This window comes from Pristis pectinata, chromosome 14, assembly GCF_009764475.1.
Source record: "Pristis pectinata isolate sPriPec2 chromosome 14, sPriPec2.1.pri, whole genome shotgun sequence".
NCBI classification, from domain to species: domain Eukaryota; kingdom Metazoa; phylum Chordata; class Chondrichthyes; order Rhinopristiformes; family Pristidae; genus Pristis; species Pristis pectinata.
The window spans coordinates 35,161,024-35,449,381 of record NC_067418.1 but is presented as its reverse complement, the minus strand read 5'-3'; the positions used below and the strand labels follow the sequence as shown (position 1 = coordinate 35,449,381).

Sequence of the window (288,358 nt, the reverse complement as noted above, 5' to 3'; positions counted from 1 at the left end):
TCTTTCCTTATTAACCTTATAGGCATTTGTGGCTGTCTTTCCGTATTCTGTCCAATCTTCCGACCTGCCACCTGCCTTTATGCAATTAAATACATTTTCTTTAAGTCTGATATAATCTTTAACTTTTTAGTTATTTCCGAATGGTAGGCTTACCTTAGATTTTTTTTTCTTGTTGGAATGTATCTATTAGAGTCATAGAGTTGTACAGCATGGTAAAAGGCCCTTCAGCCCAAACGTGTCCATGCTGACCAAGATGTATATACAAGCTAATCCCAATTCCCAGCACTTGGCCCATATTCCTCTAAGCTCTTGACATCCATATACCTGTCGACATACTTCTTAAATGTATCTAATATTCCTGCCTCAACAACTTCCTCTTGGCTGCTGGTTCCATCTATCTACCACCCGCTGTGTAAAAAAGTTGACCCTCAGGTTCTTATTAAACCTTTCACCTCTAATCTTAAAACTATGTCCTCTAGTTTTCGATTCCCCAACCCTGGAAAAAAGACCACTCACCCTATCTATGCCCCTCATGATTTTATATACCTCTATGTGATCATCTTATTTAAACTGTACCAATGGGGCATTTTCAAGTAAAGTTTGTAAAATTATATCTTAGATGGACAAAATGTATCTTTCACACCTAGAATTTATAGAAAAAAATAATAATCTACCTATATCTTGTTAAAATCTTATGTCTGAGTACATCATAGGTGTATGTTTACCTCACTATTTATAGTTTCCCATTATAAATTTCAATGCACATGTTTATTATGTACACATTCTAACAGTGCAATCTGGCAACTAGGCTCCCACAAATTCAAAATGCTTTCCTATTCTTATTTGATATATTTTTCTGTAATTAAAATTTCTCAGACAAAATGAGGGTTTAAACAAATTATATAGTTTCTTAAATTATGTATTTCATACACTATGATTATGTTTGTTGATTCAGTTATCATTCATGGCTTCATTGGATTTTACATGAAGCCTTGTTTAAAAAAGTTAGGGTTGAACTTAATATTGTTGTCCAAAGCTATGTTTTTCACAAATCAATTTTATATTGTGTTCCTGAACTTGTTCAGTTACCTCATTTCTTAGCATCTATCAAAGATGGTCAGGTTGCAATATGAATAAAATATTATTTTAAGGTTTCTGGCCATCTCTGCAAAACAAAACTATTTCAAGTCAGAGAAAAAAAAACTTCATACAATTAGAATTTATATTCTATTTTTGTTTGAATAGGGAGAAAGTGTGTGTCTTTGTTTAGAATAAATAGGTTATATGGATATCAATGGAAGAAAAGGGACTACTGAAAATACACGAATTCAGAGATACTATTAGGAATGTATTATTCTTCATGACTCTGAAATTTATCCCTGAATATGCCATTTAGTCACTTTCGTGCATTGCACTCCAGCTCCAAAATTCATTCCATTTGACGGAAGAGTGCATTGCCATAACTATTATTCTATATATTCCAAATGATACCTAATTAAGAACATATGAAATGGGAGCACGAATGGATTATTTGGTCCTTTGATCCTTCTTTGCTTTTCATCAAGATCATAACTGCCCTTCTACACCAATGCCATTTTCTAGCACTATCCTCATATCCCTTGATTCCTTTAATATCCAGAAAGCTACGATCTCTGCAACAAAATCAGAAACATTGCAAACACCCAGTAGGCCGGGCAGGCAGCATCCGTGGAAGGAGAAACAGAGTTAACATTTCAGGTGGAAGATCCTTTGCAGAACTTCATCATGTTGAAGACCTTTCATCAACCCAAGTTTATGACCCTTAACTCCTTGTTGACCAACCTTTTGTGTGGGACCAAATCTAAAGCTCTCTGAAAATCCAAATACACAACATCCACTGGTTTCCCCCTGATGTAATATACTAGTCACACTAACCTGGAATTTCTTTGGACTGCTTTATCACTGGTAACTTTGGTGAAAATATGATGGAAGCCCACATTTGTGCAGATAAACAGCAGTGGAGGAGCAACAGCAGCCCATTGACAAACAAAATGTTCAATTTCTGCAAGCAGCCACAGAGTGGCCAACTGATCTGATGCTGTTATGTTAGTCTGTATTACTACTGTTATGCATCAACAAGCAGTGATCTGAGGGACAGGGAAAATGCCAGCACCTTTCAAATCATCAGGATCTTTATAAATGTTATTATAGTATAGGCAATGAGCTGGATGAAAAATTTTACAACAGATAGATATCTTCATGAGCTGGGAATGTGCTATATCATATACTTTCAGTTGTAAATGCTTTTGAATAGTCAGTTACACCATATGTCCATTGATTGTGTGAAGTTTGATTTGCAATTTACATCAAGGGAGATTTTGCAGATTTATTTTCCTTATATTGAAGAAACCAATTGCAAACAAATTGAACATTTTTCCACCGAGAGTCAACTTCAACCACTTAGTGATATGATACAGCTTATGAAATGCTAAATTGAAAATCCTCCACTTTGGACCTACTGCTTACCCAGCTTAATGTTTTTGAACATTATAGGATTTTTAAAATGTATTTTATTTAGTTTTAATAGTTTTTGAATCTCGGGAACAATCAGAAATATTAAACTGTCAGCTTTGATACCAGCTAAGCTGACAAACAGTTCAGCTTCCATTTGGGTGCATGCATAATATGGTCACATTACCTTGTGTAAGACCCTGAAATGGTGCAGGACTTCATTGTCAGGGTCTGAATCAGCTACAAATCACCAGCAAAGGCAATAAATTAACAGCTGACTCCAAATTTTGGCCATTTGTCTTTTTTCTGAAAATCTCCACCACTAAACTCATTCCAGTCATCCTGTAACCTATATACCAAGGAATGAAAATCTACTTTTTATAATGCAGAATCGTTTACCCTTGGAGCCCTGGTAACATTCTGGTGAATCTGTACTTCGATCCTTCCAAAGCCAATGATATTTTTCCTGAGAAACCAAATGTACTTATGTACAGGACTTCAGATGTAGTACAAACAGGGCTTGGTTACTTGCAGCAAAACTTCTCCTTGGATTCTAGACTGCTCAGTATAAAGACTCCATTGCCTTTTTGATTATTTTTTTGTGTCATGTATTTTGCATTGTACATAGTTGTGTTTAAACTCATCTATCAGAATTTCTCTTCTTATAATCAGTCATTATATCCTGTAATGTTGTTTCTACTTACTTTGCCAACAATCATTATTCCACCAACAAACTTTGATATAAACATCTCTAGTGTTAAGTAAGTCATCAAAAACACTGAATAATTGCAGGTATGGTGCGGATCCTTGTGGAAGACTGTTAATGCTTCCTTACAATTTGAGTACATATCCTTATGCATACTCTTTATTTTGCTTGCCTTGCAGATCTTCTAGCCAGGTCAATCATCTGCTATCAATTCTGCAAGCTTTAATTTTAGCTAACAGTCTTTTCTCTGGAACTCCACTGAATGCTTTCTACAAGGCTTAATATTCTCCACAGCTTTAGCTATTTGCTATTTGGTTAGGCCTACTGTTTACAAATCTTTGTTGGTTTTTCCCAATCAGCTTATGTTTCTTTGAGCTTAATTCTTTAATTATAGTTTTCAGTAATCCCCACATATTTGAACAAAGAAAAGATAATATTGTCACAAATCTGTTACATTTTGTATTAGTACCAGAAAGGTACCACATAGATCACATTACATTTATGCTTGTGGCCTTGGCAAGGAAACATCCGGTCAAATGACATTTCAGCATAAATGTTGAGTTTGCATTTCTAATCTGCCCATCTTGTGAAGAAGAGGGGGGGAAACAGCTGCCAGTTGCATGCAGTACTGTTTGAAGGCTTGGAACAGGGAGCCTAATCATTCTCTAGACTGAGCAGAAACCCAGAGGAGATGAATAAAAACAAAACCAGTAAAATAAAATATTGCAACATGTTTTCCTTCTTTGCACTTTGATATAAGCAGTCACTTGGATATAATACAGGGAGAAAAGTGGGTGGGTGTGATTAGAAGTCGGTAAAAGAGCCAGTTGATTTTCTATCCATGGATGGAAAAATAAGATAACCGTGATATGAGTATGTCATCTATCTTACCTGGTGGAAGCTAACTTCACTGACTAATTGCATGGATAAGAACATAAGAAATAGGAGCAGAAGTAGGCCAAATGGCCTCTCAAGCTCATTCTGCAATTCAGTAAAATTATGGGTGATCGGATCACAGCTTTAGCTCCATTTTCCTGCCTACTCCTCATAACCCTTGATTTTCCCTAAAATCTACTTATCTCAGTTTTGAATATATTCAATGAGTCAGTCTCTACTGCTCTCTGGGTTGAAAATTGCAAAGATTCACGACCTTCTGAAAAATAAAATTCAACCTTATCTCCATCTTGAATGGGTGATCTCTCATTTTGAAACTATGCCCTCTGGTTCCAGATTCCTCAAGGAGGAGAGACATCCTCTAGGTATCCAACTTGTCAAACCCCCTCAGATTCTTTTATGTTTCAATGAGATCACCTCCGATTCTTCTAAACTCCAATGAGTATAAGTCTAACCTGTGCAATATATCCTCATAAGGAAACTCCCTTATCCCAGGTCAACATCAGTGAACTCTGTCTGAACTGCCTCCAAAACAAGTGTATCCCTCCTTAAATAAGGAAACCTAAATTACGCAGCTCCAGGTGTGATCTCACCGACATCCTGCACAGTTTTCGCAAGACTTCCCTACTTTTATACTCCATTCTCTCTGCAGCAAAGATTAGCATTCTACTTGCCTTCCTAATTATTTCCTATACTTGCTAGCTATCGTTCTGTGTTTCTGACACGTTCCCTCTGTACACCAGCATTCTTGGTTTGTTTTTCTATTCTTCTTACTAAATTGGCTAATATCACATTTTCCTACATTATGCTCCACCTATTACCGTATTTATATCCCTTTGGAAACTCTTTAATGTTCTCATAACTTGCCTTCCCACATATCTTGAAAAGGGACATTGCATTTGTGGCTTTCCGCTCTGATGGAACCCTTCCAGAATTTGGGAATTTTGAAAGATCACAGCCATGGCATCTACTACCTCTGTAGCCATTTCTTTTCAGATCCTTGGATGCAGGCCATTGGCTCCAGGTGACTTGTCAGACTTTAATCTCCTTAGTTTATCTACTTGTTTTCTTTTAGTGATGGTGATTGTTTTATGTTCCTCCCTCTCTCCCTCCCTATTGACCCCCTCCCCCACCATCCCACATTTTCTACTATTATTGGGATGCTTTTAGCGTCTTGTACTGCGAAGACAGATATAAAATATTTGTTCTAAGACCTTGCAGTTTCCTTATTTCCATTGTCTGGTCTCATTCTCCAAGGGACTAATCTTTTGCTAGCTTTTCTCTTCTTGTTTTATTCCACATTAGATGTCATTATGGACATCTCACAATGCCTGGATTATAGAGGTTTTCTGGTCCTAATTTGGGTTTCTAACCCAGCAGTTTCAATTAGATTGTGAAGCCTCTCTGCAATTGAATATCCTACTATGCCCATGAAACAGAAAACATAGATACTAGAAGTCTGAAATAAAAATGGTGAATGTTGGATATTCTCAGCAATCAGGCAGCTCTGTGGAGAGAGAAAAAGACATAATGTTTCAGGTCAATGAGTTGAGGAATTCTTTTTCTCCTTTCACAGATGCTGGTGAGCTGTTGAATATTTCCAATGTTTTTATCCTCCTGTGCCCACTGTCTGGCTGCACACATAGGAATCTCCTGGGATGTGAGCAAAAATACTGGAAAAAAAAGAAAAACAAGGCTCTGCAGCTAGTGTAATTACATGCCTGCTGTACTTCTGCTTGGTTCAGTTGGCTTTTGGCACAATCATTTCTGGCTTCAGTACAAAATTTTTGCAGTTAACATAATAAGGACAAATGAATGCACCAGTTTCCTAGAAAACGACATAACGAATCAACATCGAAATGGGCTGATGAGGCATTCAAGTAACCTGACAAAATATCAAACCATGTATTGGTTTGTTGTGAATAGTTTGCTTTCAGTCTTTTTCCCTTGGATTTTTGAACAAGAAGGCATGAGAAAATGTCAGCCTTTCATTGCCACCAGGGATCCTCACCCATTTGAAGCATGTACTAGAAGTCTGGATACATACCAGGCATGATTTTGCAACCTTTAAGGTGGGAAAGTTATCTGCCTGAATCTTTAATAGGCATTTTTGCTGTTCAAGGCTCTCAGTCCGTATTGCAGTCCGAAATTTGCCCTGTGATGTGTTATGTTCAATATCATTTGTGTCTTACCTCTGCACCTTCTGTTTTTGAATCTCTGGTTCATTTTGTGCTGGTGAAAATGGGATTCATTCTACAGGCTGCCCAGCTAGAGCACTGCAAAATGTTACTGCCACATTCTCTAAATGATATTGTATTACTTAGGTGATGTACTTCAATATCTTAATGGCATCTTTATTTTCCCTTAAACTGTAACACTTATAATCACCCTTGTTCAAGTTCACAAGCACAATTAGTATAAGAAACAGAATAATTGGAACAGGTAGTATTTGTCATCAACAGCAAGCTGCTGTCCTGCTGGTAGGAGATTGCACTTATCTTGCGCATTTGTGAGCAGTTGCTGCATAGTGTAGGTCAGATTCACAGCAACAAGACTACCACGTGGTAATGTAGCCTTTCACAGAGTGCTGGCATCTCCTTGGTTAAATGCAAGCAGATACGTTTGATTGTCAGGACAATATAGAGGAAGCTTGAAACAGCACAGGAAAATGTTCTATGCTTCAGTCACCCAAGTGTGTATCCAAAAGTTAGGTTGAGTAGCACAATGAATAAATCACTGAACTAGTACCTTGAGACTTGCTCCATTGATCTGGAGACATGAGTTCAAATCCCACCATAGTTATGGGAAATTTAACTTCAAGCACTGAAATAAATCTGAAATCAATAATACAGTCCATGAAACCATCAGTCATTAGAATTTTTCTGGCTCAAGGAAGGAAATCTGTTCAATGTACTAGACTGGCCTATATGAGAATCCTGATTCACCACCATCCAGGGACTTAAACTGCCTTTCCAGGTGAGACAGAAGTTCATCTGCACCTCTTCCAACCTGGTCCATTGCTGTCAGTGCTCATGATGTGGCCTCCTCTACACAGGTGAAGCAAGTGTAGACTAGGCGACCATTTTGCAGAGCACCTGCACTCTGTCTGCAACTCTGTGAGCTTCTGGTTGTATGTCATTTTAACTCTACTCGCCATCCCAGCTTGCTGTTGATGACAAATACTACCTGTTCCAATTATTCTGTTTCTTAACCTGTCTGTCCTCAGCTTGCTGTTGATGACAAATACTACCTGTTCCAATTATTCTGTTTCTTAACCTGTCTGTCCTCAGCCTTCTCCATTGCTACAGAGAGGCCAAATGCAAATTTCAAGAACAACATCTCATATTCTGCTTGGGTAGCCTGTAACCCAATGGTATGAATATTGAATATCGGGGCCTCAACCTGAAACATCAACTTACAGCTTTTGCCTCCACAAATGCTGCTTGGCCCGCTGAGTTCTTCCAGTGTTGTTTTTTTGTTCCATGTTAACTGCTTTCTGAAATGGCTGAACAAACCATTCAGTTAAAGGGAAATTAGGGGTGGATGGTAAATGCTGGCTTAACCAGCTCTGTCCAGATACCATGAACAAATTAAGAAAAAGATGACTGAAAAATAACTGTCTCGGAAATAAGATGTGATACTTCTGGTCTTACCTGTTGTACGTTCAGGCCTGATAATTGTGGTGTTGGCATAGGTAACACTTTCCCCAGGAAACCAGTCACTTGATTAAAAAAAAATCCTCATTAATGTTTAAAGTCCTGCAATTTAATACAGCTTTAAAAATCATATAAATAGACACTATGTCTCTAATTTTACTGAAGTCATACAGGAAAACTTGTTTATTGACAGTTTTTTCACTAGTATTTTTGGTATTTCTGCAGTTCTTATAAACTAAAAAATACTACAGTAAAACAGCAATTAAGCATCTATCTTAATTTCCCTTGCCTTCTCTTTGCACCTTCCTTTCCTGTAGCTGCTTGCAAGAATAACATTTCACAAGAGCTAGCAGTTTCCTATACATGGGGCTCATTTTTATTTGTGAGCCTGGATTGTGATTGTTGGCAAACAGTGAGAAAGTCAATGCTGATACTGTCCCTAACCCATGAATCTTGACTGTTTTTTATGGGCTTCCAAATCAGTTAGCTGATAACAACAAGTCCCTCTGAACACAAATTGAAAAGGTCTCCAATAAGGTAATGCTGATCTAATACAAGATTTCTCCAGGCAGGCAGTGGTACAATAGCAGACCATTTGCTGTTATGGACAGTGCAGCTGAAGGATTTGTCAGAATTTTCAAGTCCTATTTCTTAATGAAACATGATACTGTAGTACCAAACCTACTACTGCAGTAGACTTCCATGTGCAGAAAACATGAGCAAACGTGACTATGATGTGAAAGATTTCCATTGGCAGGTGGAACTAATGTTGTTGAGGATCTACTGTTGGTACCAAATTTTAAAAGAGCTACTTCTGCTAAAATGGTCAACGACAAAAGATTTGTTTCCACACTATTGGGGCTGGAATTCTACTGAAGCTTTAAGTAAAAGAGATACTGTATCTTTAAAAATACTTCACCATATGTGTCTTAAGCTCTTATAAAGAACACATTATATAGAAACCTGATCTTGCATAAATTATTTTCACCAGTTTAAGAGTAGAATTTAAAAAAACAAGTACTTAGCACACTTAAAGGAAGCAGAAACATACATTTGTTCAGTGAAAAGATCAAAGGAAATGAGGAAACTGGGTAATTTTGGTGAAAATGGTCAAAATGTTTTGTTGGTAATGTTAAGTGTCGCCACAAGAAGACAACTGAGTGCAAAAGTCAATGCAGAAACTCAAATAAGAAAATATTATTTTTTAGTCATAAAACAATGGAATCTACTAATAAGATTAGCTGTGCCAATTAACTTCTATAAAAAGAAAAGGATAAGTATTCGGGATCGAATGAAATTGAACATAATAAGGTACTTAATAGTTTGAAAAGTATTTATGCTATAAAGAACAATATTGCTGCGGTGCTGTCACCAGGGAAATATTATTTGTAGAATGCGAATGTAAATGATCATGGTTGATATTGCAATACTGTCTTAGAAAGAGTGGCTTAAATAGATTTTGTCTCAGTTATATTGGTTGGTAGTATGGAAACATCATGTTGGATTCTCATTAACTGTTTTGGTGTGGAACCAAGTAACTTTAAGATCTCTTGCAATCTGAGATATCTATTCACATATATAATTGCCACCCTAAAGGATGGCAAGCATCTTCAATAGGGATCACACTGGAGAAGTCGAGTGTCTTACCCTTTCACATTTACACAATTATGACTTTACAATATGCAAATTATCTTTTTATCTGGCTGGAACCACCTTTCTGTTGGACATGAGGTGACTTATTCTGGTCTCAGATCTTTTCAATTAATCTTTACTATACCTTCACCTGGATGTACTGCAGTGTTTTCCATTGAACCAGCCAGTGAATTAAAGTGAATGCATTGACCTTTGTTATCCATCAGCTGACCCGGAGGAAGAACATGGACTGCTTTCAGTTGCCCGGGATTTGAACTATTTATGACCAACATCTGAGTATTACCTTTCAGTTGATATAAAACCTACTCAATAAGTGAAAAATAAAAATAGTTAATAGTTTTAATAACATCCAAGTGAAAGGAATCTTTAACTTCTTATCAAAATTTAAAAATGCGGGTTATGAAGACCATTGAAGCCATCCCTAACTCACTCTCATTCAGAGGAACTTGCCAATTAAACATTGCCGTGTTCTCTAAATTTATGGTTTAAATTCAAGGAATTAAGTGGACAACTCATTTAAATATTTCATACAAAAATATTGATTTTGAAATTAAAATAAATGCATATAAATATGGAACAGTGATAGGGATTACACAGAAGTAAAGTGATGGAAAGGCTTAATATTCAGTTTCACTGCAATTTTCTTGGTCCATGGCTCTTCTCGAGCATCAGCAACATTAAATGTTTAAATGATAAGATTTGTGCACATTGCAATCAAGGAGCACACTAGGTTCTGCCATTTAAGAAATGCTAATTGCTGCATTAAAACTGCCTTAAGTTTTGATGTGCTAGCAAATGCTCCGTGCACCATCCACCACGTCAGCAAGGAAGGGACAAGCTTATCTTTTATTAAAGATGTTGCTTTGGAAAGTTTGCTGCAATGTATTACTGGAAGGATGCTATTTGGAGCTAAGAACAGGCGCCAATCCAATCCAGTGTCCTAGTAAAGGTGGCTGAGTGGCTACATTCAGCATTAGTTGTGCATAAGCTCTGTTGGAAAATTGGAAGACATTTTCATGGTTTATGAAAATGCCACAGTAAGAGGTTTCGCACATTGATATATGAATTACAACTTGTGCTGAACTAAATGGTTCCCAGCATTCCAGCAACTACAGGAGTGACTATGCTGTTGTGAACACTGTGCCCAAATGGCATGGAAATATATTTGTAATGCTGCACAGAAATATCAAAGATGTTTCACCAATCACATTGCCAACATTAGGTCATACTGCTCCAGCTTCTAGTGCTAGCTTCATGCTTGCAGTGATGGATACGAGATTGCACATATGGATGAGCTCATTATTGTTTTGAATTCTAATATGACCCACTCATATCTAGAGAAAGCTGCAGAAAACAGGCAAGAACAAATGAAGACCGCAGCAGCTTACATTCTTGAGACTACTATCTGTGAGAAGAAGACCATCATATTCAGGAACGAGAGAAAAGGGGAAGTTAAAGAGGTCTTGGCTTGTATTATCTTTTGGGTTTTAATGGAGTACGTTACACATCTTGGCATGTAAAACTTTTTGAACACAGTTCATCCTCTTATCATTTGAAGTATTCAAGTGAAACCACTTTTCACCAGTGGGCCATTTTTTAAAGATTTCTTTAGCTTTTTAAGCTAAGATTTTCCTATTTCTCAGATTTTGCATATAGTGTTTGGTTTGAGGCTCAGTATTTCATATAGATGTACAAGAGTGTATGGCTATTTTACATAAGGAACCATTGTTTGAGCTTCATATAGATGCATATAAATTGATAGCTGAGTCTAAATGATTCAGGAAATATTTACTTTCTGCCTTTTTACATGTTACTAGTGAGGGAAGTGCACCAAAATTTCCATTAAAAATGCTGTGGATAGGTGATAATATGATGCCTTTGGACTTTAACGTTCGCATCACAAGATAAAGATGTACTAAAGCAGATGGTGTATGTTCGATGCATTCTTGGGTCTCAGTTGTTTAACTATCTCTGATTGTTTTACACTGGGTTTTATGTTCCAGTGCTTACCATTCAGATTGTGATAACTCAACATAAATTATCATAAACAAAACTAGCAGAATTTTAACATTAATTGCCTAATTGAAGCCCTGGTGCATTTATAATGGAATCAATGCAGGCTTAACAAAATTTAATCCATATGTACAGTATCTATTTCCTATTCTTTCCCTTATTCTACTCAAGTTGCTGAAAAATTCCAAGAGCACCAGCAGCTCTTTGATACTTCATCCTAATTGGTTATATTCCATCTATTGTGATTCTTAATTGGTTACTTGATCATGTAATCCACAGTTGAGATTGATTTATCTCTCCTCCCTATTTATCAACTTGCCTACTTTCTAATTCAGGTTATTTTGTAGTGATTGTAACTTCAGCTGATTTTCCCTTTCTCAAGACACTATTCCCTGGTGGTGCAATTGCAATTCCCTAGTTGTGCAATAAACTAAGAACAGACCAGGCATTTCAGTTCATGTAGTTTAGTACCACTTTGGATGGTGAATTTATACTTCAAGATATTGCTAGTAATAGGCAGGAAATCAATGCCAACTTGTAAGCTAGGCAAATAATATAAAATGATTTATAGCAAGATTCGATTTGGAGGGGCAAAACTGTAAATAATACGCATTTTGGCAGAATACTGTCCCTACAGTGAAGATCTCAACTGTCTACTTATTGGCATGCTGTACAATATAACTCTCACAACTGCAATTATAATTGCTTATCCACCCACACATTCACTCACCTGGCAGAGGTTATGACTGGAGATAGGGAACTCACACCCAGGTGGATGGAAGGGCTGAAGAACAGCAGTTAATGGTCTTAAGGTTTGCTGAGAAAATTTAAAAAAAAGAACTCCATTAATGGCAATTAGCCCTTATAATTAATCACCCAAATCAATTCCAGTGTTGCCTAAATATAAGTTTATTCCATGTGATCAAATGTTTGTCATCTAAATTTCCAGGTTTTAATGTATCCATCTCCCAGCACTCCAACACAGATTCTTCACCTCACATTCACTTTCCTGCCAGACTCCCACATCACTTGATTCTTTTTAATTCCAAGAAGCTATCACTTTGAACATACTCAGAAATTGAGCATCCACATTCTTTCCATGGGTAAAGAATTCTGATGACCTTCAACCCGCTGAGTGAAGAATTCCAATTGGCATTTTGTCCATCTCTTAACCTGAAAAGAGATTCTTTGGTTCTAAATATTGCAGTCAGTGGAAACCGCTTCTGAGCACCCACCCCGTCAATCTTTCTCAATCATTTGTTTCATGAGATCTTTTCTCATTCATTTGAACTCCAGCAATAATAGGACCATCTGATTCCCTCCACATACAATAACCTTATCATCCCAGGAACCAACCTAGTGAAGCAATGCCTCACTGCTCCAACACTAGTTTATCATTCATAAGGTACAGAGACCAAAACTAAACAGAGTATTCAAGTGAAGTCTTCCCAAATTCCTGTACAAATGCAGCAAGACTTCCTTACTCTTGTACACGAACCCCTTTACAATTAAAGGCCAACTTACAATTTGCCTTTCTTTCTCTACCTGCATTTTAAATTTTTTGTGTTTCAGATGTAATTACCCCTAGATCTCTCGGACCATCAATAATGAATAATTTCTTACCAACTGGAAACTATTGTTTTCTACTTTTCCTACTGATAGGAATAACCAAACATTCCCCCACACTATACTTTGCTACTTTCTTACATATATAATTAGCAGCATTTAGACTCTTTGGGTTAGAAATTTCTCAGAACTTTTTTTGGTGTTGAAACAGTATTGGACGCCTCTAATGTTGTTTTAAGATGTTCTAAGAAAATCGTATTATCCATTAGAGTGGTTTAAGTAACAGCATTGTTGTGATCCCTACTGTAATGACATGCTGTTTCAGCAGGTATTACTGAAAAGCTCTGTTTGAATTTACTGCAACCACATTACTTAGCCATGCTGCTGAGGCTGCATCACCACTGGAGACTGCTGATTATTTGGAGAGTGCTGCACCAGTTCTTTTAAAGTGCAGGAAGCATACTTCGAGATTCAGTGAGAGAAACCTGCAGAGGTTGGCAGGAAGTATTATCCACAGTATTATATGCAAGAGGGCCACATAGATGCTCCAGGTTTACAAGCAGGCAATACTGGCAGGAGCTTGCCAGGGAGTTCTCTGTTCAGAGTAACATAACCTGCAGTGCAAACTTGAGTAGCAAAAAGTATTATGATCTTGTAAGATTTATCAGGGTGAATCCTCAGAACCCTGGACACCATTATGTCTCCAGCCCCTGCCCTCACCTGCACTGACACTCGCAAACACCTTTCTTTACAATGCAAACACTCTTGTCATATACACATAGGCTGCTTTTCCGTCCCTTGCTTTCACTTGCCCTGCTGCTCTCCCTTTCCCTTCTGCTCTCAAACTTCTTCTCCCTCTCTCCATGTTTCTGCTGCACATTCTCTCTCCCTCACTCTTTGTGTGCCTCTCTCCCTTACCTCTAACTCCCTTCATTTGTATGTCTGTTCCTCTCCTCTCTTAATCTTTGGGTATTTCTTTCCCTATCTGTTTCCCCCCTCTATCCTTTTCCATCCTTCCCTTTTCTGTATGCCTCTCCCTGTCTGTCATTCTCATTGTCCCTCCTTTCACTGTGCCCCTCCCATCCATTCAGTCCATACTCCTTTCTCTGCTCCTGGACTTGATGCTAACTGCACACAATGAGGACTCTTCGAACAAATGTGGTTATTGCCAGGCAGAGGACCACAACTGGGTTCAGGAGCCCACAGCTGGAGGTTTGGGGAGTGAAGCTCGGGACTTAAGAGTCATTGCATAACTAGGATCAGGATCCACCAAAAGGAGGTGGTGTTGCAGGGTTAATTAAAGAGACTATTATTGCAGTAAGGAGGGAGGATCTCCTAAAAGGTTCTTCAAATGAGTCCATATGAGGTTAGAAATAAAAAGGAGTGATTGCTCAACTGGAGATGTACTAGAGGCTTCCAAAAAGTTAGCAGGAGATAAAGAAGCAGATATGTAGGGATATTACACAGAAGTTTGAAAATAATAGGGAATTTAATAATCAGGGACTTAATTTCCCCCATGATAACTTCAGTGTGAAAGACTTAGAGGGGTGAAATTTTTAAATTACAATCATGAGAATTTTTTGAGCCATTACGTAGATAGTCCAAGTAGATAAAGGATGTTACTGGGTCTACTCTTTGAGAATGTGGCTGGACAAGTGCTGCGGGGTGTTAGTGTGAGAACAATTTGGAGATAGTGACCACTACTATAAGTTTTAAGGTTGATGTGGCAAAAGACAAGAATAGACCAGAAATTGCAGTTGTGAACTGGGGAGATTTGTAAATTTGGAAAATGGTAAAATGACAAAGAATGTTGTAAATTTCAATAAGATCACCTCTCATTCTTCTAAACTCTAGAGAATATGGACCTAGTTTACTTTAGTTGATTGAGGAAAAGGGAGTTTGAAGATCAAGACCTCAGATCTGATATAAAGCTCATGGTCTTGCAGGCAGCAGTGATCCCTGTCCTTCCATATGCTTTTGAGAGCAGCAACCTATGGCAGGCACCTCAAGGCGCCAGTACTGCCTTCACAAAATCCTGCACAAGAATGATTAGCGAACCAATGTCAGTGTTCTTGCCCAGGACAACATCCCAAGCATTGAGGCCCTAGTTAGGGCTCCTTTAGGTGGGCACAGTGTTTGAATGCATGAAACCAGACTCTGGAAATAGATACCCAATTCCGAACTCTACCACTACAGACACCTCACAAGCTGACCACCCGGTACCCCATTAAACACTTCCTATCCCATCTGTGCAAAAGTCTATGGTTCTCACACTGGTCTCATCAATCCCCTCAGAACCCACAAAACTGGAGTGGAAGCAATTCATCCTGAAAAGATAAAGACGGAAATCATAAGACATCTTCAGCCTTGTGCTTAAATCTTCTAGTACTAAAGGACAACATACCATTTGCCTTCCTAATTATTTGCTGTACCTGCATGCCGCTTTCAGTGACTAGTAGCTCCCTTTGAACATCAACATTTCCCAACCACTCACCACTTAACAAGTGTTCAGCTTTTCTGTTTTGTGTATCAAAGTGGATGACTTCAGATTTGCCACATTAAACTCAATCTGCCATATTCTTGCCCACTCACTAAGCTTGGCTGTGTCCCATTGAAGTCTATTTACATCCTTCTCCCTGCTCACCATCCCAGCCAAATTTGATAAAATGACATGTGGCCCCCTTAGCCAAATTATTGACGTAGATTGAATAATTAGGACCTAAACACAGATAGCTGTGGTACCCTACCTGTCTCAACCTGCCAGCCTGAGAAAGATCCTGAGATGAAGTTTAATGCAATGCAGTATTTTAAAGCACACCTTTCAATCCAATATACATCAACACACATCTTTACTTTCCAGAGTATTCAATGTAAACGTATTTAATTTAGCCACCACCACTGCACATGAACTCCAATACAATTCCCATGTATGTATTATCAACAAGCAATAGTCAAGAATATTTGTCACATGTCAGGCAGAATGCAGAGAACATAAGGGTCCTATATTGTGAGAAGTCTTTGCTAATGCTGTATCATAGATATCTGCTCAAAACTTTATTACTCATTTACTTGGATGTACAAAGGTGACTTCAACCTTCATAGAAAACTCTTGGCTCCTTCAAACACGTCTAATAGTGGTAGCCAGTCGTGGGCCATCAGTTTCAGCGTAAGCTCATCTTGTGACCAAGTAATAAATGATACATTCAAATATATCCAGAAGTCAATATTTGCAAAGTGATGCAGACTGCAGTTCACAGTATGCATTGTCGTTTGTAGATGCCAAGATTCAGCATTTGCAAGTGAACATTATTATTCAGGATTTCCACACAGAGGCAGGGAAATGGTTCTCAAAGGAGTCATATGCAGAAGAGGAGAGGTGCTGCCTGCTGCAGAGGAGCATTCCATTGCACTGATGTGTGCTTCCTGGCAAAGCACCAACTCAGACACTGGTATTGTGAAGGAACAAATTAGATAAGAGTGGCACTTCTCATGACAGGAGATAACTGGCTGAAGTGGGTTACAGTCAGGATGGAATGGGGAGCTACTGTCTCAGCTCCATGGAGGTTGGATCTGGTCAAGCTGACTTGGAGGTGTTAGTGAGCCAACAACAGAGCATGCTGAAATGAGGCAAATGCTGCTTTACAGCAATGAGCACCACCAGAGTGATTCAGGCAGCAAAATCGCATTTTCAGCAACCTGGGTCTACTCTGAGCTCCTGGGAGCAGTGTGGGTGTCATTGTTATGTTGTTCAATTGGTGTGTTTGGAGCTTGGAGCTCTGAGCTGAATGAGCTATCATTTGAGCAAGGGATAGTCCTAATCTTCCATCCCCCAGGAGAACATGGCCCTTGAAAGATGAGTGGCAGCTGTGACTGCACAAGAATAAACTAGTTATGTCAGCTGCCAGCAACCTGGAATTGACTATTAGAAAGTGTCAACTGGCTTACCACCAACTACACTTTCCTGTCAATAAATATTTGTGAGTTGTGAATGGGAGCTTTAATGGCCATGTGGGTGCAATCTTTGTGGGGAAGCCTGCAAGGGCAGCAAATTCCCATATCTGTCTGCCTACTCCTGTGGAAGAAATAAATGGATTTTTTGGAGCAGACAGCATTAGTGACGTCCCTAAAGCATCGGCGATAAGTGGCATGTATCAGCAGTTGCAGGATGTAATGATCTGGAGGCTAGGAAGTTCATAGCGACAATAACTATGTCTTGGATTGTGAGAGCTGTCGAGTCATGTATGTGAAGTTGTACTTGAGGTTTTGTGAGGTCACAGATCTCTGTAATGACTCCCTTCTCAAAGTGTAGCTTGCACAGACATTGTTAATCCAAGAAGTCAAGAAACCATTGTGGCTTCCTATAAATCCTGGACAGAAAAGGTACTTGTGACCAGCCTTCTAGGTGTTCTGTGATGTGGCCCCTCGTGGGTGGGCTGTAGAGCCTCATAGAGCTCTGTGATGCGACCATGTCATCAGGTGGAGTGGTGTGTGTAGACAATCCCTGTCAGAAGTCAGTTTTGCCTGCAGAAAAGTGGTGAAGGAAAGGCTCAATCTTCAGTTTAACTGCTGATCTGAGTAAGCTGTCAGCTTGCAAAGTGGTGTGTAGCAGTCCGGCTACGAAGGTGGTTTTTGAGCGATCAATGTTAGTAAAAGCTGGATGGTCTGTAAATGAACAATGACTGATGATTTTCAGATCAGTGTGGTTGAGAATCTCACTGATGATGAATTTGGAATCCTGCACATCTCTTGTCATCATATAAAAGCAGATTCATACCGGAAAAAATGCCAAGAAACACTAAATAATGAGGATATAATTTTACTGATGGTTGCTAATGTACGCAACAATGTCTGCAAAATTGCTCTGCCTTGCATTAACATAATTTTCAAAAGAACAACACTATATTTTTGGAGTTTCATGAATGAATTTCATAGTTTACTTCCCCACCAAGCTTTGTGTTATCAGCAATTTTGATCTATTACACCAGGCACTTCAATTTACTATTAAAAATTGTCAGTAGCTGACACTCCAGCAATGATCCTTGTGGCTTCTCTCTCATACATAACTGTCAACATGAAAGTAATCCACTTATTCTTACACTGTCATCATCAATCCACTATTGAAAATTAAAATGCTATCCCTAATCTCATGAACCCTTATGCTAATTTAGCAACTTTTCAGACGATACCTTATCCAACCTCTTTTGGAAATGCGGTTATGCTATGTTCACTGGCTTCCCTATATCTGTTCTTTAAGTGGATTCTCGAAAAACCTTTTTAGATTTGTCAAATGCAGTTTCTCTTTCACAAATCATGTTGTCTCCGCCCAATCACTCCAAGAGCTTCTAAATGTTCTGTTCCTTAAAAATGGATTTCAGCACTTTTCCATCAAGTAATATCAGTAGTTCCCTACTCTCTCGTTCCCTTCCTCCATGAATAAAATTTGGCTGTATGGAATTTTAACTTTGTTATTGGGGAACTTGCCAGGAAAGCACCTATTTTCTATCATCTTCTGCAACTGTAGCTCCCATTGATCAATCTTGGGCTTCAGTGTCGTCATGTTAAACACCACGGCTATTGGATGAAGTAGGCTACAAAGAAGTGAACATTCTTTTAGGACAAAACAATGAAGTGAGTGCTTTACAATGACTTTGTTCATTTTCCAGGATGTGGGCACCAATGACAAAAGCCAGTGTTTGCTTGCTTTCCCACTGCTTGCACTTGAAAAGGTGCCATGTTGTTTGATCACTGAAGGCCTTCTGAGAAAAATCCTCCCACAGTACACACAGTTGCTCCAGATTCCAGCATCAGCAGTCTCTTGTGTACTCCCACATTAGTGTTGGAGATTGAGATCTAGATCTAGATTGATGTAGGAATGGCACTATATTTCTGAGTCAGGATGGTGTATGACTTGGAAGGGAGCTTGCAAGATGGTGGTGTTCTTGTCTTTCTTGGTGGTAGAGGTCAAGGGTCTGGGAGTACTGTCAGTAGCTTTGGCATGTAACTGCAGTCTGTTCTGTAGATGGCTCACATTGCAGCCATGGTGCACAAGTGGCTGAGGGAATGACTATTTATGATGGTGGATGGGTTGTTGGTTAAGCAAACTGCTTTGCCCTGGATATTGTCGAGCTTCTTGAATCACACTCATCCATGCAGGTGGAGAGATTTCCATCAAGCTCTTGAGTTGTGCTGTGTAAAGAGCTGGCTGGTTCAGTTGTTTCTGGTCATTGGCAACCCTTGGAATGATTATGGTGGGGTCCATGCCTGAATAGTGACTAGGTCTTGCTGCATTCAGTCAGCCACTGTTCGATTTTCTGAGGATTTGCAGATGGAATTAAACATTATGCAATCATCAGCAAACATTCATATTTCTAACCTTATGACAAAAGAAAGGTAATTTTGATGAAGTAGCTGAAGGTGGTTGAGCCTAGGACATTACCCTGAGGAACTTCTGCTGTGATTTCCTAAGGATGGGTTGATTGACCTCCATCAACCATACCCATCTACTTTTGTACAAGGTATAACTCAAATCATTGGAGTGTTTCCCTGTTGATGCCCATTAGCATCATTTTATCAGGGATCCTTAATGCTACACTTGGTTAAATGCAGTTTCAATGTCGAGGGTAATCACGTTCATTAGACCTCTAGAATTCAGCTGTTTGTTTTATTTTTGCATCAAAGCTGTGATGAGGTCTCTAGCTGAGTAGTCCTGGAGTGGTAACATTTTTCACGGACACCAAGATATTTCCAGCAAATCTTTCTCAGTTTTAAGTGTTTACGTCCCTCTCAATTTCTCACTTCTTCCACACGCCACCCCTTTTACAGCAAACTGTTGTGGATAATTGGTGTGTATATCTACTATTTCGAATCTAACCTCTGTTACTATATGTGAATTTTTATATTTTGTCTTCTCTCGTGCAAAATTAATAAGCTTGAGCAAGTAAACTCTTTAAGGCTGTATTGATTAACTACATAAAAGAAACAGAATATCTAATAATAACATTAAAATGCTATAGATAAAAACTCATAAATGGTCAAATGTCAAATGGTGTGTGGTTCTTAGCCACAGAAATTACCAAGGGACTAGCGCTGCTTCTGAGGGGAGAACCCTGCTCCGTAGATAGGTGATGTGATGGTGAGATTTGCCTGTTGATTTCATCTGTCAAGGCGTCAGATATCGGACTGTCCTCTTTAGATTCAGTTGCGATGCTTGCTACAGCCTTTCTGATTTCTGCCTGAAATCAGTGATCAATTACCATTAATTTAATATCTCAAAAACATCATTAACACATTCACTATGCATTTCCAGAGCAAGAACTTCTTTAAAGGAGTACAAGCTTTATGTGTTTAGTACTCCTTATCGCGTGTAAAAATCTACTGTGAATTAAGTTAGAGTAGTTTCAATCTAATCCCTGATAGATCTGGACTCCCAGCTCCCCATCTCCACTAATATATTATGACTTGCATTTTAGCTATAATCCCACAAATGGAGACCACATAACTAAAATGCAAATAGTACAGGAAATGGAAAAACAATCAGAGCTACACATAGAAGCAACTCTTTTAAGTTGAAGCACATTGTTCCACAGACTTTATTCTAAAACTAAATCTCCTAAACATCAGGAATTAATGCCAACAATGAGTTCCTGAAAGAGAAAGTATTTCATTGCCCGATACAAATGCCTCTCATTTTGATGGCACAACATTAATGCTTTTTAAAAAATATTTTAACAATACCTTTTCATATTTTTTGTGAGGGACATATAGGAAGATACAAAGAGCATTTTGGCTATATTACTGTGCTAGTAATACAGAAAGCTTACTGGGAAACCATGATTGTTGCAGAATTTGAGCTCAGTTTTCTAAGCGTGGCGACACTTGTGGGCTGCCCCAGAACACTACACAAAAAAATATATTTCACTGCGTGTTTTGATGTACATGTGACTAATAAAGATATCTTATCTTAAATCAGAAAAAGCTGGTATCAATGAAGGTGCTTCATTATTAAAACTTAGGGAAGAAAATCTGTCTTTTAGAACTTATTTAACTATTTTATAATTCGAGCCCTATGCCGTGCAATTGACCTTTATCTGCCTAGCAAACCACTCTGCTGCATCACCACATTCTCACAGTAAGGTTGTAGGAACACAGAACATTACCCTGCCCAGCAATGTCAGTATCTTGAGTGACATTGTTGCAGTTCTGGCTCTCAGCATTACCTGGGAAAATGGAATTACCTAATTCTCTCTTAAGCAGAGTATCATCTTATGTCCAATAGTGATCAATGTTCTTATTACAGATTAGAACTAGACCAATCTCCCGCCTCGCTACTGATGGATTGATCATTAGAAATTGTGTTCCAACTGTTGTCCTCTCAAAGTCTTTCAACATTTTCACTGAATGCTCTCAAATTTGGTCCAGCAAACACGTACAGTACCGGTATTTCTAAATCAAATTGAAATGTCATTATTCCTGATATCATTCACACAAATTGACCTTCCTTTTTCATGATCCTAATGTTCTTTTCAAATGGGATGTTCAACACTTCACACAGTATTTCAAACAATGTTCCATATTCAATATCCATATAACACAGAATCTCTTTTCCCATTCATTCTTCTGAGTAAATTCTGTATTCCTGTACCTTAGATCTCTAGATTATCCTATTTTGCCAAACATATTATTCCATCGTATTAAGTATATACTTCCATTTCTAGTATTGTATTCAAGAAATTATGACTTCACATTTATACATGTTTAACTACCTTTCTCATAAATCTTGCCATTCCCTTAATCTGTCTGTATTCTTTTGTAGTCTCTCCTATATTCATTCAATTTGACATAATCCATTGATTACCTAAATGTAACATATTACTGAAATTGAATAGACTGATACTGCAGTGTGAGAACAGTTATTTTATATGAGGCAGATTCAGCTTGCTGAGGAGGAATTATTTGATATTTGTGAGACTTCATGTACGACTGGGACCAATAGAGCCGATAAGAATATTACATTCATATGCAGAGGCTTATTGTGTTTAGAATGTTTCCAACACTTAACTAAACGTATTCTTTGTTATAAGCTATTCTAAAATCTAATTGAGTGACTGTTTCCTTGTGCTGGTAAGTCTTCTGTCTTCCAGGATAGCCTTCTGACTCCAATTGCTGCTGCCTATTCCCTCCTACCTGCTCCATGCTAGGACTTCCTTGTAAGGTGAATTTAATTTTAACCACTTCCTGCCGGGCTGTAATGTTACACCCCCGATCAATCCAAACTTGGGAGGCTTTCTTTTCAGGGGGTCAATGGACTATCCTAGTATGACCCTGGTGGCAACATGTACAATATTTTATTGCTCTTCAGATCCTGTCATTGGTTGTTTCAAAGGGACAAACAGTAAAGGCTGGAATGGATAAACATAATCTCCCAGCAGACACCTGTTTATGTCTCTTTATGTGAATAGGAATAAAATAAAGGAATTATAAAATGGTTTCATGTTCGCTCTTCAGGTGTGTGGAAAGTTCAATGGTAACCTCCAGTAACTGTGTCCAGATGCAAGTATCTTCAGACCTGACTGGATATTAATGTCAAGCCCAGTAAAAGGTGATGTGAGGTAGGTTATAAATGATTAGTTAAGATGCCAAGCATATGTCTGACATATTTCCTCTGCAATCTGCAAGCAGAAATAGATTCCCAGATATCATCACAGGTAAAATACAATGACTTGACTCTGGGATACTGATATAGATGACAGATGGGATAAAGCTTTGAAAAACTTGTTGTATTTTGCAAACAAAAAAAGCTATTTGGCAAAACAGAGTAAGCAACTGTTAATTTGTTCAAAACAAATGAATCCTATAGAAATAGAATAATAGAATTAATTAAACCTTATTGAGAGGGAGTTCCAATGAAGCACTTGTTTTATGGATTGCTGAAACTGTATTCAACATCTCCATTTTTTAAATGGAGTCATTATCTAATCCCCATCCTTTTAATTGCCCAAATGAATCCAAAGAAAACTAATTAATCTTCGTACTTCCTATCCATATAGGAAAATAGGGACAGAGGTATAAGCCATGCAATCCCACCTTCTCCTATTCCTCCATTTTATTCAGTCATGGCTGATCTGGATCTCACTTTGTTTACTTGTCCTTGATCCACACCTTACGCAACAAAAGTCCAATGGTTTTTTAAATTTTCAATTGATCCACCCATAGCTTTCTAGGGATGAAAATTCCAGGTTTCTATCACTTTCAGTGTGAAAAGGTACTTTGTAATTGCTCTCCAAAATGAGCCCTATTTTCAAATTGTGCTCATTTGTTCTGGATTCTTCCATCAGTTTAGGATTATATTTTCTTTAAATCTAATTGAACGAATGCCTTTATCTGTTTAAATATCTTGACTGGATCTCCCATCAGTCTTTTAAGCTCAAGGCAGCTCAAACTAAATTTATATAATCGGTCCTCATAAATTAACCCATTAAGCACCAATGTCATTTGGATAAATCTGTGTTGCACCCCTTCTAAGAACAAACACATGAAATGCAGGGTCCACAACTGAGCATAGTATTCCAGATGAAATGTGACAAAGACCACTTTGTCCTACTGTTATTATTCAATTTTCTGCCACAATCAGGCACAGTTGGCCTCAGCATCCATAATAAGCATTACAATATAGTCCATATATGAATTATGAATACTCAAAGATTTATCTTTTTGAATTCTGCATGAAATTTGTAAATGAGTAAATCCAAGCTAAAATTAAAATTCAAGATTTCATTTTCTGCTGCTGAGAAAATTGTTTTCCACTGTTTGTTTGTAACTACTCATTAAAACTAGATTTTCTTCTCCAGAAAGTGCGGTTTTTTCCAGATTAAAATGTCATAGTAATAACACTTGAGTTTTTCCAACAATTGGTATATCTGGAATGTAACAAAACTCACCTGCTTTTATATTTTTTCAAAGCACAAAAACTACCCTGCATTCAAAAATGAGTACAGCCACCTGAAAATGATGTGGTTTATGGGAAATTACTTATTACTAGGCAATCCATTTAGACTAAAAGTCTGATCTTTGACTTTATGTTGGTTTATCCATTAGTTTTGGAGTGTTTTGTATTTCAGTTTTACAATGCTGTTCAAGTAGACAGTTGGTATGGTTAGGGTGATGCCCTAACTATTAACATTTAATCTGGAACTGTTATCTTGTGGAATGTTGGATGAGTCAGTTTCCACACTGAACAAAGGCCTCTCCACCAGTGAGTTTTATACTTACAGATTGCTCAGGTAACTCCATACATTTTGTACGGGTAGCAGTCAGTCCAGTCCAGTAGTCTACTTCAAAATATAAAAAAAAGCATCACTGGAAATGTAGAAAAGAATAGTGAATCACATGAGAAGAATAACAGGACGCCTTTCAAGAAAAATATAAGTAAACATCCTCAATGGCAAAAAGTGCTGCCTTGTTTTCACTTTATAGCCCATTTTAACCACTACCATTTACAAAAGTGACTGCCATTCATACCTAAAATATTTTTATAAACTCTTGCACTTACTTGGGGCTATCTTTGTGACAAGAGGTTGAGATGTGTGGTTGGAATTATATCCATGTGTCTTTATGATCTGGGGTGTCATTTGTGCTTTTGAACTGATATCCTTGAAGGACATGCTTTTGATGCCATGTTGCTTACATGTTGATACCTGTCAGGCTTAGGTTAAAATCTTCCTCCAAGCTATGGCTGTACTGATGCTGGTCACTGCCATTAGGAGCAGTGACAACTGTGTCTAATCCTTGTGGATCGCTTGTGCTGGACATGGGCTCTATTGAGAGAAAGTGAACAGTTAAGTCCTGAAAACTCTGAGCCAGAGTATTATTCAGAGACTCCATGGTCCTCTTATTGATGTCTTGAGGCTGCATTGACATCCTGGACAACCACAGTCATTATGTTCATCACACTGTACACAAGTTCTTTATTTACAAATGTGAGTTGTGAACATCTCAGACTTCTTCAACATCTGTACCATGTTGGAGGAGACTTCTACCATTGCATATGCATGAAATTTATCATCCCAAACCAGATTTTAAAGACTGAACCCCTGAGGTGTTGATCCTTGGGCTCCTTAAAAAGCAGTTGTACTTTCTGTCATCTCTAAGGATAAGGAGATTTCTTCATCATTCCCTTGATGTTCCTGCTGCCAGTGGTGTTTAGAGATGTCCACTGCTGCTCATCTCAGTCTGAACCGGCCTACTTTTTGTTCTCAAACTATGCAGCACCGGGTATCTTCCAAATATAAGTCAGAACTGAACTTTGAGGTGGTGGGATGGTGGGTCATTGTCTCACTGCCACTATGTCATTCAAAAGGACCTTAAGAATCCACTAGAATTTCTAGAAGCACCTACAGAATCAGGAAAAAATCCATTAATTCAGTGAAACCTTGGACTTGGAATTACCACCGATCTCACGAGTAAAAACTAAGGAGCAAATGGCATGTCATGGAATAGTCTGCTCAAGCATGTTGGTTGCCTGTTCACACCAGCTCTCTTGCTTCTCCCCGACTTAAGAATTTTTTAAGCATATTCTGCCTAAATTCTAATGATCAAAGAAAGACCACTGTGAAAATGTCAACACAGATTTGAACTGAATACAGTAATTTTACTTTTGAAATATGCTGAAGTGTGCAAGTACACCCTATGTGGTGCTTCCTAAATTAAGGACACTTAGATGAAGAGCTCAGTCCCAAAACGCAGGATGAAGTGGTATCTTGCCTGTACTCTGTTTGGTTTAATTGCTTTTATGCAATGTAAAATCAGTATGTCCAGCTCAACCAACCAATTGCAACTAATCCTGGTCACAAGGCTCTGCAAATCCTGACAAATGAGCTTTTGGATGGTTGAGGTCTGCAAGATACCTCCAACATACATTGTCTAAAAGGTGTTTTCCTGTTTTTGACCAGTAATGCAGTTAATTAATTTATGTTGCATTAATTAATTGCAGAAATTCATGCTAACTTATTTCAAATAACAAGGGAAACAGAAGTAGTCTTTTGAAGACTTTTTATACTGTACAGCAGCCTAACAATCGACACTGAATTAGCATTATGATAATTTCAGTTTATTCTCTGTAGTTAAAATCATGTGAAGTAATGGTGAACATTATTTGAAGGCAAAAGTTGGAAAAGGGAAAACTTAGAAACATCAGGTGGGATGAAATTGTTTAAATTCTGAAAATAGGCAGGTTATCACATTGTGCCTTTTCAACTCCAGGCAGGCAGCATACTGAATTGGCTAAAGGTTCATTGTAATATCAGAATGTAATCCTTCTTAGCCATGCTGATCATTGCCTTATCAGTTCAGCATGGGGCCGTTTTCATGAGTGGCGAGTGGCACTGTTTAAAGATGAAATATGTTGAAACTGCAGCAGGGATTAGCAAGTTAGGGAAAGGTTATAATGCACCTGTATTGCATGGGAAACCCAGTATTTAGGTGGAAAATTAGTTCTCCCATACAAAATCTGTACATGATTGCTCTTGAGATATGTTTGAATTTATTTTGGAGCTCAGGGTGAGCCAACAATGCTCGCTGATGACTGCAAAACCCTGAAGCATTGTGTCTGTCAGGTTGTAACAAATAATGCCCCAGGATCATTCAGCACAAATCGGCTCAGAGCCATTCTTTGGAAGTTAGGTGCCTGGGTCAGGAAAATTAATCTTGTAACCATAATGGAAAACTGATGGCTGACCTCCCAGTTACCTTTAAAACAGGTTTGAATAGTGTGGTGCAGTAAAAGCTCAGCAGGCTGAATTTAAGGACAGACTGTTAACATTATGGATGTATTAATTATGTTTAAAGGGGCTTGCAGAAGGTCACAGTTATCCAACTGATCACCAGGATTGCTGAATTGCATTCTCAGGGTAGTGGCACTGTGGAGCAGTGTGACTCTGTGGAGCATGAATCCGCTGTGCTCTAATAGAATGACAGTATTTGTGACCCCAAAACCGCATTCTGCCAGTGCCCTTTCACTGGCCTTTCATCAGACATGCTTAGGAGCAAGAGAACAGCCACTAATCAAGTGGACAAGTCTGATTAGGAAATGTTTGCATGCAATTTAGTAAGATTTGATTTGATTTCAGAAAGTTTATTTTGTATTGAGCAAAATTAAACAGAGTAAACTGCCTTGTAATCTTATGCCATCACAAGAGATTCTGCAGATGCTGGTATCTGGAGCAACACACACAAAATGCTGGAGGAACTCAGCAGGTCAGGCAGTATCTATGGAGGGAAATAAACAGTCGACGTTTCGGGTCGAGACCCTTCATCAGTCCCAACAGTTTTACTGGTACCTTTCAAAGAAAGTACAAGTCCTAGCACTTACAGATTCTCAAACTGCTCCAGTCCTTCTGGTGAAAGTACTCCAAAATTTTCAGAATCGTCACTCAGCAATAGTAAAAAATAATTAATATTTTCTCGCCGGAATGATGTGCAGTCTGGAAGGGTACCACCAGGTGGTGGCATTCCCATGCCCTTGTCCTTTCAGATTGTAAAGGTAGACAGTTTGGGAGTACTGTTGGTGAAGCCTTGGCAAGCTGATAAAATGCATCACATAGATGCTACAGACTACAGCTATCGTGGACAGAAGTAATAAGAGGCTTTGGAAGGTGATTCAGGTGCTAGTCAAGCAGGCAGTTTGTTTCTGGTTGGTGTTGAGATTCTGGAGTGTTGTTGGCGCTCTATTCACCAAGCAAGAAGAGAATGTTCCATCATACTGCTGGCCAGTGCCTTACAGCTAGTGAAACAGTATATGGAGTTAAGAGGTGAATCACTCAAAACAAGATACTGCCCCCCAACCTGTTGTAGTAGCCATAGTATTTCTGTGACTTGTCCTATTAATTTTCCTGTCAATGTTGATCGCCTGGATGTTGACTGTGGAATGTTGTCATTGAATGCCAAGGGGAGACAATTAGACATCTTTCTTGGAGATCGTCATTACCTGGTACTTGTATGGTGTGAATGATACCTGCCACTTATCAGCTTGTGCTTGTTGTTGGGATCTTGCTGCATACATTACTTCATCTTATGGGGAGTTAGAATTCACTTACCACTTATTACTGAACATCCTCTAATGGAGGGAAGGTGATTGATGATGTCAGGACCAAGGACTCTGGCCTGAGTAAACTGACTCAGTTGATTGACCAACAAGCACAAACATCTTCCATTCTGCTTGGTATGACTCCAAAATGATGGCTTTTCCCCTTGATTCCCACCAACTTCACTTTTATTAGGGCTTCTTGATGAAACACTAGGCCGCATGATGTCAAGGGCAGTTAATCGCACTTAACCTCTGGAATTCAGTCCTTCTATCCACGGTTTTGTCAAGGCTGTCATAAGGTTTGGTGTTGAGTGGTCCTGGGATAACTTAACCTCAGCAAACAGGTTATTTGTGAGCAAGTATCACTTCATAGTACTAGGCAAAAGATTCTATTACTTTCCTAATGATTGGAGAAGCCTGGAGTGCTAATAGGTTGTATCCTCCTATTGATGGTCAGGAACACAATCTGCAAATTTCCCAGTTTACCAAGTAGATGGTTATATTGTATAATTGTTACTTTTGTGGATACTGAAGCGAACAGATACATCTATAATGGATGGAAAGGTGAAGATAGAATGGTGAAGATTTTCCCACACTGCATGGCATACACATAGTCTATTCAGTAGCGATACTGTCAAGCTACTCTTGGTGATGTACAATGAAATCCATCATCAGAGTTTCTTATAGGTAGTATGGAGCGGCACCGATTCAACAGAAAAGGCGGGGTGGTAGATGACAAACCTCAGCAGGAGGTTTCTATGCCAATCAATGTGGACGACTATGTATCACACCTGGTAGATCTGGGCTTACCCAAGGATGTTAATAGAGGAATCTGTAAATTTAGCTAGAAGCTAGAATTCTATGGTGACTATGACCTTGTCAGGCTGTTACTTGACAGCTCTCCCAATTTATATATGTCCCAGATGTTCATGTGGAGGTTTTATTGGGCTGAGTGAGCCTTTGACATGTCCAAATCTGGTACCTAATGTGATGATGGATGGTCCATCTTTTTTTTAATCCTAGTTTTGTCTTTATGCTTTGGTACAATTGAGTGGTACCGATGTTGTAGGCCACTTCAGAGAGGAGTTCAAAATCAGGCCCAATGCTTTGGATCTGGAGTCAGATTGCATTGGAACAGTAGTTCACCTTCCCTACAATACATTTATAAACCATGTGGATAATTATGTCAATCATAATTTCAAGTTTACCAATGTTGATATAAGCGTATTATTCCAGATTATTTAACTAATTGAACCGAAATTCCCCAGCTTCTGTTATCACGTGTCTCCAGATGATTAGTCCAGGCCTCTGGATTACTAGTCCAGTAGTATGACCACAATGTTTACTTATAGTCATCCATTTTGGTATGACTATAAAGACTAATACAAATGCATAATACTGCAAATGCTGGAAATCTGAAATAAACTGCACCATAAACGCAGCTTGAATGCAGATGAAGTTCTGATGAAGTATCATAGATTTGATATGTCTCTCCAAAGATGCTATCTGTTCTGCTATTTCCAGAAGTAATTGGTCTTCCCAAAGTTTATGGAGCAATGGTACATCACGGAATTCTGGACCCTTATTATGAAATCACTAATGCCTCACACAGAAAGTATTGCCACTCTGATTAATCAAATTGATTATGATTAACAGCATGAGATTATCCATGATCATCCTAAATAAACTAAAATTGTTAAGTTCAGCTCCCTAGCTATGATTTGGGTAAGCAGTTAATTGGCAGTAAAGATTTTGGGAAACTGTACACCAATTGCTTCTATGGCTCACGACTTCACATTAGACCCCTGCTACACTTGTCACGACAGTACATTAAGTAATTTACCAGTGTAGCCACTGCCTTTGACTGGTTTAGATCTGAAGGGAAGGTTCCTTTGCACTGATAAATCAAAAGGCACACTTCAGTATTCTCCTAACCAATGCTTTTAGAATTTACTTGTTGATTGTGTCCCACACAACTCTTAGAGAGAGAATAATAGAAACTTTGAAGAAGGACAATTTTCTGGAGAGCCCATCGCCTGGAACACCAAGAAAATTTTGACTCAAAAAGGAGTACTACCTAGGTAATAGGAAAACTTATGGACCGATTACTAGTAATACATGCTCATTAGGTTAAAACACCTTGTTAATTACAGTTTCATCTGTTCATTTTCCCTGCTGTCATACATCAATTCTTTAATGAAAAAATGTCATCACATCTCACTAAACATTAATCCCATTCACTTGTGCAAGACCCTATGCATCAAATAAGGTCATTTAACAAAGATCCAATGCAAACAAGTCTGTTTTATTGTGAAAGTTATTATTCGTTTGCAATTCTTCACGCTTTATCACTGTGTTTCCTGAGTGCCTCACTGTACTCTCCTTAAACTTTGTCTGTTACTGCTTCTCATTGGAAGATAAGGCTAATGTTCCATGCTTGGAACAAGAAGTTTTGAGGTCAAGGTGGCAACTTTACCATGACAGCTGAGTAATGGGTAGCATCTTTTTGTAAGAACATCCAAGCAAACTGGTCTATTTCCTGTCAATTGTTGAATAGTCCTCTGAAGCAACGCAAGAACTGAATCAGTCCTATGATCCAAAATAATAGAATATGTTAAATTCCTCATGCCCTGCCAATCAATAAGACAACAGATTTCTTGTTCCTTGACAAACCTTGAAATCAAGAAAGTGTCTGAAGGCTGCAATACAGAGCACTTTCATCTAGTACCATGAGTGCTGAAAGATAAGTATGAATTTGTCCTGGGTCTCGGGAAATGGTTGCAGATTGAAATTAAGCTGTTGAATGCTCAATAGATATTATTGCAACAAAAAATCCTTCCTTGATGTTCCTGCAAAAAAGGGAAGTGGACTGTCCCAAGATTCCTGCCCTGAGTTGCATATCCTGGGAGATATACTTAAGTGCTTGAATAAAGATATACTGTACATTTTATTTAACTCTGTTCAAAGCAGAATCCATGATTCATCTGGTCAGGCAGCATCTATGGAGAAAAATAAACAGTCGACATTTCAGGTCGAGACCCTTCATCAGTCCTGACCTGCTGAGTTCCTGCAGCATTTTGTGTGTGTTGCTCCAGATTACAGCACCTGCAGAATCACTTGTGTCTCCATGATCCATCTGGTAGTTCCTTTGCAAAAGGAAGTCACAGCTGCAGATCTATTTGATCCTTGAGAAAGGAATATTCTCAACTGATGTCAGAGGATGAAAAGAGATCAATTTAAAATTGGCCCAGGAGAAAAATTATGAGTATTTTATTTATCTAAATAAGTGTTATAGTGTAGACTGCTTTGCCAAAGAATGCTTGAATTGTGAATTATTGCATTTCCCAAAGGATGAATCCTAGGCTATTCAGGGAGGTAAGCGTGACAGTTGTGGAGGCTTCATCCATAATCAATTTTACACAGAAGAGGGTTGGTGGCAGAAGACTAGAGGATTGTGCATTTTACACCTCTCTGAAGATGATAAGTTCACAACTACAGGCCTGTGAGCCTAATGTTGGTAATGGAGAAACATCTGGAGACATTAATCTGAGACACATTAAGTGACACTTTGAAAAATATGGGTTGATAACAGAAAGCTAGTATGCTCTTTTGAAATCAATTGTGCATCTTAAAAAAGTCATGGAGAGGGTTGATGAGGACAGTTTAAGATCTCTGAACAAATGTTTGACTAAGTACTACATAACAGACTTGTTAGCAAAATTGAAGTCTAATGTATTAAAGAGGTAGTGGCTCTATGGATAGGAAATTGGGTGATAAAAACAGCAAAGCTGTGATGAAAAATGTTTTTCAGACTGGAGGGATATGTTACCATTGGTTCATGTCAAACCAATTGCTCTTTGATATATATTAATGAGTTGAACTTGTGGTATGCATGGATAACTACAAAGTTTGCAGAAGACATAAATCTTGGAGATATGGTAAATATTTAGGAGATTTGGAACAGAATTAAGGTGATAGATCAGTGAATCAACAGGCCTCTGGCAGGCAAGCTGCTATTTATAATACTATATAAAGTTAAAAAGGATTTCACCAGGTCTGATAAATGACCATTTTTCAGCTGGAACTTCTCAATTTTATAAAAACATGCAGTGTTTTAGGTGAAGTAGAAGCTTTGTAACCTAACATTGAAAGACTGAGCTACAAAAAAGAACTTCTGTACATCTATGACAGAGGCAGAGGTGAACTGATTCACTTTTGGTCGGAAGTGTGAGGATTTACAATACTCTAAATAGGGATCTAGGCTGTGCATTTATAGGTTTTTGAAGGCTGCTAAAAAGGGCATATGGGATTATTCATGTTATAAACAGAGGTTTAGAGTACAGATTCAACCTGCTGAACCTTTATAAAAAATTATATGCAATGTTGTCTGAATTTCAGCACCACTAAAGCCTCAGAGAGAGTGTAGCTGAATGAATTAGAATGGAACCAGCAACAAAACACTCCAGTTACACAGAGAGACCACAGAAAATGGGTTGTTTCCATCTAGAAGATTTAGGAATATTTGATGGTGATGTTCAAATCAGTAGTAAGTTTGAAATGGGTAAATAAGGAAGAACTACTTGCATCACAGTGTGGTATGGAGGCTCCAATGCACAGGATTGCAAGAGGCTGCTAATTGACTCAGCCATCTCCATCCTGGGCACAATCTTCCCCACCATCAAGCACAACCTCAAGAAGGTGACATCCATCACCAAGAACCCTCACCATCTGGGACATGCCCTCTTCTCATTACTACCATTGGGGAGCAGGTACAGGAGCCTGAAGACCCACACTCAACGATTCAGGAACAGCTTCTTCCCCTCTGCCATAAGATTTCTGAATGGTCCATATACCTATGAATATTACTTCAATGCTTGAAAGGGTGGTGGATGGGGATTCAATAAGAAATATTAAAATGGAATTGGATACATATTTGAAGGGAAGAGTTTGTAGGCCTCAGAAAAAGAGCAAAAAGTAGAACCAAAAGGAGTACTTTTTCAAAGAGCCAGTACAGGCAGGATGGGCCAAATGGCCTCCTTTCATCAAGTTACAATAAGACTACAACACAGAAACCAGCCAATATGGCCAACTGTTGACGTCAATGTTAATGGTCCACACAAGTTTCTTCCCACCTTTCTTCATTTATTACATAGTATTATTACTAATATTACATATTATTCATTATTAACATATATCATGTACTGTTCTCCCTTAAAGTAATTTAGCATTACTTTAAACATATGTGCTAGTTGCCTCAAACGCACCCTGGGATAGCACATACAATATTCTTGCCATTAATTGGAACATAAAAAAAGCAGACCATACTGTCCCTCAATCCTACAGCACTATTCAGAAAGGAAATAGTTTTCAATCTTTTAACATTTGCAGACCTCCAAAACACTTCCATTGTCAGTGTGGAATCCCTTGGAGATACAGTATATTAAATGTAATCTTGCTGAGAAGTTCTGACAGTTCTGCAATTAACTGTTGCAGAGAGTTCAGTGGTAGAAGCATAAACTTGCTGAAGTTTCCTATTACTTAAGGCGGGTGAAACTTCTCAGGCTCCTGCACCACGTTAGACCTGGTGAAGGATCTACCAACATTCATTTCAATGGAGTTTTTATGACCGTATCGAAGAAAGGAAAGAATAAGTTCAGCAACACTTTTACAAAATGATTTGGGTTTACTTTTGATTATTTGTGCTTCAAGTGATTTTTTAAATTTCAAAAATATATACATTTATCTTTAATAATATTTGAATACTTCTGGAAGTGAGGAAACTCAAGATGCAGATTTGCCATTTGTCAAAGATTCGCTCAACAATTTTATGGATGTGGCTTTATCTTGTCCACCTGCAAGGCCTTGGATTCACAGAGAGCACTGTAGATTGGGGCTAGCAGGCTCAGAGCTCCAGTCTACCCTGCACCCTTTCCAGCTTAGTGACATCCTTCCTATAGCTGGGCGACTGGAACGGCATACAATACTCCAAGTGTGGTCTCACCATCTTGTACAATTGTAACATGATATCCCAACTTGTGCTCAATGTCATGACTGATGTCATTAAGGTGCAAGGGTGTACAAGCATGCTAACTGCCTTCTTCACTACCCTGTCTAACTGTGTTGCTACTTTCAGGGAACTATGTACTTGTACTCTGAGGTCTCTCTGTTCTACAGCACTCTCCAGGCTCTGCCATTTACTGTGCAAGTCCTGCCTTATTAAACTTACCAAAAATGCGTGTCTGGTTTTGTGAGCAAGACCAATGAGTGCGATACAACTGGGTATCCCAGAGGCACAGCCCAGTCAGCACCATCCAGCCCTTTGTCTGTGTGATGGAAGTAAGTAAGGAGTTTACCATACCATTTCCACACTCTCCCCACAACTCCTACCCCATTATCCAACAAGCAACATTCACATGGTGTGTACTCAATGCACTGAGCTCAGTACCAGTGAGGACATGACCAGGTGTTTACATGCAGGTGTGAACTAAGTACCTTTACCTTTGTAATTTATAACAGATAACAGCATGCTGCAAACAGCTGCAAACTGAAATGAACTATACCTAGGGAACGTTTCCTCATGTCCCATACACAGAGTGGCTGCCCCATGCAACAGGTGCAATATGTCTCCTCTCTCACTGACCATACAGACCACTTCGATGCCCATATCAAAATCTTTAATTATTTTAAATACTTCCATCAGGACACAATCAGACCTTCTCTAAAGAAATTAAAATAGCACCAATCCATTGAAGATTTCATGACAAGCATATCCTCTTCACTTTGTGGAAATTTTGCAAATTATCCTTGCAACTTTTTCAATGCTTTTCTCGTTAGAATATGGCAACATAGAAATGATCATGGTACACCCCCCCTCCCCCCAGTATAGTCTAACCAGGGTTCAATATTATTTTAACACAAACTCGCTTATATTCAATTCTATCCCTTTAGCATTTTGCATCAGTGTTTCGTTTGCTTTTATAAATGAACATATCACCTTCTTTCAAATAACCTCTTTCTGTGCTGTTATGATGTTCATACTTATAAACCAGGATAATTAAAACCATAGGCTTTGTCTCCCAATTTCTCCAAATGCAATCATTCTTTTGCCTCACCTGACAGTTCAATGACCAATGTCAATCTTTAAATACCACTGCAAGAAAATGCTTGAAGCTGCCCAAAAGCAACACAGATAGCCAGCATTATATTGTGGCCACTCATGAGGGGTTGTAGCAGGTACGATTTGCAGATATTGAGTGGGATCAGCACAAGGATTGGGACAAGTGAGCAGCTTTGTGCAGATCAGTGGAGACCTGGAAGGCCTGAAACCAAAATGGTATGACTTGACAGCTGAGACGGTGAACTGAAGCTATAGGCTAGAGAAAAGTATCTGAGACTAGAGAAAAGTTGGAAGGTTTATAGTGTAAAATTACTTTGAACAACACATACTTTGCAGTAGAGCAAATCCATCAAAAATCTTATGTTCCAATACTCAATTTTCAAAACCATTGCAGTAAGTCTTCCATGACAAATTCTTGAGTTGAAAAACCATGCCATCTGTATCTGTACCTTCTTCTGTTGATATGTTTACAGTCTGTGGAGCTCAACTAAACACAGGACTCAGATAAATATGTTGACAGTACATCAAGATGTCATTGTCATCAGTATATCTAATTATGTCCGGAAGCAAAGCTTAACAAGGCAACTAAGAAATCATAAGCTCTCAAATGGATTATCTTGGCATACACTTATATTGCCTTCTGTGAGACTATTTTATGAAATTATATAACCACTATTGCTATTGATCAGTTTTAATATTTTAAATAAAATAGCTGAAAATATGTAAAATAAAAATTAAGTATACATAGAATAATTAATATAAAGTAGTATGAATGCATGGCTGAACTATGGGTAGCAGTACATGGATAAGATATGGTACTCACTGGTATAATTATTTAGTAGTGCTCAGAGCAAAGCTTAACCAGACAGCTGAACAATAATGGCTTCATGATAATCCTCTCAATTCTAATAATACACCTGTAAATCTTTTTTGCACTTTTTCAACTCGTTAATACCTTGCTGTGGTATGGAGATCAGAACTGTACCCAGAACACTGAATGTGCTCTAATGAAAATTAATTGCCTGCTTTTGTATTCTGTTTTTCTATAATTGAGTACTACTATTTTGTTTGAAGTCTTCATGGCCTTACCCACTTCGGTTGCTACTTTAATAAGTGATTTATATAAATGTTCTGAGATATCTTTGCTAGAATGTAATTTCTCCCTTCAAAGAATAAATGGTCCTCTGATCCTTCTCATCAAAATGAACAACTTACACTTTCCATAAGTGTTATTTATCTTTCCATTCTCTAATCCTGTTTAGACCCAGCTGCGCTTTGGTCCCAGCTTCCTCATCATTATATGTATTCTTTCCATTTGGTATTGCCTCAATTTTTTCTACATTGCCTATGTCAACTTCATTAAACTTCTTCATAATGGTACATTCCCTTATTAAGTTACACCTCAGCCATCTCTTTTCCAGTGAAGTAAAAAATCCCCTTATCTTCTTATCATTCAGTTCAACATTACCATACTTTTTAATTATTTTTGCACTTTTTTCAATGCCTTGATATGTTTTCCTCATGGATATCAGAACAATGCACGCTCCACTTTTTGCCAGTCTGAGGAACATCCCTAAATTCCTGCCTTTGTGGAAGATTTGCTACCTCCTATCCATTCGGCTTTCTGGCTTATTCCCTCCAAATGCCTTAACCTGTGGCACCTTATCAATAGTCTTCTGAAAGTCTTTGTAGACCATGTCCTTTAATATTGATTTTTCTGTTACTTCAAATGATTCAATGGTTGGTTAAATATTGGTTAAATTTGCCAAAAAGCAGTAAAATCTCAATCTTAATTATCCAAGTTGTCTCCTATCTGTCTAGGAAGATTCTTGGGTACCATCTTGGTAAACCTCAAAAATCTGAAAGCAACTAAACATAAAGAATGTTCAGTCTTAGAAATATTTTATTTCTATATCTTATCAAAGAATATTGATAAAGATCAACTTCCATATGTTTAAAATTCACTTAGTTTCCTCAGAACAGATTTCAAGATGTTTTCAAAGTGTCAACTAAATAATTAAATGTTATATTTGTAATCAAAAGTATTTCTGAAATAAAGTTAAAGCCGAGGACCAGAACTACTGTTCTGCTAAGTATTTTTAATGATTTTGATGCCAAAATATTGAAATGTAGGGAGCATTAGATGGGATTTTACAGATATTTTTCGCAGACAGTAGCCCAAGTGCGGGTTAGGTGACCCTTTCATTACCTGTTACAGTGAGGTAGTAATAATTACCAGTTTTTATGCTTGAAACATAAGCTAGGTTTCACAGTATTAAATAGTTTGACATAGGTGACACAAATGAACATATCACAGATCAAGAAATTATTTTCAATATGTTACCATCATTAAAAATTATGCAGTAGGATAGTGGTATCTGTCAAAACCACATCACCTTTGTGAGCAATAATAACCTACGTCTTCTTCTCCTTAAAACTCTCTTCATGAATCTTTCACTTCCCTCCCCACTAACAAAGAATTGATAAGCACTGCACTACGATAAATATCCTTTAGTCACAAGTCTCTGATACCCCACTCGTGATCACTAAGTCAAACTGCACTCAACCCTGCCTGTCCAGCTCTGAATCTGATCTTTCTCCAGTTTTTCTATAATCTCCCCAAACACCCTCCCTAAGTTCTGCTTGCCCTTGACTTTTACTGCTTGACAGCATGATTTTCATTCTTACTAATCTGATGACCATTACATTTCACTTCATGGTCCCCAGTGCTAAAATATAATGTTAATATTAGCACTTTTAAAATGGCACCATCACACCTTCCCATTCTGTCCTTGCAAGTTTTCATGCCAGCAAAATCCAAACCTACTGTTGCAATATGTTGGAGTCTCTGTAATCGAGTATCTATTCCAACACAGAAATTACATTGTACTACTATGACTGCAGTAAATTATTGTTGCTCAACCTTTCTGTGGTCATTGATGTGGTCACTGTGGAATATGCCTGACGCCTTTCCCCCCATTTGTGGCGAGGCAGTAAGCCCTTGTTCACTTTCTTATCTACATTCTACACCCAATTACATCATTTGCTGTCAAAGGATCAATTTCCATAGGTTCAGTATCCCAAAAACACTTGAGTTTTCTCTCTCTCTCTCTCTTCAATTGTCTTCTCCCTCAGACTACCTGTGTTTTCAGACTACTTGAGTGGCACAGGGGCACAGCAGTTACTGTTGCTGCCTCACAACATCAGTGACCTGGGTTCCAGCCTGACCTCCAGTGCTGTCTGCGTACAGTTTACAAGTTCTCTCTATGACTGCATGGATTTTCCCCAGGTGCTATGGTTTCTTCCCACATCCCAGAGATAAGCTGGCAGGTTAATTGGCTACTGGAAATTATCCTGAATGTAGGTGGGTGGGAGGGTGAGGATTTGAGGAGTGTATGAAAGAGAATAGGTTACTGGGAAATCAGTGAACAGGAGTGATGGAATTGATCTGAGAATTGGCATAGGCATGATGGGCAGAATGGATTTTTATGTCCAAAGACAATATGAGAATAAATATGAGATTTACACCTCAACTTGGATGACCCATAATTTTCTCTAGTTAAACATTGGAAAAATTGATGCCATTGTCTTCAGCTCCCAACACAAATTCTGCACCTTTGCCACTGATTGTAACCTTTGCTCTGCCACTGTCAGGTGAACTGATATTAACTACTTTGTGAATTTTCAATTCCCATATAAGCTCTGGCATCACTTATTAACTGTTACCAAGGCAGACCAATTCCGTGGCCCTAACTTTGCCTAACTCAGATTCTCAGGCAATCTGCTGCTGATATCCCCATCCACACCTCTATCACCTCTGGACTCAATTATTTTAATATATTTCTGTCCATTTGCCATTATATATGTATATATACACACACTCCATAAACTTAATTTCACCTGACACTCTAGTGGCCATTTCCTTTCTATCAGAAATTGCAACACAGCCATCAGGTTTGTACTTGCTGACTTACACTGAGTCCGATTCTCCCAGTGTCTCCATTTTAAAGTTAGATCCTTGTGGTTAAGTACCTTTGGTAACCTTTCTCTGTGACTTCCTCCAGCTCAACAAACCCTGTTCATATTGATATTAAATAGCATTTAATATCATTTAATATTAAAGCATTTCATTGGGTAAACTGTGAAAAACTATTTTCTCCAATGGAGTTAACTAGAACAAAGGTGGTAAAATTAAGAGCCAGCTTGTTCACAATGTTGACAAAAAGCACTTCTCCACATAAGGCAGTGACAAAACAGAAGTCTCTGCTTTAGAAAACTATTGAACCTAAGTCAATTTAAAAAAATGGAAGACATCTATGACTAGAAATATAGATAAGTATATAGACAAGGGTGTTAAGTAATATGGAGAAAAGTGCTTAATGTACCAAACATGTTCTGAAAGGCTTAAGGAATCAAATGGTCTACTTCTGTTCCTGTGATCTGGCCCTTGACTTTTCTGACATTATTATGTAATTATTGTTAAATCAAGTTTTGTGAGATTAAATAGAATGGAAATGCAGGTCTGAAATTTCTGACACCTAGTTCATCAATGAAATGCAGTAGAACAAGACTGGTAACACATCAATCTACTGAAATTCCTGTCCTGTCAAAAGTTCCTGAGTTGGGGTATTTCATACAAGGGCAGTGCCTTTTTGCAAAGTCACTGAGGCATCTGTCTCAGGAGTCAAGAGTAATGCAGCAAAATATGTCACAGCATTAACGAATCTGGTTATCTTTCATAAATACAGCCAGAAACTTCAAAGAGTTTAAAATGTAAAGTTGCTGCTTTCCTAATGTTTTAAAACTACTACATGGAATTGTCCTGGTCCACTCATCCCTCCTCCTCCCCCCCAAGGCACTTTCCCCTGTAACCGGAGGAGGTGTAACACCTGTCCCTACACCTCCTTCCTCACTACCATCCAGGGCACCAAACATTCCTTGTAGGTGAGGCAGACATTCACATGCATCTCCTCTGGCCTTGTTTATTGTATCCAGTGCTCCCGATGTGGCCTCCTCTACATCGGTGAGACCAAGTGCAGATTAGGTGACCGCTTTGCCAAGCACTGTGCTCTATCTGCCATGGGCTTCTGGATCTCCTGGTTGCCAGCCATTTTAATTTTCCTCCCCATTCCCACACCAACATGTCTGTCCTTGGCCTCCTCCACTGCCATAGTGAGATTAAACACAAACTAGAGGAACAGCGCCTCATATTCTGCCTGGGTAGTCTACAACCCGATGACAGAAACATTGAATTCTCCAACTTCAGGTAACCTGCTCCCCATCTGTTGCTTTTCTCTCTTGTACTGATCTACCCAGTTCCTCCTACACTCACTTTATTACCCTATTTCTTTCCCATCCTCCACCCCTTTATCTGCCCATCATTCACACACTCCTTCCACAGATTCCCCCCCATCAATGTTCCCATCTGCCCACCCCACCTCCCTTATTTGATTCCATGCTCCACCTTCCTCTCCTATCAGGTTCTAGTATCAGCAGCCCTTTGTCACCTCCACCTATCACCTCCCAACCTCTGTCACTATTTCCACTCTTCCCTCCTCCATCTTCCTATCATCCGCCCTCATCTGGATCCACCCATGACTTGCCAGCTCTTGCTCCACCCCTTCCCTTCACCTTTTTTATACTGACTACGTTCCCTCTATCATTCAGTCCAGATGAATGGTCTAAACCTGAAACATTGACTGTTCATTTCCCTCCACAGATGCTGCCTAACCCACTGAGTTCCTCCAGCACCTTGTTTGTTGCTTCCAGCATCTGTAGCCTCTAGTGTCAACATGAAATTACTGTTGGCACCACTTTCATCAATTTCACTTTACTCATAAGCCACCTACATTATGCAAGCATAATTAATGCTGGGTAGTAAATGAAGTAAAATTGGCTGGATTTTCTTTCAGTAATACCATCACAATAATTCTAGTTGAAACCGTGATATTTGCACAGAGTTGGCAGAATTTAACTATTAACTAAAAAGTTTTAAAAACCGGAGGAACCAGATCTTGTTTCAGTTGTACAAATGCAAGTCCCCTTACCACCCCTTTCATAGCCAGAATTTTAGAGCTAAATTACTTTGATTTCACTTGGCCTTTAGAAACGTATGTTAGAGGATGCTTTCCAAACACTTGATGATTAATCTCACTTGATGATTTACAAATGTACCATTCTCATTTGATGAACCCGAGCCCATTTAACCATATGAGTTAAAGGCACATTGTGGTATTTCCATGGTCTCCTGTGAATGAATACAGGAAGTGAACATAGTGAGAATTAAGCTGTGAAAGGGGTTGAGCAGGTGATTATTGTGAAAACAACCTGATTTCCATCTTTCACCCATCATTTCATCCTCATCAGACTCACTCAATCCAGTGCAATCATCATTCAAGGCTGCCCGAACTTAGATCTATAATATACTTTCCTAGTCACAGACTGAAGCACCATTTGTACCTCATTTCTATAATCTTGTCCACAATCGATCTCCATAGTTTCCACATCCGTCAAGTCTACCGTATCAGAAGTAAACTGAGTGTCCTGACTGGACATTGCATCAAAGGGCTGTGAATTTTGACTGCTACTAAGTAATACCAAATCTGGCAACTGCATTTCCTCATGGGTACGTTCCATGTCTTCCACTGTTCTGGTCGTCATTGCTAAAGTTGATTACAGGTGATTTGGTCACTATGTCTCCGGATTACTTCTGTACGTATTACTATGAATTGTATTGCAAAGTGGAAGCTAAATTGATTTTATGTTTTTCATGGTGCCAATAATCCTGCAGAAAATATAATAAGATTTTAATACATAATTTCAAAAGCAACTTTAAAACGCTTAAGTAACGAGCATACTTCAATTGTTTTTTTTTGAAGGGCACAGAATTCATGATGTAGATTCACTGACTGGATACCGACCACAATTGACAGTGTAACGTGACAAATTTTTCCCGGGTTTTCGTAAATCTGTGCTCAATATAACTGAAAAATTATAGTTTCGTAGGGGAAATACTGAGTAAGTTATGGACTCATCTTTCCAGTCTAAAACTTTTAAAAGAATTAAAACCCGACATTCTATTTAATCTCAGTAAACATTTCAATGTTGGCCTCCCCCAACAGAGTAAGAGACTGGACACCCTCTAGTTTGGGCTCTTTCGGGCAGAGTGGCGGTGGTTTGCCGGGCGAGGGGGGATTTTTTGTGACGTTTTGGTTTTGGTTTTGGTCAAACGAGGGCCTTAGAAATTCCCACCAATGCTGGAGCCCCGCCGAATAAAACGACGGTGACTCCGCTGTCCGACCGCACACAACCGAAAGCAACCCCCCCCCCCCCCCCGCGAAAACCAACCATCCCATTCATCCCCTCAACCACGATCGTCCGATTAACCCCCCCAAACCAAATCATCCTGTTCACCCCTCCCAAACCAACCCCAACCGTCCCGTTCACCCCCCCAAACCAACACCGACCATCCCCTTCACCCCTCCCAAACCAACCCCTACCGTCCCGTTCACCCCCCCAAACCAACACCGACCGTCCCCTTCACCCCTCCAAACCAACCCCGACCATCCCCTTCACCCCTCCCAAACCAACCCCGACCATCCCCTTCACCCCTCCCAAACCAACCCCGACCGTCCCCTTCACCCCTCCCAAACCAACCCCTACCGTCCCCTTCACCCCTCCCAAACCAACCCCTACCGTCCCGTTCACCCCCCCAAACCAACACCGACCATCCCCTTCACCCCTCCAAACCAACCCCGACCATCCCCTTCACCCCTCCCAAACCAACCCCGACCATCCCCTTCACTCCTCCCAAACCAACACCGACCATCCCCTTCACCCCTCCCAAACCAACCCCTACCATCCCGTTCACCCCCCAAACCAACCCCGACCATCCTGTTCACCCCCCCAAACCAACCCCGACCATCCCGTTCACCCCTTGGGTTGAACGAGCCGCCAGAGTCGGCCTGAGCGGCAGGGACTTGAGACGAGGTCCCGCCGCCTCCCATGTGCCCGAAACCCGGGCCGTCCGAGAAAACATCTGTTAAAGGGTTATGTATCACCCACGGGCCAGTGATCTTCTAAAAGTTCAATTCAATATGCTTTATTCTCTGAATTATTTACGTTTAATCACATTGCGGACCAACGCGCGGAGAAGCTCACACACCTCCGTCACTGCTCGGCGCTGGTCAATTTCAGCCAGGCCGTGGGGAAGGCACGTGACCCGGAGCTCGCGGACTGCCCGCGCCGACCACCGCCGGCCCCGCCCCCAACACGCATTGGTCCAGTCCTCCAACCCCGCCCCCAACGGCCGGTGGTCCGGATGTCCGGCCCCGCCCCCAACACCCAGTGGGCTGGACCAGTGGCCCTGTGCCCAACATCCAGTGTTCCAGGTATTGTCCCACCCCCCAACGTCCAGTAATGCAGACCCAAGCCCCACCACGTGTACCACTACACCCTGCCCCACCCCCCAACTTCCAGTGGTCCAGACATTGAGTCCTGCACCCAACATCCAGTGATCCAGACGTTGAGCTCCACCCCAGCTTTCAGTGTCAGACTTTGAGCTCCAGCCCTGTGCACCACCACACCTCGCCCCCAGCTTCCAATGTTCCTGGATGTTGTGCCCCACCCCTGTGCAGCACCTCACCCCACCCCCAACATCCAGTGATCCAGACGTTGAGCCCTGCCCTCGAGCACCACCAATCACATGGGCAACTGTGGTCTTCACCCCACCAAAGACATTCCCATTACTCTGAGGCACAAAACCTGTTGGAAGAACTCAGTGGGTCGAGCAGCATCTGTGGAAGCAAAAGGATGGTCAATATTTTTGATCAAGACCCTGCAACAGGACTGAGAGTGTACAGGGAAGATAGCCAGTATATAAGAAGTGGGAAGGGGGGGGGGGTGAAACAGGGGCTGGTAGATGATAGGTGGAACCAGATAATGGGCAGATGGGACTAGGAGGGGGGTATGGGGGCTAGCAAGGGTGAACCAAGGAGGAAAAATCCAAATGGATAGATATGTGGGTGATGGGCTGATGTAACCAAATGGGGGAGGGATGGAAAAGATGAACAAAAGGAGAGAGAACTTGGGTGGACTGGTGGGATTGGGAAAGGAACTGGGGGGACTGGGTACCTTAAATTGGAAAATTCATTGTTCATAACATTGGTGGGTTGTAGGCTACCCAGGCTGAGCATGAGGTAATTCATTTAGTTTGCACTTGGTCTCACTGTGGCAGCGGGCAAAGCCAAGGGCAGACAGATCGGTGTGGAAATGGAACAGTAGGAGATGCAATGCTTGTCCCTACACCTCCTCCCTCACTACCATCCAGGGACTTAAACAGCCCTTCTGGGCAAAGTGGAGATTCACGTGCACCTCCTCCATCATGATCCTCTGTAGTTGGTGCTTGCGATGTTTACCTCTCTACATCAGTGAGACCAAGTGTTGACCAGGCAACTGTCTTGCACAGCACCTACGCTCTGTCCACAACAGCCACTTTGAGCTTCCAGTTGCATGTCATTTAAACTCCCCTTCGCATTCCCACATTGTCCTTAGCCTTCTCCATTGCCATGGTGAGGCCAAATGCAAACTAGAGGAATAACACCTCATATTCTGCTTGGGTAGCCAACATTGTACTTCGCAATTTCAGGTAACCCACACCCCCTCTGTTCTCTTCCCACTCCCATCAGTCCACCTGTCAAGTTCTCTTTCCCTTTGTTCATCTTTTCCATTCCCCCCCCCCCATTACCTGGCCTCGGTACTTTCCCCCATCCCGTTTTATCTGTCCATCATCCCTCCCTTACCTGCTTCCACTTATCACCTTCCAGCCTCTACCTCTTCCCTTCCACACATGGTTCATACTGCCTGATCTTTCACCCCTTCCCCCCACCTGTTTCCCACCAACTAACTACCAGTTTTTGTCTCACTTCTCCCTCTCACTTCTACATTCTGGCTATCTTCCCCTTACACTCTCAGTACTAATGCAGCATCTTGACTGGAAACATCAAACATCCCTTTGCTTTGCAGATGTTGGTATTGTATTGGTATTGGTATTGGTTTATTATTGTCACTTGTACCGAGGTACAGTGAAAAGCTTGTCTTACAAACCGATCGTACAGGTCAATTCATTACACAGTGCAGTTACATTGAGTCAGTACAGAGTGCATTGATGTAGTACAGGTAAAAACAATAACAGTACAGAGTAAAATGTCACAGCTACAGAGAAAGTGAACTGCAATAAGGTGCAAGGACACAACAAGGTAGATCATGAGGTCATAGTCCATCTCATTGTATAAGGGAACTGTTCAATAGTCTTATCACAGTGGGATAGAAGCTGTCCTTACGTCTGGTGGTACGTGCCTTCAGGCTCCTGTATCTTCTACCTGATAGAAGAGGAGAGAAGAGAGAATGTCCTGGGTGGGTGGGGTCTTTGATTATGCTGGCTGCTTCACCAAGACAACGAGAGTCCAAGGAGGGGAGGCTGGTGTCTGTGATGCTCTGGGCTGTGTCCACAACTCTCTGCAGCTTCTTGCGGTCCTGGGCAGAGCAGTTGCCGTACCAAGCCGTGATACATCCAGATAGGATGCTTTCCGTCCAGATAGATGTTGTTTGACCCACTGAGTTCTTCCAGCAGTTTATTATTTGCTCCAGATTCCAACATCTGTAGTCTCTTGTGTCTCCATTCCCATTGTTTTCTCCATCCCTCTCCTTCTCTGAAACTTAAAACACACTTCTCACTTTTCCAGTTATGATGAAGGGCTCTGAAGCATTATCTCTGTTTCTCTCTCCACTGATGCTGCATGCCCTGTTGTGTATTTCCAGCATTTTCTGGTTCTGCTTCATGATAAGAATCAGTATCATCCTAAGTCCATAAATTATGATCTTTAATTTTACAATTGTTATGGTTTAGGCTTCCTCTCAGTATTTACGCTAATATAAAAAAAAGTCCCTATAACCAAAAAGAATCATGTGAATAGTGTTCACCATGTAACAACGCTTGGGTTAACTATTATGATGTCTACAACTGGGGATCAGATAGGACCGACTCTGTTTCCCATTCTGTCAGACCATAGAGTTAGAGAATGGAATAGGCAATTCACCACAATCTACCTGTGCTGTCTCTTTAAATAAGCTATCCAATAAACTCCTCCCCTGCCCTGCCCTTTCCCCATAGCTTTGCAAATGTTTTTCCATGAAGTATTTATTTAACACACTTTTTAAAGCTATTATAGCCATTTCCAACAATTTTTCATGCTGTTGTAAAAAAGCTCCTATTCTTATTTCTGTTTCTTTCAAAGTAAAATAAAACTGGATATATTTACAGGTTGGATACTTTTGTGAAGCACTGATACACAGCAAAATACTGAGTGGTATACTCAAATTCAGTAAAAATAGAATCTGTCTTTGAAATGTTAAATCAACCTCCTAATGCATTAAGTGTGAAAATATAATGGATTTTAAAAATAATTTTTGTTAATCTTCATGATCCAATATACGTGGATGATATAAATTTTAGAATGCATACTGAGCTCTCGGGGATATTTGGTTTATGGGTCAGCAGAGAGGCCCACAGTATTTTGAATATCAGGCCTAATTACTATATATCAGGCAACCACAGTTGCTGGATTAATATGCAGCTGCAATTTGGCATTTGGCCAGTGGAGGAATTTCAGCTGGCTAAATGCCAAGCCGGGCAGCTGGTGGGTGGGTCTGCTGATGAGGGATCAATCATAAAGGTAGAAGAGACCTCAGGGTGGCAGTGATCCACAGCAATCTTGAAGAGCCCAGAGGAGCACTCCTGTTTCTTCTGAGTGCATATGAAAGCTAATAATGGTTGGGGCCATTTTCTAAAATCACTTGCGGAAGAAAATGTCATGTCCACACTCCTGCCATTTGCCACATAAAATTGCAATTGATATTCCAATTATTGTCCCAGGACACTGATTTACACATTGCAAAGGCTTACTGATGTAAACAAGTCAGTCTGTTGGCCTATCAGAAGACCCATTTCAACATGGAAATGACTGGAGCATTATCATAAACAGGGTGGTATATGCCCTAATGGCATGTTTGACCTCATTTTGGTTATATTGGGAAAACTTTGTTAATGCCAGACACTCTGGGTATAATTAAAACTTCTGTGGAATTCTTCATTTGCAGTCTCAAAACAGTTTGCAATTTTTTTGTCAGACCTGATAGTAATTGTCAATTAAGATCAAATTGTTAAGGATATTGAATATCATAATTATGAACAAATGTTCGCATTATTACTGATATCTTGACCATGTATATTTAAATTGGCATCTTCGACAAATCTTCTGTGTTCTAGTTTCTAAAGAAGCAATCTGCCTTGGGCAATGGCCATTTATTAATTTAGTAATAGAATAGCAGTCATTTTTACTCTAATTTACTTATTTATTGAAAGAAAAAATCTCTCATTTTTATTTCATCCATTATCACCTTTTAAACTTCTACTTTGAAAGAACTATATATGTCCCTGGTCAGACCCCACTTGGAGTATTGTGCTCAGTTCTGGTCGCCTCACTACAGGAAAGACGTGGAAGCCATAGAGAGGGTGCAGAGGAGATTTACAAGGATGCTGCCTGGAATGCGGAGCATGCCTTATGAAAGCAGGTTGAGGGAACTTAGCCTTTTCTCCTTGGAGAGACGGAGGATGAGGGGGTACCTGATTGAGGTGTATAAGATGATGAGAGGTATTGATAGGGTAGATAGTCAGAGGCTTTTCCCCAGGGCTGAATTGGTGGCCACAAGAGGACATAGGTTTAAGGTGCTGGGGAGTAGATATAGAGGAGATGTCAGGGGTAAGTTTTTTACTCAGAGAGTGGTGAGTGCGTGGAATGGGCTGCCGGAAACGGTGGTGGAGGCTGATACGATAGGGTCTTTCGAGAGACTGTTAGATAGGTATATGGAGCTGAGTAAAATAGAGGGCTATGGGTAAGCCTAGTAATTTCTAGGGTAGGGATGTGTTCAGCACAGCTTTGTTGGCCGAAGGGCCTGAATTGTGCTGTAATTGTTCTATGTTCTAACTAAGTTCCTTTTCTTTCTCTGGAGAAAGTAAACAAGAAATAACTGTATAATCCTCAAACCCTTGTGGAATATGAGGATTTTTAAAATTTCTGTTTGATGGTTAACTTCATAACAATGGAGCTTTGGACATTACCCATAGACTACAAATGGGCAGTAAATGTTCATTTGCCATGTTAAACTTCTTAAAATTTCTGAATCTAAAGTCTTGTCCTTTTTTCTAGTGTATGTCGTTAATGCAGCCGACTATCCTAAAGGCCTCTCTGAAGCTGCTGATGCAAGCAGAAAGCATGCTTTCTGAGGCTCCTTCCTCCAGATACAGAAGCTGCTGACCCACACATTCATCTGAAAATGCAACAACAGCATGAATGATCAAGCTTATCTTCATTGGTTACAGCTCTGTGAATTGATGGCCCAGTACATTCTGCCACCACCTTGTTCAAATTGGCTTTAATTTCAAAACAGGTACAACTGGTTTGACAGAATAGTTTTTATAATTTACTTCCATGGTAGTGGACCCATTAAATGTCCTGCAATGATTTATGTTTGTCTATAATGTTGAATTATAGATAAAGAGTGATTAATTATTTCTGAGTTGCTAAACTAGTAGAATATACAGTAGGGAAATAATATTCAGTAGGGGATTATGTTATGTTTTTGATAAGAGATAATTGTTTTATATCTGTATAATGGCACAAGAAACACTGGGTTTTGAATGGCCTTAGCTTTTTTCCACAGTTACAGAAGTTAATAAGATCGCCAAGAAAGATTTATTACATTAGAACATTACAGCACAGTACAGGCCCTTTGACCCATTTTATCCTGCTCTAAGATCTATCTAACCATTCCCTCCCACGTAGCCCCCCCCCCCATTTCTCTATCATTCATGTGTCTATCTAAGAGTCTCTTAAATGTCCCTAATGTATCTGCCCCCACAACCTCTGCAGGCAGTGCATTCCATGCACCCACCACTCTCTGTGTAAAAAAACTTACCCCTGACATCCCCCTTATATCTTCCTCCAATCACCTTAAACTTGTGTCCCTTCTTGTTAGTCATTGTCGCCCTGGGACAATGTTTTTATATAGCATGTTTTACAACCTTGGAATGTTCAAAAGCATTTTATGGCTTGTGGAGTACTGTGAAATCTTGTCACTGTTAGAATGTGGAAAACATGATGGTTGGTTGTGTGCACCAAGATTCCACAAATAGCAATGGTTTATGAACTATTGTTAGCAATATTATTTGGGAGATAAATAATTGGCTAAGTTACCAGAAATAACTCCCCTGTTTTTCTTTGAAGTAGTGCCATGCTGTCCACCTGAGAAGTCAGATGGTACTTGGTTTACTGTTTATATGTAAGTGCTCTAAGGCAGGTATGTAAAGATGAGATAAAAAAACAGAAAATGCCAGAAACATTTGGAAGGTCAGACAGCATCAGTTAATGTTTCAGGTTAAAGACCCTTCATCAAAGAGAGAAAACAAATTAGTTTTAAATTGCAGAGAGGGCATGGAGAAACATGGATAAGACAAAGGGAATATTTCCCACAGGATGATGTGAGATGATCCTAATATTTACAGAGATGTTTGGTGAATAGATTATCTCAAATTCCATACAGCCACACTACTGACATTGGAACTCATACAAAATTCAACAATTTTATGTAACTTGTTTTTCCTATTTGTTCCAGAACTGGGTCATTTCTGCTGTAAAGCTATTGATCTGCAGTATTAACTGTTTTTTCTTTCTCCTCAGACACTGCCTGATCCACTGGGGGTTTCCAGCATTCTCCTCTTAGTTTTAGGTTTCAGCAATTGCTCTAACCCACATTTACAGCTTTAACATGTCCCTTTTTTCTCCAACTGCCTTAATCTATCCATCAGATAAGCTGCATAAACACTGGGATCACCTGCACAGTCCTGGCCTCACCCTATTGCAGAGATTCCGTTTGTTCCATTCATCCATTTCCTCCCCTTTCTGCAAATTAAAACTATATTTTCTCACATTCTCAGTTCTGGTAAAGGGTTTCTGCACTGAAACACTGACTCTGTTTCCCTCTTTGCAGACACTGACTGTCCTGCTAAGTGATTCCAGCATTTTCTGTTTTTATTTCAGAGTTCCAGCATCTGCATTTATTTAACATTCATATAAAGACCAATATGCAGCTGAAATTAAGAAAAATGATTAGCAATATCAGAAGCTGTAAAGAGGTTTGTTAGAACTAGTTAGATGTATTTATCCTGAAACCTTCAAATAAGATGTTGGACTCTCCTACAATAATCCCAGCACCGTCAAGTATTGTCAAAATCTATTCCTGCTGTCCCATACCCTTTCTTCAGACTTTTCCACAGAGTGATTGTGGTATCCCTCATAATATTCACCATTTCCTTCATCACTTTCATACTTCTCCCCAACCCAGAAGCCGCTGAATGATCTTGTATGCTGAGACTTTAACCCCAAGGTCCTTGAAATGTGTACCACTGTATACTAGAGTCTAAAGGCATAATTTAGGCAGAATAGACTTCTCCTTCCCACAGCCTCAGATCCTGGGACCCCATTCCCTTCAAAACACTTAGACCCTGAAAGGCCGGTCAGATACTACCAGCCATAGGACTATGGTCCCCATATTCACTGGTTCCAATGCTGCCCAGAATCTCAGTAATCCAACGCTTCGATAAGACAATGGTAGTTTAAGAAAAAAAAGTTTTGCACATATAAATAGCACATTCATGAGCTCAGGATGTCCCAAACTGTTGCAGTGTTGGGATGTGCAACTGCCAGCTTGTGCATAAGTCCCATAAACAGTTATATAATATTAGGTATAATTTTGGATTTAAAAAAGTCCATAATCAAAATAAATCCCCTGCTCTTGTTTCATTATAGAAATGAAATCTTTTGCACCACCTGAGAAAGTAGGTGGGATATCAGGTTAACATGTCACCTCTGATTCTGCAGTACTACCACAGCGAATGGAATGGGTTTGAACACTCAGCCTTCTGACTGAGAAAACATAGTGCCTGTGCCGAGCCAAGACTGACATATTGACACATTATTTCTTCTAAAGTCACAGATTCTCATGAGCATCTAGGGTGATCTGTTAATCAATGCAGTAAACTTAAGTTGTTGGAAACTTTTTTTTATAAATTTATGTTGTTCTTATACCTTGTTGGGAATGGGGAAAAGTATGTTCCTGAGTTCAAGGAAGCAGATGGAAATTTTCTTTAAAATCTGCCGGATAGCTTGAAAACTTTCAATAAGAGGACACCCCCGAGACTACAATCTCATATTCACAGAGGGTGTAGAGACCTATAGTAAAGAATGGCAAAGAAAAGCACTTGTCTGCTTTAAGCATGCTTCCTCTTTCGACACTGATGAATAATCCCACCTTCTAAGAAATGGTGCACTTGTATGCAGACAGATTGACACTATCTTGGTCATAAACTTTAGTAATTCAAGGTAGATAAGTCTATACATGAATGAAATAAAAAAAGAGAATACCTGAAACATTCAGCAGGTCATAAAGCAGCTGTGGAAAGAGGAGAATTAATGATTCATTTTGAAGATCTTCATTTGAACTGTGAAAGAGAGCAAACAAGTTAGATGGGGATGGGATGGATAGAACAAAGGCAATGTTATAGATTGGTTGAGGCCAGGGTTGCCATGATAAGCAATTGATTCAGCCATCTGGTTGATAAGTTATTGAGGGAGGTTGGAGAGAGAGGGAAAACACAAACAGGAACATACATGAGCTGTGAAATGCAGTTGAGAGCTTTGGGAAATGTTAGTGGAGACAGAAAAACTGAATTTATATTGCAGATAGATAACCTATAGCAGAACTGGCCAACTTCCAGAGATGATGTCTGATTGCTGATTACCTCCATCATTTTCTGTTTTTATTTCAGATTTCCAGAATCTGCAGTTTTTTGATTTTCATCATTTTTAAGAAGTTAAGATAACGTTTGAAATTTATCTCAATTATTTTGCTAGTATGACCTGATGAACTCAGAGCAAAGGAAATGAAAAAATGTTATTGATTCAATAATGGATTTTATAGTAAATATAAGATCAAAGCACTTTGCTTAGGCAGTAGAAAAAGGTTCAATCTACAGCTGTCTATGCAATACAGAAATGCTTGACGCTGACTTGATAAAAATAGTAGAAAACTCTTGCTCAATAAATATAAATATATATAATTATATATATATATATATGCAAAACAACTTTATAAAAAAATTAGTTGATGATAATAATGTGAGCAATGTTAACCTGGCCTGAATACATCACTCCGCACACAATATACAGATATTTTAACTTGATTAATAGACACTGAGTATTATGGATTATAACTGGTCCAAGGAACTTTTACAATAAGATCCTCTTTCACTCAGTTCCAACATAGCAACTTTAGAGTAAATGAGTGCATTTCCCATCTTGTAGATTGGGAAATCACCATGTTCTTGTTTCAACTAGCTTATTTTCTGATAGAAATAGTAGTATGACTTCACTTTGGACTTGTATCATCAGATTCATCATCATACAGTGAACTGAATAAACTCATTTTAATAAACCATTTACATTTTGTTTAATACATGCCAGTAAGCTACTCTCTGCCAAGTGTCCAATGTTTCATTATTTACCTCCTTGTAAGCATAATGCCCATCTGTATGTTAATCAGTTTGGAACAGCAAAAGATAAATAAAATGCAGGATTTTTATTGGTCTGTTAACCGCACATCCATTCCATTCAGGAAAGGCATAATGAAGTAAACCACAACAATTTGCCTTCAACTTTTGCTTGTGGATTCAACCTGATTGGATAAGATAAGATTTCTATATTAGTCACATGTACCTCGAAACACACAGTGAAATGCATCTTTGCGTAGAGTGTTCTGGGGGCAGCCTGCAAGTGTCGCCACGTTTCCAGCGCCAACATAGCATGCCCACAACTTCCTAACCCATCCATCTTTGGAATGTGGGAGGAAACCGGAACACCCAGAGGAAACCCACGCGGTCACAGGGAGAATGTACAAACTCCCTACAGACAGCGGTGGGAATCGAACCCAGGTCGCCAGAGCTGTAATAGTGTTACGCTAACCGCTACACTACCACGCCTGCCTAGTGAAAAGTATCCTCAAATTTGTTAAAGTTTAATAAAGTGATTAAGTTGCTAAATCAATTTAACTAATCAATTGAAGTGGTCATCTAGTTAACCAAATGGACTCATTTATAAATTGTTAGATGGATTACCCATATTTCACAATATTGTAGACAGATTCACTCAGAGTTATGATTAGCATCTGGCTGGCCTAGACCTGTATCAGATTACTGAGAATTAATAGGATTGCCTGGGTAACAGTCTCACTGAGACCATCCTCACTCTAAGAAAAATTGGACCATGGACAAATTGGGTAAGACTGACTACGATGCTATTATAGACTGAGTACTCTCTCTTGTATTGGACTTAAAGCCTCAAGGATGTAGACAAACTGTTAAGAGATGGTAGCCAGTTAGATCTTCCCATTCCCAACTACTTTTTCTCCCTTTTTCCAGTACCTTCACGTCTGCGTTTGTAACTCTTCCAATGCCCTCCAGTTTCCTACTTCCAGAGCCAATCTACTTTTCATCATGGATGTCCACTCTCTCTAAATCTCCATGCCACAAACAACTCAGCCAGTTCCCACCCTTTCTCCACTGGCAGAACCTGTTCCTTCATTGAATATTTTCTCTCTGGACTCTTGTGCTTCACCCAACTAGAAAGGTGTCACTACAGCAACACATGCAGACCCTAGATATTCTTGCTTTATCGTGAGACATTCTGAGTTCCAGTCCTAAACAGACCCCCTCTTCATGCTAATTTATTGACTGCATTCATGCAGTTTTCTTACTTTAAACTAGAAAATTTCACCTACAATATACATAGTGTATTTTTCCTCACATACTTCATCTTAGACTCTCCTCTAAGACTTTATAAATCTTTGCCTCTGCTTCTCCACCTCAGTGATAATGTCACCTTCCATACCATGAGGAAGACCTTCCGTCAGGACAGAGTCTTTAACTGTTGTCTGTCTCATTTGCACACTTCTGCCTTCATTTCAATCCAAGGGCATTACAGAAAGGACCACCGGGGAATAGGCCTTCCAACAATCATTAAACATGTCAGAGATGCAAGTGTGTGTGGGCATATGCAGAACTTGTTTAACATTCCTCTCCCACATGGTCAAATTTAATTTCATGTCCTCATCTACACCCCTTGCTTCCTACTATAGGCTTTTCCTTGACTTCAACAATCTCCACAAATAGATGTTGCGTAAATAATTGTGTTTTGCACATACAGAAAGTTGGGAAGGATGTTTGCAATTCAACTAATTTTGTCCAGCAGCATGGGTTTGAAAGTACAGCCAAAGACGAAGTCAGTTTCATAACAATGAAAGATGTTTTCTCCAGCTTTGTTCATTCTTTTCACTTTTCTTTTGCTGGGAATATGAACTACCTTTGTTCAATGTATTACTAAAATTAGCACGTAAGGACTTTTTGAAGGAAATTACATTTGAATAATTAAGGCAGGCATATGTCTTATGAAGGACATAATCCACTAAAGTAAATGAACTTTCCTCATCCATCTGATCTTTGGGCTTTAGCAGTATCCAAAGCTCCTAAAACCACAGCTGCAAGCCCCTGACGTTTTGGTCTGAGAGGCTGGATAGACTTCATATCTGGCCGTTCAGGTCTATGCCAGCCATAGCTGGTGTCATAAGTGTAGCTCCATTCATCGGAATGAGTTACTGACCTTCATTGAAAAGGAATGACAAGCTAAGTCATTTGGTTGTTCTTCCTTTTATTGATTAATATTAATGATTGTAATTAATTCACCTGAATTTACATGAGGTAAAAGTGTTTTAAAATAATTTTAATTTTAGTTTTATAATTCTAATGTTTTATGACTATTTGTGCACATTATAACTATTTCTAAGTATTCCAATCATTAGAAACATTTAGAAACGGTGGAAAAGTAAATCAGTCTGGATGTGCTTTCAGAAGCTCAACAGGGTGATCCAGTTGCATGGCCTCAAGCTCTGCTTGCACTATGGACCACTCTGCATTGCAGGAAGGCTGTTGTAGTGAAAACTCAAGGACATTACAGTCATACTGCTCAGAAACAGGCCCTTTTGCTCACTGAGTCAAATGCACATTTACACTAATCCTATTTTATTCTCACATTCCCATCATCTCACCCAGATTGTACCTCTTGACTGCAATAGAGTTAATTTACAGTGGCCAATTAACCTACCAACCTATAGGTCTTTGAGATATGGGAGGAAACCAGAGCACCAAGAGGAAACCCATGCAGTCACAAGGAGCATGTACAAACTCCAGTTAGATAGCACAAGAGGTCAGGATTGAACCCAGATTGCTGGAGCTGGGCAACAACAGCTCTAGTAATTGTGCCACCATGCCACCCCATTGAGAGACCTGTGACAGAATAGGTTAGCGTGGTTCCCAGTTTTTAATTTAACCCACTTCACTAACTTCAAGCAAAGAGAAATAAGATTTAATAATCAAGTAGAAAGGTTGAGAGCCACAGTGATCTTGACAGCCACGGGCAGTGGTCTCCTTGGCTTAAGAATCACTTTGAAGCTGAAGATGTTGACAGATGAAGCAAAGGCATTGTCTAATTCTTGTTTTATTTTTAAACAATACAACACATTTACGGCAAAGATCAGGCTCAACTGAATTAAAAGTTCCCAGATTCTTAATAACTATAACAGCTACTGACAGAACCTTTATAACTTTATAATTTTCCTGTCAATCTTTGCTTCCATTTTACCCTGGCCAAATCCCCTCTCATCCCTTTGAAGTCAGCCTCTTCCAGTTTGGAAATTCTACTTTAGATTGTTCCTGCTCTTTTCCATTACCCATCTAAATGTTATAATACATTGATCACCTTTACCCAAATATTCTTCCACAGACACTTGGTCCACTAGGTCCACCCAATTTCCCAGCAGCAGATCCACCAGTGCCTCATTCCTAGTTGGATGATGGACATACCAATCAAGGAAGTTGTCCTGAACACATTTCAGTAATTTCTCCTTCTTTTCCTTTACTCAACTGATATTTGGGGAATCAAAATCGCTCAATGTCGTCACTATATAATTCTTGAACTTCTCCGTAATTTCCCTGCAGACTTATGCCTCCACCTTTACTAGCACCAATTTACAGTAGCCAATTAACCTACCAACCAGCATGTCTTTGTCACGTGAGAGGAAACTGGAGTACATGGAGCCCATCACAGGGAGAATGTACGAACTTCACATGAACAGCACCCAGTGTCAGGAGTGAACCTGAGTATCCAGAGCTGTGAGGCAGCAGCACTGACCACTGCTTTACTGTTCTACTTGTTGAGTGAATGTTGATGGACGATATTGTTGGTTTCATTCTGCCTGTCAGTTTAATTTACAGTCTGCCCAAACACACTAGTGAATCTTTCCGTGAGGACTTTGTCCCACTCTTGTTGAGATGCAACCCATCCCTTTTGAATGGGTATGTCCTGGCCTAGAAATGGTCCCAAAGGAGCAGAAGCCCTCCTTCCTGCACTGTGCTTTACCACAAGTTGATCATCCTTGTCTTCCAAATTCTACTTCTGCCAACATGGGGCACTGGGAGTAATCTTGAGATAACTACCTATTCATTTTATAATTCTTCAAGTTTATAATGAAGAAATTATCTTATATTTATGTGGACTAATTATTTCAACTGAAGAGTTTATGGATGAGGTTGTGCTGATGCCACCTGTGAAAAGAACAAATTAGATATTAGGTGATGGTTCTTTTCCCCAAAGTAGACTGGAGCAGCTGCTGGCTGGTGCAGTGAATGTTTTTTTAAGAATTCGACCTGCCTCTAGCTGGGGTAAGTATCACCTTATGTGAAAGAAAGGTGTCCTATAATATAAATGTAATTGCCCAGACTAGATTTAATTACCAGAAGAGGTCACAAAGGAATTTTCTGCTGCCACATTGATATTTGCCTTTGGTCAGGAATAATCCATTCATAAAATGTTAAAGGGTCACCATTAAGGAAAAGGAGTTGCTGTAGTAATAAGTCTGCCGACTAGAAATCAGCACCAGTCACCAGGCCTGAAGGCAAACATATGAGGAAGACCGTTCAGTGCTTCTAACTTCATTTTTCAGAAAGAACACCAATAGCTGTTTCCTTCAGTACGTGAGTAGCCCACGTTTTTTAAGATCATTCTTCTTGATCAATTCTTCTCACAAAATAGGCAGAAAACGGAAGGTGGTTTTCAAATTTGTTGGAAACACAATGTTTTAAATAACAATAACTGCACTTAACAAATAAACTACAGAGTCAGATAAGTCAATGCTTAAAATCTTCAGAAATTAAAAACAAATTGTCATGTGGTTCTTTAAAGTGATGTACTTGGCTACGAGAAAAAAATCCAACTAAAAAGCCTTTTACATCATGCGTCTCTGCCAGATATTCTACCCTGAATATATTCCCAAGCCGACATTTAGAATCCAAATCACCCATGTCAATTTATCACCCAATAATTTCTCTATTAGTTTTCTGGATGTTTTTTCCCAAAGGTTCAAGATGTTTTCTGAAAAATGCTATTTTTTATATAATTGAATCAGCACATTAAATTATCATTTGTATCATTTAATGCATTTTCCAACTGACTGGGATTTGCTTGCTATTTTTGCCCAGAGCTGTGCCTCTCAGAACTAAATTTGGATTATGTACTCTAATTTCAAGCATGCATCAGTCTTGCTCAGTTAGGTGGAAAGCTTGGTTGCTTTCTCCCAACTAATTTTGAAAACAACAGAACAAAATACAAACCATTTTACCAGCTGTATTAACATAGCATAAATTGTTTCTGTTTAGCTATTTTCCAGACTCATTTGAAAAAAACCTAGAGGATGAACTGGAAACAAATTTATTTCAGCTAAAAATTGTATTCAGTATTTTCTTTTTAGAAAGAAGCCTTGTATGTGTATGAGAGACAGTGAGAACAAGATAAAAGATAATAGGGCTGTCTTTAAGTTTTCACAATGGTGAGGTAGGGGTGAGGAGGGAGTGGGAAGAGGTGATGTTCTGTTCCCAGTCTGGTGTTCCTCACCACTGACTTCATTGTAAAGGAACATTAAGGAGGATTTATAACAATGGATGAACTGTTACTGCCAGTTTTCCACCACTGTGCAGTTGATAAATTGCCGGATAAGTAGTCTAGAAACGTGAGTTCATATCACACTGCAGCTGCTGGGGAATTTGAATTCAGTAAATTGAATAACCTGGAATTTTTTTTAGATGTTTAACTTGGTAATGATGACTATGAATCCACCAGATTGTTGTAAATAAAACCCCACCAGCTTCACTAATGATGGTCAGGGAATCAAATCTGCCACTCTTACGCAGAACGCCTGATGTGTAACTCCATACCTGAATTCTTGAAATGACATTGCAAGCCTTTCAGTAGTATTAAAACCAGAATGATAAAACGTTATAGAGTAATTGAGTGGTACAGCACAGAACTAGTCCATGCCGACTGTGATGCTGATCTATGCTAATCCCATTTGCTTCCATTAGGTCCTTATCCCCTCACTCCTTTCTGACCTAAGTACCTGTGCAAATGCCTTTTAAATACCGTAATTGTGTCTGCAACTACCCTGTTCCAAATAACCACCACCCTCTGTGTGGAAAAACTTGCTCCTCAAATCCCGTTTAAGTTTCTCTCCTCTCACCTTAAACCTATGTTCTCTGGTTTTAGATTCCCCCAATATCGGAAAAGGTCTTTGACTATCTACCCTATCTATGCCCCTCATAATTTTATAAACCTCAATCAGGCCACCCCTCAGCCTCCTACATTCCAGTAAGAGTAAACCAAGCCTATCCAATCTCTCCTAAGAAGTAATGTCTTTCATTCCAGGGAACATCCTGGCAAATCTCATCTGCCCTCTTTCTAATGCTACCACATCCTTTCTGTAATGTGGTGACCAGAGCCATACACAATGCTCCAAGAGCAGCCTGACCAATGTTTTGTGCAGCTGCAACATGACATCCCAACTCTTATACTCAGTGCCTCGGCCTATGAAGCTAAGCATGCTGAATGCCTTCTTTCACAATTCTATTCACCTGTGTCACCATTTTCAGGGAGCTATGAACTTGCACCCCAAGGTCCCTGTGTATATCATCTTACCTGAGGTCCCTGCCATTTACTGTAAATGATTGTGAGTTTTTGAAGTCCCAAAATGCATCACCTCACATTTTCCTTAATTAAATTCCATATGCCACTGCTTTGCCCAACTTTCCAACTGATCTATGCCTCTCTGCATCCTTTCACAACCTCTTCACACTCTATTACTCCACCAAATTTTGTGTCATCAGCAAACTTACTGATCAGTCCACCTCCGTTCTCATCCAATTCATTTATATATTTGAAAGTATTGAGGGCTCCAGCACTGATCCCTGTGGCATATCACTGGTTACAGACTTACAGTGAGCAAAAACACTCGTCAACCACTACCCTCTGCCTCCTATCGCCAAGCCAATTTTGGATCCAGTTTGCCAACACACTTTGAATCCCATGTGCCCAAATCTTCTGGACCAACCTACCATGTGGGACTATTTCAAATGCCCTGCTAAAGTCCATGTAAATCATATCTACTCTGCAACCTTCATCAATTTTCCTACTTACCTGCTCAAAAAACTCAATCAGATTTGTGAGACAGGATTCCCCTGCACAAAACTAGGTTCACTCCTTCTAATGTGTCCTTAACTTTCCAAGTGAACTTAAATCCTGCCCTTTAGAAGTTTTTCCACTAGTTTCCCTCCTGTTGAAATGATACTCACCAGCTTGTAGTTTTCTGGCTTATCCCTACTGCCCCTTTTGAATAAGGGAACAACATTAGCTCACTTCCAGTCTTCTAATACCTCACCCATAGCTAACAAAGATGCAAAAATCTCTATTCGAGCCCCAGCTATCTCATCCCTTGTTTCCCATAGCATCCTAGGATAGATTCTGGCAGGTCCTGGGGACTTATCCACAAATTAGTTGAGTAACAGCTGGACATTGATGTGTTCACAGAATTGTGCCTAACAGCCAATGTGCTGGACTCCTTCTCTGCTCCTCTGCTATCTGCTATCTCTGCTACCTTTTGGCCCAGTAGAAGGTTGGAACTGCCCTACTTGGTGGTTTACAGGCAGGGGGGAGTGGTCCTGGGAGTCCTCAATTTTGACTCCAGACCTCATGAAGTTTCATGGCATCAGGTCAAACGTGGGCAAGGAAACCTCCTCTTGATTATGACCTATTGTTCTCCCTCAGCAAATATGCTTGTACTCTTCCAATTTGAACAACAGTTGGAAGCAGTAGTAAAGGTTGGAAGAAACACCAAGAGTACCAAAAGCTCAAAATGTACATTAGTTGGGACTGAAAATGTCTGGGTAGCACCTTCACTGACCAAGCTGGCTAAGTCCTGAAGGGTCTATATTGGGCAATGTGCAAACCAACATGTAGAATAAACCTCCATGGCCTCATGTTAACCAATCAACATGCTGCTGATATATTGCTTCATGAATGATCACATCTCAGACACCGCAGAGAAAAAGATCCTGTCTACACAACAATAGAACCCTCTAAACTAAATGGCATAGAACTAGCAGCAAAAAACTGGGCATCCTTGAAGTGCAATGGGGCAGCAATGGCAGATTATATTTCACCAAAATCCGTAAGCTTGGTAGCGTGGCATATCCGTCCTTCTATCATTCCAATCAAGGCAGTGGCCAACACAGGTTTCATAGGTGTTACAGAAGTGCATACTGGGTGTAGCTTCTGAGGTATATCTAAAAATGAAGTGGTAATCTGGTGAAGTTGTTACGCAGGACCAAATCATTGCTAAGTAGCAAAAACAGCATGGATTTGAATTCTGTAGCCAACATATTGAATCACAGCTCAGGTCAGGATTCCTGCGACACCTGGTCATGAATGGTGGTGAGCAGTTGAAAAGCTAACAGAAGGAAGAGGCACCAAGAATATCCTCATCCTCAGTGATGGTGGGGCTCTGCATGGGAGTGCCAAGGATAAGGCATAAAAGATTGCAACCTTGTTTAGCTGGAAGTGATGAGAGGATGATCCATCTCAGCTTGTTACTGAAGCCAATGTTCAGTCAATTCAATTCATTCAATGTGCTATCAAGAAATGGCTGAGAGCACTGGATATAGCAAAGGCAATGGGACCAGGCAACATCCTAGCTATAGTACTGAAGACTTGTGCTCCAGGATTAGAAGCACCACTGGTCAAATTGTTCCAGTACAGTTTTAATATAGGCATCTACCCAACAATGTGGAAAATCGCGCAACAATGTTCTGACCACATAAAGATGGAAATATCTAATATGGCTAATGTTCGATCTATTTACTCCCAATTATCAGCAAAGTGATGGAAAGTCCATGGACAGTGCCATTCAACAGAATATACTCAGCAATAATCTGCTTACTACTGTTCAGTTTGGTGTTAATAAAAATGCTTGGCTCCAGATCTCACTACAGTCTTCATCCAAATATGGACCAAACAGTCAATTCCCAAGATAGGCTGAGAGTGACATACCTTGACATTAATGCATCATTTGACTAATCGTGTCATCAAGAAATTCTAGTTAAATTCCATTCAATTTGCATCATGGAGCAAACGATCCAGTGGTTGGAGTGTTATCTCACACAAAGAAAGATGGTTTAAGACATCAATCATCCCAGTCCTGGAACCTCGCTGTAGAATTTCCATGAGAAAGTCTGAGTCCACTTACCTTCAGTTGCTAATGATAACTTCAGCGCCATGCTCTACATTTATCTCTGGTTTCTGATCCTTATTCAACTTGACCGAAGGTGCATTCTATGTAGGAGGCTATTGGTAGAAATTATTCAAGGTAAAATTTTACATTATTTCTTTAACAATAGAGGAACAGAGGTGCTCTGCAAGCTCCACAAGGAGCGTTCAGGCCCCTTTTAACCTCAGTTCCTCCCTTCCCAATGGTGGAAAGCTTCCTCAGAACCTTGGTCACCACTTTTAACAGAATGTTGGCAGATGGTCTAACAGTTAAAAAGTCAATGGTCGTGTGTTAATGAGGTCAATCTGTGATTTGACCCTAGAGCTCATTCAATTATTGATCTGTTGGTTGATATGTACTTCAGTTCTGTTGACCCTGTCACTGATCCATGTCTTTTGATGCCAAGAACCAATAAATGTCTATCACTCTAAGTACTGGAAATTTCAATTAACGTTGCTTTAATGGCCACTTGGGAGACAGAATTCCTCAGTTTTAAAACCTGCTTCCTGATTTCACTCTTAAATGGCCCAGCTCTAACTTTAAAATATCAATGCATTAGCAGGAGGAAGGCTTCTCTGTCTTACATTTATTACATAAATCCATTCTGGCTCCTGGCTAGTTGAGCCATCATTTTTGTAACTTGTCAATGATCTCGTTATTTTCTCAGATTCTTTAACTGGGTAGTACATCCATGAACACCATTTCAAGAAGTCTACAATTTTTAGTGAATAAATTTTAATAATTAATAATTATTTAAATAATTGTTAAATATTGATTGTCACAATTTTGCAGATTTATTACTTCCCTCTATGAATTGCTCTTTGAGGAAGTAGACTGAAAGTGTTCTCAGATGCTGCATATTGGCTCCTCCGAAAATATTCTGTGACCAACTGCTTTGTGCTGTGCAAGAGTAAACTGAAATGATTTTGCCTTCCAGTTCCTGCCTCCCCTTTGCAGCTGTGCTTAGTATTAGCTTGGCACCATGTCAGATTTGCAGTATTATGTAATTCACATATTAGTTTCATGTATTATTTATCTTCCACAGCTACCACAGAGAAAAGTAAAAACAGACCTTTCTCCAGCCTCCAGTTGTTCCCATTATTTTTCGTCTTCTATAATTCCCTTGGCTTTGTTGCAAGAATTTTTGTCTCTGAATCAGCGATGAGTTTGTTCTACTGCAGAACTTTAACACATAAAATCTGATTTTTGAATGTTGCCTCCTGGTGTGCAGTTTCTCCTACTATATTGACAAGGTGGAAAATATAACTATTTTCCCACGATCTTGCACTCCTAATTTAAATTCCCATTGAAAGAATACTTCTGCTAAATCAGCTCTATAATATAGGGTAACATTTTAGTGCAGTAACTAAGTAATGTTGACACAAGAGAAACTGCAGATGCTGGAAATCTGGAGCAACACACACAAAATGCTGGAGGAACTCAACGGCTCAGGCAGCATCTATAGGGGAAAATGAACAGTCAATGTTTAGGGACTCTTCATCAGGACTTCCTGATGAAGAGTCTTGGCTCAAAAAGTTGTCTGTTCATTTCCCTCCGTAGGTGCTGTCTGACCCGCTGAGTTCCTCCAGCATTTTGTGTGGGTTACAAAGTAATGTTGCATTGCCTGATGTGCAGACCTTCACTTATGATGTTAAATCAAGAACTTAGGTATATGAGTGATCCAAGGGGATATTAAAAATTCAATGGCACTGTTCAGGGTTTTTTTCTGAGTTTCTATTTAGATGTTTCTTACTAACCCAAAAGCACTGAAAGCAAATTAATTGATTATTTTCCTTATTATTATCGGTGAATTATTTACGAACAAAAATGTTGCCACACGGGTCTATATAAAAATCACTCACAATTAATAATTGTTTATGATTTAAAACACTTTTGCAAAACAAGGTATGATGCATTATAAATGCTGTTCATTTCTTTCACTTTTCATTACCTTTTTGTTTTACACCCTTTTTTGCTACATTCATGTGAACATGGTATCCTTTCCTTATTCTCCCCTCTGTCCCTTTTTTCTCTCCTCCTGATCCACCTGGCCCCTATCACCATGCGTCTTTCTCCTCCTCTACCCTCTCCATCTGTCCATCACCCACACACTCCTCCCACTGGTTCCCCTCCCCACCTCCCTCCCTCTATTGCATTCTCCACCTTCTTCTCCTATCAGATTCCATCATCTTCAGCCCTTTGTCATTTCCACCTATCACCTTGCAGCTTCTGGCATTATTCCTATTCTCCCCTCCACAATCTGCCTCTCACCCCCACCTCACCTGGATCCACCTGTCGCCCGCCAGCTCTTCCTCTACACCTTCCCTCCACCTTTTTATAATGGTCACCTCCCTTCTATCTTTCAGTCCAAATGAAAGGTCTCGACCTGAAGTGTCGACCATCCATTGCCCTCCATAGATACATAGCGTTCGCTCCATTGAGTTCCTCCAGCGTTTTGTGTACTACTCCAGAGTCCAGCATCTGCAGTTTCTTTTGTCTCCAATGTTTTGTTTAGTACTATTTTTGTGAAGCACCTGATGAGTGGTGCAGCAGTTCGAGTTGCTGTCCCAACTCCAGAAACCAGGATCTGATCCTTACCTTGGATACTGTCTGCGTGGAGTTTGCATGCGACAGTGTGGATTTCTGCTGAGTGCTCTGGTTTCCTCCCATATTCCAAATACATGTGAGTTGATAACTTAATTGTCTATTGTAAATTGCTCATAGTTAAGTGGTGGCAGGGGAGGTGGGAGTTGGTGGGGATGTGAAAAAAAATTGGATTAGTGTGGATGTGTTCTTGACAGTCAGCTTAGGAGCTGTGGGCTGAACAGCCTGTTTCTGTCTGGTGTAACAGAATGACGCTATGTGTCTGTAAAAGTGCTATATTATTGGAAGTTGTTGTGTTGAATTTGGAAATGTCTGGGAGCTCCAGATCGGTAGGCTACAGAATCTGGGTAAAAATAATCTCCTGCATTTAGACCTTCAATTTGGGAGGTACACTAGAATGGTCTGATATCTCTATTTCTTAGTCTAAGACAGGGACCAATGAGAGGATCAAGGCTCCTCAGAGTCTCTAACAGTACTAATAGTGCCTAGAAACAAAAAAACTGCAGGGGGTGTAACAGAAAATGCTGGAGATGCTCAGCAGGTCAGGAAGCATCTGATACGTTAATGTTTCCATTCCATGACTTTATATCAGAACAGGCAAGGTTAGAAAACAAGTATGTTTTAAGCTGCAGAGATAGAGCAAGGACAAAGGGGATGTCAATGATAGGGTGGACACCTAGAGAGTGCAAGTGTCATGAATGCTGTTGGTGATGTCTAAAAGAGAGTGATGAATGCCTGTTAATCATATCTGATCTATTTGGAGGGATAGATGAATAAGGGCAGAAGAGAGAAAAAAATGCTGGAACTGTGAGATGCCAGTTCTGAAACAACAGGAAAAGCAGGTTATCTGAAATTGCTGAATTCAATACCAAGTGCCAAGGACCACATCGTGCTTTGATGGAGGATGAGGTGCTCTTCCTCAAGATTAATTTGGACTTCATTGGATGGAGAATTAAAGTGACAGGCAACTGGAAGCCCAGGGTCACTCTTGCAAACTGAACAGAGGTATTCTGGAAAGGAGCCACTAAATCTGTGTTTGGTTTCTCCATTGCAGAGGAGAGCACATCTTAAGCATTGAAAAAAGAACAGTAGATTGAAAGATAAATAACTTGCTGTTTCACCTGTGTCCATTGAGCGTTAGGAAGGGAAAGACAGATGTGCATCTCCTGTGATTGCAAGACAAAGTGCTGTGAAAATGGGAGGGGGCTGATGGAGATGGTAAACCAGACCAGGAGTCACAGAGGAAATAGTCCATTTGGAATACTCTAAAGGGAGGGGAGGGGAGGGGAAGATGTGTCTGGTGGTGGAATCTCCTTGAAGGCGGAAGAAATTATGGAGGATTATCCATTGAATGTGGAGGCTAGTGAGGTGGAAGCTGAAACCAAGGGATACCTAAGCCTCTCACTGGATGGGAGGAGGCGGGATAAGAACATAAGTGCAGCAGGTATGGCTGAGAGTCCTGTCATCTATAACACAATAAGGAATACAACAATTTCAGAAAACTGGTGTTTCCTGTTCTGATGTACACCAGTGAAAACAATGCATTTTTTATTGGCACGGCAGTGTAGCTGTTAGAGTAACGCTATTACGGTGCCAGAGACCTGGGTTCAATTCCAGCCACTGTCTGTAAGGAGTTTGTACATTCTCCCTGTGTCTGCGTGGGTTTCCTCCGGGTGCTCCAGTTTCCTCCCGCATTCCAAAGCCGCATGGGTTAGGAAGTTGTGAGCATGCTATGTTGGCACTGGAAGCATGGCAACACTTGTGGGCTGCCCCCAGAACACTCTATGCAAAAGATGTATTTCACTGTGTGTTTCGATGTACATGTGACTAATAAAGACATCTTATATCTTGTACCTGATCTGCTATTTTCAATGTTCTCTTTTATTTCAGATTTCCAGCAATTGCTGTGTTCTGCATCTTACAATTCCAACATTGTTTGCTTTCTACTGCCCTCATTTATCTCTATTTACACTTCTCCCACAGATCAGTAATGATTAATGTGCATTCAGCACCCTCTCATCTGACACGAATCGCATTCTGCCACCTGGATAATCTTGGTCCCCACCCTACTTGTATCACCCGGACAATATTGGTCCACACCCTACGGCAGACATTCCTTTTGTTCTCTCCACTCTTCTCCCTCACTGTGATTCAAAACATACTTGTTTTCTCACTTTTCCAGTTGTAGTGAAAGGTGAGCAACTGGAACCATTAACTCCCAGGTTTCTGGCAGATCTGCAGCATTTTGTTTTAAAATAGATAGAACCTTTGTAACATTAGAAGAAGAGTAGTGGGGACCATAGCAGAGGCACAGATATGGTCACCATTACAGTTCACTGAAAATACAGAGAGCAGCTTGTGGCCAGATCAAGAGAACAGACACTAAAATCAAAGCAAAGCAAAGAAACTGCAGATGCTGGAAATTGGAAAGAAGAAGAGAAAATCCCGGAAATACTCAGCAGTCCAGGTGTGGGGAGAGAATGAGAGTCAATGTTCAACTCAATGACCTCCCAATGGAAGTACAGCCACCAGTTATTTGGCAGTCCAAAGATTATTCAATGACCTTTTAGTGGTATGACAAAAGAAGAATAGTAAACATATTAAATATAAATAGAAATTGAAAGTAGAAGTTCATAGAGAAACAGGAGAGTTCAGATGGGAACATTAGTCATATAAATGGTATTGGTATTGGTTTATTATTGTCACTTGTACCGAGGTACAGTGAAAAACTTGTCTTGCATACTGTTCGTACAGATCAATTCATTACACAGTGCAGATGCATTGAGTTAGTACAGAGTGCATTGAGGTAGTACAGGGTAAAAACAATAACAGAATACAGAGTAAAGTGTCACAGCTACAGGAAAGTGCATTGCAGGTAGACAATAAGGTGCAAAGGTCACAATAAGGTAGATTGTGGAACTCAGAGGGAGGGAACAAAAGAGAGATATTGGAAATATTCAGACAGAAGTTAAAACAAATGTGAAACATGTTCAGACTAATATGGACAGACAGAGAGTTCAGTCAAAATTTATACGTTCAGGTAGAGAGAGATACAGAAGTTAAGGTGTATAGAACACATGAAACCTTCAGTTCTAAAGATGCTGTTCTACATTGTGCCTACGGCAAATCTTTGCGATGATAATCCAAAATAAATCCCATTGCTTTGTTCTCTTCCCATTTCCACAAGCACCTCTATATTTCACGTATTTAACTACTGTTCTGTAAAAAGGTACAATAATCTCTGTCTCAGTTCTTCACCACAAATATTTTCATGTTCTAAGTGTGTTTCCTGACTCTTACAGCATGGGAACAGACCCTTTGGCCCAGTGAGTCCATGTAGACTGTTAAGCAGTCATTTACACCAATCCTACACCAATTCCATTTTATCCTCCCCACATTGCCATCAACTATCCCTAGATTCTACCACTCACCTACTACAGGCTGCGGAAATTTGTAGTGGCCAATTAACCTAACAACCTTCATATTTTTGGAATGTGGGAGGAAACCAGAGCTTCCAAAGGAAACCATGTAATCACAGAGACAACATGCAATCTCCACACAGGCAGCCCTGTAGGTCAGGACCTGGGTCTCTGGATCTGTAAGGCATCGACTCAATGTGCCACTATGCACTTTTCTTTTCATAACAGATTTAAACTGATGGCACTCTGTACTGACCTTCCAATCTGAAGAAATATATTTCCTAACAAAACCTTTACAATATAATTTTTTAATTAAATGTCTTATATTGAATGGGAATATTATCAGATTTCTGTGTAATTACTTGGGAAATGGTTCAGATATTTTAGAAAGTTGAACATTCAGAAATAAAGGGAGAGAAATAGAATGTTATTAGGGGAAAAGAGTTCCTATACAGTGAGGGAGAAGCTTATTCAGACAAATGGTCCTGAGGTTCATTTAAGAGGCAATGAAGCAGACACACAAGAAGGAAAAAAGAATAGAATGACTTTCAGTAATAGTGAGTCAGAAAATCTAAAATGCGGCTAAGGACAGAGAAAAAGAGAACTACTGATACACACAGAAAACCCCTTTAGATTGTTTGACCTTTCTGGTGTACTCAAACTGTAACCGCGGAAGGAGTCTGGCAGCATAATTGCAAGCTGTGGTGGACCCATACTTGCTGCTGGAGGTTCTAGTGGTCTTCTTTTGGAACTTTTACATGGGTCTTAGGAAATGCTGAGTTGGTGTGCTGCAGGTGTGGTCTGCTAGTAATTGGCACAGATCATGGAGATATCACTTAGCTCAAACAAACATTGTCATGTTCCAAAGCCATACAACCAGGCAGGAAACAAATCAATAACCATGACGCCTGCGCTTGAATATAACACAGAATTGTCACAACCTCAATCTACAGTAGCCACCAAAACACAACAGCTGCTTACTGATGTTCCCTTTCTTATAGGAGAAGTATTTAGACAAAGTGAACAATTCAGAAGCAAAAGATATAAACTTTCACTAAATGGAAACACCAAAATAGAGAAATATATTTTAACCACACCAAGTCGGTCTGTTGCTCTAAGGTACCTTGGTAATTTACAATGCTGTCTGGTCAAACAGGAACTACTGGAAACTCTCAGCAGGTCTGCATTGGGCATCTTTATAACAAGAAGCCATTGACAAATAGGTCAGAGGGGAATGGGGTTGAGAATTTTAATGGCAGGTAACAGGAGCTATGTGCCACCTCACCCCTGTGTTTAGTTTCTTCAATGTGGAGAAGACCACATTGTAAACATTGAATGAAGTACACTGGATTGGAAGAAGTACAAGTGAATTGACATTTTAGACGGAAAGACTATTTGGGTCTCTGGATGGTGGGGAGAGGTATATATGCTGAAAATCATCCATCCATGATATTATCTCAGTTCTTCTATCTCTCCATTAGCATAACCTGACCTGCAAGGCATATCCTACAGCCTTGCATTTTCAGCTTTTCATCCTGTAGTTGCATGGGAAGGTGCTGCAAGAAGGGAAGTGGTTGGTGGGGACAGAAGAGCAGACCAGTGAGCCATGAAGGAAATGGTCTCTTTGAAATGCTGAAAGGTAAGGGGAGGGCAAGATGCATTTGGTGATAGAATTTTGTTGAAGTTGGCATAAATTTGCAAATGATGTTCCATTAAATGCATAGGCTGGTGGGATGGAAGGTAAGGTGTGGGAAAGTAGGGATGCAGAAAATAGATGAGATATAGTCAAGGACTCTGTCAACTCTGGTACAGGGGAGGAGTTGTTCAGTTCCTTGCATTGGCATAGGAAAGTGCTGTAAGGAGCGGAATGGTCTGTGGGGATGGAAGAATAGTCCATTAAATCATGAAGGGAATAGTCCCTTTGAAATATTGGAAGGGGAAGGGAAGAGGCAAAGATTCCATTCCACTCTCCCAGTTCTCCTGTCTCCGATGATGAGACTGTTCTCTGAGATGTCTTTCTTGATCCTGAACTGTGGCTTCCTCTCAACCACAATTGATAGAGCCCTAGATGACAGCTCATCTATTTCCTGTACCTCTGCTCCCACCTTTTTTCCTCCTGGACAGAGCAAGGATAGAGTTGCCCTGGTCCTCACCATTCTTCCTACCAGCCTCTGCATTTAATAGATCGCCTTTCACAATTTCTTCCAGATTCAACAAACTCAAACACATCTTCCTCTCCCCTCCCTTCAGCACTTTGAAGGGACTACTCCCTTTGTGACTCCCTGGTCCACTCTTTCATTCCCACCAGCTACCTATTGGCACTTTCCCATGCAACTGCAGGGGATGCCACACCCATCCTTTATCGCATCTTTTCCCAGCTTCCAAGGACCCAAACTGTCCAAACAAGTAAAGATGCAATTCATCTTCATTTCTTCCAATCTAGTGTACTGCATTCAGTGTTCACCATATAGTCTCCGCTACAATGAAGAAACCAATTTCAGATTTGATGGCTTCTTTGCAAAGCCCCTGTGCTTAGTGCACTTAGTCTGAGAGTTCTCTGTTGCCTACTATGTCAGATTTCTACCCTACTCCCACTCTGACCTATGTGTCTGTGGCAGTGACATCTTGCACAGTTGTAACAAAACCCAAAGTAAGCTTGGGGGAGAGCAATTCATCTTCCATTTGGGCATATTGCAGTCTTCCACACTCAGTAATGAATTCTACAATATTTGATAACTTGCTTAGTCTGTATCAGAACTGGCCATTTCTGCTGCAAGTCATCCTTCTGTGACATTGGCTCATTTCTTTGCTCTCCATTAGTATCGCCTAACCTGCTAGGCATGTCCTACAGCCCTGCATTTTGCACCTTTTTATGTTCCTTTGTTTGTATCCTCACTCTCTCACCTCATCTCATATGGTTTTATTCCATTTTTTCTCCCTCTAACTGCCTCCATTAACCCATCGACCTGAGGATCGCTATACTTGATCTTTTTCAGAGGTATTCGCTTTGTCCTATCCATTCCCCCCCCCCCAACCCTCACTTTTCTTCTCTCTTTCCCAGTTCTGATGGTGGGACTTCAACTTGAAACGTTAACTCTTTTTCTCTTGCCATGGATGCTACTTGACTTGCGGAATATTTCCAGTATTTTCGGTTTTCATCCAGCATCTGCATTTTTTGGATTTTCACTCTCTGGTCAAAGGTGGTTTCAGACCTAAGATACCAGTGGTCAGGCAGGTATGGGCTCCTTTCTCACCATTCCTCAAGATCCTACTTCCTTTGTAGACTGATCTCTGCTGTTGCTGTTGGCTGCTGCAGCATCTTTTAAGCATTTTCTGAATGGTATTGGAATGCACACACATGGCAGTTGCAACCTTGCTAGCCACCTGACACTTTCCCGGCAAAGTTAATGAACCACCGCCCAGAATAGGTCAAGATTACAAGGGTCTATAAAGGAAAGTCAGAGGTATAACCCTACCAGATAATACTATTTCAAATAAAATTGAGTGTTCATAAGATATGGCTTTGGCCTTTTTATGTACTCCTCTAAAAGCTAATTACTCTTGAGAAAAGAGTACAGGTACATTAATACTTATTGAAAGCCACCATTACATAATGCAAAGGCATATATTAGCCTTTTGATAGATGACAGAAAGTGCATCTGCAAAGAAGAGTATTTGGTTTTGAAATCAGAATGAGATGATAACACTCCTTTGGATCTTGCCACTTCAGAGTCAGAGTTCATTACCTAATTATGCCACTGTGGTTAAGTCACTTGCAACCAGAAACCTGGATCATTGATGCACAGACATCCATTGGAATCTTACCACTGCAGCCAGGGAATTAAAATATAATAATTAAGTAAATTTGGATTTAAGAGCTAGTATCAGTAATGATCATAATGAAGCTATCAGATTGTCATGGAAACCCTTTCAGTTCCCTTATGTCCTTCAAGGAGAAAATCTGCTTTTCTTGCCTAACCTGGCCTGCATGTGAATTCAGACCCAGCAATGTGATTGAGCCTTAGTGACCCTCTGAACAGGCCTAGCAAACCACTCAGTTTAAGAGAACAATTGAGATGGACAATAACACCTGGTGAATGAATAATAAGAAAAAATTCTGGTGCAAAAGGAAAAAATCTTATACATAATATACAGCATAGTCACTTTTACAATTACCACAGTACTACTGAAAATAGACTATAAGCTGCATGAGCTGTTCAGAAATTTATTAAGTAGACCTCATGAAGCACAGATTAATTAAGAATAGTCAGAGCAGATTTGTTAAGGGAAGATTCTGTCTGACTAACTCTAATTGAATTTTTTTGAGGTGTTAACATTGAAGGGTTGGTGAGGGTGGAACATCTAATGCAGTTGGCAAGGCACTTGATGAAGTACCGCATGAAAAATTGAATAGTAAAAAACAAGGGAAAGTGGCACTGGATTTAAAAATAGACTCAGTGGGAGAAAGCAAAGGATAATAGTTATTGGAGTTATAGTGACCAGAGCTCACTACCATCGTCCTTGTTTTACATTGTAAATGTTAATTATATGGACTTAAACATAGGGGCAATAATTAAGAAGCTTGATAATGATACCAAAGTGGGTTTGATGGTGAGAGGCAAATGAATGGACATGTTTGGTATGTATGCAAGGTCTGAATAGGTTAACTGCAAGTTGACCAACAGGCTTTTATTAAAAATGCTGAATGTAGTTGTGTGCATAAGAACATGGCAGATCTTGACAGCGTACATGGTTGAGCAGCTGCTTCAAAGTCATGAACCAGGAAAAGTATTGAGTGTTTGGCTTTGTAACTGCAATGGTTATAGAACATAGAACAGTACAGCACAGGAACAGGCCCTTTAGTCCACCACGTCTCCACCAACCATGATGCCAATTCCATCTGTCTGAACATAGTCTGTATCCCCCTATTCCTTGCATGTTCGTGTGTCTGTTTAAATGCTTGGTATGTTGTCTCCCTGGTGTCAGGGTCAAGAATTTCACTGAGCGAGTGTAGAACATTGTGAAAGGGGAGGGTGAGCAGCCAGAAGTTTTGGTCTACATTCGTACTAACAACATTGGTAAAGAGAGAGATGAGGTCATGCAAAGGGAATTTAGGGAGTTAGGTAGAAAGTTGAAAAGCAGGACCTTTAGGGTAGTAATCTTAGGATTATTCCCTATGCCATGAGGTGATGAGTTTAGAAATGGGAAGATAGAACTAAATGCTGGGCTAAGGAGCTGGTTCAGGGAGCATGGCTTCAGATATCTGGATAATTGGAATCTCTTCTGGGGCAGGGGTGACCTGTACAAAAAGGATGGTGATGGTTTGCACCTATACTGGAGGGGGGCCAATATCCTGGCAGGGAGATTTGCCAGTACTACCTGGGATAATTTAAACTAGTAATGCAGGAGGTGGGACCCAAAATTACAGTGTAGCAGGAGCGGAGAGAGAAGCATACTTAGTAAAGGGAACAGGCAAATCCAGTGGGGAGAGAACACAAAGATGGGTAAGGAAGTAGAGAAGAGCTGGTAGGCTTAACTGCATTTACTTTAATGCAAGGAGCCTTGCAGGTAAGATGGATGACCTGAGGGTGTGAATCAGCACATGGAATTATGATATTGTGGCAATCGCAGAAATGTGCCTGAGGGAAGTGTAGGAATGGAAGCTAAATATTCCTGGGTATAGTAGTTTCAAATGTGACTGGGGTGGGCGGGGTAGGGGGGATACTCAAGGAGGATATCCTGGAGGGGTTTGGCAAATTAATCCATATGGGTAGAAATTAGAGATAAAAAAGGGGCGATCACTTTGATGGATTATAAAGTCATTAGGATTTGGAAGAAGGGATCTGTACTCAACCTTATTTTAGGGAATGAAGGTGGATAACAGGAGGAACCCTTTGCAAATGGGTCATCATGGAAAAGGATAAGGTTGGACCTAAAGTTAAGCTCTTAAATTGGGAGAAGCCTGACTTTAATAGTATAAGACAGGACCTGGCAAAAGTAGACTGGGAGCAGCTGCTAGAGAGAAAAACAACATCCAATAAGTGGGAGGCATTTAAAACAAAATAATAAGAGTTCAAAGTCAGCATGTCTCTGTAAATGTAAGAAGCAAAGTGGTAAGATTGGGAACCTTGGTTAATAAAGGAAATTGAGAGTTTGATCAGGAAAAAGAAAGAAGCAGATGTCAAGTATATCTTATCAGGTGAGTCCTTTGAGATTTATAGAACATTTAGGAGAGATCTTAAGAAAGCAATGAGAGAGACATGAAATGGCCTTGACTAACAGAATTAAAGAGAATTCCAAAACCTTTTATAAATATATTAGAAGCAAGATGGTACCTATGGAAAGAGTATGTCCCCTCAGGGAACAAAGGGATGTCTTTGTGTGGAGCCAGGGTATTTGTGTTCTGTCCTGAATGAATACTTTGTGTTAGTATTCACCAGGGAGAAGGATAGGGAGGATGGAGAGTTAGCAAAGATGTATTCTGATAGTCTGGAACAAGGAAATATTAGAGGTATTGATGCATATTAAGGTGGACAAATCCCCAGGATTTGAGGAAATCTATCCTAGAGTGTTATGGAAATCAAGGGAGGAGATTGCTGGGGCTCTGACAGAGGTTTTTGCATCATCTTTAGCCGATGGTACAAGAAGACTGAAGAGTAGCTAATGTTGTTCCTGTATTCAAGAAGGGTGATCTGGATAAGCCAGGAAACTACAGGCCAGTGAGCCATACTTTAGTAGTAGGCAAACTTTTGGAAAAAAAATCTTAGGGATAGGATTTATGATCACGTGGAAAGGCAGGGACTGATTTGGGAGTGTTAGCATGGCTTTGCGCATGGGAAATACTGCCTTACAAATCTGATTGAGTTTTTTGAGGAGCTTACTAAGAAAATTGATGAAGGCAAGGTGGTAGACCTGGTACATATGGATCTTAGCAATGGTTTTAAGAAGGTCCTGCATGGTAGGCTGGTCCAGAAGGTTATGGCACGTGGGGTCCAAGATGTTTTGGCTTGTTGGTAAGAGGTGGAGAGTTGTTTCTCTGAGTGGAAGTCTGTAACCAGTGGTGTACCACAGGGATTGGTGCTGGGACCTTTGTTTATCATCATATATACAAATGACTAGGATGAGAATGTCTGGGGTCTGATAAAGTAAGTTTGCCGATGACATGAAGATTGGTGAAGCCATAATTAGCAAGGAGGGTTGCCCAAGAATGCGGAGGGAAACATACCAACTGGAAAGTTAGGTGGACTGGTGGAAGACAGAATTTAATCCGAGGAGTGAGGGGTTATGCATTTGTTTGATACTGACCGGACATGCACAGAAAAAGGCAGGGACCTTAGAAGCATTGATGTTCAGAGGGACCTTGGGATGCAAGTTCATGGCTCCTGAATACAGATGGATAAGGTAATGAAGAAGGCATTTTGCTTGCTTGCCTTCATAGGCAAAGGTATTGAGAAAAAGAGTTGGGATATCATGTTGCAGCTGTACAAGACATTGGTTAGGCACACTTGGAATATTGTACAAATACAGGAAGATCATATTAGTGCAGATAGGCATCTCAGTTGGTATGGATGAGTTGAGCTGAAGGACCTGTTTCCATGCTATATGGCTCTATGACTCACCTCCCCTGGCAGCACTTTCCAGGCACCTACCATTCTCTGTGTTAAAAAACCTGCTTTGCAAATTTCCTTTAAACTTTTCCCCTCTCACCTTAAACCTATTCCCTCTAGAATTTGATATTTCCATCCTGGGAAAAAGACTCTATTTACTCTTTCTATGCCTCTCATAATTTTATATATTTCTATCAGGTCACTTCTCAGCATCTGATGCTCTGGAGAAAACAATCCAACTTTGTCCTCCCTCTACTTATGCAGTGGTTAAAGAGAGAAAAAGAGACAGAATGAAACATAAAGTGTGATTACCTTTCTGTTTAATTCTGTCTCTTTTTCTCTCTCTAATCACTGCCTTTTTTGATTAATTGTTATGTTGACACATTGGTCTGCTCCCCCTGCAACTTAAAACATGTTTGCTTTCTCATTTTTTCAGTTTTGATGAATTTTGACCTGAAATGTCGACTGTTTACAGTAGATGCTGCCTGATCTGCTGAGTGCTTCCACCATTTTCTACTTTAGTTGAGAATCCTAGCATCTGCAATTTTTTGCTCCAATGAGGCGACAGATATTATTCCATTTCTCCTCCTCTCTCCACAGATGTGGCTGTACTTTGTAAACTTTGTAAAGTCTAGAAAGATAAAGTTTATAATGGCTGTATCTATCTAAGCTTTCATAAAAAAATTGGTCAGGGTGGTTTTTATAACATTACTAACGACGTAAGTGAAATATCTATTTGTCAGGCTGTGCGAGTTAAGTCTTTAGCATCGGTGATAATCTTACATCACAGCTCTAACAACTATTATTAATATGCCAAAAAAGCAAGGGCAGAAATAATAATATTTCCACTAAATTACTTTGCATGACTCAAAGTATAAAAATCAATAGACTACAAAAGAATGCATTTGACTATTTAGCTTTGGACAACTCAGCAACAGCAAGTTCTACATACTTATTATTAGGCATGCCTGCTGTTCCGCAAACCAGTCATTGCTTTCAATTTCAGAGCCTTGCACAATGCAGAAAAGCTAAGAGAGTAACTTACTAAGTCAATAGAAATAACTGCAATAGTTAGAAGTCATGTAATGATTTCTGCATAGCATGTCATTTACTTCATAAGCTTGCACCCCTCCATGACAAAGATTGTGAATTATTCAAGCTGGTCATATTAGCATTGTCTGGAAAAACAATTGCCATAAAATCTGAATACAAAATTATTCTGTTTTAAAATCAATAATAGTCAAAATTTCATATTCACCACTGCATCCATTATGGTTTTGATAAAATGATATACATCAGGAATTTTCAAGTGTGCAGAAAGGTTAGAAATGTTGAAATAATCTTATTCTTATTTTCACGTATCTTTTAACTAGTTTGTTACGTGTACTCGATTTCACACACACTCTCATTAGTACCACCTGCAAATTACTATTTTAATATTTCCCTTGTCTTCAGTTTTTTGATAGAAGATATGAATTCTTGTGGGTTCTTGGTGCAGTAACTTACAGAGTGCACAGAGTTATGTGAAACCTGGAGAACTGTAAAAGGTCTGTCACAGTTACTGTATTAAAGGCTCTTAGAATGTTCATATGCACACAGTTGTATACCTAATGCAACACAAATGCTTACATATGGCTTTCCCCTTCAAAGAAGAGAATAAAACTAGTTAATTAAGATATATAAATTCTAATGCTTAGCTGATTAAGTGGTCGTCAATTTCTCTTTGATGTTTGTAACTGCATCAGTATTGTTTGAGTTGATATTATCTTGGAGCTTCTACCGGTATAGCATCCATTTTTGAACACACTGAAGGTGTAATGTATGACACTTTTTAGTGAGGTTCTGCATTAATTCCATTAGATCAATTGTAGGACTTATTACAGGAGTACTCTAACACTGACAATCTTCAAGATTTGAGTATCCTTTGCTGAAATCAAGTGATCTATATGAACCTTCCTGAATTTCTCACAAAATAATTCTTAGAACCTTTTATCTCATAATCCCTCCAGTATCCCTTTTTCTCACTTCACTTTTTCTACCCTCCTTTCTAGATTCAAATGCATCCTAAGCTGCCGTTATATCAGTATTTTTGCAGCAGCGTACCCTGTAGTGAAGTGAGGCATTAATCTATAACTTGTAAGAATATCTGCCAATTAATGCTTCTTGGTAATATTCAATATGTTTCCAGGACTTATTTCCTTAATGCCATTTTACTCAGCTTCTTTGAGGTGGGGTAGTAAGTAGGTGATGTTTGATTCATTTTGTTTTGCAAACTGTCTGAAATGCAAGTAACTGACTGTGAACTATTATGTGATAATTCTGACATATTGTAAGATCTTAATTTAAGTATAATTGTGAGGCTCTCCCTGCTCCCACTGGGAGGACTGCCTGTCTAAATTGAAGTCTACTTTAAATGGACAGTGGGTCAGCCTCAGGAGGAAACCCAGTGCCAATTTTGGTTTATTTTTCCAACTTTCATTTTGCCACTGCTGCACTCATGTTGAAAAACAGAGTGACACACAAAAAAATTTTTCCCTATGTCTCTCAAAATGAGTGCAAAATAAGCAGCATTCAAGAATGTTTTGGTAGATTCATTAATGGCCTGATACACCATTGGTGAAAGGTTATCTGAGAATTTGAAAGGTGTTTTACACACGTGATAATGTTAGAGAAACCACAGTTTATGACTACGGCTTAACTATTTAAGATTAGGTTCATAAATTCATAGAGTTATAGAGCACAGACACAGGCCCTTTGGCCCAACTCATCCATACTGATCAAGATGCTTATCTACGCTATCCCGCTTGCCTGTGTTTGGCCCATATCCTTCTAAACTTTTCTTATCCCTGTACCATCCAAATGCCTTTTAAATGTTATGATTGTACCTGCCTCAATCGCCTCCTCAGGCAGCTTGTTCCATATACCCACCAACCTCTGTGTGAAAAACTTGACCTGCTTATCCTTTTAAATCTTTCCTTTCTCACTTTAAATCTATGCCCTCTAGTTTTAGATGCCCTACCTTGGGAAAAGGACTATGACTGTCTACCTTATCTCTGTCCCCCATAATTTTATAAACCTCTTTAAGGTCACCCCCTCAGCCTCTTTTGCTCCAGAGAAATCAGTCCCAGCCTATCAATTCTCTCCTTATAACTCAAACCCTCTGGTTCAGGCAATATTCTTGTGAATCTTTTCTGCTTAACCCTTTAAGATCAAAAGTGCACTTGTGCAATGGCAGTACCAGAAAGTAACAATCTCATCAAATTGAACTAATATTTTCAAGCTGAAATTTACTTGATCTGCAACGAATGTCCATTTGCTTGCATTGAAAATAAAAAAAACTGCTGATGCTGGAAACCTGAAATAAAAGCAGATATACTCAGCAACTGGAGAGAGAAACAGAATCACCAACTTGGTGTTAACTCTTTTTAGCACTGCAGCTATGCTTTTAAAAATTCTCCCCCAGAATTATTTTGCTTCCCTTGACTTCAGGACTGAAGAGAAATGTAAGACTTTGTCACACACCTTTTCATTAAATAAGATGTTTTATGTTACATTTGATAAGTTCTTTTTTTCTAAAATGTTCCTTCACACGATTGTTTTCGGTGTCTCTAAGAAAGCTGCTGTTGGGCTGATTGCTATGTTGTGCATAAAATAGGGTAAATTGATACGTTGTGTCCTTCCCTCCTATGTGAATCAAACTTCCATCCGTTAACTATCTTCCATTTGATCATGCGAGAAGTAGTGAATTTACCTTTTAGGGAACAAAGAGAAAGATTGTGGCAATACAGCATTATGATTTATTAACATGTTACTTGCATTAATGATTTTGATACACCTTTAAGGTATTTCCAGCTCCTCTGGAATTCTTTAAGAAAGACAAAGGTCATTAAGTTAGTGCAAGCAAGATCAAATAAGAATCTAAAAAATTGTTATGGCACAGAATGAGACCATTTGGCCCGTCAAATCCATGCTGGCTCCTTGTACAGTGATTCCATCAGTTCTTCACTCTTCCTTCATAGCCTTGCAAATTATTCATTTTAAAGCGCTGATCCAATTCCTTTCTGAAGCAGAGATTGATTCTGTTTTCAACATCCTTAAAGGCAGGAAATTCCAGATCATAACTTCTCTGTAAATAATATCACTTTTCCTTTGTATCTTCTGCCCCATATTTTGCCCCATCTGCTAATCATCATCTACTAATGAGAACAATTTCCCTCCATTTTCCCTATCTAAACCAGTCATGAACGTGCACCTGTATCAAAGCTTCTCTCAGGAGAACATGCTCTAAGGAGATCAATTCCAGCTTCTCTAGTCTCACCTTAAAGCTGAAATTGTTCATCCCTAGAATAATTCTGGTATATTTTTTCTGCACCCTCTCCTGGATAATGCTGTCCTTCCAAAGTATGGACCTGAAATGGATGGCGTAACTGCTGTCTTAGCCTAACTACTGTTTCCCACATGGTCAACATAACTTCTCTGCTTTTGTACTTTGTGTCCCTATTTATGAATCCCAGCATCCCATATGTCTTTTTGGTATAAACTCTTTCAACATGTCCTGCCACTTTCAAGGATTTATGGTTACATACACCCAGATCTCTTATCACCGTTCATCTGCCTCTTGTCTACCCATTCAGCCAGCTGATGTCATCTTGCAATATATAGCTATAATCTTCAGTGCTTACCATACTTCCAAGCTGTGTGCTGTGCACAGATTAGGAAATTTTATCCCACATTTCCATTGCCAACTTTGAAAAACTAATGTTTACTACTTTGTTTTTCTGTCATTAGGCCATTTTCCTATTCATTCATCCTTTGACCCTTTAATTTCATGAGCCTCAATTTTGCTGAGCAGCCTTTTGTGTGACACTTGATCAAATGCCTTATCAAATGCCTTATCAAATGCCTCTATATATGCAACATCCACTGCATTCCCTTCATCAATTCTTTTCTGGCACTTCAGTCAGGTTAGTCAAACACAATTTGTCCTTAATAAATCCAGGCTGATTCTCCTTTATCAATTCAAATTTCAAGAACATACCAAAAATGGAAGGCTGTGATCATAGAGACAAAATAAGTGAAAATGTTTAATTCAGCTAAAGAAACAAAGGACTGCAGATGCTGGAATCCAGGTGAAAAACACGATGATGCTGGAGGAACTGAACAGGCCAGGCAGCATCCGTGGAGAAAAGCAGGTGGTCAATGTATTGGGTCAGGACCCTTCTTCAGGACTGAAGATAGGAAAAGGGGAAGTCCAATATATAGGAGGGAAAAACAGAGCAGTGATAGGTGGAGAAAAGAGAGGAGGCGGGGTGGGCACAGCGTGGTGATAGGTAGATGCAGGTAAGAGATAGTGGTAGGCAGGTGTGGGGGAGGAGAGGAGAGCAGGTCCACCGGGGGATGGGTGAAAGGTTAATGCAAGGAGCCTCACAGGTAAGATGGATGACTTGAGGTTGTGAATCAGCACATGGAATTATGACATAGTGGCAATCACAGAAATGTGCCTGAGGGAAGGATAGGAATGGAAGCTACATATTCCTGGGTATAGTAGTTTCAAGTGTGACAGGGATAGGTAGGTGATGACCCCACCACCAAGCATATCTTCCCCTCCCCACCTCTTTCTGCCTTTCGCAGGGACCGGTCTCTCCACGACTCCCTAGTTCACCCCTCCCCCACCTATCCTGCTCTCACCCCAGGAATTTCCTACTGCCCCCGCCATAGGTGCAACACCTGCCCCTACACCACCTCCATCCAGGGACCCAAACAGTTGTGAGAGAGATCCACCTGCACCTCCCTTAATATCATACACTGCATTCGGTGCGCCAAGTGTGGCCTCCTCTACAGTGGTGAGACCAAACACAGGCTAAGTGACCATTTCGCAGAACGCCTGCGCTCTGTCCGTAACCACGATCTACGTCTCCCCATTGCCAGTCACTTCAACTCCTCCTCCCACACTATCACTGATATGTCAATCCTTGGCCTCCTCCACTGCCAGGAGAATTCCAAGTGCAAACTGGAGGAACAGCACCTCATTTTCCGTCCTGGAACCTTACAGCCTAATTCCATGAACATGGCACAAATGCACTTTTAATCTTAAAGAGTTAAGCAGAAAAGATTCACAAGAATGTTGCCTGAATCAGAGGGTTTGAGTTATAAGGACCACCATGCTTCTTCCCTTCTTCCCTTTCCTAGCCTCTTTTTTTATTTCCCTTCTCTCCATACCTTTGACCCATCCCCCGGTGGATCTGCTCTCCCCTCCTTCCCCACACCTGCCTATTACTATCTCTTACCTGCATCTACCTATCACCACCTTGTGCCCACCCTGCCTCCCTTCTTTTCTCTACCTATCACTGCTCTGCTTATCCCTGCTATACATTGGGCTTCCCCTTTTCCTGTCTTCAGTCCTGAAGAAGGGTCCTGACCCGAAACGTCGACTGCTTGCTTTTCTCCACGGATGCTGCCTGGCCTGCTTTCCTCCAGCATCATCGTGTTTTTCATTTGCTTAATCAGCTGATGGATCTCCATTTGTCCCTTTTACCTTGCTCTGTGTTTTTTCATAGGCACAAGGCAGATAAGAGGGAACCAGATAAAGGTGTTTGAAATTATAAAAGATTTTGACATTGTAATTTAAAAATTGCGATTGTTGGACAGGCAGTAGCCTTAGGATATGAATTTAAGAATGAAATAGAGATTACAAGTTTTCTTTTTACATAATAGATTGTTAGAATACGCCTGAATAGAAGTAATGGTGGAAGCCCAAATAAGAATAGCTCTTAAAGGATAAGTGATAAACATCTGAAAGAATTACACTTACAAAGGTATTTGTACAGGCCAGGTGAATGGGAATCAGTCTGTCAAGAGCTGAGGACAAGTACAGATGGTTGAATAGATTCTTTGTGCTGTAAAGTTATGATTTTATTTGATTTGTAACACAATATCTAATCACCAGATTTCTATCTTGGAAGACAACAATGCAAATGTCTTGGCTCTTTGGGAGAGTTTATCTTTGTAAATGGTGAGAAACTAGAAGCAGTGTTAGTCCAAGGAGACTTGGGTGCCTGAGTCCACCTGCTTAGATGATGAAAATGTCATGGTCAAGTACAGAAAATAATCAAAAAGGCTATTGGAATGCTGACCTTCACATTTAAAGAACTGGATATGTTGTAGCTATATAAAACTCTGATTAGACCACCTCTGAAGGACTGTGAGTAGCTCTGGATGCCATATTTTAGAAAGAATAGTTATAGAGTCAAACTGCACAGAAACAGGCCCTTTGGCCCAACTTGTCCACAACGACAAAGGTGTCTTTCTGAGCTAGTCCCATTGGCCTGTAATTGCCCTCTAAACCTTTCCTATCCATGTACCTGTCCAAATGTCTTTTAAACATTGTAATTTTACCTGCCTTTACCGCTTTCTCTGGCAGCTTGTTCCATATACCCACCATCCTCTGTGTGGAAGAACTTGCCTCTTAGGTCCCCAATATGATTGCCCTGAATGCAGAGTAGATCAGAATTATACATGAATGTTGTTACATTCCAAGGAGAGATTACTGAAATTAGGGTTGTAATTCCTGGAATTTAGTGAATTAAGGAGTAATTTGATTGTGTTTTGGGGAACTAATACTGTAGTGAGATGGAAACTATTTTTGTAATTAACAGTCTAGGACTAGGAGATGTTGACTGAAAGTTTGAGCCAGGCCTTTCAAGAGTGAAGTTAGGATACACCAATAAATACAGGGAGTTATAGAAGTTTGAAATTAGTGGTAGGATTAGTTGTTGTTGATTTTAAATCCAGGATTAATATTTTATAACTAAAGGTATTCAGGGATACCCACCTCCTATTTCCACCCATGTTCCCATGAAAAGCTTTTGCATGAGCAAACAAGTTCATTACATTTCCTAAGGATGTCTGAATACCACATTATCGGTTCAGATATCTGATTGATTTGCAGAATTCTCCCACATAAGAGATTAGTTGATTGCACCAAAAATGGATCTAAAGTAGGTCAAAATGATATAGTGGAATCATTGGCTGAAACCGTAGCGTCTAGAAGACTGAGCTGAAAGATGAGGTGCTGTTGCTCAATTTTTGAGTTCCATAAGAAGAGGTATTAGGTCAAGAGGAGAGTGGCCTGAAATGGGATGGAGAATTACCGTGATAGGTAAACAAAGGTTTGGGGAATGGAGGTGCTGTATGGAAGTTACCCAATTTGCATTTAGTTGCCGTGAAGAAGGCAAGACTACACCATCAGCAGTAAAGACTACTAGCATTAAAGTGCTGCCTTAAACTCACCTTTTTGACAAAACTTCTGGCCTCCACTAACATTTCCTCATTTTATTTAGTATCCATTGAACAGTAATGAAATGCTCTGATGCCCTGACTTTTTAAAACATGTTGTAATAATCATGCCTTAGCAATGTGTACATAGCGCATTGCTACTTTGAACATGGATCAGGTGAATTTATTTTATGGAATTGTGTTTACCTTTAAATAAAGCTTGCATTTCACTTCCTCAGGGTTTTCCCAAACAAATGTAGTGTAATTATGTATATTGTGGGAAACAATACAAAATTTGTGCAAACAGCATTCAGTTAATCTGAGTTAGTGAATGATGAAATTCACTAGAAATACAATATTCCTAAACTAAATCTGACATTTAATAACAATATATTTTTGCTATGCAGTCTTTAAAGTAAAATCCTTCATCTAAAGTGTATTTGATAGATATCGATATCAGAATATTTCAGACGCACTGTTATTTTCCAAATGCAAAATTGTGAAACTTGTGAGCTAAATTGTTTCGGGCAATTACCGTCGGTCTGCGGCAACACATTGCGATCGTGTGTGACGCCGGTATGTGGAGGAGGTGTTGCACCTTTTTATTACGGTCACTTCCTCATGACTAATGCTCGTCTGATTTGAGCCGCAAAAATCTCCAACAGCATTTCACGTCCCGCCAGCACCCCCGCCCCGCGTCCGGGCAGGGCCGCGCGCGCTCGCTCTCCCGCCGGCCGCGACCGGGCTCGCTCCGCGGCCGCGCGCTCTCCTTTTCCTCTCGCGATGTTTGGCCAGCGCTGCCGCTCCGGGGCGCCGGTTGTTCATCGGACCTGGATGCAGAGCGGGTACGGGGGAAAAAGATGGAGACAGCGGCGGAGCCTGCAGGGCTGCGGCTGAACAGTCTCCGTCACCCAGGTAAGGACGAGCCTTGGGGAGGTCGGCGAGATAGAGCTCGGCGAGTGTCGGAAAGCCCCGGGAGGATGGAGCGGGTGGAGAGCAGCGAGCGCCGAGGCGGGGGACTGACACCTCGGGTCATACCCGTCAAACGGATCAGTCGGGGGGTGTAACCAAAACCGCCCGGCAACATGATCGGGCAGCGAAGATTTGGTCTGTCACGGGGTAACGGGGCAAAGGCATTTAAAGGTTACAAGAGGCAGGGGTAGCGGAGAGGAGACGCGGCGTGTCTGCGGGGTTGCAAGGGGCAGACGGGGTTGCGAGGTGGGGCGTGGAGCAGATGAGGTCAGACTGAGGGATGTCAAGGGAGGAATGCAATAAGCGTGCGGTTTGCCGGAGGGATTGTTGGAGAGCATGGCGCAAAGGCGTGATCCTTCTGAACAGATAGAAGGGGGGAGAAGGATGGTTTGTCGGAAGAGTTGCACTAGGTGAAACCGATTAGAGATGTGATTGGGAGACTGTGGAAACGAGCAAAGGCTGGCTATGATTGGGTTCTACGAACAGAGTGGAGTTTATCTGAGGCTCACTGACGGGGCAGAGAGTGGCTATCCAACGGGAAATCCCAGAAATAAAAGCATTTATGAAATTTATTTGACGGAATTGGTAGTAGAAACAGACATTGTTTTTGAATATATACAGATTTCATCTCTCCCTCATTGATAAGATAACCACCGTAGAGAATGAGGTCTGCCTGAAGGGTTAGTCTGGTGAAAAGATGCAGTGTTGAGGACTCAATAGGAGGAAACCGAGAATGCTTGACTTCGAATGGATGCTTCAAAGAGGAATGGAAATGACACGAGACTGAGAGAAGACAGTGCACGAGTGATGCAAATAGCCAGAATTTTGAGTTTTTAATGGTAATGTCACTTCACGTTGTCATTGGGACTCTCTTTTCTGATGTCTGCTGCAGCCAGGTGTTAGTCTTATGCAATTAGTGTCCAGCAAAAGTAATGTCATCAAACTGGCGAATAGTCCAATCACAATGAAGAATGTTCTCAACAAAATTGGGAAGTAAAACACAGAATTTTAATAAATGGATTAACCATTTTAAAAGGCCTGAAATTAAGATTAGAATGCACATGATTAAATTTAGAAACTGAAGTAGTATGAATTTAAGAAATGTTTCAAATCTGTTATAGCTTGAATTGCTTAAAGCAATTTTATTTTTTTGGGAGAAGTTGTTATAAGTTTTTGCACATCATTAAAAGCTAATAACAATGGATAGTATTTTACAACAAGAACAGTTTGTATATAAAATTCTCATCAGTGCAATGTTTTGCACTCTTTGAGCACAATCTAGAACAGGGAAACATTGACAACAGAATATTTGCATTTAACTGCCCATGTGCTTCAAATGTTGCAGACAGTTTTGCTGTCATCAGGATTCAAAATGCTGTCTACTAGTTAGTGTATTTGACAAAGCATCCCAATCAGTTTCCAAGCTTGTACTGCTTTTTGGTATAATCCTGTTATAATGCATCTTGAACTGAGCTGCAATATATTTGTATTCAATGAGAGACATAGAATACATTTCTAAGTATTGTCTGAGTAAAAAAAAATTAGTATTTTTTCCCAAATTGTAATGCACAAGATGAGGCTGATGAAGCAATAAGATATCATTTTGATTAATTAGACACATGTTAGAACAACCCTAGTGGGCAAAATTTTGGATGAATTAGACACATGTTAGAACAACCCTAGTGGGCAAAGTTTTGGAAAGATAAACAACTTTTAAATGTATGCAACTGTGGAGACACAAGACTGCCAATGCTGCAAAAAAAAACCAAACTGCTGGAGGATCTTGGTGGGTCAGGCAAGATTTGTGGAGGCAGAGGGATTGTTGACATTTTGGGTTAGGACCCTGCATCAGGACTGGGAGTGCAGAGGGGAGGTAGCCAGAATAAAGAAGGGAGAGGGAGGGGCTGGAAGGCGATAGGTGGAACCAAGTGAGGAGGGGTTTGATGTGCAGATGGAGGGGAAGGGATGCAGTAGGGAGACAGCAGCTGGTGGGTGATAGTAGAAACAGGATAAGGAGAGGGGGAGAAAAAGGGGCAGATAGAGTCAGAGAATGGGGGAGGGTGGAGGTTGAGACAGATGCTGGAAGGTGAAATGTGAAGACACATGAGGCTGCAGATGCTGGAATCTGATATGTAAGGAAGTGATAAGTGGAACCAGGTAAGGGAGGGTGATGGGCAGATGGAACCACTTTGGGGAGGGGAATGAAACTGGGTAATGGGGGGGGGGGGTGGTGTGGGTGTTGGGAAAAGAAGGCTGAGAGAACCTGGATGGATCAGAATGATAGAGAAAGGAACACAGTACTTGCAGTTTACCTGAAATTGGAAAAATCAATATCCATACCACTGGGTGGTAAACTACCCAGGTGGAATATGAGGTGTTTGTTCTTCTAGTTTACATTTGGTCGCACCCTGGTAGTGGAGAAGACCGAGGACAGACGGGCCAGTGTAGGGATGGGAAGGGGAGTTGAAATGGCATGCAACTGAGAGCTCAAGATAGCCATTGCAGACAGAGCAGGTGCTCTGCAATAAGGTCACTTGGTCTCGCTGATGTAGGGGAGGCCACAGTGAGAGCACTGAATGCGGTACACAAGGTTGGAGGAGGTGCATGCAGGTCTTTGCCTGACCTGGAAGGGCTGTTTGTGTTCCTGGATGGTGGTGAGGGAGGTGGTTTAGGGGAAAATATTGCTCCTCCCAGGGTTGCAGGGGAAAGTGCTAGGGGATGGGGAGGGATGAGTGGACCAGGGAGTCTGAGGAGTGGTCAGCCATCTTGTTTGCCTGTCATTCAAATGACAGGTATTGACAATATTTGTAAGCTCCTGAGCAGGTAGGGACAAGTCTTTATTTTAAAAGAAACGTTAACTGAAGGGCAGTTGGAGACGAGTCTGGAGATTGTAAATTAGAACAGTGGAAAGTGCACTGAGGCAAAGTATTTCATTTATTATGATTGTGTCAGCTTTGTGAATGTTGATCTGCTTTTGTGATCATCTGAAGAAAATCTTGAGTTCTAGCATTCTGGCTTGTATAATTCAATAAAACTGATTTTTGACAATACTGGAAATACTCAGCAGGTTAGGCTGCATCTGTGGGGAAAGAAACAGTGTTAATGTTTCAGGTCAACCTGCTGAATAGTTCTACCATTTTCTGTTTTGAATTTGAATTTTCAGCATCTGAAGTTCTGGTTTTGCAACACTTATTTTGAAGCTGGTGTGAGCTTGCTCCAAGAGATTAAAATATGGTGTTGTTTGATTCACATTGGAATTTATTTTGTTCGATAAATTGCAACCTGTTACTGCTTTTGTGGTAATAAAAAGTTAAATGTTTTGGAAAATGGAGTGAATTTTTTTGCTTCAAACCAACTTTGAGTTTAAAAAGATAAACAGGAAAACTGTTTACAATTATTTATATTCCTCCATTCATTGTGACCACATTTAATTCATATTTGCCGATGGAGTTTCAACAGGAATTTTGGGGTTTGATGACTAACCAAAAGAGCTACTGGACCTCCAACTAGTTGTTTTAAGTTGTGTATTGCCTTCAATAAATGTAAATTAAAACTAATTAACTTGTGATTTAGAGTTACCTGTGTTATGGACCTGTGTCAGAGCATTAATGTTATCTTGTTGCGATAGTTTTTGCATAATTAGTGCATATTTAGTCATTTGGGTAACAGTCATCCTTGAAAGACTAATTTATGTTTTAGCATGATACTGGAACAAGAGAAATACACACTTCCTAATTCATTTACCACAAAGTGGTTGTTTGTAGCAATGCTTATTTGAGGAAAAAACTTAGAATTGTCATGGATGGTAACTTAAGGTTTGATTTTGGATTTGAACAACTTGTATTTTGCTGGTCATGATTGGCTAAATAATTGCACTTTGAAGCATGACTTAAATTGGCAAAATTACTGAATTAATATTTTAAAAGTAATAACTGCGAACAGCAAGGTATGGTTGGAGAAATACTCCTATACTTAAGGAAACAATTATATAAAATCTTGCTTTCTGAAGAGAATGCTTCCTTCATTTTTTTTCCATTAGAAAGAATTATGACGACTGTTCCCTGACAACAACTTGAGGAAGTAGCTGAAATATATTGACTGTGGAGGTCCCCTTTTTGATCTCTGGGGCACTTTGTGTTTAAAAGAAACTTTCACTTCTAAAGCATGTTTTTATATCCTTGGGATACTCAAATGCTCTACATAAAAACAATTCTTTTGGCGTGTATTCTTGTTATATTGTAAGCAAACATGACACCAATTTGTACATAATACCCCTTGAAAACAAAGGTGACAAATTATCGGTTAATCTGTTCTGATATTACTTGAAAGACAAATGTTGGCCATATCATTAAAAACTATTTGGGTTGTGCAGTATTCATGTGGGAGGTGAGACAGATGTTAAGACACAATTTAGGGAGTTAGAGCAGAACTCGTTTGTTCCTTGGCTAGGTGGGAGTAATTCACTTTCCCAAATCCAAACACAATCTCTCAATTCATATGCTCTTGAGATTCGTGAATAAACTACAAACATTTGGAAGTAGTACCAGAAAAGTACTGCACTGGTGGTCTCCTTCAATTTCAAGAAATCATACTTTTGGGAGGAGAGAACTTTACTTTCAAAAAAGAAAAAAAACGAGCAAAGGAAAGAGCTCTTTTATTGGGGAGAAATGGGAAAAAGAGCATGAGTGTAGTGCAGAGATGGTTTTTACTTCTGAGGGTTGACATTTTTGGAAGGTCATCCAATTTTAAAGCTGGTTCATTGGAATTTCATTTGAAGAAAGTTTAGTAGATGTGTTTCAGTTCTAATTTTGCCAGACTTAACACAAGTGTAATTGGCAGTTGGAATGATGACCAGGGGTTTCTGTCAGGAGTGCCTGCTAATTTCTGAAGTTAACTAGCACTGTGAGAAATGAAACACTATATATCTTCTTTAACAGGTCTTTTTTTAAAGTGAAAGATTGATTTTTGGTTATCGAAGTGGTTAATGTGATAGATTCAAGTAAGTAGCACCAAACTTTTGATGCAAGAAATCTGAAACAAAATGGAAGCTGGAGAATCCTTGGACATCTGAACATAAGGAAATAAACGATGACAGGTACTTGTGAGAAGTTGTTTTGTGAAAAGTAACATTTCATTGAATCTTTTTAATTAGTGATGAAATATGTTTTACAATCTTGAGTGTTGTATACTTATTGCTTAGTGAGCTGGCTAATAGTAAACTGAAAAGCAATTATCACACAAGCGGGGCATGAGGAGCAGAACTGTTGGTCACATGAGCAAAAAAAAGTTATGTGGGAGAACCTCCTGATCCAAATGGGTGAAGAAGAATAAATAATTACTTAGAGGTGAGGGTTATAATGGGGTGCAGCTTACTATGTATGGTGCTGAAAGGCCAAATGGGATCAGGTGCTCAGTTGTGTGAGAAGAAATCCTATGAATTGTGTAGCTGGAGAAGATTGGTGTAGAATTATGTTATTCTTCCAATATGCTCAACGTTTGTTTTGTGAGGGAAATAATGACGAACTGAGTAATAGAAAGTTAATACTAGGATCGAGTATTAGTTCAACACTTTAGTGGCAGAAAAATTTCTTTTTCATTGCATCGTGCTTGAAGCAACTGTGGCATCATTAAAACATTTCGTTCCCTCAGATACAACAGGTTATTAGTTCAAATGTTGCAGGAATTTCATTTTATTATTCAATTGCAGAAATAAGGTAAACAGTGATATCTTCAAAGCTCAGTTATTTTGCATTTTGTAGCTGTACATAAAAGTCCAGGGAAAAATAATCTGGGAGTTGATCAATGAGAGCAAATTTGAGACATAGTATAATGATAGATAGTCTCGGGTGGAGCATGAAATCAAAGAATACTTTCTTCCCTTTGAGGTGACTTTTTAAAAAATGTTACTTTTTAATAAGGAAGAGAGAGAAAACCAACTTGTCAGCTTTCAATTTTGTTTTGTCTCCTTTCAATAACTTTGAGATCATAAATAATGACGGATTGTTGAATACAAATGGGTTCCCATTCTCAATGATGGAGAGTTCCAGCCTGTGAGTTCAAGAGATGACATTAAGGTATTTACCACCATCATCAGCAAGAAGTCAAAGTAGTTGAATTACTTTAACCTTCTGGGTTTCTACAATTACAGAAGCCAGTCTTCAGTCCGTATGATATCAGGAAGTGGGTGAGCACATGGGATTCAGCGAAGGCTCTGAGCATCCCATATGTATCCTGAAGACGTGTTTAAACTAACAGTATTACTTCCAGTGCAGCTGCAACTTGTAGAAAATTGCCCAGGTATGCCCTGTCTGGAAAAAGTGGGACCATTTCAATCTGGCCAATTGCCACCTACTCTCAATCATCAGCAAAGTGAAGAAATGTTTCATCAACAGTTAAATGTAACTCCAACAACATGCCACTACGTAGGTTCAAAGTCCCCTGCTTGATATAGCAGACTTTTTACCTTCAGCATTAGCTCTCCCATCATTGGCCCACTGTGGCTGCAATTTTCAGTCTTGTACTTCAGTAATTCATCAAGGCTTCGCTCAAATCCATGAGGTCCTCTTCCAAAAATGATGAGGGCAGCAGATGCATGGGGAAACCATTTCTTGTAGGTTCCTACCCAAGTGGTATCATGATTTGGAAATTAATTGCCAGCACTGTATAATTTGTGTCAAAATTCTTGAACCCCTTTTGCATAACAGCATTGCAGTAGTTCTTTTGCCTCTTGTACTGCTGTGATTGAATGCCGTCTTCTCAAGGGTATTTAGGGCTGGCCAACAAATTTTGACTTGGCCAAATTGTCCCCATCCCATGAATGGATTTAAAGTCTCTGGCCCCGAACTGACGTCTGGATTAGACATATCTAACTGAATTAGGTCAACTATTTTTCATTTTTGTGTTCAGTTTATGTGGAGGGATATTTGGGCTGTAAATAATTCTTTTGGATTTTGCATTTTGTAGTAGATAATTATCATAGGTACTTGTTACATGAAATGTGAGGTATGATTAAAATGAAATTTAGCCTTTAATATCCTTTACAGTTTGCACTATCCACATTAAAATGAAAAGTTGCCATTTTAAGACAGATGAAGGAATTTTCTATTTCATTAATAGAATTTGATTTTTATCATTTTGCTTTTATCCAATAAAACAATGCAATAAAAGTCAAAGTCACAGGGAAAACTTGGTGGTTTGTACTTTGTACCAATCTAGATTGTGGTAAAATAACTTTAATTTGTTTCTCATGATTAAGCTGTATTTGATGGAATGGTTATAAAATATTAAGGGACCCATTAGTTTCCTTTAAAGTACAGGTGTTCTGCATACTAAATTCTATTATCCTTTGCCAAGAAACAAACCCATGCTGCTAAGAGCCTGTTGGGCTTATAGCCTGAAACTTTAATTAACCACTTTGGTCTCTCGTGGAGCTATTTGTTTTAGGTATTTGCTTAAAAAATTGTTATTGATGTTGTAGCTCACATCTTTTATTGATCTCACTACTTTAGAGCAGAATTCTGACAGCTGAAAGTTCTTAATAGCCATTTTATACATTGAAAATTAATTCAAATTCTTTTTTTCTGAAAAATGTAGTTGCTGCTCTGGATTTCTATCAGTTAGGTAAAAGAGTTAATGTATAATATTACCAACAGTGAAATTAATAGTTTACAAACATCTTCATTAGTAGCAGGAGAAGCCCCTTGAACCTGCTCTATCATTCAATAAAATCATGGCTGATCCAGTTGTAACCTCAACTTGGCATTCATGCCTTGCCCTATTCAACTTTCATCTATTTTGCGTATCTAAAGCCTATCCACAAAATATTCAAAGACACTTTCACTGTCCTTGGAGTTCCACGGTCTCTCAACACTATGAGATAAGAAAATTCCTTTATCTGTCTTAAATTAGTAACTCTTACTTTTACAGGGATAGTGCAAGGTGTAAAGGATTTTTTTTGCCAACTCCATTTTTGTTTGGTATTAGCTTAAGTTTTGAGAATGCAGATATGCAGTTCAGAGTAGTAAAGAAAAAAAGGAGAGGAAGGATTGTGTTGTAGAGTTCTTTGTTTGAGCAGGGGTCCCACAGGTACAAACACCTTCTAATCTACAAATAGCAATTAAACACGAGTGATTTCAAGTTATGTTTAATTACAGTAATTAGATTTATGGTTTTAAAAGGAAGTAATAGAATAAAGCATATACTCTGCATTGTATAATGCCCTTGCATCATAATGTAGTGCAACTCATTTGGAGGTCCTCTGGTGTCTTATAATATTTCTTGCGTTGTGTCTCTTGATCGAACTAGCGGGGAAAAAAAACTTGTTTATGTATTGCAGCATTCGTATGTAGGGTATTACCAAATGCAAAATTACATACCATTCACTGAGTAGAAACAGGCCATTTGATTTAGTTTGTCTGTGCTGGTATTTTTGACATGAGCTTCCTCATGCACTAATTAATACAGTCCTCAGTACTGTGATATGTTCTGGTTCCCAGAGTGCAGGAAGGAAGTGTTGGCATTCAAGCAGGCACAGAGGGTTTTTTCCAGTGCTGAAGAAGCATGGGAATGTGGAAAGACTTGATGGATGGGCTCTTTTTTTTCAGGGAACAGAAGAAATTTAGGAGAGACTTAATCAAGGTGTTAAAATGACAGTGAATTGGAAGGATGTATTGCCTTTCGCAGAGGGACCAATAAGTAAGAGGGCACAAGTAGGAAGAAGGAATAAAGGGGCTTTAGGGAAATAAGCTTTTCACTCAGTGGCTGGTGGGGTCAGGAGTAAGATATTAGTAACTTCAATGTGACACATATTTGTGATAATTAAACGTATGTTTCATGATGGTCCACATTTCATTGTCAATGTGGCGAAACTGAACCAATGTAAAATCTACTGAAAGTTAGTTTTCAAAATAAATTTATTGGTGAGGTGTATTTTGATGTGTATAAATGATTTAGATGCCAATGCACAAGGCTTGATCAGTAATTTTGCAGATGACACAAAATTAGGAGGTATTGTTGATAGTGAAGAAGGTTATTGTAGATTATAGGGGATTCTTGATCAGTTAGGGAAGTGGGCTGAGGAGTGGCAAATGGATTTCAATACAGATAAATGAGAGGTGATGCATTTTGGCAAGTCAAGCCAGCATAGTACTTAAACAATGAATGGTAGGGCAATGGGGAGTGTAATGGAACAGAGGGATCTAGGAGTACAAGTGCATAGTTCATTGAAAATGGCGTCACAGGTGATGAAAAAGGCATTTAGCACACTGGCCTTCATCAGTCAGGGCATTGAGTATAGAAGTTGGGACATTATGTTGCAGTTGTACAAATTGTTGATGACGCAGCACTTAGAGTACTGTGTACTGTTTTGGTCACCCTGTTATAGGAAAGATGTTAATCTGGAAAGAGTGCAGAAAAGATTTACAAGGATGTTGTCAGGACTAGAGGGTCTGAGTTACAGGGAGAGGTTGGTCAGGCTAGGTGTTTATTTCTTGGAGCGTAGAAGAATGATGGGTGATCTTACAGAGGTTTATAAAATCATGAAGGGTATAGATAAGGGGGATGGTAGCAGTCTTTTCCTCAGAGTAGGGGAGTCTAAGACTAGGGGTATAGATTTGGGGTGAGAGAGGAAAGATATTTAAAAGGGGCTTGAGAGGCAACTTTTTCACGCAGTGGGTGGTGAGTATATGGCATGAGCTGCCAGATGAAGTGATTGAGGCAGGTACAATAGTATCATTTGAGAAGCACTTGGATAGGTACATGCAGGGGCAGGGCTTAGATGGATATGGGCCGAACACAGGAAATTTGGACTAGATGGTTGGGCACCATGGTTGGCATGGACTCATTGGGCCGAATGCATGCTGTATTGCTCTATGACATTCTTATAGCATCCATTGTAGTAATTAATGCTGATGTTTTTCTACAGAAGTGGGATAAACCTCACCAAATCAAGATCCATCTTTGTATGCTTGCTTTGGAGAAGTAGCTAAGACTTGGGGCAGTGTCGGTCATCAAAATCTACAGAACCTGTGGAATAAAGTAAAATGCTTTGTGCAGTAGCTTTGTAACTAGTAGTTGTAACCTGGTTCTGAAAAAATTAGGTTTGGAAAGGCTAGAGTAAATCCTTAAATCTAATTGTTTTCATGGATGCATTCCTGTTAAGATCCAATCCTTTGGGAATAATTTACAAGTAATATCCTCTGCAATATTGTTATTTAAGACTAGGTGTCCTAGGAATTTGTATGCATGTGTTGGAAGGTAGGAATAATTGTATTAAGCAGGAATAGAAATAGAGCTAGATTGAACAGAAGAAAAGCATTTGAAGAGGGAGAGCAGGAGAATGAGGGAAATGCAGAGGATATTAAGGTTGGTTCAAAGGGAAAGTAAGGTGACGTTTCAGTGATCAAGATGATGCCCTGTGGATGGGTGCTGTTTAACCGTGGGTCTGGGGCTCACCCACTCCAAATGATTGGTTTGGGAGAAGGATTATTGCTCAAGTGCGGTATATTGACATCAATTACCAAGTGACAGGATGAGCAATAACCATTCACCTTTGTTCACCTCCAGAAAGTGTAAAAATGTGAATAGGGAATTTCTTGCAACTTTACCATTCAGACTACATTTTTTTAAGACCCAGGAAATTTTGCTGTCATTGTGGTGTGGGTTCTAGGCTTTTTTTTGCTTTGCATTATTTGTGTCACATTGTGAACAAACTTATTCATCATTATCATGTTTGCCATTCTCCATGGGTAGGTCAGTAGTGCACAATAGAATTTGGGCAGTATTTACCAGAGTTTGGTTTTTGTTGATTTTTGGTGGCAGAAGATTGGTGCAATATAAATTAATTGTTCAGAGCATTAAGTTAAGGGTACAGAATACAGCTATGTACCATACCTTTTTTTAACATTTAATAGAAAGTTTGTAAGATTGATTTTTTTTTACATAATGTGGGAAATTTAATTTCATTTGAATCTGTTATGCATAGCCAGACAATATTAGAACCAGTCACTCCTGCCTGTTTGATTCCAGAAAATGCTGCCTTTGGGAGGAGGGGAGGGAGGAGAAGGAAGAAGAAATAAGGATGTCAATGGCTTTTATTTTTACCCTGCGGTCTCTTCATTAAGTAAGAAAAAGTAAGATAGTGGATTGGAAGGAGATGCAGGCAGCACAAATGTTGCAGCAGCTGCCTCAGAGCTCCAGGACCTGGGTTAAATCCTGGCCTTGGATGCTATCTGTGTGGAGTTTGCACATTTTCCCTTTTGAATGTGTTGGTTTCATCTGTGTGCTCTTGTTTCCTCCCATGTACCAAAATGTACAGATTGGTCTCTGTAAATTGTTCCCAGTATGTGAGTCATATAATCTTGGGGGAGTCTATGGAAATGGGAGAACAAAATGGGATTCGTATAGGATTAGTAGGGATGGATGCTTGGTAGCTGGCAGGATTTGGTGGGCTGAAAGTCATGTTTCTGTGCTGCATGACTCTGAGGTGAAGTAACATTACACTTGTACAAAGACTTGTGAAATATTGCACAGGAAAGCTTCTTTAAAAACTCACAGCAGCAAGGAGCTGAAATAAATGGTTTTAAGGTACCTGAGATTGCAGAAAAGTTGAGTATGTAATAAGACTGTAACCTGTTGTTGCTGGGAGCATTGATTGCTGAAACCAGGAATCAATTGAATCATCAATAACACATCAGGGTCCATGTGTTCCCATGGTAAAGGTATCAGAAACAAGAAGGCATAAGTTTGAGGTGAGAGGAAGGAGCTTTGAAGGGGATTTGAGGGGAATTTTTATTTTTACAGTGTGGTTGATATCTGCAAATCCCTGCCAAAAGAGATGGACTCTGGATACAGTCATTACATTTTAAGAGACAGAAGGATACAGACCCATTGCTGGGAAGTTGGATTAGTATAGATGGGCAAAATGGTTGGCATGGACATGGTGGGCTGAAGGGCCTGTTTCTGTGCTGTACTATTCTGGCTCACAGTGCACTAATAGTTCGACTTCTCCATCAGCATTCTCAAAAACTCTACTGTTTGAGTTGTGGTGCTATCATCCAGAATTCAAAGAAGGTAGCTTCAAGACAAATATTGGACTATTAAATACAAGGATTGGCTTCAGTTTCTATATTTTCAAAAAACCCTCATCACCTGATAAGTAATGGTGCTTGGTTTTCTCATTGACTTGATTGGAAAACGATAAATTAAAGATTAACTACATAATTTGCTGCTCTCACTAAATGCTGGACAAAGACTAAAACGTTGAGAGAATGAATACAGACATGTTTGGTACTTGTGTGTATTTATAAACTAATTTTTATAAATGATGGGCACTAGATTAAGCTGAAGGGTTGCTTTATCTATTCATCTCATCTATATACAAACTAATATCCATGACCCGGCGGTGTGATTTAAGTCATTTCATGAGATATTGGTTTGTGTCTAACTAATATTAGCACAGTATGTAAGATTTCTTTTAACATAGAACATTACAGCACAGTACAGGCCCTTTAGCCCACGATATTGTGCTGACACTTTATCCTGCTCGAAGATCTATCTAACCCTTCCCTCCTACATAGCCACCTATTTTTTTTTTATCATTCATGTGTCTATCTAAGAGTCTCTTAAATGTCCCTAATGCATCTGCCCCCACAACCTCTGCCAGCAGTGCATTCCACACATCCACCACTGTGGTTTTTTAAACAAAAACTTACCTCTGACATCCCCCTTATACCTTCCTCCAATCACCTTAAAATTATGCCCCCTCATGTTAGCCATTTTTGCCCTGGGAAAGAGTCTCTGACTGTCCACTCAATCTGTGCCTCTTATCTTGTACACCTCTATCAAGTCACCTCTCATCCAAAGAGAAAAGCCCTAGCTTGCTCAACCTATCCTCATAAGACATGCTCTCCAATCCAGGCAACATCCTGGTAAATCTCCTCTGCACCCTCTCTAAAGCTTCCACATCCTTCCTATAATGAGGTGACCAGGACTGAACACAATACTCCTAATGTGGTCTAACCAGAGTTTTATAGAGCTGCAACATTGCCTCGCGGCTCTTGAACTCAATACCCTGACTAATGAAGGCTAACGCACTATATGCCTTGACAACCCTATCAACCTGCACATCAACCTTGAGGGATCTATGGATGTGGACCCCAAGATCTCTCTGTTCCTCCACACTGCTAAGAGTCCTGCCATTAACCTTTTATTCGGCCTTCAAATTCGATCTTCCAAAGTGTATCACTTCACACTTTTCCGGGTTGAGCTTCATCAGCCACTTCTCAGTCCAGCTCTGCATCCTATCAATGTCCTGTTGTAACCCACAGCAACCTTCTAAACTATCCACAACACCACCAACCTTACTGTCATCAGCAAACTTACTAACCCACCCTTCCACATCTTCATCCAAGTCATTCATAAAAATCACAAAGAGCAGGGGTCGCAGAACAGATCCCTGCGGAACACCACTGGTCACCAACCTCCAGGCAGTGTGCGCTTCATCTACAACCACCCTCTGTCTTCTATGGGTGAGCCAATTCTGAATCCACACGGCCAAGTTTCTCTGGATCCCATGCCTCCTGACTTTTGAGTGTAATTTGTTATGTTCTTCGGGGCCATTAAGTCTCCAGAATTTAATTGTTTAATGGTCACAGTAGAGGTTCCATCTTCAAAACTATAGATTGTTTATATTAATATTATGAAAAGATTAGTTTGATACAGTTTAACTTCTTTCTGGAATACCCATTACTTTGTGCAAATTGTTTGATTGATTTTGACATGATTAATTGGAAATGATGATTTGTTATCTTCATTGTTTACTTTGCATGCTTTTAAGAACATATGAAATAGGAGTTGGCCATATGTCCTGTTACTTGTGGCACAGTAAGATCATGGCTGATCTCTTACCAAACTGCCACTATCCTCTACTACTCCTTATCTGTCATTTATTTATTGAAAATACAAAGATTTGTTGTCAAAAGATTACAAAAATCTTAAACGGCATAATGTATGGTTGTCTCAGATTGAAGAGTGGATGTTGACAAATTTGCTGCTTTTTGTGAAGTATCCAGCATAACTTTCTGGTGATGTTCTCTTTGTGCTTACTCAAACCCATTACTAAATCTGCACTACCTTTCTTGATTGTCTTCATCTTGTTGCAGTAATACAACATTATACTCAATCTCCCCAGATCAGCACTAACAAAAAGCCCTTTTTCATAAATTCTATTTCATAGTCAATGATTTTTTTCTGTTTCTGGGCTATCGTATGAGCACAATTAGATTCTCTGCAACTTTGTATACATTGCAACAACCTTATTAACTGCAGAACTTTGGCTATGTTTGCTTCTGTCCTGCAGAAATCCACATAGGTTTATTACCTCCCATTGTGCACAACTCACTTTTGCTGAGATTCTTGGATCTACCCTTGTTATTCCCCTAAGTCCTGTTGGCTTATCATGCTTTCCCCATCTATCTGTAAAGGCTTTCCACCTCTCAGTCTATTACTGGAGTAGTTCCTGTCCATTCTCCTACAACCATGTACATTTGAAATGCTATCTAAATCTTTATCCTCATCTTTAAATTTCTGTGGCCTTCAGAGGGGTAGAAGTTATACTTTATGCTGGACAGGAAAACCACCACAAGAGAAGCATGTCCTCTGACCATGAAAAAACAAACTCCATTAAGTATCAGAACTACCAACTGGCAATAATAAATACTCACGATTCTTTAAGTTGACTGATAAGCAGTCTGCAGCAGTCATTAGTAAATATGCTCCAACCTTTGACTGTGAAAGAGCATAAAGAGCGGTTTTATGCCAGTCTTGTTACCATGCCTAAGAAAGACAATCATCCTTGGGGACAAGAGTTGGTAAGGATGCTGATTTCTGAACTGATACTGTTGGTAATGAGAGAGTAGCAGAGTCTAATTCCAATGGCTGCCGCCTCAGCAGATGTTTTTCATGATCTTGTGATTACCAACATGACTTAGACGATGTGACAAACACAAAATCTGATGAAAGCACCCGTGTTCAAAAGACTAGCAGCTCTTTGACTATATCATTGGGACTTGAAGGATGTCTACATTACCAGAGTAATATGGGTGCTAATGACTGCTTGACAGATCATCAGCATACATACTCTTCAGTTGGGCCCCAGTATGATGAATGCACACTCTCGTCAAAGATAAACATGGATGATAAGATTTACCTTCACTTTCATTGTGCCTGCACAGCATTTGGCTTTGAGGAACAGGGTGTTTGAAGATCAAATCCTCAAACTTGGCACAAAACACATGGTCTACTGCATAGCAATGATTCTTGCTCTCCTGTGTAATTCTAAGATTTGGACATGTACAGTTGACACTTGAGGCACTTGAAAGATGCCACCAGTGCCATCTTCACAAAATGCCATTCTCTCAGAATGGACACTCTATTCCAAGCTCTGTCATAAGAGATTACCAGATGGATAGAGGTAAAAGACTGCTTTACGAAAATGCAACATCTCCATTGACTCCTGAGAATTCCTGGCTCATGATCACTCAAAGTGAAGAAGGAGCCTTTGGGATGGCACTGAGAGCTGTGTTGAGAGCTCATAATTGCCTGGTGTAAATGCCAGAAGAAGCATATCACCTTGCAAATTGCCCACCATCCTTCTCATCAAGCACATATTGCAAGAGTTTAAGAATCCTACATTAACCTTATTAGCATCCTCTGAATGCACAGACCTGGAGTGAAAGCAAGTTGTTATTGATCCCAAGGGAATGCCAAAGAAGAAGCAAGAACAAACAAACAACATTCCAAAGGAAACATAACCCTCATTCTTCAAGATCTCAGGAAGTGCAAGGAATTGGAGCAAATAGTGGCTAAAGTACTCTCTAGATTGATAATGAAGATTTCAATGTGGAGGATTGGAAGGCCTTAAACTGATATCATCAATTCAAGTGCTGAATCGTTAGGCTTCATCAGGAATAGTTTGACAAAAGTAATATTTAGATCAAGAAATTACTCTGGTAAAAGGAGAAAATAGCAAAACAACCCTGAAACTTCTTCAAACTATCAATAAATCAAGGCATGTGCGAGAAAGAAGATCAAAGAAATCTAGTGGCACTAGCGGAATGAGAAAGCAAGGGGAAACCCAACAGTTTGTAGAAGGGCTACTAAGGAAATTCATGATCGAAAGTTATGAGCGATCTCCCTTGCAATCCGAGAATAGCATTGCCCTCCTTGAGATCAAGATTATCAAAGGCAAATGGAAAGAGTGATTCCAACATTCCTAAACAGGGAGTCACATATAACAGGTAGCACCATAGGACCCATCCCCATAGCACTCAAAGTGAAATGATCCATCCAAATCCTTATCCCTTGCTGAGCTTTCTAATGCATTCAAGGCGATTTCTTTTTTAAAAAAAAAAGCAGACTCCATTCTAGACAGCATTCTGGCAGACATTTTTAAAGTTGGGGAAGAGGCTTTGATTAGCAGACTCCACAGCCTCATGGTTAAACTCTGGAATTATGAAGAAATTCCTGCTGGTCTGAGGAATATAAACATCGGTATCTTTAAAGAGTGGGATTGGTATGACTATGGGGACTATCATGACATCTGTCTCAACTGTTGGGGAAACTACTTGCCTGAATTCTCTTGGACCAACTTCTTTCCCTTCTGGAGAAACTCTGAAGCCTCACTGACTTTTGACCAACAAGAGGAACTGCTGACATGACCTTTTGTGACTACCCGAATCTACAAAAAAATGTTTGGAACATGACAAGATACTTCCTGGCTCCATGCACAGATTGTCCATAATGGACCCTGGTTATTCTCTTGCCCTCGATGTACTTGTAAAATGCCTTCGGATTTGCCTTAATTCTCTCCAGCAGTGATATTTTGTGACCCTCCTTTGCCTTCCCAATTTCCTTTTTAAGTGCCTCCCAACAACATTTATACTTTTTCTTTAGCTCTCCATACCTGCCTTTAGGATTCCTTTTTTTTCTTGTTATCCAACCCTTGATATCCGGGTTCCCTGCACTTACTACCATGGCTTTCATCCATTCAGGAACATGTTGGCCTTGAATTCTTGCTATGTCTCTTTTCAATGCTTCCCATTGTGCCGATGTAGACTTAACTGCAAGTGGATGCTCCAAGTCAACCTTTGCCAGGCCCTGTCTTATTTTAATGCAATTGATGTTCCCCGTAATGTATTCCTAATCTAACTCTATCCTCATCCATAACCACATTGGAGTTCTGGTCTGGTCACTATTTCTAAAATGCTCCCACTTGACCCGTCTCAGGGAACGTAGCTAAGATCCAGTAATGCTCCTTCCCTTGTTGGTCTACATAGTGTATCAAAAAGTTCTCTGGGATGCACAAGAATTCTGCCCTTGTCCTTTAATGCTAAGGTAATCCCTATTATTATTATTATTATTATTTGAGAAATTGAAATCTTTTGGTACTATAATCCTAATTTTATTACATCACTCTGCTATTTGCCTACATATCTGTTCCTCCATCTCCTGTTGACTGTTAGGAGATAGAGGAACTGCAAAGTGACAACACATTTTGTTCCTAATCTCTACCCATATGGCCTCATTTGAGGAGTCTCATAGGATCTTCCTAAGAAGTGGATTGCGTATAAAAGTTGTATTTTTATTTTATGGAAATGATCGCCGATTACATTTTTTGTGGTTAATGACAGTAAGGATTTGGGAATAACATGTTTATGTTTCGCATTTTAAAATAGTTACTTTACAGATTTAAATGGTCATTAATTAAAGCTATCTAAGGTTTATTGATTATTTGGCAAACATTGAATACTAAAACTAGTTGCATTAGTTTGTGGAATGTTGTGGCCAGGTTTGTTTCAGATTAAGTTGACTCATCCCAGATCCTTGAAGTCATTTGTGCTTGTTAATTACCAATAATAGTAAAAAGTAGGCTTTTTGAGCTTGTTCTCCAAGTACAATAATGGTGTTGGGGGTTGGGAGACAAGAGGTTGCTTGGAAGTGGCAGCCAGTTTTATTGATAGTCTGCTGCTCAGTTGACAATTGAAGAAGTCAAAGGGCCAGTAACTAGTTTGAAAGCCTGATGATGGGAAACTTGTATATCTGAATTAAAGAGCCTAAATGAAGGGCTTATCTGGAGAGGTTAATAGAAGGTATATCAATGAACATTTACAAAGCTACCATGTTTTCAAAGTTTAGAATGGGGTTTTTTTATTGTCACTTGGAGTGGGGTGAGATTTGAATGTCATTTGTTCTTGATGTTTGCCCTTGACACGATGATGACTTTAAAAGGTGGTGATTTTTCTATTCATAACATGTTCTCATCTGTTTGTATGTTGTACAATAGATGTATAAAGGGCACACTGTTGCATTTATGACGTGACTCTCATTTCTATAAATAAGCCAAATCAAAGAAGTGTTCAATTTTGGAACATTTTGTACCAAGAAATTTTGTGCTTGAAGTATAATACTGCCTTACTAGAGTAGGTTTTTTTATACTAACTTTGCAACGTTGATCTGATCACCAGCTTCTTTCTTGATCATGTTCTAGGTTTGGCTGGAAATTGAACACAAAATTTCTTAAAATTCTAGAATTAATCCCCAAATTATGGGTTTCAGGTCTGTGGTAATAGTTTTAATGTAGTCTTGTGTTTGTGTGCAAATTTCATTAGTAAGCATGGATTGCAGATTGAGGAGCAACAAGAAAACTTCTGTTCTGTTACTTACAAAGGAAACTAATGATCAAAAGGAATTTTACTGTGTTTTGGAAGCCATTCTATTATTTTCACTTCTGCATACCAGTTTTTGTTAGTAGTGTTATCCTTAATTATTGAATTCCACCATTCATTACCTTGTAATAACAATGACCTGTGTTTGACATTCTATTAATTTTAAGTATGAAATTCTGCATGTTTTTCTGATGCAGAATAACTTCATTCTTTTGGATATACATCTCCGTAAAGGCAATCCATGAAATGGGGTTAGCTTTCAAATTGTAGGGGAGAAAATAAAGGAATTGTTTGAAGATGATTGAGTGGAAGAGAAATTATGTACTTAATACATTCATATTACAGAAGTAATGTGATGTATGCAGGTAGGATATTTGGAAATGGAGAGAGAATTCAGAAATGGAAGTATGGTCTGGATTACTTTTTAATGAGAAGCTGTGGGAAAGAGCCAAGATTTTTAATGACTAGCACCTGCAATGATTGTGCAAAGACGATGCAAATTGGAAGTTCATGATTGGGGCTTCCAAAAAATTTCTTGAATGTTGTGCCAGTATTTTATCTTAGTATAGTTAAGTTGAATAATTTTGTATCTTGTAGAAACATCTACATAATTTTTCAATGTTTGAATTCTCTTTCCATTAAGTCGGTACAGTAGTATAGTAATCAAGATATTGGATTTATTAATTTGGAGTCATGAGTCATAGCAGCTGGGGGATCTAAATTCAAGAAATGAAAATGAGCCTGGAATAAAAATGATGGTGTAGTGATCATGATATTCATTTAAAAAAAAAACACCAAATTCGAGGGAAACAATTCTGCCATCCTAACCAGCAATTTTGTAACACCAGACCCATTGATGCTGTTGAGTCTGAACTGCATTTTCACTACAGGCAGTCCTGATGTCCACATCCTGTATTTTGTTTTAACATCCTCGGCTTATTGGACAGTAAGGTGGTGGTTAAGTGTTTTCAGAAAATTCATTTCATTCTCATCTGTTGATACATTTTGCTAATGATTTATCATTCTCATACCTTTTAAGATCTGCTTACTACTGGTTTTATGAAACATCCATTTGTTAAGGTTTGTATTTTTTTTCCCTTCAGTTATGAGTTCCATTTGATGTACGTGTCCTTTTAGCCGGTTAGTTTTAAGTACTGCATTAGCATTATGCAAGGAATATAATGGATGCACTGTTTTTAATGTTGCTTGTTCATCTTCTGTGACTTTAATCTTGGGTAGTGCTGTAATAGATCTGACAGAGTTGGTAGATGGCACTTAATTGTCTGGGAACATAGGTGAGAAAATGGAAGCTGAAGATCAGACCTCTTTGGGCAGGGTGGTTTAATAAAAATAAAACCAAAGCAGTGTTTGATTGCTAACTGATAAATCAATGGCTTTTTTCCCCAGAGTTGCCAGCAATTAGTGCAGTTAGCAAAACAAGTTTCTATTGACAATTTTCATTTTGTGCAGACCTAGGGATTTATAATGGAAAAAGTTTAGCATGAAAATATGATGATGGGGGTTACATAGTGGAAGCAGAAAGCTTGTGTAAGGTTGTTGTAATGAATTGTAATGATAAATTATAATTAGCCAATACCTGGTATTTAATATGCATTTGCTTCCTTCACACATTATTGTACAATTGAAGGCAGATTTGCTCAACATAAAATTTCACAAATGACTAATTCAGTGTTTAATACAATCTGGATAAAAGGATCTCTGAATGTTTTGCCTAATATATTCAGATGTTGTACTTGAAAGTAAACATAAAAATGAAAAATGACTGCCGTTTTCCTGTATGACTAGTTGTAATTTCCCATGCTTGTATTTTGCTTTAATTGGAAGAGGGAAAAAATCAGGTATCTGATTATAAAAGCAAAAATAAGTGAAATTTTACTGAATAATTTAAGAGTAATTAGGGTAGCTCCTAAACGTTCATCAGCTGGTGGCACTTAACATTGATGTACATCATCTTAAAATAGAGGCTATTAAACATATTCTCTTATGACCTCTTTTAGCAAGTTTATTTAATTAGGTAGCTATTTAAAAATGTCTTAGGAAGTTTGAACTACTTTCCTTGCAGTTCGGTAAAATACATGTTTGCAAGATATGGCAATATAAATTGGAGGGCACGGTAAAAGGGATACAAGAACAGAGATCTAGGGATATGTGTATCATTTTGTTGAAAATGGCAGGACAGATTGAGAAGGTGGTTAAAAAGCACATGAGATACTGGGCTTTATAAATTGCAAGAATAAGGAAGTCATGATGAACTTAAACACTGGAGTATTGTGCTACAGCTGGAGCTTTATGTCCGGCTATGTATACCACATTTTAAGAAAGATGTGAAAACTTTTGAGAGGACGTGGAAGCAATTTGCTAAAATGATCCCAGCAATGAGTGACTTTAAGTGTATCGATAGATTAGAGTAGCTGGAGACCTTGGAGCAAAGGAGGATACAAGGGGATCTGATAAAGGTTTTTGGAATAGATGGAGAGAAACTGTTCCCTTTGGAATGGCCTAGATCTAGTGGACATGGAATGAAGGTGATTGGCAAAAGAACCAGAAGTGATGGGAGGAACTTGTTTTCATACAAGTAGTAAGGTCTGATGTACATTGCCAGGATAGTGTTGGAGGCAAATTCAGTTGAAGCATTAAATGAGAGTTGGACAGGTTTCTGAAAGGAAAGAACTTGCAGGGCACTAAGGATAGAGTGGGGGAGTGGAACTAGCTGGATTGCTCTTGCAGAGAGCTGGAGACTAGAGGGTCTCGTGCTGAAATCATTAATTCTGTTGTTCACTGTTCTCAATGACAGTAAATGTCTTTTCAAGACTTCCACAATCCTGCTCAGCAACATGTTCACTCTTTTCTAGCTGTAGTTTTTTTTTCATGTAAAGGACTATTTACAAGAAAAGGAAATTCTTACGAGGAGGTTTGTTCTTAATAAAAAGGGTTTGAAACACAGGATTGGATTTTAGTTTGGTACCATTCATCAACAGTGTGCATGGTGTCTGACAAGGGTGTGTATTTAACAAGAGAAACTATAAAAGAAACAATTTTTTTGCCAGATTTAGATGTGTTTACTTTTACTCCCCTCCCAAAAGATTTGGAAATCTCTTTAATTGATCTTGACCCTCTGCACCAAATTCAGCCCAGTAACCAATTAAAATAACCTTCACAACTTCTTTACACACATTTCAGTTATATCTTACCTTTGGTAATCACACACCATAGTTTTCCCATTGTGTTCCTGCCAGGTGTTCTTTTGCTGGCCTGGCTGTTCCTGGACTTGAAACCTGACTATGAAGCCAGGGGTGCCTTCAGCTCCATTCCCACTTTCCCTTTAGCTTTCATCATGATTCAGTACTCACTTATTTCATTTATTCCCCCCTCTCTTTCTAGACACCTTTTGCATTTTCAATGTTGCCATCTTTGTACTCACCAGCACTGCCAGTGCTTCACATTGTTGTATTCTTGACTCTTCCCATAATGCCTGCATTTTTCACTTATTGTCCAAAGTTGTCCTGCACTCCAAAGTATCAACATTCAAAATCTTCCCAATCTTAAGACTTCCTTGAGTAATTACTCCCCTTAGTACTCTCAGGCAACCTGTGCATAACTTCGTAATGCCATTGTTTGAAAATTCAGTTTTTAGGCTTTCACACAAAAATTAAGACCACAACAAAGGTGTTGGGAAGTTAAAGTTCAGTTATTTTGAATCAGTCATTCTCATTTTGTGGTTGGCAGATAGAAGTAAGCAAAAATCTGAAATAATTTGCTGCTTCCTCTCCATAGGAACTTCTGTGCTCTCATTCTTTTCTCCATATTTGCTGGATTGTTAACAAAGGGAAGAGAAGAACTTTCTTTCTGAAATAAAAAGAGCTCAGTTTTAGTTGCAGAAATGAACTTGGGAATGATGCAATATTCTGCTCATTATGCTGTGCTTTTAGAATTTCTGAAGTAATGTATTAAAATTACACAAGTTTTGATTTATCATTTACTCTTGAGTTTCTTGTAGTGAATCATCCAATGCCTCAAGGTTTCCGAGCTAAATTCCAGGCTCTGATATTTGCTTTGCTCTATTCAATTCAGATTCGGCAAAAGTGGGATGGAAAGATTGATTGCCAGACCAAATTGTAATTATTAGAGAAAGTATAAGAATCTCAGTATACTTTGTGTCCTCATTTAATGTGCAATTACTGATAATAAATTGGTAAACATAATAATAAATGTTTCTGCATGTAAGATTCATGAAAAATACATGAATAACTTTATTTTTTGTTTCTTTAATGGAGAAATGAAGTTTTAATACAAAAAAGTCATTGCAGTTATGTATGGAATAGTAAATATGTCTATCCTTCAAAGATACTTATGAATCCATTTAAAGGCAAGAATAAATTTGGAAGCAAGGCGATTTTCTAAATATGAGACACTGGCATTCACTTATGCTGTATACCTTAGATTTTCAAACAGAGGTCCGTGAGCTGTACTCAGAACGGTTGGAGTAATTTCAGAATCCTGTCTTCTGTTTTTTGATGTTATTAACCTCTGACATCTTATTACTTCAACATAACATCCTGCAACAATGCAGAGTTTAGCACTGGGTAGTATTTAAAGCCGAGGTTCTCCAGTGACTCTCAGTATTAGCAGTTCTTCATATAGAAAATCTAAGAAACCTCTGCATATGAGCATATGCATACCATGGGTTGTGACCTGCACTGAGGATTACAGTTTTCTTTTCCAATTAACTCGCACTGCCTTCTGATGTATGCTTCAGTGCAATAAGGTACACAGATTGAACACATTTTTGCAGGGTTTAAAGCAAGGCAGTAACAGTCTTTGTTTGTATAGTGTGCTAAGGAAAAAAAGTTCATTAATCAATGGATATTCCCTCTTACTGTTGCTTAAATACAATCTATGAAAACCCTCTACATGTTAGCCACATTTGAAAAGACAGTCAAACTGCACTTTATTGTTTAAACGTTGGAGTTGTAATTTCATGTCTGTGTCATTCTTTACTGATATTATAATGATTACATTGTCTTCCAAGAAGATGCAGCAACAATGTAAGTAAAATTTGGCAAGCCAATCCCAAACAAATAAAATTGTATTGATTTCTGATATGAAAACTGGTTCTGTCGGACCTACAAAAAGGGATAAGCATCTTAAAATGCTCTTTTTGCCACTAATCCATATGGATTAATGGATTTAGTTTGAATAATCCCCCTGTGCTTTGAAATCCCTTTTACTGTTGGCTTTCCTGATGGCTCAGTTATTTAATGGATAAGCTGTGAGCTGTTCAAGCAGGAAAGACCTTGGGTTTGATTACTTCTCCTGGCTGCCTTGGTTACCTCAGCAGAAGTTTGGAATCCTGCATTTGGTTTGGTTGAAGGAGAAATTTGGCCCAGAGAACTTGATGCTCATGCTTCTTTATTGACCACCACTTATAAGTACTTCCTGATGTTGAGTTAGCACAGTTTTAAGCTCCTTTCATGAATCCTTTGTATCAATGGTTGGATGTCCATGCTGGAGGTCCTCAAGAACACTATATAGAATTTCTAATGCAGTAAAATATGTACATATCCCAAAATTTGATATTAAGCATTAGAAATAGGACAGTAGTTGTGACATGAGATATTAATCAGATGATAAAAAGCATTCTTCAATGTTGGGTTTACAAGAACATTTCAAAAGAGGAAAGTGATGTATGAGTTTAGGAGAGGAATTCTTGAGTCTGGGGTCTTTTCAAGTGAAATTAAGCTGCCAATAATGGAACAGTGAAAATTAGGGCTGTTCAAGTGGATGTAAGCACATTTTGGCATGAGATATGATATAATGCCAGGATGTTGGCTGTTCAGCTTCACAGTTGCTGGTGAAAGGGATAGAGTCAGTGACTTGGGGCAATTGAAGAATCCTGTAGCATGGATTGAAGAAATAAATTTGGTCTTTTCGTTATCTAGTTCGAGGAAAATTTCTACTCATTTTAGATGAGTAGTCTCGTAATTTAGACAGTGAAGGAATTGAGAGAAGAGATAGTGAGTAAGAACTGGATGTCATGAGCATAGGTGCAGAATTTGTCTTTAGATAGTATTGAAGGATAAATCGTATGCATGAGTGAGGTGAGAAATCATAAGAGATTTCTGGCTTTGACTGCGTAGATAAGAATGGGACCAGGTAAACTGGTGCCACTTAACTGGGTAAGCTTTTTGGAGGAGCTTAGTGTTGTCAACAATGCCAAAGGCAGCTGAGAGATTTGAGGTTGATAATTATGGTATTACGTTTTTTCACAATCATATTGGGTGTCATTTGTGACTTTGATCAGCAAAAAAGCTTTTGGTACTGTGGTATTTTGGAAACCTGATGGGAGGGATTTAGTGCTGGTGTCTTGCAAAAATGGCTACTGATTTTGAAGGCAACTGGACATTAAAGTACTTGAAAGGTGGTTGGAGATAGGGCAGCAATTTGTGAGCATGCAGGGTTCAATGTTTAACTTTGTTTTGGAGATTGATGACTGGAAGGAAAGGGAACGAGCATCTACAGCATGAGAACCTTGAAGATTATTAGCTACTAGTGAACCACAGCAAGTTGCCCAGAAGTATTTGAGGAACCAAGAAAGTCAATGCTGAATACAAAGAACAAAATTCTGGCATGCCATTCAAGGCTTGGTATTTTGCAGTTAGTGAGTTCACAAATTCTTTTCACCATTTACAAACCACAAGGCAGGAGCATGATGGAACATTCTTCATTTGCCTGATCAGTGTAGCTCCAATAACACTTAAGCTTGATTAGCATCTGGGACAAACCAGTTTATTAGTCATAGAGTAATACAACATGGAAATGGGCCCTTTGGCCCAACTCATCCATGCTAACCAAGATGCCCATTAAAGCTTGTCCCATTTGCTTGTGTTTGGCCCATATCCCTCTAAACCTATCCTATCCATGTCCAACTGTCTTTTAAATGTTCTTATTATACCTGCCTCAACCACTTCTTCTGGCAGCTTATTCCATATGCACACTGTGTGAAGAAGTTGCCCCTCTGGTCCCTTTTTAAATCTTTCCCCTCTCTCCTTTGACCTATGCCCTTTAGTTTTTGATTCCCATTCCCTGGGGAAAAAGACTGTGTGCATTCACTCTATCTATGCCCCCTCATGATTTATAAAAGGTAAAGTCCTAACCTGCCCAACCTCTCCCTATAAACTCTGGGCCCTTGAGTCCTGGCAACATTCTTGTAAATCTTCTTTGCATTCTGTCCAGCTTAATGACATCTTTCCTGTGACAGGGTAACCAAAACTGTACACGATACTCCAGGTGCAGCCTCACCAACGTCTTGTAGAGCTGCAGTATAATGTCCCAACTCCTATACTCAATGCACTGAAAGCCAGTGTGCCAAACACCATCCTCATTGCCCTGCCTACATGTGATGCCACTATCAACATACTATGTACTTGTACTCCTCGGTCCCTCTGTTCCACAACACTCCCCAGGGCCCTATCGTTCACTGTGCAAGTCCTACCCTAGTTTGACTTCCCAAAGTGCAACACTCGGAAACTTAACCAGATTGAATTCCATTTGTCATTCCTCAGCCCACTTGTCTAGCTGATCAAGATCCCCTTGTAATTTTTGATCTTCTTCACTGTCTACTACACCACCTACTTTAGTGTCATCTGCAAATTTGCTAATTATGCTTTGTACATTCTCGTCCAAGTCATTTATATAAATGATGAACAACAATGGGCACACACTGATTCCTGTGGTACACCACTAGTCATAGGCCTCCAGCTCAGAAAATTAAAACAAAAACCTTCTTTTGTCATCCTCTGCTTCCTACAGTCAAGCCAATTATGTATCCCTTTAGCTGGTTCTCCCTGGATCCCATGCAATCTAACCTTCTAGACTAGCCTTGCATGTGGGACCCTGTCAAAGGCCTTGCTAAAGTCCATATAGACAATATCCACCTCCCCTCATCAATCCTCTTAGTTACCTCTTTAATGAAAAAGTGTTTTATTTTTAAGCTTCATCACAAAGTCTTCAGGCATTCAAGAAGATAATACCTCCACCTTCTTGTGGGTAATTAGGGAAGGGCATTAACTGCTGACTTTACCAATCCAAGCACATTGTGGGATTGAATTAAAACAAATGTATTCCTCTATGCTTTTGATGTTATAAAAGCATAATAGAGAGGTTCTTAAAGTTTCACCAGCAACTTGGCCTCCATCATATAGAAGGCCGAGTTGGAATAAATTGGTCTTTTTTTCAGGCTGGAAGGATGTATCTAGTGGAATGGCTCAAGGATTAGTTTTGATCCTCCATTATTTTCTATTTATATTAATGACCTTGAGAAGAAGTGAGGGGAGGGGATTAAGGTATCCAAGTTTGCCAGAGACACTAAAATGCGAGGGAGGGCATGCTTCATTGAAAGTATTTGGACTCTGTAATCAGAAACGTGCTGGGTTTTGATGTGCTTTTTCCGGAATTGCTGCATTGCAGTACTTGCTAGTGTTTGTAGTTGTTTGAGTGATACTCATTCGGCTACATTGGGCAGGCCACATTGTTCTTGTGCTTGACACCAGACTCCCAAAGCAGACATTTTGTTTTGAGCTCTGTATTGGAAAGACATCACCAGTTGGACAAGGAAAAGATTCAAGGAGATGCTCAAAGCCTCCTTGAAGTACAACGTCCCTGCTGGTTCTTGGGGAAACTGCACCATGATGGCTTAATGAAGCAGGAGCATTCAGGATGGTACTGAGAACCTTGAGTCCATGCATCAGGGTTCACGCACATCCGAAACAAGTTGCAGAAGATGCATTCCACCCGCCCTTCAGGAACCTAGAATCTCATCTGTGGAAGAATCTGTCTGCAATTTCCACATTAGTCTCCCCAGCCACCCTAGACCCTACTAAACCAGGGTAGATACTAGTCCTCCTCAATCCTGAGGACCACTGAAGAAGTAGTGAACAGACTTTTAGTAGAAGTAGCATTGCTTGCGGTTGTGAAAGATGTGTGGGCTGGTATACCCTTTGGATGTGATCTGTCAATGCTAATTGTGCTAGAAAAATCTGAGATGAAGATGAGGTTTATGAAGAAAATTCATGCTATCAGATTTACACAGCATTCACTGGCACAGTGGAAAATTATGATAGTTTCCATGTATTGATTTTAGTGTTTGCAAGCCATAATGAGAAAGCTTATAAAGGCTTACAAATGTTGAAAAAGGAATGATAAAGTTGACATCTCATTTAGTAGTTGGGATTGCAATGTTGACTGTGATGAAACTGCCGACTTTCCAGGCTTAAGTGGAGTGTGTGAGTAATTGTGAGTGAGGCATCAACAATAGCTGAACTTCAAGGAAGAAAGTTAGGGGAGAAAACAAAAATCTTGTTAATTGAGATAGTCCAGTAACTTTCACTAATTTTTACAGAATCATCAGAGAAAGCATCCTATCTGGATGCTTTCCCAAGGGACCGCTCTCTCTGCGACACCCTTGTCCACGTCACTTCCCACCACCAGCAACCCCCCCCCACTCCGCCCCCCCGGCACTTGTGCCTGCAACTGCACCAAGTGCAACACCTGTTCCTACACCACCTCCCTCACCACCATTCAGAGTCCCAAACAATCCTTCCGAGGGTGTCATTTATTGCATCCGGTGCTCCCAGTGCAGCCTGGTGCATTGGTGAAACCCGACATAGATTGAATGACCACTTTGAGCACCTTCGCTCCATCCATCGCAACAGCCAGGACCTCCTGGTGGCCACCCACTTCAATTCCACATCCCACTCCCATGCTGACATGTCTATCCATGGCCTCCTCTACTGCCACGTTGAGGCCAAGCGTAGGTTGGAGGACCAACACCTCGTTTTCCGCCTTGGGAGTCTCCAACCTGATGGCCTTAATGTTTCTGTAACTTCTGGTAACCCCACCCTTTCTTCTCACCCCCCCCCCAACTCCTTTGTCTTCCCATATTCCTATGGCTCCCTTCCCCCGCCTTGATGACCTGCCCATCTCCTCTCCTCCCCTCCCCCATTCTTCCATGGTCCACTGCCCTCTCCTACCAGATTCCTCCTCCTTCAATCCTTGGCCTCTTCTACCTATCACCTCTCAGCTTATTACATCTTCTTCCCCTCCCCCATGCACAGCCCTCCCCCTTTTCACCTGGACTCGCCTATCACCTGAACTTGCCTACCCCTGCCTGCGTGTACTCTTTCCCCCTCCCCCCACCTTCTTATTCTGGCTTCTGCTCTCTTCCTTTCCAGTCCTGATGAAGGGTCTCGGCCCAAAACATCAACTGTTTATTTCCCTCCATGGATGCTGCCTGACCTGTTGAGTTCTTGATCACATCTGCCACCAGGCTGAAGGACCACTTCTATCCTGCTGTTATCAGATTCTTGAATGGACCTCTTGTGTGCTAAAGATAAACTCTTAATCTTTCAGTTTACCTCATCATGGCCCTTGCACTTTATTTGTCTAACTGTAATAGTACATTATGCATTCTTTTTTTCCTTTCTGTACTAGCTCTATGTACTTGAGTATGAAATGATCTTTCTGGATGGCATGCAAACAAAAGCTTTACACTATCTCGGTACATGTGACAATAATAAATCAATTACCAATTTTTGACTACCAAAGTACTAACCATGCTTTAAGTCGATGAAAATCACCAAGCTAATTTGTTGCTTAAAATTCCTTTTTTTTTGAAAAAGAAACACAGCATTTCTCATAATACTTTCTTGCTTTCATTAAAAAGGTATTGATGTGACACTGCAATTTACTATGATATTTGCACAACAGAAATTTTAAAGATGGCCAAATCTTCATCAGATTTACTGTTTTTTTTTGCCAGTCTATTGACAGGAAATGAATGCTGAACATCAGCAGTTGTCCTGTTGTCTGGGTAACACATTCAATTTAAGACAATTAACTTACTGTGCCTGATCTTCTACTGGAGAATTGATTGTCTTACTGCTGCCACCATCTGAACAGTATCAGCAATCTAGTTAGATGTAGCAGATACCTGGCATATGAAAGAATTGAGCATTTATATGGCATGCAAATACTTTTTCTTCTGCAGATTCTGGAAATCTGAAATAAAAATGGAAAATCTGGGTAATGTATTTGGCAAATCGGGCAACATCTTTGTAAAATGAAACTGGGTTAATGCAGTCACAAATGTAGAATATAGAAATAGAAACAAAATGGTCAATGGGGTCCATTGAAAAGGAAATATTGCATTGCTGAAGTTTGTAAAAGAGACTTGTATGGAATCATGGATTTTTTTTGACATCTCAAACCAATTATAAAAATGCTTAACATGGCTCGCCATTACTTCCTTGAGGGCATTTAGGAAATGATAAATTCTGGTATTGCCAGTGATACCTACATCCATAAAAAGAATAAATAGAAGTTGCAGCTTTTTGAAGTAGCAAGTTCCGTATTTTCTTTTCCCCTTGTGCTGAAAATTCTTTGCACATTTACATTCTAAAGTACTTAAGTTATTTTCTCTACATCTATCCTATTGAATTCCTTGATTATTGCAAATAACTTGATTGGAACATCCATCAGAATTTTAATAAAGAATGTGTAAAACATCCTGTTCTCTTAATTTGAAGCTTAAGTCCTGGTATTTTCTTTTTTCCCTTCCAAGCCTTTCCTTATATAAACATAAACAGCTATATTCCAGCTGGGACCTAATCATGGCTTTGAAAATCTGAAGCATCACTCCTTCACTCTCGACTTTCACCCCCTTTCGATAAAGACTCTTATTCTGTTAACCACTTAAACTGCGTTTTGCACATGTGCACTAACTGTGAAGGGAACAAGGAGACCCTTGCCATTCTCCACATTAAACTCGTCTTCCATAGATAGACTGAGTGGGTAGAACTGTCTCCTTTTTAACTTGCTGCAGATATCCAAGTAATCCTGTGCCATTTGGTTCCACCTGCAAACTCAAAATAAGCAAAGCTCTCTTTATCAAAGTCTTTCCATATCCCTGAACTGAGGAGACAATTAAGAGTCAACTGCATGGTGGGATTTGAACTCGTGCCTGTGGATAATAGTCTGAAACTGTGACTACCAGCCCAGCATTTTAAAGACAAGGTTACAGTATTTTGTTAATAGCAGGCTTGGGACCCTTTACCTTTCAAAGTTAGGGATGGGGTGCTGACAAGGATGGCATTTTGCCTATTCCTAATTGGCTTGGAGAAGGTGGTGGAGAGCCACTACTTTAAATTGTTCTGTTTCAAGGTCACCCACTATAACATGAACTCACCTTCTCTCTCTCCACAGATGCAACCTGATCTGCTAGGTAATTCCAGCATTTTCTTTGGCTTTAGGTTTCCAGCAACTGCTGTGTTCTGCCTTTCACAGTTCCAGTGTGCTCTTGGTTTATTTCCTCTCACTTATCTGCCCCGTTCATAAACAGCCCAGGCAGATGAAATGTTAACTCCACATCTAACTGGTCAAGTCCCAAAAGAATTTTGTACTCTTTAAATAAGACCACCTCTCATTCTTAACTACTCAAGGGCACAGTCCTGTCCTGCTTAATCTATTTTCAGACAACAAAACCAGTATCACAGGAATCGATCTGGTGAATCATTGTTATACTTGCTCTCAAGCAAATACTTGTTTAGGTCCAGAAATCTGAACTGTACACTATTACAAGTGAGTTCTCACCAGGGCTCCAAATTGAGCAAAAAGTCTCTAATCTTCCACTTAAATCATCTTGTGATAAAGACCAACATGCTGTTTGCATCACAAATTGCTTGCTGAACTTGCATGCCAACTTTCAGTGTTTTTTTGTATAGGAAGACACCAAGGTCTCTTTGAATTCAGTATCTTTCAATCTCTCCATTTTAAAAATACTCTGCCTTTCTATTTTTTTTCTATCAAAGTGGATGACCTCTCGTTCCACATTTATATTCCATCTGTCATTTCCTTGACCATTGTCTCAGCCTGAATATATCCGCCAAAGCTTTTCTGTATCATCCTCATGGCCTTCTATATAGTCAGCAAACTTGGATATAATACACTTGATCCCTCATCAAAGTTACTGATACGGATTATGTGTGGAGCCTCTGTGACATCTCACTGATTATTGCCTCCCTGTAGAAAATCATCTGTTTATTCCTTTCTGTTAACCAATCTTTATTCCATACCAATGAATGAACCCCAATACTCAGTGTTGCAATTTTGAAGATTAATCTCAAGTGACCCCATATTCAAGGCCTTCTGAAAATCTAGTGCTTCATCCTTATCTATTTGGCTGGTTACAACCTCAATATAGCAGATTTGTCGAGCACTATTTCCCTTTCATAAATCTTTTTGCATATCCATAGAAAATATTACACTTATTTCTTATACTTTTTGCTACCCAACTGTCATTCTGATAATCAAGAAACTGGCTACTGGAAATCTGAAATAAAACCAGAGAATAGTGGAAAGACTCAGCAGGTGAATTCTGACAAAGGGTCTTGGACCTGAAATATTAACTCTGTTTCTCTTTCCACAGTGAGTGTTTCTTGTAATTTTTATTTTAAATCTTGTATTCAGCTCTCAATTAGTAATTCCTTGGCCTTCCCTTTATTGAATTTTGAAGTTTCCCCAATCTTTTGGCCTTTGCTTTCTTTGGCAACACTATAAGTCTTTTCCTTTGATCGGGTACTATCTTTAACTTCATAGCCACAGCTGGATCACTTTTTCTGTTGGGTTTTTGGTCTTCAAAGGATGTGTATGAATTGTAAATTATATAACTATTTCAAAATTAGTCATTACTTGTTATCATTTTTTGTGTAGTTTTCCAACTTGCTATGAACTACTCGTCCATCATGCTTTTGTTCTCATTTAAGACCCTGGTTTCAGATTGAACTGAATTATTTTCATGTACACACACGCACATACAGTGGCATTGCAAAAGTTTGGGCACCCCTGGTCAAAATTTCTGTTCCTGTGAATAGCTAAGTGAGTAAAAGATGTCCTGATTTCCAAAAGGCATAAAGTTAAAGATGACACATTTCTTTAATATCTTAAGCAAGATTACTTTTTTATTTCCATCTTTTACAGTTTCAAAATAATAAAAACGGAAAAGGGCCCAAAGCAAAAGTTTGGGCACCCTGCATGATCAGTACTTAGTAACACCCCTTTTGGCAAGTATCACAGCTTGTAACCGCTTTCTGCAGCCAGCTAAGAGTCTTTCAATTCTTGTTTGGGGGATTTTCGACCATCCTTCCTTGCAAAAGGCTTCTAGTTCTGTGAGATACTTGGGCCGTCTTGCATGCACTGCTCTTTTGAGGTCTATCCACAGATTTTCAATGATGTTTAGGTCGGGACTGTGAGGGCCATGGCAAAACCTTCAGCTTGTGCCTCTTGAGGTAGTCCATTGTGGATTTTGAGGTGTGTTTAGGATCATTATCCTGTCATAGAAGCTATCCTCTTTTCATCTTCAGCTTTTTTTTCCCACAGACGGTGTGATGTTTGCTTTCAGAATTTGCTGGTATTTAATTGAATTCATTCTTCCCTCTACCAGTGAAATGTTCCCCGTGCCACTGGCTGCAACACAAGCCCAAAGCACGATCGATCCACCCCCGTGCTTAACAGTTGGAGAAGTGTTCTTTTCATGAAATTCTGCACCCTTTTTTCTCCAAACATACCTTTGCTCATTGCAGCCAAAAAGTTCTATTTTAACTTCATCAGTCCACAGGACTTGTTTCCAAAATGCATCAGTCTTGTTTAGATGTTCCTTTGCAAACTTCTGATGCTGAATTTTGTGGTGAGGATGCAGGAAAGTTTGGACAGCCAATAGATTTGTAAGACTATTTAAATCTGAACCCCTAAAAATGGTTAATAGTTTTTCCCTGTTTGCTGCATATAATGAGAATGTTGTTCTCAGGAAGAGTGGGATTTTGGGTAATTTCCTCTAAAGCAAGCATGTTTTCCACTTTGCTGAAAATGAGATTAACATTTGCATCTTCCATCCATGCCTTTTTCTGTAAGATATTACCCCACTTTTTTTGGGAGAAACTGTTACAGTTTTGTCATAATTTTGTTTCACTTGCTTTTTAAACAGACTTTGTCTAATCAATCGTCTGCTGTGAACCCAGTCATGCATCTTGTCCTGCCTTTCCTCAAGTTTTATTGGCTAACATGCAGTTGTCAATACATGCTTTGTTGTATGCTTGAGACCAAATGTAGATGCACAGAACATCTTTAAGCAGTGGAATATTTCCTGTGCTTCTCCCTTTGCTTGCCTCCTGCTCTCTGGCAACCCTGTCTTGCATTCCTCACCCCACCCCACCCCATCTTTCCCCTCTGGCTAGTACATTCTGCTTCTACATTACTCAATCAAAATTTGCAATACAAATGGAAAATAGAAGCAATAATCAGAAGTTGACAAATTAATGTTTCAAGTGAGCAACTTTTTCAGAGTATGTTTCTAATATTTTGTGTTTTTATATGAACAAACTCCCAACAAGAGTTCTGATTAAACTCGATCTATCCTGAACCTGATTCTGTGACTGGTGCATATTTGAAAATTAACCATCTAGCAAACGTGCAGACCATACAATGACCTTGTGTATGTTATAAAGTGGTAACACCTCCGTGCTGCTGTTGTTTTTCTTCTGACCTGCTGCACCCTCAGTAACAATAAAACATCTGTTCTCCTTTTAAAGCCAAGTATTGGACTCTACATTCAGTTTCATCATTGTTTCATTGCTTCAAGCCAGGCAAAAGATTTCCTGTCCAAGTTCTATTTCTGATCAGTTTTAATAACTCATTCTCATGGGATATGTAGATTGCTGGCAAAGCCAACATTTATTGCCACTGTGTCTTGCCATTCCACTGCATTATGGAGTCCCCCATCATTAACATCTGGAGAATTACCAATAGGGAGAAACTTAAATGGATGACTATGATTCATGACTGAATATGGCAGGACTGTAGAACTTCGATCTTGTGTGTTTGGTTAGCTCTGTCAGTTGCATGCTGGTTTTATATTTTCTGCACATATTCCATCTTTGGATACTGTGTTGTAGCATTGACAGGTTGGTATTTAATGCCTGGATATGGTGGTACTGCTCCGTGTAAGCCTTTTTTACCCTCATTATAGAATTGGAGCTGATCCCTGGCTTGATGAAAATGCTCAAGTAAGGGATGTGCCAGTACATGAGATTACAGAATGAGAAGGAATATATTGATGGTGCTGAAGTTAGTCCATAGAGCCATAGTTATAGGCTGTCAGATCTGTTCTGGATAAGTTCCACTGAGCACGATGGTAGTCCTGCACAAAGAAGTGGAGAGTGTTTTCTTACGCAGGTGTGACTTTACCTCCACTATGGTTGCCACTCCCAATGATATCTGCAACAGGTAGATTTGTGAGGATGACATCAAGTAGGTTTATCCCTTGTATTGGTTCATTCAATACCTACCAGAGATCCATCCTGGCACATGAGACCTTCAGAATTCAGTCACTGAATTGGTGGTGCTTCTGACCTATTCAATGGCAGATTCCATGCCATTGCTATTCCCAGAGCTTCTTTGAAATAGCATTCTGATTTAAAATCCCAGTGGTTGCCATTCCATTGATTACACACTTGTTGGTATGTCCTTTATTGATTTGCTAGCAAGCACTGTAGCTGCATTAAATTATTGCTGCAAAAGCAGACTGTTAGAAATGCTCAACAGGTTTAGCATATTTAGCATCTGTGAAGAGATAAACAGAGTTAACATTTCAGCTCAATGGTCCCTCAACAAATTTGATATGATATCTTATAACTTTAATCTTATTTGATACCTTATAATTCATTTCTAAGTATGGACTAATATTTAGAACAAAAATGAGGCTTGATTTTAAAAAAAATGTTTTATTTCATGGATTTCCTTCCATTTTGTAGCAGGCTGAAACTCCCATACTGTGCTGTCAGTAATATTTGATGTCCTATTCTAAATGATTGACAGATTTCTCTTGACCAACTTGTATATCTGCAACAAATATCAAATCCGATTCCACCAAGAAATTGAATTGCCCCTGAGAAATAATGAGTTTGCTGCTGTTGTGCTTTCACCCACAATAATCTAAGAACTTGTAAATGCCAACATGATGAGTTATGGGCCTTTCCCATCAGTGAAAGAATCTTGGTAATGCAGCATTACTACTGCAATTTCCTGTTTCACAAGAGGAGGAGGAGGATACCAATTGTGAAGTCAGTGATGCAGATGTAAGATTGTTGCCTGAAAGTAGTTTTACAAGTGCAATACCACTGCTGTCATGTTGAAACTGAGATATACTTGCACATTCTGCCTGCAGCATATTGAAAGAAGAAATAACCAGGACCCTCAATAATTGTACATATCTGAAGATTCCAGATGGACAAGCACAGATATTATTGATGCTTTTGTAAGGTACAGTATTTTGGGGACACAAATGCCTTTGCTGCAGTTAATATTTGGAAATTCTAAATGAAGTTTTCACATTTTATATGCTGTGTATTGTGTCCAAGGTTGAAGTGCGGTTCACTTGTATAATGTTACATTTCAAATTCAAGAGGCTTTTTAAATTCATTTTTTTGGCATGGTGTTGCTGATACGGGAAGACTTTATTGTCCATATCTAAATTGCTCATGAAATCTTGGTGTTGATTTGTCATCTTGAGATGCTGCAGTCGTTCTGGAGAAGGTACACTGCTGTTTGGTAAGGAATTCTTGGATTTAGAGACAATACAATGAAGGAATGGACATTGACAACTTTATTTTGAATTTATGTGCATTAAATTGTGTTTGAAGTTCAGTAGGTATGGTAAACCGGTCAAAACTATTTCAAGGACACTTCTGATTTTTCTTGTTATTATGAAAATTGAGAGATGTGCCTTTGAATTGGAATGTTAAATGTTCATTGAACATTCTTGTGAGATTGAGGATTGGACACTTCCAGGCTGTTTGCTAATATTAACAAGTGCATATGTAACCTACCTTCATAATGTAGCTCTCTAAACCCACTTATCATACTAGCAATTCTGTGTTCTACCCTTCTAAGGTCTGTATATCTAATAATGTATGTAAAGCATCAAACCTGGTGCTCTATTTGAAGTGTGACTAAGACTCTAATGTTACTAGTGCACAAATTTTTGTGTCCTGGCCACTAATGATGAGATAAAAACCAACCTTCCATAAGTATATTCATTACCACTTGTACCTGTCCACTAACTGTGTCACTAATGTATGTGGGCACCTGACTTTATTTTCTCCTCCACAGATTCTAGTTTCCCACTATTTCAAATACAAAACTCATATGTTTTTTTGGGGATGTAAAGTTGGATGACTTCCACGTCATAAGGATTGTCTTAATCCTACCATCAGATAGTTGCCTCGATTGGGAAGTTATTTTTGCATTTCTTGGTTGCACAATTACTAATTTAGTAGCAATGAATCATTTCTGTTTACCTTGCTCTCCCAGGCTTATGAAAATGTTGGTTAGGACTGATCAGGCTAACTTTACCTGGGAACAATATAACTAAGTCTTATCTCTATGTAAACCAAGATTCCAGCATTGAAAGAATATTGCCATTGAGCTCTCACGAGTCTGATTATTTTGTAAAGAAGAATGAAAAAGTAGAAAATATTTTGAAATATGAGAAATCATTAAAAGTTGATAGGCTGAGGAGTTTGACTGTTGTATGTGAATAACAAACTTAACTCTCGGGTACAACAAGCACTCAGAAGGTAAATGGTACATTAGTGTTTGGGCACTGAGAAGTCTTTCTGGAATTGTGTGGGCCTTTTTTTTTAATTGTAGCCACAATTGCCGTTGATCTCTTTTAAGATATGCTTGCTCCAGATGGGCTGCAATGAAGATTCAATAGATTGTGCTGTTTTCCCAGGAAAAAGTCCAATGAGGAAGATGACTAAAGCAGGCTTGTATTCTTTAGAGAGAGTGAGAAATTATCTCATTGAAATGTATAAAATTCTTAGTTGGCTTGACAGAGTGGTTGCTGAGAATTCATATCTTGATGGAGAGTCCAGAATTTGGGGGGGAGATCACAAAAGTCATAATGGGATTGAGATGAAATTTTTTTTGTCCTCTCTGAGCATTGTCATTCTTTTGGAATTCTTTGCTCCACAGGGGTGTGAATGCTTAGTTGCTGAATATATTTAAATTTGGGGGGAAAAAAGAATTCTGAGCAGAAAGAAAATTTGAAGGACATTGGGACTGGGTAGGAAAATGGAATTGATGTCGAAGTTCAACTTTGATCTTATGTAGTGGATCAAGTTTGAGGCACTGTATGGCTCACACATGCTCCCATGATGCATTGTGCTGTCTAGAAGCTGCATGTTGGTGGATGTAGTTGGGGGAGAAACTGGGTGTAACAAAAACTGGGATGACACATGGGCAGGTGCAAATCAGCAATTTTGGGTACTGGAGGAATGATACTAATATGGTTTGAGTCCAAAGGTGGAAGGAAGAATTGTATTAGGTTGAAATCAGACATAGTGTTTCATAGAGTTGTGGTAAGCTCTATATTGTTGTGAATTTTGAGGGCACTCTAAACATTTCTTCTAAAATGTATTCTTTCTAATTGCCCCTTAAGCAGAGTGACTTGCTGAGCCATTTACAATGACTGTTAAGTGTAGCCATAGTAGTAGGTGCCACATGTAGTCAGAATGCTGATTTCCTTTTCCCCTGAAGCACATTAATAAACCAGGTAATGTTTAATGACAACCTGATAGTTTCATGGTCGTCATTATTTATATTGGCTTTTTGATTCCAAATTCTAGGCCTCTGGATCTTAGTCCTGTAATCTAACCACCACCTTGTTTGTTTCTGAGGCCACTGCATCATTTTCTCAAGCCTTGCTCCATCTATAAATAAAACAATGGTAATTTGACTGTTCAATGTACCAAAAGTTAAAGCTGAAAGTAAAGACACCGATGTTAGACTATTGTTTATTGACTAACTTATCACCAAACTCTGAGACCTGGGAATTAATGCCTCCCTTTGCAAATGGATCTTTGACTTCTTAACTAACAGACCACAATCAGCAAGGATAGGTAGCAACACCTCTGGCCCAATTATTCTCAACAGTTGTGCCCCACGAGGCTGTGTCCTCAGCCCCATACTCTACTCCCTATACACTTGTGACTGCATGGCCAGATTCTGCTGTAACTCAATCTACAAGTCTGCAGGTGATACCACTGTAGTGGGCCGTATCTCACACAGCGATGAGTCGGAGTGTATGAAGGAGATGGAGAGCTTAGTAACATGGTGTCATGACAACAGCCTTTCCCTTGATGTCAGCAAAACAAAATAACTGGTCATTCCCTTCAGGAAGGGGGGGTGCGGTGCACATGCTCCTGTCTACATCAATGGTGCTGAGGTTGAGATCTTCAAGTTCCTAGGAGTGAGCATCGCCAATAGTCTGTCCTGGTCCAACTACATAGACGCCGTAGCCAAGAAAGCTCACCAGAGCCTCTACTACTTCAGGAGGCTAAAGAAATTTGGCATGTCCCCTTTGACACTCACCAATTTTTGTCGATGCACCATAGAAAGCATCCTATCTGGATGCGTCACGGTTTGGTACGGCATCTGCTCTGCCTGTGACCACAAGGAACTGAGTTGTGAACACAGCTCAGCACATCACAGAAACCAGCCTCCCCTCTATGGACTCTGTCCACTTGGTAAAGCAGCCAGCATAATCAAAGACCCCACCCATCCTGGACATTTGCTCTCTCGCTCTCTCTTCACCAACCACCCCCCCTCCCCCCCCCCAAATCAGGAAGAAGATACAAAAGCCTGAAAACACGTACCACCAGGCTCAAGGACAGCTTCTATCCCACTGCAATAAGACTATTGAATCGCTCCCTAGTACAATGAGATGGATTCTTGGCCTCCCAGTCTACCTCGTTATGACCTTGCACCTTATAGTCCACCTGCACTACACTTCTTTGTAGCTGTGACCCTTTTATTGCATTCTGTATTGGTTTACCTTGTACTACCTCAATGCAGTGTTGTAATGAATTGATCTGTATGAACAGTATGCAAGACAAGTTCTTCATTGTACCTCTGTACAAATGACAATAATAAACCAATTCCAAGTACAGATAAAACATGTCTCCTTTTGTGCTATCATGACTTGCACAATTGAGTTGTGCAGTTTAACATCTTGCTTTGAGTTATGAAGCACTGTTGTGATAGAATTATATTTTGTTTACTTTTGCCAACGGAACCTGTTTTATTGGAATATAGCTCTGATGTTGTAATGGTTTAAGTTTGTTGGATGTAAGAGCATGTCAGCTCCCAATTCGGTTCCTTCTGAATGTGGATTATGACATGAAACAAAAATTTTTCCAGCCTCTCCCTATGAAAGGAAGCAAATACTGCATGACCTATTTAGTATTTCCAGCATTTTCTGTTTTTATTTAAAAATATAATAACTTTGGGTTGTGGTAATCTGATTTGTGCATTATTTTTGGACTGTGCTTATGCTCTTCTATTGTTAAATGTTATTATAATTCGAGTAGCTTCAGTTCTCTTCTGCATTTCAGTAAATCTGTTTAGGAATGGCTCGTACATCATAGTTGCTGTGAATACAGTATAATGACATCTTTTGTTCTAATTTGATAAGCGTTTTGGTGCAAATCAGGGAACAAAATTTAATTTGGAGAAGGCTATTACATGGAACGTGAGCTGGATTGCAGTCTTGGTCAGCCAAAGTGTTGTCCCTATTGTACGGAAAATAGCTGAGAGAACTTAAATGTGAGAAAAGTCTACATAAAGTTTAATATTAATCAGAAACACAAGAACCAAATAACTGCTGGATTGTCTGATTTCATATTGAAAATTTGCTGCTCTTCTCTGGTCTGGCCTCTTCTTGTGGTTCTAGGCTCGTAGCAATCTGGATGACTCTTAACTGTAATAACCCAACAATCCACTTGGTTATATCAAACTGCTATATACAGTATATATAAAAAAAATAGTGGAAACAAAATGGAATGGGCCAATGGATATTGATCTAAGTACCAGCTATGCCAAATTTACACCCATTTCAGTCAATCTTGTAAGTCCACTTTATCTAAAAATCTGGTGCCATGTGCCAAAATGGCGAGATCCCACGTACAAACCAAGCAACTTTATTTAACTCACAGAATTAAACATTTGAATTTATATCTTAACTTCTCCATTACCATTGCTAGGTGTGACCTAACCTGCTGGCAGGACAGACCCAGCAGAGGTAGTGGAACAGCAGTGTACAGTTATGAGGAATGTCAATATCAATCCTCTGTATTGACTCTGGACCTATGATGTCTCATGGTACCAGTGCAAGGAAACGTGCTGATTACCATCTACCACTCTTCTTGCTTGCTGGAATAGTATTCCTGTGTTGAACAACACTTGAGAAACATTTAGGAAGAGGGGTACCAAATATATTGTGGGTGGGTGACTTCAATATCCATCACAATGTATGACTTGACAGCACCAATACTGACTGAGATTGCGGTCATGAAGGACCTAATTGCTGAAGCTGTACTTGCATGAGAGGGAAAAGTCCTACTGGATCTTCTTGTCAGCAATCTACCCGAAACTGCTCCATCCTCAATGATGGCCAAGCCAGCAGAAAAGGCAGGACTGGAGTGTTTGCTCTCATTATCAGCTAGAAATATTGAGGAGATGATTTATCATGCCCTTCTTTGTGGGTTTTCAGCAATACAGAACCCACTGTTTAGCTGATTTGATCCGCTCTGCATCATAATAGCTGAATGCACTGCACCATGATAGAGGCTTTTGCTGTCCTGGCTGCTGTGCCAAAGATCTTTTCAGCTAAACTAACCATGCCTCAAGCCAAGCTATTCCAGTTTACCATTTGACATCCACGCAGCAGTGTGGGATGTTGTCCAGTTATGCCTTGTTTGTAGGGCAGAACAAATTTGTATCAGTCTACTGCCAAACATCAGCAAAATAATGGAAGGAGTCATTGACAGACATGTCAAGCAGAACTTGTGAACAGCCTGCTCACAGGATACTTGATTATGATCCACAGATCTCAAATGTGAATATAGATAAATTACAGAGTTGAGATCAAAGTGACTGCCCTTGTTCAGGGAAATTTTGTGCTATCAAGGAGTCCTCATAAAATATAAGGGGAAGCCCCTTCACTCTGACTCATTTCTAATGCAAAAGAAAATGGCCAATTATGTAAATTAATACATAATAGCCTTAATACCCATAATAGCCTTAATACTTAGGGGCAGTGTCTATGATGCAGACATCTTTAGCTCCTTCATCAGTGACCTTCTTTTCGTCATAAGAGAAGTGGGGATGTTGGCAGACGAGTGTGCAGTATTTGGTTCTCTTTACAGCTCCTCAGGCAATTAAACAGTAGTTGCCTACATGCAGCCAGATATTGGTAACATCCATGTTTGAACTGATGACTGTTCATAGAAATGCTATACAATGACTGCATCTAACACGAGAAAATCTGACCACTTTCCCTTGATATTCAATGATATTAGCATTATTGATGCTGGACTGGGAGCAGGATCTCTTTTAGTGGGAAGCTTTTTTCAATCAGCCACTGAAATGCTGTGCCACAAGACCAAGTCTAGCTGAGAACTGCACACAATGCTCCAGTTAACATTTCCTGAGCCCTTGGAAATACAGGGTTAGCAAGGGCATGGGAAAGCTATCTCCTTCAAATTCTTCCATCAAGATGCCTGCCATTTTGACTTTGGTGTGGGGGGGGGGGGGGGGGAGTGTCAATCTTTTGTTAGCTATTCAAAATTTCTACCCTGTACTCTCTATTAACAATGTAGGAAGACCTTCAATATGGACGAGAGCAGTTCTAGATTCTGGCTTTCTATCATCTTCTCGATGGGAATAAATGTCTGCGTTACATATGATGTCTATATTCCATGAAAATGTATTCAAAATGAAATATTGAAATCTGTTCAGAATAGTCAGGTTCAGATCTGACAGATTTGGATTCTGATTGGATGTTGTCCTATAACACCAGTGTGCAATGAAATTCCTTGCTTAGGTGAAGGTCTCAGAGTAAATAGTATACATGATAAATACAACAATAAATAAAAATAATGGTGCAAAGATTGTAGTGCAAAAAGAATTGCTAAAGTGACAATAAAAGAATAACTGAGAAGTAGAATTAAGAGTCCAAGAACATGGCTGCACCAATGAAAAAGGTGATTGGTTCAGAAGTCTGATAGCAGTGGGGAGGAAGCTGTTCTAAAGTCTGGTCATCCAGGCTTTCTTGTCCTGGACTTAACTTTTTTATTGCAAGTTTTTGCAGAAACCTTGTTAGCATCTATTGACTTCTGCTGATTGAATAGTAGGGCACTTCTCGTAGCATGCTGATTTTTAAATACTGCAGATTTGTCAGTCAATCATTTTGAAATTGACTAGTGTAATTTAGAAGCTTTCCTTAAAGGCATGATTAAGCATCAACATTTTGGGTGAGTATTGAGCTGCTTAGAAATGCGATTGTAAGGCATTGTGGTGTGGAATAAAAATTGACTGTACTAATGTCCATCACAAACCAATTTCCAGTCTAAAAATCATCCATCCCTTGCACTTAGTTTCAGAAGGAGAAATTCTGTACTTGTACTGTCAGCTTGCCCTTAATTCCATAAGCTTTTACTGCCTGATCAATCTAACAAAGTAGAAATTTGTCCTCCAATCCATGAGCTTTAATTTTTAGCAGGTATTTCAATTTGTGGAGCCTTACTGAGTGGCTTCAGGCAGCCCATGTAAATTACTTCGATGGACATTGCTCAGTTAATTTAATTCCTCAAATAATTGCTAAATTTGTTAGACCTAACCTATCTTTTTACCAGTCCACATGGGCATTCTTAAATTTGGTGAAATATTTCTTTGCTCTTAATTCTGGTTCTATGAATTTTCCACAAGAGGTCAGACTAACAGGTCATTTTTATATCTTTTCTCTTAAATAACTCTTTATATCTAAAGGAACCAGTATGAATCAAGAAAGCTTTGGAAGATTATGCCTAAATCATCTCCATATCTACACCTAAAGAGAATCATCTTAATGTTTTAAACTATTTTACTGCTTCTGTTAAACGTTCAGTGAGTTACAGCCTTTATGATTCACACTGAAGGCTTAACTTCAAGTTTGGGATCTTCCTTTAAGAAAAATACATTGCATGGAATGCCACCTATCTGATTTTTTAACGTGAGTGGAGATTCCCCTTCTTTGTCTCACAGTATTAACAGATTCAGTGACTAGCATGAAATTCTGTCAGTTTCAATGCTTCTTGTTTATCTTTCTGCATTACAAAAATGTATTGACTTATTTTTCATTAGGAAATTCAGAACTTGTGCTGATTCTGCCTTGTAATTATATTTAGGCTATAATAAAATGCTGTTCATCAGTTTTGTTTCGATTCTCATTTGGTGAAAATGACTTTAGCAATAGAATTCCTTTAATTTAGTTATTACTTCTGGATGTATTTTTGGAGTGAAGTTGTCGTCATGCTTGCTTGACGTCGACACTGGTCTTTTGTACTTCAGTATTCTTGACCAACTGTCCATCACTCTAAATATTCTCATCCTACTCCTTCCACTGTCAAGTCAGTTCTCACCACATCTCCTGGTCACATTTTTTCATTTTCAAACTTCTGCCTGGTCCACTGCAGAAGGTGGCAAAAGGAGTAAAGCTGAGAATGTATTCAGTGGCCATATGGATAAATGTATAGCATAGTGAGCTATAAAGATCAGTTCTATTTTTGACTCTTGTTATCTGGGATAACTTTAATTGTTACCATTTGGTTAGTGTGCCTGGCTTGAGGGTGAGGGTTTGTGGCATGGAGAAGAAATTGGGATTCCAGTCTGATATATGCCAAAGATGTTGGGTAAGAACAGGATTGGGCACAGCTATAATCCACCCACACTGTGAAATAGTCTGCTTTTAATTGACGTAAACGTGACCACTAAAGTAACAAACAAAGCCGAATTCTAAGTGGCATTAAAATGAAAAGAATTGTCGTTCAAAATATGTAACAGTTTTGAGACATTTTGTTTAGAAATGGTGATAATAGGACATGTGAAATTGGCCTGGTTCTTGAGGTCAGGGGTGAGGAGATGGAATTGGCCATTTGATCTTGAAATCAACTCTCCTCAAAATCTGGTGACCTCAGTAGTGTGGATGCCCCCTTCTCTGATGCATGAAGTGGAAGAATCATTTTCAGGATATTTTATGGGGTAATATTTGCAAAAACAGTTTTTTTTGTCAAATACAGACTTCAGAACATCGTGCTGGAGAAGGCTGCAAAATGGAAGAGCAGGGAATCAAAGATGGTGACAACTTGATTTTGATACCTAATTGTGCTTATGTATAGTTTAGAAGTTGCCGTCCATTTTGCAGAGCAATATAGGGAGATTAGGTCAGCTTAGCCACTTATTTTGATAGCTTATTTTGACTTATTAAGAATCATAATGCTCCAGCTAAGGATCAGTTACAGTGTGCTCTTGGAAAACGAAGTACTTTGCATTTACCAAGATGAACTGTTACAACTGGCATTGTGTAGTGCCTTTCACACAAAAGATATGGCAGTGCTTCATAAGACAGAAGATAGAAGTAACTGATTGTGGTGGAAATTTGCCATTCTGATCCCAAGAGCATTTTGGCAGTAAAGGAATGGCGATAAACTGTTCACTAATCCAATAGCTGACCAGAGTTCTTAAGAGATATGTGAACAGGGTCTGTGTGATCAGGAGTCTGATCCATATGGGCCTGCTATGGGAGAGCTATAGTGCATGAGCAGGACAAGTAGCAACGAGGTTCTTTAACCAACAGATTAAATAATCCACACTGTGACGTATAGAGTATAAATTAGGAAGAATTTAAATCATGCATAGAATGTGGGGGGGGGGGGGGGAGAATAGAAATAATGGATAGGGGTGATAGGATGGATAGAAAAATAATTTATTTAAAAAATTCTTCAACATTACCTTCTGGAAAAAAAATGATTTATTTCTGTGCTAGAGCGGTTGTTTAATGGTATTTATGACTATTCTCTTCAGTTACATGTGAATGCATCAGCCTAACTCTTTTGGTCATATCACAGTTAAGTGCTTCAACTTCTCACCATTAGAGGATTTTGACACCATATAATGTTGTCATGAATGTAAAGCTCTTTGAATGTTTGTGGCCAAGAGATGTGGTGAGAACTGACTTGATAGTAGAAGAGTAGAATGAGAATATTTAGAGTGGTGGTCAGTTTGTCAAGAACACTGAACTACATAGCAAGACCAGTGTTGATGTCATGCTGAGGCAATTTCACTCCAAGCTTGATGTGTGCATTTGGTATTTTGATTATAGGTACCATTTTAAAAAAAATTGAAACCTTTTAAGCAAAAGCTGAAAATACTGTAAAATTATTTTTGACACTAATTTTCATGAAAAAATGGTTTGGCCAAAATGTATCATCAATGGTCCCCGCTCCCCCCATGCTGAGAGATCCACTGTTTCCATTCTTTATCATTAAATGCACATGACTGGGGTGGGGGGGTGGGGTGAAGAATCATTGGTTTTAATTAGGGCTATCAGTGAATTGCAATTAATATGCACATGTAACACAGTTACTAATTTGCATTTTTAAAAATGTGTCAACTATGTAGATTGTCAATTGTCTAGATGATTGGAAAGCCCTGAGTCTTTAAAATAAGTCAGTGGAATAGGTAACCTTGATTCAGATTCATTTGTACCTAACAACATGACCAATAAGATCCAACAAAAGTTAAGATGTTGTTAGGAACAAATGAATCTGAATCAAGGTTACCTGTTCCACAGTGAAACTTCCTTTTTCCCTAGAAAAAATTAAGGTTTCAGAATTGCCTGCACTGCAGTGACTTTTGTGGGTAACACTTTTTTTTAAAGAAAGTTTTAGTTTTTTTGACAAAAGTAGGGGAGTGATTAAATCAACATTTGGTTGGTAAGTTGGTCTTTGTTCAATAAATAAGGGGGTTTAGTTAAGTTAAAATTTTGACATATGAATGAATTTCTGTCTGAAATGAATTCTTTATGCATTGGGCATCCAATTTTGTGTTGGTAGAGTAGCTAAGGTCCAAAGGAAATTGTAGAATAAAAATATGCTATTTAAATCATAATATTTACAATGAACCCTTTCTCCACATTGGTTTACCAGTCTGTTGTCTGCCACCACAGCTTCCCTCCCCTGTGCTTTTCTGTCTTCTCCCCTCTGCCTGCTTCTCCTCGCCTCGTCCCTGCTTGGCAATCCTCGTCCCAGTCCGGTCACTTTCCCTCTTTTTTAAGTGGAAACAAAGTGAAGAGCTTATTCATTCCTTCAAAATGTATTTCTTATTAGATTGATATTTTGGCATCCTGTTCTACTGGAACAATTTAGCTTAATTGTAAAATTTCTGACATATATCAATCTTATTTCATTGAATGATATAAAATTCCGAGAGGTCAAGGGGCTTTTTCCTCTTCATGCTCCATAGATCTAGATGCTCCAAAGTCTAAGGGTTGGTCGTTTGGGACTGAAGAGGAAAAATTTCTTTGCATATTGTAAATCTTTGGAATTCCCTACCTTGCAGGAATGTGGAAGTTCAAAGTATTCAAGGCAGAATTTAACAGATTTTTGGATAATCAGAATAGGAGGATATGGGGATCTGGTGCGGAAGTGGATAAGGCACAAGATCAGTATGGAATTTATTGAAAGGTGGAGAAGGCATGAGGGGGCTGTATTTCTACTACATTTCTATTTCTAATGTTCCAGTTCTATTTTATAATCAGCTCTTGTCACATTGCAATGCTGAAAATGTCATATCACAAACCCCTAACACTACAATCAATCTTGGTTCCTTTGGAACTGCCTCTGATGCTTCAGTATCTGCTTTCTTTCTTGAACTAGACACTGTTCTCATGGGGCAGTCTAACCAGTACACTGAGTATGAATACCTTCTGACTTGTGCTCTATTGTTTGGCTCTGTAGCATATTGGTTAAATGCCTTTGATTGCTGCTTTTGTTCGTTTGATATGTTGAATCTGTTTGGATCTAGTTTTAAACATTCATTATTTACGCTTAATTTATTTACCATCCATTTTAAAGCCTGTGACAAAGGCAAAAATATTGATCCCATTTGCTATGGACTACTACAATAGTTTTTCACGTCAACTCAGCAATACAAGATGGAAATGCCATTTCATTTCTATAATCTACAATAAATTTTCAAATATTAGCAGTAATGTTTGTTGTGCAGCTGCACACTCATCTAAATGCAGAATTTCACACCCTGATCCATTCACGCAGTACAAAATTAGTTTCTAGTGGTCATCCTTGTGCTTTCAGTAAACTAGGAAGTATAATCCTGTTTTCTTTTTGGATCAAATCTACTTTGCATATGGACAGTGAAAAATGGGCTACAGCATAACATCTAGTGTTGTTTTCTTGGCATTTTCACAAGCTTTTATAAGGATATATTTTTGGCTGCTTTAAATGCCCTGGGTCATAATTAATAGACAAATGTTTGTCTGCTCAGGTTGATGTGAGCAAGCTGGTCATAGGGTTTGGGAGAAGCTGGTAATGATACAGAACCAAGCTAACATGATAATTTCATAACCTGATTATTACCATGGTGCCAGCCTTGGCACAGTAAGTACAGTGTTTTTGATGCATTACTTCTGATTCATAGCAGGAAAAATCAATGTATGAAACCTCAAAATGCCACAATCCCCAAAAGTGCAGAATTCTAAGACCTGATCCATTTACATTGAAGGGAAGAGTACAACTTCTATTCACTTAGATTTGAAAATTTTAGTACTGATTGCTCTTGTAATCTTCTGGAAGCCATTAATGTTCTAACCAATTTTTTTCCAACATAAAATGAAGTGTTTTGATTATTGGAGTATGGCGCAGTAACAAGTGATATAGGTTTTTTTTTCCTGATCTGCCAGGCATGTTTGTAGTGCATTGCAACGGCATAGAAACTGAATTTGGTGGCAGATTTGAACTTTCCTAAGGACGATGCCACTTTATTTCTGGGTAATTTTATTTTTCCCATTAAGAGTTGGGTATCAATGTCAAGTTAAGGAATTGAACTATCAGTTCTTGTAAAGATCAATATAAATTAGAGCTATTGAGTTGGATTTCTCTACTGAAGTTAGCAGATAATTCACTGGTCTCAAGATATTACAAATATTTGTCTGTATCAGCTTGATTGCTTTGTGCTTTAAGATGGAAACAACACTACAAATAGCATAATGCCCTTTTGATTGCATCAGCCAGATCATCAGTGAATACGAAAAATACAATGGAGCCCAGTACACTGTCCTGAGGGGAACCCTGAGTATGTGATTCTGTTGGACATCGAGTCTCTATCATTACCTGATCCTCTGGGGAATATTCATTTAGCTGTGTAACTTGCCAGTAGACAAAATCAGATTGTGGGAACTTCAACTGCCACTTGAGAGCAAACTTCGTTTGATGTCTTGTCAAAAAACAGCAACTTTAACAGGGCACTGCCCTTTCAGTATTGTACTTGAGTGTAATCCCAGACATTTCTGCTTGAGGTTTTGAATTGGGACTTGATTCAGAACCATAAGGGATACCCTGCCTGACACAACGTTATAAAGTATGTTAAGAATGCTGGTGGATTCCAAGACTGTCTGTGTGAAAGCTGCCTAGATTTAATTAACAGAATGTATTCACTTTAACATTTGTGAATCCTCTTAAAGCATTGAACAAAACATCCTCTTAAAGCATTGAACAAAACAAAGTGGTTGCCCATGTTGAATTGTATGTATTTTATTTAAATTTATTCCAAAGTCACCGGTCACAGCAGGGTTGCAGAATTTCCTTGCCACAATGCTTGGCCCATTGTGGTACTAGAGTTTGTGTGCGAATCCACGAGATGAGTTTCCTTTTTCAAAAAAAAGGAGAGAAATGATGGGTGTTGAGAACCTAAAAATCACATAACAAATAAAGAAGTAGCATCTATTTAGTATTGTTCAGCACCTTGTGATGTGTTTAACTGTTTCAGAGTCAGTGCAGTACTTTTACCATGTTATAACGTAGAGAAATGCAGCAAACAAATTGTATTCACAAATGCTCTTACAAATGAAGTCAAATCCAGGATCATTGGGAGTGGGCTGGCACAAAATGAGGGCATGGTATAGGGTTTAAGAGCCACATAATTTGGAAGCTGTAGACCATTGATATGGGTCCTAGGATGGACAGAAAGGTGAAGTTAATTTGCAAAGCCTGGCTGCAGTGGGAGATTAGTTTACAGGAGAGCACTTCATGCTTGTTAGGAGTTTATGGTCTGAATGCCTTGCATCATTTTTGGGAGTTTTGTTGAGAGGTTTGGTCTAGTTGGCTTGGGGTGACAGGGTGGTGGAGTTGGCTGAGGCTCAAGGCTCCAGACATCCACTTTTCCATTTTTTTAGCCATATTTTCCAAATTCGTCGGTTTGCCAGTTGGCTTTAGTGAACCATCTGGTTCGAACCATTGTTGGCCTCTGCCTGCCTTTAAACTCAAGATTATTATTTTGTTTGCTGACTTGTAAAATTCTTTATCTACTTTTTTGTATGGAAACAAAAATTGCCTCAAATTGCATTCATAAGTTCCTCGTTTGCACAGTTTCCTGGTGTTTTAATAAATGAATCATAAAGTTAATTGAATTTATACCAGGTTCTATTTTCTCATTACTATGTGGCCTGCTTTTCTTCACAGTTCTGATTTGATATGTTAATAATTTTATTCAACAATTGGCCTCTAGGAAGGCCTTACTTAGTGTCAGAGAACAGCAGCAACATAGCCCAGGTCTGAGAGCCTATGACCTCTGCTTCCTCAACAGAGTAAATAAGAAACTTGGATTTAGTTGTGGCATGCTCTACACTCCCCAATCTATAAAATTTCCTTTATCTTGCACTCTTCTATTAAGATGTACAGAGGGATCTTGGGGTCCAAGTCCAAAGCTCCCCCAAAAGTGGCTATGCAAGCAGATAGGATGGTAGAGAAGGCATATGGCATGCTTGCCTTTATTGGTTGGTGCACTGAGTAAGGAAGTCATGTTGCAGCTATATAAAACTTTGGTTGGGCCGTACTTGAAGTATTGTGTGCAATTCTGGTCACCCCATTACAAGAAGGATGTGGAGGCTCTGGAAAGGGTCTCGGGGGTGGTGGGGGGGGGACTGATGGAAGTTTATAAAATTTATGAGAGACATAGGGTAGACAGTCAGAATATTTTTTCCCAGGGTAGAAATGTCAAATACTAGAGGACATGCATTTAAGGTGAGGGGAGGAAGTTTAAAGGAGATATACGGGGCAAATTTTTTTCCACAGTGGTAGGTGCCTGGAATGGCCTGACTGGGATAGTGGTGGAAGCAGCTAGGATGTTGGATAGACGCATGAATTTGGAAGGATATGGATCATGTACAAGCAGAAGAGAATTAGTTAAATTCGTTGTCATGTTGGGCGCAGACATAGTGGACTGAAGGGCCTGTTCCTGTGCTGTACTGTTTTATATTCTAAGACAACTGCAGCATGCATTAGGTATTTTCTAGGCCAGTTTATGTATTCAATTGGTTTATTGTTTTGGCCAAAAAAAAACTCTTAGACTGAAAGATGGATCAATAGTTGAATCAATGTAGCAGTGATTCTCAAACATAATGTGATATTTTGTGTTTGGCAGGAGTTTTTAAGTTAGTAAAAGGAATTTTTTTTTAAAACAGTCAATTTCTGTGATAACTGCATTTTCAAGATGCAATGAACAGTGCTCTGAACGTTTGGCTTGTCCTCATTTAGTTACTGTGCAGTAATTTGGTTTGTGAGAACGTAATAAGAACATTAGTAATAGGAGTAGGAATATGCATTGGTATTCACCAAGAAGAATGACATGGAGGATAGTGAGATCAGTGTGGCGCATGATAATGTGCTGGGCATTTTGAGATAAAGGTGGCATTGGGTCTCTCAAAGAACATTTAAGGTGGATAAGTCTCCAGAACCTGATGTGATATACCCCAGGTTATTGAGGGAGGGAAGAAATGAGATTGCTGGGGTTTTGACCAAGATCTTTGTGTCCTCTCCAGCCACAGGTGAGGTCCTGGAGGACTGGTGTTATTCCTTTGTCTAAGAAAGGAAATGGGGGTAATCATGGAAATTATGGGCTGGTGAGACTCATGTCAGTGGTAGCGAGGTATTGGAGAGGATTCTTAATGATATGATTTATGAGCATTTGGAAAAGCATGGCCTAATTAGGGATAGTCAGTATGGGTTTGTGCAGAGCAGGTCATGTCTGACTAATTGAGTTTTTCGAGGAGGTGATGAAGGTAGAGCAGTAGATGTTGTCTACATGGATTTTAGTAAGGTGTTTGACAAGGTCCCTCATGGTAGGCTCATCCAGAAGATAAAGATGCATGGGATCAATGGTCCCTTGGCCATTTGGATTCAGAATTGGGTTGCCCATAGAAGACAGGGTAGTGGTCAATGGATCTCATTCTGGCTGAAGGTCTATGACTAGTGGTGTTCCACAGGGATCTGTACTGGGACCTCTACTGTTTGTGATGTACAGAAATGACTTGGATGAAAACACGGGTGGGTGGGTTACTAAGTTTGCAGATGTTACAAAGATTGGTGGCGTTGTGGATAGTGTAGAAGATTGCCAAAGGATACAGTGGGATATTGATCAGTTGCAGATATATGTGGAGACATGGCAGATGGAGTTTAATCTGCGCAAGTGTGACATGTTGCACTTTGGGAGGTCCAATGTAAAGGAAAGTACACAGTTAATGGTAGACCCTTAACAGCACTGATGTACAGAAGAATCTTGGGGTCCAAGTCTAGTCTGATTGAAGTTTATAAAATTATGAGAGACATAAATAGATTAGACAGTGGGTATCTTTTTCCCAGGGTTGAAATATCTAATACTAGAGAGCATGCATTTAAGGTGAGAGGGGATGTTCAAAGGAGATTTGCAGGGTAAGGTTTTTTTTACACAGTGGTTGGTGCCTGATTTCTGCTGCCAGGGGTGGTGGTGGTGGAGGCAGATACGATAGAGATGTTTAAGAGACTCTTAGAGAGGCATGTGAATATGCAGAGAATGGAGGGATATGGACCATGAGAAGATGGAAGGGATTGAGTATCATGAGCTTAGTTAGATCAGAACAACATCATAGGCTGAAGGGCATGTTCCTGTGCTGTTCTATTTGGCTATTCTGCAATTCAATAAGATCATAGTTTTTTTTTGTTTTGCCTCAGCATGGACTTCCTGCACATTACTCGCATTCCTTAATTCCCTTAATATATGAAAACCTATCTTCCTTCTCATAAATATATTCAATGATTGAGTCTCCACTGCCATCTTAAGTAGAGAACTCCAAAGATTCAGCCTCTTTGAAAGAATTTCTTCTTGTCTCAATCTTGAATGGTCAACCCCCAATTTTGAGATTGACCCCTTGTCCTAGATGCTCCTGCTCATTGCAACATCATCCTTGTGTCTTCTGTGAGAGAATTTAAAACTAAATGCGCCTGAATGGAATATTATTAGAAATGCTATGTAATTCAAAGGGAACAACCTACGCATTCATTGGAAATAAAACCTCGTGCTGTTAGTGACAGGGTTGTGTGGTAGTAACCATTGCTATTTAACCATGCCCCGAAGCAGCCAAGAATGTTGGTAAGTTTGCATAATGTGTAGTTTCTTCAATATGTAGTTCTATTTAGAAAACTGGAATAGGGTCTTTATATAAGATATGAAGGTAGTTGAAGGATAAAGTGAAGGAACCTCTTTGACTTAGCTGATGTTGTAGATGACCATCTGAATTCTTCATTCTATTTTCTTCTGAGGCACTGTTCTTTAAGAAGCCAAAGAGTTGAACTTTGCTGAATAGAGAACTAAAGCCTAATCAATTATTTTGTCCACAGTGTTATTAGTTCACAGTTCCAAGAGAGTTTATTTATGTATTCCTTTCTCTTCCAGCTCTGATCTGATTAATGGAGTACTTGCACGTTTTAACGGATCACTAATGACCTTCTGGTTGCCATAAACAGTCCTTGTATGTTTTAGATGAAGTTTGCAACAATACAGCAACTTAATTGCAAGCAAAATTTCTCTGATTTTATTTTGAAAGCCTTGAAGGGCATTTCAGCCTGTTGCTTACCTTTCCTAAAAGACCAGGAAAGAAATTGCATTCAATGGAATGAAGTGGCATGAAACAAAGTCTGCAGGCAACAAATGGAACAGCTGAGCACTTAATTGGTATAGTGTGTATTGCATTATATAAGTTACTTAGAATTGCACATTGTGTACCAAATTACACCACCTGTTGGGTATCAGTACAAGGCAAAATGCAAGGATTGAACTGGCAATATGTACTTTTATTAATGTGACATGGATGCTGCTGGTAAGGTCAGTGTTTATTGCCCATCCTTAATTTCCATAAAGAAGGTGGTGGTGATGTATCATTTTGAACTGCTGCATTCTATGTAGTAAAAGTAATCCTGCAGTGCTGTTAGTTAGGAAGTTCTAGCACTTAGATCTAGTAATGAGGATTCAGTGATACATTTCATACAGACCACTACTTAATTTGTAATCCAAGGTGTTCTTCTGGATGAAGTGTTTTTCAAGGAACTGGTGGTGAGGAATGGATCAATTGAAAGGATTGTTCTGAGGCAAAATGGTTCAGATCCATCCTTGGCAATGCTAGAGTACAGTTAGAATTTCAACATGTCGTGACACTTGATATTTGCATACCCAGGGTGTGTGCACAGCTTGATGCAGCCACACACAAGTAGTCATCAGAATGAGTGTTATGTTGGGTATAGTTTTTTCCCTTATTGTGGAGGTTTATACATCGAAGTTATGTGAACATGTTTCCCCCCCCCTGAGTTCCAGATGAAATTGAAGAGTCTTGGGTGGTTGCTACAGTGAATTTGTGAGGTACAAACCATACTTGTGACAGATACAGCAACTCGCACCTGATGACCAAGTTGTTGGGTTCTTTCCTGTAATTGACAGTGAGTGCTATTGCTGGTGTATCCTTTCCTTACTTTCCCTATGTACTCCACCAGTTCTCTGTGCATGACTCAGCTCCTCTAAACCCTATTGCCAGCACCTTCAGGTAATAAGGCCTGACAGTGAAGGGAACAAAGGATCAGTTGGACCAGCTGCCAAAGAACATGATCTTGCTTTTGTTGTGATCAACTTTGTCCCCGGAAGCCAGTGTGCACATGTGAACAGTTCAAAATTTTCAGACTGACACTGAGTCCTAGCAGAGGACAGGTGAGGCTTTGCCCTTAGTGCTTTTCCTGGCTCTCATACCCTCATCCTCCTGATTGATCTGGCAAAAGGCCCTTTACACAAGTAAGCAAGACAGAGGAAAGAAGACAATTTTGCCTAATGCAGATTTGATAAGGCTGTTTGAGATGTTTTGAATGTTCTGTTATGCCTACCAGTACAATTGAGAAGGCCCTCCCATTTCTAATAGCCCCATGCTTTTTGGCTTCAATTTTCAGGTCTACTTGGCTTACAAGTATATTGGGTTGATACTTTTTGTTCATTTATACGTCAGGAAAGCTGCAACAGAGGAATCTTTTGATTTCTAGCTGTCATGGTTATGTGGTCACTGGGCTGTTTGTGAATGTAGATTCTCAGCAGAAACTTGCATGATACAATTCTGCATTGTCAGCAATTGGGAAAGAAACCTACCCAAGCAATTCACTATATGTTGTTGTAATAGTGCTAAATTGGTGGAAATTCATGTTTGGGACAGAGTTGTGCAGAGGGTTAAAGCAATGCTTGTTAATTGTTGGGATTGTATTCTGAACAACTCCAGGAATGGGGAAAGAATGTACTCCCTATCAGTTGCAGCAGATCAGTCTTTGAATGAGGTGGCAGACTTGATCTGTTTTTAAGAGTGTAGTTTAACAGAGACCTGATTTACAATTTCAAAACTTGGGATAATATCATACTAATACACTGGGATTTCTGGGATTGGGATTGTAAACTTGCCAGTATGACAGTGGAAGATACTTGTGTTTTTGGCAACAATATTATTGTTGTCTACCAGTTTGAAATTCTTCTATTTCCAAGTTGTGATAACACATTTCCAAAAAGGGACAAAAAAATTCAACAAATTGCGTCATTTGTTTTATTCCATTTGGAGTAAGATCTTTCCTTTTTTTATTTGGATATGCAATTTGTTAATTTTCCCAGTGATTTTCTCATTAGCACAAGGAATGCTGTATGATTTTTGCAATGATTTTATAGACAAGAATTGACAATGATATTGTTAAATTGAATTAAATTGGATGCCTTCAGTGACAGTGTGTGTATGTATATGTGATTTGATACATTTATTTTAGTAGCTTGTCAACCCATAATGATTTCCAGACTTTGAAATGAAATTGTGTTGCCATGGAAGTTTGCCTAGGCCATGTCTGTGGATTTTTTTTTTCTCAAGCGTCTACTCAGCAGGGGAACAGAATGAATTTGGCAGAAGGATAGAACCATATCTGTTATTATCATGTTGGCAGCAGGAAGCTATCTGACAGTTAAAGTTTGTGTACTCCTTTTGAACCCTCACTTAAACTGGTGCAAAACATGCAGATTGCATTTAATGATACAGTGCCCTCAAGTGAGCTGATCTGAATAAGAAATCAGCTGTTTAACCATCTGCACTACAACACAACTTTTTAAACGGTAAGCATAGTATTATTGACCAGCTGCTGTATGCACACAACAGAACTTTGTCATGTGAAAATTAACAGATTCAGCTAACTCAATGACACATTTCAAGGAAAATATTTGAGGGATAACTGCAAGAAGGCCGCAATCTGGATAACCACACAAAGTAATACCTTTTTTATTGCAAATTTGATTTTCTGATTTGTCATAAATCCAAATGCAGCTAGTTTTTTTTTAAAGTCCACTGTATGATTAGAAAAATAATTGAAATTGCTCATAATACATGGTGCTGAATGCTTGAGAGTGAATAGTTCATAATAGTTCCTCAATTTTGCTTAGTTCCAGTGTGTACAGTGCAGCTTAGTATAGAGTGTACCAAGACTTAAAAAGTGTGGAATACTGGATATGCTAATTAGGAAGCATTGAAGGCAAGAGCATATTTGAAGTAAAACAAATTTCTAACATCTGCAGATTCTTGCTTTTCCTTTGTACACTTCAATTGTAAAAGACTTTAAATTGTAGAAAGAAGAGAACACTGGGTGATGTAAGCAATTCAGCAGTTAAGGTACTATGTTTTATAAAAACATGTCTTGTGAGGAGTAAAATAGTGAAGTTATTTGTTAGCCTAATTCTGCTATTATCATGTACTTCAAATTTGTTATTCATTTCAGGTTCATCTTTGGACACACACAGTTTTAAGCAACACACCTGTGTGTGTGACTTATAAAATGTGCCTGATTGACACCGTTTGGCATTGGATTGGGAGTGAAATTGGAAAAATTGTGCTTTGATCAAATCTCGATCACGTAAGTAGACTCAAATTTTGCTTTTGGAATGTTTTTGGTTTGTTTCCAAAAAGGCTTTGACAAAATGACTGACTATATGTTCAGAAGTACACACAGGAGAAAAGTAGTGCTGCAAAACCTTTGAATGTAACCTACCTCTTGTATGAATGTCTATTTGAATAAACTCTTCACTCATCAGGAACTATTAGTTGGACTTAAATAGAGGAACTAAAATTGCATCTTCTCTGGAGGATTTGTAACTATATATTTAAAGACATTCATTTGCATATCTGAAGCAATTTAGTGGATGAGTTAACACTAGAACACATGAACATGTTCTTGATGGTTTGGTACCATTGCGATTAAACATCTCCATCTCCAATATTGAAAATGTTCTGAATACATGCTCAAGTGAGTCTCTTGGTTCAGATGGTACCCATCATTTGATGTCACCTGAACCCTGTGTTTGTACCCTATATTTATGTTGGAAACACTTGGCAGATCAAGTAACAACTCTGAAAAGGAAAATAGAGCTAATGTTTTGGGTCAGAGATTCTTTGTCAGATCTGGAAAAGAGAGTAAACATATTAGTTTTAAGTTGCAAAGAAGGTGGGGGGGGGGAGAGGATGAATAGGACAAAGGGAATGTCTCTGGTGAGGCTGCAGTTGTTGTGACAAGTTGTAGAGTTCATCTAACTGATGGATTATTGGGGAAAACGAGGGAAAGGGAACAATGGAGCAAGCACTGAGATGACAGCATACAAGCAAAGGAATATGAGAAGGTGTGAAACGTAGGACATAATCAGCAGATCAGACTGTACTAATAGAGAAAAACTGATTCAATATCACAGGTGAAAGACTTGCAACAGAAATCATCAGTTCTGATACAGAGAAAATGAATTGCCCACGGTTGTTGAATTTGATATCAAATCTGAAAGCTTGCAACAGATGGAGGTGCTGTTCCTCAAATTTGTATTGGGTATCATTGTAACAGTGCAGATATCACAGACAGGGAAGTCAGAATGGGATGGAGAACTACAGTGGCAGGAAATCAGGAACTCTGAGGTGCCCCTGTGGACTGAGCTTGGGTGCTTTTCAAAGCAATCACCAAATCTGTATTTTGTTTCTCCAATGTAGAGGAAACCACATAGTAAACACAGAATGCAGTATATTAGATTGAAAGTGCAAGTAAATTGGGTCTCTGGATGTTGGAAAGGGAAGAGGTAAAAGGGTGAGTGTGACATCTCCAGGGGTTGCAAGGGAAAGTGCCAGAAGAGAGATGTGGGTGGGTCAGACGAGTAGACCAGGGTACAGTGAATGCTATGGTCCTTCTGTGGTTGAGAAGAGATGTGAACAGAGGTTTGGGAAATACATGAGATGCAGTTAAGGGCTTTGTTAACTGTGGTTGAAAGGAAGCCACAATTCAGGAAGAAGGAAGACTTCTCAGGCATATCTGTTGAATGACTGCAAGGGAGATGGAAGAACTGGGAGAATGTCATGGAGGCTTCACAGAAGGCTGGTTGGGAGGAAGTTTAGTCAAGGTAGGTGTGGAAGTCTGTGGGCTTGCAATGAATGTTTGTCCCTGGCTTATCCCTGAAGAACAGTACAGCACTGTATGGGCCCTTCAGCCTACAATGTTGTGCCAGCCAATATAAACACCTACTCCCTGATCAATCTAACCCTTCCCTCCTAAGCAGCCCATAAACCTCAATTTTTCTTACTTCCATGTGCCTAGCTTAAGAGTCTTTTAAATGTCCCTATTGCCTCCACCACCATCCCCAGCAGTGCATACACCACTCTGTATTTATTTTTTTAAAAAAACCTACCTCTGACATCTCCCCAAACTTTCTTCCTCTGATCTTAAACTGATTTCCTCTGGTAATGGCCATTGCTGCCCTGAAGAAAAGATGCTGGCTGTCCACTCTCTCTATGCCCCTCATAATCTTATACACCTCTATCAAGTCACCTCCAATCGTGTGTTGCTCCAAAGAGAAAAGCCCTAGATCGCTCAACCTTTCCTCATAAATTATGTTCTCTAATCCAGGCAGCATCCTGGTAAATCTCCTCTGCACCCTCTCTGAAGCTTCCACATCCTCCTTATAATTGGGTGACCAGAACTGAACACAATATTCTCAGTGTGGTCTAACCAGCGTTTTATAGAGCTGCAACATTACCTTGTGGCTCTTGAACTCAATCCCCCGACTAATGGAGGTCGGTACACCATACGCCGCCTTAACCACTTTATCAACTTGCGCAGCAACTTTTGAGGGATCTATGGACTTAGACCCCAAGATTCTTCTGTTCCTCCACACTGCTGAGAATCCTGCCATTAACCTTGTACTCTGCCTTCAAGTTCGTTCTTCCAAAGTGTATCATTTAAGATGGAAGTGAGAAAGGGATGGGAAAAGTTGGAGATGCATCATGGGAAGGTAAGAGCAGGGTGGAAATTGGCGGTACAAGTAATTCAATTTTCACGTTCTGTAACAGTGCAGGAAGCAGCACAGTCGTCAGTGTGCTGGAAGAGTTGAAGAGTGGGCCAAACTGAACTGAAACAAAGACTCTTCCATGTACCCACAAAAAGATGGGTGTTACTTGGGCCCACACAAATTCCCACAGTTACACCTTTGATCTGAAGAAAGTGAGTGGAATCGAAGGAGAAGTTGTTGAATGTCAGTTGGAGTTCAACCAGGCAATTGAGTGTGTTGGTGTTGAGGGAGGTAAACTGGTTGGACCTCTGTTCAAGGAAGAAGTGGAGGGTCTTAAGACCATCCTAGAGTGGAATAGAGGTGTAAGGGAACTTGTACATCCATGATAAAGATTGGATGGTTGGGATCAGGACATTGGAAACTGTCCAGGTGGTGGTGGAGGTTGTCAGAGGTGTTACAAAAGTGGGTGGGAAGGGACTGGATCAGGGGAGAAAGGATGGAGTTAGAGGAGGAAGAAATTGTTAGGGCAAGGGGTGACTGAAACAATGGGCTGGCCCACAAAGTCCAGGAAGTGGGAGTGGACTTTGTGGGGCTGAAATATTACAAAGCTGGAAGCTGTGGAAGGAAGATCTCCTGAAGAATTGACAGTCTGAGAGATGGCCTGATATTCGGTGGTGGGGTCATGAACCAGAGGGAAATATGATGGGTGTCTGAGAGCTGACATTTGGCCTCTGTGCGATAGAGGTCAGTTTGCCAGACCAAAACATCACCACCCTTATTTGGCAGTATTGATGACAGTATCTGGGTTGGTTCTTGGGGAATGGCAAGTCCAGAAGGTGGTAGGTTAGTGAGAGGGGAATGGAAAGGTCCAGGCAGTCTGAATTTGGCAGTTAGCAATGAATAGATCTAGAGAAGGTAAAAGCCCAGAGGAAGGGGTCCAGGTAGATCCAAGAATTCTTGAGCAAGGTGAGTTTGCAGGCTGGGGTCAAAACTCTTGGACAAAGAAATGGGTGTGCTGGTGGAGATGGCAGAACAAGTATTCAACATCATGGCTGGCTTGAAATTCATTAAGACGGGAATGTAGAGGGTTGAAGATGAATCCTCTGAGGACTGATTGTTTTGGAGCAGAGAGGGGAAGATCAGATTGTGGTTAAAACGTAGCATAGAATGAGACTGGGAATAGAGAGCGTTAGAGGAAAGTGAATGGGGAAAGGTCTGAAGTTTGAGAGCTGTTGCAGCTTGTGGAAGTTGATGTCCAGGAAGAAGGAAAAATGTTGGTTGCAGCACCAAATGCAGTGAAAGAATAAAGTGCAATAGTGGACTACAACATTTTGAGTTGATATTGTTGCAGAGAGAGGTCAGGAACATGCATGTACGGACGCACGACATAAGGCATAGATCTGAGGATGTGACATGCGCACTGCCTCAAAATGTGAGACAGTTCGAATATACCTCTGATCCTGGGTGGGCCTGAATTGTGAAGTGGACTTTCAGTTGGAATCCATGTGGAATGAGATGGAGCTAGAGGCATTTGCTAAGGAAAGAAATGTGGTTGTGGAAGAGCGTTTTGGTCAACACCATATTGAAGACAAGGCACGAAACAAAGTACTCTCTTTCCCAGTTCTGATTAAGGCCTATGCCTGAAATGTTAACTCAGTTTCTCTTTCCACAGATGCTATCTTATCTACCGAGCATTTTCTGTCTTTTATTTCATGTTTCCACCATCTGATTTTTTTTTTTGATATTCATCCATATTGTTATTACATGCTTGCAGGTAATGGGAGAAAACCAACTTATGGTGCCATATGAATCCCAAAGATGTTATAGTTGCATAAAGTGACAACTGATAAAGAGATAAAGGAGGTTACATCAAAGGGATTATCAAAGCAGAATTAAGAATCTGCATAAATACAAGGTAGAAATAATAAAACAACTTTGGAGATCAGAAATAAGAGCACAACATTCTGAAAATGCACAGTTGGACTAAAAGCTCCATCAGAAGCAATTAACTGGATATAAATTTCAAGAGTGTTTTGTTTCATAAATCTGTTTATTCAGTTGGATTAGGGTTGTTGGAAGCTGCATCTGCTGAAAGGATTTGTAAATGGTAAAATGACCCATTTTACAAGTCCTGCAAATTTTTATTTTGTTCATGTGTAATGCAATCAGCTGCCTGAATATTTACAGGAAATCACCTTGGCAATAAAAATTAACATCTAGCAGTAATTAATCACAATCTATTCCTGTCCAGTAATGGTTTGGTATTGCACAAGTTTTTCTTGTACAGTTCTGAATCAACTAGTTTGAAGAGAAGGTTAGATGTATAAATTTGCATTCATATATTGCTTTTCATATTCTTATGGTGCTGCCTATTGCTTCAAGGCCAGTTGATATTGAAATCTTGTTCCAAATGCAGATATACTTTTCATTAAAAAGAATATGCTTTTTAAAAGAAAAAGTCCTGCGTTGTAACTCCTAATAAATCGAGCTTTGAATTTGTACACATTGGATCTACAAACAGCCTGTGATTTTGATTTTGGTAGAGTTGGGTGTGAGGTGAGTATTGTCAAGGACAGTGGGAGAAAGTGTTTTTACCTGAGCAGAAAAGTGCTGTGAGCTCTCTTCTATCTACCTTAATGGGTAGAAGCTGCCTCAGTTTAACATCTCAGTGGAAAGATGGCACTTCCAATAGGGAAGCATCTCCTTATCTGGTCTGTTTTCAAGTCTTGACTTGGCCTCAAAAAATACAATCTTGGAGAAAGGAGGTGAACCAAGAATAAACTGTGGGTCTATAAGCAATAATTCTGAAGTATAAAGAAATCTCATGGAAAGGCATAGCAGCTAAATCAGCACCTGAAAGAGGCATTAGAAAATGGGTCATTTTGAAGAAGGGTTTTCCTTGGGTTTCTGGTGTAATATTTTTATTTTCATTCATAAATGTATATACGTATACATTCAGGGTAGTTAATGGTTGGCATAAAATGGTCAAGTAAACAGTTAATAAATAGCTTGAAAAACTGAGTGAAGTTGAAATAGTTTTTGTGTTTACACAAGTGCTGCCTTTTTTTGGGAGGTATGGTACGTTCATGTTGAAGCATGTGATGTGTTGCCATTTCTATTTACTATTATTTGGAGATGGTTATTGATGCTAAACATCTGTTTTAACAATATATTTTTTATATATCAAAGTGAAGGTTATTGGAAAAAATTAGGTAGCCACCTTTCATTAAGTTGCAAATATTTTGCTATTATGATCTAGTAACATGTCAGCAGTCACTTTTGGATTTTGTGTGTGAATAGTTGGCACTAGGATGATGTCATCAGGTGCGGACAACCACGGAACCCATAAAAGGCTAGTTGATTCTGGAGAAAGGACTGATTTAGACAATGAGAAGAAAATTAAAGGAGTCTAAGAGCAAAATTCTGCAGATGCTGGAAATGCTAAGTGGGTCAGACATCATCTTGGAAAGGGAAACGGGGTTAACATTTTGGGTTGATGGTCTTTCATCGGAATGCAAAGAGTGTAAATAATAGTTATAATTTATATAAATTATAAGCTGGCTATTTGATGCCTTTTGAATGAAGGGATCCTATGCAGTGTACTTTTCTGATCTTTTCAAGGATGAGTGTGTGACAGAGTTGAGCATAAAGTAACATCTTTAACATTTGAATATGTATGTAGGTCTTGTCTTTTAATATGGTTGATTGGTTAAGGTTTCTGCCTTTGATTCTGCCAAAAATGTTTGGGGTGAATTGTCAATAAATGAAGGAGGAGATGGATTTGGTTTTGTAGCAGTAGGTGACATTTGTTTCCCTGCATGATCCTGGGCTACCATTTGAATGCTGGTCGATACTGAATGCGTTACTAGTGTTCTGAATGAAGAAGACCAAGAAGAATTTGTGGTGTGAAAATAAAATAAATTATGGAAAACATTGCGAATGCTTCTGTTATAAATCACAGCACACATTTACTACTTTGGAAATAGTCAATTACTGTCTAAAAAGCAATCATGCTGGTATTAAAAATTTGTATTTGCTGATGGTGTCAGAGGACCAGCTGATCCCACTCACGCTGGCTCTGTCTTCCGTTAGCCAGCAAAGAGAAACCTTTAGGATACATACGTGCACAGAATATTTAATATCTGGATATTTAATAAAGTTTAATAGCTAACGGTCCAATGGGTTCTGTGCTAGCAATTGACAGATTAAAAATAAAGATGAAAGAGGACATTATGTTGCTAAATTTAGGTAGTTCTCTTGCTCTTGAGAGAGTAACTTATAGAAGTGATCTCATTATACATGCCTGTATTTGGATTGGACAGTTCTATAGCTGAATTTTTCACTGTGGGGTTCTTGTTTGATTTGTTTAAATTTGTAAGTCTGTCTTTCAAGTGGAAGGTATTACCTTGATAGTGCAACATCATGTGTTTGGCACAATAAGCATGTAATCACAGAATTAAATTGACTCCAGGTGATTTGCTGGATCAACATTTGAATTATGAATCTGTGAGTCAAAGATTACTTTGTAAGATGTTCAAATGTTTGGGCTGACTTTGCAATTCTTAAAGCTTGTATTTTGTTAATCATTTGATATTTCTCTCTGATTTCCTTTCGTAAATTCATTCTGTGTCAAATTTTCCTTCCCTTTGGCCTTGACTTTGCAGCTTTAATGCATGAAAGCAGTGAAATGCAAACACTTGCAGCAAATTTTTTTTTTCTAACCAAGTTTTTGGAGAAGGGAGAGCAACAAGGACCAACTTGTTTCACTGGGCAAAAAACAAACTGCTGGAGGAACTTGGTAGATCGGGCAGCATCTGTGGAGGCAGAAGGATGGTTGATGCTACAGGTCAAGAACCTGCATCAGTCCTGACACAGGTGCTGCCTGACTCACTGAATTCCTCCAGCAGTTTCTTTTGCTCCACATTCCAGCATCTGCAGTCTCTTGCGTCTCTGGGCACCTTGAATCATAAATCAGATTGGATTCTGTTTAAATTTGGTGAACGTTAGTATATTTGATGGAGAAATGGATAGGAAAGTTTGAAAACCACAATGTAAGACTTGACGTGGGTTGAAGGGTATGGTGTATTATGTTTGATGGAATTGACATTTGTTTTAAAACCTTGAGGAAAGTGGGGGATAAAAATGATTGTTCACATATCCAGCTCTTGATTGCAGCCCAATAGCTTTGTTGGAAGTGTGCATATGTACATGTCAAGTGTAGACTGAATCAGGATTGGCTACAGTGCTTTTGCAAAGGTAAATAATATGCTAGGGCTCAAAGCTCACCAGTGGAAAAAGTCTGTGTGTCACTCCAAAGTGACACCACTTTTTTCACAATTTTGCATGGAATTTAGGCACCTGGCAAGATTAATATTAATTTCATATTCCTAGTTGTCTGAGAAGATTGTGGTGAACTTGAACTGCAGCATTCTGTTTGAAGTTCTCCAATAGTTCTGTTGGGAAGGAAGTTGCAACATTTTGATCCCACAGTGATGAAAGAACAAAAACATTTCCAGTAAAGGCTGTACTGTGACTTGGAATCTCAGAGATGGTTGTGGTGTATCTGCTGTCATCATCCTTTCAGATAGATATTGCAGATTCCACAGTAGCCCCTGGCACTTAATGGTCAGTATGGATATGGTGTGCCAAAGGGTCGATTTCTGTAATGTATGATTCTAGGAATTATTTTCTCCATAATCTTAGGGTTTCACCCTCTAACAATCTTGGGGTTTAAAATGCATCCATTAAATACACTGTTACTAAATATTACGCTAGAATAGACTTTATTGCTATCTGAGGAGTTTCATCTGCAAACATTCTCACATCTAACCTTATAATGGAGGGAACGTTGACAATAAACTGAAGATGGTTATGAAAAGGGCAATGTCCAGAGGAGCTCTTGGAGTGATATCCTGGGGCAGATATGATTGGCCTTCAGTAACTGTAACTATATTCCTTTGTGTGAGGCATAACCCTGGCCAGCAGAGAGATGTTCCTCTACCTGGACTGTAGAGAATGGAAATTTAGTGTGAGGTGAGTGGGCGGTGTGAGAGGAGGTGGTCAGTGGAGGAGAAAGTGCCCAGAGGGACAGACGAGTTTGTGATTAGATGACCAGAGTCGCACTGTCTTTACAAATGTTCTGGCAAAGCGTGTGTTAGAAATTGTATTCAGGAGGGAAGGCCTGATTTAGGGAAAAGGTGGCATCACCCTTCAGTCAAATTTCTACATATAATTGTTTCTATCAGAGTCTTTCATAACAATATACATTGCACCCATCACATTTCCTTCAACTATCTTGTCTTGTATGTTTTTAAAGAATTCAATGAAATTTGCCTGTCAGAAATATTTGAGGTAATTTGTAGTTCGAGTAACTTGATGGCCAGACTATGTGATAGAATTTACAAAGGTAAAATTCAATCTATACATTGAAAATTTTAAAGAAAAAATATGACAGCAAGAATTATATCTAGATTTGAGCTTGGTTAGTACTGTGATTTTAAGATGGGGTCTGATTGTAGCTGCATACAATTATCAATTTTAATTGTCCAGTTATCCTTGTCATCTTCAATTGAAGGGTTATATTTGGCCTTTATGGTTAGTATGCCATGGTATGGATAGGCAATCAAAATCAACTTGTGTATTTATTTACATATTTTTAACTTTTATGTGTTATTTGTAATACTAGATGTAAGGAATGATTGAACTGCAACACTGCTAGCTAACCTATGGAGCTGATCTGTTACACTGACAAGCAAATGTTAACATAGGATGCAGTAATTAGCAAATATTGGTCAAAAATGACTTTATTATGACATAGCCAAATGTACAAAATGTGCACAGCAACATGCTTTTTCACTGTTGACTTCAAATACATTACTAGCAGAGCTCCTGTAGTGTTGCTCAAGATGAGGCAGAGTAGAAGCTAGTTCATGACAATGGACTCATTTATGCCATCTAAGGCACAATAACAGGGCCATTTATTTACAGTTTATGAATTAATCTAATTTTGTTCTTCATTGGGATCCTTATTAGCTTTTCATGGTTCTCTTTATTCTCAGAATAATACCTGCAGGATTTTGTTGCATATAATCTGATTAATCAGATTAAATTAGTGTATCCTCCCATCAGCACTTGGCAGGATATCAAGTGTGAACTATTTTAATCTTTTTGTTGATTTGTAAATAGGGATCTTAATTAGTTGATTAGATATAATCAATTAGGACTATCCTATTTGTAGGAACATGATCCCTTACTGACTTCCTCAAAGATAAAATTTATAGCCAATAGAATTTGTTCATTCCAATTGCAAATAGCTGGCCTATTATAAGTGGTTGCTCATTTGTATTTCCCTACAATATAGAAAGAGACCATTCAGCCAGTTGAGTTTATACTGGCTTTTGGAGCAATACTATCAATCCCATGTATTTCCTTCTAACCTGTTCTCTCTCTCATGCCATTAACTCCCCTTTGATTTCCACCCCCCCCCCACCCCCCAATTGGAATAATCAATTTACCTACCAACCAACATATTTTTGGGATGTGGGGGTGAAAAACAGTACCTGGAGGAATGTCCAAACACTGCATGGACATGCCCAGAGGCCAAGGTTGATCCTGTCTCACTGGAGGCATGCCACATCAGTTGCGCCCACAGCACCACATAGAAATGGACAAAAAATATTTTATCTATTGCTTGTAGAGGTATCAGACTGACCCACATGTGCCCATTATCTGCCAGGGTTTATTGTAAATCTGTCAGGAATGAGTATCCTCTTAGCTTTTAATTTCCTAGGTGAAGAAAAGTGAGGCTGATTTTTATTTTTTTTTCTTTAGACTCCATCATCCAGTCAGCTAAAATTAGTAAACTCAATCCAGATTAGAATCAGACTTGGACTCTCTGACCTGCACTGTTGTCACAAACCAGCAACAAAAGAAACACACTGAGCATGATTCAGTGTTAAAAACTATTTTATTAATCACTACTTATGATAATACGTAAAATAAAAGTAAAAATGTTAGTATGTTAGAATTCAAAAATGTTAAACCTTGAACGTTAACCCCAAAACTAAACTCGTTGTGTGTGTGTGTGACAAAGTCCAAAACTCCCAGTTCCGGAATGGTTCTTAAAGTTCAGTTCCGCAAGCCATAAGGTGAAACATGAGCAAGGGCTTCTTCAACAACCACCGTTGTCTGAAGACAAGATGTAGATGTCGAAAAACATAGAGAGAGTACATACGAAATCCAAATGTTCCACGATGGAACCCAAACGACACTCCAGTGTTTACTCGGTAGTGACTTCCTCACCCCGAAAAGCATCCGAACTGTGGTCGTCCACACACAATACCTGTTTCCCTCTACAGGTCAGCAACAAAGTGAACTCCACCGGATTACTTCCAACTTCCATACATAGATTTCAGTGGCAAACACAGTTATTGTTTCTCATCCATCGATAGAGAAAACAAGCAGGCTGGTCTCTCTCTCCCTCTTCTTCTTCTAACCTCTTCAACAACATCATTACGTCCTTTATCTTCTATTGATGTAAGCACGTCCCACACACACATATACACACACTCTCTATCTTAAAGGGACTTTCACTGAGTCCGTAACACTGTATATAGTCATTCAATGCTCAATAATTTTGAAATATACCTTTTTAACCTTTTTTTAAAATGTCCCATCTATAGCAACTGGTTTGGTAGCTTAAAATTACAGATAAATCCATTCTTGTATGACTGCATCTGAGCTCATTAGGTTCTGGCCACTGCACAAGTGTAACACAATGTGTAAATATTAGAAATATTACCCCTTGGGTAAACCCTTGACTGCAAGTTTCTAGATCAAATACATAACATTTAATTGTTTCGTCAGTGTGAGTGGAAAATTCTGAATATTTGTAATAGGAAACAATGGTGTCATTTTGTTTTCTATTTTTTAATGGAAAGGCCTTCCCCATTTATTGGATTGCTGTAGTATAATATGAGATAATGGTTCTGATGGAAGAATCATTTCTCCTCTTGTTTTCTTTGTATAACAGGAGTTTTTAAACAGACTAAAAATCTAATGTTTTGTAATGTTTTATTTTCTGTTATTTAATGATATGACTAACTTCATCCTCAGCTTCTCCTGTCTCCTATTTAAGTTTTCTTTTTGGACTTCAAAACAGAAATTTCTTATTGTCCTAAGTCGTTGCCTTTTTCTATAAGCTTAAAGTTTTTAAAATACAATCTAGATAGACTTCTAGATATGATTTTTCTCTGCTAACCTTGTTGAACATTGCATTGTGAACTCTGTCCCATCAATTAAGTTCCTAAATTAAAAATTCAAGCACAACTATTCTTGACATGAAAAAACCTACTTAAATTAAGGGTTAACTACTGCCTTGAATGAGAAGATAAATCTGTTAATTTAAAATGTATGTAATTGGAATACTGATGTGCAATATCATTTAATTTAATGAAAGAAGTACTATGTAAAATCTCGTTGAGAATTACTTCTGATTCTTCTCTGTGGTGGACTCTATTATAGTTACTACTTTGCAAATAATATTTTTTTTAAAAAAAGGCTTCTAGACGCATTGCCCCATCATTCCAGTGTAGTGAAGGTTGGCATATAATAATTTCTACCAAAAGTGATATTAAACACATCTGCAAGTGGGCAAGTAGTAAAGATGGTTACTAAGTGAGCTATACTGATGGAACAATTCCAACCTGATATTTGGTCTGAAGTGAACTGCTTGATTTCACCTGGGCTGTTGTAAAAGTGAATGGATTAACTTCATTACTTCTGGACCCAGGAGAAAAGCCAAACATAATGCCCAATTCTGATAGTTTGAGAAACTGGAAAGTACTCACCAGTGAAGAAGGGATTCCCCTTTTGTCAAATAGCCTGCTGGTCCTTGGAATTCAAGATCATATGATGGACTTTTTTTTTTAGCTGGTTTGTGTTCATGTAGTTCTGCCCAGCAAGCAACCAGTGCCTTCAGGGGAAGAGAGAAGAAAATCAGACTTTTTTTAAAGGAATGGTGTATAAATAGTGAAAAGGCTACTTTAACCCAAGAGGAGAATACAGTTTTGTTCAGGAAATCCAGTAACTGAAGAAACTGAAAATGTATTTGAATAATTTATACAGCCGCAGTTCTTCATTAGGGCCTAACCTCTTAAGTGGTATAAAAAAAATTAGATCTTTGCACAAATATAAATATTATATTTCATAAAGTAAAGGTCTTTGCTCAGTGTTGCAAGTGAAACCTGGTAAGAAGGGAGTCCTTTGCATTCTATTATTTGTGTAAATTTTTAGCAAAACCTTTAATTGTGCATTTAATATTTTGCAGAACAATGAATTAATGTGAACAAAGTTCTACTTGTTCAGCTTGATTTGTGTTCATCAGTTAAATTTTCAGTAAAATAACCTTGGATTTAATTACAACCCTATAGAATTGGATGATTCTGGAATTGGAATTTCTCTGGTTGAATAGCAAGTCAAATTGTTAGCTGATATTAATTTTAGGCTGTTAAAACAGGAGATTTGAATGATATAAACCAGGTGAGTATCAGAAGGTATCTGAATCCAGGAGAATAAAATAAATAATCTTGATCAAAATATTTGGGTGTGTGCTTTTCCTAGATGCTTTGTTTATTTCTGATCTACTGATGGAGGTGTGCAAGAAATATTCCCTCGTAATCTGGGTGGTTAGTACATTTGGATGACACAACTTTTAAAGTGCCATGATACTCTTGGGCATGTTATAACATTGAGAGTTCAATTAATAAGTGCACTGAAGCTAGTCCTGCCATACTGACCTAGAAATTTGCAAATTAGATCTTTTTGAATTGGATGAGATCCCTAATGCCAACCAGCCAAGCAACAACTGTTACTGGAACTTTTACACAGTGAGGGGAAAAGAAATTTTGGGTAAGGATTCCTAATCACTTGTGGTCTTATGTTTTATCACATTGGCTTTGCCTTCAAGGGGTTAACTATATCCATAGACATTGATCGGTATAAGTAGCATTATAAGACTGAAGCCAGTGTCGTGCTGGGACTTAATACAATGTAATCTGTTCACTCGGTTGGGTCAGAACTATCCCTGCCCATGATGTGGCCAGTAAACTTGAACTAATGGCAAATTTATACCCCTAGCTTTGAGAGCTACCTCGTTTTCTCAATGTCTGACGCCCAGAAGCTTTCAAAAACTTTTGGTGAATAAAAAAATATAAAATCACCAAAAGCACTTCAAGTGGTTAAAAACTTTGTTGTAAGCACAAATAATTAAAATGAGTACCTTACACAAAATCTTCCTAAAATCAAATGGCTTGCCAATTGTGTGCTTGGTCAGTCCTGCAGATTCCTCAGTTTAATTGATGGGGATTTCCAGGAAATTAGGTTCCTACCGGTAACTGAATTTCAAGCATTTACTACAGGGTCCTGGGCTAGTAAGTAGGTAGGCAAATCCAAGAGGGAAATTGTTAGATGTGGCTTGGTGAATAATGACCTGGTTGATCAGTTGTTACTTGAGCACTCAATGCAGTCAGTTGGTTTCTTCAAAAAGGTTGAAGCGCTTCTACACACCCCAGCCATAGAAATCATGAGCTTTGCATCTACTCTGTTGGATTTTGTACCAACAATTTAGGACCTCATTCCTCTTTCCACCTGAAGCTTGAGGAAAGAGGTTAAAAATACACAACAGCACATGTTTATAGTTTTCAGATTATTACCAATGCCATCTGCTAATGTGTACAGAGATAAGAGAGTAGGTAAATATGAGGCTGGAAAGATGGTGTAGGAAGGAGGGCTGGGGCCAGTGGAACCTCTAAGAGCTGGGCAGTTTGCACCCCAGTGGGAATAGCATCATGATCTTGGTTTGGGAGGGGAGGATTGCTAATGTTTCAGGGGATGAAATTAGTGAGTAGAAAGAGAAGAGAGAAATGCTCAGCTGGAAATGGAAGATAGTTCAGGTGAAAGGGTATTTAGAAAGGGCAAATGAAAGAACATGGCAATAGTTCAGGACAACATTAGGGGTAATAATGACCAGAATGTATCAATAAGGGGTAGGGTGTATGACCATAAAAGTCTATTAGCAAATTGAGTCAAGAATATTGAAAAATGATAAGGTTGACTTCATGGCTCTTTATCTGAATGCATGCAGTGTTTGTAACAAAATACACAAGATGGCATAAACAGCAAAAATTGTAATGGCAATCATATACAGAGATACAACAAAATTCTGCAGATGCTAGAATCTGGAGCAATACACAAAAAGTGCTGGAAGAACTCAGCAGGTTGGGCAGCATCTATGGAGGGAAATAAACAGTTGACATTTTGGGTGGAGACCCTTCATCAGGACTGGAGAGAATGAGGGCAGAAGCCAGAATGAGAAGGTGGGGGGAGGAGCACGCGCAGCCATGGGATAGGCGAGTCCAGGTGAGAGCGGGAAGGTAGGTGGGTGGAGGAAGGGGGGGACGATGTAATAAACTGAGAGGTGATAGCTAGAAGAGGCAAAGGGCTGAAGAAGGAATTGGGTAGCAGAGGGCAGTGAACCATGGAATAAAGGATGGAGGAGAGGAGATGGAGGGACATATACAGAGACATAGTTGCAAGGTGACCAAGGATGGGGATTTGATATTCAGGGATATTTGACATTTCAGAAGGGTAGGTAGAATCAAAAATGAGGTGGGGTAGCTCTGTTGTTAATGAATGGTGAAAAATGATAATGGATTACCAGCTCTGACTGCAGATCATAAAGTCATACAGCATAGAAATACGCCCTTCAGCCCACTGACACCATGCTGACCAAAATATGCCCATCTATGCAATTCCATGCCTCCATTAACTCCCTCCAGAATATACCACTTACCTACACGCTAGGGGAAATTTAGAGTGGCCTATTACTCTCTCAACCTGCATATCTTTGGGAAGTAGGAAGAAATAGGAACACCTGGAGAAAACCCACAAAGTTGCAAGGAAAAGGTGCAAACTCTATACACACACAGCACTAGAGGTCAGAACTGAATTCTGGTCGCTGGAGCTACGAGGCAGCATTTCTACAGGCTGTGCTGCTGCAGCATTCCAAGTGAGGTTGTGTGAAGGTAAGAAATACGAAGTTTAAGAAGACACTGGCTGAAGTGGAATATAGGCCCTCTAACAATGGTTCAGGACAACAGAGTATAAACCAAGAAATAATGGGAGCTTATAAAGGTACTACAATAATCATGGGTAATTTTAATCAAATTAGTAAGGGTAGAATTGGAGAAGAGCAAATAAAAAGAGCTGCTAGAGGAACTTGGTGGATCAGGTAGCATCTGTGGAGGGAAGTGGACAGTTGATGTTTGAAATGAGACCCTTCATGTGGACTGAAAGAATAGAGGGGAGATGGCCAATATAAAGAGCTGAGGAGTGGGGTAAGGGCTGCCTGATCCACTGAGTTCATCCAGCAGCTTGTTTTTTGCCCTGGAGTCCAGCATCTGCAGTCTCTTGTATCTCTAGAACTGGAGAAGAGTTTGTAGAGTGTAACTGGAATAGTTTCTTAGAGCAAAACATTGAGGAACCATTAAGGAAGTTCTCTATTTTAGGTCTGGCATTCTGTAATGAGATGGGCTTAATTGATGACCTCTTAGTAATGGAGCCCCTATGAAGAAGTGACCATAGCATGATGGAATTTCAAATTCAGTTTGAGGGCGAGAAACCTGTGCCCTGAATCAAAGACAATTGAAGACAGAGTTGGCTAAAGTCGATTGAAGAAATAGATTGAGGGATAAGATGGTAGATCGGTAATGGCAGACATTTAAAGAGATGCTTCATAAATCTCAGCAAGGGCTTATTCCAGTTAGAAAGAAAGGCTTTATGAATAGGATGATCATTCATGGCTGAGTAAGAAAAACACTGAGGAACCAATAGGTATCAAATTAAAAGAAAAGACAATGTTGTGAAGATTAGTTGTATGCCAAAGGATTGGGACATTTTTGGAAACATTAAAAATGACAAAATAAATTATAAAGAGGGAGAAAATAAAGTTTGCATATAAACTAGCAAATAATATATAAATTAGGAGTAAGAGCTTCTGCATCTAGCCGCCTTTATCCATTGATTTGATACTTGCAAAGTTGGCCCCAAGGTCTGCCTTAGTTTTTTTAAAATCAAATTACACACACACACACACACACACACACACACACACACACACACACACACACACACACACACACACACACGTTGAGGAGCCAATCATTTGCTACATAAAAACTGATCAGTTTCTAGGCCTCTTGTCCCAAGTGGCTCCCTGCTGTGTGTTGTCCTAATGGAGAAGATATAGGAGTTTGAAAGTTTGGATGACCAGACCCAAGGACAGCTTCTTTCGCACTGCTATTGAACTTCTGAACCAATCAACTCTTTCAGATCCCCTTCCCAGTGGTGCTGCCACATTCTCAAATCCTTAATTGTACCTCTTCCATTCATGTCGCTTCTTAGCATTTTTTTTGCACTATCTCGGTTTGCACTGCTATACTGTGTACTATTCAGTTGTTGTTGTGATGGTGCTATATTTGTTGTTGTATTTATTATTACCATGTATACTGTTTACGCTGTTAATAGAGTGAGCTTCAAACGAGCAAGGAACTTCATTGCACCCTAATGTACGTAACAATAATTTAACCTGTATCTGAACCCGGAGAGTAGCCTTTGTTTACGCAGCTACACTTCGTGATTTCAAAACCAGTAGAGGTTGTAGATATCAGTAGATGCAATTGAAGTATTTTGTTAGCCAAGTTTGTAGGCAATATCATTTCCTTTAGGTATTTAACACTTTGTGTTTATTAATGGATGGTAATGCTTTTAGAACATTATAGTGAATTTTTATTTATTTAGGGGATGTATTGGATATATCAGCATAGGCTTTAGTGACACCTGCATTTTTCATTATACCAATGAAATCCATGGGCCTATTCCTTATAGGAATCCCTATCCAAGGATTTGTGTACAGGTGTAGAGAAAGGAAGAATAGCTGAAATAAATGCTGGTTAATCAGAGGATGAGACTGGGAAGTTACTATCGGGAAATGGAAAAATGGTTAAGATTCTAAATATTTTGGATTGGTCTTTGTGGTAGAGTACACTTTGAAAAAGAAAATCCCAATAATAATAGAGAATCAGGGGCTATAGAGAGGGAGGAGCTTAATCTCTATTCCTAGAGAGAGATTACTAGAGAGACTAATGGGGGTAAAGACCAACAAGTCCTCTGGATCTTATGGCCTGCATTTAAAAAAAAAGTGACTGAAGTAGAAATAGTGTTTGCTTTATTGTAATCTGCCAAAATTCCCTGAATTCTGGAGAGGTTATAGAAGTCTGGAAAACTGCAAATGTAATGCCATTACTTAAGAGATGAAGGAGACAGGAAGCAGGAAACTATAGGCCAGTCAGCCAAACATCTGTCTTTGAGAAAATACCACAATCCATTGTTAAGGACGTACTGGCAGAACATTTAGAAGATAGTAAAACAATCAATTAAGGTCAATGTGGTTTTGTGAAAGGGAAAATGTGTTTGGCAAATTTACTAAAGTTCTTTGAGGATGTGAATACAGGGCTGTAATGCATTTGGATTTCCTGAAAGCATTTTATAAAGTGTTGAATAAAAAAAAGTTTTTGTACAAGATAAAAACACACTATATTAAGGGTAATATATTGACATGGACTAGGGATTGGCTAACAGAAAACAGGGAGTTGGGATAAATGGGTCATTTGTGGATGGGCAACTTATAACCAGTGGAATACCACAGGGATTGGTGCTAGGGCCTCAATTAGTTACGGTCTGTGTTAATGACGTGGATGAAGGGACTGAGTATATTGCAGCCAAATTTGCTGATGACACAGGGATAGGTGGGTTAGCAAGTGGTGAGAAGGACATAAGGACCCTGCAAATGGATATAGACAAGTGAGTGGGCACAAAGTGGCAGATTGTAATGTGGGAAAATGTGAGGCTTTCCACTTTAGAGGGAAGAATGTAAAAGCAAATTATTACGTGAGTGAAGTGAGACAACATTGTGCATTACAATGAATCTTGGGGTCCTAGTACATGGATCACAAAAGCTTGGTATGCTCATGCAGCAAGTACTTAGAAAGCCTGATGGAAGATTGGCCTTTAATGGAAGGAGTATGGAGTCTAAAAGAAGGGAAGCTTTGATGCAGTTTTGTATTGTGCTGGTGAGACCGCACCTAAAATAATGAATGCAGTTTTGGCTTTTGTATCTAAGAAAACATACTTGCATTGGATGTAGTGCACAAAAGGTTCACTTGGTTAATTCCTACATTGAAGAGATTAGCATATATGAAGGGAGATTGGGCCTGTGCTCATTAGAATTTAGAAGAATGAAAGGTTACCATGTTGAAACGTATACGAGTCTGAAAGGGATTGACAGGGTGGGTGTTGATGGATATTTTATCTTGTATGGTTCTCTAGAACTAGGGGCCACAGTTGAGGATAAAGAATCACTAATAAAGTGGATGAGAAGAAATTTCTCTGAGAGCCATGACTTGTTGGAATTCTCTATCCCATGGAGCCATGGAGATGGTGTGACTGAATATGTTCAGGATAGAGGTTGACAGACATTTGAAGTATGAGGGAGAGTGCAGGGGTATGAGAAAAGAACTAGAAGGTGATTTTAAAGCCAGGATTAGATCAGCCATGATCTTATTGAATCGCAGAGCAGTCAAAGTGTGGATTGGCCTATTCCTATTACTCTTCCTTGTGTTGTGAGAGTAGAGGCCCAGTTTGTTTAACGTCTCCTTGTAAGGTAAACTCACCATCCCAGGAATCAGTCATGTGAACCTTTTCTGCACTTCCTCTATTACAAGTATACGTTCCTTCAATGCTGCCCTGATGTCAGTCCTGACACTACTGCAGTGCTGCCCCAGTTTTGGGCCAGGTGCTCACACTGAAGGGCCAGTTACTGGGGTGTTTCAGTTAGCAAAGGGAAAAGGAAAAAGAAAACAAACAGGCAGCTAGAGCAGAGGACCCCAGAGACTGTTCCCCTCAATAACAGGTTTTCCGCTTTGGAAGCTGTTGAGGGAAATGACCTGCTGGGTCCTAGCAGCAGTAGCCAGGTCTATGGCACTGGGACCGGTCCTGCTGCTCAGAAGGGAGGAGAAGAGGAAGGCAGTAGTGATAGGGGACTCGATAGTCAGGGAAACAGATAGGAGGTTCTGTGACAGTGAGCATGAATCCCGGATGGTATGTTGCCTCCCAGGTGCCAGGGTCCGGGATGTCACTGATTGGGTCCACAGGATTCTAGTTGGTACCAACGACATAGGTAGGAAGAGGGATGAGGTCCTGAAAAGTGAGTTTAGCGAGCTAGGCAGAAGGCTGAAGAACAGGACCTCAAGGGTAGCAATCTCGGGATTGCTGCCAGTGCCACGCGATAGTGAAGGTAGGAATAGGAGGAGATGGCAAATAAATGCGTGGCTAGGAAGTTGGTGCAGGAGGGAGGGTTTTAGATTTTTGGATCATTGGGATCTCTTCTGGGGAAAGTGTGACCTGTACAGAGGATGGGTTACACCCGAACCTGAGGGGGGGCCAATATCCTTGCAGCCAGGTTTGCTAGGGTGGTTCAGGAGGGTTTAAACTAGATTGCGAGGGGGAAGGGAACCGGAGGAGTAGGTCAGAGGAAGAAGGGAATGGGGAAAAGTCAGATCTGACAGGTAGAGAGGCTTTGAGGAAGGAGAAGCAGAGTACAGGCTATAAAAGTAGTAAGGTGGATGGGCTAAAGTGCATTTACTTAAATGCAAGAAGCATCAGGAATAAGGGAGATGAACTGAGAGCTTGGATAAGTACATGGGACTACGATATTGTGGCTATTACAGAGACATGGCTGACATCAGGGCAGGAATGGATATTGAATATTCCTGGTTTTCAGTGTTTTAAAAGGGATGGGGGTGGGGAGAAGAGGAAGGGTGGCGATACTGGTCAGGGACACTGTTACAGCTGCAGAAAGGGTAGATAATGTAGAAGGATCCTCTCTAGAGGCAATATGGGTGGAAGTTAGGAACAAGAAAGGAGCAGTGACCCTCCTGGGAGTATTCTATAGGCCCCCCTGCTAGCAGTAGAGATACTGGGGAGCAGATTGGGAGGCAGTTTTTGGAAAGATGTGAAAATAACAGGGTTATTATAATAGGAGACTTCAACTTTCCAAATATTGATTGGCACCTACTTAGTGCCAAAGGTTTAGATGGGGTGGAGTTTAAGTGTGTCCAGGACGGATTCCTGACAGTATATTGACAGGCCGACTAGAGGGAATGCCATATTAGATCTAGTTTTAGGTAATGAACTGGGACCGGGATCTATCGGTGGGTGAGCATTTGGGGGACAGTGACCATTACTCCATAACTTTTAGAATTGTCATGGACAGGGGTAGGAGCAAAGAGGACAGGAAGATATTTAATTGGGGAAAGGCGAATTATGAGGCTATAAGGCGAGAACTTGGGAGTGTAAATTGGGATGGCATTTTTGAAGGGAAATGTGCTATGGAGATGTGATCGATGTTCAGGGATCTTTTGCAGGATGTTAGGGATAAATTTGTCCAGTGAGGCAGAGAAGGAATGGTAGGGTGAAGGAACCATAGGTGATGAGAGAGGTGGAACAACTAGTTAGGAAGAAGAAGGCAGTATACATAAGGTGTAAGCAGCAAGGGTCAGATAGGGCTCGTGAGGAATATAGAGTAGCAAGGAAGGAACTTAAGAAAGGGCTGAGGAGAGCGAGAAGGGGACATGAAAAGGCTTTGGCGAGTAGGGTTAAGGAGAATCCCAAGGCGTTTTTCCCGTTCGTGAAGAGCAGAAGAAGGATGGCTAGATTAAAGGTAGGCCCGATTAAAGACAAAGGTGGGAGGATGTGCCTGGAAGCTGTGGAAGTGGGTGAGATTCTCAATGAATACTTCTCTTCAGTATTCACCAAGGAGAGGGGTCTTGATGATGCTGAGGACTGTGTTGGTAAGGGTAATGTTCTAGAATATGTAGATATCAAGAGAGAGGATGTGTTGGAGTTGTTAGAAAATATTAGGACAGATAAGTCCCCAGGGCCTGACGGAATATTCCCTAGGCTGCTTCGTGAGGTGAGGGAGGAGATTGCTGAACCGTTGGTTAGGATCTTTGAGTCCTCGTTGGTCACGGGGATGGTGCCGGAGGATTGGAGGGTGGCGAATGTTGTCCCCTTATTCAAAAAAGGTAGTAAGGATAGTCCAGGGAATTACAGACCAGTGAGCCTTGTGTCTGTGGTGGGTAAGCTGTTAGAAAGGATCCTAAGAGAGAGGATCTATGAGCATTTAGAGAATCATGGACTGATTAGCGACAGCCAGCATGGCTTTGTGAAGGGAAGATCTTGCCTCACAAGCCGGATAGGGTTCTTTGAGGAGGTGACCAGGAAGATTGATGAGGGTAGTGCAGTGGATGTGGTCTACATGGATTTTAATAAGGTTTTTGACAAGGTTCTGCATGGTAGGATTCTTCAGAAGGTCAGAGGCCAAGGGATCCAGGGAGGCTTGACAGTTTGGATTCAGAATTGGCTTGCCTGTAGAAAGCAGAGGGTTGTGGTGGAGGGAGTGCATTCGGATTGGAGGGCTGTGACTAGTGGTGTCCCACAAGGATCGGTTCCGGGACCTCTACTTTTTGTGATATTTATTAATGACTTAGATGAGGGGGTGGAAGGGTGGGTTAGCAAGTTTGCAGATGACACAAAGATTGGTGGTGTTGTGGATAGTGTGGAAGGCTGTCGAAGCTTGCAGGGGGATATTGATAGGATGCAGAGCTGGGCTGACAAGTGGCAGATGGAGTTCAATCCAGAGAAGTATGAGGTAGTACACTTTGGAAGGACAAACTCCAAGGCGGAGTACAAGGTAAATGGCAGGATTCTGGACAGTGTGGAGGAGCAGAGGGATCTGGGGGTTCATATCCACAGATCACTGAAAGTTGCCTCACAGGTAGATAGGGTAGTTAAGAAAGCTTATGGGATGTTAGCTTTTATAAGTCATGTGATCAAGTTTAAGAGCCGTGAAGTAATGATGCAGCTTTACAAAACTCTGGTTAGACCACACTTGGAGTACTGTGTCCAGTTCTGGTCGCCTCATTATAGGAAGGATGTGGAGGTGTTGGAAAGGGTGCAGAGGAGATTTACCAGGATGCTGCCTGGATTAGAGAGTATGGATTATGAGGAGAGACTAAAGGACCTAGAGCTGTTCTCATTGGAGAGGAGGAGGATGAGGGGAGACATGATAGAGGTATACAAGATATTAAGAGGAGTAGATAGAGTAGACAGCCAGCGCCTCTTTCCCAGGGCACCAATGCTCAAAACAGGAGGACATGGCTTTAAAGTAATGGGTGGGAAGTTCAAGGGAGATGTCAGAGGGAGGTTTTTCACCCAGAGAGTGGTGGAGGCTGATACGTTGGTCAAGTTCAAGAGATTGTTAGATAAGCATATGGAGGAACTTAAGATAGATGGATATGTGGGAGGAAGGGGTTAGATAGTCTTAGGTGTGGTTTGAAGGGTGGTACAACATGGTGGGCCGAAGGGCCTGTATTGTGCTGTATATTTCTACGGTTCTAAAGTTATGGATAACCAAGCTTTTTACTAAGTTACTTTCCAAGTAGCCTGTTATGACCTCCTTATTGGTTCCAGCATTTTTCCTACTACTGTCAGGCTAACTGGTCCATAGTTCCTCGTTTCCACTCTCACTCATTTTTTTAAGAGTGAGGATATATCTTTTACATTCCAATCTGTGGGAACTGGTCCAGAAGTTTTGGAACTTTTGAAGAAGACAACTGGTGAATCCACTGTCTCCATAGTCAGTTCCTTAAAAACCTTGGGATGCTGGATATCAGCTCCTGGAGATCCATTGCCTTTTAGGGTCCTTGTTTACTTTAGAATTGTTGTACTTTCTCTGTATGTTAGGAGCTTGTTTTTATGTCTAATTTCTCCCAGTTCTGATGAAATGTCATGTTATATTTTGTTTCCTTTTTACTGACTTTGAGCATTTGCAGCATTTTCTGATTTTTGTTTCCAATTTCCAGCCTGCACAGACTTCACTCTCAGAACAAATACCTTTTCATGGTTGCCATAGAAGCCATTCTGCACCTCTGTTGATTTTATTGTGTTGCTTAGAATGTACTCTTAAGGAAGTGTTCATATTCTTTCATTACTGCTTTAAATTAGGATATTTCATAAAGGCCAAAAGTGATCTACCTCTTTCTGCTACCTCTTGTGTTTTTTTTTGCATGAATCAGTAATTTGTACCTTTTCGTATTGTCTCACTGACAACACAGTACATCTGAGGTCCTTTGAGGTTTTCCATTTATTTGAAAAGTCAGCTCTTACCCTTTTGAAAATGAACTCTGGTCAGGATATGAAAAGACTGTCGCATCCATTTCTCTCTCTCTTTCTCACTATTTGCACAAAGTACTATGGAAGTCTGCAATGTCATCCTCCAAAGAGCTGTTGAGACCAGCCTAACTGAAAACTTCAAAATTAAGATTGATGGCTTTATGTTAGACAGGTTACTGAAACAAGGCAGGTAGATGGGGTTAAGAAGTTGAATAGCCATGATCTAATTGAGAGTGCAGAGCTGAGAAGACATCCTTCACACCATAGCCAGAATGTTTTGGTGGCCATTTCCTTTTGCTGTATTAAACCGCTCATTTGAGTTTTGGCACCATAGAGTGAATTGAATTCACCGAGGACTAATATCTGTAATAGTAACATTGTATTATAATTTATGGTAATATTTCTATTCATATTCAGATTATGTGAACCACCTACATCTCTCTCATATTGGCATTTAGTCTCTGTTTGAGAAGGGGTGGGAATGGAGAAACCTTCCATTTAATTCACAGTATAAAACTACTCTAATGCAGCAGTAATTGCCAGTCTTACTCAGGAAGGTCCTGGATGAAGATCGTGTAATAGAAATAAAATCACTGGGAATCTTTTCTGATTGGCTATACTCTTCATCTAATTTATCCCATAAATGACCTGTGAGTGCTGATGTTGGCAGGAGTTTCCTGAAATGTACTGTTCTTACAGTATTAACTTCTGGTAAGAAAAAGAGACAGTGATGTCTTTCTTGGGCCATTTTGGCAATTTCAGTTCATGTAATAGTCTATTTAAAAGATCAACTTCAGATATGGTGTCATAATTAATGGTTCATGGCTAACAGCAGTTGGTGCTGCAGCTACTTGAATACAAGTTTTAATTAGTAATTTAAAAAATATATATTTTAATTGCCTGTAGATTTACTGCACCAGGTAAAATAGTCAACATGCTGTCATCATGTAGCCAAAGGGCTTGTTGCATCATCTGTTATAAACAAACATGCTTTAGCATCTTACAAGGTAGGTTGTCATGGTGACAGTTCTCCTTTAAGTGAACATAACAGATTCAGAGTTAGCCAGAATCAATGCTAGGCAAAGGATGCAACCCATGTGGAGACTTGAAATACTGTTGTAGAAAGCATTTCACACTGCCAAAGCTTGCACTTCAGTACTGTTAAAAGCTAAACACAGTGAAGTGCTGTTAGTTAAACATTTGTATGAGTATTTATCTGAAGAATATTTATCAATTCTGAGGGACAAGATGTTTTTCAATTATTATATGCAGCAGTTTGAAGATTACTACTGATGTGACATAATTAATGAGGCACTGTTTTCTGCAAATGCTGAAGCTTTCCTTATAACTGGAACTAGGATACTAATTGGTTGGAATAATGCTCCTGAAAGAAAATCTTCCTGTTATTTTCACTGCATTGCTGTTCCATGTATCCTCAAAGAGGTCAAATGGTAAGATGTTGCCCAGCAGGGATTTTTAAAATTGGTTTTGACAGTTTCGATGTCTGTGTAAACATCGTATCAATGGATGTAATTTTTTATTTTTGAGAAGTTGGTTGTGACACTGTATCTTGGGAAGCAGTACTATTAGATAAACAAGGGAGAATCTAGGATCCTGATTCTGTTCTACTGCACATTTTGCTCTAGAATTGCTTTGCTTTTTTGTTGACATTGAACAAGATGTCTGCATAATTCTTCTGGAATTATATTGATTCTGCATGTTCCAACAGTTTCAGTCTATTAAATAGGAAAATATTTGTGGATTTTCAAATGTTAGGGAAATTGTTCGATTTAAGATGAAAAACGAGCCATTTGCATCTAGGCCACAGGGCTTTTGGTTTTCCAATTTGGAGACTCTTTTTATACTGCTCTGAAATTTTTGTTGTGGTATATACAATATCAAAGCTATCTTCATGCAATGTTACAAATGTATAATAATTTAAATATTGTAGGTACACATGAATGTGAATATATAAAATCAAATTTTAAGATCCTTCACTATGTCATTGCTTTTCATTTCCAAGGATCTCTCTCTGTTGGTTACTGCTTTTTGTTAATCCTACTATTTTCATTTGATCCTTCTATTTTGGGGATTTATATTTAGTTTTCTTTGCTATCCTATTCACTTTCAATACTTCTGCATTCTTGATTATTCACCTGCTTAGGGATCTGTGGAGTTTTAAAACTTTCTGGAAGGTGGGATTTACTTTTGTTTTCCTTCCGACCTTTCCATAGTCCGAAAGGATCTTGTAGCCCATGATAGCAGTGTAGTCAGTGTTTATTTTCCCCACTTTGAATAACCCAACTCTTTTCACTTAAAATTTTCATCTTTTGCCACTTAATCAAATTCATTGGTAGCCACCTTCCTAATATGTCCTCTCTTCCTTTAGCCTTTCCACCAACAAAGTTTTCTCTTCAGTAATTTTCATGCATTTTATCTTCTCTCAATTTTGCTGCATCCATCTTCCCTGCTCCTTATTGTTTATTTCTGCTAATAACACCTTGGCTGTTCTTTGACTTTTTCTTTGTGGCCTGCTTCTGAAAGATCTCAGTTACTGACTGAATTGTTTCTAGTCCCTTGCTCCTTGCCTTTTCTACTCATAATCTTCTTTTTTCCTGCACAGTATCATCCCCCGATCCATCACTGGAAAAATAAACACCTCTACCCAAGCTTCTCCAGATTTTCTGTCTGACATCCTTGCCTCTTTACTATTCATCTTGCGATAATTTGCTGTCTTTGACTACTCTGCCTTGAGCAACTCTGTTAATGTCACTCTCCCCTAGAGCACCCCAGTATAGTCCCATCTTCTGGATAAAGAAGTGCAAACCAATGCTTATTATATTCATTTGGCTTAATCATCAGTAGTTAGATCTCACCTGATTATATAAGAATTCTTGTGCCTTGCTGCCCTTTACTGAGAAGTTTCACTGTTCTAGGATCATTCCAGAGCATACTGAACACAAGGACATAAGAGGAACCTTCCTAGCAGATCAGAAGCTGGGTATTTTCTATTCACCTCTTGTAACCCTATTGCCTTTCCATTCTCACCAACACGCCAGAGAGGTGTATGATGAAATATAGTCCAACCAATGTGATTAAATACTTTCCACATGCCTGGATGAGTGTAACTACAACAACACTCAAGAATCTCAACATAAACCAGGGCATGTGATCACAGGAGTTCATCTTCATGATCACAGGAGTTAAAATCTTGGAGTTCCCTGTCTAATAGCAGTGTGGGAGTAGTTTCATTGTGGATTGCTGTAGTTCAAGAAATGGCTCACTACCACAGTCTAAGGGGTAATAAATAGTAGTCTTGTTAGTAAAATCTACATCCCATGAATGAGTTAAAAGAAAATCAATTGGACTGTGGTTAATCTGTACCCATCAACATTTATCCACCTTTTGAACCACATATTTTGATATACTGATTAGCAAAACTCTATCTTGAAAATATCAATTGATTCAGCAATGTCAGCTCTTGAGGACTGATTTTCGGTTTTCATAACCTTTGTGTTTTGTAACGGTGTTTCTTGATTTGACACTTGCTTCTGGTTCGTAATTTTAGGAATATACCTTGTGTTAAACTTTATAGTATTTTTCATTTAAACGTCTAAAGTTGAGGAATATAAAACTGTGTTATGCAATCTATCCATAAGTTACTATTTTAAACCCCGTTATCACTTTTGTGAATCTGCATCCTATTTTCTCCAGGACAAATATATTTTTACTGGGATGAAGTACCAAAAGCTGCATATGGTGCTTCAGATAGTGTAATGTAAAGCTTGCTCAGCTTCTTCTATCCTTGTTTAAAACTGGTGCCTGAAACTTTAATTTGCTCACTTCGAGGCTTAAGGGGATCCACATCATTGTCTCCATTACTTTGTATCCTTCTATCATTCTCGTTCCTAACATTTTTTCTGCTTTCACCATGCATATGTCATTGCCTTTTCCCAGAATCTCCCCTACTTCCATCCCTACATTATAAACTCTTTGTTCATGATACCCAATTCTTGATCCCTCAACCCTCTAATGAACAATTCAGACTTTCCATTCTTTGACCATTACATCTCCCCGCAACTTCAAAAGCGTTACTAAAAATAAAACATGTATTCTTATTTTATCTATTAACTATCACAGTTTTCCAACTTTCCATTCCAAGCTACCTGAATATCTTGTCACCGTTTGGTTCTGTGTCCATCCAATAAAGCTTCATGCTTGGATCCTCCAATTAGTAAATTAGTGAAATTGAGGGATTTTTTTTGGCATCCAATAATTTAATGGCTGCCAGTACTTGATACAAGATTTAATTCCAGATTTATTTAAATAATCAAATTTAATTAGATGAACTGATATGCAATATTCAAGTTCTTATCTTAATCATTAGTACAGGCCTTTGGTTAATAGCCCACTGTACTACATAGATTGTTTTCCCAGGAACTCTCCCTCTTGAATTCTACTTCTCCTGTTCTCTCTCAGCCTGTAACACTGAGATATACATGAGAATGGGGATCACTGCCGCCCAGTAAGCTCTTCATTCCACTTGCAACAAACAATCTGCTGGAGGAACTCGGTGGGTCTAGCAGCATCTGTGTGGAGGGTGGGGGCAGGATGGAAGGAAATGTCAATGTTTTGGGTCACAACCCTGCAGCAGGACAGTAAATCTCTGTATATGTGCAATATTGCTATTCTGAATTCTATAATTGTTTGATTTTTACAGTTTCACTAATTTCTCCCCTCTTCCGCGCCCCCCCCCCCACAGATGCTGCTCGACCTGTTGAGTTCTTTCAGCAGATTATTTGTCATTCTAGATTCCAGCATCTGCAGTCTCTTGTGTCTCCTCATTCCACTTGGCCACTCAGTCACCACAGGAGCGGTGGTAAAAGGTTATTGGCCCACTTATCATCATTTGTCTGTGTTCTCCTCATTGTTTGTTCCCTTCAGAAATTTTCTTTCCTTTCAAAATTCAACAAAATTACTTAATATAAAGATTTCCCCTGATTTTGTAATCAGTGATAACCAATAGTGACAGCCTGTACATTGCACTTGTTCTTAGATGTTCTATGGGCATTTGTCTGAAACTTGCAGGGATAAGATGTATTAATATTGGTAGAATAGATCAAGCAACTAAATATCAACTAATTGGATTTTGAACCAGGAAATTTGAAATAGAATAGTTAATTCAATGCTATATCATGTACAAGGTCTAAAATGATGAAGGGAAAAAAGATGGGTTAGAGAGTTAGAAGCGATAACATTTTCTAAAACAAAATATTTTTATTTTTTATATCTCCAGCATTACCTGACTTCTAAAGGAATGGGACTCCATAATTATCAAAGTCCACTGACAATGCCAGAAAGGTTGTTTGGGAGTAATTTCACATAACTTTCAAAGATGTTATTTATACTGAATGGACGTGACCTAAAATTTTCCAATGACTTCTGGTATCTGTCATGATACCTATCTACCATAAGTTTATTTCCTTTGAGATAAGTATTGGTACAACACAGTTTATGGAGGAGCCGAACAAATTAGACAACTTTTTTTCAGTATTTAACTGTGCTTATGCAATCAATATAAATTAATAATATTTTGATGGAAAATCCAAGCCAATGAATCAAATTAAAAGAAGCTACATACTATCTGTTCCATTCTCCATTTTGAATTTAATTTTATTTTCCTTTCAATTAGCATACTTATTTTCTGACTGACAATATATTTGCAGTTACTATAGGCTTTGTGTTTGTTTCAATAAGTCAGTAACTTTAAATTAGGGTAAGAAGAGAGATTTATATTTCATTTTCTTACCTCGCTTTTTTCCAACAATGTTAGTTCTGGTACTAATTTTCCCCACCTTCCAAAAACAAAACTGTTGTGGTGAGGTCAATTAAAAATTTAGTGAGATTGATTGTTTTTTTAATTAGGTAAAGGAGCTAAGGATTTTTGAATCAAGATAGATAAATGGAGATAAGATGCAGATTACCCAGGACCTAACTAATGTTAGAACAGGCTACATCTCTCTCTCTCTCTCCCTCTCTCTCTTTTGAAGAATCATTGCAAACAATGTAAAGAAAACTGAGCAGATTCTGCTAGAAGCCTTATAGTCTGGTAACTTAGCAACTGGGTATATTGATGCATCATTGGAATTGTGTCTACTGCATATTCACAGCTATGAACAAAAATATCAAGCTCAAGCTCAGGCTTTTGAGAGTGGCTAAACCATTTGGTTCTTAATGTTTGTGCTGGGTCTTTGAAAGAGCTATTCAATTTGTCCTGCTCTTCTGCTCTTTTTTTCCATAGCCATGGGGATTCATGACATAATGAAGGCCTTAAAAGACACAAAAAGGCAATTCTCTGCATTAGTGCTATTCTGAATTCCATAATTGTTTGATTTTTACAGTTTCATATAAAACTTTATTTAGGGTATTTGAATTATTAGTTTTTGAGTGGGAAAAAATGTGGTATTGCCAAGAGCACTGAATGGTTACTTTTTTTGCAATGAACTCATCCTCTAGTTTTTTGGATGGAAGCTATCCATATTTGTTGCTCAGGATCTCTACAACTAGCAGATCAGATGGATTGGAATAGCAATTACATAAGTAAAAGACCAGTGTCTGACCCACACTGCCACTTTAACCATTATGATATTTTTCTGGGATTTCTTAAAATGTCACTGACACTAGTATCTAAATTATGGTGCAGCAATGGCTGGAGCTAAAATTTACTACGATTCAGATGGATGATCTATAATTGATGGCATCATCAAATGTGGTCTTTACTGTTTTGTGGTTTATTTCATTGATTTCCTAAATCTATTCAAATTGATTTTTATTTGGAAAAGCTATCCTAAATTTGCCAAATAAACTTTCCTTTTAAAAACTCCATGAGCAACTAACGTATTTTTATAAATATTTATACATTTTATAAAATTTTATCTAAAATTTTGAATTATGAGAGTTTGTACAAAACTGACTGGCTGTGACACATTTTGAGATTTGTTTTCTGTGAAGCAATTTTGCTATTAGGATTTGGAAATCTTTTCACCTTGATGTCTGTTAATTTTTTCAGATGGTAATCCTTCTCTATAGTTAAAGGAAAACCAAGACATTTCACAGCCTCCTTTAATGCTTTAACATTTGTATCATGTCCATTCGTGAAAACAGGTGCAGAATATTTACAATCGTTCATAGGATTATAATTTTGTGTTCTTGGGAGTGGTTAGCAGAATTCTTGTTGAAGGTGTTTTTATGTTCCCGATAATATTATCAAATAAATGCTTTATCAATATCATTGGTTGAAGTTAATATTTGTTGTCCACTGAGAAAATTTGTAATGTAATGAAGCTATTATAAATTTTGTGTATTATTAGCTCTACATAGTTAAAAGAGGAGGGGATTTCAATCCATCTAGAGCCCCATCCAGTGGTAGATAGACATGGCAGATTTTCGTCTGATCTTCAGTTAAATCTAAAGTAATGTTTGAAATATACAGGGTGATCAAGAATTTGACAGCGTCACCTTTGAAAGTGAGAGAGTTCAGCAATGATTACTGGACCATATTGGATATTTAATAGGGAGATTTTCTTATTTTCTGCACTATGCAAGTATTCACTTCCCAGGTTCAGCCAAGGGGAAAATGGCCGATTAAAGTCTCCAATCCACTATAATCTATTGGGAGAGAAGGAAAAAGGCTAGCATTGATTGAACTTTCAAGACTTCACAAAGTCATGGTTGAAATATGCCTGGTATGTTCATTCTAGAATGAACATCTGTACATAACCATTCTGAGCAGGCAGTGCAGGGTACTAATTTTTACTTTTTCTGGATGACTATTAGACATGCCTAGTGAAGAATAGTTCTAAGAAATTCTGTTGAGGCTTACACTGGAACATAATCCCTCAAACAATGGGAAAATTCACTTCCCAGGTGCAGTAAAAGGAAAAAGTGTCAAACATCCATTAAAGTACAATCAAGTAGATAGCTACCTTTTGTGAATTTCACTTTTGTTTTATTTTTCCTCGTATATTTGTGAACTTCGAATTTCTTCTGAGAGCTTGAGAGTTTCTCACCTATTTCTGTCCTTGGATTTGACATCAGACACTGGCAATAAATATCTCTAATCTATTGCCAGGTCTGGCTTTTGGTAATTTGTTTGGAAATTTTGTTTAGATTGATGAGGGTAGTGCAGTGGATGCGGTCTACATGGATTTTACTAAGGTGTTTGACAAGGTTCCGCGTGGTAGGCTTCTTCAGAAGGTCAGAGGCCAAGGGATCCAGAGAGGCTTGGCTGTGTGGATTCCGAATTGGCTTGCCTGTAGAAAGCAGAGGGTTGTGGTGGAGGGAGTGCATTCGGATTGGAGGGCTGTGACTAGTGGTGTCCCACAGGGATCGGTTCTAGGACCTCTACTTTTTGCAATATTTATTAACGACCTAGATGAGGGGGTGGAAGGGTGGGTTAGCAAGTTTGCAGATGACACAAAGATTGGTGGTGTTGTGGATAGTGTGGAAGGCTGTCGAAGCTTGCAGAGGGATATTGATAGGATGCAGAGCTGGGCTGACAAGTGGCAGATGGAGTTCAATCCAGAGAAGTGTGAGGTAGTACACTTTGGAAGGACAAACTCCAAGGCGGAGTACAAGGTAAATGGCAGGATTCTGGACAGTGTGGAGGAGCAGAGGGATCTGGGGGTTCATATCCACAGATCACTGAAAGTTGTCTCACAGGTAGATAGGGTAGTTAAGAAAGCTTATGGGATGTTAGCTTTCATAAGTCGTGGGACCGAGTTTAAGAGCCGCGAAGTGATGATGCAGCTTTACAAAACTCTGGTTAGACCACACTTGGAGTACCGTGTCCAGTTCTGGTCGCCTCATTATAGGAAGGATGTGGAGGTGTTGGAAAGGGTGCAGAGGAGATTTACCAGGATGCTGCCTGGATTAGAGAGCATGGATTACGAAGAGAGACTAAAGGAGCTATTCTCATTGGAGAGGAGGAGGATGAGGGGAGACATGATAGAGGTATACAAGATATTGAGAGGAATAGATAGAGTGGACAGCCAGTGCCTCTTTCCCAGGGCACTAATGCTCAAAACAAGAGGACGTGGCTTTAAGGTAATGAGTGGGAAGTTCAAGGGAGATGTCAGAGGGAGGTTCTTCACCCAGAGAGTGGTTGGTGCATGGAATGCACTGCCTGGGGTGGTGGTGGAGGCTGATACATTGGACAAGTTCAAGAGATTGTTAGATAAGCATATGGAGAAATTTAAGATAGACGGATATGTGGGAGGAAGGGGTTAGATAGTCTTACGTGTGGTTTGAAGGGTGGCACAACATGGTGGGCCGAAGGGCCTGTATTGTGTTGTATTGTTCTATGGTTCTATGGTCATGTTTCCTAAATTAGAACAGTGATTGCATTTGGTTCTAAATTCATTGTCTTACTTGATTTCACCCAAATACTACAGTCCAGACGATGGAAAAGCACACATTGTAACTGCAAACCATGAACCTGAGTAAAAAATATCGGGAGAAACAGCTGCATGCTTGACCAAATATCCACCTGGATTTTCAGCACATTGTGTACGATACTGCATATATTATGTAATTTTCACATCTCCCCTGTAACACTATCTGTCTATCTGCCCCCCTACCTCTGCCTGTCTGCCACTCTTTTCCCCCCCCCCCCCCCCACTGCCTACCTCCCTCCTTCTGAATGCCTGTCTATTGTCTCTCCCTCTCACCCATTCTCCCTTTCTTATGCTGTCTTTCTTTCTACCTTAGTTCACACAGTCTCCTTCCAGGTCCCTCTCATGCTGTTTCACTCTCTTGTGCACTCCCTGTTACCATCATTGTCTTTGCCCCTGCATGCCCCATGCACTCTCACTCTTGTTCACTCTTACGTTGTCACAGCCACACTCTAACTTGACAAATGGGATCAGTGCCAAATATTTTCATGGTTCAGTGGTTGATCTGAGCCCTATGATAGCCAGCAGAAGGTGGCTGTAGAATATACAGACTCAGGAATGCACTTTCCTAAAGCTATTGTTGCTATGACTGGTGAGTCACTAGCATGATTCATACCTGTATATCCGTTTCTGTTAAGTAATATTAAAAGCCTTTTGCAATAAAAGACTGGCTCAGCTAATGAAGCAGCATCTTTAATTTGATAACTTTTCAATGTCTGGGGATGTAATAGACGTTATTCAAGTGTATTATGGATAATTGGTGTCTGAAAATCCAGACAATGAAGCTGTTCATAGGCAGTTGCTCTGCTTGTTGAATGGACACCCTGTGTTGAAATTCATTATGAAATGCCGAGGTCAATATGCTTCACTAAAATTTAATCAAAAATTCTTGCTTCAAAGCCTTAAGGAAGTCAACAACATAATTTTTATTTTTAATACAAAAGTACTACCGCCTATGTTTGTTTCTTTGAATTTCTTTTTTAGTAACAGCTGCTATCTGATGGAGCAAACAGCAGCAGGTTCCAACAGAGGGACTTTCAAATTCTCATGGCTTTTGAATTTGTTCTGACGTCACTTCCTTTCTAAGTTGCTGTTCTGCCTGCTGCTGAGTTTGAACATTGTCCAGAGGAAAAATTGCAATATTGTTTGGATGTTTACCGTTCCAGCAGGAGCTGACAGGTTTCTCTGCTGTATGTGCAGCTGGCTTCTAAAACATTTCAGTTTTAGAAATTGATTCCCAGCTAGGATTGAGTTGATTTCACAGGTGTGGATAACCGGATTGAAATGCAACCATGCAAGAGCAGAACATATCACAGAGATTGTAGATTTAAGGTATTTAATATAAGCAGCACCCAGTCTGTTGTTTTTTTTAAGCATGTACTAAATAGTAATTTTACTTTTCAAAGATATTGGGCTTTCTAAGCAAATTTCTGAGACTGTGCATATAATACAGAAAGTGAAATCTACAATTTGTCATTCAGACTATTAATTAATAAATGATAATCTCTGTGTCTTTATTTATTGGAGTTTCTTTCAGAAGATGTGGTATCTTGGGGAATTGATTATTTTAAAGGGATGTGAAATTTTCTTGGCCCTACACTCAGGTGCGATGACTGGTAAGAGTATGATATCAGAAAATCCAAACACTTGCCTGTAAAGGAACTTCCATGCATTTAAATACAAGAAAAAAAACACTGTAGGTTGCTTTTCAGTCTTGCACTCAAACTGACTTGATTTCTGATAAATACAGCTTATAGATGCCGTGATCACTGAAAATCTGCTACCATTTTCTCCTCACTTGAAGATGTTAATTCATGTTTTATCAGATCTCGTATACATTGTCTGATTGATTTTTCATCTGCAGGCCATCAGGTTATTTAATCTGTCTGCCTGCTTCCCTCCCTCTCTCTCTGTCTGCCTGCCTCCCTCCCTCTCTCTGTCTGCCTACCTCCCTCCCTCCCTCCCCCTGCCTGTCTATTGTCTTTCTCGCCCGCTCTCCCTCCCTCATAGCTGAGACAGCCTGAGTTTGCAGCTGGCAGCCACCTACATTTTCAAACAGGATTCGTGGATAGCAAACATGAGTATAAACATAAGGTGCGTTTACCATTATCCTAGGCTCAAGAACATTGATGTTGACATGACCTTATGTTACATAGATCTATGATTAAAGTTGGTACTTCCCTGGCTTTGTTACCACACTGTAATAGTAAATGTACCTAATGCACCTTCATAAATGTACTAATTAATTCCTGAATGTTTGGTAAGAGCAAGAGGAGTGATATGTGGGACTATTGTAGTAATTTTATTATGACCTTGGTAAAATGTTGAAGTGCCAATTAATTTTTCTGCAAAATCGTGCATCCATTGCATAGTTACTTTGGAAGTGTATGGTTATTTTCATTGAAGTAGAATTTTCAATATGTTTTCTAAATTGTTGGTGTTGCATAGAATGTTCAGTAATGTGTGGAATAAGCCACGTTTCTTGTCGTGAGAGTAAAGTACCAAATCACTTGCTAATTGTCGTAGTAGAATGGTCATTAGTGTTTCAGTAATGGTGTTGCAAGTGAACTATCTAATAACGCAGTTAATTTAGATTAGTAGGAAGCTTTCAGAGAGACTCCCATATGGAAAATTTTGTAGGTTAATTCAATACAAAATATAAGTTATGATTTTCAGAGATGAGGGTGGTGGTGGGGTATTGTTAAGTTTACATTTTGCAACAGGTTTGTTGTGGATTTTTGATTTTCAGCCAGTGATGTTACTGACCAATTGCTCTGTGTTGTCGTGTTAAGGAAAATTTGGGATTGTCTGAACAGGACATGCATATAGCATACTTCTCAAACTAATTCTTTTCAAGAGACTTCTATCTAAAATGTTTAAAAAAAAATCCCTCAATAGTAATTCAAATCTGAAGGGGTGATCCCCATGCTCATAAAAGTGTGTTATCAGTACCAAAGAGGTGGTTTGGTAATATCTGAGATTTATCATGGTGTTAAAAACACATTTTAAATAAGAACCGTGACATTCTCTGGCATGTTCAGTACTGCAACTTTACAACGTCAAGTTTTTGAACAATGAGGAAGTGCTGTTGGAGTGAAGCGTGTGGAAGAACATGGGAACTTGGACAGAAGCTTCTTGATTTTCATGTTTAACTACTTTTGGCAGATGCTACATAATGATATTGTGAAAGAATCATAAGAAATTTACAACACAGGCCATTTGCCCATTTGTCTGTGCCAGTTGAAAAATTGCTACCCTGCCACCTTCCAGCACTTGATCTGCAACCCTGCTTGGTCACAGCTCTTCATGTTCACTTCCAAGTTTTTTTTAAATACAATGAAGGTTCCTACCCTTCCTCTGTTCCAGGCAGAGAGTTCCCACTCTCTGGATGATGTCTTTTCTCATCTCCTCAGCAATTATTTTAAATTATACCACCTGTATGCTAAGGGGAGCATTCCTTCAGATTTACTCTATCTAGCTTCTTTAGAAGTAAATGAAAATCAAAATAAAACTGCTGGAAATCTGAAATAAAAACAGAAATGCTGGTAAACACTCAGCAAGTTAGCCGGCATCTGCAGAAGAGGACCAATGCTGAATTCCCTAACTTTAGGTGACTCGCTGTTTCGTTATGTCTGTATCAGAACTGGCTATTTCTGGCAGTCATTCATCTGTGATTTTTGGCTCAGTTTTTCTCTCTCCATCAGTATACCCTGGCCTGCTGGGCATGCCCCATAGCCCTGTTATTAGCAACACATAACACAGACAAAGAAACAGAATGCCTATGTTCTATCCACCTCTCTCCTGACTTCTCAGCTATTGAAAACTATTTTCTCTCCTTCCCAGTTTTATGAAGGGTCATGAACCTGACTTTTTTTTCTCTATTTCTCTTTCCACAGATGCTGCCAGACCTGCTGAGTGTTTCCACCATTTTTTTTATTATGGTGTTTTTATAATTTTATGCATCTTAGCTGTCTTTGTCTGAAATAAAACAACCTTAGCCTACCTAATCTTTCCTCATAGTAAAAATTTTCCAGTTATGGCAACATTGGTATGAGTTGCCTCTGCACCCTCTCCAGAGTCACATGTTTGCTATGGTGTAATAAGGTGACCAGAACTATACACAATACTTAAACCATGGTCAAACAGTTCTTGAATATAAGAGCACAATCTTGCCCAGTCTTACATTCTATTCCTTGGCTAATAAAGGAAGGCATCCTATTTGCCTTTTGGACATGTTATTAATCTTTAAGGCTACATTTAAGGATCTGTGAACATAAATGCTCCATCTGTTCTTCCACAACTGCCATTTATTGTGTATTCCAAAATGCATTGATTCACAGTACTCCAAAGAAAATATAATTTGCCAGATTTTTGCCCAACTAGTTCATCTGTATTTTTGTGATGTTTAAAGTTTTTCTCCCCACTGCCAACCCATTGCTGCTTTACTTATAATACCAGTGATCACTGAAACTTTATTCTTATTAGGTCAGTGAAATTGCTGACAACAACCATCAAGGAAAGCTAGATTTAAGCTGCTGGTTATAATGAAATATGTTATTGAAGCCACTTTCTACGTAGCTATAGGTTTTATTCAGATTGTTGCATGACATAGAGAAATTCCATTTTAATTGCTTCATACTAGGGACTTCTGCAAGTCGCACACTATCCCCCTTCAAAATACCTAGTTGTAGGGATCCTTCTCGAGCGATTGATGCCAATAACTAAATCTGTAGTAATAGGTATAATTGTTTTGCTCATACCTTATTTTGTTTCTCTATCTCAGCTCATGCTTTTAAATCTGCCGCCTTTGTAGCACAATTATTACAATCTCAGTAGTTTGAATTTTATGAAAAGGACATCTCCAATATGTAGATACACTACATAGTAAAATTATTAAATAAAATTGTTTGGATATATTGTTCTAGCTTTTGAATAGTGCCGTGAAGGTGATTCTACAGTACCAGTAGAATATTACTGAAGTCAGGTAAACATGTTATGTATATCGTTTGCAAAATCATGGTCCAGAGCCTTTCTTTGGTCTGATTGGGAAAGATGTTCTTTGAAAAAAAAGCTTGTTTTATTTCCTATAGGATTCTGGCATTAATGAACAAATTAATTGGTGGCCGAGACCATGCCAGGGATTGTGATCTTCAGGCGGCGTTGGTCAGTGGGGAGTGATGACTTGGTGTTGCCAGGAATCTTCCTCTTCCTCATTCACACTACCTGGTAAGGGCTGTTCTCTTTATTATGATGAAATTGTTCTTGCTCCTCTAAATGACCTATTTTGTGGACTGACAATGAGGTGGAATTTACTTGGCAATTAAGACCTTGTGGAAATGAAATTGTCACAATATGTCTGGAAGACAGGATAAAGAATTAAGCATATTTTACCACAGTCTTTCCTGTTTGCAAAAAAAAACTCAGAACAGAAGTTAACAAAATCCTTCTCACAAAAGTATGGAGGTTATGTTTTAGTTACATAGGGCATTGGCGAGACCAGCTCTGGAGTACGGTATACAGTATTGGTTTCCTTATTTAGTGAAATGCATTGAAAGCAGTTTAGAGAAGGCTAACTAGACTGACACCCGGAGTGGATAGGTTGTCTTAGGAAGAAAGATTGGACAGGCTAGGCTGTATACACTAGAGTTTAGAAGAGTAAGAAGGGCCTTGAATGAAACTGGTAAGATCCAGAGGGGTCTTGATAGGGTGGAGGTGGAGAGGATTTTTTTACTCTTATGGGAGAAGCTAGAACTAGGGGTTATGCATAAGCTTAAAGAATTACCCATTTATAACAGAGATGAGATGAAATGTTTTCTCCTATTGGAACTCCCTCAGAGGGCAGTAGTAGCAGAGTCTTTGAATCTTTCAATTGTAGGTGGAAATGCAAAGTAGAGATTACAGTTTCAGTCACAATCTTATTGGATGACAGAGCAAGGTTGAACAGATGTGCTCCATTTGTATGTATGTCCAAAAGGAGCCTATCTTTTACTTATCATTGCACAGTTCAGCTCACTGGTGTTTTAAATGAAGAGTGCTGAACAATATCTACTGCATTGAATCAGAATGTAATGTTGATGGTGATAGGCCTTCCAAAGCTATCGAGCATCACTTGTTTTAATGTGTAGCACCTGCTTAATGTGTTGAAATGAACTGCATTAGATTCAATAAGTTAAAATGCAATGACTTTATTTGTAGACAAATAAATGTGCACAATAATGAGTTGAATGACCACACTATCTATTCTTGACCATATTGATTGAAGAGAAAATGTTGGTTAAGAATTAGGTGAACTTCCTGCTTCTCTTTCAACAGTACATCATTTGTCATTGGAATGAGCAGATAGATAAGAAACCACTCTTCAAGATTGCATTGCAATTTCAGAGTAAGATTATCTGCTCACTTCTTAGGAGTGTGGCTTGAGAAATAGCCATCTGATTCACAAGGGATAGTGCCACCAAATGAATTAAAGAATGTCCAATAGTCATTTGTAGTAAATTGGAGTAATTGAACATCGTAATGGCAGAGTCAGAATTCCACTCAGTCCTTCTGGCAGTACTGCAGGAGCTAAAGCAAGAAAACATCCTAGTTTACCATTAGTTCCCTAGCATTATTTTTTAAATATTCTCTTTCCCAAATTCTTTAAGCTTCTTTTGGGTTCTCTGATAACACCAACCATTCCCTAGCAAAAAGGATTTCTTTCCTCTCTGTGGCTATTGGGCACAGTGTTGGTTGATTCGAATGGAATCCTCTTAGTACTTTGAATGCCTGTTTTAAATGCCTAATCTTACAAATAAGAGGAACTATGCTAAGTTTATGCACCTTGCCAACTTAATTTAACATTTTAACACTGGAATGTGTGCTTTACCAACCAAATGCCAATAAGTTCTTCCCAAGTTATGGTGTGCAAACTTGACGAGGACCCTCCAGATGATGCTTGACCATAGTTCTTCATAATTGAAATATGCGTTCCACCACTTTGTATTCCAGTCTCACTGAGATAAAAGTGACCATCTCATTAACGTTTTTGATAACCTTTTGTATTTCTATGGCAATTTTAAAAAGTATTTCCTTCACTTGGCCATTCAAATCCTTTCAGTCCTTCATTTGCTTTGTCTTTTGCTATTTAGAAAAAATTCTGTTATCCTTCCGTGATGCAAAGTGGATTATATCACACGTCATTTGAACTTTAACTGTTTGAGCATTCACTTAATCTGTGTGCAAAAGTGTTACATACATCCAAATTATGGTAAGAGAAACGGGGACTGTCAGCATTCATTGTACAACTCAGGGCTATTCAATTGGAATATTTCATATTGTGAAAAGTAATGAAAAATGCATTTAAATGTTCCCAGAATTTTGTTTTTTGTTGTGTAATTAGGTCTATATGTTTGAATGCAGAAGCTGGAATTGACTAATCATTAGTGTTCTATGCAGTTTTGATACATCAAAATATTTCAGAGTGACTAATGCCAATATTATTTTCTTGCCGGTCTTATTCACCCACAACAGCTTTTATATTACTAGATATGCTGAAAGTGTTGTCAGTGACAGTTACATTTCATCTCATCAGAGTTTTAAAAATCTTCATGCAGAAGGTGATGAATCAAAAAAGTAAAAAAAAGTGTGGTTATACACACAACATTAGGGCAAGGCCTATCTGATTTTAAGTAAAATAGTACCCAGTTCAACATAGACCAGTTATGAGGATCAAGAATATGTTAAACCATTCAGATCCTTAATAGTAATCTATTCAATGGTTCTAACAAATACTGTACCCAGTAAACTGGTTCTGTATCACATTCATTGGATAAGATCTTGCTGGTGTGCACCCACTGCCCACATCTGCCACTCTTGGCCACTACGCCCATATTTACTTGGACCAGATGCCAAGGACATCATTTAACTCCAGAACTGTTGGCCAATTTAAAAAAGAACAAGTCTGACTAGAGGAGTTACATAGGTGTTAATCACAGTTTTAATCACGTTGTAAAATAATCTCTCCCCCTCTCTGTATCTCTCCCACCTTTTTTTCCCCTCCTGGTCCTTTCTCCCCTCCTTCCACCCACCATCTCTGCTCCCCCCCACATCCCCACCCACCGCCCCAACCTCCCCAACCTCACTCTCTTCACAGGTTTGTGGTACTTGCTGTAGTTCTATTTGGCCTGACGTACAGCCCGCAGGAGCCATGTTCACTCAATTTAGTCGATCATGGCAGAGGCTATTTAGGCATTCTCATTGCCTGTATGATATCCGAAGCTGCTATAATCTGGCTGAGTATGCGAGGAAGCATTCTTTACACGGAGCCACGTGATTCAATGCAGTACATTCTATACATCCGAATGGGTAAGATATTGCAAAATTTTATGGTGTGTTGAAAGTTGCTGTTCTGGGACTTCAATGATACCTTATTGTGATAACAGCCAGATTGATATCTTGCTCCTACCTTGGTTTAGGAAGTCTCCCAAAATGAATTTCCAATCCTTTTCATACTTACTGTTCCAAAATGTATGTACGTTAGAGCCAGAAGCACAAATTATCTTCAAGTGCATATAATCATAAGTAAACAATAAAAGTGGATTGGACTGAATTTAATTGGTTAAAGCTTTCTGCTTTCCATTCATCAGTCATTGTATGGGGATACGGGGATACTTGCAAGTGTTAAACTAATTTGCTATTAAATTTGGTACATGCCTCTATTTTCTTTACTGCATATATTACATCAGAATTTGCCAATTTTTCAAATTATGACAGGGACCAAAAGCCATGAAAGCATGAAAATGAAATTACAAAATATATTCAGGATATTGGATGGCTCATAAAGATTTAAAACTCTAGTGTGTGCCGCTATAAAGTAATCAGTTGTGGATAATGCCCATAATTTGCCGTCTCATTGCTAGAAAAGATCAAAGAAACATTCATTTTGAACGACGCTTCCAAACCACTCAGAGGCTGGTCATATCTTTGGCAGAGTTCAGCAAGACAATTGTTGTCTGTCTGATGAATCATGCATTGTGTGAAATTGGTTTTGTCTCCTTTTCTGGATCTGTTTGTCCTCACTGTGTTAACATTGTCTTAATTTGTAAAAATCTTCTTAAGTCGTCCCTCAGATTCACAGTTAACTTGCTTCCACTTTAGCTCTGTGAGTTTTGAAATGACTGATAAGGTTAATATGGACTCTTGGACCCTGCCACAGTTGGGGCAGCTGATGTTTGATGGAATGAAGGTGGATAGTTTGAGAGAGAGTGCACCCCTTTCACCACTTAGACTGGGCTTCTGTGCTTTAGATGCTTGGACTTGAGATTCTCGATGCTGTCTGCAATGTACCTTTTCCATTATGGTGTTTATGGGTCAGGAATTCACACAAATCCATGGGATATTACCAAACAATGCCGAGGGATAACTATGAGCTTGTATCAGTGCTGAAATAAAATTAATTGTTGGAACATTTGAAAACTGCAGTTGGCAAATGTTCCATGATAATGCCTCACCAACTTGAAGAAAACATTTGGTTTTAGCTACTTTTGCAGGCAAATGGGATTAGCAAAGAAAGGCATTGAAATGGCAGTGGAAAGTCCAGAGAAGTGAGTTACTGGTAATTGGTAACTTATTTTGCAGTTTATTTTAATGTTTAATAATTGCACAGGATACTCAGACAACTAGGCCACTGATTAAATGTTGTTTGATTCTTGAATGAGTTAATTCAGTCTTAAATTGTCTGTTGAAGAGCATCATATTCTGCATATATCTTCTTAAATCTTGGGTTTATATGTTTGGAGCAAGAAACATAACCTCTGTAATTTATTTTCTTACAGCAATTGTGCTAATAGAATTTGCATATGCAATCATAGGAATTGTATGGTTAGCACAATACTATCACTCCTGCAATGACACCACTGCAAAGAATGTTACCTTGGGTGAGTACAAAGAGCTAAATATGCACTCCAATTATTAATAATATTTTGTCTGTTATTATAGCCCATACAATGGCTCAGTGAATAGTTCTGGTGATCAGTTCTCAGAATTAATGGAATCACAAAAATGCAGATATGTTATTTAGTTTCTTGTCTATTATACTTCTGAGCTTTTTTTAAAAAAATAAAAATATAGTTTTATATAATTCTTTCTGAAACTGCTAATACGGTTGGTCTCAAGACACAAGAACTTGTTGCTTTCAGCTGAGTATTTGATTTCTTTTACTAGTTTCCTTACTTATGGAGTAATGCATGCCATTTGTCATTTTATCTTGGGGGATTATGCCATTGCAATGTGAGGAATTTATAGGATTGATACCAACTTGACTCAAGTTTCTTGACTGATTTTGACAATGTCAGTCACATGCAGTCATTTGTCACCATTTCCAACTGTCCAATATATGTCTAAGTTACTGATGAATCCAGTTGGAGACCACCCTTTATTAATTACACCTGTTCTTGAAATATATAATAGATTTGTAAACAGTATGGTAGCTGGGCCATCCCAAGATCCCTCCTCTCCTGAAACAGACTGTCTCTGAAGATGGTGATGCAGTATCAAATGGCTCTGTTTACTGGAGAAGGAACAGCACTATTTTAGACAAGCAATTTGAGAAAGAGATGTATGTGAAATCTATGTTTTAGTTACAATAAGAGCAGAGAATTTTAATCATTGTTGAGATGTGGGGCAAATTGACAGGGCTGCACGTTTTACTCACCCCTTCATGCCGTGAGAAATTAATGATAGGTTATCTTTAGTTATCTTTATTATAAGTTTATGCTTGCAATTCCCCTACAAACACAAGGACATAAGGAAATAGCAAAAGTAGGCCACTTGGCCCCTCAAGCCTGCCTTGCCATTCAATATGATCATAGCTGATCCATGCTGGCCTCAACTGCTCTTTGTGCTCATTCTCCATAACCCTTAGTTTGAAAGGTGGTCTCAAATTGGACTCATCTGTTCCTTTCAAATATTTATCTCTCTCCACCTTAAATATATCTAATGATCTGGTATCCACCACCCTCAGGGACAGATAATTCTAAAGATTCACTACCCTCTGAGAGAAGAAGTTTCTATGCACCTCAGTTTTAAATGACTGGCCCCTTAGTTATTCACTGAGCTGCACAATTGGAATAGGTGCAAGGAGAGCAGTATTAGGATATTCAGGACTGGCATGGTGATAAGAGGCAGAGGATAATATTCGAGGGATGTTTTTCTGACTGGAAGTCTCTAACTAGTGGTGTACACCAGGGATCAGTGCAGTGTAATTGTTGTTTGTTCTGTGTAAATGTAAATGACTTGGGATGAAAATGTAGAGGGATATAGATCAGTTGGACAGTTGGGTGGAATTGTGGCAGATTGAGTTTAATTCAGACAAGTGTGAAGTAATGCATTTTGGGATGTCAAATACTAACACGACTTGCACAGTAAATGCCTGGGACCTCATGAATATTGATGTACAGAAGGACCTTGGGGTGCAAGTTTGTCACATCCTGAAAATGACAACACAGTTGGATAGGGTAGTGAGAAAAGGTGTTTAGCCTGCTTGCCTTTATAGGCTGAGGCATTGATTATAAGAGTTAGGATTTCATGTTGCAGCTATACAAAGTATTGATCAGGTCGCACTTGGAGTATTGTGTACAGTTCTGGCTTCCCCACTAAAGGAAGAATGTGGTAGCATTATAAAGAGTGCAGAAGAAATTGACCAGCATGTTAGGAGAGCTTTGCATACAAGGAGAGACTGGATAGGCTGGGTTTATTACTGGAATGCAGGGGGCAGAGGGGTAACTTTATTGATGTTTATAAAATAATGAGGGGCATAGAAATGGTAGATAGTCTTTTTCCTAGGGTGGAGGAACCTAAAACTAGATATGATAGGCTTAAGGTGAGAGGGGAGAAATTTAAAGGAGGTCTGAGGGGCAAGTTTTTCACACAGGATCGTTGTTGTGTGGAACGAGCTGGTAGAGGCAGATACAATTGCAACGTTTAAAAGATATTTGGATAAGTACTTGGATAGGAGAGGATTAGAGGGACGTGAACCTAATGCGGGCAAATAGGATTAGCAAAGAAAGGCATCATGGTCAGCATGGACAAGTTGGTCCGAAGGCCCCATTTCTATGCTGTACAATTGACTCTACAACTGGAGTAAACTGCAAGAAAAATAGAAAATAAAAATTATACAGTTCTTTACCTGAAATAAACAGTGGAATCTACAGCTGATTAACTCGTATAAATAGTCTGGCATACAATTTCATTGATGTAAACACATAGCACAGAAGGAGGCCATCTTCCTGCTTGAGGTGTCTTTTTCGAAAGAGCAGCTATGCTTAGATCAACATCCCTGCTTTTTACGTATAAGCCTCTCAGTTCCTCATCCTGTGCTCTTTCTAAAGGTTTGGCATCTTTCTTGCTTTTTGTGCCCACAGTTGTTTGTAGTACTCCCAGTGGAAACATAGCTAGTGACATGACCTGCTTGCTTTCATTTACTTTATAAACCCAAGTAACTTGTAAACCTTCTTGGGTGTCAATCAGCTTGCCCTGCCACCTTTAACAATTTATAAATATGGTCACCTTGATCTGTTAACTTTCCAAATCATAGTATAATTGCCAGTTACATATGTTATTCTAAAAGATTCCATGTTCGAAGAAGGAGATTTATTCAGTTTAGAATTTTTCTATTGATATGCATTTTTCATCCTGTTGTTTACAATGAGAAAAGAAAAAAAACTTCCAAAATGTTTGCCTTAATTAATTAACATTTACTGCTCATTTTTTTTTAAATCTTGGGAGCCTTCAATTCTCTTTGTACTTCATTAATAGATATTCATTATGCATGTGTATGGACTTTAAGTGGCATGAGGCTGTTTCACATTAACCATAGAAATGAAGAGCCTGATCTTTGTTTTAGTGAGTCTTTATAGAAACATTCGCATTCTTTTTGATAGAAACCTTTGAATAAAAAGACAAGTAGCAATATTGTTTAACATTGTTAGAACTATGCTCCTCAGAAAGTTCAAGCACTGTTGTAGAGACTTGAGCTTGAAATTTAAATTGATTCTTCAGTGTAGTACTCAGTGTAAGGCACATGTGTAAGAGCCAACTTTTGCATGAGTCAATAAACTGGAGCTCCCTCTGTCTGCAGTTCTAGTGTGATGGCCAACATTTAAACAAAATCATCTGGTCATTTTACCTCCTTGCTTTTTGAAGGATTTTGTTGCACACTAAATAGCTGCCACCACTTGCCAACAATACACCATCTGAGGAGGAGGATAAGCTGGTAAGAGAGAAGAAGAAATAGAGAACTGAAGTTCAGCTCATCTGGCACAGGTATCAGGAACTGTGGGCTTTGAGTCGGCCAGATTCAGCTCAGTTCAGTCCAATGCTATGACCTAAATCCAGGAAGCAATGTGAATCATAATATAGTGTGTATGTATATTTAGGAGGAATAGAAATGATACAAAATAGGACTGCATACATTGCTGGTATTGTGATCTATCCATGGATGCAGAAGACATGTCATAATAATTGACCATCTTCTATTAGTCTTTGCCAAGGAAAAGAAGGTTGCCAAATTCTTAGGAGAAGGAGAGATAGTTGAAATAAGAATGGAATGAAAACTGAAATGTACTATGAAAGGCTGTTAAAGCTTAAAGCCATATGGCATGACCCAGGTGTGTGATGTCAAAGAATACAAAGGGTCCACAAGGCTTTAATAATTTTTAGGTAATTTAATATAAAAAAGAACTTATTCAGCATACTAACCAAAAATGAAAGTAAATGAATGGGGCTATAATCCAGAAAGGTTGGGAACCACTGGTTTAAAGTGATCAAGTCACCAGGTTGCTTAGGAAGATGGGATGGAGACAGCAGAAGGCTTGCTGCGATCTGTCAAGCCTCTGGAACAGGGAATGTATGAGAAAATTGGAAAGTGGCAAGTATCTACCAGCCAATGACATAACAGTCAATTTCACCTCGGTTATGGAGAAGTTTTATGAAGCAATAATGAAGGAAAATATTAAAAGGCCCTTGGAAAAATGTGTTGATATAGGTGAGCGAGCACAGGTTTGTTACAGCAAATTGTTTGACCGACCTGATTGAACTGAGGCCAATAGAAAACTTCATTTTCTTAGGCAGTCCCTCAGGATCAAAGATGACTTGCTTCCGTTCTGGTTTTGTAGGTTCTAAGGTGACTAAGGAATCCAGTGTGGGAACCGCAGAGATTCTTCTATAGGTGGGGCAGGAAATAGGAAACAGGTGAGGTGGGTAGGTAGTTTGTGAGATGGTGAGCTCCTTCTGTTAGTCATACAAGGTTTCTGTCTGCTCTTGTTGAATAGCCCCAAAGTTCTCAAATCCATCCTGAATGTTCCTTCTCCACTTTGAACAGTAGACCAGAAGTTGCCAGGGGTCATTAGGGTTGTTGCACTTCTTCAAGAAAACTTTGAACATATCCGTCATTCTTTTTCTCTCTCCATGTGATGATCTCCTCCCATAACTGCGTTCAGAGTAACTCAATTCAGTGCCTGTTTTGGCACATAACCAGGCAAATGTGATCTTGAAATGTCCTTTTTCTCAGTCAAATGAAGATGATGCTGGCACATTGAAGGCAGTGGTGAATTTCATCATCAATGTCAGCCTCCACCAAGAGGTGGCTCACAGGATATTGTAAAGGATAGTTATAATTATGAATGGGAAAGTTGCTTCAGGCAATCAGAACGTTGTGGTAAACGTTTTTCAGACTGGAGGATGGTAAATTCTGGGGTTCCCCAGGTGTCAATGCTAGGACCATTGCTTTTTTTAAAATATATATTACTGATCTAGAAAAGTTGTGCAGTGTAAAATTTTGAAATTTGTAGTTGACACAATGCCTCAAAGAGTGGCAAGGAATGTGGAGGATATTAATAGATTGGAAGAAAACATAAGATAGGCTGGCTAAATGGACAAACAATTGCCCAATGAAATTTAATACAGAGAAGTGTGAAATGATGCACTCTGGAAGGAATAACGAGAGACAATACAGATTAAGTGGTACGTGAGAACGAATACATCTGGGTGTACATGGGCATAATCCTTGAAAATGGTAGAACATGTTGAGAGAGTAGTTAGTAAAGCACGTACAATCCTGAGCTTCAGAAACGGAAATACAGAGTACAAATGCAGGAAGTTGTTAGACCACAACTGGAGAATTGTGACCATACTTTAAGAAGAGTGTGACGATCATAGAAAGAATGTAGTAGAGATTTGCTGGAATAATTCAGTGAATTAGGGATTTTAGCTTTAAGGATAGACTGGAGAAGTTGAGTTGTTCTCAGTGGAGCAAAAAAGTTTGAGAGTTGTGTGCAAGATCAGTACTGGTGTAGATGAAGTAAATAGAGGGAAGTTGTTCCCCTTATTAGGTGGTACATGAACTAGGAAATACAGATTTTATTTTTTTGGGCGAAAGATTATAAGGGGAATGTGAGGAAAGATGTTTTTCTCAGTAACTATCATTGGGAATTTGCTGCCTTAGAAACTGAATTACCTTCAAAGGGGAATTGAATGGGGACATGAAATAGAATAATTTGTAGGACTATAGGGAAAGAGTGGGGGAATGGGACTGAGGGGATTGCTGTACAAAGAGCTGGGATAGGTTTGGTCGGCCGCATAGCTGCCTTCTGCTGTTACAATTTTATGATACTGTGAATGCCAAGGGAAGGCATGGATAAGATACTCACAGGGCTAATATAGTCTGACTTCAAAGACTTTAAGACAAAACAGCATGTGCCAATAGATATTCAAATTGTGGAGAAGAAGCTTGTGGTTGATGAGAATGAACAGGAAGAATTACAAAAAAACTATTATGATAGATTTTACTCAATTATTGATTGTGACTGTGTATAAATGGAGAAAAAGCAATGGAATACAAGCTGCCTTCCCTAAGCAGTATCTTACTGAAGGTGGAGGTGAAGCTCATTTTGGTTATGGGTTATTGAAATGGATGAGATAGGTGAGCCAGCTAAATGTAGTGAATGCCTTGGGTAATGGTCATGGTATGATATGATTTAAGATTCAATTACTAACGAAGAAACATAGAACTAGAATTTCATTTTAGATTGTGTTTTAGAAAGATGAGAAGTGAGCTGGTTGTGTTGAGGGAAAAAGAGAAATTAATATTTTTCTATTAACAGCAATTGCACAGTGCAGAATATTGCCATTAACGCCCAAAGATAGTTTAGATGCAGTGACTCTGAGATAAAGGGAAAGGTTCATTTGACTATGCCACAACGGAGATGGCTTTTACATTTTTTATTAGTAGATTAGGGAAGAATCTTATTGGGTGTTTCTTCCTCCAACTGCTCCATTTTTGTTACATGGCAAACTTGAGCAGCATATTGCAGGTGACAATATTGTGGACATGTGGTAGGCTACTTAGAGGCATGTCTTCAACCTCTGAAGGCATCTGAGACACTGCCTCAGAATGCCCTGGATGTATCCTATAATAATCCTTCTTTGATCTTGGTTTTGCTAATGTTTTCAGGTTCCCGAACTGGCATTATCTTGCCAGTAGACTTGGAGGGTTTTGCAGAGGCAGCTCTGGTGGTATCTCTAGTGCATTGAGATGCCTGCTATAGACACACCTCTGAAGTATAGAGGAAGGCAGGGATCACTGCTGCCTAATAGACCATGAGCTATCGGCTGGCTTTAAGGTCCTGATCTTTGAATCAAATGATCACTGGCCCTGCTGCCATGCTGTAGATAGTGGTAAATTTTGTCATTGATGTCTGTCTTCATTGGGAGGTTACTGGTGCCATGTTTTCCTGGTTTTCATGTGGATCTTTATTATTGAAGATTGGTGTTGTGCAGTGAGGGTAGATTGATGGAGGATGGAATGGCCGACTAACAAGTAATTGATAATGTGGAAAGATGTAAAAATTGTGGGCTGCAGTGACCTTGACAACTGTCATTACCAATAATATCTGTGCCTTATATGACATTTGTCTGGAGGTCAGATTGCAGCGCATGACATAATCAGTCACTGACAGAAGTCAAGCTGAAATAAATAAATCAAGCATGTATTGAAATATTTACTGCTTTGGGGGAAATAAAAGCAACCCTTACTGTTGGCTTTATTTTGGCACGAAGAGAGCACATTCTATATCTGGTATGAAATAAGATAAATTCTGTACACTTTCACTATAATGTGATTAGGTTTAACAGGAATATTGAAATGAGGCTGCCAATTATTTTTGGTACGACCTCCCAGGAGATTATCATAGTGCATGTTACAGATGGAGATCCAGCAAATATGATCTCTGTTCCTATTTCCGGTGCAGATTGTATTGACCTTGTTGGTATTTAATATTGGTATATTTGTAAATTATTAGCCTCATGTTGTTGGCTTAACTTGCTTCAGAAAATTGTACATTTTTTGCATTTGTGATTGAAGCTGATTGAAAATGTTATTTGCTAGAGTTGAGAATCATGCTTTCTCTTTGTTTAATTGTTCATTATCATTCACAACTAAATGAGGTTAAGACGACAGAGCTTTGATCCAACCCTTTGACCATGGGATTGGTTAGCTGCATTCATAAAATCTGTTTAGTGTGCTTGCAGTCCTTTAGTTTAGCTTCATCAGGTTAGCACCTCATTGACACATTTCATTGATCGAAGATTAGAAACCTAGGTAATGGTAGAGTGACGAATGTGCCAGGCAGTGAGTCTTGAGATTGTGATCAAATATAATTGTGCAGCTGATGTTTCATTGCACCTTATGGCTGTCCGATTTAGCACTGCTATCTCTGCCATGAATTTGTTCCATTTAACTCATTAGTAGCACCAGCTAACATAATTGAGGTTATTCTTCGTTTGAAGACAAGGAACAAGCACTGTGCAGTAACTATTTCACCAATTCTGCATCTGCAACAGCACTGTGGTTAAATTATTAGGCTGGCAATTCAGAACTCTGTGTTGATGATCAAAAGGCTTCAGTTCAAATTGGACTCGTTGGGCTGGAAGGGCCTGTTACCACACTGTAAATAAAAAATCAAAAACAGTAGTTGGGGAATTTAAAATCGGATAAATTGTGTAACTAAAAGGTTAGTTTCCGTACTAGTGACCATTAGGTCAGAATGATTATTATTAAAGATCTATCTGAAGTACTTTAGGGAAAGCAATCTGTTGTCCTAACATGGTCCAGCTTATGTGTGACTACAGACCCACTGAAATGTGGTTGACTCTTAACTGCACTCTGAAATGAGCTGCTCAATTCGGGTACAAAGAGGCGGACAGAAAATGATGACTTTGCCATCACATACATAGGGACCTTTGAGCTCTGAAGGAGGATACGAGTTCAAAATCAACAGGACAAAGTAGCGGAGAGGACAGAGATGGTAAATCTTAATTCTACAAGGAAGATTGAATTTTCTGCAAGCTACTTAACTGTATCATGTTAAAGATCATTTCAATGAGCAGTAAGAAAAATCCATCAGAACAATAAACAGATTTTCAATAGCTAAAGTGGCATTTTCTGAAAAGGAAGTGATTGGTGCACTGAGCTGTGTACTGACAAGTACACATTTACATTCTGGCATCAGTAAGGATTGTGGAGTACAAAGAAAGACGAGATCTGCTTGGTTGGAATGTTGCAGAATACTCAGGACTCAGAAAAGGCAAGAGTTTGATGGCAGCATTCTCTGGGGGCAAGCAGAACAAAGTTCATCCTGTGTATTTGCATCTACTTCAGTAATTAACAAATAGCTCCTTATCTATTAACTGTAAAATCGACTGGATTCTCAAGTTGTTCACATGTAAACTACCTGTAGATGATTAACATGGTCTGAAATCTCAGCAATTAGCTTTTAGATAACACCTGGTTACCTAGATAACCAAAAGGGTTCACTCTATCTTCATCTGACTTTAATCTGAGACAGAGAATCAGTGACTTTTCTTGATGGTGTAGTGGCTGCTATCGTGATGTGAAAGCAAGGCACTCGTCGGTGGGCTGCAGAACAAAAATGGATTTATTTTCCCGCCTTGCGTGGGCCTTTTAAGAGGAACGGTTCCCGCCCACTGAAAACAGAAATGACGTATGCGCTACATCATCAAACTTTTCCCGCACGCGGGTTCCCCCCGTCACTCTGGGAAGACGAAGGCCCAACGCCACCTTGGGCCTCGTTGCTCCGACGACACGCGACCCGACCGCCAAGCCGGTTCGCTTGCTCGGACGGTGAGTTGCTACACAACCCCCCACCCCCCAGAACCAGCGATACGGTCCCCAAGGTTCACGGGCTGTGCTAGCCGTTTCCCTCACAGGTTGACTAATAGGCTGTGGGCCCGAAGGAAATCGGCTCCCAGGAGTGGCTGGGCGACGGCGGCGAGGGTAAAATTCTAGGTAAGACGGCTGTCGCCAAATTGTAATTGAACTGTATGGGTACCGAAAGTCCATATCGTTGTGCCGTTTGTGTCATTGAATACAGGACCTTGTTGCCTGTTACAGTATCGCGGCTGGTCGGGGGCAAAATACTGACCTCTGCTCCAGTATCGACGAGGAAACGACGTCCGGACTGCTTGTCCCAGCTGTTGTAGCCATCGGTGGCGGCTGGCCCTGGCATTTCCCTGAAACTTGCAGGGTGGACGGCATCGACGGGCCTCTGCGCCCCACCTCTGATGGTAGAAACACAGCTGGTCGCCAGTGTCGTCGTCTGTGTTTCTGGGGTGTTGTTGCTCGGTTGCTGGGACTGGTTTAGGTAGGCGTTGGGCTCGCGGCCTGGCAATTTGGCCGACAGACGACCCGCTCTCACGTTTGGCCTTCCACAGGACATCTGCCCGGGCAGCTACCTCACATGGATTGCTGAAATTGGCGTCGGCCAACAGCAGGTGAATGTCATCGGGTAGTTGTTCGAGGAAGGCCTGTTCAAACATTATGCAAGGCTTGTGTCCCTCAGCCAAGGCCAGCGTCTCGTTCATTAGGGCCGATGGGGATCTGTCCCCCAGGCCGTCGAGATGAAGCAGGCGGGCGGTGCGCTCGCGACGGGAGAGGCCGAAGGTCCGAATAAGGTCTTTGAAAGCCAGGTACTTATCCTCCTGTGGAGGAAACTGGATGAAGTCTCTGACCTCGGCGGCTGTCTCCTGGTCCAGAGAGCTGACCACGTGGTAGTACTTTGTGGAGTCGGAGGTGATCTGCTGAAGTTGGAATTGTGCTTCAACCTGGTCGAACCAGACGCTGGGCCGAAGCGTCCAAAAGGTGGGCAGCTTGAGTGCCACTGCGTTGGCTGCTGTGTTGTCTTACATTGTGCGGGTCCAAAATCCGTTTGGACCGTCGGGGTCACGAATGTAGCGGCTGCTACCGTGATGTGAAAGCAAGACACTAGTCAGTGGGCTGCAGAACAAAAACTGATTTATTTTCCCTCCTTGCGCAGGCCTTTTAAGAGGAATGGTTCCCGCCCACCGAAAACGGAAATGGCGTATGTGCTACGTCATCAAACTTTTCCCGCACGTGGGTTCCCCCTGTCACTCGGGGAAGATGAAGGCCCAGTGCCATCTTGGGCCTCGCTGCTCTGACGATGCGCGACCTGACCACCGAGGCAGTTCGCTTGCTCGGACAGTGAGTCGCTACAATGGGAAGTTAGCCAGTAAATAATGTTTATCATATGAGAATAGACTACTTGCCACATGCACAATTAATGAGGAAGGAAGGTGGCTATCTGCTTGCCATAAATGGATTTAGAAAGTCCCAACATGGTTGCAGAGGAAACAACTATTTTTATCTTGGCAGTAAAACTTTGCTATTCCATTATGTAGTTCATTGATAGCTCACTGAGTAAATTACATAGTGCAATGGAATACAACTCTACGGCTGAATAATGTAAATAGAAACAAAATGAGGAAATGCTAAGCAGAAACTTAATGTATAATGTACTGTTAAAGAAGCATACAAACACACGAGTTATATATATTCACCCAGTAACTCTTAAGTTTATATATACAAATAAATACAAGCAAAATTATAATATTTCATTTTGAACAATCCAGGACTGCTACTACTAATATACATACATTGATGTTCTGACTTTCTTTTGCTCCTAGGAATTGTAGCCTGTAACTGGGTTGTTATTCTGAGCGTCTGCATAACTGTCATGTGCGTCTTTGATCGCACTGGAAGAACATTTGTGAAGCTTCGAGCGACCAAACGGCGTCAGCGGAATCTTAGAACATATAATTTACGGTAAATTGTAACATTTTATAATCCTCAGACATTACATCATGATGCAGCAGTTAGGAAACTGTAATGTAAATTCATTACATTTGCATTGATGATAAAGGGAACTGCCACTTCAAAACATACTCATGAGTTTCCATTCTGTGGTCTACTCTCTTCCAAAGCTATAAATCCATGTTACTGTTGTATTGGAAACTTTAATACAAACAAGTCACTGCATTTCAAAGTAAACTGTTGCACATGCAACAATTTATGGCCAATTTATGGAAAGACAGGTGCTTTCTTGAATACAAGGTTATTCTTTCTGGGAACTCTATAACTTGCCTATTTTCCCCAAGTTTTGCTGCTGTGACTATCAGAGTTGTACAGCTAAATGTCATGTAATACAAGCAAAACAAATAGGTAATTTTCAGAATATTTGTTCCAGAATACGTAAAATTAATTTTTTTTAATGGATTGAATGTACTTGTATGTACCCAAACAATATATATGAGATAACTAATTTAGGAAATAGCAATAAATGTTCTTTCCTAAATGTATATGCTGCAAGAGCAATCTCATTCTGATCAGTTCACTAACCAAGAAGTGACCATGGTTGCAGCTTTCTGGGGCAGTATTGTCTGTGAAGCAATCAATCTTGGAATCTTGGAAGAGAGAATAATCAAAGGTAGATAGCAGGACAGGAGGAGATGTGAGGAATGGTGACAAAAGAACTTAAATGTTTGGACATTTTTCAAGGAGGAGAGAGATGCAGAAGACTTCAATATTGAAATCCTAGAACCAAGAATAGATTATTGGGGTATGGCTGAGATAATTTTTGGGGGCTAAGTAGAGAAGACATTGGTAGATACGATATGACTGTGAAACGGATAAGCATTGCAAAAGGCAATGATACAGTGAGGGCATCAGGTGATCTGTTACCTCAGCAAAAAGCAGTTCTTCAGGTCAGAGGTGAAACGGTGGTATTAACCATCACTACAAAAAACTTAGCAATAATGCAATTGTGGTAACTTCTTCATTTCTCCAACCCAGAGGCATTGAAATTTTTCTAGTATTTTATTGGTGGCTTGGGCATTGAACATGAGATCTCCTTAGTAAACTAAGCAATAGAATCATAGAAATGTATGTTTCAGAAGGAGCCCATTCTGCCTATTGTGGTCATACTAGCCAAAAATGGAAAGACTTGGGTTACTTCCACCTCCCAGCTTGTGTATATTACATTTCTTCATGTGCTTACCCAGGTACATTCCAAATGTGATGAAGGTTTCCATCTCCACCACTCTTTTCATCATTGAGTTCCAGACCCCCCACCATGGATGATTATTTTCCCCTCAGCTCTCCTCTAATCCTCTTCAGATTAAGTTCAATATCAATTCTCTAGTTTTTGGCACCTCAGCTGAGAGATGTGGGCCCCTATCTAGGGCTTCCTGCAACATGCATACCTCAATTTTTTTCTCAGTGTCCCTTGTTCCAAAAAGACAGCACCAGACTCATAACTATAGTTTTCCACCTCTGCATTTTCTAGTGCTATCACTTTCTTTGCTCTGTAGCAGCCAGAACTCTACAACATTATTCCAGCTGTGCTATAACTAATATTTTATGCCTCCCTACTCCTGTGTGCATCAGCTAGTAAAGACAAGTATCCCATATGTCGTCTTAACCTCCTTAACTTCCTAATATGTTACCTTGTGCGATCTGTACCTATGCACTTCAAGATCCCTTGATTCCACTATACTTGTTGTCAACCCACATTTAACATGCATTCCCTTTACCTTACTTGTCATACTTTACAGTCGTCCTGATTGAATTCTGAACTCTGTTTACAACTTGTTGGCCAATCAACCAACCCTTTGACATCTTCACCTCAATGCTAATTTTTATATCATTAGCAGACTTCTCTCATTTGCCCAGATCATTAATAGGTAACTTGAGAAGCAAGGGTTCTATTACTGAGCCTTGTGGAGTTGCACTCTATGCAGCTCAATGGTCAGACTTAATTTTGAAAAGCTAGAAACTGCAGATGCTGAAAATAGGAAATGAAAGCATAAAGTGCTGGAAATGTTCAGCAGGTCAGGCAGCTTCTGTGCAGAGTGAAACAGTTATTGTTCAGGCTGATAACTTTTTTTGAAACACAGGAAATGGGAGCAGGAGTTAGACCATTGTGTGTGCGCTGCCATTCAATATGATCATGGCAGATCAGCTTTCTCAACACCATATCCCTGATTAACAACGCTTTACCACTCTGCCTTCCTGCACTATCACCTTTTGTGTCATTCAGTCTGTCCTGATCTCTGTCCTATCACAGACATTCGCTTTGTTTTTTTCTACCCCCTCCCTTTCTCTGCTACTCAAATCATGTTTGATTTCCAAGTTTTCCTGGTTTTGATGAAAAGTTATTGACCTGAAATGTTAACTCTTTCTCTCTCTGCACAGATGCTGCCTTCTAGCATTTGTAGTCTGTTATTTAATTTCTTTGCCATTTCTTTATCCCCCAATAAAATTTCACCTACCTTGGTCTGTAAGTGGTCCTCTCAGAGGGTTGAGTCTCTGTGGAGTGCTCTTCCTCAAAGGACAGGGGAAGCAAAGCTTTTGATTATTTGGAAGGTAGAGGAAGGCAGACACTTGAAAGCAAGTGGTTGAAAGATTACTGTGGGTAGAGGTTGCTGTCAGATCAGCCATAGTCTTAGTAAAAGGCAGGACAGGCTTGAGAGGTTGAGTGGCCTACTCCTGCTCTTCCTCTTGCTCCTAATTACCATGTTCGAATTTTACAGTTCCTGTGCCCTCATACTTGGGCTACTGTTTTGATCTCCAATACATTCTGCTCCTTCCTTGGTATCTTCATTTCCTTCATATACTATACAATATCTTAGAACCTTCCTTGATTTTTATCCACCAATAATGTTACACATCCTCTTTGCCGTCTTAATTTTGTTCTAAATTTCATGTCGGCAACTTCTGTACTTCTCCAGACCTCCTGCAGTGTCGAACTTTTTATGCCTGTGATAAGCTTGCCCTGATTGTCTTGCCCTACCTGTACATTCATTTTCTTTGTTCTTCAGTTTACTTTCACTTGACCTTTCCAGCCAGGATCTTTCTTGTAATTGTTCCCTAATCAATAAATTTTCAAATTTGCACACGCCTTAACCTAAAAGTTCCAAAACCAGGAATGTTGAGCTGTCATTCTTGTCCATCTTTAAACCCCATTTCAGTAATGACCACAATATCATGCTGTCACATATCAATTTGTCCCCTGAATATATTACCTTTATCTCCTGTGCTCCTTGAAAGAAAATATAAACAATTCACTGCCAGTGGTTTTCTCCAGTCCTTGTTTCCTGTCTTCCAAATTTGTTGATTAACTTCCATTTGTTAAATCCTCACCTTCCACCTCCAGTTTTGCCCATCTCCCTTCTGAAATTGCTGCTATTTTCCCATCATCCTGTCAAGCGAGTTTAACCTCTATCCAAACAGCATCAGCAAAAGCAAACCTTCCTGGAAAGATTCTGGTCTAAGTCCTAATGAAATGTATCCACTCTGGTTTGTATGGGTCCCAGCTCCCTCTGACGTGCTCCCGATGTCAGAGGAATCTAAGGAAACTCCCTCCTGCACCATTTCTTCAGCAATGCATCATTTCTACTATTCTTTCTTTGTACTTATGAGTGCTTGGCACCAGTAGTAAACTGGATATCATTACCTTGGAATCCTGCTTTTTAATTTCTTTCCTAGTTTTGTGTAATCATCTAATAGACCATCTGCAGCCTTTCTCAAATATGATAGAAAATGGACCACCACCTCTGACTGTTTTCCCTCCCTCCTTTGAATGTTCTGCAGCCTTCTACTCACTGCCTAGAGTCTGGCACTAGAAGACAAGGTACTATCCTGAGATTGCATCCATATCCAGAAAAGTGTCCGTCTGCACCCCCACCACTCTTAAATTTGAATCCTTTGTCACTATAGCTCAGTTGCCCTTTCTTTCCCACACTGTACAGTTGACCCACCCATGGTGCTATGGATTTGGCAGTAGCAGAACTTGAAAAACCATTATTTTCTCCTTTATTCAGAATATCAATTAAAGAGAATGATGTGCTGAAGGACCTTTTTCACTAACAATCTGGTTCTCCTGGTCTGCTGAGTAGTTACACGTTCCTTTTTTGCTCAGTGATGCTTATAAGGTATTCACGTAACATTCTGCCTCACAGATGGACTATAGTATTATTAGCTGCTGCTCCTCAAGTTCCAGAATCTGGATTCAGTTTTTGTACTTGTTGTCCAGAACGAGAAAAGCATTCCAAATTTTGCACTTGGCATGGGATGTGTGTTGTATGGGATTGACCACTCCTCCCATGCCTATATTAACCAGAATCAGAAAAAACAAATGATGCTCATCAAACAATCAGCTCCCTGATAGATTGATTTTTTTTCCAAAACCTCTGGAATATCACAGCTTTATTTTGATACACAAGTTTGAGGATTCCGGAAACACCAACTCCCTATGCACAGGATTCCTTTGTTAACCAAATTCCGAAGAATCTTGCTCTGTAAAAGTTGCACTCTGCATCCGCAATCCTAGTATCCTAGTTGTGTGATAATCAGTCATTGAAGCTGATAGCTTAAGTGGATAAAAAAAGCACAGTTGCCGGAAATCTGAAATAGAAACAAAATGCTGGAGGAACTCAGCAGGTCAGGCAGCATCTATGGAAAGAGAATCAGTCCACCCTTCAGGTCTGACACCCTTCATCTGAATGATGAAGGGTCTCAGACCTGAAACGTTAACTGTTTTCTCTCACAAGATCACAAGACAAGGGAGCAGAAGTAGGCCATTTGGCCCTTCGAGTCGGCTCCAAGGAAAAGAAAGGGAAAAAGAAAAAAGAAATGGGGAAAAAAGTCTGCTTCATGAGCTGAAGGAAAAAAAGAAAAAGAAAAAAAAACACTATTCCTTTCTAGCCCCAATTTCCAGCCGTATCCGCATATCCCTTGATACCTTGACTAATTAGATAATTATCTATCTCCTCCTTAAACACCTCCAATGATCGGGCCTCCACTGCTGTATGTGGCAAAGAATTCCATAAATTCACTACCCTTTGGCCAAAGAAATTTCTCCTCATCTCTGTTTTAAACCTGTACCCTCTAATTCTAAGATTGTGCCCTCTGGTCCTGGACTCACCCACCAAGGGAAACACCTTAGCCACATCTACTCTGTCCAGTCCTTTCAACATTCTAAATGTTTCTGTGAGGTCCCCTCTCATTCTTCTGTATTCCAGTGAGTACAGTCCAAGAGCCGACAAACGCTCATCATATGTAAGCCCCTTCATTCGGGGAATCATCCTCGTAAATCTCCTCTGAACCCTCTCCAACATCAGCACATCCTTCCTTAGATATGGGGCCCAAAACTGCACACAGTATTCCAAATGAGGCCTCACTAGTGCCCTGTAGCGCCTCATCAGCACCTCCCTACTTTTATACACTATACCTCCTGAAATGAATGCCAGCATAGCATTCGCTTTTCTTACTGCCGATCCAACCTGGTGGTTAACCTTTAGGGTATCCTGCATGAGTACCCCCAAGTCCCTTTGTACTTCTGTACTTTGGATTTTCTCCCCTTCTAGATAATAATCTGCCCGTTTCTTTCTGTTTCCAAAGTGTACAACGGCACATTTCTCAACATTGAATCTCATCTGCCATTTCCTTGCCCATTCTCCTAAACTATCTAGGTCTCTCTGCAAAGTTCCTGTCTCCTCAATACTCCCTACTCCTCCACCTATCTTGGTGTCATCTGCAAACTTAGCCACAAAACCATTTACTCCATCATCCAAGTCGTTAACGTACAAAGTAAGAAGAAGCGGCCCCAACACCGACCCTTGGGGAACACCACTAGTAACCGGTAGCCAACCAGAACAGGATCCTTTTATTCCCACCCTTTGCTTTCTGCCAACCAGCCAATGCTCCACCCATTCTATTATCCTACCTGTAATTCCATGACCTCTCATCTGATTAATCAGCCTCTTGTGCGGCACCTTGTTGAAGGCCTTTTGAAAGTCTAAATACACATCTACAGCTTCTCCCTTATCCACCCTACCTGAGATGTCTGCAAAAAACTCCAATAGGTTGGTCAGGCAGGATCTTCCCTTCACGAAGCCATGCTGGCTTGGACCTATCTTGCCTTGCACCTCTAGATATTCCATAAACTCATCCTTGAGGATCGATTCAAATAACTTTCCCACCACCGATGTCAGACTAATAGGTCTGTAATTTCCTTTATGCCGCCTCCCACCTTTCTTATACAGCAGAACTACATTTGCGACCCTTCATTCCTCCGGAACCATGCCGGAGTCTATCGATTCCTGGAAAATTATCACCAGTGCTTCCGCAATCTCTAAAGCCACCTCCTTCAGAATCCGGGGATGCACCTCATCCGGTCCGGGAGACTTGTCTGTCTTTAGTCCATTTAGCTTTCCAAGCACCTTTTCTCTAGTAATCTTAACTGAACTCAGTTCCATTCCTTGAGACCCCTGACTATCCGGTATATTGCTGATGTCTTCCACAGTGAAGACCGATGCAAAATACTCATTTAGTTCCTCTTCCATCTCTTTATCATCCATTATAATCTCTCCCGCACCGTTATTGATTGGTCCTATATCAACCCGTGTCTCTCTTTTACTCTTCATATATTTAAAAAAAACTCAGTATCCTTTCGAATGTTATCTGCCAACTTCCTTTCATAATTCATCTTTTCTTTCCTAATGACCTTCTTAGTTTCTTTCTGCAGGTTTATAGATGCCATCTGTAAAGTACATCCTCAATACTCCAGCCATTATTTTTGATTAAGTGATCCACAGATAAAGAGAAGAGTTTAAGTTAATTGGAAAAAAAAATCAACTTGTGCTTCTGTCTTGACCATAGTCGTTGTAGGCACAATGTCATGGGCTGAATTAGAAAAAAATAAAGGCTAAATTCTATCAGCAGTCTAATTGGTCAGCACACTTGGTACTACCGATCAGGAAAGCATCAGGTTCAGTCCCTGGTTTGCATTGATTTAATTCTGTCCAGGTGCTTTAGTTGATTTTGACAACTCAAGAAGGAGTAAAATGTTAAGTTTCTTTAACTCTTCCCATCTGTACAGTAACATCTACCAGAAACAGCAGTATACTGCCAGCACAAGGTGAAGATTGAGGGAAAATAGAAAATGATAACCACTGTACCTGTGAGATTTTCCATATGCTTGCAGTTTAAACTGTGCTTTAATAATAGGGACTTCGGTAACATACCATTGTATTGCACTGAGGAACAACATCACAGTAGCAGTTAACTATTTTGAGAGTTGGGAGACCAAAAATTGGGAAGTTATTATTTGAACATTAACATTGCTTCCATATTGTACAAATATCACACTATTTTTGAAATATTTCCTGCTGTAGATAAAAATGCAGTAATGCATTGAACGTTAAGCTTTGGTGAACCTCATTGCCAGCACTTTCAGAAACTTAACATATTGGCTGAAGAATTTAGAAATCACCTACCTTAATAAATGATACGTATGCATCAATATTTGCCCAAAATGTCAATTGGGAAAACTAACAAAGCTGACCAAGTAGAAGCTGGAGTAACTTAAATAGCTCCACTTTTAGCTGGCATGGATACAATGGGGTGAACGGTCTCTTTCTGCACTGACAATTTTTATGATTCTATGAACCGTTCACCCTAAAAGTGCTGACCAACTTATAAAAAGACGATGGATGAGGCACAGCAAAGAATAAAGGAAACATATTTGCAAAGTGATTTTGTCTGCTAGAAATATACTACAGTCACTATTATGTAAGCAAACTTGCTAGATTTTTCAGTACAGCTACTTGTGTATCACAGACAGCATTTGAGAGAAATCATTAAATGTTTTTGGTTGCTTGATGGTTAATAAATATTGACCAAGACATTTCTAGAATGCCCATTTGTTGAACTGGGCCATGAGATCATGGATATCCATTTGATCAATCACACAGGATCTTGTAGCAGCCTCTCAAACTTGCAGTGGTCTCAGTTGAAATTATGTGCCCACGCCTTTTCGTGGAGCTTGCACACATATTGATCTGACACCAGATGAAATAAACTAAAAAATAGCCTTCTGACCTTGGAAGGCAAGGAAATTCACATGCATTGCAATGGAGAATATTATAACTTAAGATCTGGATTTGCCCTAAATAATTAATTTTGATTTCACAAGCAAAAACCCAAAGTACACAAAATAGCAATTTGCAGCCTTGTGAGGAAAAGCTAATGTAAAGAAATTCTCTAGCCAGAGTTAAGGCAATATACCATAATATTAATTTGTGATCTGAAATCTATAATAGCACGGTCACAAAGATGTTCACAACTAAGGACATCTTCCTCCTCTCAAATATGTGGCTGCAAGTAGAACTGAACAAATCTTGCAGTGCGATTTGATTAGAAAACACCAGAAACCTAATATGAAGACCATCAAGAGTACTTAGCGGCTGGATTCTAGCAGTTTGTGGGTTGTTACATACAGTGCCCAATGCTGCCCTATGAACCTTTGGAATCAGCAAAATTTTTTGTGTTAGCATAAAAGAGTGAGGATAACTCTCTGAAAAGGTATGAGCATTCACATATTTCGTTCATTCATGGGGACCTTTAAGAGTTGGGCAAACTGGGACTGCTGTAGAGGCGTCTGCAGGAGCATGCGTTCAGTGGACAGCAGTAGTCTGATATTGAAGTAAGATATTGCTGGTTAGAAATCTGAAACAAAAACAGAAAATGCCAGCAGAGCTGTTGTCATAGTCATTGACTTGAAAAGTAGACTGTTTTTCACTCTGCACAAATGCTACCAGACAGTCTAAGTATTAATCCGACAATATTGTAAGTAATTTCTAACCTCATATTTTGTAAACTGTCTGAAGAATACAGCAACATGCTCTCCATAACTTCCCAATTCTTTCACAAACTCACATGCTGATGATTATTATCCATGCTGGCTCTCAGGAGTGCAATCCCATTCATCTCATTGTACCTCCTTATTTTCCTGTACCCCAGAAAATTATTCTGTCCCACACATATCTATCAACTCCTCTACCACCCCCCCTTCTTTGATTCTTTATGTCATTAATATTAATAGGAAAAACTAGTGTAGCAGTTAAGTTGCAGTCATGGAGTAATGTGCAAATTCCACATAGACAGCACCCAAGATCAGAATCGAACCTTAGTCCCAGGAGCTGTGAGACAGCAGCAGTAACTGCTGTTCCATCGTGTCACCAGTCGACAGAAAAAAATATTTTGCGATACACAATTAACATTACTTTTTGGATTCATCTTGATTGTCATTAACAGAGCTGAAATGAGTCTGGCTCAGCAAGTTGGCAGATAGGATTAGTATCAGTGTAGCATATCTGGAGTGGTTCGGATTTAACAACAGGTAGCTGTAAACAACTGCTTGAACCTTCCAAAATCACGAGTATGCATAAAATGGTTTGGATGGTAACTTTTGTGGGGAAATGGAAATCATTTGTCCAATATGAGTCAAGAGTTGTACGGCACAGAAACAGGCCCTTCGGCCCAATTTATCCACATCTCCTGTACTATCTATGCTAATCCCATTTTCCCGCATTAGGCCCATATCCCTCTACTCCTTTCCTATCCAAGCAGCTGTCTATATGGTTTTTAAACATTGTAATTGTACCTGGCTAACATTTTGTCTGGCAGCTCATTCCATATGTTCCACCTTCTGTGTGAAAAAAACTTGTCCCTCAGATCTCCTTTAATTTTTTTCTCCTCTCACCTTAAGCCTATCCCCTCCAGTTTTAGACTCCCCTACCCTAGGGAAAAGATTCCATCTCCCCTATTTATGCCTCTCATAATTTTATAAACCTCTCTAAAGATCACCCTTCAGCCTCCTACTTTCAAATAAGAATTAACCCAGCCGACGCAATCTCTCCTTATATCTATAATATGGGTGACTTTCTAGGATAAGCAGGTATTTTAAGTGATTTTGATTCCATGAACTCAATTCCATGAATAGATAATTATTCCAAAAGCAAAATACAGCAGATAATGGAACTAAAATAAAAAGAGAAAATGCTGGAAATGCTCAACAGGTTGGGAGATATTTGTGTACAGGGAAGTAGAGTTAATGTTTTTGGTTGATGATCTTTCATTAAACACATCGATGACTTAGAGTTGCTAATAATGCAGTCCTCCAATTCAGGTGATAAACTAATCACGTGCTTTCTCTTAGTTTTGTGGTACTGCTTAAATCCCTTGATTACCTGTATCCTTTTCTGTTGCTTCCATGTATTCAGTATTAACTACTGCTTTGTTAAGCTATGGATAAATTTAGAACTACCTGTGCATTCTCAGCACTAAACAGTGAATTTGCCAATATGAAAAAATATACAAGATAATATGGCTGTTTCTCTACTTGAAATGAAGGTGGGTTGTCACTTTGGCTTCCTGTTGTCTGCATTTAAATTGGGTGTTGCCATGCTCATTATGCAAGATATGACATAATGTAATAACTGTTTGTGTTTCCCCGGGTGCTCCAGTTTCCTTCCCCATCCACATCCCAAAGACATAGGTGAAGTGTCCTGAGTGCATGTGGGTGGTAGGAGAATCAAGTGGGCTGGGGGAGGGGGTTAACGGCCATTGTGAGAAAATAGGTTACAGGGGAATATGTGGAATGGGATTGATGGAATTACTCTGAGACCTGGCATGCACTCAATGGGCCAGATGGCTTTTATGATGTTAGGAGATATAATTAGGATGACGTTTTCAAACCTGAACTTATCTGCCTTAGTGAGTTAAACTTTAAGACTAAATATATGTTTTTTAAATATAGCCATCGTTTGGAGGAAGAACAGGCCAGTAGCTGGAGTCGACGGTTGAAATTTTTTCTTTGTTGCACCCGTACACAGGACACCCAGAGTGTAAGTATCATTGATATTCTCATATGGGGCCTCCATTCTCCGTATCGATAAAATGACTTGATCTGTGCTTACCCCCTTGCTAATGATCAACCATAACAAATCTCTTACCATTTTTGTTCAAGTAATTCTGTCACTGGATGGTTGATTTTAATTGAGGTTGCCTTGACAGCATCAATGAACCCAAAGAGCCTTTTTAATGCCTCAGTCCTGAGAATGTATAGAGATGAAAGGAAATAATTGAGAGGGCCTATTATGTTTACCGCATAAGGACTGAAGTGGATATTGCCGATCAGGTCACAGTAGAGTATCTCACGTATGTATAATGTATATTCATGCGCTCAATGTAGTTGGAGAGAGTTGTGATTCATTGTATTCCTGACACTGCATGCAATTAGAATAATTGTCCACAAATGCATTAGAAATTGGCAATGGGGATGTGAGGACAGGACCTCATGTGAAGTGACAAAGAGGACTTCAAGTCCAGCAGGAAGAATTATTTGCGAGTCAGCAGCATTGGTGACTGCACTGAAATTTTGAAGCTGTGGTAACATTGCTGAGATTTGCAGGAGCTAACCCTGAGTACTGGTGAATGTGGGCACAGGAAAGAATACCATCTAAAACTGCATGAGAAAGGGAATGGTGTTAATTGAGAAGCTCCTGAGTGAGTACTTTGTCTAAAACCAGCACAATTCTTGAAGAGGTTATAAAGATGCAGTGCAGTAAGTAGAGTGACTTCAGGTGCACTGGGATACAGGCAACTTAATGAGTCAGAGGAAGCAGGTATTAAAATGAGCACTGAAAAGGCATGGAATGTCATGCATCTTGATAGGAGCAACATTAGAAGAAGAAAGCAATATGGATACTTCCACAAATGGTTACAGTTCTGGTAGATGTGACCACACACATGAATCTTTCTGCTCTTACACCAAAAGCATGATAAGTTGAACTCACTGCATGCAGGGACAGTTTGCCACTGCCAGATTTCTGTGTCAATTTTTCAAGTTCTTTCTCAACAGTGAATGCAAAGTTTGCCACCTGTAATTTCATCAACTCTGAATCTGGCCTAACTTCGGTGGATTGAAGAATATCCACAAGGGAACTTGCAATTATCCAAGCCAATTCCTCAGTACCCCAGGTGGAAATTTGTCACTTTCAAGGGCCTTGGTAGTTTATATTTCAATAACTTCACAGTATGTCTTGTGATTTTAAACCATTTTCAGTACTTATTCTGCCCCCCCAACAGTAGCATTTCACTTTCTCTTTCATGTGAGCACCATTGCATAAAAACAATAAACACTGCAGCAGTTTCCCTGGCTTCAAAAATTAAAAAGTGAAAATGCTGGATATATCCAGGGGATCAGGTGGCGTCTGTGAAAAGAAAGAGATAGTTAACATCTCGGGTCACTAAGCTTTCATCAGAGCTGAAGAGAAGTATAAATAGAGCTAGAGAAGGGCGGGAAAGGTAAAGAAAAAAAGGAAATGAGACCCATGACAGAATGAAGGCAGAAATAGTTCCAGCACTTTCAGTTTCCAGTATCTGTAGAATTTAGTGTGTTGTTCCTTTTTTATTATTCCTGATTTTCTTAAAAATATTTCATTCTTTGATTAGCAATGATCTGTTACACATGGTTGATTTTAAGGCAGAAATGAGAAAAATGAAACTGGTCAATCAGCCTGGATGTACTGAAGATCTTCAGTAAGACAAATAGATCATAATTGCATTATTCAAACCATAGTTTACAGGGCAAAATAGGCACTAAATTGCATACCTTTGTGCTAGGACATGCTACAGATTCTTTTTGTAAAATTTTGTGACTGAAACTGAGACAGGTAAAATTTGATTGGGATGAGTTGATTACTTTCTGTTTAGTTGTCCTAGAAACAGGTGTGCTGTTCTAAGTTATTTCTATTCCTACAATTAAAATCTCAAAATAGCATTTGTTGTGAGTGTAATAAAATGGAGCTGTCACTGTGGGTTTGTCACTGATACAGTAGACAGCCAATTAGGGTGCAGGCTGCTGGAGAGGTGGTGATTAGCATAGTTTCTGGCAGCATCATATGTGATTATAGTTCACTTTATTTTTCTAATAAAGAACATTGTAAAGGAATTTATATGTGTGTATATACTGTGTCTCATACTAATGACAATACTGGAGCTTTGTGTGAACAAAGGTTATTGTCCTATTAACTTTGTGGTTGCTCAAATATAGCAGCTGTGGTGTCCCATATCTGGCCAGCAGGATATGTTTGATTGGTCTGTCAGGCCTGCATTCGCTTTCCTCCTTCTGCCCATCTAGCCACTCGCCACACTTGTTACTCCAGCTGTAGGCTTGTTAACATGCTTCTGGAATCTGCAGGAGTGCCTCAACTCTTTAAGAGGAGCAACCCATGTGTGGGGAACAGGAGGCTATGGTTGAAGACTCAAGATGGAACTGGATTCTTATTATTCAACACCGCTTTACCTCCACCCACTTCCCATTTCCCACTGTTGGGAAATGCTGGGCATCATTATCTACTGGGCCTGGAGCTAAGAGTACAGGGTTGAGATATATAAGAACCAGAGTTCCTGGGGCCATGTCAAGCCTAGTCTGAGCTTATTAGCCTAAATTCAAATCCAGCTATAGACTCAACTGTACTCTACAGCTGTAAAATAAATACAGTACTGGTGGGCACATTGCTGTCACTGTATTACACTGGGGTACAGTACTGGTGGGCATCCACCTGGCAAGATGGAAAGGAATATTATAGATGTGGAAGATGGATCAGTATGGGGGCAGTGACTAGAAAAGTGAGGACGCAGTAGATTTGCAATGAGTAAATCAGGAAAAGCCTGACTAAAAATACCAGTTTCTCGGTATGTAAGAAAATAAAATCTGTTTCTCCTGAGTCACTTTTGAAGGGATTTGGCTTGTAAATCTGATTCGTCCTGGAAAATAGTATGCATCCCTATATTATACAAGGTTAAAATTGATAAAATATTTGTGGAAAGCCCTCCAAATTACAGGTATTCTGAATCGATTATCAACTCTATAACGGTGTATTCCTGGTACATGAAATGAAGCCGCATCCCTCAAAACCTGAACATGTTAACTAAACCATTGCATCTTCAGCCAGACCTGAGGACTTGAATTTTCATACTTTTGTGTTGCTTCTCATTCTGCTAAAGTGGCTCAATAAAGACTGAGAACATGCTGACACATGAAGTACAGTGTGTGTGTCAATGTGTTCCAGCAGCACAGAACCATGGAATGCACTGGAAGTCAGCTGGGTGCTTCTGACCTCTTGGTTTGTCCCTGGACTCACCATGTAGATCAAGGACATTCTGTACTTTACTGAGCTGGGTTCACTTTGTAACGGCCCCTCAATTCATGTCTACCTTAGCTGCCATATCTAATGCAGCCCAGTCGTTTGAATGGAGTTGTTGACTTCAATTAAAGAGGTAACTTTAACTATTTTTCTCTTTATTTCTCTGCATATTTTTGTTTTTAATAGTAATTTAACATGATTTTACACATAAGAATAATACATACAAGAAAACAGGAGCAAGAAAATAGGCTCCTGGTCCCTCAATCCTGCCCCTCATTTAATATGATCATGGCTAATCTGATCATCTCAACTCCTCTTCTGTGTTTCAATTGCCTGATATTTTAACTAATTATCTACCTCCTCTTTAAATAACTCCAGGGATCTAGTCTCCAAAACCCTCTGGGCAGGAGAATTCCAGAGATTCACCACCCTCTGTTAGAAATCTTAAGCACCTCAGTTTTAAAAGGGTTTTACTATTTCCCCTCATTTGAGACTCTCCCACTAGTTTTATTTTTTAATGTAATTTTTATACCTAATAATTTTATCAATTTCCTCTGTTTTAAAATCTCAGTGATTATAAGACACCTCTAAAATCAGAGAAACAGCTGTTTGACTGCACAAACTATTAAAAGTCATCAGGAGTGCTGGAGGTGAGGCCTCAGGATGTGTTGTCCAAAAGCTCTGTAACCAGTCAGGTCAATTCTGCTCACAGGACAGTTGCAAAGCAGGGTTCTCGAGGTCATTGACAGCTATGTTACCATATTAACCAGTTGGTGGGTTGGATTGAATATAATCTGGCCCCTCTATAACATTACACTAATCTATTGTTCTCATATTTTCTACTAATACAAAGCGTGTTTTTTTTTAGCTATTTAGTTCTGATATATTTTAAATATATTTATACATCATTGTGTTGGTCATTATATTGCATGCATTACAGTGTTGTATAATTTAAAATTGACATGTTGGATTGAGCTGATTAAGGGAAAAGCTGTGTTAATAGGTCTTTCCATTTCTTGTATTTTTTTTATAGTCTTTCACATTTTGGTCCTTTTTCTCTGCATTTTATGGTTATCAACTGAGATTTTTGATTGTTTATTAATGCTAGAATACAATATAACACCACAAGGTACCAGCCTTGGTTTGATGGAACCATTCTTGACCCTGATCAGAAGTTTGTGAATTCAAACCCCACTTTGGAAATGAGCAATGAACTGTAGTCTGCCTAAATCCCAGGTCATTATTCAAAGAGCAGGGCTGGTTCTCTAAATATATATAACAAAGATAGAACTTTCCAACATCTAGTAGAAAGTCCTCATAAGCACCAGTGCTCCTCATTGCAAAGGAATTGCCAGAAAAATTACAGGTTTATGGGATTTGCAATTCTGAAGCTGGATTAAATTTTTTTTAGATATCGAAAGATGTGATGATCCCAGAAATGATGTATTTGTAACAATTCCCCCCCCCCCCCCCAGAATAAATAAGGCATCGTGCATGGTTTTACATGATGGTGTTTTGTTTTTAAACATAACAGAAAGGAAATCTTATTTTTCTAAATTGATGTTGTCTATTTTACAGGATGCCTATTCAGAAGTTGCTTTTCTTTTTGCTGAGTTCTTCCGAGACTTGGACATTGTGCCCTCTGACATCATTGCTGGTCTTGTATTGTTGCGTCAGAGACAGAGGGCGAAACGATTTGCTGTTTTGGATGAGGTAGGCAATGAGTTTTATATTTTAGTGTAGTTAAGCCTACTGTATGTCCTGTGATTTGATGCAAGGCTTAGACAGTATTACTCAGTGTAAGTAATCATCTTGTTTTGCTGTACCTTATAAATTCTTTTCTATTTTTGAATGAGCAGGGATTTTGGTTAAAAGAAAGACCTGCATTTATATGGGAGTGGTCAGTATCATTTTCACGAGCATTAGACTGCATTGCTGCTCTTTCAGGTAACCTCAGGAAATGGTCTCTACATGGTGGGAGCCTGAGGGAGAGAATTCATGATTGAAGGGATGAACAAAAAATAACAAAATCTATTGTAGTGCAAAGTGGTCATAGTGTTACCATACTGAGGTACTGATTAAGGTTGTGCAGGTTGGTTCAGGAACCAAATGGTTGAAGGGAATTGCATGACATGGGAGCAGAATTAGGCCATTCAGCGCATTGAGTCTGCTCCACCAGTCGATCATAGCTGATTTATTTTTCCCTCTCAAACCCATTCTCCTGCCTTCTCCCCGTAACCTTTGACGCCCTTACTAATCAAGAATCTATCAAATTCCACTTTAAATATACCCAATGACTTGGTCATTCACCACCCTCTGACTAAAGAAATTCCTCCTCATCTCCATTCTAAAGGAACGTCCTTCTGAAGCTGTGCCCTCTGGTCCTAGACTCGCTCACTCCTGGAAACATCCTCTCTATGTCCATGTCCACTCTATTCAGGCCTTTCAATGTTCGCTAGGTTTCAATGAGATCCCCCCCAATCCTTCTAAACTCCAGCGAGTACCTCTCGAAATGAATGCTAACATTGCATTTGCTTCTTTACTACCAACTCGACCATCAAGTTAACCTTTAGGGAATCCTGCACTAGGACTCCCAAGTCCCTTTGCACCTCCGATTTCTGAATTCTCTACCCGTTTAGAAAATAGTCTATGCCTTTATTCCTACTATCAAAGTGCATGACCATACACTTCCCTACACTGCCACTTCTTTGTCCATTCTCCCAACCTGTCCAAGTCCTCCTTCAGACTCCCTGCTTCCTCAACACTACCTGCCCCTCCACCTATCTTTGTATCATCTGAAAACTTGGCCACAAAGCCATCAATTCCATCAACCAGTTGTTTGTTAGAGTGTTCTGTGACATGCCAAGCTCCTTAACCTTCTAAGAAAGTAAAGACGCTGGTGCGCCTTCCTTGTGATTGCATCTACGTGCTGGGCCCAGACAGGTAATCCAATATGTTAAAGCTCATCAGGAACACTTTGAGGATCTCCTCAATTGCGACTCTGTTCTTGAATGCACCTGCTATCCGCAGCAAGCTATTTGTACCAATTTTGCGAACCGACAAGAAGTCATGAAGGCCACATCAATCAAAAATAGCAAGATCTTGGGAGAAGACATCATTCCCGCTGAAATTCTCCAATTTGTCAGTGAAGAGCTGCAGTCACAAAATCCACCATATTGTAGTGCATGTCTGTGAAGAGGGGGATTCACCTCAGAGGGACCTCAGAAATGCCCTGATCGTGATAATTTTCAAGGAGACAAGTCCATTGGTGGTAACTATAGAGGGGTCTCCTTGCTTTCTATCACAGGGAAAGTTATTGCCAGGATCCTCAACTGGCAACTGGCACCTCCCACTGCCACCCCCCACCCCCCACCCCCCCAACAATCACAGTGTGGATTCTGTCCAGCTAGAGGCTCAGCTGAAGTCATCTTCACAGAACAACAACTCCATGAGAAATGCAGGGAGCAACAAAACCACGATACAACGCCTTCTTCAACCTCACTAAAGCCATTGACTCCATCATTGGAAGGACTGTGGAACAACTACCTCATAGTCGGTTGTCCATAGAAATATGTCTTCATCTTACATTGCTCCTTAGCAGCATGCAATTACTGATCCTAAACCACGGGTCTACAGTAGAACCAATCTCAGTGAAGACTGGTGTCAAAAAAGGAAGCATTAAAGCCCCAGTACTTTTCTGATTCTTTCTCAGCCCAATGTTGCATCTCACCTCCAACAAACTTTCTATGGGTAGGAGCTAATCTTCAGAACTAATGGGAAACTGTTCAACCTACAGTCACTACACTGCAGAGCCAAGGTCACTCAAATCTCAGTATCAAACTGCAGCATGCAGACGCTGCTTGCATTTGTGCATGCTCACTGGCCAAGCTCCAAAACAATGGAAACTTTGCACCAAAGCATACAAGAGGGATGGGCCTTACACTCAACAGTCACAAGACTAAGGTCTTCTACCAATCTTCCCACACTTCCCTCCAACATTAAAGTTCACGGCAAGACCCTGGAAAACTTCAATCTTTTCCCACTTCCTGGGAGCCACCTCTTGAAGTCAGACATCAATGATGAAATCCACTACCAACTTCAATGTGCCAACTCAACCTTTGGTTGATTGAGGGAAGGCTATTTGAAGAACAAAACCTCAGACTTGGCACAGAACCTATGGTCTACCAGCAACAATAATCCCTGCTTCCTTTGTGCTTCTGAGACTTGGACTCCTCACAGGAAGCAACTCAAGACACTGGAAAAACACCACCAATACTGTCTCTGCAAAATCCTCTAAATTCTTTGGAAGGATACACAAATAAATATCAGCATCCTCTCCTAAGCTAACAACTCCAGCACTGATTCCCTAAATACACTCAGTCAGTTATATAAGGTAGGGAGATTACTAGGTGGAAAAAGAAAAAAATATTTCAGGGATGTGCTCAAAGCTTCCTTGAAGAAATTGAACATTCCCACTGACTCCTGGGAGCCTTTGGTCCATGACTACTTGAAATGGAGAAGGAACATTTTGGATCCTATTTAGATGTGACGGCTGTAAGATCAGAGAATGTTACTTATATAAGAAGGGGTTTATTAACAAAAGGAATTTGAACATCAGAGGTTATAAAGGCAAACGTTTTTCCATTGATCCATTCAAGAATTTACTTTAGTACTTAACAGTATGATTATAACCGTGATTTTAATTGATCAACACACCTTCTTTAAATCAAATATAAAAGTAAGGAAGTGTTGATGATGCTTATGAAAGTAAGGAAGTGTTGATGAGGCTTTACGGGGCATTAGTGAGGCCTCATCTGGAATACTGTTTGCAGTTTTGGGCCCCATATCTAAGGAAGGATGTGCTGATGTTGGAGAGGGTTCAGAGGAGATTTACGAGGATGATTCCCGGAATGAAAGGGCTTACATATGATGAGCGTTTGTCGGCTCTTGGACTGTACTCACTGGAGTACAGTTGAGTGAGAGGGGACCTCATAGAAACATTTAAAATGTTGAAAGGACTGGACAGAGTAGATGTGGCCAAGCTGTTTCCCTTGATGGGTGAGTCCAGGACCAGAGGGCACAATCTTAGAATTAGAGGGTACAGGTTTAAAACAGAGATGAGGAGAAATTTCTTTAGCCAGAGGGTAGTGAAATTATGGAATTCTTTGCCATGTACAGCAGTGGAGGCCCAATCATTGGAGGCATAACTATCTATCTCCTCTTTAAATGATTAGTCAAGGTATCAAGGGATATGGGGATAAGGCTGGAAATTAGGGTTAGAATAGTCCCCCCCCCCCCCATTTCTCATTTTTTTCCCCCTTTTCTTTGGAGCAGACTCGATGGGCCGAATGGCCTACTTCTGCTCCCTTGTCTTGTGAACTGTGTGTAAAATATGAAAAAAAGTAAAATGTTGGATGGACATCATAGAAGGATTATGAAGGCTGGAAATTTCAGAATGCATTTGGAGAAATGCAAATAAATCATCATCTGAAAGTGAAAGTTAGATAATATTTTGTATCTAGTCCTTCAATGGTACAGACTAAACAAAGGCTTGATGAACATGGAGAAAAGCCCATGATGTTGGAATATTCTTATTAAAGTAGCAATTTTATAATTTTTCTTTTTCTCTCAGGCAAATAATGATATTTTGGCCTTTTTATCGGGAATTCCAGTCACCAGGAATACAAAGTACCTTGACTTGAAGAATGCCGTGAGTGTTTGTTTTAAACATATTTGAGCACTGTGGAAGACCTTGGCCTGGTATATAAAGTTGTCTTGAGCTAAAGTAAGGACAATGAAATACGAGTAAATGATTTATTCTGACAGCCATATTTTTTCTTAGCATCAAGTTACTATATTGCCAGCATTCAGAGAACAAATTCAGTTATTAGATCTGCATAAAAGTTGTGATCATAGCTTCATTTGGGTAAAAGAACTATCTACTAGCCATAAGTGGAGCATCTTGAAGGTTTAGCAGGTTGATTCCTGGGACTTATCATGTGAGGAGAGATACAATAACTTTATTAGTCACATGTACATCGAAACACAGTGAAATGCATCTTTTGCTTAGTGTTCTGGGGGCAGCCTGCAAGGGTCGCTATGCTTCCAGCACCAACATAGCATGCCCACAACTTCCTAACCTGTATGCCTTTGGAATGTGGGAGGAAACCAGAGCACCCAGAGGAAACCCACAGAGACACAGGGAGAACATACAAACTCCTTACAGACAGTGGCCGGAATTGAACCTGGGTCGCTAGCGCTGTAATAGTGTTACGCTAACCGCTGCACCAGATTGGGTCGATTAGGCCTGTATTCACTGGAGATTAGAAGAGTGAGCGGGGATCTCATTGAAATTGTATGGAATTCTGATGAAGGTAGACAGAGAAGATGTAGGGAAGATGTTTAGCCTGGTCTAGAGCAAAGTCAGAGTCTCAGCTTATGGGGTAAGACATTGAGGACTGAGATGAGAAATGTCTTCACTAAGAGGGTGGTGAACCTGTGGAATTCTCTGCCCTAAAAGGAGTGGAGGTTAAGTCATTGAACATATTTAAGAAGGATAGGGATAGATTTCAAGGGGTATGAGGAGCAGAAATAATGCATTGAAATAGAGGTTCAGCCACGATTGTACTGAATGGCAAAGCAGACTTGAAGAACTGAATGACGTACTCCTGCTCCTATTTTCAGTTCATTGGAGCCATGTGGGTTCCCAGGGAAGCAATCCATTAATTCCACACCTTTTGCCTATCCCTCTGTAACCCTGCAACTCATTCTCACTCGCGCATATCCTTCAACTCCCCTTTCGATTCTTTCCATTAACCCACAGGGTAATTTATAGTAGTCAATTAAAAGGACGTTCCCAACAAAAACTGAGAAAATTTTTAATTTTGTCCTTTTACAAGAGTATCTGCCAATGACTAGAATGTAAAAGAATTTAAAATTTTCTTTCCCCCACCCTAACCTTTTTCCTCTCATTCTCCTGAAAACACATTTTAGTTGGTATGATCCTTAAGAAACCACAATTTTCTGGTATTATAATTGAATACCAAGTTTCATGTGAGCATTCACACTATGAAAGTTGATTTATCTCAATTTTTTGATTATTTGTTTTATTCAGACATTTCCCTGACTGTTGGTTGACAGCACTTGTCATTCTATTGTGAATGTTACATTGCAGTAAATTGATATAGAACTATTAATCCACTGATAGATCCCTGGCAGTCTTCCTTTATTTATAGATGGAAACCCTATGCTGAAATATTCTCAAATTCCCTGTTGTTCTGCCCTAATGCAAGAATTGTAAAGGTTAAAGGAACCTGCCAAAATCATGTCATTATAATGAAAAGAAACTGTTTTGATTCTTCCTCAGAGGAATATTTTGTTTTAATATAGAATGATTTTATTGCATCGCTTTGTTGCATTGAGAAAATGGTGGATTCAATATATCCATCAAAGTGGAAATGTTTTAAATTGTGGACCAGACATTGAACTAGAATGATAATTGTAGCAAAGCAGTGCCCTCTGCTGGGAGAGAAAAGCGATCCATTTGGTTTATAAACTTTTTGTTGACATTGAATCCTATGGCACAGACAAGTGCATTTTGCCTGTGCCAGCACTCTGAAGGAGCAATCCAACAATTCCATTCCCATTCCCTGTAACCATGTATTTATTTTTTTTCTTCCTTTAGAGGCATGTATCTAATGACATTTTGAATGCTAGCTAAATCTGATTCCAGCTACCTTTTCAAAGTAATGCAATCCAAATTATTATAATTTGCAGCATAAATGAATATCTTTTCATTTCCTAACTTAAATATGTCCTTGGGTTATCAACCCTTTTGCCAGGAGAAGCAGTTTAAGAAGACCCATCCAAGCTTTTCTAGTCCCCAAGACAGGAATTCCTCATCCCTGGTACCATTCTAATCATGATTGTAGTATTAGAAATCTATAGTCTCTCACACTTTATTGCACCAAATCTTGCTGTTATGGCCAGTCACCTGTCTTCTCACCATGCCCATGCTTACTTGATATGGATGTAGAAAGCTCATCTTGCTGTTCCCAAGGGTCCTGGACTCTTGTGGTGTAGTCTGAAAAGTCGTTGGCTCACCTTTTGTGCCCTGAGGAAGCCTATGTCTCCAATAAGCCTCTGAAAGTTATGACAGCTTTGCTGACAGTTAGAACTGTGAAGGTCACTGAGTAATTTAATGACAGATTTTAAAACTTTTAACAGTAACCTATTTTTGAAAAAATAAAGATTATTTAACTTTTTTAAAATTAAAAAAATATCTGAAAGTCCCTCAAAAAAGATTAAAAGTAAAAACAAACTAAACCAAAATAATTTATAAAAAGGAACTTGCTCTTTGCTGTATAGCTTTAACTCCTGAATCCCTGGTGAAAGAGGTTTTGGATACTACACCAGATCTAACCTTGATCCATCTGGGATTCAACAGTGTTGCAAAGTGACAGATTCAATCTACTGAATCTGTTGATAAATTCTGATTTTTTTTTTCATTTGATCAACCATGCACCTAAGTCCCAGGCTATCCTTCACTGGCTATCAATACCTGGGCTGACATCTTGTTTATGTACATCAAGAACATGCATTAATTCTTGAGGGAACAATGTATTGCGCTTAATCTCTATTCTTCCAGCTTTGTTGCATATCTCCCTCCTCAATACATCTTCTGTAACAGTCTTGCCTAGACCCGATCCACCTCTGGATGGAACGCACGGCAAGATCTTGGATAAAATCAAGGAAAACATGATAAGAAAATCTCCAGTGATACACTTGCTATATTAGTTATGGGGCAATGGAGGTCTCAATGCAACAAAACAATGACCCAAACAAGAACCTCATTACCAACTCCATGGAACTAGCTCCTGGACCTGCCACACGATGCATGGGCAGCTCTATAATGGGTACGAATTGGTCAAGGAAAATGTGGTTACCAGTGGAATCTCAAATCAAGCCCTAAATGTGACTACAACAACACAAGTCAGATAACATAAAATGTCAATGATTGACAACTGGATCTTTTGCAAGGCAGATGCCATCACCTCACTGTGAAACTGACCCTAGTATTTAAGTTGCTGCCACAACCATATGATTTATATACAAAAAAAAACTGCTTTGACTGTTTGGATTATGCTTGGAATCCCAAAGCCAACCCACCATGCTCTTGACCAACACAGCCCTTTCTTACTGCTGCGTAGTTTCTGTTTGTAACTCTGTGATTGGCTTTGGGCTGCTATGTTAAGATGCTCCATATAATTTGCAGTTTGTGACATCTAAATATCTGTTATTTTAATATGTAACGTTGTAACAATAATGGATCATTGAGTAGTTACAGGTTGCCTAATTGCAATATTCAGTGATGTGCGCATGAAGCTTCTGAGATTTATAATCATCAGAACTAAAAATAAAATACATCCTTGAAATTCAGCAATTTTTAAAATTACTTTTTTTTAACTTTTATCTACAGCGTGGTAACAGGCCCTTCCGGCCCAATGAGTCCGTGCCGCCCATTTTAAACCCAAATTAACCTACCCGTACATCTTTGCAATATGGGAGGAAACCGGAGCACCCGGAGGAAACCCACGCAGACACGGGAGAACGTACAAACTCCTTACAGACAGCGACGGGAATCGAACCCTGATCACTGGCGCTGTAATAGCGTTGTGCTAACCATTATGCTACCATGCTTGTTAGTGGTGATTGTTAGTATTCAGGTTGCAAATCAGCAATTTGAAATGAAATAGTATTAGTTGAGTGTAGATTTAGTTTCAACAGAATTCTCTGCATTTTTATATAACCTCTGCTGTGTCCATTGCATTTGTACACTTTTTTGAAATTGCTTGCAATGTGGGATGGTTATAACTTAAATTCCAGCACAACCTCAAAATATTAATGGTCACCTGTTGTAAATATTTTAGTGACAGGAAAAAAATAGCGATCTCAATGAGCCATACCCCTATAGACAGATCAACCTTCTCATTATAATCCCTTCTCCAGCATGAAGTTCATCATCTGTTCAATCAATTTATACTCCTGCTTTTATGACTGTAATGATAGTGGGCAAGCTATTGTGTTTAGTACACCAGCTGATTTCATCACTTAAGTAACTAAATCAAATTTGCATCACATTACCAGATGAGACTGCGTCTCTTCCAAGTAGTAGCTGATTTGTGCACAAAGTACTGATAATGCCATTCCATTCCCTTGAGAAATGAAAGCATGTAATATTCCAGTAACCTCTGTGCTTGAATTAGGGTCTTCAGTATGTTACCAAGCAAGGAAGAAATTAAATGCAATGCAAATTTATCGCAGGAGAAGATTGTGAAGTGTAAATTATATAGGAGCTTTTTAACTTTTGTCAGCCAGAAGGCGGGTTCAAAGTTTTTTATTTGCATTCGTTATAAGCAGCAATCCTAATTCCTCTATTAGAAATCTTTCAGCCCAGCACACTTGCTGGAGACTAATCTCATTCAAGCTATGGTCTAACATCCTACTTACCACACTAATGCTGACCCTATGCGCTCTCCCAGCACTATACTGTCCTTAACAACTGTCAGTTCATTTATCAACAGAATCCTTGTCATCTGCGCATTTGTTGTGAATGATTGCATCAACATTTTAGCTTTCACAGAAGCATGACTTATGATAATTTTGCCCTAAAGCTTCCTTTTCTGGCAACATCTTCTGTCTCTTGTCTTACCCGGACCTTGGTGTTTTCATCATGTCAAATCACATCTTGATCTGTTTGATGTACTCTTTTCAACACCTTTCCTTATTCTAGCACTCTTACTTCATAAAAATAATTACCTCCCATCACCACCAAAGTAACTCCAATTCACTTACCCTGTACTTACAATGAAATGTCTGCAGTCACTGAGCTGAACCATGCCATCCACTCTGGCTGCTGTAGTCTCCAATAAACCCATTACTCTTATCCTGATCATTCCCCCTCTGCAACATCTATTCTCCCTTCAACCTAATGTATGCAATTTGTGGGATTTTGCAAACTTTTGTTTATCCATTCAAAACCAAATCTGCCTGGACCACAGGAAGCACTCTTGTGCAAAGTTGATCACTAGTCCTAGCTCATCCTGCAATAGAAATATAACCCATAAACCACTCTCCCATCTCCTCAATCTTCCAACAACAACTGTAAGGGTCACATAGACATTGTTACCAAAATGTTGCCCGTGCTCCACACCTCCCATTAAACTACAGTTCCCCACTTTCCCTTCTTGGTTTGGTAATAAGGTTAACGTTTGTTTTGTACTCCAATGCTAGCCCACTTAAAATTTGCCATGATCATCTCCCTCCTCAATTAGAAACTCTTTATGCCTCCATTCTTGCAAACTACTACCCTGCCTCTGACCTCTCTTTCCTCTTTAAGGCCATTGTACTTGTGGTTACCCCGCATGTCTGTGCTCATCCAGTGCTATATTGAATCGTCAGCCTAAATTACTTGGTCTGGAGCAGGGTTTGAATGCACACCCTCAGCCCCAGTGGCAGTGATGCCAAACTTGAAGGAGTGGGATTTCTATTGGGAGTCATAGCAAATGCTCTGTGACTTTTGGGAGATCTATTCTGGTCCTGGAGCAAGGGCAAAAACCTGATTGGAGGAATTCAGTCACGGTGTTCTGGGAAAGGAAAGCATTGACATGTGAAGCAACCATGAAATTAAAAAGAAAATTAGAATAAAAAGCTCTACATTTTGTTTGGCAATGTTGAGCACTACTCAAAGTACAAGATCACAAGACAAGGGAGCAGAAGCAGGCCATTCGGCCCATCGAGTCTGCTCCAAGGAAAAGGGAAAAAAAGAAATGAGAAACGGGGAATGGGGGGGGGAGCGGGGGAAGAAAGAAAAAAAACCTATTCTAATCCCAATTTCTGGCCTTATCTCCATATCCCTTGATACCCCTACTATTTAGATATCTATCTATCTCTTCCTTGAACTGCTGTACGTGGCAAGGAGTTCCACAAATTCACCACCCTCTGGCTAAAGAAATTTCTCCTCATCTCTGTTTTGAAGCTGTACCCTCAAAATAGTGCCATAGGATCTTTTATATCCACATTAGAGGAAGGGTAGGGCCTCAGTTTAATTTTTTAAAAAAATTAGAAAAAAAAGCATGAAAAAATATTGGTGAGCAAAATCAATAAAAGCGTAAGGACTGATGCTAGAAATCAGTCCTGGTCTTGACCTGAAGCGTCAGTCATCCCTTGCCTCCACAGATACTGCCTGACCCGCTGATTTCTTCCAGCATTTTGTTTTTCTACTCCAGGTTCCAGCACCTGCGGTCTCTTGTGACTCTGTATAAAGCACAAGTTAGGCTACAACTAGAACGCTGCATTCAGTTCTGATCACCAAGTTGCAGGGTGGGTTTAATTGAGGAATGTAAGAGGATGGGAGGCAAATTCAGGAAGGATTGAAAACGCCTATATTCTGTAGCAGAGGGGCCAATAACGAGAATGCATAGGTTTAAGGTAATGGGTAGAAGGACTGAGTGGAAACTGAGTAAGTTCTTTTAACTCAAAGAATGATGGGAGTCTGAAACTCTGTTGGAAAGGATGATTAGGCAAAAACCTTTCAAAAAGTACTCGGATGAGTACTTGTGCTGTAACCAGGAGGTAACAGACTGCGAGCTGAAAGTAGGATTAATTTCAGTTACTTTTAATTGGTATATGGCTGAATAATCTCTTTCAATGCTGCAAATCTCTATGATTATATAACTTGGTTATTACTACACACTCATGACCAGTCGACTTTGCTGTATTCTCTGCAGAAGTGAAGTTGTCTAACATTCAGCTGCCTGTTGCATGACTCCAGATTCTGTTCATCCCATCACCTTTGTGTTCACTGATCGATCTTGATTTTAGTGCTCTCAACCTTGTTTTCAAATCCCTTCCTGGCCTTGTCTCACAATATCTCTGTAACCTTTCCTAGCCTTCCAGCCCTCCAAGATTTCTTTGCTCCTCTAATTGTGGCCATGTGCACACCTCTGGTTTTAAACATTCCACTAACACTTGTATAGGCCCTATATTCCAGAAACCTCTTTGGTCCTCTCAGCATCTGTACTTTCCCTTCCTCCTCAAAACTCAGATCTTTGATCAAGTTTTTGGTCATTTGCCCTCATATAATCCCCTTAAGTGTGCCTGTGTTGAATTTTGTTTGATGTTCCAGTGAAGCTTTTCAGGATAGTTTACTATGTTATCTCTACTATGCAAATATATTAGAGAAACAAAGGACTTCAGATGCTGGAATCTAGAGGAAAAACACTATGATGCTGGAGGAACTCAGCAGGCCAGACAGCATCCACGGAGAAAAGCAGGCGGTCAACATTTCGTGTCAGGACCCTTCTTCAAGACTGAAGATAGGAAAAGGGGAAACCCAATATATAGGAGGGAAAAGCAGAGCAATGATAGGTGGACAAAAGAGGTGGGGGGGACAGGGTGGGCACAGGGTGGTGATAGGTAGATGCAGGTAAGAGATAGTGATAGGCAGGTGTGGGGGAGGTGGGTCAAGGGTAAGGAGAGAAAGGAAAAAAAGTAGAAAAAGAGGCTAGGAAAGGGAAGAAGAGAAGAAGCCTGGTGGGGGTGGGGGAAGGTTGTGGGGGGGGGGGGGGGGGGGGGTTGTGGGATTACTTAAAGTGGGAGAATTCAATGTTCATGCCGTTAGGCTGCAAGGTTCCAAGATGGAAAATGAGGTGCTGTTCCTCTAGTTTGCGCTTGGAATTCCCCTTTTCCTATCTTCAGTCCTGAAGAAGGGTCCAGACCCAAAACGTTGACTGCCTGCTTTTCTCCACGGATGCTGCCTGGCCTGCTGAGTTCCTCCAGCATTATCATGTTCTTATGCAAATATATTGTTGTTTACCAAAAAAAATACATTTTTAGTCCTTGAGAAAGTAATTTTTACTTTCTTTTTAGCAAGAAATGCACATGTATAAGGAGGTATGCTACTACATGCACTTTGCACTGGCTGCCTACGGCTGGCCCTTGTACTTAATGCGAAACCCAACCTGTGGAATCTGCAAACTGGCCAGCTCATGCTCGTGAGTAGCATTTATTTTATAAATGTGATGAAATTGATTTAATAAATACAAAATAATGTAGCCTACAGGTTTTGAACTATTATGTTGTTTATTGATTGTTCAATAGTGTACATAAATGTGTTTAAGCTAACAAAGATAGGAACAGGGTACCTTCAGTTATCTTCTCACTTTGGGTCAGGTATAAAACTAAAACAACTCATCTTGTTCTGAGAATGTTCCCAATGTTACTGTCCTCATTCCTCTCCTACTTAATTTGCCCTAATTATTATCTTGTTTATTATTCCTTTTTTTTTCTTCCTCTGCTAAGCCAGTGTCATCCTCCTGTTGCTTCAAATATCTGAATATTTACATTTAATTATTTTGAATGAATATCAGCATTAAAAGTTGTGAACAAATGCACAAAGCTTAGCTACCTGGTTTGAATATCAACCCATGTGAATGTGCTTTAAAAAAAAGCTGTGTGTACGAGATTAGTTTCCTATATTTACTAATGAGGAAATTATGGAGCCCAATGTACAATGCAGCAGTTAGAAATAATTTATTGTGTGCTTTTAAGTCTTAATCCACAGTGGGGATGCTGTAAAGCTGAGCTGTTTGGTCTGAAAATAGGTAGTCATCCCTCTGTTAATGTAGAATGCCACCAAACATTGGGACATTGAATACGCTTGTTCTGTACACCATTGTAACAGAGCATTGCTCAACAATGACCATTAGTTCAGTGGGTGCTGATTAACAAGTTATTCTATAAGTTCAATAGCATGTGTGCAACTGAAAAGTAGGTAAATCATGATTTATTAAATTTTAATTGGATAATTTTCTTCCATTTGCCAGCTGTTGCTGTTTCTGTCATCCTTTGCGACCCAGGTATGTGCCAAGTGTGACAGTTGAGGAAGACAACTGTTGCAACTGCAATGTCATTGCCATCAAACGTCACTTTCTGGATGAGAATTTTTCATCAGTAGACATCGTATATACTTCTTGCCATGATGCGGTACGTTACTTCATAGTAATTATGAGGATTGGCCAGGAAATTGGGTAAAATCTTCCCTGCCCTCCATTTCTAATAGTATGGCTAGATCTTTTATCTATCCCTGAGAGGGCAAGTGGGACCTCAATTCAACATCTCATCCAAAACATGGCACCTCTAAAGTGCATCTTTCCTTTGGTATTGAATTGAAGTGACACCCTAGCTTATGTGCTCAAGACTCTGGAGAGAGGCTTGACCCCTTAGTATCTCTTGAGAGTGAAAGTACAACCATCTGCCCTAAGCTTGATCTTCTTTCTTGTATTGCAAGAGGTTTGGGCATCCGTTATTTCTCTGCAACATTCAACAAATTATGATCTTATAAATATCATCATTTAAGTGATTAGTAATTTTCCCCACAAGAGATCATGTATTAGGCAGAAATAACCACTTCCAAACAATTTTTTTCCATTCATAGGATATCAGCATATCTGACAAGACCAGCTTTGATTGACCATCCCTAATCTTCCTTGAACTGAGTGGCTTGCTTTGCCAAATCAGAGGGCAATCAACCAAATTATTGTAGGCCTGGAGTGATGTACAGGGCCAACAATAATGGGTAGGGTAGTGTAATTTTTAAGTTATTGGACTAGCAGCTAGAGTTCCAGACCATTGATCCAGAGGTGTGTATTTGAATCCCTCCGCCACCACTACAGAATTTAAATTCCAATAATTAAATCAAATCTGGAATTTAAGGCAGAAAGCCAGCCTCAATAATTATAATCAGAAAACTAACAGATTGTCATAAAAATCCATCTGTTCACCAATGTCCTTCAAAGAATGAAACCTGCCATCCTTACTGAACTCTAAACTGCCTCTTCAGTTAAAAGGCAATTACGGATAGGTCATCAGTGCTGTGCTGCCAGTAATATCACAACTAATAAATAGAAGAAAGGAGTGGTTAGGAAAGGCAGATTTCCTACCTGAAAGGACATTAGTGAATCAGATGCATTTTGTGTATGAGATTTTATTTGATCACATTTCTTGGTTGTCACTTGCAGTTTGAACTCTTGTCTCTTAATCATACATTACAGTAGAAAACCATAGAACTACTCATCCAAATGCTGTTGATCAATATAATATTGTTATATGTTCATCTACTGAATTTGCTATTTTACAATTCGTAGCATTTTCATCTCAATAAATGTTATATTTTCTGCTTTTTTTAAATTGTTAATATATTACAAACAGATATCAATCTATATATGTTATAGTGATCTCCAAGTGTGTTGGAGTAATAATAGGAATTACATCCAAAAGTCTGGAAAATCTGCCACTCCAGCACCAACAAAGTCCTGAGTTTACTGGATTATCGGAGTTTTACTATTTATAAGTGTAACATCACTTCAGGTGGAAAACCTACATAGCCTGATTTCTTCTTCCAACCCAGGCTCTACTCACCAAAATGAAAATAAAAAGAATTGGGTCCAAAACAATTACATTTAAATTTTTGTCTTATTGATGAAAAATGGTGAAAGGCCTATAGTGCAGGACACCAGCGAATTTGAAAAGACAAAAAGTGAAGGCGAGATATAACAGCAAGTATTTATTATTTGATCATGTTTGGATTTAAATCTGGAAGAGAAAAGATGATTCTTAAATATGAGATATACAGAATATTGACGCCTTAGAAACAAAAGCAAGAAGTTGCTTATATATGGCACCATTCACATTCTCAGGAAACCACTTCATTGTGTGAACTTCTTTTGTTGTGTTGGCAAATGTGGCAGCTAATTTCTATACATTATGGTAAAACAAACAGCAATCAAGTAAATCACCAGTGAGCTTATTTTTGATGGCGTTACAGTAGAAATATGGACCATGGCACCAGAAGAACTCACTATTGCTCTTTAAGTAACGTCAAGTGATCTATAACATCCCCATCAACAGAGGGATGTTAAATGTCTGATCCAAAAGATAGTCATTGTGATAAAGCAAGACATCCTTGATACTGCACCGAAGTGTCAGCTTGAATCATGTGCTCTAGGCTTTGTAGTTGTGCTTGTATCCATGAACTTGTGACTCAGACAAGGTCATTAGTATGATGCTAAATTGAAAACCAGAATTAGAACAGGAGCCTGCTTGAACAGGAGCAACTTATAACAATGTAATAAGTTGGGAAAAGTATGTATGATGAATTATTTGAAGCTTAGAAAGGACATCATAGGATATTTCAGACAAGCAAAGTTCTTGTAATTGAAGTAGTTTTAATGCAAAGAAGCTTCACTCCTGTTTTTAAAGCAGGTTTGCTTTATTTTTAAATAATGGAATGAACCAGTAAATCATTGAGATTAAAAGCCATGAAATATACAAAATATTAACTAGTTGTTGTGGAATCCATCTAGTGGCTTTTTGGGAAAATCTCCTAGCTTCTTCCAGTTTCGCTTTATGACAAAACAGTGGTCATTGGTATTATATTAATTTTATTCTCTTTAGGTGTTTGAGACGCCATTCTATGTTGCCGTAGATCACATGAAGAAAAAGGTGGTGATTAGTATTCGGGGGACCCTTTCACCTAAGGTGAGGAATTATAAATATTCTAAATTGTCAGTTGATGACTAAGATTCTGAGTTGCTCAGAAAGCTGGGGATCCCCTGTAACAAAGTTCAAATTATGATACCATCAGCACCTGAAGAATGGTTGTCTTCTAACTTTCAATACTTAAATAATTTATTGTCATACAAAAGCATCTCTTGCATCAAGCTATTTTATTTGTGTTTGTTCATTTTGTGACTGTTCCTTTTACAGTGTTTGTCCAGACACAAGCATACAGTTGGGACATGCATAAAGGGTCCTAGATGCACAAAACCATTCCAATACATAACTTAAAATGCATTGGGAGGTGTGGAAACAAACACACTTATCTATAATGTTAACAGAAATACTGAGTTACATGCTTATCAGACAGATAGTGTAAAAAAAACACACTTTGTGGGCAACGTCCTATGCAGAAATGACAGCCTGACAGGCTTGCACTGCCACATAGAGCACTACAACACAGGAACAGGCCCTTCGGCCTATCTAGTCCATGCCATATGATCTTCTGCACACCTCAGAGCCCTACCATTTACTGTGTAAGTCTTACCCTGGTTTGTCCTCCCAAAGTGCAACACCTCACACTTGTCTGCATTAAGTTCCATCTGCTATTCTTCAGCCCATTTATTTAGTTGGTCAAGATCACGCTGCACGCTTTGATAGCCTTCCTCGCTGTCCACTACGGCCCCAATCTTTGTGTCATCTGCAAATTTGCTGACCCAATTTACCACGTTATCATCTAAATCATATGTGGCCAGATATGTATGCACACATTTCTAGATACCACTGTTTGTCCACACCTACATATAGCCAGATAAGGTCAGGTAACCAACAAACGTGTGCAAACAATTTAGAATAAAATATGTTGAAAGTCTCATTGCAGTCTTTTTTTAGAGTACAATGTTTAGGCTGTGAACAAATTGTCTTCCAAATGCATCATGCACTGAGGACTTAAGATAATAGCAGTATTCATAAATACTGAATGTTACAGATTAGCAGGGAGCAGGGTGAAAAGTAGGTAATCCATGCAGGTCATTAATATCAGGGAGTCATGAACAGATTTTTGGTCTTTACCCCTTCCTGTCTTCAGTATTTTTTTCTTTAATTACTGGTTGTTAATTTCAATATATTATTCTGGTTTAGCATGGCATATTGACTTCAATCTGGGATTCTGAAGTTGTCATCTTGTGATTTTTGAAGTTTTAACAGGAGGTTATTGGGTAAAGTCGCTGTTATACAGACTAGAATATCTCAGATTTGAAGTCTGGTTAATATGAACTTAATGATCCATAACTGCATCAGAAATTTTGAGAATAATGTTATTACTATTAACTTCAGATTCTCAAAGTATATGATTTGCTATCTGATGATTTATGGTTGGAAGAACACTTCTACCCATTTGAGAAGAGACCCAAGGTTGGTCATAACCATTGTGCTGAAAAAGCCTGTTATTAAATTGCCTGGGTTGACAATTAAGTTGATTATGTGGGTAAAGGAATTGTTATCTACCTAAACCTGTAACAAAATCCAAGGAAGTAAAGAAAATGAAACAAATAGAGCAAAAACTAGCTAAGACTGGCAACCAAAGACATGCTTTTATATGTATTTATACATGTTCTGAAGTGTTCTAATTCTGCTGACAGGATGCTCTGACTGATTTGACTGGAGATGCTGAACGATTACCAGTAGAGGGACATCATGGAACTTGGCTTGGTCATAAGGTGAATAGAATTTTGTCATTTGAAATAGCCATGAAGAAAATACCAGACTTTTATTGATCTTCAATACCTGAATAATTCATTTTGTTAATTAAGCAAATTACATAGCATCCTTCCCCGTACAAACACATTTACTCTTTATCAAGTGGAAGTTAAATGATAATATTTACATCTTTATAAAGTAATATATCTTTTAGTTTATTGTGAGCAGTGTTGAATAGTGAGTATATAGACTTTGTTTAAAATTTTGTAAATTCAATGTTATTATTAGGAGTGGAACACTCTAATGTAGATATCCAATGTCTCTTATTCTCAGATCAAATATTTCAATCAAAATAAAATACTCATTTTTTCATAGTATCATCAGGTAGCATTAATAAAATGATTGAGAGGAGCTCTTAGCTCAGAAAGCTAGTTTATTGCACTGATTATTAATTCACCATTATAATGATAGCTGCTTTGGATTGAGGAGGTTATTTTGCTCATCATAAATACAATTCTTCCAGCCAGGATTTTTAATATATTTTAAATATTATTAAAACTTACGCCTGCAATATCATTATCTGACAGAATATTTCAGACTCTTTGCAGTCTTTCTTTCAGATCATTAACTTCACCTGGCTTTCTTCCATTTTGTAGTGTGTCTTTTTTGTGATTTGCTTTTCCTGTATTTTACATCCCTATTTTACAAACTTAAAAATACTTCTTTAAAATTTGTATTTCTTGATTTATTAATCTTCTTTCTCTTTCTGTGTCTATAAGTGTTTTATTTTCTCTTTTAATTTAGTTGTTATAATTGAAAAGTACATGCATTTCAAATTACCAGTTAAAATTGTTTAACATCTGTGGTACAGTGATTAATTTGAGAAACCAAGCAAAGATGTGCTGAGCATCTAGACCTAATAAATGAGACACAAGAGAGGGTAGGTGGGTGGGGGAGGGGGGATGAAAGGGAGTGATGCAAGCAGCTGAGAGGTGATAGGTAGCAAAGGGCTGAAAAAGAAGGAACCTGGTAGGAAGGAGCAGTAGACCATGGGCAGGTAATGAGGGCAGGGGAGGGGAAAGAAAAGGGGTGAGGGGTCCACGGGAATGAGGGAAGACAAAGGGGAAAAAGAGAGGGTGGGGAAGAGGGGCGGGGTTACTGAAAGTTAGAGAAATCGATGTTGAGGCCATCAGGTTGGAGACTGTCACCTCTCAGCTTCTTACCTCGCTCCTCATCCCCCCCTCCCTCACCCACCTACCCTTCCCCCCTCACCTGGACTCAGCTATCACCTGCCAGCCTGTGCTCCTCCCCCTCCCCGACCTTCTTATTTCTGGCTTCTGCCCCCTTCCTTTCCAGTCCCGATGAAGGGTCTCGACCCGAAACGTCAACTGTTTATTTCCCTCCATAGATGCTGTCTGACCTGCTCAGTTCCTCCAGCATTTTGTATGCGTAGACCTAGTTACAATAGTAAAGATTATTGCTTTCAAACAGACTGACTTTTCATAATTCACTGCTATTCCGGATAAAATGCACCCATTTGTAAGTACATGGCTCTTCCCTGCCATCTTTTCTCCTTTGAGAATTGTTAAACTTTACATTACAGAAGTAGCCAGTCTACACACTGCATCTCTGAAAAGACATTCCTCATATTCCCTCTCTTTGTAATCTTTCTCATTGCAGACAGCTTGATATAGCAGATATTGAAGATCAATAAAGTGTACATTTAGACCCACACAAACAACTTGCTATATAAGGAGGACAGTCAAGGGAGAGAGTGCCATGTATTTGTAGCTTGCTGCTATTGTGGATGCGACCAAAGAGGTTGAAATAATATAATATCGAATTGTCAAAAAGCACATTATTGGTAAAAAAAAAATTAGTCTACAAGTTTGGTGCTGGGTTGAAGCTAAATAAATGTCAGGTTTGCTGGGTTAATAATGAAAGAAGCCTCATTTGCCAATAAGGGTCTGATCCCAACATGGCTTGCAAGGAGTAGAAGTCGCTCTCCAAAAAAACAAACAAAATATGTAAGTAAAAAATGCCTTGAATAGTTCAACTGATTCTTCTCATGTATAAGGCAGAATCATCAGCTGTCACGAAGCATTCCCTTTCCTGACCAAGTGCTGCAATAGCAGGATTTCACCGACTGTCCTTTCACTAGAAATCTGATGACAGTGAAAATAGGAAGGTTTGAGTCGTGTATTTCAGGTTTGGAGGTAGATTTTAATTGTTCATTCATTTTCTTCTTTTTCTAATTTTTAACCACTCATTGTTATCAACCAAATCAAGAACTTGCTGTTGTTTCAGATTTTACTATTTTTACAAGAATTTTGCTCCCTTAACAGGGAATGGTTCTATCTGCTGAATATATTAAGAAGAAACTGGAACAGGAGATGATTCTCTCTCAAGCCTTTGGCCGTGACCTGGTAAGGTACAACTCATGTTGTAAAGTATAGGAAGAAATAAGCACAATGATTGGTGCTATTCTGAAGAGAGAGAAGGGGAGGGTTTCAACTATGCTTTAGTTGAATGTCAGATGTGATTTATTTTGGATAAAGGGCACCAATTTGAAATGTTAATCACTCCTTTTCTTGCAATTCGATGATGAAATCCCCTGCAGCTCCGTAATCCTCACTGACGTAAATGGGCTTTGGGATCCTGTGCCAGGTCAAACACCACCTGGGGAATCCTACATCAGCGAGATGCTGGAGAATTTAGAGTCCAATGGTGGACCACACTAAGAGATAAGGCATCACTTCTGGTGTGTAGGTTCGAACCATGTCTGACCACGCATGCATAGAGGTCCCAGACTTGCTGCACTTAACTGCTTAAATGCTAGCAGTTCTGAAGAGAACTAATGTCATTTACCAGCAAAATTCAGTCCATTGCATTGCTGCAGTTATAAAATCTGGGATTCCATTATTTAAAACATGACTGGTCAGATTTTTAACCTTCTGCTACTGTCTGTCTTTAAACATTTGTACCATGGAATTCACAAAGGTTGGTAGTGCTAATTTGCACAATATATTTGCCTTTGTGCATTGTTCTCACTTCTGAAAGGGGACAGGAATTCCAGACTTCGGAATCTAAGCCATGATGCAATTAAAATCTGTGATGCAAGATTAGCCTTGCTTGGAAGCTGGGCGTAGATTCCAATGGAGAAAAAACAGATATGGAAATGATAGGTAGAAAATTACTGAGTGAGTTTGGGAAACAGAGCAAACAAAGTTGGAAAATTTAGTTGGAAAATGTATAGTGAATAGATGAGCTGAGGGCCCAAATTGCTCATTCTTTTTGACAGATGTGAACACGAATGGCCTCCTGTGTCATAAATTTTCAATGAAGTGGCCAGAATTGAAACGTACTGTTTTGGATATGTTGGGGGAGATGGCCTCTTGGAGGAAAGCAGCAGCAGCCAAGCTTGTGGCACTTTAGCTGGCTCTGCACAGTGAAGATGAAGGAAGGAGCCTAGGTGAGCAGTAGTGGTGGGGGATTTATTAGTGAGGGAAACGGACAAGCACTTATGTGGGCGAGAGTGAGACTCCTGAATGGAATGTTACCTCTCTGGTGCCAGGGTCAGGGATGTCTTGGACTGGGTACAGAACATTCTGAAGGGGGAGAGAGGGCAGACAGAGATTGCAGTACACATTGGTACGAGCGACATAGGTAGAAAGAAGGATGAGGCCTGCCAAGTAAGTTTAGGGAGTTAGGCAGAATATTGTTAAAAGCAGGACCTCTGGGGTCATAATTTCAGGATTACTCCCAGTGCCATGTGCTAGTGTGGGTAGAGATAGGAGGATAGAATTCATGGCCAAAGAGGTGCTGCAAAGGAACTTGGATCACTGGATGGCTTCTGGGGCAGGTGGGACCTGTACAAGAAGGACAGGTTGCATCTAAACTGGAAGGGAACCAATATACTTGCAAGGAGGTATCAAAAATAAGAGGGCATAGATTTAAGGTGAGAGGAACAAGTTTTAAATGAGATTTGAGGGGAAAGTTTTTTTTTCACAGAGAGTGGTCGATATCTGGAACATTGCCAGAGGAGATGGTGGAGGCAGATACAGTCACGTTTAAGAGTCATTTAGACACTTGAATAGGCAAGACAAAGAACGATATGGATCTAATGTAGACAAATGGGATTAGTCTCGATGGCAAAAAAGTTGGCATGAATGTGATGTGCGAAAAAGTCTATTTGTGTGCTACAAGATGACTCTATGACTCTGAAGGAGGATTGAGATCCTGGCAGGTTAAAGAGCTGGAAGAGGTTATTAACTCAGTGCTTTTAGTACCCTTCCGTGTTTGTGAGAAACAAAGTCACGAGGAGATCTTAGACCAGTGGCTTGATGCTGCCAGGTTAGACATGATGTAGATCAGTCTGCACAGAGGTGATGGTGAGTGGATAAGGTACAGAGCAGAGGAGGTGAGGCAAAGTAAATGATGGAATGAATTGGTCTTGAAGGCGGTTGCTTTAGAAGATCACCCACATTGTTTCACATAAGGATCATTGCATTTAACAATTTGCTTTGAAAACTTAAGTAAACAGATTGTATTAGAAATATAGTATTAATAGCAGCAAATCACAAGATTTACATGCTGTATCACTGGAATAATCTGGTGGCAAGTTCTGAATTTGGTTGTACAGTTTCCTCGTGCATCATTCTTTACCTAGTGGATCCTTGGTGAAAATGGATGGTGCAATAACTGTAGCATCCAAGATATTTCACATTTCCCCTGTGAATAAATGACTCATGTAGACAAAAAAAGATTTTGGGACTAATTGTAAGTTTTCTGAGTTTGTGTTGCAGCAGTGATAGAGAGAGTTTAATTGGTTTCTCAATTCTTGTCAGCAGGGGAAAATTGTCATATGGCCACTGTCCAGATTGCTACAAATAGAGCTTTATGAATGCAGATAAAATTTTCACATTGGTCACTGTTGGGGAAAAATACAGCATAGTTGTGGCTGATCACAGTGCACATACATGACTAATATTGTTTACTGATGATTTATTTGAGAGTTATGGAAATATATTTTGCAGCATGGTAAATCAAAGACATTAATGTGGCATCCCTGGCTTACAGTGCTAATATCAGCCAGATGGAGAATCAGTGATGTGAGTTTATGAAATAGTGTCCTTGATTACTCTTGGTCCTAAATGCTAATTTTACACAGCTGCAAATAATTAGGACAAACATCTAGTACGGTGACCACTGTCAAAGTCAATTTCTGAATAAAGTGACTGACAGCTGAGTTTAGGCAAGGCCAATTAATGGGAAGCTTCTTGTCTGTAAGCTTTTGATTATACACACTGTTGGCAATCAGCTAATCAACACAACAACTGAGCTAATTCAGTGGATCTGTGTTCGCAGTTGACCATGTTAGAAGTGAGTAAGATTATAGCCCAAAATTTGCGGGGAAATGCAGGCAGCTCTGCATGTAACTGCTGGCATTTCATGGCATAAATTTGTGAATCCCACACTGACGTGTGTGAACCCCATGGTGACGGCCAGCAGACTATAAAGTTGCAGGTAGATCTGGCACGGGAACAATATATCTGTTCATTCCAAAAGAGAGAAATGGCTAGCAGAAATCAAGGTAAGTTTAAGTTATTTTTTTAAATTATTTAATGCTTTTTGAATATATGTTTTTGTATTTTTAAAAATAATCTTTATTTTTTTTAAAGATTAAGGTTCGAATATTTCAATACTTTTGGAATGTTTCTGAATGTCAGAAGTATTCGGAAACATTGGTGAAAATCAAAAAATGGTAGACAAAAACAGAAAATGCGAGTTCAGGCTGCATCTGAGAAAAAAGAATCAACATTTCAGAACTAAAAAGTAGACAAAGGAAGCTCGTTAAGCTGCAGGGAGGGTGGGGGAGGGCGATACCTCAAAGAGGTTAAACCAGGGTGACTGGGAGATAAGTTTTGCGGTCAATGAGTGAATGGGAGCTGATAGAGGGTGAGAACATAGACAAGAGAACATAGACAAAAGAATGTGGAAATTGCCCAACAGATGCCTTCCACTCCTAGAGGGAAGACAAAAGGCAGGGGGGCTAATAATGCAGACCGAAAAATCAAGTTACCTGAAGTTGTAGAATTCAAAATTGAGTCTGGAAGGCTGCAACACATCCAGATGGAAAATGAGTTGCTGTTCCTAAAGCTTGCATTGGGCTTCACGTTGACAGTACAGGAGGACGCAGACCAATAGGGAGTGGGCTGAGGAATTAAAGTGGCAGACGATGGGAAGCTCTGGGTCACCCCTGTGGACTGATCGCAGGTGTTCCGCAAAGCAATCATTCAATCTGTGTTGGTTTTTCCATGTTCACAGTGTGGTGTCCTCTACATTGGAACATAGTATGCCAGATTGGAAGAAGTGCATGTGAATCTCTGCTTTACCTGGAAAGACTCTCCTGGATGGTGAGAGGGGAAGAGGTGAAAGGGCATGTGTTGTATTGCTGGCTGTTGCAAGAGAAAGTGCTGCAAGAAGGGAGTGTTTGGTGGGAGTGGAAGAGTGGACCATGGAGTTGTGAAGGGAACAATTCCTGTGAAATACTGAAAGGGAAGGAGAGGGGAATATGTGTCTGTGGTGAACTCTCTTTGAAGATGGCAGAAATTGCGGAGAATGATCTGTTATGCAGGGGCTGGTGGGGTGGAAGGTGAAGACCAGGGGAAGTCTATCTTTTTTCTGACCCAGAGGAGAAAGGGTGAGTGCAGGGGCTTGGGAAATGGGTGAAATATGGGATCCAGGGACTCAAACAATTTTTCCAGGTGAAGCAACAAATTTTTCCCCTTCATTTTTTTCCCTTCCTTTTTGTTTCTCCCAGGGAGCGAAGGACATGCCCAGCCTGACCTGTGTTGTCCTCCTCCTTTGCATTTCTCAACTCCCACATTCTTTTGTCAAGGTCCTCTTGTCTATGTTCTTGCCCTGCAACTACTCCTATTTACTCACTGACTAGATACCTTGTTTACCCCAGTTGTACCCATCGGAGACATCTCCTTCCCCCACCTTCCCTGCAGATTTACAATCTTCTTTTGGCTCCTTTTCAATTCTGGGTAAGAGACTTTGACTTGAAATGTTGACTCTGTTTCTTTTCCCACAGATGCAGCCTGGTTGCTGAGCATTTCCAGCACTTTGTTTTTGTTTCAAGGACATTGGGAAGTACCAGCATTCACCCATTTAACTGAAGTATATTCTGTATATGTTGAGGTCCTGAGATTTACCAACAGATTTGGAGAAGCTAATTTATAACTGTGTTCCATTACTGGACTCTTCGTGGAATCCAAAGGCGTGGTTTTAATATTTACTGAATACTTAGAAAAAAATCCTTACACTTGTTCCATCTGTCGTTAAAATAGATAGTTGACAGTGAATTGGAACTGTATAACCAAGCAATTCAAATTAAATTAATAATTTCATAATCAAATTAAAAGAAAAAGTTTATCGTTTGGTCAGCAGCCTTTTATGCCCACAAGTTGACAGGTGAAATAAAGACAAAACAAAAATGATTTTACCAACCTTTGTGTTTCTCTTGCCTACCAACAGGGGAAAGGGACCAAACATTACGGATTAGTTGTGGTTGGACATTCTTTAGGAGCTGGAACTGCAGCTATTCTTTCCTTCCTGCTCAGACCACAATATCCTACTCTACACTGTTATGCTTACTCTCCACCTGGGGGTCTTCTTAGGTAAGTCCATATAATCCTATTGCAACACACACAAAACACTGGAGGAACTCAGTGGGTCAGGCAACATTCATGGAGGGAAATAGATGTCGATGTTTTCACAAATTCCCAGTGTCTGCAGTCTTTTTTGTGTCTCCATATAAGCCTATTAATGTGTTGCATATCATCTTCGCCCAGAAAACCGCACCAAAAATAGTAACCATATGGATACATCTCCCTCCAAACCACTATACTTTGAATAAGCAAAAGTACAGTTTACAAAATATTTTGAGTTTTAAAGGGACACAACATTACTGTGGACAGCACTTCATGGCGGACGGTTACAAGTGGTGTAGCAAGTGAAGCCGGTGCCTCACAGCTCCAGCAACCCAGGTTCAATCCTGATCTCTGGTGCTGTCTGTGCAGAGTTTGCAGGCTTTCCATGTGACCGCATGGGTTTCCTCCAGATGCTCCGGTTTCTTTTCACACCCCAAGATCTGTGGGCTGCTCGGTTAATTGGCCATTGTAAATTTCCACTGGTGTGTAGGTATGTGGTAGAATCTGGTGAGAGTTGATGGGAATAATAAAATGGGATTAGTGTAAATGAGTGCATGATGGTTGATCAGACTTGGGGGCCGAAGAGCCTGTTTCCATGCTGTATGATTCCATTATTAGCTTATTATCAAAATGATATGCTTTGAGCAATGTAGCACCAGTGTGAGGAAAGCTGCTACATAAAAGTACTGTGTCTGCATCTGGCTTTTTTTTTTAATTTAATCACCAACATCATTGGTAGGGCCAGCATTTATTGTCTATTCCTAACTTTCAGAAGGTGGTGGACCATCACAGGCCATGTGATGGAGCTGCTCTCACAGTGCTCTTAGATGCAATGTTGAGCATCGCAGATTACTGTATCCCAGTTCTGGCCCACATTCCATGATGTTTTAATTACATTTTCAGATATTGGAGTTGAATTTGGTTTATTATGGTCTCATGTACCGAGATACAGTGGAAAAACTTAGTTTTGCAAGCCATCCATCAAATCATTTCGAAACACAAGTACATTGAGCAACACACACAAAATGCTGGAAGAACTCAGGTCAGACAGCATCTATGGAGGGAAATAAACAGTCAATGTTTCAGGTCGAGACCCTTCAGGACTGGAAAGGAAGAGGGCAGAAGCCAGAATACGGTGGTCAGAGGAGGGGCAGGAGCAGCACAGGCTGGCAGGTGATAGGTGAGAGGGGGAAGGTAGGTGGGTGGGGGAGGGAGGATGAAAGGGAGTGGTATAAGAAGCTGATAGGTTGAAGAGGCAAAGGGCTGAAGAAGGAATTCAGCAGGAGAGGATAGTAGACCATGGAATAAAGGGAAGGAGGTGGGGAATAAATGGGCAGGTCATGAGGGTGGGGTAGGGGAAAGAGAAGTGGTGAAGTGGCCACAGAAAGGAGGGAAGACAAAGGGAGGGGAGGGGTTACCAGAAGTTGGAGAAATCGATGTTGAGGCCGTCAGGTTAGAGACTACCAAGGCGGAATATAAGGTGTTGTTCCTCCAACCTGCATCTGCCCTCAACATGGCAGTAGAGGAGGCCGTGGACAGACACATCAGTATGGCAGTGGGATGTGGAATTAAGTGGCTGGCCACTGGGAGATCTTTGCTTTTGCGGTGGACGGAGCGAAGGTGCTCGACGAAGTGGTCGTGCAACCTGCGTTGGGTCTTTCCAATGTAGAGGAGGCCGCACCAGATGCAATAAACGACACCCTTGGATTCACAGGTGAAGCACTGCCTCACCTGGAAGAACTGTCTAGGGTCCTGAATGGTGGTGAGGGAGGAGGTGTAGGGACAGGTGTAGCACTTAGTTCTACTGCAGGGATAAGTGCCAGGAGGGTCATCAATGGGTAGGGACGAGTGGACAAGGGAGTCGCAGAGAGAGCAATCCCTGCGGAGGGGCGGTGGGGGGGGGGGGGGCGATGATAGGAGTTGTGCTTGGCGGTGGCGGAAGTTGTGGAGAATGATGTATTGGATGCAGAGACTCGTGGAATGGTAGGTAAGGATAAGGAATCCTGTCCCTGTTATGTCGTTGGGGGGGGGGCGTGGGGATGGGGTGAGGGCAGGCGTGTGGGAAATGGGGGAGATACAGGTGAGGGCTGCATTGATAGTGGTGGAAGGGAAACCCTGTTTACTGAAAAGAGAGGACATCTCGGAGGTCCTGGACTGGAAAGCCTCATCATGGGAACAGATGCAATGGAGGAACTGGGAGAAGGGGATGGCATCCTTGCAAATGACAGGGTGGGAAGAGGTGTAGTTAAGGAAACTGTGGGAGTCAACAGGTTTGTAAAAGATATCTGTGGTTAATCTGTCTCTGGAGATGGGGACAGATCCAGAAAGGAGAGAGAGGTGTCGGAGACAGACCAAATAAGTTAGAGGGCAGGGTGGAAGTTGGAGGTGAAGTTGATGAAAATGACGAGCTCAGCATGGGTGCAGGAAGAGACCCCAATGCAGTTGTCAATGTAGCGGAGAAAGAGTTGGGGAGCGTTACTGGTGTAGACTTGGGACATGGACTGTTCCACATAGATGATGAAAAGGCAGGGATCACTGGGGCCCACGTGAGTGCCTGTGGCTACACCTTTGGTTTGGAGAAAGTGGAAGGAGCCTAAAGAGAATTTGTTGAGGGTATCAGTTCTGCCAGACAGGAGGGTGACAATGGAGGGGATCTGGTTGGGTCTGTTGTCGAGAAAAGCAATAACAGAATACAGAATGTAGTGTTACAGTTACAGAGAAAGTGCAGGTAGACAATAAGGTGCAAGGGCCATGATAAGGTAGATTGTTGAGTCAAGAGTCCATCTTTAATGTACAAGAGGTCCATCCAAGAGTCTTATAACATTGGGATAGAAGCTGTCCTTGAGCATGGTGGTGCATGTTTTCAAGATTTTGTATCTTCTGCCCAATGAAAGGAGGTCGAAGAGAGAATGTCTGGGGTGGGGGGGGGGGGGGGGTTGCCTTTGATTATGCTGGATGCTTTTCCAAGGCAGTGTAAAGTATATACATACATGGAGGGGAAGCTGGTTTTTGAGATGATTGAGCTGTGTCTGTAACTCGCTGCAATTTCTTGCGGTCTTGGGCAGAGCAATTGCCATACCAAGCTGTGATGCATCCGGAAAGGATGTTTCCGACAGCACATCTTTAAAAATTGGTGAGGGTCAACGGGGACATGCCGAATTTCCTTAGCCTTTTGATGAAGTAGAGGCTCTGGTGTGCTTTCTTGGCCAGAGTATCTATGTGGTTGGACCAGGACAAACTATTAGTGAGGTTTACATTATAATTTGTCTTGTGTATCTAGATTAGTAAAATTCCATCTTAATTCTATTCCACTAATCCTAGAATTGCTGGTAGGTGTGGATATTGGATGAGGACAATATTGAGGTTTGAGGTGATTTCTCAAGATCAAATCTGCTGATGCTCACAGTATAAATCCTCAAATAAAGAATACCTACTGGGGCAAGATACATGAAGGTTGTTGGTGTCAGTGGAATAGTATCAGAGGAGAAATAGTTGTATTCAAAAGTAGAAGAAAGAAAGAAAATATCCATATTGTTCTACATCAAAACCTAGAAAATGCATGTGTTTTAGATCTGTATTTGGATTTGTATAATTGTCTGTGTCTTTGTTATTCTGAACATTCTGTATCATTTTACATCACATGTTTCTGATCATTTTAATGAAGGTTAACCAATTTAACAGTTCCTTCCTAATAATTCCAATAATCTAATCCTTTAGCTGCGATGCAATGGAATATTCTAAGGAGTTTGTGACATCCGTTATCTTGGGGAAGGACCTGGTACCAAGGTAAGTTGAGAAATCTTCTTTAGCTTTGCTAATTGATAACTCCATTTTAGTATGTTCTGTAATCCTTCGTTATTTGCAGTTTTACTTCTCTGCTAAGATTTTTATACATTCAAAGATCTTGAGGGTTTGGTTTTGCATGAACTAGCTATATTCAATTGTTGTTATTGTTTTACAATTTGTCATTTAATCAATGTTTTGTATGTGTAGCACCTGGAATAATTATTTACCTAGTTACTTTTGAGAGCTTTGGACTGAAATCCAGCCAAAACTGTAAAGTCTGTGGTAATGAAACAAATATGATGCTTTCTGGGACATTTAAATAACCAGTTGCAGAGTGGCATTACCTAATTAAAAAAATGTGATATTTCTCAGAGGTAAATGCAAATTAAAACACAGAATTGCAAAAAAGTTACAATGGAGCAGGAGGGTATTCAGTCTTTACAAAAATTTACAAATTTATTTACATTTCCCAACAGTCATACAAGTATTCAAATTCACATTTAAGGATTTAGGCCAATGGAATCTAGTCCAGTAATTTAATTATGATCCTACCAAACTCTAAACCCTCTAATGACTTAGTGCAATCAAACAGTATTATAGATTTTAATTGATTTGTGACCGAAACATGCCAGCAGAGCCTCTGGATTGCAAAATAAAATTAATATGGCAACAGGATGAACGAGGGAGCAAATGAAGCAAATTAATGTAATTAAAACAATGTAGCTGGGAATTTCTTGCTTGTTTTTGACCAAATATTAGTGTAACCTGGAGTTAGCACTAAAAGTAATAGAATTTAAAAGGCAGAGTTTTAGCATGGACTTGTAGGCTGAAGAGCTTATTTCTGTGCTGTACTACTCTATGATTTAATGACTCAGATTAGTTATGGTCAAAGCCATGTATTACCCAAAGTGGGACTTTCTGACAGAAAAGACCGAATTCCAAGTCAGCAAATCAGTCCTAAATGCACTTTGCTCAATTTGGCAAAGGATACAAATGTTAAGTAAGGTGAACTTATAATAGGTTGAGAATAAAGAGTTAAAACGTCACATGAAATTATTTTATCTGGAGTACAATGCACTTGGAATAAGCTTATAGGATTGTATTAGTGGGTATGAACTTCTAATGAATGATAACTGCTTGTGCAGCCACGTTCCTTGGTCTCAATAGATTGGTTGATACTTCATTAGTGTGCAATTAGTTACGGTTTACAGAGCTACAGACAACTTTCTACACTATTAGCTACTGGTCCATGCAGCAAGTTTCTAACAATTATTTGTCCCTACAGGCTTGGGCTATCTCAGCTGGAAGTCTTTCGTAGACACCTGCTTGATGTGCTACAGAAGAGCAATAAACCCAAGGTGGGTGTTTTTTTATTCTTCTTTCTTCCATCTTACAATTACATGTAAGTGTAATTTTTTTAAATTTCTCAGTTGTCATTACATTCATTCTTTAAGTTGCTTACTCTTTTGGGAACTTCACGTGTTCATTATGCAACCTATGTATAGCTGGGGGAAAAGATCATTGCTCACTATTTATCTCTGTTTGTAGAAATCAGTCTGTGTTTATATGATTTTTCTTACTACATTCTAATATTAAAAATTCCCAGTAATGTAAAAAGATGTTTCTGTGAACTAATCGAAACTGCAACAATGCGTTTTTTAGGGAATGATGAGAACGTTGGATGTGTGGAGGCCGTGCCCAAGAAGATGGGGTTGCAAAGGGATGTGGGGGGGGGGGTGCAAAGGAAAGACAGGTAAATTGGTGTAAGGATTTTGAATTCAATACTTAAAAGAATGGGGAGTCTATGGAGGTTCACTAAAACTGGGGTAAGACATCAGTTGAACTTTGTGTGGGTTAAGGTGCTGAAAGTACTAATGGGTATTTGGTGGTGTTCAGGAGGGTGATTGTGGAGATGATGATTATTTCCAGTATTGTGGGAAGGATTTAGGAAATAAGCTAATGTACCTCCAAGTAAAGGAAAAGAATGCATTGCATAAAAAATGTAATGCCACAACACCAGCATTTTTTTTTGTCTGGGATTAGCAAAAAAAATCTGCTGGCAGTGTGGCAGTGGTTATCTAAGAGGAGAGACTGGAGAAGGAATAATTAAATTTGCATTGATCAAGAGGCACGATTTAGAGGAATTGGATGGATCCAGGACTTTAAGATGTTAGGAGAATGGAAAGAGTCTTGAGTGACCTCATGTTTAGGGAAAGTCTAATGATGGAGGGAGGTGAGAAGGAGCTGGACGTCTTCGGTATACATGTGAAAACTGACACCATGGTTTAGGATGATGTTGTTGAATGGAGCATGTAGATTACAGGAAGAAATGTTTTGGATGGGTTCATGAGCGATATGGGGGCAGGAGCTTGATTTGGCTGGGGAGTGGTGGGGAGGGGGCATTTAAAATCATACAAGGAAATCTGGGTAAAATTAGTCAATATATTTCAAACCATTTGTCTGAGAATATCTGGATTTTATCTAACTAATTTACTCACTGGATCCTCTCATCTTATCTAATGACAACCAGCTGATGTACAGGCTATTCTTTCAGTTTTGAGGTTCAACTATTCAAAATTGCCTTCGCTATGCCAATTTCCATTCTCATGACGTGTTACAGCAACACACTATGTTATAAACTTGCATTCTGTGGGAAAAAGTCACTATCTTCACCAAGGCCTAAACCAGACTCTCAGCAGATAAAGGTTATACGGAGAAGGCAGGATTGGGATTTTGAGGTAAAATTAAGAGCCCGGAGAAACTAATGTTTGCATATTGTATGAAATTTTGCACAAAAAGTTGAGAGTTTTAAAAACGTGAGAGTTTTCAAGATGGGACAGTAAATGGCACAATGGGAGCTCTGCTTATTGTTGTAGTCTTGTGTGGTGATTCCTATGATGACCCCAGAGTGTTTTTCTTTAACAATGTCTTCCTGCAGTGGAGAATTATCATGGGTGGCACCAAATGTATTCCTAAATCAGAACTGCCAGAGGATGAAGAAATAGCTAACGTTCAGAGTAACAGACAATGGGCCTATCCCAGTGACCTTACTATTGCACTTTCTGCCAGTGTCCCACTGTACCCTCCAGGCCGGATTATTCATGTGGTACACAACCATCCAGAGGAAAAGTGGTAAGTATACATAAAAAGGCATATGTTGCATAGTTTACTTTTCAAATATTAGCTGGAATTTATGACTCTGTGGGCTATTATAAGAAGTTACTTTGAAAACTCATGTGTGATGTTATTAATACTTTGCTTTATTAATTTTATTTTAGTTAATGAATTGGACCATTTTCCCCCATACTATTTTCTACCTCCATATCAATAATCTATGTTCACTTTGGACAGCAGAGTTTCTCAGCAAATTATTTTGGTTCTTTCTTACTGCCTTCTGTGGGGAAGCTGCTGGTCTCCTAGTTGACAATGTTTGTTCCTGTTATTACTAACTATAGTGAAGCGATTTTGAGTTGTGTATCAAGTTTACTTGGGGAGGAGATGAGGCTCAGTGGGGGTTATGGCTGTTGGGAAGAAATTAGAATTGCGAGTAGGGCAAGTGGAACCAAGGAGCTGTAAGTAGATGTTTGTTGAGGGGACAAATATCTGGCAATTGGAGTTCATTGTGGGGAAAATGTGAAGACATCCAATTTGGATTAATGGAAGTTAAATCAGAGCATTTTCTAAATGGTGAAGATCTATAGACTTTAGAAGAACAAAGAAATTTAATCCAAATACACAAATCATTAACACCATTAGACAGGTAGGAAATTATCTCAAGAGAAAATGATGCTTCAGGTTTAGAGAGGCTTCATCTAGAATACTGCAGTTAATTTTGGACATCGCCCCTTAAAAAATATAAATTGACCTTGGATGAAACTGGAGATTAGAGAGTTAAAGTATGCAAGGAAAAAAAAAGTTGTATTAACTTTTTCTGTATTCCCATAGGATATTGAGGCATGTTCTATTATTAAATGAATTTGGTAGAAAAGGTGCATAGAAATTACTTCTGGGGAAATTGAGAATAAAAAGGCATAAATTTAAAATATAAAGTTTTATTCAGGAAAATAAAAACAAGGAAGCACATTTCTGCACAAAAGTTAACAGAAACTTGGGAATTTGTGAAGACAGGGATAATTTGAGTTTTTAAGTCTGCAAGAAACAGCCCTTTTTCTGCAAGAGTGTCGATGGTTATAGAGGAAAGGTGGAAAAATGATGCAGAAGGTTAGATAATCCATGACTTGAGTGGGCCAAAGGATTGAATAGCCTTTACCTGTCCCTTCTGCTTCTAACTCCCTGCAATTCTCTTGTCTGCTGGGTGGCACAAAACTCTCTAACACCACCTAGTTGCATAAATTGGGACTTGCTGACCAGATTTTACAATCTGAAAGGATGGGGTAGGATGAATTTTTCATATAGCAAAATGCTGAGAGTGTGAGATAATAACATTGGAGTAAAAGAAACTGAATATATGGGACCAACTGCATATCTCCTTAACTAATATGATTGAAAGAATATGAAATTAACTGGTAAGGACTGAGAACTAGAAACAAGTCAAGTGGATGAATTGAATGCTAAATCAATTGCAGAATGAGAGAAGGAACAAAAAAATTGGATAAAGAAACAGATATGCAGAGAGCAAAGAGGCGACAAAAATTATAGGCTGAAGGAATGAAGCTTTGGACCTTTGATAATTAATTTCCAATGCCAGTTATAGTAATTTGCAGTACTTAACATTTACCACTCAGTTAAAAGGCTATGGGATTGATATAGATTGAGCTTAAGTGGAGATTGAAATGATCATGTGAACACATCAACTTCTCGCCTTTGAATGTGCCTCTTTGTTGAGAGAGAGAACAAATTGTAATTTTTGAAAACCTGAAGGCAGGGCAATACAATCTGGATATTAACTTAGAGTCATAGAGTTTACAGCATGGAAACAGGCCTTTCAGCCCAATTCGTCAATGCTGACCAAGTTGCCTACTTGAGCTGGCCCCATTTGCCTGCATTTGGCCCATATCCCTCCAAACCTTTCCCATGCATGTACCTGTCTAAATGCCTTTTTAAACATTTTAATTGTACCTGCCTCTACCACTTCTTCTGGCAGCTTATTCCATGTACCTACCACCCTCTGTGTGAAAATCTTGCCCCTCAGGTCCCCTTTAAACTTTCCCCTTTCACCTTAAACCTGTACCCTCTAGTTTTAGACTCTAGTGCCCTGGGGGAAAGATTGCGGCTATTCACCTTATCTATCCCCCTTGTGATTTTGTAAACCTCTATAAGGTCACCCCTCAACCTCCTCCACTCCAGAGAAAAAAGCCCCAGCTTATCCAGCTTCTTATACCTCAAGCCCTCCAGTCCTTGTAACTTCCTTGTGAATCTTTTCTGCACCCTTTCCAGCTTAATGACATCCTTCATATGGCTGGGTGACTAGAACTGCACACAATTCTCCAGGTGTGGTCTCACCAACGTCTTGTACAGCAATAACGTGGCATCCCAACTCTTGTAGTCAATGCCCTGAGCCCTTTGTCACTACTTTCAGGAAACTATATACTTCTACCACTAACTCTCTCTGGTCAACAACCTTGCCATTTACTGTGCAAGTTCTCCCTGTTTTAATTTACAAAAGTGCAATACTTCGCACTTGTCAGAGTTAAATTCTATCTGCCGTTCCTTGACCCACTTTCCCAGATGATCTAGATCTGTTGTAACATTGGATAACCTTCTTCACTGTCAACTGTACCACCAATTTTGGTGTCATCGGCAAACATACTAACTATGCCAACTGCGTTCTCATTAAAATCATTAATGTAGATGACAAATAACAGAGGACCCAGCACACCACTGGTCACAGGCCTCCAATCTGGAAAAACAACTGTCTACTACCACCAAAACAACTTTGTATCTAACTGGCCTAGCTCACCCTGGATCCCATGTGATCTAACCTTCTGGACCAGCCTACCATGCGGGGCCTTGCTAAAGTCCTTGTAGACATCTACTGCCCTGATCTCATCAATCCTCTTGGTCACCTCTTCAAAAAAAATAATCAAATTCATGAAACATGATTTCCCACACACAAAGCCTTGTTGACTATCCCTAATCAGAGCTTGCCTTTCCAAATGCAGGTAGATTCTTTCTCTCAGAATCCCCTCCACCACTGACGTTAGGCTCACCAGCCTGTAGTTCCTTAGCTTGTCCTTGCAGCCCTTTTTAAATAAAAGCACAACATTAGCCACATTCCAATCTCCTGATGGCTCACCCATGGCTAACAATAATACAAAGATCTCTGTCAAGACTCCAGCAATTTCTTCCCTGGCTTCCCACAGTGACCTAGGATACAATTGATCAGGTCCTGGGGATTTATCTACTTTTATGTGCTTTTAGACTGCCAGCACCTCTTTTGTCATTTGGATATGTTTCAATGCATGCAAGAATGGGACGGCAGTTGTCATGGGGGACTTTAATTTCCACATAGATTGGGTGAATCAAGTTGCTCGAGGCAGTCTTGAGGAGGACTTCATAGAATGCATTCATGATAGCTTTCTTGAACAGCACGTTAGTAAACCTACTAGGGAAAATGCTATCTTAGATCTGGTCCTGTGCAACGAGACAGGTAAAATTACTGATCTTGTGGTTAGGGATTCTCTTGGAAAGACTGACCATAGTATGATTGAATTTCTCATACAAATGGAAGGTGCAATAGTTTGATCTAAAACTAGTGTATTATGCCTAAACAAGGGAGACTACAACAGGATGAGGGAGGAGTTGGCTAGCATAGACTGGAAACACAGGCTATATGATGGGACAGTTGAGAACAGTGGAAGACTTTCAATGAGATTTTTCATGGTGCTCAACAAAAGTATATTCCAGTCAAAAGCAAGGACAGTAAGGGTGGGGAGAGGCAGTCTTGGATAACTAAGGAAATAAAAGAAGGCATCAAGCTAAAAGCTCATGCATACAATGTCGTTAAGAGTAGTGGGAAACTGGAAGATTGGGAAAACTTTAAAAAGCAACAAAGAACCACTAAGCAAGAAGTAAGGAAAGGGAAGGTAGATTATTAAAGTATATGAACACTAAATATAAAAACAGATAGTAAAAGGTTTTTAAGTTATATAAAGCAAACCTATTTAGGTGACTAAAGTGAACATAGGTCCATTGGAAGATGAAAAGAGGGAATTAATATTGGGTAATGTGGAAGTGGCCAAAGACTTGAACGGCTATTTTGTGTCGGTCTTCAAGGTGGAGGATATGTCTAACGTGTCAAAGAGAGATGTTATGGATGCGAATGGAAGTTGAGGACCTCGATACAATCACTGTCACTAAAGAGTTAGTGATGAACGAACTAGTGGGCCTAAAGTCCCCTGGTCCTGATGGGATGCATCCCAGGGTACTGAAAGAAATGGCAGAGGTTATAGTAGACGCACTTGCGATAATTTACCAAAATTCGCTGGACTCTGGGCAGGTCCTGGCAGATTGGAAGATAGCAAATCTCACGCTGCTGTTTAAAAAAGGATGTAGGCAAAAGGCCGGTAACTATAGGACAGTTAGCTTAACGTCTGTAGTTGGGAAAATGCTTGAAGCTATCATTAAGGAAGAAATAGCAAGACATCTGGATAGAAATGGTTCCATCAGGCAGATGCAGCATGAACTCAGGAAGGGCAGATCCTGTTTGACAAAGACAAGTTTTTCACTGTATCTTGGTATAAGTGGCAATAATAAACTTACTGGAGTTCTTTGAGGATATAATGAGCACAATGGACAGAGGGGAACAGGTAGATGTTGAAAACTTGGATTCCCAGAAGGCATTCGATAAGGTGCTGCAGAAATGACTTATCCATAAGATAACGATGCATGGAGTTGGGGGTAACGTATTAGCATGGATAGCGGATTGGTTAACCAATAGAAGGCAGAGAGTTGGGGTTAATGGGTGTTTCTCTGGTTGGCAATCAGTAGTGAGCGGGGTGCCACAGGGGTCGGTGCTGGGCCTGCAACTGTTCATGATATATATTAACAATTTGGAAGAGGGGATTGAGTGTAGCGTATCTAAGTTTGCTGATAACACTAAATTGAGTGGAAAAGCAAATTGCGCAGAGGATGCAGAAAGCCTGCAGAGAGATATAGATAGGTTAAGTGAGTGGGCAAGGGCCTGGCAGATGGAGTACAATGTTGGTAAATGTGAGCTCATCCACTTTGGAAGGAAAAATAGATCAGATTATTATTTAAATGGTGAAAGATTGCAGCATGCTGTTGTGCAAAGTGACTTGGGAATGCTTGTGTATGAATCAGAAAAGGTTGGTTTGCAGGTGCAACAGGTTATCAAGAAGGCAAATGGGATGTTGGCCTTCATCGCTAGAGGGATTGAATTTAAGAGCAGGGAGGTTATGCTGCAACTGTACAGGGTACTGGTGAGGCTGCACCTGGAGTACTGTGTGCAGTTCTGGTCTCCTTACTTGAGGAAAGATAGACTGTCTTTGGAGGCAGTGCAGAGGAGGTTCACCAGGTTGATTCTGGAAATGAGGGGGTTAGCCTATGAGGACAGATTGGGTTGCCTGGGACTATACTCACTGGAGTTCAGAAGAATGAGAGGGGATCTTAAAGGAACATATAAAATCATGAAAGGGATAGATAAGACAGAGGCAGGAAGGTTATTCCACTGGTAGGTGTGACTGGAAATAGGGGACATAGCCTCAAGATTCGGGGAAGTAGATTTAGGATGGAGATGAGGAGAAATTGCTTTTCCCAGAGAGTAGTGAATCTGTGGAATTCTCTTCCCAGGGAAGCAGTAGAGGCTACCTCATTAAATATATTTAAGACACAGTTAGATAGATTTTTGCATAGTAGGGGAATTAAGGGTTACGGGGAAAAGGCAGGTAGGTAGATCTGAGCCCAGAGACAGATCAGCCATGATTTTATTGAATGGCAGAGCAGGCTCGACAGGCCTACTCCTGCTCCTATTTCTTGTGTTCAAGACGTCGCTATTCTCTTCCCCTAATTCTGTAGCTGCCATAACTTTATTCCATGGTAAATACAGATGAGAACTATTCATTTAAGACCTCTCCCATCTCTTGTGGCTCCACATGTAAACAACCATATTGATCCTCAAGGACCTATTCTCTTCCTGGTTATCATTTTGCTCTTAATATACTTATAGAATCGCTTAGGATTCTCCTTTATCAGCCAAAGCTGTCTCATATTTTTTTTTGCCCTCCTGATTTCTCTCTTAAGTGTCCTGCTGTATCCTTTATACTCAAGGGATTCGCTTGATCCCAGATGCTTATACCTGACATTTGCCCTTTTTCCTGACCAGAGCCTCAATATCCCTCGTCATCCAGGGTTACCTAATCCTCCCAGCTTCTCCCAATCAACCTTTGCAAGTTCCTGCCTAATGCCATCCATATTAGCCTTGCCCCAGTTTAGGACCTTAGCTTGTGGACGAGTTCTGTCCTTTTCCATAACTATTTTAAACTAACAGTATTATGGTCACTGGTCCCAAAATGCTCTCCCACTGACACTGCAGTCACTTGCACTGCCTCATTTCCCAGAAGAAGGTTGTGTGTTGTCCCCCCCTAGTAGGGCCATCTACATCTTGCATGGGAAAACTTTCCCCGGACACACTTAACAAATTCCATCCCAACCAAGCCCTTAGCATTATGGCAGTCCCAGTCAATATCAGGAAAGTTAAAATCACTATTACAACCCTATTATTCTTGCAGCAATCTGCAATCTCTCTATAGATTTACTCCTCTAATTCCTGCTGACTATTGGGGGGCCTAAAATACAAACCCATTGGTGATCATCCCCTTATTTCTGAGTTCCACCCAAAAAGCCCCACTGGATGATCCCCCAGGAATATTCTTTCTACGTACTGCAGTGATGTTCTCCCTCATCAAAATTGCAACTTGCCCTCCAACCTCTATCATTCCTGGAACATCTTTACCCCAGAACACTGAGCTGCCAGTCCTGCCCTTCTCTCAGCCATGTTTCTGGAATAGCGATAATATCCAAGTCCCATGTGCCCAGCCATGCCCTGAGTTCATCTGGGTTACCCATCAGGCTTCTTACATTAAAATAAATGCAGTTTAGTCTTCCAGACCTTCCTTGCGCCCTATCTTGTCCCTGCCTGTCCTGCCAACTGAACTCACTTGCTCTAACTTTCTCATCTGTCACACTACTACTTTGTATCCCACCCCCCTGCCAGACTAGTTTAAACCTTCCCAGATAGCTCTAACAAATCTGCCTGCCAGAATATTGGTCCCCTTACTGTTCAGGTGCAACCTGTCCCTCTTGTACAGCTAACCACTGCCCTAGAAGATATCACAGTGGTCCAAGAATGTAAATCCCTCCCTCCTGTTCCAGTTCCTGATCAGCATTCATCTGCCCTATCCTCCTGTTACTACCCTCACTAGTACACTGCAACCTTTGGCACCGTTTTCCCAGTTCCACTGACTAGCACCAGCTCCACTGCACTGCTGAGCATGAATTATATTTTAGTTTAAGTGGATTTTTTTCACATTGTGAAGTTTCTTTTGCATTTGCATATAAGCAATTAAAAGCTTTACTATTACTTTGACTGCAAAATATAGCCCAGTTCTTCAGTATCAGTTGCGAGAGCAGCACTTTTTTAAATTCAGATGTCAAGGAGTGAGACCTCAACACAAAGCTCATAATGAAGTTTTCTTTTCAAATGATAGTGACTGTAAGGCAGCTTGAAGATTTCATGAGGAGGGAAAGATTGAGGAAGGTGAACTTGTCTGCAACTAATTAATTCTTCTCTACATCTTGCATATTTTTACAAATTCATGGTTGTGGACTCAGTGGTTTTGCTTTTGTCATTAGCAGAACAATAATAGAGTTGTGAAGATATTGAAAGGAAAGTTGAAGGAGATTGAGCAGTCACATCTTTGTTATTCTACAAGATTTCTTTGAAAAGACAGAAATATTATGGCACAGCCCTCTAGTATCTCATTAAAATGGTGATTGCTGGAGCGAGGCAAGGCAGATTTGTAAATCACAAGGATCGGGATGAGTACAATAATCATAACAGAGCTTCACGCTGTTTTCACCACAAGTGCACTTACCAGCAGAAACTGCCCTGGCCAAATTTGTCAGCTTCACTCAGAATCATTAATGACAGCTGTGGGACACCTAGGGTCAAATACCTCTGCACAGACCAGTGACCAAAACTGCAAGTGATGCAGCACAATACCAGGAAATTTTCCTTCAAATCATGCAGGGTAGTAACTATGATTGTTATTTTTATGATTATTGTGGTGTTCATTACCATCAGTTGAAAAGAAAAATATTACATAAGATGAGAATTGGGGGAAAAAAAACAAAAAACCCTAGAAATACTCAGCAGTGCAGGAAGCATTGGAGAGAAACAAAGTTATAATTTGAGGACATGTAGACAAGCACCCCAACCACTTTGCATTGCCTTTATGATTTATGTAGAAAAGGGTGTGTGGTGTTGGAGTGGGTGGTTGATAGGGATAGCAATACTGGTGACAGGGAGAGTCTAAGATGTTCTGATGTAATTTGCTGCTTCTCACTAATCAACATTTGTTCAGTTGCTGTGGACAGGAAGAGTCAACTTATTATGCTATATGGAGTGACAACAAGACATTGGATGAGGTCATTATTTCTGCTGCCATGCTGAACGAGCACATGCCTCATGTTGTCATGGATGGACTACACAAGGTATTTTCTAAACTGATTTTACCCCAACTAACTGAGTATAATGAGGATAATTAGGGCTGGTGAGGTATTTATTTAGTATTTTTGGCATCAATCCTAAACGTAAATCTGAATTAAGCAAATTGCGAAGGGGGGGGGGGGGGGGCTGAGTTAGCTGTGGTAGATTGGGAAATTACATTAAAAGTTATGATAGTAAATAAGCAAAAGCAAACATTTAAAGAATTAATACATAATTCACAAGAAATACATTACCTTTAAGGAAAAGAAACACAACAGGAAAAGTGGTCCAGCCATGGTTATCAAAAGAAGTTAAAGAAAATATTAGATCAAAGGAAAAAGCTTATGATGATGCCAGCAATATTTTAGAATTCGGAAAAGGAGCGCCAAGGCATTGATAAGGAAAGGGAAAATAGAATACAAGAGCAGTCTAGCGAGAAATATAAAAGGAGATTATAAAAGCTTCTCTAGATAAGTAGAAAAGAAAAGATAATATGGGTCTCATATTAGGAAGGCAAAGTACTTATTGTTTTAAATGATGAGAGCTTGAAAGGTACCGGGAATTGGGTATTCTTCTACACAGTTTACTGAAATTTAACATGAAGATTCAGCAAGCGGTTAGGAAGGCAAACAGTATGTTTGGCCTTTATTGCAAGAGGATATGCATACAAGAGTGAATGTCTTGCTCCAATTATACAGGGCCCTGGTGAGACCACGTTTGGAATAATATCAGTCTTATCTCCCTACTAAAGGAAGAATATACTTGCTACAGAGGGTATTCAAAGAAGATTTACCAGATTGATTCTTAGGATGGCGAAGCAGTTGGGAGACTGTCCAGTGCAGAGAAATGAAGTAGTCTGGGTTTATGCTGACAAATTCAGAAGAAAGAGAGATGATTTCATTGAAACAAACATCTTTCTTACGGGGCTTGATATGGTGGATCTGGGGATGATGTTTCCCCCAAATGGAGAGGTCATGTTTCCCCCAAATAGAGAGAACATAAGCAGTTGGTCATTCAAGACTGAGATGAGAAGATATTTCAACAAGAGAGCTGTGACCCTTCGATATTCTCTTACCAAGAGGGTTGTGGACAGTCAGTCACTGAGTATATTCAAGGGAGAGATTGATAGATTTATGAAGCTTAATGGAATCTAGGGATATAGTTTTAGTGTAGGAAAAGGGCACACAAGTAAAAGATCAGCCATAAGGATAATGGAGTTGAGGCCAAGATCAGATTGGCCAATAAGTTAAGAATGGCAGAGCAGGTTCACAGGACTGAATGGTCTACTCTTGCTTCTTTTGTATGTTGTCATATCTGGGATCTGAAATGAAATTGAGGTTAGGTTGATGGGTTGATAATCATGTCTCACTGTTGACCTCAATGAATTTGGGCAATCTCGTATCGTTTCATAGGGAGGTAAGTCTAAGGAGAAAACAAGTTTCAGCAACAGGGCTAAAACTTGTAGGATGGCTGATGTTAGTTGAAGTAAAATTACACTTGCATTTGAGACTCTGCTAAAATGGAACTCATGGCACTGAGACAAAGAAAAAGTGACTTTACTCCAGCACTACCCTGTGTTATACTTAATGGGATAAAGTTGTTTAAACCTTGGACTTGGGAGTGGGGAGGAGTGGGTGATGAATGGCTGGTAACTGAATCAAACTGATACTACAATTTTAGTTTTTAAACTCTTTGAGATGCATGTAGATTAAGCCAAAATATTGGCCCACACCTCTGAAGAATATTTCTCAAAGCATATTCACATCCAGGACTAAAACAAATAGACAGCCACTCCCTTTTTCTATCTCTGTATTACATTAGACTTGGACTGATATCAGTCTCATGTTGAAGCTGTTTCTTTGTGTGTCAAATGGAATCTGTATCACTGCGGGTACAATTGTTGAATGAAAGCCAAGAAATTTTCAAACGACACCAGCCTTGTTTGAAGAAGTAATGTTCCCTCCTAGAAATTAAGCAAAAGCAGGAGGTTGTGCACTGATGAATCTCATCCAACTGAGCAAGTTATGACTATGCTACCAAAGGCACTCACAGTAGGAACTCTGCAAAGGCAGCAGGGTGTAAGGAAGTAAGCTGCAAGAAAATCCTGAGCAACATTGCATACTAATGCACTGCATGTTCTTTATTTTTATATTCTTTGTTACTCTGGGGGGTTAAATATGAAGTCAGTGATTATTCAACCATTTTATATGCATTTTTAATAATATAAAAATACTGTCAGATTACTTGAGAGTACTGATGTAGATTAATCTAAAAGAGTACAGAGGAATGTGTAAAGTGCATGTCACAGTTGGGGTCTTTGCAGAGACTGGGTATGGAATATGTTTGAATAGAGAACTCTTTGTGTTCCGTCAAAGTGAATATAAAAAAAGTAGGATGAAAATTAAAAGTGCAAAATTCTTCAGAAGCAGAAGGGATGTGCTATTCAAAAACAGAGTGGACGGATCATAAATGAGGAAGTCCACATCCAGTTTCCAGGACATTTGGAATGTACACCATGGAATTATGGAATGTACACCATGGTTGATGCTGATAAACATATCCAAGATCTTTGCTTTCCTGAGGTAATTCCCCATACCTGTTAAGAGCAGTTATTTTTTTCTATGCTGAAAATACCATAATATTTGATACTGTGCAAATTCAAGGCCCACCATGTCATAAAAGCATCCACTCTTGATGTTTTCACTTTACCATATCAGCCATCCTTGAGGGATCACTAACCTTATTTTGTCCTTATTATAATAATAAATTGTGTGGAACTTACCCAAAAGGCATTTGAGATTTTCAACCTATTTGGGTCTCAACTGGATGTAAACCAAGCTCTTAAACCTCCAATCACTAATTAGTTTTCATTGAATTGTTGCAGAAAAGGTGAGTTAAAACAATATGATTTATTCATTTAAGCAATAGTCTTTTAAAATCAATTGTTTCCTTGTCTAACCAGGTACTAGAGAATTATAACAAGGGGAAGACAGCTTTACTTGGAGCAGCAAAGGTAATGGTCAGCCCAACAGAGGTGGATTTGAATCCTGACATGATTGTGCAGCAGCAGCTCCAACCAATAGAGCATGGAGATCAAAGGAGGAACAGCAGTGTAAAGTAAGAGCACACTTTGGTAAACGTAGTAATAAAGCCACACCACAAGCCTAAAACTGGATAGAAGGTACAATATGAGTTACTGTTCAAGTTCTTAATTTTTAACCTCTGCAAAAAAAAAATATTAAGAGAAGTTTAACAACTAATCTGTGCTGCACAGATTTAAAAAGTGGGTGAAAAAAGGTTAAATGTCGTACCTTTTTCTATTCAGTTGTCATTCAAGAGCCCACTCAAAATCAATACATATTGCCCTAGAACAAAATGGGTGAGTAATGTGAATGAAACTCAGAACTTAAGGAACATTTACGGGAAGCCATACTCAGTGAAAAGTTGAATCCATCTTGTATCTGGATTGTATCAATTATAGCCACTTTATGATATTATATTTTTGTTCCTTTCTTAAAAAAGACAGCATCCTGCTTCTCTAATAGTCTGCCCTCTTACCGAGAAATTGGATCCATATGCACCTGTATTCTAACACATAAATCACACATATAAAGCAAAATTTACCCATCTGCACTCATTTCTGGCAGAAGTCTAGTCACCAGTAAGTTGGATTGGGCGCCATCATTCCTAACACAAGTTTCGTCATTGTACTTAATGACAGCAATCTCTGCAGCCCATTTTAATTAACATCAGGAATTGGGCCAAAAGATCTTAATCCATGACCTTCATAATTAACTTAGAATAAAGTGAGGAGTATGTCATTACTGAAGGTAATGAACTGCAAGTGATTGAAAGGGCAACCCTCCCCACTCCAGGAGTTATGTTTGAAGTATTATGTTTAAAGTACCCTCCCATGGAAAGAAAATTAACATCAGCAGGTTCTGTAAGGTGTAAGGCTTCTGTGAACTGACATGTAGTTCACAGGTCTCTTGATCAGTGGACACTGTGAGTGTTTCTGATTATGGGCTTGAGGTCAGTCACGATCACAGTGTGCCTTTGAGTTTGCTCAGTAGTCAAGGAGAGATCCATGCACTATTAACCCCAACATCTTCTCTCATCTCTGTGTGAATGATTTTGGTAGCAGCCAATTGTAATCTGTGCAGGCCAGGTTTACATACTTTTAAATACTAGCAAACCACAATAATGATTTCTCAAAACAAAGATTGCTTCAATTTTTTTAATGCGAGTTCCAATTTATCAACAGTGCTACCATTTATTGCTCTAAAATACCTGTTGTCCAGTATCTAAGTTTTCTATTCTGACTGATATTGAGAATTTAGAATAGAACCATGAGAAATATTTCCGATTTAAAACATTTCAACTGTCAGATGAGTTTGAAGAGCTGGGTTTAAGTAGTTAGAAAAGCTTTGTTTCTGACATTTTAATAATGATGTATAAAACATTGAAGGAATTAGATTGTGAGTATGCTCAGGGAGGAAAGAGTGAATGTCATTATTTTTAATATTCTTAATGTGATAAATTGGGCAAGACCATGCATATAAATTAAACAAAGGTACAAATAGATTAGATGTGTTCCAGTTTTTCCTTTCCCAGAAACTAGTACATCTCTGGACCAATTATTAGATAATGCAATCAGTTCCATTTCGCCAAATAACTTCAAGAAAACTTGACTGGCTCCTAGATATAACAGATATCATTTAGAGAAGATGTTTCTATCAAATAATATCAGTGAAGATTAATTTAGTCTCCCAGACTTGTCTTGATTGCAGAGTGATTGGAAAGTAATTGTGTGCCTAATATGCTTTGTATTTTTGATTCGGTTTTTCATCTCTCCCGGGAGGCTGGCATCTAAGTATCTTGATGTAATTTAAACAATACAGCTGTATGTGACACATTAGGGGGACTTCCCTTTTTATATGTTGTATTCATAACTTCTCACAACTTGGCGTAAACTAAATACATCCTGCTTTCCCTTCTTCACACTTCTTTCTATCTGCCTTCCTGGCCCATTGGTTCTGTAACTACAGTATCAAAGCCCAAAAAGATTATGATCCTGAGTGATTTGATGTTATCAGTCAGATATGTGAGATGAGACATGTTACAATTTCAAATATTCAGTTGCAGCATACAGATTGAAACGTTGGAACAAGGACTATCTATAGAAACATGATAGTTTTTTTTGATGCAGTGTTTTATCTTTAATGGAATTATAACGGAAAGATATGAATTACTGATGAGGATATTTTCAAAAGTAAAATAAGTAGTTTTATACCATGAAGGTCAGCTACTAGAACTACCAGTGATTGTTTCTTCTTGCTGATGAAAAGTCTACCCAACAGCTTGCTGATGCTAGACATGGAAACTTAAGTGGCTGATTACTAATTCACTTCTATTTCGATGCCTTTTAGTTCATACTTTTCTCAGTGACTATGGATTCAGAGCTGTAAGCCTTGCTATCCTATATCAAAGTGTTTTGTCTCAATGTAATTTTCTGAGAGAGACAAGTATCATCTATTTCTTGTTGACAGTATTGACTTATTAACTTGTATGATTACTTGAAATTAGTTCCGAGGATACCAGCAGCTTTGCTGGTCTTCAGTCAAGTGTCCATATTTCATGTGCTCACCTTGAAATTGAGTGTAGAAAAAATTAATTGACCATTGGAAAAAGGTATAGATTGGAAATGGCAGTGCTTTTCAAATCATCTTAATGTTGATCATCTGGGTTTTGAAAAAAATTGGCTCCATGTAAGAGTTGCTGTCTGGTTATAAAAAAAAATTGCAGGGATCCTAATATTTAATGATGGGAAAAGACATGCAAGTGTGTTCTTCAAGAAAGTAGAATTAGGACAAAGATTGAATCAATGGACAGAAATGTTTATTCAGCGGTTCTGAAGGTTCAGCTTAATATTTTCATAGACACATTATTTGGGGAAATTTGAGTATTTTATTACAGAATGAGGGTTATTTTCATTAGATAAATGTTCCAGTTGGTCAATAGGAGCCTGTTACTCTACTTCAGTCAGGCCCCTATTTCTTTCTCTGTAATTTGGGGAATTACACTTTTAAAAACTTATATACATAACTGCTACTACTTAAAATCTTATCCCATTTTTAATCTTTACCAGATGTTTTCCTTGTATTTATTTATTCTATTTTAATGTGTTCAGGCATTTTCTTTTATTCATCCTCAATAGTCCATTCCCTTCCTCTGGCAGCATTTGTTGAGGTTGTTTTTCCCCTCTTTATCACTTTTGGCATTTGTAAATCAAGATAATAGTTGATTTCCAGTACCTTCCACCTCGGTTGTATTAACCATAAATATATCTACTACTTCCAGCCATCATTGTGGTCCCACTACATGCTTGCATTTCCTCCAAAATCAATTTCTCAAATGCTCATATCACTTCTTTTTCCTTGTTCAATACCCAAACTAGAATTTTACTGTCCAAATCCTTTTTCCCATTGAAGTTCATACACCTCCATAAAATCTCTGCAGACTGTCGCTCCATCCTAACTGAGCAAATCAGCTAAATGTGCTAGATCATACAGTCTATTACTTTTTGCCTTAATGCTAATTCTTGTTCCCTACTTCCTGCACTGTATTGGAAGTTGATAATTGTTGGCTTCTATGTTGTTCTTCTTTGAACTCCCTGCTTGATTCCTTTCACTTTGCTCTCTATTTCTCAGTTGTCAAAAGCTACCTAAAGACCAACCCCTGGCCTCTTTTCCTCTCAATTCTATGTTGCTTCTTCTCCATCTCTTCTGTTGTAAAGTTGCTGAGCAATGATTTTATGTGATGAGTACTATATAAATACCAAGGCTTGTGTTTATAGCACTTTATATTGGTATAGTGTTAGCTAAATGAGAACATTTGTCCTACTACTGACATCAGTAAAGTAAGTATAATGTAGCTAGAGGCAAGATCTTTATTTCAAACCTTAAAAGGATATTCTTTTTTGATTCAACCCAAAATTTCTTGGGTATTATTGCCTCTTTGCTGTAGGTTAGTGCTGAATTAATGGAAGTTATTTAGCTGTGGTATCATTTTTGAAGCATTGTATTTGATATAGATCTATGAGAACAGTAGAGAGACGAATCACCAATGCCCTTTGATTTGGGATAAATTCAAACCAGGGCATACATATCAGTACTGGGGCTAAGGAGAAAAAAAAAGAACCATAAGCTTACGAAACCAGTTTTCCAGTCCATTCATCTTGCAATGGGATTTCCCAGTGATGAGGAGTGTTTGCATCTTAAAAATACAGAGAAAGGAGAATCATAAATAAAAGATGGAGACACCCAAAGAGGTTGGTGCTTGTCTTTGCTCTTTGACCTCCTTACATTGGAGGATATTGCTGGAAGCAGTGAGCAAGGCAAAGAAATCCTGACAAAGTAAGTTGAAACCTTTTCTTTTCTGTCTCCATAAAGATTATTCTCATTGTTTCAGGAGTGGTCAGTATGTGCTAAAGAAATCCTCACAATCTTGCCAACTTAAACCAGCAAAAAGGACTAATACCTTTGGGGGAAGAAAAAGATTATACAGATTTTCAAAAAAAAATTGACAACTCAAATGACCATGAAAATAGATTTACCATGTGTAATAAAAAAGTTAGACATGAAATACAATGTGATTTACATAAAACCAATGAAATGGAAACATGCATCGGGCATTCAGCAGTTCCTGCCTTACCAGTCCTCAGGCTTACTACTATTTTTTGGCAATTTTGTTAACCTAATTCTGTCTTTAACTTTTCTTTATTCTTGTGATGCAGATTTAACAATGTGCACAGCAGATAAAGGTGATATTCCATCACATTTATGGAGATGCACAAAATACTGTTGCTAGCAATGGCAAACTTACTGAAAGAGGAAGTGGATACTGAAGCCAAAAAGATCTACTTTCATTTCAACCCCATCCATCACCACTTCCCTCAAGAAAGCTTTTGTATATGATGCCCAATTTAGTGTTTTTAAACCAGCATCTTAGAACCCATAATAATTGTTAGCATCTCAGTTTTATTTTATTTGTTACCTTAATATATCCCTTGTCTCTTCAAGTGATAAGAACTTAAATAAGTTATTGTATTCTAACTACAAAACAGCTGATGTTTTCAAAGAAAATAAACCTTCAAATATGACCCAGGTCGTACTAGAAGGATTTTGAGGGAAGTGTTTTTTTTAATTGATTTATTATCATTTGAAGGAATAAATACATTAAAAAACCCTTAAGATAACTCAAATCAACAGAATAATTTTATTCTTTTTCTACTTTAGGCAGGATGAAGGAAGCAGTGATTGATTCAATTCCTTGGTTCTAAAAGGTTCCCATCTCATTTTTCTGATTGGTTGATGCAGGCTAATTCCAGTATCACTGAAAGATACTGGCTTTTCTTGTATAGAAAAACTAATAAGTGGTTAAAAAAGATTTTAAAAATTGACATAAGAAATGATTCAAGATACTAGGCACTTAGAGGCATATTAGGAATAAGAATGTCTGTAACTCAAATTTAGCTGGGTGCAGTAGATTCCAAGAAAGATGTTTGCGACCTTTTTGGTGCACAGGGGAGAAAACTGGCTCCCAACTGGCTTACAGTATTATTGAAAATCTAAGATGTGTTGGCTATTTATACTGCTGGTAATTCTTAACATGTTTTAGTTTCAATCTGCAGCAAAATGTCAAGGAACAACTTCCCTTCAATTGCAAGAAAGAGAGAGCCTAAAATAAAAAAAGGAATAAAAGGAAAAATTGAACAGTGTGACAGGTTTATGTAAATTATATGGTAAGACCAGTTTAGAATTTGCACATCTTTGGAAATATGAAGATTTATATGGAGAAAAATTTGCTCTATTTTGTAGTATATCAGCCACCAAATAAATCACACCTAAATACCTTGATGACTCAACAAATTGGATAACATTTAAAAGTTATAATCAAGTTTGGAGGTTAAAAAAAAGGAAATATTGACATGGCGAAGGTAATTATCAATGCTTTAAACTCAAAGTCATAATTGGAGATAATTGAAAATAATTTTGTAAAAATAGAAGAGAAAGAATGACCAGATGAATCAGTTAATTCAAGCTTAAATCAGTGCTTCATTGTTTATGGTGAATACAGAATCTCTGATAACCAAAATGATCTATCAAATATTACTTCCAGGTCTTCAAAACTCAAAGTATCCAGAATACTCCTAAATTAACTCTCAAGAAAGTTGTCAGTTAATAACAGTTGAGAAAAAAAATTCAAGAGTGGGTAGTCAGTGTTGTTATTGGAATGCACTGGATAAAAATGGAGGTGCTGCATAAATGGAACAAACAAAACATGCACAGTAAAGCTAAAAAAAAAATCAACAGTAATGCTCAGTTTTGTGTATGCATTTTGGCATTTCACTTTGCATCACAGCTCCATTATTATGAATGTACAAAATGTGGACACTATCCAAATGTGTTCTCAAATGATTTGCAAAGTGCCTAAAGAAGCACACATTTTCCTGGGAATCATCAGTACCAGGGGAAATGAATTGTGTACAGTGAACTTTTTGCTCAATTATTATTCATAGTAAATAAACAGGAAATAAATACTTGTTTAACCAGGTAAGCTTCTGGTGGCTTTGGATGTCCAATCTATAATGGTGCTTCCAGACTGTATTAACAGAGAAGGCAGAGCAGTAAAAAAAAAAGCTAATTAACATTCAACAATTAAGAAGACCTTATGGATGACCGAAAATCAAGCCCAAGCTTCTGTTTCCAAACCTGATTCAATAGCCTTAGAAATAGAAATAATTTTAGACTGCCTATATTTTTCTCTTTTTGAGGATAAGGAAAGATGTGCTTATGTAATGCCCAACTCTTCATCCTCATGATTCCATGTTATACCTCTTTAAAGTTAAAAATTATTTAGAAAATGTGGGCCAACTGGGAGTAATAAAGATGGAGCCCATCAAAGCAGACATTTGCATTGATTTTTACTGAACTGAAGAGAGAGTTTCTCAAAAAAAAAAATAGGCATATGCGAGGGTGGCTTTTAAATTGAAAGATCTACTCCAACTGGGATACCAGCTTTAGGTTTTGGAAATGCTTCTGGTTGATGATTGATGCTTTCTGTATCCCAGTTCAGTGATATTGGTCTATTTGATCCACCTTCATATTTCACAAGTGTTTTTTTTTCCTCCAAATCACAAACATTACTTCAGTTTCTCCTTTTTAAATGTTTCTTGCAATAAAACTATCCTCTTGGACTCCTTAAATACTTTGCATTTCTGGCCTTGAATAAATCATGGTTTCCAGCTTGGATTTAGCTCAAAGCTGAACAATCTTGGATGTAACTAAAACTTGATTTCAGCTGTCTGTCAATTTTCACCAAGGTTACTTTCTTTCACAACTGCATTGTGATTTTTTTTTTGCCACTGATGAAATCTAACCCAAACTTCTATTATTCCGCTGATGAACATTTTCATCTTACTTCCTCACCATTGTTCATCAGTATGCATTGACTTGTGTTCTCCATATCACTAATACACTAATATGTTGTATTCATTCCTGCCCTTCCCGGATCCAAAATATTTGACTTGAGTCTATAATCTCCTCCAGCTCTTTACATCTTGTCCCTAACTTGTGTCCTACTCCTCAGCATCTAATTTCGTATCTCCCTTCCTACATTCAAGAAGACTGTTTATCCATCGTCTATTTCTTGGCTGACTCAACTTACCCTCGCCTCCTTTTCTCCTCCAAGCTTGAGGTGACTTGTTGTACACAATAACATGAAGTACTGTGATGAACCTTCTGTTTAACAAACAATATACAAATTTAAGCTTTTACTCTTATAATAACAATGGGTGTTTTATTGGTATGTCATGTAAATATTGTTAGGAATTTTAAACATAGCAGAACATTTCCAATGGCAAATGTTGGAAGTGCTAGAGTGTCTTAGTGGTGTTCTTTGCGACATAGGTAATGTTCTGATTTTCATTCAGGTTGGAATCTTTGCCGAAATAAGACAGCACTCGAGGCCAAATCCATTTACAATCAAGCAAAGGAGCAGGCTGGGCAGAAACAAACATCTGTGGCTCAATCTTAAACTGCAATAGCATCAACCAGAGAGAGAACAGGTTATTGTACAAGATCTGGACATTTTTCAAAAGTACCATCTAGAATGTACTTGTATAGAGGTAAAAGAATGAAAGGAAAGTTTAAAAGAATTACAGTGTTAGTTCCCACTTCAATATACAAGTGTGACCTCCTGTTAACTGCAGTTATAAAAGCGTGTGGGTAACATCCAGAATACCTTTAAAGATGCTCATACATAGTATGAGTAGTTAATTTTCTGCTGAAAAGTTTGTCATTAATTAAATCTTAACATTTCTCTGATTGAGCCTTTCTAGTTGGATAGTCAAATAGGATGGACTTGCTGGGTCTGAAGGTAGCTTTCCAAATGAAAACAAAAAAATCCTGTCTTTGGAGTGTGACAGGTTCATATCAGATTAAATTTCCAATTGTTCCTAGGGCTCTTTACAGTTTGTCGCTTTATCTAATCCCAAATGTTCATTCTTTGCTGATGCAAACATGCACTTTTTGCCTTTTATCTTTGCTCAGTGCAAAATCAATTTGTTCTTCCTATATAACTAGTTAGCCTTTTAAAAATGTTGATTCAGAAAATTTGCTTGGGAAACATTTGTTTTGACAGGTCAAATCTACAGATGATCTAAAGAAACTGGGATTGCTAAGTAATGGCAAATAGAAAGAGTTTCCCTTATGGAATTTTGACAATTCTTTCCTCTTACAGTACTCTTACCAAGGATGGTATCTTTCGAGCCATACTGTATCTCTGCTCGGGATTAGTAGAAATGTAAAAATAGTTTTTCAGGTTGGAGGCCTGAGACCAGTGGAGAGATCTACCCTGTTGTTTATATTAATGATTTGGATGAGAATATAGGTGGTATGTTTAGTAAGTTTGAGGATGATACCAAAATTGGTGGTATAGTGGATATTGACAAAGGTTATCCAAGATTACAAGGGACGTAGATCAACTCAAAGTGGGCCAAGAAATGGCAAATGGAATTGGTATTGGTATATTATTGTCACTTGTACCGAGGTACAGTGAAAAACTTGTCTTACGAACCAATCGTACAGGTCAATTCATTACACAGCGCAGTTACGTTGATGTAGTACAGGTAAAAAAACAAAGTAACAGTACAGAGTAAAGTGTCACAGCTACAGAGAAAGTGCAGTGCAATAAGGTGCAAGGTCACAAGGTAGATTGTGAGGTCATAGTCCATCTCATTGTATAAGGGAACTGTTCAATAGTCTAATCACAGTGGAGTAGAAGTTGTCCTTAAGTCTGGTGGTACGTGCCCTCAGGCACCTGTATCTTCTACCCGATGGAAGAGGAGAGAAGAGAGAATGTCCCGGGTGGGTGGGGTCTTTGATTATGCTAGCCGCTTCACCAAGACAACGGGAGGGGAGACTGGTGTCCATGATGCGCTGGGCTGTGTCCACAACTCTCTGCAGCTTCTTGCAGTCCTCGGCAGAGCAGTTGCCATACCAAGCCATGATACATCCAGATAGGATTCTTTCTATGGTGCATCGGTAAAAGTTGGTGAGAGTCAAAGGGGGCATGCCAAATTTCTTTAGCCTCCTGAGGAAGTAGAGGTGTTGGTGAGCTTTCTTGGCCATGGCATCCACGGGAACTTCAAGCTGTCAACCCTCTCGACCTCAGCATCATTGATGTAGACAGGTGTATGTACACCGCCTCCTTTCCTGAAGTCAATGACCAGCTCTTTAGTTTTGTTGACATTGAGGGAAAGGTTGTTGTCATGATATTATTCCACTAAGCTCTCTATCTCCTTCCTGTACTCCGATTCATCACTATTTGAAATACGGCCTACAACGGTAGTATCATTTGCAAACTTGTAGATGGAGTTCGAGCGGAATCTGGCCACACAGTCATGAGTGTATAGGGAGAAGAGTAGAGGGTTGAGGATGCAGCCTTGAGGTGCACCAGTGTTGAGAATAATCGTGCCGGAGGAATTGCTGCCTATCCTCACTGATTGCAGTCTGTTTGTTAGAAAGTCAAGGATCCAGTTACTGAGGGAGGTGTTGAGTCCTAGGTCTCAGAGTTTGGTGACAAGCTTGCTTGGGATTATAGTATTGAAGGCAGAGCTGTAGACAATAAACAATAGTCTAACGTAAGTGTCCTTACTGTCCAGATGCTCCAGAGCTGAGTGTAGGGCCAGGGAGATGGCATCTGCTGTAGACCTGTTTCGGCGATAGGCGAATTGCAATGGGTCCAGGTTGTCTGGTAGGCTGGAGTTGATGCGTGCCATGACCAACCTCTCAAGGCACTTCATGATGGATGTCAGAGCCACTGGTCGGTAGTCATTGAGGCATGTTACCTTGCTTTTCTTTGGTACCGGGATGATAGTGGTCTTCTTAAAACAGGAGGGAACCTGAGATTGAAGCAGGGAGAGGTTGAATATGTCCGCAAATACTTCTGCCAGCGGATCAGCGCAAGATCTGAGCACGCGACCTAGGACACCATCTGGGCCAGGTGCCTTCCTCGTGTTCACTTTTCGTAAGACTGATCTTACGTCCTCCACTGTGATCACAGGTTCAGCTGCGTTGGTGGCTGTCAGAGTGGATGGTGACAATCCACTTCCTTTTCGTTCAAAACGTGCATAGAATGCATTAAATTCATCAGGAAGGGATGCGCTGTTGTAGCTATGCAGCCTGACTTAGTCTTGTAGCCTGTTTTGGCATGTAAGCCCTGCTATAACTGGCGGCTGGTCAGGGACTCTATTTTGAGTTGGCATTGCCTCTTGGCATCCCTTATGGCTTTATGAAGGTCATACCTTGCTTTCTTGTACAGATCAGGATTACCAAATTTGTGTGCAGCGGTCCTCTCCTTCAGTAGGGAGTGGATCTCCTGGTTCATCCATGGCTTCCTGTTTGGGAACACCTGTATTGTCCTCTTTGGTACACAGTCCTCCACACACTTGCTGATAAAGTCTGTGATGGTGGTGGCATACTCATCATGGCTGGCAGCTGAGTCTTTGAACATGGTCCAGTCCACTGTCTCAAAGCAGTCACGTAGAAGCTCATCTGCTTCCTCAGACCAGCACTGCACGACTCTCCGTACCGGATCCTCCCGTTTCAGCTTCTGTTTGTATGCAGGGAGAAGGAGCACAGCCTGGTGGTCTGACTTACCAAAGTGAGGACGAGGGGTGGCTTGGAAGGCATCTTTGATGGTTATATAGCAGTAGTCAAGGGTGTTGGTGCCCCTGCTGGAGCAGAGGAGATGTGCTGAGAGTAATTTGGTAACACACTCCTGAGGTTGGCCTGATTGAAGTCCCCCGCGATGATGAAGAGGGCCTCAGGGTATCCTGTCTCAAGATTGTTGACCACAGAGTATATAGCTCATTGAGTGCAGGCTTCATGTCCGTCTGTGGTGGGATGTAGACTGCTGTCAGGATAGCTGAAGCGAACTCCCTTGGCAGATAGAATGGTTGACACTTCACCGTTAGATATTCCAGGCTGGGTGAGCAGGACTTCGCCAGGATCGTCACGTCCGATCACCACAGGTTATTGATTAAGCAGACCCCCTCCACCTTTAACTTGGCCTGAGGACTCTGTACGGTCCATTCGATGAATCGAGAAGCCATCAGGTTGAAGAGCAGAGTCAGGTGTAAGCCATGTTTCAGTGAGACATAGTACACAACAGTCCCTCAGTTCATCAACTTTGTTCTCAATAGACTGGACGTTAGCTAGGAATTTAACTCTGACAAGTGCAAAGTGCTGCATTTTGGGAAGTTGTCAGGGACCTGGAGAGTGTTACAGAACAGAACGACCTCAGGGTGCAGGTACACACCCCGAAAGTAGTGACGTGGATTGTTTGGCACACTTGCCTTCATCGTTCAGAGTAATGAGTACAAGAGTTGGGATGCCTTGTTATAGCTGTACAAATCATTGTTGAGACCACCAACTGGTGGAGGGTTGTGTGCATTTCTGGTCACCTGACTATAGGAAAGATGTCATCAAGCTGGAAAAGGTGCAGAAAAGATTCACAAGGATGTTTCCATGACTGGACAGCTTGAGTTGCAAAGAGAGACTGGGTAGATTGGGGCTGTTTTCCCTGGAGGGTAGGAGGCTGAGAAGTAACCTTAGAGGTTTATAAAATCATGAGGGGCATAGATAAGGTGAATGGTCATGGTCTTTTCCCACAGGGTAGGGGAGCCTCAAACTAGAGGTCATCTGTTTAAGATGAGAGGGGAAGGGTTTAAAGGGGACCTGAAGGGCAACTTTTTCCACACAGAGGGTAGTGGGTCTATGGAATGAGCTGCCAGAAGAAGTGGTAAAGGTGCATACAGTTACAATGTTTAAAAGGACATTTAGACAGGTGCATATAAAAGGAAAAGTTTAGAGTTATGTGGGCCAAATGTAGGTACATGGGACTAGCTCGGGTTGGCACCTTGGTTGGGCCAAAGGGCCTGTTTCTGTGCTGTATAACACCATGACTGTGACTCTTGCTACCAAGGATGATCAGGCAAAATTTCCACTGAAGGGAAGTAGAGAAGTGTGGTCAGACTTGTAACTATAACTAAGCAATTTTCCAGCACCTTTGTAGGTTGGGTGGGGATTTTGTGACTCTAAATGAGCCACACAGAGATTGGAACGGTAGAGGCAAAAGGTCTTTATTCAGCATGACAAGCACGCATTCTGGAAAATCTGCCTCTCTTGGAATGCTCTGCAGTACAGTGAGGTTTTTATACTTCTAAACACAAAGATAGCAATAAGCAATTAAATATAGTTTCAATGGTTATAATTACCTACTTCAACATTTTGAGTGTACGCAGGTAACTTTGTAGAATTATATATTTACAATTGGAGCACATCTTAACTGACAGGACATCTTTGAAAAGTCAAATGCCATTGGATGGACAAAGCACAAAATTACAAACACACAAAATATAGTTCTTTTATTACACTGTTGAGGAATAGCTGTCTGATATAAAAACAGCCAGAATATTAATTGTCAAAGCAAGTGTTTTGAACTGTGCTTTAATTAGTACCCAATGACTGGTTTCAGTGCTCTTAAAATATCAATCAATGCTACATTGTTAACAGCTTTTTTTTTTGAAGACTGGTTCTCATTTGTATTATCTAGCTGCTACCCCCATCCCATAACTCCTGAAAGATGTCCCATGTCTAATAATCCCTGAGAAGGAAAAGTGATTAGTAGGTTGTTTTGGAACAAATTGGAAATTATTATCCAAGAACTGATTTCAATATTTGTATTACTTAGTTGCTTTGATGCTTAAAACATCAATAATTGTAGCATTTTTAAGTTGGATTCACAGACACATTACGAGAATCCATTTGAAAAATATGCAAACACTACTTGGGTCTGACATTGACAGATACTGTAAAGGAAAGGGTATCACTTCTCACAGCCCAAATTACATCAAGGCCTTAATGCCATTGTAATCATTTTCACTAAAACCTTGTTTGTGTGAACAGACAACCTGGTATAGAACAGTGGAGAACAACAGTGATTACTAATCCATTGGCAAAGTCCTGAGTGTAATGAACAAGAAGAAACTTAACAAGATTAGCCTGCAGTGAGATGAGTTGGGTGAAAGTGTAGCGAGAGAGGAAGGGGCAGTTTGGTAGTGCTACTCATGAGAAATAGTGGTAGATTCCTTGCAAGCTCTTGGAGAATACTGAATGAGGCACAAGGGAACTGGGTTAAGAGAACGGCAAGCCTGGAACAATGGCTGGAGAACAAGGTGAAGGAATAGGATGCAATACCACCTCCCCCTTCCACCCGCAGTTGCTCAGAGATCCCGATAAATTGCTTAGTTCTTCAAAACTTCAGTAATTGTATTATAACTGCAGCTAGTACAATGCTGAAGCAGTACAAAATAACCTCCGTGATATATTGAATTGGATCCAAATTGTTCAAACAGCATTATTTCAGTTGCAGTTAATTCTTGGTCTTGTATCACTACAGGGGAATAAGCAAGGAAGTAGTACTTTATATCACTAGTCAGTAAGGTAATTGCAGGAATGAACATGCTCACAGCAATTGATTAAATCAAATGGAATATTTCAAAATATGCATCTTTGTTAATGGATTTCCCAGATTGTTTTTGTTCCTTTCTTACACATTGATGTGTATGTGCTAATGGATCAGAATTGAGGTTATACTTTCTTCAAGAAAGATAACTTTAGGAAAGAAGCTAGTTGTGAGCTTTTAGGACCTACTTGTTTTTCATGCAGTTTGTTCCTGATCATGGCAAGAGGAACAGAGTTAACATTCAGCTTAATGACCTTTTGTTAGAATGAAAGGCCATAAGCCTGAAACATTAATTCTGTTTTTCATCCACAGATGTTGCTGATTATTTCCAGCATGTGCAGTTTTATTACTTTTTAATTTACATTCTTGATCTTAGTTTACTGTTGGTAGGACCGTTGCCTCCAATAGAGAGAAAAACAGCTCCGGGATAAGTCACCTCACAGGTGTTGGCAAAAACTATTAGCAATACCCAGAACATTGATCATCAGTCTGAAGGTTGATGAATGTAATCAGACAGAGGAAAGCTGTTGCACAGAAAGTGTTTTTTTTTTTTTGCAGTCTACTATGAACTAATTGAACCTCAATCTGATTAAATTTTTGCCAAAAATACGGTTTAAAACTGTTATCTGTAATCTAAGAATCTTGGAGGAAGTCTATTGCATTTTGAGCACCCCTCCACCAACATTCATGTACAATCATGACTTAACAGCAATTTCCATGGCAGACTAATTCTCTTATTAACTAAAACTTGTGTTCAATTCATTGTACATCAGCTAGTGTGCCTGTATTTAATAATGTTAATCTAGATCAACTAATCCTTGGGGAATAAATAGATGCCTACCAAGTTCTATCATTACATTACAAGGGGGAGAAATGAAGAGTTGCTAAGCAAAAAAAAAATGTAAGATAGTTTTCCATAACAAGTGGAGTCACAAGTGATCAATACACAAGTTTTAGAAAATTAATTTTTAACAAGATGTAGAATTTGAGTGATTGGTCTGGTTTCTTCTGAGGACTGCTGAGAAAGTGTACAATAACAGTGCAGTTTAACATTTACCATCAATGTTTTGCTCTTCCTGCAGAATTGAAACTTGAATCAAGATCAGAATCTTTATTTCATGGTACAGATGTCTCTGTATAATAAGAAATTAGAGATATTAAGATGTTACAGTCCTTGGCATCACATGCTGATGTATGTGTAGCTGAAAATATGGGTTTTAGATATCCTCCCATGATGGATTGCAGACCACTGGTTAAGTAATTTCCTTAAGTTAGTCTATACACATAATCACTTTTCTCCTGCTGGTTATCGGTATTATGGAACAGTATCTGCCAGTCCTTATCTAACCTGTTTGTCTTGTTACACTCGACTGTTCAAATCTGATCTGTGTAGTATATTCTAAACAAAAATCTTTCATTAGGGTGCATTCTTCATGTATCTAACTGCAAGTTCTGACTTTTTTTTGGGGGTAACACTTTACATAAACCTTTAGGTTACACATCATCCAAACTTATTACTACCATGTAGCACTGAATTTACACATACTGTGTAGCACAGGGATAATCTCCCTTGCTCTTCCACCCATCCCAAATATTGGTCCTGGTTGTACTAAACAATGAATGTGGATTCCTAATTAGCTGCAAGGTAAAAAATCATTTTCAGTGCCATGAAGATTTAGGCTAGCTGTGCCTCTTATCATTTCTGGTTCTTAAGAAATTGCTTCACTCCTATTGATCTGCTGGCGATAAAGATAAAGCCAGGGTTTGATCCACCATTCCCTCTCTGTCCCACCTCCAACTTTGTCTGTCATCATTGGAGTGAACTCCTTAAAAATATTTGATGCAACTTCTTTAACCATTCCTTGACAGTACATAGTATGCTTCATATGCTGCAATTTCTTTGTTGTCAGCAAAAACAATTTCAAATGACAGTGCACTCAGGCAGCAGTGGACATGCTTTTTGTAGAAGGGGATTGGTTTTCAATGCAACTGAATTTAAGTGTCGAGACCTGCGAATTGTCAATTTCAAGCTATATTTAGTGGCATGAGGTTCAGTTGCTTTATACGAAGGTGTTTTCACCTTGGAACATAATTATTTGCAAAGGTTTTTAGAAACCAGTTCTATTTACTTTATTGCTAGTAATGAACAATCCAACACACTTTTAGGCAATCAAGGGTTGACACAATAAATATGTTAGTGTGAATTAACTTACTGGTCTAAGATTTGTTGTGTAATTGTTTCTCTCTTTTCAGGAGCAAGTCAAAATCTGAACTGAGCTTTGAAGGCCTCTATCGGACAAAACAAAATGTTCAGTGCCAAAATGATCCTGTTGAGTTGCTACTAATGGACACTAAGGAGAGGCTGGTAACTGAAATAGAGGAACGTAGGGCTCCACTTGCCACCATGGAAAGTCTTTCTGACAATGAGTCTGTCTATAGTTTTGATTCACGCCGATCCTCTGGATTTCGCAGCATAAGAGGCTCTCCAAGTCTGCATGTTGTAATGGAGAAAGACGAGTCACATTGCTTCTACATTGATCCAGCAATCCCAGAGGAAAACCCTTCCCTTAGTTCCAGGACTGAGTTACTTGCTGCAGATAGTTTATCTAAACATTCTCAGGAGGTGCAACTGTTTGAGCCACTGCAGAACAGCTGTTATTCTCTGCCCAGCCCCCTGCAAGCAGATTTTGGTGAGCAGGAGACCAAGCAAGCCACAGAAGTGGAAGAAGATAGTCTCTCAGATAAGTTGCCAATGGAAGATGGGAGTAAAGAATGGACAGGAAGCCTGCGAGAGGTGCCAAGTCCACAAGTGCTTGAATTTGCAGAATTTATAGACAGTCTTTTCAATTTGGATGGGAAAAGCAGCTCCTTCCAAGATATTTATCATTTGGTACTTGATGATAACTTAGAAGAATATAATGAAATTCCCAAGTCAGTAAGTGAGCACGAGATCTTGATGCGGGCACAGTTTGAACCTAATTTAGTGCCAAAACCACCCCGTCTGTTTGTCGGATCGGCAGATGCTGGGACCTCATCCGGGATTTCGGTGTCTCCATCCTTTCCGTTCAGTTCATCAGGAGAACTGATGGACATTACTCCAACCTGCATTAGCAGCCAGGAGTGCCTGACTGTGGATACAAAGTTGAGAACTTCAACTCCAGCAGACAACCAATCCAACTCAAATAAGCCTGCAGAACTTGTCATCTCAGCTCTATAGAACCCTGTGAAGTACTAACAGAGCACATAAGCATGCTAATTTATAAGTGGTGTTTTCCTTAAAGAGTAGAACTGTGAAATTTTCAGAATAAAAATAAACCACTTGAGCCCACAATGGTAAAATCAAGGAACTGACCCGGTCTAAAAGACCCTAATGGAAAAAGTCCTGATCTTTCTAGCAACTGTCATGTTGAAGGATGTTAAAATGTAGTTAATCTGCACTTTCCTATACAATTTATTTTTAATCTCTTGGTCTCATGTATAACCAAGAAATATACAAAAAAAAACACTCCAGTGAGGCTAAGTGTCAGTTGATGTTTAATTACCAAACAAGGGAGACAACCCTTTTTTTAAAATTAAATAGTGAGGTGTGGAAGTCACTGGCAAGGCTGCCATTTATTGCCCATTTCTAATCACCCAGGAACAGGTGGTGGTAATGAGCCACTGCACTCTTTGTGATGTACATTGGTGAGATTGTTGGGTAAAGATGTCCAGGAATTTGATGACAAAGGAATGGCAGTATATTTCCAAGTCCAAATATTGCACTACTTTGAGGAACTAGTGGGGGTCATGTTACCCTTTAAGGTGATAGAAATTGCAGGTTTCGCAAGATATTGTAATGCATTTTGAAGGATAATACTGAGCACAACCATGGTGTGCTGGTGGATAGGGTGCTGTAAAGCTGCTTGATTAGGGGAATCAGGAGGTGAACTATTCACCATAGAACACCCAGTTATAACAGCCATCAATGTGGCAGATTGTTTTTGGCCCATGGTGCCCTCAAATTTTGAAATAACTTTGAATTACAGTTTGGTACAGGGGCTTCAAAGCCCATATCAATTGGGTTTCATGCAGTACTGAAGCACTCTGTGCAAACTCAGTTGAACTGTATTCCAATATGTTGTATCAGTGTTGCCATTACCACTAGCAAAATTGTTAGTGTTTCCAAGCATGTTGGATATAAATAGGAAACTGAATGGTGGAAATCTGGAAATTCTCAGCAGTTTGGATAAAATCTGAAAGGAAAATGGTCAAGTTTATATTTCTGGTGAGATCCTTGCAATAGCTAGTTCCATGTTCCAAAATAAGAACACAAAATGCTGGAAATACCCAGGAAACCTGTGGAGAGAGAAATGTATTTCCAGCATCTGCAGATTTTTTTGATATTCATCATCTTCCAGTATCAGGATTCACTCAAATCATTCTGGTGATGATCAATGTGTCAATTTCTACCATTTTCTCTTATAATTTCACAATTCATTTCTTTGCACAAACCAGTGCAAAATCTTAAACATTTTAATCTTTTGCAAAATTAATTTCTATTAGATAAGGATATTTTAATCCATGTTGCATTGTATAAGCTATTAATAACTCTACCATTTGCTGTGTGTTTGCAGTAATATCATTACCGTCTGAAATTGAATGTTCCTGTTCTTTATTGGAATATGCTATTGTTCTCTGATAACATACAGACTTAATGTGGAAAACAAATATAGCTTTGGACAGACAGCAAGTTACTACTTTTCACTGAAATTATTAATTACAGAATTGGACAGTGCAAAAGCTGATAGATAACGAAGGAGGGATAGGTACTGACTTGGAGTGCTGAGATGTTAGGCTCCCAAAAGTATTATTGATAGCCCTGAATGGTGGTAGTGGCAGTAGAAGTGAATAAGATTCTGTCATTTCTGGGAGTGGTCTAGCAATTCTAAAAACATTTCCATGCTCCCAAATTTATGGCTGTAGTGTACATACCATTATTGCTATAGTGCAACATTAGGTTTCTGCCACTTGCTTTTAGCAAGTGCATCACAATTGCTGTGAAAGAATTGGTATTCAAGTGCAGTTTGGCACAATGAAATCTTGAGCATCTACACACTTCAGATTTGGGAGTCTTGCATTCAGGTTATTTTGAAAAATTATTTGTCAACTATTATCTGGTGAAATCACTAGGCCTTATAAAAGACAGTATTTTTTTTCATTAGCTTATTTTCATAATGGTTCTAATCTGTGTCTCATCTTTGCTCAGTATAATTGCTACATAGTTTTCAAACGTTTTATGGCCATTGGCATTGCCAAAATTTTTGCACACTTGAGTGATGCTATCACCAAATGCTTCTCTATGCACAAGCAGAAAATATAGCTGGTGAGCAGTTGGGTCAGCTGTTTCAGAGTTCCATTTTTTTGATAAGATAAAAGGATTGAAGTTAAGCATGCAACAAATCTGATAACAGTCTCAGTTGTCACAGCATTTGAGTTCTTGAACAGTTTGTCTATTAAATCCCTACACTACTGCTAAGATTGTAATAAGAAACATGGAACAACTAAGGGTTTGACATGAATCGGGTAACAAAATCCCAATGCTGGACTAATTTACATTAAATTAACATTCCTACTCAAACATGAAATTTCTGGCATAGAAAATGAAAACAAAAAAACAGTACACTGGTATACGAGGTGAGGCTTTCCTATAGGTGCTGTGGCATACAGTTGGAATTTTTAGAACAAACTTTACTCTGCATCTAACCTTGCTGTCCCCATAAGTATGCCTGAAATCAAAAAATGTTTTATGGTATGTAAATAGTAGCCATCACCTCAGAGCACAACACTTGAGGCAAAGGACAAGTTGTGCATTATGATAAGCTGTGCTTGTTCTTTCATTTTTATGCATGTGACAGCAAAAGCAGGACCAGTAGAACTGACACTAACTAGAGAATTGTTTATTATCTGTACATACCATATGTGAGGTTAGGTAATTCTACATTGGGAATACCATAAATGATAAAGCCTATATTGTGGTTCATATAGCATAGCCTACATTAAGTAAATACTGCATTGCCTGCACTAATCTATTTGAATAAAATATAAAGAGACAACTGCACACAGTCTTAGCAACATAATGACTTGGAACATAAGTTTAGGTTATCAGAATTGGTAATGGACACCTCTGGAATTTTATCACCTCAGAAAATAGGAGATTTATTAGAGAACAGAGCATGCAAAGAAACTGATTTCTTTAACTGTTCTTTTGTATAAATGAATAGGGCTGTGTAGTCATTGTGTCATGCAGAATAGGAAGTAAAAGGGTATTGATTATTTTGTACCACATGGTACAAAAAATTCTGATGCAATGCATAGCTTGCTTTTTATGTTCTAGTGAATCTACTGAATATCAAAGTAAAATTCCATTATCCCACACACATATTCATGAGTTGCTTAATAACAAATAATTTGAAAATAATAAATAAGTACATGCAGTAGAAAATTAATGTGGCTTTCAAAAGTGTTTTCCCTCAAATCATTTATTAGATAGAAAGGCCCGGTGAACATTTACTGAACAATTTCACAGTGGAATTGGCAGTGCTTCCACAAAGTGTTTCATGAGAGTACTCAGTGGGAGCACTTCCTATGCTAATTTTCAGATTCAAGTAATCAATGCAAGTGCAGAAAAATATACATTTGCTTGCAGCCTTCCATCAAAATATAATTATATTATATATACCTTAATTTAGCGGATTTAAAAACACTCATTAAGGAATATTTTGATAATTGCAACTGCAAGTAGGGCAACCAAGGAGGTACCAGTTTTTCATTTCCCCAGGTAGAAATGCTGCCATCTTATACATTATAATACATTAAGAAATAAGGAATCTCTTCTAAAACATCTGAATTTTCTAACTAATAGGGAAACAGTTGGACACAAAGAAGTGCCTCTGAAGGCATATTATTTTCTATTTGATCCCACTATTCTGTTAATTAAAAATATCAAATTACCATTCCTTACTTGCCCATTCAACACTTTGGAAGTTGTAATTTAACTGCACATTGTTCTTTGGTCAGTAAAATAAAACTCTGTACATACATGGTCATTTCTATTTAGCCCATATCAAAACTCCAGTTACTTTTACAGTTAATTAAAATGCCTAAAAATAAATTGTTAAAAATGGTCATTAATTGAATTGCATATAGGATACAATAGTCTTCTCAATTGGGTTTCACACATTTGGCAGAACTTAACAACGAGATCTTTTAAAATGTCATTTTTCAGCATGCAGGCATTGCTGACAGAGTCAATGTTCATTGTCCATCCCTAAATCACCCTTGTGGGGAGTCACCTTCAAACTACTGTACACCTCTGTCCTGGTATTACCATAGTGTCATCAGATAGCAAGTTCCAGGATTTCAACCCAGCAAAGAAAGGAACAGCGAATTACTTCCAAGTGACTTGGAGGGAAACTTGTAGTGCTAATGCCTGCTGCCATTGTTATTCTTGATGAAGGTTACAGACCTGAGCGGTGCGGTCAAAGTAGTCAGCATGAGTAATTGTAGTGTATTTTAGAAAGAGTACATACAGCAGCCATGGGGCAACACCTGCGGTCAGAATTAATGCCTAGGGCGAGGTGCCAGTTACTCCCTTGTAGTGCAATTTTCAGTTTATATGGCTTTACATTGTTAAAGAAAATTCCATTAAGAACTTTTTATTTTATTCCCTAGACTAATTTAACTTGGATTTGTCACAATAATCACACTTCCATGTTGATGTGTACACATGGACAAATGAGTTTGTACACAAACATGCATTTCTTCATATTACTATTTTTAAAATTAAAAATGATTTCCTACCTTAGTGCTTTTTTTTAGAAAATACACTTTACAGCCTCTGTGGGAGTCAACTAAAATGTGCAGCTAAATGGCTATAGATACAGATAATATTTGTATCCATAAAGCTGGCAAGTCTTGTTCTTCATACCTCCAATGTATTATTTATATAATGGTTTCCATTACATAACTGTTAAAGACTTGAAAAGGATTTATTGTCAATTTTAGTGATCATCTTCAGGATATTTGTTATTTGGGACAAGTTTGACTGCTGATAGAAGAGCTGTTCTAGTTCAGAATGCAACAGTTTATTCATGGAATAGAATTGAGGGACCATTCACATCTTATTAAAAAGGTATCCTGTTTATGATGCCATCAAGTATGTATAATTTTATGGAATATACTGTACTTCTGCATCTTATTCCAAGGTAAAGCTGTGGTGTAAAGTGGTGGTTTCTGTATGTCAGAAAACTGCTGAGCAACATAAAACCAACTTGTAGTAGGAAATGTGGAGGAAGAAAAAAAGTCACTGATATCATTAAAATTACAATACAGTAAGTAACCCTAAAAAGGATGCAAAACATCATTTAGGCCATCAGTCTGTAAATTTAAAAAAACCAAATAATTGCTTCCAGGTATGCAACTTCAATTTATATTCCAAAAGGAAATTTTATTAAAAGTATCTTAGTTTGAGAAAGTTACACTAATTTGGGTTTAAATACTGAAATTCTGCTTTCACAGGTTACAAGATTAAGTCACAGGGTTTTGTTTGGGGGGTAAATAAAAACCAGTAAACTCAAGTCAGTTAGCTAACCATGTTTCTTAAAAAAAAGGAAATATTTGTTTATTAATCAGAGTGTGAGTAAAAGTGTGAAGGAATGCTGGATGACTCACTGTATTGCTTTGATGTTCCTGAAAATGATAGCAGACAAGATGCAAGACTGAGTTGAGAAAGTGGTCAGTTGCAGAATTTGGGCTCAGCTTGGCTGAGAAAAACAGTGAACAGAAGCTAAGGATTTGTCTGTGATTTGTTGATCAGTTCACTTGAACTTTGTTTTCTTTGGCTCTCCTGGTAGCATTAGCAGAAATTGTTGGAGCACTCTTAGCAAATGTCCCATTAGCTGGAGAATGTAGTGGCCTTAAGATCGGAGGTAGTAACACACCTGAATCCTTTTGCAGCATCGACTCATTTATGAAGTCTCGGAATGATTTGGTTGTGAGCCTCTGTTGTGAATTGTTTCATTTAATGCATATGTTCAAGACAATCATCAAGGCTTCAGCCAAAGACTGTTAACAGCATCGGTGACTGAAGTTGCTGACTTGACTCAACTTGACAATGTAGTCATGTTCATTGTCTGCATTTATAATTAGTTTTCCAACCAAATATATGTTATTATGAGTACATTACCTTTAATGCTATGTGCCTTAATTTTCACAAATCTCTTACATGGCACCAAATGTGGCTTTGGGGGTGGATAGAGGAAGGGATAGAAATAGCTTCTGATTGTTGTCCTGTGAGGCTTCAGGGAGAGTTTCATCATCAGAACTATGGTTCAAGGTTGGACTTGCTTCAGTGCAATGCTTCTATCTCTAATTATTAAGCCAATAATCACTCTTAAGACCCACAGGTGGATGGTCATTTGCTAAGGCATACAAATGTTTACATAACACTTCACCTGTTCTCTCTTCCAATTTTCCTGATGAATCAGGAAATTAATTGAAGTACATCACAATTGTTGTTGGCTTACCTAATTATTATACTTAGGCCCTACAACTTTAAATTCATCAGTTATGCAAGCAAAGCTGTACAGAAAAAGAAAAGGAAAAGTATCAACAAAATACTTAGTTCTGATAATTAAGTAACTGAGAGCAAGGCCTTCCTGTAGTTCACAAAATGCTAGTTACATTTTTAAAGCCAGGATTCATCTATTTTTTTTTTGAAGTATATATACTTAAATTAGAAATAGTCATGTTTTCTAATCTCCAGTGTTTTGACCAGATGGTGAAATAAGCCATAGTTTGCTTTAGCACGACACCTGAATTAGCTAGATTTGCATGCTAAGGTTTTTAAAATTTTGTGTGGCAAGTTTCTGAGAACTCAAGACCACATGATGAAAACAAGGCATCTGGAAAGTGAGGGAGTTTCACCATAACCAGTTAGATTGGAGGATTATGAAGTGAGAAGTATAAGGAATTAGGAGTGCAAATTGGAAAGGCAAATGCAAACGGGGAAAAAAAGAGTGAAGAAAGCAGCAATATGCAGTAAAATTAATTTGTATTTACATGCACCTGTGGCAACTTCACCGTTTTAGTAAATCTAATGGCAGAGAAGTATCTTTCAGCCATATTTGGATTTCTGCATCTAGCTTGTAAGATTTGCATATATTAACCTCATTGTTACTTGACAGAAAATTATGGCTCTGTGTTTCAGACTGAACATCACAAATGTAATGTAGTGTTAATAGTTCGTAAAATACATTAATTTCTATCAACCATACTTGAACTGATCCGTTAGTTTCTGGAACCCAGAAAAGGCATTGAGATGCTCTGAGCAACAACAGCTCAGTGAGCTGCAGAAGGGGATGTTTCTTTCATACAACATTCTTATTAGTAATATGATTAAGATTACTTTTTGTCCACAGTGTGATACTATAAACACAAAAAAAGTGTCTCTGATACCTGCTGCAGCCATGGGAAATTTGCCACACAAATGCCAGAGTTTTACATAAATTATCCTATTGATAGTGAAAGTGCTAGATTCTGAGTACTTCACTGTAACAACAAATCACTTATTCCAGTTATCATTTCTCTTAAACACATTGGTCTCACAAACATGCTTCCAAACAATAACATTTATATTAGTTGGGTTTCCTACAGTTACAGGCCTGATGCCATTTTCTTGCTATCTTCATGTGCAGCTTATAAGATCTGAATCATATTTTCAAAACTATGAAAGTGAAATGTTACATTGTATAAAAACTTACAAGCAATCCTTTAATATTGAAGTTCTTTAAAATGATTTATTTTATAAGAATGCTAAAGTATATTATTACTCTATTTGCTTATTCCACAATGCAGATTATTTGCTGCCACTATCTGGAACATATGCCTGCACTGATTTCAGTGTGGTTATCCTATCCCTTTCTTATGATGTGCAATCTCCACAATATGATTTTACCACCATGATAGGGAGAAGAATTTTGATATGGGTACAGGTTAGGTGCATATTTACAGAACAGTATATTACAGTGTTCCTGTAGATGAAACACTAAAAGTGGAATTATGGATTTTATAAATTGTTACCACCATAATTAATTTCTGTTGTACTCTATAGTAAAACTTGCAAACATCTTGATGTTTATAGGAGCAATGACATTCTTCAAACAAGATAGTCATTTTTTTTTAATCCCATCTGTTTACGGTTGAGAAAAGGGAATTATTTAACTTAATTGGAAGAAAATGTATTTGATATTGCAGTCAGGCAACATGTGAAAGTCCTGTTGGAATAGACTATGTGCTTCAGTGTAGTGCTGTTTTGTTCAATCTGACTGTTTTGGGGTATGTGCTAGTTAATCCAGATAAACTCTGCACCATTGTACCTACAAAAACTACTGATTGTGTAATTGCGCTGTATTTTTGATGTATGTAATACGTTAATGTCACAAATACATAATGAATATCACTTAATATTCCTATAAGAAAAATCCTGATGAATATAAATTAAAGGCTTTTAAAAATCTAGTGAAAAATATTACCGATAAACTGACCAAGTAATAATGTTTAATAGTACACAGTTTTTAGCACTTTGTAATAACAACTTTATCCTGTGTAGATATTTACCTCAGTAAAATGAAAAATAAACTGACTCATTTCTTGCTGAAGCAATTAACCTTTCATAATATTATAGTTCTTGGAGTGACCTGGTTTTTGATAAATTATTTATCAAGCATATTAAGGTTAACTTCACTGATCCCATGCTCCCAACACGTGTAGCATTGTACTTGAAGACAGCACAGGATCAGGAAATGTTCATTTTGCAGTTATTGGTGGAAGAGTTATTAAAGGAAATGCATTGTAACTGCATTTACCTTGTTACACATATGTTTAAGGTAAAATACTGACAAAACAAAAACAGCCAATTTAGGAAGAACTGGGAAATTCTTTTCCAGCCCCCACCCCAAAGACAGTGAAACAAGTACCAAGAGGCTCCAGTAACTGGTATTACAAGCTAATCTGTCCTGCTTTTTACCGCTTTGATCTCTTGGAGGAACTTGTCTGGTTACACTTGAGGTCTTACATTCTGCCAATTTATTCCCAATGTCAGAAACAAACCTGTATTTTCATTGTGCTGATACCCCATTCTATAACTTCTCTCGACACAACTGAAAGAACCTGTTTATCTCACATTTTCAAAATGTCAGTATTTTGCCTCAAATATCTTAATTTCCAAGTCGTCTGATAATTGGGGTCTGTGACTAGATGGTCCTCTTCAGCTTCTGATCAGTGGTGACATCAGTATGCTGATGATGGACTTTGGCATAGTTTAGACTTGTTTGTAACAGTTATTGATTGGAACTTAATGTGCTGTGACTTACTTGCTCAAGTTAACCCAATCCTGAATGTTATCCACTTTGTATTTTAGGCTGGTGTGGATTACTCCAGTATCAAAAAAAAAATTGTGAATGATCTCTTCAGAATCATCACAGAACAAACTTACTCCTGACATTGTGGCAGGGGGAATGTCACTGAAGAGGCAATCAAAGATGGTCAGGCAAAGTTGTAAAACTCCTGTGAAACAAATTATACTGGTACTGTTTCCTCCTCATCCATGCAAGTGGCAGGAATGGTAGAAGGTGATGATAAACTGCCATTATCCAAGTGAAATGGGATAGTCACAGAGTTATACAGCACAGAAACAGGCCCTTCGGCCCAACTCAGCTGTGCTGGCCAAGTCCCATATCCCTCTAAACATTATCTCACCATGTACCTATCCAAATGTCTTTTAAATGTTGTAATTGCACCCATGTCTGTTTAAATATTTCAGTTAAAGTAGCAAACAAAATAAATATGATCTGGAGAAATGCAAGGTAAATTACATCCTATAACATCTTGCAACTTTAGGGGACAGGTGCTTTTTTTTTAAAATTTGGAGCATGAGGCAGTTAATTGGGGATTTTGACTGAACTAGTTGCAATAAGATTTTATACTCTTTTATCAATTGATCAAAATGTTTATTTGCATATTTACATGCTGAGTTGCATCTCATTTAAAAACAACAGCTTTAGATAATGGAGTGACAGGATTTCAGTGACTAGTTGTTTAAAATTATTAAATTTATAAAGTGCTCCCGAGCTCTGATAACCACATTGACCTTACAATTGCAGTTGAGCCAATTTGTGGACACAAAGAAGAGTTTATTTTTGGCAAAACAAAACAATTTGAAGCCATTGTACTTGTGCTGGGAAAAGATTCTACACACTCTTAGCTATGCAGATTTTAGGGGGAATGCTGCTCACAGATACCACAGCATGTGCAAAGGCTGCAGGAGACTTCATGTTACATTTTCTGAGTTTGACCATGTAAGTGTTAATCTGCAGGTCTTCCCTCAAGCTCCTTCCTTTAGTTTTTTTTAAAAAATTCAGCTGAAAAACCATTACGCAGCCTTTTTTTTTTAAAAAAGTGCCTGAACATGAATGCAAACTGGATTGTTTAATAAAATGTTCCAAATGGAACACCACCCTTTTGCAGTAATTCAGGTCTGGTCATAGTGTGTTGTTGGTATCACATCCAGTATTTAGCCATCCATTAAACTAGGCTTTGCTTCATCAGTTTAATTTTACACTTGATAGAGACAAAAAAAAACAATGGCCTGTACTTTCTCAAGAAGTGATGGTAGTTCTTTGTGTAACTACCAGATTTCCCCACATGACTGTCAGGAGATGTGCATCACTTAATTGAGAAAGTCCCAAATGTCCTGTGAAGTCCTCACCAGTGATTTACTGACTGAGTGCTAACATTGGTGGAGTATCTGCTTTCTGAAGGTTTCCAGCAAATACACCTGGAACTATACTCACCAAACCTAGAGTGGGTTAGACTTGGCACAGATTCCATAACTCTTCTCATTTCAATGGGAAGGAAGATTGGTTCCTGCTGATTTACTCATGCATTTGATTTAATGTTTTATTAATTTTCAAATTAATACAGAATAATACATAACATCAGTAATTATACACATAATACAAAAGATCAGGAGGACAATCATGACATAGTCAAAGAATAAAAAAAGATATATTCTAAGCCCCGTGGTTTCATAGTAAACAAATATTACAAAAAGATTATAAAAACCAAAGTAATAAAACAAAACAAACTAGAAATAAATTTAAGAAGAAAAAAAACTGGACTGACATTTCGATAAAGAGCATTATGTCATCAACTCTGCTCCTTTAAGTTCAAAGATTATTGAAAAGGGATCTATATCATATGAAAATATTGAATAAATGGACTCCAAACTTCCTCAAATTTAAGCAAAGAATCCACAGTGCCACTCCTAATTTTTTCTAAGTTTAAACATGATATAGTTTGAGAAAACCATTGAAAAGTAGCGGGAGGTATTGGATCCTTCCACTTAAACAAAATGGATCACTTGGCCATTAATGTAACAAAGGCAATCATACGACAAGCAGCAGCAGATAGGCGGCCAGATTCCATTATTGGTAGCCCAAAAATTGCAGTGATTGGGCGATGTTGTAAATCAATATTCAATACAGTTGAAATAATATTAAAAATGTCTTTCCAATATTTTTCCAAAAGAGGACAGTATCAAAACGTGTGTCAGGGAAGACATCTCTGAATTACATCCATCACATATAGGATTTATATGGTGATAAAAATGGGCTAACTTGTCCTTCGACATATAGGTCCTGTGAACCACCTTAAATTGTATCAAAGTATCTGGCACACATTGAAGATGCATTAACTAATTGAAGAATTTTCTTCCATGTCTCTGTGGATAAAAAGTATCTGGAGTTCTCTTTCCCATTCATTCTTAATTTTATCAAGTATCTCTGGATGTATTTTCATAATTAGATCATAAATTATTGCTATCAAGCCCTTCTGATAGGGATTAAAACCTAAATTTTCCGTAATTTCAATTTCATATGGAGTCGGAAAAGAAGGCATAGTAACCTTTAAAAAATTTCTAATCTGTAAGTATCGAAAGAAGTGTGATCTAGGCAAATTGTATTTATTAGACAATTGTTCAAAAGACAAAAAACAGTTATCAATGAATAAATCACGGAAGCATGTTATTCACTTCATTTTCCACAAGGAAAAAGCTGAGTCAATTCTGGATGGTTGAAAGAAAGTTAGATTGAATGGGGCTTGATAAGTTAAATGTATTCAATCCAAAGAATTTACAAAATTGAAACCATATTCTTATTGTATGTTTAACTATTGGGTTAGTCATATGTTAACTCAACTTAGTAAGTGCAAAAGGGAGTGGGGCTCCTAAAATAGAAACTAATGAAAATCCTTGCACTGATTCATACTCAAGGTATACCTATATATCAATCTTTATAAAAAAGTATGCACAGTTCTAGTAATTCTAAAATGAGTTTCAACTTGCAGAGTCAGGAGTTGGAGCCAGATTTGGAGCAGGACCTTTGAAAAGAGGCAAGTCTCTGCCTGAGACTGAGTTGTACCTTGCAGAATCTGGAGTTGGAGTGGGACCTTTGAAAAGAGGTGAGTCTCTATGCCTGAGCTTGAGAGTTTCACCTTGCAAGAGTTTAAACGAGGCACATTTGCAAATTGTCACCAGTTGATTGGTTTATTAACAGCAGCAAATAGAGCTAAGGCAGGTACAAGCAGAACAGCCATTGTGCGAGTGGCCAGTATTAGAGTGGCGAACTGAGGCTTTGGCTCAAGAAGCTTCTGCAAGAAGAGGGGAAGGTAAGTTCCTTTCTTTCTTTGGTGTTCCTTTAGTGCTAGGACAGTAGTGAGAATACTTCCAGGGTCAGTGGTGCATTCAGCTTATGACATGTGGGAGTTCTGGGAGAACTCCAGTCTCCCTGATAGTTACACCTGTACGAGGTACATCCAGCTGCAGCTCCTTACAGACCATGTTAGGGAACTGGAACTGCAGCTGGATGATCTTCAGTTCCTATGGGATGCTGAGGAGTATGTAGATAAGAGCTACAGGGAGGCAGTCACTCCTAAGCTGCAGGAGGCAGGTAGCTGGGTGACTGTCAGGAGAAGGACTGAGAATAGGCAGGTAGTGCAGAATACCCCTGTGGCCATTCCCCTCAAATAACAGGTATACCACTTTGGATACTGTTTGGGGGGGGGGGGGGTGAAAACAGCCTACCAGAGGAAAGCTGCAGTGACCAGGTATCTGGCACTGAGCCAGGTTGTGTGGTACAGAAAATGGGGGGAGGGGGAGGGGAAAGGGGTGAGAAGAGAAGAGGAGGGCAGTAGATAGGGGATTCCATAGTAAAGGGGTGAGGGCAGACAGGAGATTCTGTGGATGTGAAAGATTCCCAGAAGGTATGTTGCCCACCTGGTGCCAGGGTCAGGGATGTCTCGGATCAGGTCCGCAGCATTCTGAAGGGGGAGGGTGAACAGCCAGAGGTCGTGGTACATATTGGTACCAATAACATAGGTAGGAAAAGAGATGAGGTCCTGCAGAGGGAATATAGAGGGTTAGGTAGGAAGCTGAAAAGTAGGACCTCAGATCAGATTTGTTGATCATTGGGATCTCTTCTGGGGAAGGTACAACCTATACACAAGGAATGGGTTACACCCGAACTGGGGGTGGGGGGGGTCGGAAAACGGCAACACCAATCCAAAATTCTTGCATGCTGTTAGGGTTTAAACTAGTTTGGTAGGGGGCATGGGAACCAGAGTGATAGGTCAGAGGTTGGTTTATTTAGTGTATAATTGTTTGCAGAATGTAGACAGACTAAGGATAAGCAGTTGAAAGGGCAAAATTGTAGTCAGATGGGCTGAAGTGTGTCTACTTATGCGAGAAGTATCAGGAACAAGGCTGATGAACTTGGAGCCTGGGTAAGTACGTGGAACTGTGACGTCGTAGCCATTACAGACACTTGGCTGTTACAAGGGCAGGAATGGCTGCTCAGTATTCTGGGCTTTGGAGGTTTCAAAAGGGACAGGGATGGAGGTAAAAAGAGGTGGGGTGTGGCTTTGCTGATGAGGGACAGTGTCACAGCTGGAGGGATCGTCCACTGAGTCAGTATGGGTGGAAGTCAGAAACAGGAAGGGAGTGATCACTCCATTTGGATTATTCTACAGACCTCCACCTCCACCCCCACCCCAAATAGCAACAGAGACACTGAGGAGCAGATTGGGAGACAGATTTTGCAAAAATAGTTGTCATGGGTGGTTTCAACTTCCCTAATATTGATTGGCACCTCCTTAATGTAAGGGGATAGATGGGATGGAGTTTGTTCGGTGTGTCCAAGAAGGATTCCTGACACTATATATGGACAGGCCGACTAGAGGAGAGGCCATACTGGATCTGGTACTAAGCAATGAGCCTGATCAGGTTTCAGATCTCTCGGTGGGAGAGCATTTTGGAGACAGTGACCATAACTCCTTGACCTTTACTGTAGCCTTGGAGAGGGATAGGAGCAGACAATGTGGGAAAGTAGTTAACTGGGGAGGGGGAAATTATGATGTTATTAGGCAGGAATTTGGGAGCATAAATTGGGAACAGATGTTCTTGGAAGTGCACAGTGGAAATGTGGAGGTTGTTTAGGGAGTACTTGCACGGGGCTCTGGATAGGTTTGTCCCATTGAGGCAGGGTAAGGATGGTAGAGTGAAGGAACAGTGGTTGACAAGAGATTAGATTGCCTGAGGTTTAGAAAGCATGGATCAGACAGGGCTCTGGAGAGTTACAAGGTAGCCAGGAGGGAGCTTAAGAATGGACTTAGGAGAGCTAGAAGGGGGCATGAGAAGTCCTTGGTGAGGAGGATTTAGGAAACCCCCAAGGCATTCTACATGCACGTGAAGAATAGGAGGATGACTAGAGTGAGGGTAGGACCGAGCAGGGATAAAAGAGGAAACATGTGCCTGGAGTTGGAAGAGGAAGGGGAGGTCCTTAATGAATACTTTGCTTCAGTATTCACCAGAGAGAGACCTTGATACGCAAGGATGGCGTATGACAGGCTGATACGCTGGGGCATATCAACGCGAGGAAAGATGTGCTGGAACTTTTGAAA

The 288,358-nt window shown here is 39.4% G+C and overlaps 1 protein-coding gene across 2 annotated transcripts; it reads left to right on the top strand.

Annotated features, from left to right (window-relative positions):
• The first annotated feature begins 84,761 nt into the window (after window positions 1–84,761).
• dagla (diacylglycerol lipase, alpha) lies at window positions 84,762–275,407 on the top strand. Of its 2 annotated transcripts, XM_052029291.1 has the most exons (21): window positions 84,762–84,864; window positions 141,971–142,105; window positions 180,400–180,535; window positions 183,441–183,652; window positions 185,122–185,223; window positions 196,343–196,481; window positions 207,316–207,403; window positions 212,288–212,422; window positions 216,342–216,419; window positions 224,639–224,763; window positions 225,595–225,754; window positions 228,224–228,307; window positions 229,966–230,043; window positions 232,369–232,449; window positions 237,566–237,708; window positions 241,459–241,527; window positions 242,813–242,885; window positions 244,466–244,659; window positions 253,092–253,221; window positions 256,179–256,333; window positions 272,561–275,407. In XM_052029291.1, the coding sequence occupies exons 3-21, from the start codon at window positions 180,441–180,443 to the stop codon at window positions 273,522–273,524; spliced, it is 3,105 nt and encodes a 1,034-aa protein (XP_051885251.1). In that variant the 5' UTR covers window positions 84,762–84,864; window positions 141,971–142,105; window positions 180,400–180,440; the 3' UTR covers window positions 273,525–275,407. The 2 variants fall into 2 exon arrangements, with proteins under 2 accessions (XP_051885251.1, XP_051885252.1); XM_052029292.1 differs by lacking the exons at window positions 84,762–84,864; window positions 141,971–142,105 and adding an exon at window positions 177,320–177,403.
• Window positions 275,408–288,358: the final 12,951 nt, after the last annotated feature.

Bases quoted from the DNA above. Each gene is read 5' to 3' on its own strand.
- dagla (XM_052029291.1), top strand. From the start codon at position 180,441: ATGCCAGGGATTGTGATCTTCAGGCGGCGTTGGTCAGTGGGGAGTGAT. The intron at 228,308-229,965 runs GTGAGGAATTAT...TTCTGCTGACAG, and splicing joins GGGGGACCCTTTCACCTAAG to GATGCTCTGACTGATTTGAC. The intron at 237,709-241,458 runs GTAAGTCCATAT...CTAATCCTTTAG, and splicing joins CCACCTGGGGGTCTTCTTAG to CTGCGATGCAATGGAATATT.